Source organism: Patagioenas fasciata, chromosome 2 (genome assembly GCF_037038585.1).
Source record: "Patagioenas fasciata isolate bPatFas1 chromosome 2, bPatFas1.hap1, whole genome shotgun sequence".
In the NCBI taxonomy this organism is placed as follows: domain Eukaryota; kingdom Metazoa; phylum Chordata; class Aves; order Columbiformes; family Columbidae; genus Patagioenas; species Patagioenas fasciata.
Window position 1 is genome coordinate 35,350,065 of NC_092521.1, and position 288,358 is coordinate 35,638,422.

A 288,358-nucleotide genomic window follows, 5' to 3' on the forward strand; every position below is an offset into this window, starting at 1 on the left:
TCCGAAGAGTGTACAAAATCCCTTATCCTTACAGGCAAGAGCCAAGGAGCAAAGCAAAGGGGTTTTTTGCCCAAAACTCTGCACTTCTTCAAGCCAGCACCTAACTGAAAAGCTCCTTCAAACTTTTCCTCAGTCTGTCATTTATGGGACTTGTTCCAGTTTTCTCTCCTGCCCTTATATGTTTCTCTTTGTCCACAAAGAATTCCACCAAACTAATATACAGTCATGCTCCATATATAAATCTTGTTTGTTGACTCAGAATTCAAAATGAAATGTTGTTGGTTTGAACCTTTGGCTGGACTTCCATGTAGTCTATGCCTTTGTTTTGTTGTTGTTGTTGTTTGTGGTTTTTATTTTCTTTTGGTTTTTAATTCAGCTCCCTCATTAATTAAGGGATATTGACTGTTTCTCAAATGACAGGTGTACTGGTCACCTGCTTGAAGAGAAAGAACTTCCTTCAGCCTCTTCCCTTTACCTTCACATGGTGGAAAAGGACTGCTATGCCTACCTTTCTGATGGAAAGGCAGAAAGAGGCAACAGAGGCCATTATTTTCTCCATATCCCCTTGGAAGTTCACTCTGTACCTGTAACCAAGTCTCCTGGGCTGGTTCCACAACCCTCACCTCACACCATACTGCCTCTGTGGCCCCACTTTCCTCCGAGATGGGCGCCCTGCCCAGCCCCAGAACAAGCCAAGCCTCGTGGGCAGCCACAGGACAAAGCATGGGTGACCCAGTCCCAGGGCTACCCAACACCTCCCAGTAGCCTGATGCTTTGGTGCAGTGTTGCACAGCTACAATGCACCCTTTAACCCGGCCTGCCTGGAAGCTATTTTAGGCCTACGGGTTATGAAACCTTAAATAAACAGATATTTTAATGAGTTATTTTGTATGATTAATTCGTCAATATTAAAATGTGTTTTTATCATAATATTGCCATGATTTGCACATTTGTAAAGAACTGTGGAAAGGACTGTTGCAGTAGTGAGTGACTGCTAAGTAATATTGTATTCATCTAAATTAGAAATTCATTAACCAGTAATTTCACATGCTGAATCTAGACTAGAACAGCTCAAAATTTCTTATGGCATGATGCAAAGGGAAAAAAAAAAAAAAAAGATATTTTTAGTTCATGTGAATTGCCCAAAATTTACATATTTTATATCAAATTAATTGTATATTTAATAAAAGACTTCTACGGTGGCCTTCAAATTAATTAATATTTATGTTTGATCAAATTCAATATGGTAAACATGTAAAATATTGCAACATGTGAGACATTCTTTCTTGACTAGCAGAGTGGTGTGCAGAAGCATGTAAGAAACTTCATGCATGTGAGTACAACACGGCTATATTCCTCTATGTAAATACTCACTTGTGTGAACACTTGTGGTATTTGAGCTTCTCCTTGTAGATTTTGGCTCTTTGTGAAAATCCATAAACTGGGATTCCAATAATGCAAACACTTTAATAACTGAGTTAACACTGTGCATATGAATAATCTAATTGAACTCACATGCACAAAATTATTCACATATGTTTGAAGGATCATGGCCAAAAGAATATTGATTACTATGACATATATTTATTCATTTCACTTCATTTAAGATGAGCCTGAGCCACAAAGTGCTGGCTTATGCTGCATCTTCTCAAAGTGTGGGAGTGTTCTGAACAAGATCTTGGTCTCAGTCCATTTCTTGCACAATTAATATTTTATATATTTCATTTGATTGTCTGTTCTTATTTCATTCATCAGAACAAAATATATTTCTCCAATCACTGAACAATACCTGGATTATCCATCTGATCTCCCAATGGTTAAAGAAAACATGAATGTACATACCCCAGCATAATAGGAAGCTCAATTTAGTAACTTACTACCTTAATGTAATGACCCTTTTCCTCTGAGAACTGGCTTTGACTCCAACCCAAACTAAGGCAGAGGAAACTCATTTTGACTGTAATGGCTACAAGTATAATGAGATTAGGCTGACAGAATCCTGTTCTCTCCCTGCAGCCCAAAGGTATTCAATTCAAAACCTCCTTCCTTGCTTGGAGGAGGAAGGTGCTAACATTGGACCTGGTGGTCACTTACCAGCCTACCCAAAACACACTTCTATTTTACTCTGTCAGACTGACTTCTGTAACGAAAAATACTGTACAAAACATGATGCTAAATCTCTAGATAAAGTTGTCTCCTTACCCAATAAAATCTGCTAAACCCTCTAAGAAGCTACAAAGAACATGGTGTTGTTTGGTATATGATGTTAGAGCCATATTCTTTCATTTTCTGGCGTTCATAATCCTTAATTAACTTATTAATTTGGTACCTTCTACCTACCCCAGCTAACGTGAACATAAAAGCAAGAGGAAGAGAATTTCACCTTAAGCTCAGAGAGAATATCTGCCTTTCAAAGGAATCACCAGAAGCAGTATGTAAAATTTTAACCTTCTGCAAACTGTTTTAGGGAACACAGCTGCAGAGATGCTGGTGTGTGGCACAGCAGCCAGGTGTTGTGCAGATATACAGGACGAAACTCTTTTCCATTGCCCCCGCATAATCTTTTGTCCCACTCTAAATAGCAATACATTTTGAGACAAGAAGGGCCCACTTTAGTAATTATAATTCTAATACTTTCACCTAACTTTCTTTGCACCAAAACCATCCTTCTAGTTTCAGTTGCGGCCTCTCTTTGTGAAAGGCATCTTCTCCCTCAATTAAAACTCTGTTATTGATGAACCAGCCATGCACTGAGAGAGGTGGTTTCAATTCCTCCACTTTGAAAAATATGCCCGGTCTTTCTGACTCAGCTGTTAGAAATCATTGTGCCTTTTCTGTGTGATTAAATAGCTATCTATAGGAGCAACCTGCTTCACATCAATATCTGTAAACCACCGAGTACTGTTTGTGAAGACCTGTGAATCAGTGTAGAGGTCAGTGCACCATCAATTTTTGTTGAGACAAAGGCTGACTGTCACACAGTATCACTGTAAAAGACATTTCAACATCAAGATCAGCTGTATTAGTAAGATTACCATCGCAGCCCTTTTAGTATTTAACCAGCATTTTTCCAATGGTTTTACATTATTTGATGAATGATCAGCAAAAAAACATGTACTTTTCTCTACAAAAACATCTTTGTTATTTTGGTGGAAAGCAGAGCACTTCTATGATCTTAAAACAATAACTATATATTTTCAGAAGGAAAAAATACAACAAATCAAAGGACTACAAGCTTCCATAATTTCTCTCAGGAAAAAACATGCACAACGTTTGCCTAATCAGTCAGTCCCTTCGTGAAACAAATAGGAGTATTGTTCCACAGAGAAATTCTCCAAGCACTAAATCCATCAGACTTAGAGCTTATTATTCACAGGTTCAGATCTAACATGTCATGAATCTCCTCATACTTCCTAACATTCTTGTTTCTGATCTCCTGTGATCAGTGCTGCTTATTAACATGGCCTGTGGTGCACCACAGACACCATTACAAACCTGCTGTTAAATCAATCACTGGGTGGCACCCAAGAGCCAGCTAAGAGATGTATTGTATTGCAGACACTCTCTAATACACATATTTTAACAATTTCCTCCGTCTTCAGTGAAATTATGCTAATATTTTAGTTGAGTTTCCTTAAGTCTGGAACTCAAATTAAGTCTGTCTGTTTCGTTTTTATGATAGTGCTTGAAATCACTTGCAGACAAGGGGTTGTTGGACCATGAGATTTATAGTGGCAATGCCACAAAGGTGAAACACATCCTGAGGAAGAGGAAAGCAATCTGTATAGCCAGTGTTTTCACTGCAGTAAAGTTTATAGCAGTATTAAGGGAATAGTTACAAATCAGTTTGATGGTGTTGATTTCATTGAGAATAAGTATATTTACACTTGCAAGCTTTCTCTTAATAATTTTCAGAATGTTTTACACAATGGGGTTAGTGAAGGTTGAATCTGAGCATATTTCAGGAGTGACAAAATCTGTTTTTCTTTTTCCCACCCATCCTTCTACTTTACTTCACAAAAAATGGTTTTATAACAGCTCCTAAGGGGCTGAGTCAAGGTTCAACTATTTTACTGAGGCTCATCGATGTTTCTGAAGATGCTGCAGAATCTTTTATGTTCAGATGCTTTTGGTTATGATGTAGACACATGTGGGAAGTAAAATACTCACAGTGTATGAGTACCAAAAGTGAACCACTTCCTCCACTGGCTCCGTACCACCAATTAATTGCCTGGAAGGCTGGGGTTAGAGTACATGATTTCCAAATATAAAGCTTTATAAACCATGCATGTTATAATAATTTTTCTTCCCTGTTGGCAACTGGACTGTTCACACCTCATTGTGCCTCTATAGTATGTGAACTTGTCACCTGCAGAATATCTCAAAATTCAGCCAGTTTGGGGAAAAAATAATAAAAAAAAAAAAAAACACCAAACAAACAAAACACTAAAAACCTAAACAGGTAACAGATATGCGAGTGTACTTGGGGACAAGTATATTGAGTAAGGACAATAAACCAGCTCTCTTCAGATAATATTCCACTTTAGACATCATATTTTTTGACGAATACTTAGGTATGAAGACCCTTTCCAGAGAGAATGGAAGGCTAGCAGGGCAGCACAACCAGAACCAACAAGAAAGAGAAAAAATTATTCTCATAAAGTTTTTAATGGTTGTTGCCAAAAATGGTAAGAGAAGGACACATAATGGTGAATTATGCAACAGTAGCTGCACCCAGCACAAAGAGGCAGCTGGCAAGTGCCCATCACAGGGGCTGGCATGCTGGTCAGCAAGCAGGGAAAAAAAAAAAGGTCTATCAGATACCTGTTTCAAAGGCATATTATTTAAAAATACAACAGACGGTGGGAGCTTGTGTGCCCCGAACCATGATGAACATCAGACCATTCTCTCTCTCCTCCTTCCCTCTTCAAATCTACCCAGAACTGTTCCACAGCCAAGCATTTTACACTGTTAGCCCTTCAAAATGTTTGCTAAATGTTGTTGTTGTGTTGTCCTACCACACCATGTTCAAAGTCTGCCCTCACCACAGCTCTGAACAGCACAGACATTACATTCAGCGCTTCCCACTAACCTGCCTAACCGCACTGGCTTTCCCCTTTGCTTCCTTCACACACACCCAATTTTTGTGTCTTTCCTTTCCTAACTAAACCAGGCTTCCAATTAATGTTTGCCTTTAGGATGGTGTACCCTCCACAGTGTGGAGCAAGGCAGGGTCACGAACCTCACTTCCTTCCTTAAACTAAGTAAGTGCAATTGTGCAGGCCACACAAAGAGGACGGTCCTTGTTCCTCCCCGCCTTTGTTCATCCACCCAAAAGACTCTGACAATCCAGCCCTAAAGTAGTCATGCAAACCATAGCTATACAGCTGAAATTATGACAAACTAATCTTTGACACTCATGAGATCTCTCTTTAGAGACATAGCCATTATGTGCCTAACTTCTGTCCCCAAATAATGTATAATAAAAAGCTAACATGCCTGCTCATACAGGCATGGAGCATATGAAATAGACCATCAATAGCTTGAGAAATGAGAATTCTCTAGAGACAAAAAGGTTAAGTCTTTTCATATAACAAATTAAGCTCCTATATAATTTTTAAGCTTTTTTATTTCAAGAGGGAGGAAAATGGTCTAGCTTTGTCAATTAAAATACTTTAAGTTAAATCCTTGCAGTGATTTTCTTCGTAATGAAAAATATATTTTACTTTTATAGAGAGCAATGAATAGCTATGATAGTTATTTTTTCTCATTTTAAAGAACAATAGGTCTTTTCAAGAAATGTGTTTTTGTTCTTTTTACTAAGTATTTTAAATTTTCTAGTTTCCAGTTTCTTAGTATACTGTTTGCTCATTTCTTGGAGTAGGAAATTAATATAAATCACTTATTCCAATGTAATAATTTGGAGTATTTTTTTCTCAGATAATCTTTTAACAGCAGAGCAATCACAATATAATGTCTCTCTATTGAAGAGATTTCTTCCTGTCCCAGTTACAAAAATATATTTCATAATAGTGTGAAATATAATGTCAGCCTCTACAATTTCCATGCCTCTGTGCAATGCACACTTCAGGCTGGTTTTCTATTGGCAAAACTGGACTGAAACAAGAAAAACCTGTGACAGCGCATTTCTAGAAAACATTTTTGTACTGCAAGGACATTAATGTCAAGGTGCATGCCTGTCTGAGGAAAAGTAACCTCACTCTTATCCGTGTAGAACTGTGAGTCACCAGGTTTGAGTTTATTTCTGATTTATAATGTCATGAGTGAGAACAGAGCTTGTGCAAGTTACTGACTTGTGAACTGGAATAAGGATAACAGAGACTGCTTACATACACCCTACTGGTTCTCCATCACACATGTGCTGTGTGACAAGGTGTAGTTGTGCTGGTGTGCAGGTCACCTCTTCCCTCCCATCCAAATCATGTGTGTGTTATTCCCCAACTAAACACCAGCTAATGGATCTCCTTCTTTCACCGAAGCTTTTATTCAGTAGTCCACATAGCTATACAAAATGTCCTCTTGCAGTTTTTCATATTGGCATATCGCACACAATTTCTTCTAAGATTAGTGATATTTCAGCATAGAACTATAATTTGTGAATAATCTGATGGACTACACAGAACTGGAGGCCAATTAACATTAGAGGTTCAAAAATATGAGGACTCATCCTTCAAATGCATAACTTGGGTACTTAAATGCCAGTTATCAAGGTACAGTAATACTTGACTTGCTCATATGTAGACTTGCCACATTTGAGTTAAATACGAATACATTTTTCTACATCATTAACTTCAAATCCAACCCTAGTCTGGGTTCAAGGGTCCATACTGCCAGATCACAGTAGGAACATATCCCTAATTCAGATATCCTAATGTAACAGTTTTCTGCGGCTGAGAAAGTGGTCTATTTCCCCTAATAGACACTTGTGATGACGAGTGGTGAGTAACCTGTAAATGACATAAGAAAATGTTCTTAATCTTGTATTGTTTTAATTCAACTTCCATTAGCCATTGCCCAAATGTTACTTTTAGTTTCTAGGTTCTTCACTTGAAATGGCTGCTGTGATAGCTTGAAGAGATGAAAGTGAAATGGACAAAATGTAAGGGTTAATTTCTTGAAAACTTACAAGAACATTAGAACCTAGTTTAACACAGCATAAAAATTACTGAAAGCAGTAGTTTTGTTATTTTTTCTTGGACTACAAACTTTTAAGCACAGGACCCTACTTTCTTCCTTTGCTCATGGTTGAGGAGCCACACGACCAGCGTGAGCTCTGTATGGAGTCAGGGCACGCTGTGCCTCAGCAAACAGCAGAACAGGAAATCTGCCTGGAGAGGCCCTTTCCATCGACACAACAGCTGCTTCTGACCAATGTGTTAGTTCAAATTCAGTCAGGGATAGTCATGGAACAGGTTGCATCCCACCATGGTAACTGAAGTCTAATGTCTTATTCAAATTCCTCTTCAAAAACTATTTGATCTTGAGCAAAAACAGTCATTATCTCTATATAACACGTCCTCTTGGGGGAGCAATGGCTGACAGGCCATGCTCAAAGGGTTCTAGTAAATGGGGCTATGTCAGGCTGGCAACCAGTCACCAGCGGGGTTCCGCAGGGATCCATCTCAGGACCAGCGCTCTTCGATGTTTTTAAAAATGACTTAGACCCAGGACTTCAGGGATTACTTAGTAAGTTTGCTGATGACACAAAATTGGGAGGAGCTGTCAACACTCTCAGGGACAGAGAGGCCCTGCAGAAGAATCTGGACAAACTGGAGAACTGGGCAATCACCAACCACATGAAGTTCAACATGGGCAAGTATCAGATTTTGCACCTGAGACACAGCAACCCTGTCTGTACATACAGCCTGGGCGATGAGATGCTGGAGAGCAGCTCCGCAGAGAGGGATCTGGGGGTTCTGGTCAACAGCAAGTTGAACGTGAGCCAACAGTGTGCCCTGGCAGACAAGGGGGCCAACTGTGTCCTGGGGTCCATCAACCACAGCATTGCCAGCCAGGCGAGGGAGGTGATTGTCCCGCTCTGCTCTGCACTGGTGCAACCTCACCTGGAGCACTGGGTGCAGTTCTGGGCACCAATGGATAAAAAAGATATAAAGCTACTGGAGAGTGTCCAGAAGAAGGCCACAAAGTTAGTGAAGTGTTTGGAGGGGAAGCGGTATGAGAAGCAGCTGAAGTCACTTGGTTTGTTCAGCATGGAGAAGAGGAAACTAGCAGGAGACCTCATCGCAGTTTAAAGCTTCCTCACAAGGGGCAGGCACCGATCTCCTCTCTGGGGACCAATGACAGAACCTGAGGACATGGCAGGAAGATGGGCCAGAGGAGGTTTAGGTTGGACATTAGGAAAAGGTCCTTCACTCAGAGGGTGATGGAGCACTGGAACAGGCTCCCAAGGGAGGTGTCATGGCCAAAAGCCTGTCAGTATTCAAAAGACTAGACAATGCCCTCAGACACATGGTGTGAACTGTGGGGTTGTCATGAGCAGGGACAGGAGTTGGACTTGATGATCCTTGTGGGTCTCTTCTAACTTAGGACATTCTATGATTCTATAATTCTCTTCATCGTGGTGACTTTCGGTCTACTCATTTTGCTTCTCCACTGCTACCTCATTTTTCTTCTCTTTGTCCTCTTCTCTATCTTCTACTAATATACCTGAAGAATGTCTTCATCCATCACTCTCCTCTCTGTCAAGAAGGGACTCATCTCTTCAATAAAGACATCAATGCTGACCCATCTCTAACATCTGTTTCTCTTATTTGTCTTATAGATATCCTGCAGTGCAAGCAGATTTCCCAATGACCAAAACAAACCGCAACCACATCCATAGTTCCAGCTGCCTTTTCACTGCATTTAACTGAGCTATGAGACCTTCTACTTTCTCTACCTTTGCTTTTTTTCCACACTTGTTATAGCATTAGCTTTGATCTTTTCCTCTTTTACATAGGTGGACTTTTTCTTACCTCATTTCTGTCTATTTGAAGAGTCTGATAGGGGCATAAGAGTCTTTTCTCCCTCAGGAAGCCTAATCCATAAACCCACCAGCCATCTCCATGCTGAGAAGTCACATATCCTACTTCTTTAGTCTAAACTGAGGCTGGAGTTTCTTTGCCATCTGCTAGTATATACATGTCTAGCTCTGGGCCATTTATGTGGAGAAGTTTCCACAATAGTTCAAATATCGAATTGCAAAATATCTTATTTCCTACTAAGTCAGAATAACCGCCCAATAGTACCCAGTTAGTAGCAACTAAAGAAAATGTTGGCCCTCTAGCTGAGCAGTGTAGCATACCTGTCCTGCTCTGAAAGTCCATATCTCACCTTAGAATTGCTCTTAGCTAAATGCTCCTGTTTAGGTTGGAAGGGGTTTTAAACCTCTGCTCCCAGGCATCAGAATTCATTTTTGTTGATTTACATCACCTGCAGGTACCTTAGCAAGTGAGCTTTTTTTCTGGGACTTTAAGAGGAACCACATGTTTCATTTCATCTACCAGTCAGGTTCAATAAAGTTAAGGGAAATAGTGCAATACCCTTTGATTGTTATAGAGGCTGCTGCTCTTTGACTTAAGGTGCATTTTCTACTGGAGAGTCTCAAGCTCATGTCTAATCTTACTGTTTTATTTGTATGGAGGTTCTAATGGTCTTTCAAATTTAGACAGACAGCCAAAAAAATCATTCAAGCTCTCTCTTTGGTTGCTATAATTTTCCTCTCTTTAACCTTGACAAATAACCTACAGTATCATCATAACTTTTGGGGATACCTTGTTGTAATAATTTGCTTAATTTATTCTTTCAAGTGCAAAAGCTCCTCTAAAGGGTATATGAAATAATAATTACCCTCATTTTCAAGGTCATCATACCCTACTTCAGTCTACTTACACCTCTCCTTCACCTCTAAATTGAGTACCTGAACAACATGCAATTGCAGTCTTATCTATTGGGGACATTTTGAAACAAATAATTCTCTGCTTTCTCTCCTGCTCCCATAAAGATATGTCAGAGCTTTTCCTCAAAGCCCTCCTTTGCTGGGATGGCTCCAGGAGTGAGATGTGTGGTTGGACCTCACTTAGTGCTGTCTCGCAGTTGGACTGTGAGCCCTTTGGGGCACAGGCTGTACTTCAGGGACAGGGAGGAAAGTGAGGACACTTCACATAGTGCAGTCTTAGCCATTATTCTAAATTGCTTTGATAACACAACTAATTATTCATAGTAACAGCTGCAGTAGCAGTAAAGAGTTATAGCTGTCTAATTTATCTAACAGATTAGAGACAAGGGATCTTCAGTAAAGGCTTTTCCAGTGGTGGAATTTATCATTAGTCACTACATCATGAGTCTCTGGCTGGTCTGGTTGCACAACAAAACCATTTGATCTGCCGGGTTTAAGAAAGCCAGAAATGTTGATAGGATGGCTTTATACTCAGGTTGTTCAACAGATTATGGAAAATCGGTCTCATTTTTGTATTTTAATCTTAAATGTTTGGAACATTCATAAATGTCTCAACCCTGACTAGATCAGTCATATCATACTTAAAGGAAAACAGAAATGATTGAACAGGATTTTTTTTTTTTTTGGTCATTAAGTTGCAATGAATGCCATATATAATACCTCAAATATTTCAGGAAAACTCAAATGGAAATCTTGCAAAATTTCAAAAATGTGCACTGAAGAACAGATGTGGTAAATGTAAACCCATAACAGTTTTGCATGCTGACACTTGATCTGTAATACTAGTTTTCTATTGCTGGATAGACATTTCCAGAATAAGTTTTATGTAAGAATGTGAAAAGGTTCTACACTGAAATACTAAATGATTATATACTATAGAAATTTGAAGTTCATTTTGTGTCTCTTCTTACAGTGTAGATAGAATTTAATGTTCTTTCCATATCACTGGAGCTTTTAATTTTACATGAAAATACAAATCTAAGGTTTTTGGATATTCTTGAAATGTGATGTTTCTGATGGGGAAGAAAAAAAAGCCAGTGAAATAGTACAATGTCAGTAGGAATTTTCGAGGGATGCTTTCTTTCTCTTCTCTGACTGTTCACTTTTCAACCTTTTTCATCTCGTAAGAAAGCTCAGACTGTCCATCAGATCTTGCCCCATAGTGGACACTGCAAATGAAAGTGGTACTAAAGTCCCACATTTCTCTTGAAAGCCACGACAGCCCTCACCATTCCTCCCACAGGACCCAGATATCCTCACTGAGTCTGCATATGAGAATGACTGGAAGCAGTGATTCTCCACTATTTCATTTGTGGGAGGAATTAAGGAAAAAAAAAAAAAAAATCAAGTCATGAGCTCTGATTTTTTTCAAAAATGATGGAATAAAAGCCACAGGCTGAGTATGTCTGTAAGCTATCACCTCAAGTGCGACTCAGAATAGCTCCTAACCTACCACTCGTTCAATCTTCAAGGAAAGAGTGTTACTCCCTAAAAACTAATTCCTCTTTGCCCAGAGCTAAGATGTCATCTGCTCTCTACATCCTCTAGGGACTTGCCATGCAACAAGCTCAGGAAAGCAACTGTGACTCGTGTTTACACCAGCTAAGCAGACTGATATAGCCTCCTTCTCACAGCTGCCTCTGTTCTTGTGGACAAGAGTATCTGTCACAGTCCACTTGGGTCTCTCACATTTACAGAACAATGTATTCTGTGAATACAAATGCTGAATACATGCATTGTGAACATATAGCTTCTTATTGTTTAGGCAGAAGACTGCTGCCTGACAGTACTTTGAGTCAGTAAGTTATATTTTACATTGCATTTCTGCTCCTATGGAAACTAAGTAGCAAGTTGAATATTAATAATTAAAGCAACAATATGATGAAAAATATTATCCACTTTAGATCTACTTAAACTTGTCACATTCAGTAAACAGAGTATAGAAAGAACAGCTAGGAAATGTAAATGGCTCTGCAGTAAATTTAGATTAGTCCAAACAGTTATTTCAAATGAGGTCAGTAGGGTGCATTTTCCATTTAAGAGTCATCCAAACTTAACAGAAGGCATTGCACACATATTGGATCCTTCAAAAAAAAAAAAAAAAACACATGGTTGGCAGGCAATTTAAACAAATACTAGGTTGTCAGGTAATCCTTATACCTGCATGGCAGATATTTATTGTAAGCTAGGGATCACTCTAGTGCACATTGTTTATACCTGATTTGATATTAGTGTTTTTAATATCCAAGTAGCACTGAAACACAAACTGAAATATAAAAGTAGTACTTATCTACATAAGCATCTGTGTCAATTTTCGGGCTAGTGAACAGCGGGTGGTCAAACAAAAAGCTTGGTGCTATTAATGCCTTTAAAATTAAACTGTAGCCAACAATCACTAATAAATTTGTGAAGTCAAGATATTCACCCTTGCACTGGTGTAAATTTGGAATAACTCCACTGGTTTAAGTAAATGGCTCAAACTTACATCTCTAGACAACGAAGCTGAATGCAGTCCTGGTCTTGTCGTAAGTAAATGAAAAAACTGCTGTGTGCCTTCTCCTTATCACAAAGCATTCCCAAATGATACCTCTTGGGCTCTTAAAAAATGAAAATTTAAGCTGTCCACTCTCCTTTCATAGCTTGAACGTATGCTGCCACTGACTCCTCCTCTATGGCTTCAGAAGGTTGTAGATAATGAGAATAACTTTATTAAGCAATGCAAAGTGGAGTAAAAAAAATGGAGAAGTAGGCAGAGGTGATCACCTCTGATGTGGCAGAGTAGAAGAACAGAAGTTGAAGCAGATGTTCAGGAAGAAGCAATCCACAGTTTGGGTGTGGGGACGTGTGCTCTTCCTCTCTGTCTAATCCCATGCATGTTGTGTGTGTGTGTGGTGGGGGAGAAGTTATGATGAAGGGTGCACAGGAGAGGATGGGGAACAGCGAGGCCATGTCCTGGGCATGGATGCTGAAGTTTCCACCCTTTGGACACCCAAAGAATATCTCATAGTGCAGGAATGTAGAAGTAAGGAATTTTAGCATGTATAGCTCAGGAGTTCAGGGAGGCACCTTCAGAAGTTGTCCTCTGGGGCTCTGCACATCTCTCCTCTGTAGGGGCAACTGCCAACCAATTGCTGCCTCTTCTCTATCTTCCTATAGCCTCCAATGAGTGCCTTTATATTTGAAGAGTTGTCTAACCGTGTTTAATCCTGTCCTGCATTAAACAGAGGCGTGAAAAGTGAACTGTGTTTCCACGGTAATTCCCACAGTGAGGGAGTGATCATTGCTGCATAGCTGTCTTTTCATGCTTTTTAAACAGATATTTATATTCCATAAATACCATCTCATACTCTGCCCTTTCCTACAATGCCACAACTTTACTGGGTAACCTAAAGCCCCATTGGCCCTTTAACTCCCTTTTTACTCTGAATCCAAAGTAAATAGCATTGCATTGAGAAAGATTGCTTGAAAGATTAGGTTACTCAATTAGAGGGATTTATTCCACCTTACCAACTTCCTTATAAACATTTTCATTTGAATTTTCAAGGACAGGAGTCCGTTCTCATAACAGGCATGGGCTAGGCTCCACATATCATCTGACATTTCTTTATGTGGCTTCTCTTAATTGAAATTGAAAGCTTCTTGTATAAAGTCAGGTGTTAGCAACAGCACAGACATAGGCCATCATGGAAAGCTCAGGAAACCTAGGTGTCTGTCAACACATTTAGACATCAGCCGAGGCTCCACTAATGACATCATCTACATAAATAGTAAGAGTAGATGCTGCTACTATCCAGCAAGATAATAGATAAGTATTGCTACTCAGAGGCTAAGATACAAATATCGTCTGGAGAGCAGTGACACATGCATCACAAGGTCACTTACTAAATTCCTTTCTGGGAGATGGTCATCGTGCCCTGGAAACAACAGTTTTCAAAGCTCAAGACAGCTCTGACCTTCACAGTATTGTGCATCCAGAGCTCCCTACACAGGTTAAGACTCCTAATGGTGTTAGGAGGGGCTCCTTTATAGGTCTCTTAGATTTATAGATTTCAAGGTCGTAAGGAATAATTGTGGTGCTATCATCCGACTTCCTGTGTGATGTGGGCTACTGACCTCCCTCGAAATAATTAACTGCAGTAAGTGGCAGTAACAGAATCTCTGTTTTCACAGTTAGCACTCAATAAACAATAAAACGCAATACCTACAGAAGGTGATGAGGAGTGAGTCTTGTGGTTGATGTAGGAGCCAGCAGACCTGAGCTCTGTCCCACTCCCTGATGCTGTGACCGACCCAGGTGCCCACCACGTGGAGTCAGGACCTTTGTTTCTCTCAGCCACAAGTCACTGCAGCATTTCCTCCTGATGTGGAACTCTTGCACACTTCCAAACTGCATTTCAGACTTCGGAGACAAGGTACCAGGGAGGCACAGAGCACTCATTTTTGGATGGTGTGCCTTTCAGCATAAACCTCCTTCAACAGGCTTCCAGTTTGAGACCTGAAACCTCAGAAAAAATCAATGTACTCTGATTTAAATAATGACACTCTATAGTCACTTGCATATTACTGCAACGTAAAGTAGCTAGTCATAGTAAAAGTCATTTTTCCCATTCAAATAAGGATTGTGTGTTCAGATTTGCTTGTCACTTTTTTTCCCCGATTCCTTTACATAAACCTACTAGCAGTAATCCACTGACCTTGATTTTCGACAAAGTGCATCATACCTAGCCAGCAGGCCATTGGAAAGGACTGAGTAACATTTTACAAATCAGTGCCACTCACATATGCTGGTGTGAGTTTTTAGTGTGAAATGTGCCGTCCTCTGCCCAGAAGTTTCCATGTTCATAAGAATTAGCTACATTAGAGGCTTTGTGAAAAATACAGGTATTTTATTATTGTGTGACAAAGGGACTGAATAGATCCAAGTAAGGAAATATCTTGAATAACAGCAGTTTTCTGCAGTTCACTAACAAGAGTGGCAAGAATCAGCAGGAGTCCTGTGTCTCTCAGGGTCCTGCCTAATCCAGAGGTCTGAAACTGCATGGATTTGTTGTGGTGGCAAAGAAAAGGCAGAGACAGAAGATACAGGCAAGGAGAAATGCAAAATAAAAGAAAATCCTTTTGCATTGATAACCAGTCCAGTAGTTAAATAAAGTTTGCCTTTGCATCCCCCAAAAGCACAACACTTTTTGTTTTAGCAATCAAGTAAATAACGCTGAGTTCCCCCTGGCTGGCATTGGTACAATACTGCTGCTCCAATATTTACTATCCTGGAGCTGCTAATAAAATATTTTTGAGATTTTGGTCAGGAAGATCTGTAGTTGATTTCTTAGTCACCGAAAGAGTGTTGCGTAATGACCATCTATGTGTGAGATGCATTCACTTAACTGAAAAGGAAACTAGTGGACATCATATCAACACAACACAGGAAAAAAAAAAAAAAAGAGGATACATGGCTCTCAAGGGAGCACTCACATGTTTAAAAGCAAGCACGTTTGGATAGTCAGAAGCTTATACAGGGAAAATAATTATTTTAGAGTTAAGATAGGTCACCTATTCAAGGTTAAGTTTCCCTGTCACAGGGGAAAGCCAATTTTGAATGTTGTTCTTGAGGTAGCAGGGTTCTCCGTGACAACATGTCCATGTTTGCTTATTCACAAAAACTACTTCTTAAAAATTGCTGTTGGTTTTGCATTTTCTGTTCATGACCTGCTTTACCAATTCATTCTTCTACCCCACCTCCCACTCAGAAACAGGAGACATTCTGTATTTTTTGTACCTAAAGTCTACTCAGCCGATCATAGAGTCTTTAATGGTGTTTTTTGCAATAGGCAGGAGTATTTAATACAAGTTACAGGAAGCAATCCAACCCTTAATACATTTTCATAGTTTACAGGAATTGACTAGGTGTTTCCTCAGTCCATGATTGAATATGAACAATTGTGTTGATGTACCTAACCTCTAGGAATTTGTCTGGTCCCTTTGTGAGCTGGTTTAGGTCTTTGGCCTCGTTGATATCTTATCCCAAGGAGCCCTGTAATTTAATTGTGTACTAGGTCAGAACATTCCTCCTCTGATTTTTTTTTAAACACAATGCCTAATAATTGCAATGGGTTGTTATTATAAAAAATAATCTTCCTTTCTTTACCTCATCAACACCATTTATTGAACTTACAGACCTCTATGAGACTTTCCTGTAATATTTTACAGGAAATTGGAGACAACTCTTTTCCTGGAAGAAGAATCCTACCCTATTTTGCCTCTCACTGCGTGGCAGTTGGTGAATGGCTCTGACCACCCTCGTCTAGTTCAATGGGGTGCCAGGATGCAGAGAGCATCAGGATTTGGCAAAGTTGTGTTTCCTGTTTCTAACTCTTTCTCCACGATTGCTGACATTAAATGGCGTTAAGACCAGCCTTGGGCACTAAGCTGGTCTACTCACCTAACAAATTATGATTTCCAAACTTCTCTATTGACTGGTCAAACCTAGTTTAGAGCTATTGTATGGACCATTCAGGTTATCTGCTTGGATAAGGACAACCTTTGTAATGTTGTTTTTATCTACCTTGCTACCAGGCACCACCACCAGAGTGAGCACATTGCTTCAGGATGTGCGCCAGCAGAACTGGCATCAGGCACCATTTACCATTTCTGCTCTGCCACGTCCCCAGGGGGTTCCTGACAGAGTCCAAAAGTGCAGTACTTTGGAAATACATCTGCATGATGATGAACGTAAGGTCTTTCTACTCTTGAACATTTAATCTATTATCTAAAGGTCCATGTTAAAAAGAAGCATTTGTCTTGAAGGAAAAACATTTTACCGTTCCTCATCTGTTTTTACAAATCCGCACTTACTCTGGCAAAGATATCCACTGTCGTTTTAAATGAAAACTGACTGAATGTTACATCAGTTTAAAATTAACTCATACTGCAGTTAGAATTTACTGTAAGGCAGCTGGCTTTTATTCCTATTTTTTGAAGAGAACATATGGATTATGACAGAACCTATTAAATATCTCTGGAGTGTATCTGGGAAGTTGTGTCGCTTCACTCTGAGCTCCATCATTGAATTTCTGTCTGAACATCTTTGTTTCCTGGAGGCTTCCATCAAGTTACAAGAAGACAGAAACCAGAAAAGCCTTTTTTAAGCACGCTTGGAAATATAGCTGGGTCCATGACAGAGTTTTCTTGCTAATTCTTTGTCTGACTTGCATAGGTGACATTTGAAATTAGTCCAGGCTGTTCTTTTTGTTGTTGATTAAAACAGATAAAATGTGAACAGAAGAATGTGCAAACAGGATCATCAACTTTTCACCTCACCTCTGTGTTACCTGGTATAAGGGATAACCTGCTATATGGCAGTATCTTTTGAGCAGATTAACGGTCTGATTTACAAATGCTTTTATTAGATTACTTGCTATTCCTAAAGTTTATGGCAAATGTATTTCTGTCACTTTGTTCATTTTATTGTGTTATGGTAGCAGTGTTTTCATATTCAGCAAAGCGACAGAGCATTAAGACAGAACGCAGCTGTTACCCCACGCCTGCAAGACCCTCCAGCAGTTTCAGTAAAAGAGTGAGCGAAAATAAAATAGCTTTCTGGGTGGAAACTGGACGGGTGATTTCTAGGCAGGCTGAGAGCAATTACCTGGCTGGGAATTTGTGGGGGAAACTGTGGTTAATGCCCCTTCTCTCCTGAAAACTGCATGGGATCTTTAGCAACCACAACGGTTGAGATTGCAGGGTTTAGTTTAATTACTGAGAGACTCTCTGTACCTTTAACACAGGGGGGAAAGGAGAAGTAGAGTTTGGTGTGTAGCATGTGTGTGTTTTAAATGCCATTTGATAGCCTTTAAAAGCTCCATGCTGGAGCAGCTCAGATGCTTTCTTGTTTAGAAAACCTATGGAGCAGAAATTTGGCTGAAAGAAACTTCACTGGAATACATTAAGATCTTTCATTTGTTGGCAGCTGACATTATGAATGTTACTGGTCTTTACAAAGAAGAAAATGTAATATTTCACTTTATTAAATTGCAGAATTAGTCTTACTTGTTGCACTGTTGCAAACTTCTCAAGTGTTTCACTCTGTTTTGTTTTATAGTATATGTTGTGTTACTACCTGGTAATTAAGATGCTGATTATGTAAAGACTGTGCCTGTGAGTTGCTGCTGCAGTCCTTGCCTGGGCATTTTAAACACAATCTCTGCTGACGCTAAAGGCAAATATACATTATTATGAACCGTGTCATTTTTTACTCATAACAATTTATAGAATCAGTGTATGAGAGAAAAAAAGCACAGTCTAGGTTCCAAGTTATTTGCAAAACTGGCAGTAAAAAACATTTTCAGACCCAACAACATCAGCACTTTTATTCTGTGTGTTTCTGACAGTAAATACACCATTTATGAAGAAAAAAACAAAACAAAACAAACAAAAAAAAAAACAGTTTTTTAGCACTGACTTTCAGGATGCCAATATTAGAACAAATCATCAATTCACCTTAAGAAAAGCGATGATTAGAGAAATATGAAGCAGTCAGAAGGAAAGTAGAGGATTTGAACACATGAAGCTTCTCTGAAGGTAAAGCATTAGTGAAAGATTTTATGACACTGACCTATCAACCACCACTTTTAGCACTGGTCACACATTTGTGACTTGAACTGGAGACATAAATCAGACTACTGCTGACAAATCCAATTAATTTTTTAAACACAAAAAAAGTAGCATGCCTTTCTGGCCCAATTTGCACTTGCAAACAAGAAGGCAAAGAACCAATGTGTCTTGAAACTTAGTTTTGCAAATGCAGCAACATACTTATGAAGATATAGAAAGCGGAAATAATTATTAAATTTGTGTGAAAAATAACTGTAGAGAAAGACAAAATAAAACCATCATAGCAATGATAGTCTAGGAAAGTGGTGTGCTAAAAAGGCATAGGAGTCCAGTGCACTAACCTATAATCACTTAGTAGAATTTCTGCAGTGGGACGAAATCTCTAAATTGTACTAATCACTTTTAAGGTAATACAGTTCAGAGTACGGTTCATATTGTTTCAATATTTAACTGTGGTGAAAATAACCTTTTTTTTTTTTATGTCAACATAGGAAGATCATTTTCTGCAGAGATTCCAAAAGTCAGTTTTATCCTTAAAATATTTCCTACTGTGCATCTTTTTTCTCAAATGTCACTTATTCAGTGGTTTAAATGAAGGCCCAAAAGACCAAGTTTCACCATGAATACAGCAGTTCATTATCCCCTGCCCATATGATCAGGTGATGGAGAAGCATCAAAACATCTCTAATTGTAGATCTTGTAGCCTCTTTGGAGAGGCAAGGGGACCACTGCATGAGATCCAGAAAGATAAAGGGTGTGCTTCACTTTACATATTGCAGTGCTGCAAACACACTCCGCATTGTCCAGAGTAGAACATCTGCTCTCTCACCACTATCCTCAATACCAGACCACCTTCCTCTCAAATTAGTCCAGCTGTAAAGACAACACTCATTGTATCAAAAAAATTCACAGGTTTCTGTAGTTTTGTTTTTCATAAATCCAAAAGAGCTAAAATGTTTCAGCAGAACATCATCAAGTAAACCAACCGCTAAACGCATCTCCAATCCAAGATCATCTGGGCTTTTTGCAGTCACAGATCCCCCTTTTTCCGCTTCCACAAGCAGAGCATCCTCCATTGACTAGGCGTGAAGGCAACTTCAGCAACACAGGGGAAAAAAGCATATCACTGCTCTCTTGAGCTGCCTTTGGGCCACTGAGAAATAGGGAGTTGAAAACCTCCTCTGCTTTATCCAAAGTCACATATGACCAGTCACGTTTTTACCCATTCTTTGCAACTTGGCTTCTGTAGGTCTTTTAGTTTATAAGAAAGACAGAAATAGAACGAGATTGGATGGAGGGATCTGTGAGGATATGAATGAAGGAGTATTTTCTTTCCTCAATAAAAGTAAATTCATTCTCATTAAATTACTTTTTAAATTGTTTTAACTCACCACTTTGCACTGCAGTTTTGGGGCAATTGGTATTGGTGTACAGAACTTTTTTTTTGGTTTTTTTTGGTTTGGCAGCTCTGGATGATATATGAATATGATTGTGTAAGGTACACAGACACATCTAAGAGTTTATTTTAATCTTCTTCCCAATAAAACATTTCCTGAGAAAGGTACAAAATGCCATTCAGCCTTGGTGTGGCAACTGGAATTACACTAGTGCCAAAATTAGCAATTTGAGTTGTGGATCTTAATTCCATTCTAGCTGTTCTCTGGATGGTTTTCCACAGTGTGATGGAAGAGCAAGCAACAGAGTTAAAAGGGAATAACAAATCCTACTCCCTTCTCACTTCTGTTCTTCTCTTTGTGGGTCCCTACATGTCTACTGAATTTGGTGCAACTTTAAAGCAATAGCTGAGTATTTTCCTGATTGAACAGTGTGCTTATCAGATGCCGTCCATCTCCCAGACTGCCTTCCCTATGTGTAGATTGTTGCATATCTCAGGAATTGTTCTGAACAGTGGCTGTGGATGGGGAAAACAGACATTTTGCTTGCAGACTAAGTTACACAATTTCTTCTCTTTTTTAAGCACAGTGGATGTTCAAAAACTGTATCAATAGGCCTCTTAGGAGTTTTTGTCTCAATTCAATGTTAAGCCTAGCTGTTGTACTTGCTAATTCTCAGGGCAAAATCTCATTTGTTCCACAAGACCCTTTTTCTTGTTTGACATGTGTTCTCCAGTGGGAATTCCATCACCCTTTGATTTAATTCTTCCAGATGTTTCATGCATCCTATTATGAGCCTCTTCAAAGAAAGAATAGTCGCTGGTCTAGAAAGCAGTTGCGTTTTCATTGTTCCAGGGAAACTAATAATTTTATGCTAGGAAACAGAAGCAAAAAAGTGTATGGGTAGTTGAATATATATGTGTCTATAAGTATATATATAAATCAGTAATAAAGAACTCCCTAAAATCTTGTCAGCTAAACCCAATGGAAATATACTACATTTAAGCAGTAAATACATACATAAAAAATACATTCTATGTGAAGGTAACAGTATCCTTGGGAATGGAAGATTTAGGGCTTTTAACTTCTCCCCTTTCCACATAATGATTTGCTTTGTGTTTATAAAGGGGTGTTGTTACAAAGAGGGGTAGTTTCTTGCACCTGAAAGTCATAATGCCCTCATGAAAGACTGTAACAAAATGGACATTTGTAAAACAGATTTTAATTTTTGGCATTTGAAGTGTTGTTACACTTCAAATAAGAAAAATCAAAAGCATGGCTGGATCTTTGTGCTCACTCGGAACTTAGAGGTTGCTCCTATAGTAATTATTTTGTGAGTGTTTCCATGTTGGCTATTTGTATCACTTACTGTCAGCAAATTCATTGCACATATCATTCCTGTCCTAACACAATGCTTTTTCCTCATTGCCATATATCTATTGTTTAGGGATCATTACCTTTTTCTAATTCATTCATGACCCCTAGGTTTGGGAGGAAGGGTTAATTAGCTACTTTTTCAAAGAATTTTTGACATCAGGTTGTGCCTTTTGTGTTCCTTCGGATAGAAATCACAGCTTAATTTTGAACATTTGTAAAGTACATCCAACTAACACCCCCTCAAAAATCAACGACCTACACAATCTCAAATCATTGGATTATTGATTAATTATTTTCCAAGACTCTTCAGTTCACAGAATCACACACAGAATCACAGAATGTTAGGGATAGCCTGTTCCAGTGTTCTGTCACCCTCACTGAGAAGAAGTTTCTTCTCAAAATTAAGTGGAACCTTTTGTGTTCCAGTTTGTACCCATTACCCCTTGTTCTGCCATTGGTTGTCACCGAGAAGAGCCTGGCTCCATCCTTGTGACACTCACCCTTTATATACCTGTAAACATTAATGCGGTCACCCCTCAGTCTCCTCTTCTCCAAACTAAAGAGACCCAAGTCCCTCAGCCTTTCCTCATAAGGGAGATGCTCCACTCCCTTCCTCATCTTTGTTGGCCTACACTGGACCCTTTCCAGCAGTTTACTGTCCCTCTTGAGCTGAGGAGCCCAGAAATGGACACAATATTCCAGATGTGGTCTCACCAGGGCAGAGTAGAGGGGAAGGAGAACCTCTCTCGACCTACTAACCAACCCCTTGTAATACACCCGAGGATGCCATTGGTCTTCCTGGCCACAAGGGCACAGGGCTAGCTCATGGCCATCCTGCTGTTCACAGGACCCCCAGGTCCCTTCAAGTTACTCTTCTTCTCAAGAATCCTGGAAAGGCACAAATGTTCTCAGCAAACACCAAAATTTCTGCCCAAATTATATGTCATGATAAACAGTCTGAAAGTAACCTTTTCTTTTGTCTTAAAAGAAAAAGCCAAGTAGGGTAGATATTCAAAATCATAAACTGTTAGCAAGTCCCGTACCTTTCCAGTTTCAGCACTTCATCTCCAATAATATTGTCTCCAACCCATAGTACGGCAGATTTTGCTGTCCTGGAGTTTCAGCAATAGATTGGCTGAAACTGTACTGATTGCATGAGATTACAATTAGTCTTTGGTTCAGCATTCCTCATGACCTGGCTACTCTAAAAGCAGAAAATGCTTCCTTCACTTATAAATGGTACTGTGAGAAGAACCTAAATTGTAATTGGTGTAGAAAAGACAAGCTGGAACAGCTGTGCTCAGCCTCCACGCTGCTATCTACAGGCTACCTAGATCCTGTCCTCTGGGGTATGCGGAGGACCCACCTTTCTATTAACAGTGTAAGAAGGGCAGAAGAGCCGAGAAGCCCAAGTACAAATATCCCACACTGGAAAAACAGCCCTCAAAACCAACACATAGGTGGAAGCACACCGATTAGGCCCACACAAACTTTGTCACTTTAGTGCCACAAATGTGTTCAAAACTGAATGTGACAGTTTTTGCTCAAAGTGGTTTAAATTACATTTAGCAACATTCCTGCGAACTTCATGTTATGAATATTGATCTTTCTGAAATGTAGTATATGTGCCGGGCATATATTTGTCCTTGTAGAAATATAGCAGGAAGAAAAATTTGGATTTAACTAACTTGAAACTAATTTCCAAAAACAGCAGCTGGACACAACATCTTCAGACAGCCACATGTATAATAATATGTCCAGGTTCTCACAGTAACACCAGAAGCAACTAGCCCTACAAATATCAGCAATTTTTCACTTGTAAAGATCCTAGTCACTAAAAGTTAAGACCTGAAGTTTCTTTGCCCTTACAAACTCTTTTGTAGCAGACAAAAGTGGGAACCTTTTAGAAAACCCAAGTGAGCCCACAGTGTGTCCCATCAATAAGTCAAGGTTTTGGTTTGACAGTTATTGACCTAGATACAGGAGGAGATGACTGAAACCTTCCATACGTATCTAGCAGTTAGGTTGCTATGGATTATTAGGCTCACAAAAACAACTACATCACAACCTGTAATTACTTACACATGGCAATAGGGACCTCTTTGCTCTCCAAAACTAGAACATAATGCAATCCAATGGTTACAGGTGGGACTAAAATTACTTTTTAAGTGTGTAATTGCTTCCTGAAGCAAAATAATTCCTTATGGTCTTTGTCACTTGAAGCCTTTCAGCCGAACATCTTTCTTCTTCAGTCACAAGTTACTGAGTTTGATAATTTTCGCTAATTTGGGTGCTGATCTAATCAGTGTCAATAAGGGTGATGGAAAGGAGAACAATTCTTTAACAGAAAAGAATGAAATCCTTGATCTGAAAGGCTTTAGGCTGGATTAACACATTAGTCTCTTCTGAAACTGAAATTTATGGATGCAACCTCTATTCCCATTAACTTACCTGAATCCAAGTTTACCCCCTGAGTCTTTTAAAAAAATCTTATTTTCACTGTATATGTGTGTTTGTATGGGTGTGTTTATATCCTCATGCTGAGAGAGGAGTAAGATAATGCATTAGAGCAAGTAATGTCACTCTTTAGTTCTGATGTTTTTCTCTCTGTTCCAAAATACAAATGTTGATATGTTAGTGATTAGCAGTGATGTAACTGTGAGGATCCAAGTGTATGATTGGGGTTCCATTTGTAATTAATTCGCCTCACTAAACTTCATGTGTTCACCCTTCACGTCTTGCCACTAATGATGCTGTTATTATGCAACTCTTGGGAAATTAATGTGATACACCTTGAAGTTTTGATTTGATATTGAGTATCATATATTTCTTCTTCTGGCAATGTCTGCTTATTTCCTTTGTCCTAGTTTCCCTTTGTTTTGAAGAAAGAAGCGCTTTTCCCAGATTCCCAACATACCTGAATTATTTGAAATACTATTACTCAGAGCTTAGACATACTATTACTTACAACTTAGTAATGTCCTGAGGGCCAAAACATGTTGGTGTTCCATTTTATCAGAATAGATTTTTTTTTTGAAGAAGAAGTGATAGGCTTAATATTGAGTATAATACACAGGGTAAGAAGGGAGGGGGAAACATCTGGTAGGAGAATGCTCCTAGATGAAAAGAAGAAAGTTGCTTCTGTCACATGAGTGGGTGTTTACTTTCTTGAGGAGGATGAGCAGATCAGTAACAGTGATTCCCAGTCATCACCTGCCCCATGTGTAGTCAAGCTGGTGACTCCTTCTTGCTCTTTCTGTGTTAGCAGAGGTTTTACTCTGTCTGAGAATGGAGTGGGATGACCCAGTGTGAACTGAGTAGGGGGTAAAATGAGTGACAGAAGGACTCAGCAGTAATTCTGCATTTCCTTGATTTTGTCAGTTTAAATTTGACCTCTTAACATTAGTGTAGATTTTGTCATTTATTTTTTATGCCTGGTGTACCTACCTTAATACAGGGACAACAGTTCATGCTGAGTGTTTTGTACATAATTTATATCCAATACTAAAACTCTTTGTACTGCATTAAGGGGTTATAAATTCACTGCAGCCTAGCGGATACGTTAATGCAAAACTCCTGGCCTGCACATTTCACTTGATGTGAATTGCCTATGATTTTCCACCCTAGACTTTTTGCCAACAATATGTAAAAAAAATACTTACAGAATGTATCCATGAGCAATAATAAAAGCTGCCTTCCTGGGAATATTCATATGTCTAATAATAATTATCCACCAAAGTTTGGATCAGATATTCATTGTTCACATTATTTTATTATCCACAGAGCACTGCTATTTCCAAGACTTGTACAACATCCAAAGTTGTGGTTGTAGGGAAGTGTAACAACACTATATCCAATTTTATTGCACTCCATCATATCAGGTTAACAACATACTAAGAGTTCTGTTATATTTTGTCTTGTTTGTTTACACTTTGGCTAAGATAAGATAAACCTATTATGAAACACAGAAGTCATCCTAAGGGTATTCCATTGTGTTATGTGAAATTAATATTAATACTATAAAAAAAATCCTTTTCATTTGCCTTCCTATCTTATCAAAACGACATTGGTGATTAAGATGCTTTTTAGGTGTGACAAGCACAGTCCCTTCCCACAAGAATTTGCACTTTTGGGACACTACAGACTGTGCCCTTCATACGCTTTGGTTTTCAGCAATTTGCAGGACTAAACATTTAACTATCATGTGACATAACAAAATAGAAAAAGAAAATAAGAAAAAAAAAATGCAGAGCCAATACAGAGCAGTTTGTGCTATCTAAAGGAGCTGTATTTGCATCTCTAGAGTTGTAGAGTGGGTGCTGGCCTACATCAGTGTGCATGTATTGAAAATACTATTTCTGTCATGAAGAGGAGGCGATAAGGCTGGATGTTTGTTTGGAACCCATTGGTGTTGCATTATTTGATATATGTGCAAACATGGTCTCTCCATGACCTAGGTAGTGCTTTCTTTTCATACAACCTCCATTTTTTATGTCTCTACAAAGGAGCCCCTTCATGGAGAACTTTCCAGGTAGAGACACAATCACATTGCAGACCTGGCATGGAAGAGAGGGGTGAAGTGGTAAATCTCAAATGTAGGCTGGATAGGAGCAATGAAAGGTGTGGGAAACAAAGCTGAGCTGAATGTAGCCATTTTGATTGTGTTAAGACTCTCTTGTAGCAGGAGCTGGGGAAGACCTCCTGCTGCTCCAGCTCCTGCTGTGATTAGACAGATGAGGATCAGAGTGCTGTTGTTAAATCTTTGGGTCCGCCACTTTCCCCTTCCTCCAAGAGCTGCTCAATGCTGCAGAATATAACGGCCTCTCTGGGTCCTCAGGGATGGCTTGCTCCCCATCAAAACCCCAGGAGCATCCATTCTGTGCTGCAGCGCCAGCTTTCATCTCCTGGAGAGGGAAAAATAATGAATCCAAGAAAACTGCAAGAGAAATTCAGGAAGCCAGAGCATCATTATTGATGTTATAGTTTCTTATGAAAGGCTGTAAGGGATCTTTAAGGTTTAAAATAAGCTTTCAGAACTTGGGGTTTATGTTCAAATAAAATAAAACAAAACTTAAATGAAAAAGGGATTTCCTTATGGACACAGCTTCTCCTGAAACCACACGGGAGCTTTGATCAAACACAGAGCCTTGAGAAAGTGTATTGTATTATGTACAACATTTCCAACAGGCCTCAAACTTCCCTTGGCAGCCCCTCATCCAGGTGCTTACCAAACCAAACACACCTTTATTTCATTCAATCCCACAGCCTCTCAGTTCATCATGTTAAGGGTACAAGCCCTTAAGAAATATATAAATCTATTCTGTAAGCGGTATGGAAATATGTCCAATGTGCTAGGCACTGTGTCTCATAGTAATATGTACAGAGAAAAGCTGTCATCCTGTGTAGGGTTAAAATAATACCGCCTTGTTTGCCAGGCAGATTTTTTTGTTTGTTTTTCTGAAGGGGATCACAATTGTTCAGGCTGTTGTAAACTGAGTCAAAATAGATTTCAGCAAAGAGTTATGTTTCATTGAATTATTTGTGATGGCTTTGATTAATCACAGATGTGCTAATCAGATCTTCTAAATTTCTTATTAACTATGGTACTTTTTTTTCAGCACTTGATTTTTCTTCTTTGCTGGTGATAATGTAAACCTGACCTGAAGGCTGGCTTCAGTCCAGCCTTGGCAGCTTACAGTCACTGCGCAAAGGAACAGGTAGCCTCTGGCTCTTTGTTTGTTTTAAAGTTTCTGTGATGATTGTGATCTGGCAGTAAGAAGACAGATCCAGGTCTCATATTATACAACTGTTGCAACAGAAAAATTTTGTACAATCCCTTGAAGCCAGTGATGAAACAGGACGATGTTCCTCTGTCATTACACCTCACCAAATACCAAAAAAGACCAGAATCTGTCCTGTGTGTTTAGGAAGAACTCCCCCTGAAAATTAATTAAGACCTAAGGTTTTAAAATGTCACCAAAATATATATATTTAAGAGATAAAAGGAAAAAATGACTTGGAGGTTACAGTCAACACTTAAGTTAATTTAAGTCAATTCTGTTTATTTTACTTACAGGCAGTGGGAGAGATCAGATTTCAACAGATCGCACACCTGCATCTTCAGGGTTTGTTTGCTTTCCATCCCATGACTGCATTCAGTAGACAATAGTAACAGTCTGTAAAAGCACAATATTTTCTAAGCTAAAATGAATGAAAATCAACATCTCAATTTCTAGAGTTTAAGTAAACAGTAGAGACCATGGGGGAAATTTGGGATATTGCAAACAGCCCATAGTTATGCCCTCAGGTTGCACAGAAACCGCATTAGTTAACGCCGAGGCATGATCAGTAAGTGCTGATGTTCGCCATTGGCTTACTGCTGCTGAAAGCCAAGTTGTCACCTTTAGGTTTGTGTATTCCTACTTCAACAAGCAATTAATGGAAAATTCAACATTTTTTTCAAGGAAAGAAAGATGTAGGCAAGTACTAATAGGTTTTTGTTTCTCTTTCCTCAAATTGCTTATGTAAGAGGCTTGACCTCCTGAAGTAAATGGACTTTGTTTTTTATGAAGCTTTTGAATCTGCCCATTGATTGCACAACGGCTTTGAAACAGGAGGGCAGAGCACAAAAGTTCACGTGTGGACACCTCTGCAACCGTGTGTATGTGGTGTGTGTACATGCAGGAGGCTTGAGGGGGAGCATGCAGAAATGTTCTTGGCTTTTGTTTTCATTTTGTGCTTTTTCTTCAAGAAGAGGGAGCTCCCCACTTCAGTCAGAATGTAATTCACCAGTTTAGCTTTAAGAAATGTTACATAAAGAATAATGAGGCTTGGGATAAAAACTGTAAGGTTTTCAATGCATCTTCTGACAATTTCTGAGTAATTGAGGTCTGTTGGGGGAAGACTTCCTTCTATTTATCTTTGCTTTTTAACTTGAGGTTAAGAACTTAATAAATCTGCCCAAGTAGTCCTCTTCACCGCATTTTGAGCAGTACCACTGAGGTTCTGCTGCATGCAACTTGCAACTACCACCCACTACAGCTGCTTAACAAAATTACCTGAACACTGTCTTTCTGCTTTTATTGTTTTCCCATAAATTAGTTGAAAAATGTAAAAAACAGTTAAAAATAAAAAGAGAAGTTGTTGTACAGTAAGGAGCTCCTCAGGTACTGAAAAGAGTTTTCAGAAAGATACATAGGAAGCTTCCCCTGTTGGGATTTTTTTTTTAAATTTCTTTAATCCAGGGATTTTATGAGTGTCTCCTTAGGAGGAAAAGGTTTGTTTTCTTGGCAGGGAGGGCAAGAGAGCAAGTCCGCTAACACCCATGAAGATCAGGGATCAGTAGGGAGGGCAAAGCAGCTCGAAACCTCCCCTGGCCTCCACATGAAAAGCTGCCTGACTCTGGACTCCTCTGATTGTTGGTATCACGGTTTTCCTCAGAGACATGCTGCCACCAGCTGCTAATGACTTGGAAGAGGAGCTGGTATTCTTGTCAGTTGTCTGAGATATATAATTGGAGTTTCCCACTACTCCTGCTCTAAAATATTCCCTCCTCTCTCTACCTGTCTTTTTGCTTTGTGGAGTTGCTAAAGCATCTTTGAAGAGAGCACATGTTTGAGAGCAATCTTTCCCAAATCTCCTCCTGTGATGGGAATTCAGAGGTTTCCTTTTCCTCCGGCTATCATGTATTCATCAGTCCAAGACTATAAAGCCCAAAGAGAGAATAAAATTGCACAGAAGTGAACTTCAAAGGCAGAATTGTTAAATATTTTTTTTCCTCTACAAACTTGACACAACTTGTAAGGAACGTATTTTAATTTCCCAAAATGGAGGACAAAGGAGACAAGACAAATGGTTGCAGTGGAAACATGCAGTTCATTTTCTTATGTTTCACTTTAAAAACAGACCAGCAAGGAAGCAGTTACTCTGGATGCAATAATTTCTCAGTCTCCTCAACACAGGCAAAGAGTATTTAATTGCTTTGAAATTTGGCACAGGGTTTGGTTTGTTTGTTTCGAGAGAGTAGAGATGTTTAGATCTGAAGATTTTAGGCTCATTAGAAAGACAGAGCTGTGACTACCTGTGTCTGACTTTCTGTAAAACTGAGATGTGTGAGAGACCAATGTTCTCTGTCTCTCTTTTCTTCTCTCTTTGATTCTGTTTGTCTAAGTCTCTTTGTTTTATTTTTTTGTAATTTCATGGCGGGAATTTAGCATGTCTTTTCCAGACAATTTTTCCTCGACCCAATAGCAAGCACACTTTTTCCCCCCCTCTCACTTTGTTGTGATGAAACATCTTCTGCAACCTCAGACCTGGCTCTTTATTGCTAGTACCAGCTGTTGTTACCAAGAAAACTGGGGAGTTTCCAGGTGAGACGTGGCAGATTTCAGCATTGTGTTTTAGACACTGGATCGAGTACAAGGTTTAGACCCTCGTATTTTGTTGAAGATGCTCAAAACGGAAAGCTGAAGAGGACTGTTTATCTAAATGAATTATTTTAATATTCAAATGCAAGATTTCATTTTAGTCATCCTCACTTGAAAGCTTTGAATTTTATGTTGGTAATAAAAATAATCTGGTCCTTCTTTTAACCCTCTTCTTTCAGATTTTACCTATGGCAGAAGAGAAAAATAAACATTCTGAACTTTTTCTCATTTATTCCACAGTTACTTAAATTTCCCATGTTGGAAGTTAGCTGAATGGCCATGTGGGAAGATAAAAACAAAAAGAACTAATAGCCTGGATGATGGAGGATGCTAAAAATATTCAGACATGCACAGAAAGGCAACTGTTGTTGTTGCCTCTAAAACTGCTTGATTACCACTTGATTATTAGTCTTTTATTTTTATTGCTAGATTACCTGAATGTTTTAGTCCATCCAATGATGGATGATATTTTTCTGAATCTCTTTTGCCTCCGCTATGTGGTGAAGCTCAACCACTCTGTACAAAGGTTATACCCAGTTAAAACAGCCTGTTAATTATTTATGAGACAGCAAGAAGACCAATGGGACTTTCACTTGTCCTTCTGGAGAAATAATGGGACCATTACAGTCTATTTAACACCATGAAAAACAATATCCACAGGTGACCTTTCAGAATCATAGCCAAGTTGGATTTATGGCCATCATGTAGTCTCATCAAGTAAGAATATCAAAGAGGGACTTAAAGTTAAATCAGCAGTTCAAATGGCAACAGCGTCCTGAGGTTTGATAATAGTAAAATCTCTTCATTTTCCTTTATTTTGTTCAAGTGAGTAAATGTCTCTCACAGAGCAGATCTGTTAGCTAGTGCTGGTGTTTTTTAAGTTCTGAGAGCCTATTGAATACTTTGGGTATGTGCTGTGATATGACATAACGATAATGGCTGAGAAATTGCTGTGTCTGTTAAAATGGTCAAAATATCTGTACTTGTAGAAAAACTTTGGCACCCCATTCCTTCAGTCGCACAGTCCCTGAAAACAGTGGTGGATGTTGAAAGACTGAAAGCTTTTTTAGTAGTGCTTAAGCCACTGGTATGTATTAAAAAAAAAAAAAACCCAAACAAACAAATAACAACCAGAAAAAACCCTGCACCATTACCTCCCAGGGATGTGAATTAACTTAAAAATAAAATTACATAAAACCTTGTTTTTAATTAGCAACTAATTCAAAGCAAAATATATGGTTTCCCTGTCCTTTATGGTAGCAGATTATATTAAGGTAGATACAATTTCAATCCTGATCCCTAGATGGGTTTGAAAAGACATATACATCTATCAGAACTGTGACTATAGGAAGAAATAATAATTTATTCTAAATGCTGTCACTAAACAAAACAACAGCACGTAGGACACATGCAGCTGTGAAACTGCAGATGGAATAACAAGGAAACAGAAGCTAACTGCATATCTTGAAACAGATGTGAAACAGAAGGGGAATGTTTCAAGCAGCTGATTTAAAAAAAAGTTTCATTGGACTAATTATAATTGATTGCTTATCTTTAAAAAATTACAATAATTGGTGACATACAGTTTCAAGAGGCAGGCTCAGTCCCTGTCTAAGTGACTGCACAATAGCATGGTTGCAATTTCTTCATGTGATAAAAAAGCATGACCGACAAGTACCAGTGCCACGGGAACTGCCAGGGAAACCAAACCTGACATCCAAGGAAAGCTGAGTGCAGGCAGAAGGCACGAAAGTAACAAGATGTTTATTCATCTTCTGTCTTGAACATCACATTCATGTGCTTTTCTTGGCCAAAGGGCTAACATCTTCCACGTTCTGTCTTGTCTGTCATTTCCTTCTCCACCAAGGCACTGATAACAATTTTCTCCTCCCTTACAGTAAGGGGATAGCAGCGGAGAAGTTTTATTAATTATAAGCCTCTGGTTATAACAATTGTTTCTCCTTTGATATCAGAAGCCATTTCTTTATGTTGTCTCAGGCTTCAGATATGAGCAACACTGACCCTTTTGTGGAGCTCAACCCAGGCGGTCTCCTCCTCTGTGTTAAATAAGCCATCTGCCTACGCAGCTGCACAGCTCCAGCTGTCAGTGCTGCTGCTGCTGGCCCTCATGTTCCCAACCTGTCACCCTAAGCCCCTCCTGCATCACCACCTACCCCTGCCTCTGACCAGTCCCTTTCAGCCCTTCAGAAAAGACTATAAAACCTCAGCATGTTTCTTCTTAACAGTGTCAGAGCCCTGACTGGCTCCAGAAATTCCTGTTTGCACTGCCTAATGCCATAATAGCCATGGGCATATTATCTGTAAATAATGACACAAAACTTCCAAAGCATGACTGCAGATTCAGCAGAAATTTTTGTGTCTCTGTTTCGTATTGAGTAGTTTCAAGACCCTCACACCTTCTGGAAGGAAGAGTTTATTGAACTCCTAGTCAGAAGGCATTTCACAAGGAACGTTCTGAAGATAGAATTACCACATTTTGCTCCAGGGCAACAGAACCTGTATTCCTGTTTGCCCTTCACAGTTCAGAAGCTAGAACAACTGTATATCCTCCCATAACTCATTAGCAGTAAGGAAATTGTAGGATTAAGCATGGTATAATCTTCTCCTTCCTCTACTTACTTTTAAAATCCTTGAATTTTTTTTTTTTTTTTTTAATTCCCACGGTAAATGAACTGGAGACTATGCACAAATCAAATATTAAATGCTCTAATAACCAAGATCATCTAATCCTGGGAACAATATTGACCACTTTCCAATTCAACAGCCCATAATCAGTATATTTTTTCCAGCTCAATTTTAGATTTCTGTTAAATTCAGTGTAGTCCGGTGGTCTTTTACAATTCAGTCTTTAAGTAGTCATCAGACATTTTTTTAAAAAAAAAACAACATGAAGCAAAAAGATGGCTCTTTGTGGTTTTTTTTGTCATGAGCAGTGTATTTGTGATTTGCTCTTGAAGTCCTCCCACATTTATCCTCTCCTTTCCGCTCACTTGAAGAATCTGATACACCATGTCAAAAGTAGAGCCAATGTTTGAGGAATAGAATGTCTGTCCAAACGGTTTCATCTGAGTTTTCACTTTGGGTCTGTAGAGTACCTGCAGACAGGGAGCAGATTCCTTGTTTCCTGCTGTTCAACATACAACTGGATCGTAAACAAAGCTCTTGACATTGCCTCTATTACTAAAACCTGGCTGCATCCTCCCACCAAGTGATCTCGTCCTCAAGTCCTCATTTATCACTTTCATATTCCACTTTGAAAGAAACCAAACTTCCAGGGAGCAAAGTACCAGAAGGGAACCATTAGGAGAGGATGTTTAGGGAGCAAATTATCCACACAGACCATCAAGTCTTGTCTATTCGTTTTTATAGGTTCAATACAAACCTTGATCAAAGAGTACTTCCTTCCTACTCCCAGCCCCCAAACTACAGCAAAAGCAATTTATAAGGAAAAACTGATTTTTGGAAGATTCTGCTTGTTTATTTTAAGAGGAGCACCACAACATACAAGTTCTTCAGAGGCCACTCTTCTTCAAGGCAAGTTTCTGCCTTCCTTATTCAAATCAAACACCAAAATAAAATACTGTGTATTTTTGATCTGCCAGAGTTTGCTTCTAAAGAGCAGGAGCAACCACCTTTTCTTCCTGACTAGCAGATACATCCTTTTGGTAATTGAATGCAGCAGTTCTCCTTTCTGCCCCTTCTTAAGCTTTTGGAGGAAATTCTACTTAGAGAGATATCAATATCTTCAGCAGGCATCCAAAACATGAGGACACACCAGCTGGAAAGACTGCCTTTGCAAAGGACAGGTACTACGTGACCTCATTCTTAAATCACTGCAGAGAATGTGTGTGTGATGTCATGGGAAAATATAATTTCACTTACCTATATTTTAGAGTGTAAATAGGTGGCTGATATTTCTTAAAAAGAAGGTCTTCCACAAGTAGGATAGCCTTCTGTTTTCTTAGAGAGAGATGTCAAATCCTTTTGCCAGTAAGATAATGCATATAAAAAAGACTTCTGTGAGCATCTATAGACACCTTGTCAGCATGCTGCCTTCATAGAGATGTCCAGGGAGCAGAAGTAGGGGAGTTCTCAATGATAGACCCTTGTTCTTCATGGCCTCTCCCATACTGTCATGAAATTATTAATGCAGGTGAGCCACCAAATACAGCCGTAAAAGAAAAGGACTAAAATGTAATTTAAAACTTAGTGGTCGTTATTTGTAATGTTACCAGTAAACACAGTTTTATGTTTATTCCTTCATGTTTAGATGAGACTGTAATGCAGACCTTGGGCTTTCATAAGTGAGTATGTATTCCAACATTGCAAATTTTGGGAGCACACTTTTCGAACAAAAGATAGATTTCTCATAAACACAAGGCAATATACTGTGACAGCTAATGAGAAGTGCAAAATTAATATCAGGAATTAAATCTCAGGAGAGTTAATAATAACAATAGCAAGACTTCAATAAATTAATAGCTGTACTCAAATTGTGCAATTCTTCAGAGATATGCCAATGCAAGCATGAGTGACAAGGGCAGTGGAAGTGCTGTAACTTCTTAAAATGGATCTTAAATTAAGCAGATAGTTTAATTCTCTCAGGCTACAGACACAGGATCCATCAGATAATGCTCAAGGCATAAGCCCAGATCAAATCTCACTGCAGCAGCAGTATACAAAGGAGCAGAGAACAAGCAATCAAAAGCATGCTGACCATGCATTGAAGAGAAGGCACTTGAAAGCCCCTATTTACCCTTGTTTCAGCCAGGAGTACAGTTCTCAGTGTATGGGTGATACAAAAATAACTCTCGAGGATTGTGTCAAGCATCCATCCACAGGATTTTAAATGAAGTTGAGCTGATGTGCTAGAGATTAAACGCAGTGTAAGTATGTCTGCAGTGCTCTGTGGAGGGAGATGCAGTGTTTCATGAGGCAGGAAAAAAAATTAATTACTCCCATGAAATGACACAACACCCAGTCCAGCGGACCAGGATGCCCAGAATTTTGTAACACTGAAGTGGGCACATCTACATTGCATCATACAGGCATTCATTATACACGTGCAACATGCGTCTGTCATCCTAAAGAAAAATTCTTCCACAGGTAGTTACTGATAATTTGCCTGGGTTAAAATCAGCCAGGGTGTCTCACTTCACTGCTGGCAGAATTTTGCCCCCTGAATCTGGAAGCAAGCTCTTCTGTAATTAGAAATCCAGGAAGAATTAGGGTAGCCTCTGAAGTATGAGGAGCTTTCACAGCAGTTGCCTTCACGCTTTTACGGACATCAGTAAGACTGCACAACTCTAAGTGAGGATAGGTCACAGCTCCTGAATGCTTATTTACGGGAAAAGAGGGAGAATCTGTGAATGTAACAGCAGTGCTTGGCTTCCACTAAAACAAATGTTCTTAATGGCTGATAACGATGCCAAATTGCAGAAGCCAGAATTTATTGAGGGGAAATAAAATTTTTTCCACTGTCTTTTTTTTTTTTCTTTATATTTCTTAACAACCTTTGAGAATCTTTTGGCTGCAGCAGCAAAACTGTCTCCAGGAAAAAAAAATACTAATTCCTTCAGTTTACACTCTGGCATAAACTTTTTAAACCTTGACTGTCTTTATTACATTCTGAATTAAAGCATTTCTGCTGAATGTGGTGATTTATTTATAATTTTGTTGTTTCTGTTGGCATTTAATGCTCAGACATTTTTTTAAGTACTTAATATAAAATAAACTCACATGCAGATAACTTTGGAGCGGTGCAGTACTTTAAAACCCACATGTTTACAATAAAACAGTGAGAGCTTTGAAATTGAAGTTAAGCTCAGGATGAAACTAGGAAAAAAGTTAGAAAGATTTCTATGCTTGTGAGTTTGATTCTGCCCAAGTTGGGCCAAAAGTCTTTTCTCATCAAAAATGACTTAAATCTGGACTTTAACCAGTAAGTCAGAGAAGATACTTCATGCATGCTCCTCTCGAGAAGAGCAGAATCAAGGCCTCTGTTCCCAGTTTTGGTTTGGGTAATGGAAAATACCAAAAGCTGAAGAAATTGAGCTGTGTGGATAAAAGACAGCCATCTCAGACCCAAGGTTTTCATCCATTCACTCAAAATGTTTTTGCTGTTTCTGTCTGTGATTTCTGTATGGTCTGACTTCGTATCCTTTTGCAAGGGGTTTTTGTAAGTGAGGGGAGACTGTAAATAAAAGTCTTTCACTAGCTGCATTAAAAGTACGAAAGACATGGTATCACATCAACTATGAGGTGACACGGAGCAGCATTTTTCCTCCTTACATTTTTGGCAGATTTGTAGTCTATTTTGGTGGTGGGAAAATGACCAAAGAATGGCAACAAAAACATCATTCACTTGTAGCTATATCTTTTCTGGAAAAAGACAAACTAAGGTAGTGTTCTCTGTAGAGTTTATCTGCTTTAATTATACCTTAATTCTGTTTTAGCAACTTGGTTTAAGAAAGGTAAGAAAAAGGCAGGTATCAGCTTTAAAGATGCCCCATATTTTTAAAGCTGTAATTCAATAACTAAGAAAAGTCATATTTAGTGTGAAATTCTCCTCATTTTTAGTTCCCGTTGCCTGGTTCATCCAATGCAGAGCTCAGTGGCTGGAAGCTTGGCCTGTGTTTTCTGCTTTGGCCACTTGAGGGAATCAGTCTGTAGCTGTGGTCCATATTTTTTGTTTCTACACTAAAGAAGTAAGAAAAATTATATTTGTTGCAGAAAGTTTTCCAACTTTACTTCAACATGAAAGACATCACAAAGTACTGGCTCAGAAATAAATTACTCCCTACATACTAAATATCCAGGAAGGAAAAAAAAATGTTGATAAATGAGAGTCTTGGGAGTTGCTAAGTGAGGTCCCTGCACACAATTTATGATCATGCACTCTTGGACTTCAGAATGATTAATACAGCTAATTCTCAGTAGAATAAGAGCTGTTTTAGCCCAGGAGAGAACTGTACGCTATTGTTTATAGAAGCAGATAACATCAAAGTGGCCCACTGCTTGTGTTAAGCAAATACAGAATTCTGGGTCAGTGCAAATTAATCCTAAAGGAGTAAGAAAAAGTTCTTAATGACTGTTAGATCAGTGTGTTATCACTTTTCATACAGCTGAAAATGGTGGAACTGTTAATGAGAATTACAAATGGCCTCGCTCACCGCAGCATGCTGGCAGTTGTCTATTAGCATGGTCACCATTAAGTCCTCTGACGATCTGTACATATGACATTTGTTAATGAAGTAAAGAAGATTTAGGCAATTTTCTGAGATATTTGAGCCATTTCAAAATGGTCTTTTGCAACAAACATGCAGAGTGTTTTACACTGCAATTAGCTGAGTGGACTGAGCCTTAAAACTCTTATATTCATCTGGTTTCCAGAAATAAATTAATTGAATTTACACACGAAGTCACTGTGGGGAAAAAAAAAAAAAAAAGTCTTGTTGATTGTGTCTGTTAAGCTGTGTTTTCTAGTCCAAAGACAAGGAAAGCACACAGTTGAGCTTTGTTTAGAATGAATAGGTCGTGCTTTACAGACTGACAGTACCACAAAGTTAACTACAAATTGTATTAGAACATTATTTGGTTCCCTTAAAGTACAACTTAACAGCTAGACCACAAGAAGGTCTAGAAAATAAACTTCCTTTATTTGTTTTTAGGAGGTGGTTGGGGTTTTATTGGTAGTGATTTGTGCACCCCAACACATTATAATTCTGTTCCAGTCGCTCTGATGTGATCTACGCACCATGTTATGGGACGGGGCAGGGCTGTTGACAGGACAGGAGTGGGAATGGGCTGTAAGGATACTGTGGCCTTGTAAGCTGTAGGCTCATTAGCTGTGCTGGTGGAACAGAAGGGCAAAAGTCCCCTCGATCCCTGTTGTTGTCAGGTCCATGCCTGTTTACAAGTCATCATACACACTCTGTGGGTTATTTAATTCTTCCAGTATAGACACTATATAATTATTTGTCCTTTAAATTTGGTTTGAAATCAATTGTCTTGTTTAACACAGGATCATTACACCAATAAACTATTTTTGTAATTATTAGGTCCTTTGATATATTGTCCTCAGGTACAATTGCTGTCACTCAACAAAGTTCATATGTACATCTCACTGATTTACAGAATATTTGGACATGAAGGTAAACACTTTTCAGAATGCAGTAACGGCAAAAACAGGTTCCCCCCATTACTTACAGCTTTCCTTTCTGCTGATTCATGTCTGGGTGCATCTTTGCATATGGAAATATTTGCTGATGTGAGCCAGAGATGTGAAATATCCCTGTGTGAACACAGGGGGAAAATGCTTGTCCTGCATAAGACACCAGCTCTTTTTTTTTTCTCTGCTTTGGTACTCTTACATAGCAGAGTTCTTTGCTCAGGGGATGAAACAGGGTAGAGCTGTAGCAGCCTTGCTTTATTCTAGCATCAAACTTCCTGAAGATCTCTGAAATGGTTTTCTACATGTCTGAGTGGGGGTTAACTCAAATCCCTACATATGTTGTCTGGAGTCAACTAGCCAATTCTTTAGCAACACACAGAGGGGATCCAGGCAGTTGCCAAAAAAACTATGGTTGGTGGGAAAAGCTAGCAGCTTCCGAAATCAATATCCTCCCAAAGGGGAGTTTATTAAGAAGGGAAAATAATCCACACCCCCAAAATGAAAACACATCTTCTCTTCCTCTCTTTAGCCCTTGTCACTTAGGTGAGTTACCTGATCAGGAGGGAGGTTACCTGGAGTTGCACAGGTAAAAATTACACAGCCTGTGGTCTTTGTCCTAGGGCAAGTGTCATGCCCAATGCCCCATCATTGCTTAACCAAACCATTTGTATTTAATTTTTTTTAATCTTCTCACAGGAGTCTGTCCCTCCTGCCCTTTAATTAGGCTTGATGTTTCTCTCTGAACTCCCTCCAGTATGTCTACATTTTTTGCTGGTATGTATCTGGAGCTAAACACAGTGTAATGAGTGCAGAACAGAGCTACAGTGTAATGGGCACACAGGGAAAAAAAAACAACAACAACAACAACAACAACAAAACAACAAAAAAAACCACTCCTTTTTTGGACTGGGCCAACCACTGTCTAGCAATTTACAAAGTTTGTGTTTGAAAAGGCAAAATATGGTATTTTTCATATGCAGATAAACTCCTGAAGTCTTCCACTTTCACTCTAAATCCTAGAAAAGAGAGGAGCAAACGGAAGTTACTGTGAGTGACTGCTTGTGTTTCAGCTCTGTCTGCCTCTCTAAAGACCATGCACACACTCATTAAAATGCTCTGCAGACTTTCTTGGTGCCTGGTTTGTCCAGTTCGCCCTTTCTAGCACCATACAAGCAATATGCTGTGCAATTGGCCACTCTGACAGCTTTCATGATGCCAAAGTTTATGGCAACTGTAAATCTATTAAGCCACAATTTGCACTTAATAAAATTAAACAGCAAGTAGTTAAATGAAAGTTCAATCCTAAACTGGAGAACATTTTTCAGGAAAAGTCATTGAGCCTGCTGTTGCTACTGCTGCCTTCCTTTGAGAAATTCAATCGTGCTGATTGAGGAAACCTGGAGAGAGCTGGCTATTCCTTCCTTCAGTTTGTAATTGCCCTGTAGACCATTTAATCATCTGTAGATGAAACAAAGCCTGTGCTGTGGAGTCCCGGAAGGGCAGGCGAGCGCTTATCAAACGCTTCCGACCCAGCGAGCAGAGCTGGGAGCTCATCCCGTCGCCTCTGAGCAGCCCCGCTATCAAAGCCAGGAGCTGAGAGCAGACTGGCTCTTCCTGCTGTCACTGTGCCGGCCTTCCTGCCTGCCTTGATTTCATTACAGTAAAGCCTGTGCAAGCCAATTTTTTAGGAGTGGGTTTAGAGCAGAGAATGAAGGTCCTTCTGCTGGAGAAGGCAGGTGGGCACTGAAACACCCGCCTGGACAAGAACTGCTTGATGCCATCCTGACAAGAAGAGATAAGCACTGCGGGGCAAGAATTTACTGACTCCTGTGAAACATCTTTCTCTGTCAACTTTAAAATGTTGTTCTTTGTCCCTGTGGCTCTATCAGTGCTCCATATTGTGGCATTTCTGGGTGACCTAGTGGATGGCCTTATTTCACAGATGAATAGTCTGGTCAGAAACCATATGCCCAGTTTCATTAATGAGAAATAAAATAAAAAGTCTGGCCAGGGGAGGTACTGAAAGCTTGAAAACCTGATCCATCATACTAATTGGTTTGGAGTATTAGCCTTTAGTTGAGATTTGAAATCCATTTCCTCCTGAATATAGGCAATTTGCCTAACAGCTCAGGCACTATACGTAACCACGTAAAGCTTGACATGCTGCCTTCAACTCCTAGCTCATATTTTCTAGAATACATTGAGAGAATGTGGCACTTAAAACAGAGTTACAAGAACTGGCTGCTCCTGGGAGGGCATCTCTGGGCACGTATCTTCCCCCCTTTCTGAAACTTTTGTCAGGAAGAATTCTTATGAGGATTTTTAATTCACAAAAACTCTCAGTACTGACTAGTGCATGCCAATTAAGTTCAACCCATTGAATCAACAGTTTCCTGTTACCTGTTCCTTCAGGTAGAACAGCGGCTGATACCCCTGCCCTTTCCCAGGCTTCTGTGCAGGGACCTTTCCTGCCTGAAAACAGTGGGGACACCTGTTTTCTGAGCGCGGAAGGCCAGCACCTGAAATCCTAGGAATGGGCCCGCTATTGAGAAAAGGGTGCTTGATAAGGCAGCCACTGTGATACGCAGCGGAAATTTGATGATGAAAGGAGATGCCTAATAGATTAATCTGGTGTGATTTGCCAAAACACAGGGTTTTCTGGAAGATTATCCACACTCGCAATAGGAAGCCCTTTGTTTTGTAAAAGTCCCCACTTATCATGGTATTCTTTATCTCAACAAGAAACATAATGGTTTACTTGTTTACATGCATGGCAGATATATTCAGAGCTGGGCTTAGGAACTGTGAACTCCTTTTCATTTGAAATGTTTCCAGCAGGCAGGTTATTAGCTGAGGGGGAGCAAGCAGTTGGACACACATAAAATTTAAATCTGCGTTGCTTAGATTGGCAAAAATGAATGTTATTTCATCCACTGGGAAAATGTTTTACTTCCTGCTCAAATACTTTTGGAAGAAAATCACAAGCTCATTTGTAGCCATCATATATGTATGTATATATTTTTTTAGAGTTAAGTGGTATGTCTACAGAAACGTATTTGTTACTATATACCAGTTATTTTCCACTAATATTAATTATTTTATTAGCTTGTCTTTACTTCTTCAATTTTACTTTGCTTACTATAAAACGTGACTGATGACTTTACATTATTTATACTGAAAGTGTGGCTGGCATCTAGCCCTTGATGTACCTTGGATGGAATTGCATTGGTTTCTGGAATTGATTTTTAAATACCTTACACATCCGGGACTGCAGAACTACCAAAGCACTGTGTTCTTGAACTCTGAAAATAAACAAAACCTGCCATGTTAGAAAACAGCTTTATTGCAGCCCTTTTTAGCAATCTTATATCAACAAAGTTTTTCATAGAGTGCAATATTAAGTGTGCTGGATACACAATGTACAAAAGCGTGTGCAGCAAGCACACGCGTTGTATTATAGGAGCTGGAGCACAGGATGGAGTTATTTTTCTGTGCTCCTCGGTGGCAGCATATAGGTTTTAAATTTACTGTAGAGGCAGCCAGTTTCCATATCATAATAAGTCTGAGATGGGGGGTTCACTTCAAAGAAGACTAAAAGAAAGAGTCGGCAAGCAAGCGAGCTCCTCGCCCTGCTGCCGCAGGGTTAGTTCTGTGGACCTACCTCGGCAACCCACTGCAGCCAGCACAACAGTGAGGAAGGAACAGAAATTAGAAAGAGGGGGGAAACAGGGCTGGAAATCTGATAAATCCATCAAAAAGAATAGATCTCCAAAGATTTGTCTGTCTAGACCAGTGGAAGGCTACAAACCGGAGTTAGTGGCTCATGCAAATGGATACAGTGTGATGAAAAATTACCATGGAGCAATGCTTGGCATAGACAGAGGATTTTATTTTACTTGTAGGATATATTTTATGGTTTATGAAGAGATTGGAAATCTACTTTCTGTTTTCTTCTTCCATATTCATAGTTTACATTGCTTATTTTACAATGTGTTCAGACACACATTGTACTTTTTTCTGTCTGCTCCAAACCTTCCTGTAGTTCAAACTGCAGTTAGAGCCAAGTCCTGCAATCCAGCACAGTCAGTGCACAGCTGAATCTGAGGAGTGCGGGAAAGACCTTTAGAATTTTCTTGGAATTAGTGCAAAATCGTCACAATCTTTTCAAAATGTCTTCTTCACGCTTGCAGTGTCCATACAGTGCCCATAAAACCCTAAGGTAGAATCAGCAAGCAGAATCAAATATGATCCCCCCAAAATTAAAACAATAGAGATGATGATGATGATGGTGATAACAATAATATAATGCTTTCTAATGTCATTTCCTCTTGTCAAATTTTTTATCAGTTTCACAAAAGTGTCTGAATAAAGTCACATGGTGGAAAATAACTGCATCTTTTGGCCACAATCAATGGGACTACCTTCAGAGGAAAGACCTTAGCAAAGCAACAGTGACAGCTGTATTCTCTTAACTGTAGCAGTAGAGGCAAAAATAATTTCTTAATGTATTTCTTGGCACTTAGTTCTTTCTTCACATTTATTGGAACTATTGCACTGCCGGTACTTCCTATATTTTTAATTTAGGCTGGTGATTAAAACATTCTAAGATGAGATGATTAAACATTTTAGCTATTTAAGGCACATTACTTCCACTACAATAATGAAAACATTTCTCACTAGGGTAAGTGTGGTCAGCCTTATGTTTCATACTACTGTTTCTCATCCCCTTATCTTGAATGTATTTGCATAGGCTTATAAAAGGCTTCTTGATTTTTTTTGGGGGGGTGCGGAGGGGTACTGAGTTTTTTTAGAATTGGTTTGTGTGTTAGTTTGGTGGGGGTTTTTTAGCAAATGCATCACACTTGCTTGTTTGTTATTAGAAGCTCATGGCTACATCACCAGACACTAAAAATAGGATATTTCCTTTTTTATAGATATTAAAATAGTATGTCTATTTAGAACTTCTGCCTAAAAAAGTACTTTCTGGGTTAGTCAGAGTTCTACATGCAGACTCATATATGACTTGTGGCATTGTAACCCAGACACAGGGATAAAATTTACCTGGTGATGTTAGAATATTTTCATTAGAAGCTGACTTCTAAAAATAACTAAAAAAATAATGGTTTTCGTTATTGTTATTTTAATGTCAGCAGCAAGTGTCTATCCACATTCCAAGCCTTCTGGAGGAATATATCCCTCCCTGAATAAAGGAATTATAATGCCAAACTAAAAAAGTTCTGGAGGACGTAGCCTTTCTGATGGGCCGTGCTACAGCACGGTGTGCTCCAGAGGAGTCTACAACAGTGTTTTAGATCAGAACAGAAGTGCATTTCTGAACAAATCTCCTGGTTGTTCCCATTCACTATGCTTTGAATCACAGCACGGAGTGGTCTAAAGGGACATTCAATAAACAGTTTTCAGATGAAACCAAGCCAGATGTGCTCGAGGACTGCACCTAGTATACTCCAACCACTAACAGGTAGCGAACAGGTCCTAGAACCAGGCACAAACCAGCCCAAAGAAAATCCCCTCTGACACATGCCTCATCCTCAGCACCAACAGATTGGTTCCACTGATCTGCTCATACCACTCTGTACTACCTGCTACTATATTTGTAGTGTCTGTGATCAGCACTAATTTTGCCATGTGGAAGGAAGTTTATGTGAATAAAAACCCACTGGTGGATTTCAGAGCAGATTAAGATCTCCTGGTGCCAACAGAAGCGTTGTGTGCTGAATGGGTGGTTTGCTGAGAAGCAGGGCTTCAGCTGAAGCAAAACGTCTCAGTAGATGGACAGAGGAAGCCCTGATGCTTCCATGCAGGATTGTTTGCTGCACGCTGCTACTTCCCATCAAATCTGTCACTTAGCATTACAACAGACATCTGTGAGCATGAATGATCAAAAGAAAAGTGTCTGTTTAAAATCAGTGTCCTGTGTTCTTGTGAATGTCCATCACAGAGAAATATCTCTTTAAAATTAATGGAAAGACTACTGGAAAAAAATTACATGTGTAATGATAAAATACCAGTTGATAGGACATACTTGGAGGGCAACACAGGCCCTTCAGCATTTCTGATTTGCCATTAGAGCAGGACAAGACAGACCTTTGTGTCTGGAAGCTCCTAGGTTGCTTTTTCGCTTTGTTGCTCCAGTTTGATCTGGTAAAAGATACCAGCTCTCCTTACAAGCCTTGACTCGGTTGTAAACTTAGATCATTCAAACTACAACAACAACAGGACAAACTCTGCATAGCACACATGTAATTTGCAGGGTCAGCGTGAAACTGATCCTGGTTCTTGGATGAAGAGAGAGCTATATATGTTGTGTCACATCCACAGAGCTGCCAGCACCTGCTAAGAACCTTCAACCCAAGCTGAAGCCAAAGTGAGCTGAGGTCAGGCTTCAGGCATGCCAGGATGGATGAAGTCATTGTGTTCAGTGGCCCTGGATAAATGTAGTGGCAATGTATGCATATTGCAAAACCTCAGTCCTCTGTCCATCCTCTGTTACAGTTGTCCTTGGTCCTACTTTATGGAGGATATGCAGGAAAGGTAGCCTTTGGCTATATGAAACAGCTACAAAATTGATTTCTACATCATTAGGTTAGTTACATATTTTGTCTGAATTGCCAAAATTTAGCCCCTCAGATCTTCAAAGCTCTCCAGAAGATGTTAAATATGTCTTAAATTCATCTTTGAAACAAATGTGTGAAGTATATGTTATAATATGTATTCATTTCTACTGATCTCCCTAATGGGAAGACAAACATTGTAGAAATCTTTACTGAACAGAAGGAGGACTTTGGTATGCCAGGTCTCCACCACTGGATTTGAAGCAACAGAACATTTATTGGTTTAGATCTCTGAGACTTTTTAAAAGAAAATCTTGGATTTTTGACAGCTGACAATAAGAGCTTCCAATTCAGACAAAAGAATTGTTGTTTCTGGTACTCATCCAAAGAATTAACTACAACATAAAAAGTAATTTTCTTCTGTCTGTACCTTAATGCCAATGAAGTGTATGCTCTAATTTTGTCCTCCTCACCTTTATTTGTGGACAGATTTATCATCTTTTGCTTCTTTGGTCATCTTCACTGCATCACACAAGGACGTGGTGTGTGACCTCCCTTCACTGTCTTATTTGGCTGTACACATCCAGGAATTGATATTGCAGCAAAGGTCACCAGACCTATAAATTAGTATGATCTTTGTACAGAAACTCATACTCTTTCCCATTAGAGGGACAGCTTCCATTATCTAGTTCGGTGTCCAGCATACCACAGAAGCAAATGCAGCTGTTTAATTTTGGAGCCAGTAGACAGTTCCCATCATCAGTAGCAAAATGACAACTGTTCGGCTCATGCTATCTGCTTGTCCCCTCTATGTGTCTCTCCTCTTTCCTATCCTTGACCTATACATCCTGTCCGTGGCTCATCACTACTCATGAAACTGGATGGAACTATTTTCAGTTATTCTCTGGAGAGGAGTCACCTTCCTCGCGAGACTCTTCATTTGTAATCAAATCACCGCTGGACTAAGAAATCCCTCCACCTCTTCTCTATCCTTCTGCACAATGACTATGGCAGAAGGATCTCAGTTGTCTTCTTCCAGTTCAAACAAAGCCTGTTCAGGAGGAATGAGCATTCCTGTTGCCATCCTTCTCCCCCACACAAACGTGGATCATTTATAGCAATTTACAATAACACAGCTTTGGAAAATATATATTGGAGGAGAAAGTGTTTTTTTAAGAACGATGTGGAATTTTCGACATAAAACTAAGAAAAGCACAGGCAATTTTTAGTGGTAAAATATTTAAATCCCTGCATATTTGACAGATTATTCCACATGAATGATAACGATTTGTTGTAAATGTCACCATAGCAGCTACATATAAATATATACAGTGTAGCCTGACTTCAGAAAAAAGCAAGGTTTATCTTTATTACCTGTTAGACCACCAAGAATAGAAACATCCCCTTTGTATTCTTGAGAAAGGAGACCCCAGGTTTGCCTTTTTTTTTTTTCATTTAAATAGTGAGAAAACTGCAATGCAAGCTAGCCAGAAAATGTTGGCAATTGCACGTTGGATAGACTTGAGGGGTGAAATCTGAGAATCCCCAAGACAAAGAAGAAGAATGTTGTCAGGAACAGAAACTTATACTCAGTAGCCACCGTCCTAGAGATGGTAAAAAAGCCATCAACATTAATTCAGTTGCCAAAGGACAAGTTGGAAAAGGAGAAAAGGAACAATGAAGAAAACATTAAGAAGACACTGAAAGGCAGAGGAAGAGGAGAGACAGCAAAAGAAGCAGAGGAAGGGAAGCACCAAATAGCTCCAGAAGCATTAGGAAATCAGAGCTGGAGATAATTCTGTTGTCCAAAGGAGGCAGTGACCACAGAAGAGAAGGTGGCAATTACCTCAGTGAAAGCCCTGCAGAAAAGCTGGTGCAGGGGAAGACAAGTGAAAAGGCAGCCCCTGGGTCAGGAAGTGAAGAGAAGGTGGGAAATTACAGAGCCTGTGAGGGAACCTCTTTGTCCCTCTGCACTGGTCATCCCCACCTCTGCCCCTCTGGCAGGGGCTGGCTGGGGAAGTGATGGCAGACTGCATATCTGTTAATGTAGGGAAGGATCCTAATTATGTTCCTTCACAGACAAGTCACATTTCTTTAGGCCCATCCTGAGGGGAAAATAAACCTTCTCTTATATTGTGGCGGTTGATCTCATGCTGAGAGCAGGTTCTGTCCAAGCTCTTCCTCCACTTAGGCTTTTCACACCGTCTATCTGAAGGCATTTAAAAGTACTGCCTAAGTGGGGAGTCGGGTCTCTCCACAGTCAGCAGAACAATTTTATTTAAATATGTTGTGTACATCAGTCGTTTGTAAATTTAAAAATCCTTAAAATACATGTGCAAAATAATAGAAAGAACTGTAAAGCTAAAGCGTGTACTCAGCAGTGAAGAACGCGAACGGAAGTTTAATGTGTTGTCCCTTAAAAGAAGCTGATGTTGTATGTGTTGGTGTGGAAATACCATATATCCTGTCTCAATTAAATGACTTCATTGAAAGAGCCATAGCATGAAAATCAAATGCTGCTATTTATTGAAAGTGATATATTATCCAAGGATTATAGTTCATAAACATGAGACTTGATGTCTAGGAAAAATGTAATAACTGCCTTAGGTATATTTAAAACACTAGCTGTTCCACGAGTAGCTAACAGAGTCAGTTCCCCTTTGTGTTTGTGTCTTATATCCTCTTTATGTTACTGCAGTATTAACCCTATTCATCTCTCACGTCCCTACTTGATAATCCCTTTTGGCAAGAGAGAGTACAGCCTGAAGCCTGTCTGGAGCAATAGGTTTACTGGTGAGCTGGCTGATAACGTGGCCAAGAGCATCCATCGTGCATCTGTCCATTGCCAGGCAGAAGCAAAGCTCGATTTGCCAAACGGGGGTCAAGTTACCTGGAAGAACAAATATGTTTTTTTCTCTTCCATCCAGCCACAAATTTTCATGGCAGTTATTGGAATTTAACGATGTTTCAGAGTTCTCCTCCTCTCTCAAATGTGGTTGAAATTGGCCTGAATTTTTGTGGGGACAGGAGGGGGTGGGGGGAAGAAAGAGAGAGTGAGAGAGAAAACAGAGCTAAAAATAACAATGTTTGGATTTTTCTAGGCCATTTACCTTGGAATATTAGAAAATGTAATGTGCAACATTATACCCTTCTCTTTTTTTTTTCCCACTAAAGACATGGAGTAACAGACATAAATTGATTATTTTTATTTTGATCCAGTAATACACTTTCACAAACATTGGCAGCTGAATTTTCTTCAAGTCAGGATACATACATATTGAGCTCTGTATTTTTCATCTCCTGAAAGGATGGACAACACAGTAGGGAGTCATTTGGCCAGTAGGGAGGAAGAGCACTTTCCAGTGTGTAGACTGTTACGGAGATGAGCCCACAGCTGTGTGAGGAGCACATTGAAACACCCATGTCTGTTTACATCAGCTGAGGATCTATCACTTGTCTGTAGCAGTATGTTTCCCAAGACAGCTTAACAGATTTGGACTTGGTTATATGGTTATTTTAAGAACTCTACAATGGCTAATAAGAGAAATCTTGCTGTCTTCAGTAGTCTTGTCCAATTTATACTCTAGGTCCCACAACTACTGCTGATATTATGTATTCACAAACTAAAGGGAATGTTTTTAATAGTCTGTGCCATTCTGTTCACACTACTCATGGTCAATAAAGTTATTTATAATTTTGGGAAGTTAAAAACCTTTCTTTAGAGTAACCAGGCTCAAAGGCTGGTCCACAGGCACAACCAACCATATCAGTGGGGTGGAATGAAATTCAAGTCCTACACACTTAATGACAACACCAAGATAAAGTGGGTCCAGGACAGCCTCCACTGCTTTTGGCATTCTGATGCCATAAATAAATACCAATTATTATTTTTGAGAATATTATCCTCCCTCAAGTTCATATTTTCCGACACTGGTTTCAGTTCGGCTTACTGCATCTTAATTAAAAATCTCTCCTCTCTTTTCTGTGCCTATCGCTATGGCATCCGATTAAATGCTACAGACGTGCATCAGCATATAGCAGATGAGATGCAGATGCATCTAGTGAAGGCTTTACTGCTATGTGTGTTGTAATTTATAGTTTTCATCAAGTGTCACTCAAAGGAAATAGATTTACACACATACACATTTATCTCTGTCATTTCTCTTACCCTCACACCTTTATTTCTTTACTTTCTTTTTCTATCTCAATATATGTCTGCTGTTCTGTTGTTACAATTTGTTAGAGAACAGCAGCATTTTACATGTTTAGATGTCTATAGTGAAAAAGCGAAAGAAAATGGATCAGTGTGAACATTCATTTTGCAGAGAACTGTAATGGGCAGTGGCCAGTGCAAAGTCAGCAAAGAAGCTGAAACTTCCAAATTTCACTGTCTCCAGTGTACATCAACCTAATGTTCACTCCATCAGGAAAAACACGGATAAATTAGAAATCGAACTACATTGACTTTCAGGGGTGATTTTTACTTGCTGTCACTCCAAAGTGAGCAATACAAAATTTCAGAATATAATCTGAGTGCCTACAGTACCTGGTTAGTTCTCATTGTTTAAAATTAATGACAGCACATCTGTCCACAGTCCAGATAACAAAATGCCAGACTTTTCTGTTTTGTTTCCACCAGAATGTTGGGGGATACATGGATGGGGTTGAGAGTTCAAAACAGTTTTTTACATATGTAGATTGTTTCACATTGGAAAAAAAAAAAATGAAGGATCATGTGCATGGTGAATGAACAACTTTATTTATAGGGAAATAACTGGTTTGTATGTTCTTTATTTATTACATGTACAGACACTTTCTGAATATATCATATGGGCTATTGTACTCTAAATACACTTTACAGACATCTACTAACACAATAATCAGTTGTGTTTACATTACAATCAGACTTGACTTATGCCTGTAAAGTCATCCCATTTTATGTATTTACACACAGAGTTTCTCCCTGCCCTTTCCCCCAACAAACCACATAAAATCTCAGGAATCATTCATAAATTCTGAAGTCAAATCCACAAATGTTGTAAAATGTCAGGTTTAAGGCTGCTTCTTCAACTAGAAGAATAACTGGTAGTGGGGATTACGAGGTTGTGATCTGTGCACTGACTCTGGAGGAAGAGCTGGGGTACTCAATGCATTCTAGCATAAGAAATAGGAGAGAAAATTGAATGCTGAACATCAGGCATCCCAAATCTGTGGGCCAGGCAAGGAAAACTGGGATTCTAAGAAATTACAAAAGAGAGCAAGCCTCTATTCCCATTATGTTTTTCATACACAGTGAGTTAAAATCACTTCGGACAAATATAATGCTTGGATTTGCAACTTTAGGAGCTGAAGCTCAGCTACCTGTGTTCTAAATGTCAGTCAGCTGGGTTTCAACAAGTGGAAATTATTACTTACTCTGTATGAACAGGTTTGCTCTTGCAATTCTTTCAAAGATGGAATTTTTGAACTGGAATTTTTCATGAAATTTGAATGAGATAGTATTGGGATGCAAAAAGGGATCAAAGAGGAAAAAAAATGAAAAAAAAACCAAAACACACACGCACACACAAAACCACAAACACAAACAAAAAAACCCCAACCAATCAAACCAAACCAAATCAAACCAAACAAAAAACTTCAGGTACACACAGCACCCAAAACACTTAAATTCCATGTCCTTAGTGCTGTCATGATACTTGTGTGGCTGATGTGGAGGAATTCATATTTTTATTATACAGCTCTACAGCAGCCTTATTTAATGACTTGGAAACAGTGGAAAACATGTTACCCCCTCAAACACTCCCCAGTCTATCTGGAAGGCCAAGTGGACTTAATCCATAGTACAGCAGTGTACCAAAGTACCATTTGAAGCATTAATGGCCCCTCTGGTTTGACACAAAGCACTACAAAGAAAAATCAAACAGGCAAAGATCACAGGAGTTCACAGGAACATTAATTCACTGAAAATCACATGGAAGTTGAATTTAATCGGCAATCACAATGTTATCTTGTCAGGTATAATAGTGACTCACCAAGCTAAAAATCTAAATGCAACAGTACATTATTTAAAAAAAAAAAAAAAAGAAAAGAAAAAAGTGCAGTCAGAAAAGGCATCACCAAAACCTCACAAGCAGATATCTGGCATGGAAGTGCTAAAATAGACACTTTGCCAAATACTTGTGGGCAAGGACAAATGTTGTTGTTTTCATTCAAGTTTGTAAAATGGAAAAAAAAAAAGAAATCATTCTGGGATCCATTATTTACAGCTCTATTTTTTCTGTAAACTTTGCCTGTATGAAAGGTAGTGTGCACGTTGTTTATCACCATTTTAAATCAGTGAAGTTAGGATTTTCTTCCACTCTGAAGTGAACCTGGTGCATCAGAAAGACTTCAGATGAAAAGTAAGCATAAAGCATTTAAAACCACAAACATCACAAAATTATAATTAATTTATGCAAAAAGCCCTCATGAAAGCATTGTAGTGTTGTGATGAATATATTTCATATTAAAAAAAAAATTTTGCAGCAGCTTATCTTTTTTCTGTGTTCTTTAAATGTTGCGATTTCAAATTTCAAAATGCTTTCCGATGTCAATGACAATCTTAATAGAGTCCAATTAGTTCCACAAGGCACTTTCTGATGCACAAGCCCCTGGCTTGATTGCAGTGAATGGTGGGTATTTCCTGTGTTTAAGTCCACATATGGATTGAGTAAGGCAGTGGCAGAGAGACTACTGTTTTCCTTCACTACATCTTCATTTCTTTTTCACAGGCTAAGCCTTTTTTGTTTTTCCTGGCTCTGTTGTCAAAACATTGACCAGAGTTTTGGCTCATGGCATCAGAATACGAGGCCAAAACAATCCTCTGGAAACCAGTGTGGCAAAATGTATTTTAAATCTATACATTCACCATTCAGCCATGGGAGTAACCACGGCCACTGCCCCACTCTGTGGTTTAGAAACAACATGGGTTTGCCCCCAGAATGGTTTGATTTATTTGACAAGCTTTTTCAAGTTGGGTATGTCAACATTTAAGCTGTTCTGAGGCTTGGCGTCCTACGTCACATGTACGGCAAGTATTAAAACACACTCTAATCATTTTCTGTCTCTATTAAACTAGACAAGGTGAACGCATTGTGCATTCTTCAGGATTTCTTTCAAAACTTGCCAGTCTCTCTGAAGACAGGCTACAGTGATTCTTTTTATTTTTCCCTCAAAAACATTAAATTGGAACCTTTTAAATATTATCGTTGTTACATCCTTTTTGGAAAATACATCTTTACAATAAACACGTAGAGTTCTTTCCTGTTCCTGACATACAGAAGTTCAATGCAAAACACTAAAAGATGACACATTTTAAGGGATTCTTCTGAAAATGTAGCATAATGCCCAAGTACACTGTGACTTATTTTCCTGTGTTGTCAGGTTCCTGTAGGGATTCTCTTTCCTCAGGGGTAACTGGGAATACAAATGAAATCCCAGCTGTAAAACTGAAATCAGGACAAGACCAATTTTGCACACTTAATCGGGAAAATTAAAGTATAGAGATGGTGTGTGGTAGATTAAATAATCTATCTAAACAGAAACTAATAGTTTAAGTACTAGGATGTCATTCCTCAGAACCAGAATTCCAGTATGATTTACTTCCAACGTGTTTCATTCGATTTTTTGCATTGGGTACCACAGCACTGAGCCAGACCTCTGTCAGTGTAGGTTGCATGGACATGATCTATATAACAGCCACCTACAGAAATAGCTGCACAGGCACGCAGCAGTACGCCTGAATTCGGGGTGAGTGGTGGTTCTACCTTGAACCACCTATAAATGATCCATGTGATATTTGAACTAAATTTAAATATCCCACCTGGATTTACTCCCAAACTGCACAGCGGGACCCAAAGAACAGGCCAGAAAGTGCCTTTCATTGTTAAATAAAACATAAACTTCTCAGCCAAACCTGTTTCATTGTGCGTGACGCGGAAAGCTTTACGGGGCGGGGCCGGGGGGTGGGGGGGGTGAAGAAACCATTATGTGACTATAGAGACACATTTTACGGTTCCTCTTTTATCTCCCCTACCCCAGGGGTCTCCTACCCCATTCCACCCGGGCCTGAGGGGGAGGAGGGCGGGGTCAGAGGGAGCGCTGCGAAGCGCCCCTGCCCCTCATTGAAGGAAAAGCAAGAGCAGTCACCGGGGTGGGGGGGCACCCCCCTGCAGGGGCCGCTGCGGGTGGAGGTCCCGCCGCCCCAGGAGGCCCCCGCGGCCCCAGCCCCGCCCGGCCCCCCCGGCATCTCCGGCCCCCGGAGCGGTGGCTTGGCGGGAGGCCCGGCCCTGCTCCCCTTCCCGCCCCGCCCGGGGACACTCACCTTGACACGCAGCCTCTCTTCTCCTCGCCGACGCTTTTTCCTCCTTCAGAATATTCCCGTCGGCCTTCGTCACGAAAACTGTAAAACCCCAATGCTGGATTTCTAGTGGCTAAATACAGAGCACTCAAAATAAAAAAAAAAAAAGGGGGGGGGGGAGAGGGAGAGTAACATGAAGCAGCGTTTCAACAAAACCGATAAACTCGAGATGCAAGAGCTAGCGAGAAGGAGAAGGGGGAAGGGAGAAGGAAAAGCTTGAAAGTATCGGCACAAATAGCAAATAGCTTAGTTTTTACTCCCAGACACCGTAACTTGTTTTACGATTAGTGATCTGTTTAAAGATTTGTCCTGGAAGTACTTGATATTGGGTTACAAAAGGTTACGTTAATTGCATTAAGCCATAATGACCCATGAAGTACTGCAAAGACTTAGAGAAAAACACGCCTCTTCCTTAAAGAAATAAAATAAAATAAAATAAAATAAAATAAAATAAAATAAAATAAAATAAAATAAAATAAAATAAAATAAAATAAAATAAAATAATAAATAAAATGAAGTCGAAGAGCAGCACGGCGGCAGGGCGGGCTGCTTGATCGAGGCTGTCGGAGGAGGGAGGCAGCGCCCCGGCCCCGGTGGGGTCCGGCCGCGGGTGCCCCCCCGGCTGCCCCCGCCTGGCACTGCCGCGCCGGGGGTCGTGTGTCGGCCCTGGACGAAGCCGCCTGCGTTATGGTGCGGAATTAAATGTTTCTACTAATAATCTATAGTCTCGCTCGCCGGGGCAGAGCAGACAAACAAAATTGTCATTCCAAATGAAAAGAAAACACTATTTCTTAGAAGTGTTTAGGAGGGTGCACAGCGGGGCATATTTTCTTTCTTACTGGCAAGAGTTTGTAACTGAATCCCTTAACATTACTGAGAACATGAAAACATGAAACAAAAGTATTGATCCAAGATTTCGCAGAAGAAAAGTATCCAAATACCTACTGGTTTGTTAGAATTTTTTTTTAAGGTTACATCAGATGTTTACGGGGGAAAGTGGAAGCTTGCGATACAGCCTTTGCATGCAGCATTCAAACATACGTGGAGGAAAGTGTTATTTGTGTTGTTAAATTTACATTATGATCACTTAAATTGCATCAGCTGCTAGATAGATCTAGGAATAATGACATTTAAGAGGGAAATAGCCATCATCTTCAGAAGACTGCAGCATAATGGTGGAACTTAATTAATTTAACCTTGCAGTCTTCCATTATGGCTGCACTTTATCATTTCCACAGATGGAGCTTGAAAGAATTAACAATGTTTTTTATCCCAGCAGACGTCTCTGACTGTGGTTAGCCAATGGCAGATTTCCCACTTAAAGATGCGTTTCTTCACTTGAGGGAAACCAACTCGAGCCCCGGCAATAGCTGTCGAAATTTGCCAGTGTTATATGTTTGTGGCATATTGAAAAACTGAGAAAATGCACAATACGTGTCTCTTTATGGTCTCATCAAGTGACGCTGGAGTAAGACAGTATGTTTCCTTGCTCACCAGAGCCAAGATTTTCCAATATCATTTCAGTTTCTTTTCCTTTATTTTCCCTTTCACTATATTTTTTACTTCAACAGAGTATCCTGCTAATTTATTTTTGTTCTTACAAAACGCAGTACGTGTCTGTTTCTAGATTCGTAGAATTCGATCCAGCACTTCTCCTAGACGATTTGCAATGTTTACAGACTTCTTGTGCTTAGGAAACCTGAGTAGACTTGAGGTAAGCACTCCTCCACACACAAAACACTGCAAAAGCCGGATTATTTGAACAAGCTGATTGTTTATTATTTCAGGAAATAATGCATTTTCCACGCTGTCCTATTCTAGGGTGCACACGCACGCACACACTCAATCCACTCGTGGGTGTCAGACAGGAGTCGTGAAGGGAGAAATGTGTCGCTTAAGCGATTAAATGCTCTACAGGTTTACCTGCATATCTGGAATATTGAAGTGTCGTTTCTCCAGTTCGAGATAGATATTTGTCACCCTGAGCAGCCGGGACCTGAGGAGTCAGCAGTGCCGAAGTGTGTCAGACGAGCACATTTTCAGCACGATTCCCTCTCACCGCTCCTATAAGAAAAGTTTGTCGGTGGCTAGGAGACAAGGATAGTTCTGCTTTCTGTGTGCAGTGGCAGTACTTCTGTGTTGCAGTTAGATCTTAAACTATGTTGTGTGGTTTGGTTTCTTTTGCTTGGTTTCGGTTTTTAGATTGTTTGGGTTTGTTTGGGTATTTTGTTGTGGTTTTGTTTGGTTTTGGGTTTTTTTGTTTGTTTGTTTGTTTGGGTTTTTTGTGGTTTTGCGGGTCTTCGGGGTTTTTTTTGTTGTTGTTTTTGTTTGTTGCTGATTTGGTTTGTGTTTTGTTGGTATCTGGGGTTCACTACTACTGGTGTTTTTTTGGTGGTGGGGTCTGTTCGTTTTCGGTTTGCACGCTTCCGAGTGCTCGTCAAGGAAAACTCCCGTTTGCCCCTGCCCCAAATAACAATTTGATACCTTTCCTACATCCTGATACAGAAAGCATCTTTTCTATTCATCCTTTGTACTGAGCAGCGTGCAATAGAAAACATACGCAGGAAAGAAAGCGGGGCTGCTATTGAAATTCCTACTACTGTTAGTTGCTACAAAGCATTGAAAGCGAATGGCAGCCCAGGAGCCACCCGGGCTGCCATCCTGTCATTTTAAGAGGGCAGGTTTGAATCCAAACCTCGATTTGTTAATCTGGCAGGGATTCCCACCACCCAGCCAGTGGCGTGACACTGAATATCAACACGATATGAAACACTTGGGTGTGCTGCCACTTCTCTCGGGATAACTTTCTGGTTGCTGGCGGCCGAGAGCAAGGCGAGGAGAAGCGCAGGATAACTACGACAGTGAGAATACTGTGATTTGGACTGATGACGTGCGCCGTGACGCTAACCCAGCTAATGGGGAGCCGTTTCGCCAAACAAAGGAAGCTGACCTGTTTGTAGTTCTAGTCCTTGGCCAGCTGCAAATAACCCTGTACGTTTTTGTGTACATATTCCAGTGGGGGAAAAAAAAAAAAATAATATAAGGAAGAATCGGCACAGAAATGAGGGCAGACGAACTCAGGCTGCGGCCAGCACGCAGCTGAAGTCTGGGCGTGGGGCAAAGCGTGAGGCACAGCACCGCTGTCTATCCTGCACGGAAATCCGCTAAACCAGCGAAAAATTAAAGGAAAAAAAAAAAAAAAGAGAGAGAGAGAAAGAGAATAAACACGATCGGTGAAGCCCGCAGATTCACGACGGTAGCACCTGCTCGCCCCGCGTGACATCCCTGTGCAGCCGGCTGCAGGCAACCCCACCAGGCGCTGCTTGGAGTGGAGCCCCTGAGTGCAAAGGGGCTTCGAGCTGAGGGGGAGCCCTGCGGTCCCTCGGGGGAGGGGATTTGGGGTTGCCAGGTGTCAGTGATGCGGTCGCTGGGGGATTTAAAGTTTAGGTTCGCAATGTAGGATAACGCCGTTGTGGGAATGAGTCCCACTGTGTAAATCTCGCCTGTGTGAACACGGCTTTTCAGCACCTTCCCCTGCTCTACAGTCACATCTTTCCAGTTACGGTGATTTCATTGAAAATAAAATAACCTGCAAGCTGTTACTACTAGAAAGAGAGAATACAAATCCCAGTGGGAAGCTCGCATGATGCAGGATCCTCTTCTCCCATCGGAGATGCGGAAGGGCCCTGGAGAACCCCGCCGCGTCCCGCGAAAGGACAGCGGCCACCTTCCCGCTCTGTGCTGTGCTCCCGCTTCGGCCGCGCCTCCCCTTGGGTCGGGGAGATCTGCCTGGGGATCGGGAGGGACTTCCTTGTTTATCCGACCCCGGTGGCTCCCGCTGTTGCTTGCGCCATTAGTGGGGAAAGGAGGAGCGGGGAGGAACGGGACGGGGGGAGAAGGTGGCAGCGGTGAACTAGGAGACGGGAAGGCTGCAAGACCAGCTGCTCTCTGTTAGGACTTGAGCTGTACCTGTCCTGCCCAGCCAGGCACCGGGACAGAGCTGCTGCGCGAAGGTGGCAGCGTCCTCCACCCGTCTTGCGCCTCTTCAGACTGAGACCCGCAGAGGCCAAACCTCCCTAGTGCCCCTGCAGAGGTGACCTGCAGACAAGACACCAGGGCCCAAGTAAGGGCTCTGGTGAGACCTCCCCATCCTCTCGCCCCTCCACCCCTCGGTTAAGGCTCCCCTGGGCTCCACTCACAGCGAAAGCCGCTTATGCAAACCAACAGTGCAGGGGCAGGCTTGGTCCGGCCCCAGGTAGGGCGCGGAGGCGGGGGCGCTGCGGTGGGCAGGGAAACTGCAAACGTGTCCCGCAGCTCTCCCCGCCGGGCCGCCAGCAGCCGAGGGGTCTCCATCCAGAGGGTGGGCTCCGCTTGTAATGGGGACTTCACGTAAATCTTCAAATCTCCTATGAAAATTAATAAAAACACAAGAAATCCTAGACAGTCCGCAGCAACTGATTTTTATCTACCGTTTTACGCTCTTCATTATGCACCTAAATATACTCCCTCCACCCGCGTGATTTAACGTAGTTTACGGAGACCACAGGCATTTTTGGCTTCCCTTTGCATTTTCGTTCTAGCGCTGGCAGTGGGCTGACTTCAGACTTCTCTCAACAGTTGAATGTATCTGGGGATTGGGATGAGATCAAGGAGAGAGAAAATGCCTGCATTCAATGTACTCCTCTAGGTGCCTCTTCAAAAGTACATGGGGAGCCTCAAACCCCGTATTTCTGCGCATCTCCCTGGGCACAGTTTCTCTGGAAGCTAGAGATCCCGGCTGATGCTGGGGGAAGACGGGGATTGCCTTTAATTATCATTGTCAGAGAACCAGAATCAGGTGTGGATTTGTTTCAGGCCATGTTTACATCAATCAGTATTTTCGTTACAATCTTGTCAACAGTTTTAATTCAAAACGTATGCTAAAGGAGAAATAAAGCGATACGAGGGAGAGCGTTATTTTTAGAAAAATATTAGTAAACACGTTGGCATGACTGAAATATTTTGATTGTACAAGCGGCTAGCGTTTTTTCCTAGCTTCATCGGCAATTGATACGGTGCGTGAGGACGGTTAGTAATTTTAACGAGCCACAACCGGGGCCTGCCACTGCAGAGGAGCACTCGGTCTCCTCCTGAGCACTTCCTTGTCAGCCTAAGGTAGGCGCAAATACAACCCTCCGTTTTCCTCAGGGCTGGCAGCGGCTCCCGCAGGCGATGGGAGCACCGGGGGTCTGCGGGCAGGACCAACAGCAGCCCTCGCTGCCTGGCCGGGGCCGCGCAGCCCTTGCGCGCCTAGGGGCGTCCCGCGCAGTGCCCTGCGCCTCCCCGAGCAGCGCACCGCTTGCAGGTCCTGTGGGACCCGCTGCGGACAAAGAGGGGGCGGGACCCCGCGGTGATTCTCCAGGTTTTGCGCGGCAGAAGGTGGCGGACCTGTACGCGGGTTTACAGGGGACTGCCGGTGCCTGGCGCGGAGAGCATCTCCCGCGGAGACGAAGCCGGCTCAGCCACCTTGCCGCCCCGCTCAGGAGGTAAATCCACCGGATTAAAGGCTGAACCGACAGAGATTCCTACCTGCGCTCTATTTTTGGCTTAGCTATTTGCACGGGGCTGGGGGCGTCCGGCTGCGCGGCGCGCTGCGGGAGCCCTACGTACGTCTCGCTGGCTCTTCTCGCTCCCGCTCTCCGGCATCCCCAGCTCACTTTTCACATCAAATAGGCCATTAACTTTTGATCCTTGCTGTTACATTCCAGGTTTCCCAGTGATGTTTCCTGCACACTGAGCCCCCACCCCCCAACTCCTGTCCCACTTCGCATTTAAACACGACCCGGTAGATCTGAATTTCTGTCGAAAATGTAATTTTGAACATATGTACTCATTCGTCTCTTCGCGTTTGGCCTCACACAGAATCATAGAATGGTTGGGGGTTCGAAATCCCTCTCGGAGGAGGGACCTAACGTTGTAGATACCCCGGAAGAGTGCTGAATTTTTGGCTTGCTTACATCTTTTGGCAAGCGAGCCAGAATGAGACCTATTAAAATACTGACTAAAGCCTGCGAATACGATTTCCATAACTTCAAAGCCCTTACGCGACTATTGGCAATGGCCGCGCTCAAGCGCTGCAAACAGCCAAAGGGACTAGAAACGCGTCAGCTCCTCGTGTTTAGGAGCTTCTTAAGCGGGAGCAGTGACTCGCGATCTTCAGCCGAATAGGTTTGTTGTTGTTGTTTTTTCCCTGTATCATCTCCTAGTTTTCCCTCTTGGTCACAAGAAACCACTCGAACGACTGACTGCAGAGCTGAAGGAACACTCCCAAGGTGCTACAGGAGGTCCCCTCTGCGAGACAAGGGGCTCGGCCCAGGGTGGGTGGAAGGGCACGATTTCGTGCGTATACTCGGATTTGCACCCCTGCCTCAGCCCGCTTCCCCGACGCCTCGCTGCGGGGGGTACGAGGCGGTGGAGCCCCGGGAGTCCTTGTCACGTCCCTGAGAGCATCACTTCGGCCCCGTGTCCCCAGTGGGAGCGGTGCCACAGGGGCTTAAAAACCTGAAGGGTCTCAGCCACTGAGGGGAGCGTTCAAAGCAGGGGAGAGCGGGCTGTGCAGAAGGAGGTGGCAGCCCCGGCTCCGCACAGCTCCAGGCCCGCGGAAGCGGCTGCGCGGCTGCGGAGCGGAGCGGGGCGGGGCGGGGAGCGGAGCAAACGCGGCTCGACCGGGGTTGCTGCAGCCGGCGGGCGCTGCGTTTCCTTCTTCCCTGGTTTGTTCCTAGCACGTTTGCACGGTCAAATTGGATCGTGGGATACTGCTTACTCAAAATGCGCTGTTTCGTTAAGTTTTTTGACAATAAATTCGCTTTCTGGAATGTTTCCAGGAGTGTGCTCAGAAGAGACCTGAACAAACTAGGAGAAGGTAATATTGAATTCAGCATTTTCCCCCGATATCTAAGGATTATTTTTTTTTAATCTATCAAAGTTGTTGGAAATGTGTTGCAATGCCTTCATATAATTTTGATCATTAAAGGAATACTATTTTTTTAATTTTCTCACGTTACAATAAATATTTCACTTTTGAGTTAAGATTTTCTTTGGAGGCATTTGAACATCCTGTTAAAAAGACAATTTTCTCCAACATATCAAGTAATTTTCTTCATTGATCTTCATGTGGATATAGTAAAGACAGATAAGCAAGACTTATATCGTCAACAAAATGGTTAAATTACATGGACCAGCCTTTTGGACTGTTAGGAGTTAAATCGAGCCACAACTAAGGAAACTAAAGGAAAATGAGGAATGTTAAATATATACAAGTTTTCCAAGATCCCAATATAAGACACCTTTGATTAAACTCCTAGATCTGGTAAACTGCAGTTCTAAATTTGCAATAGTGTCTCTGTGCTTAATGACTTCCACAAGTGGCCTCACGCAAAACTGATGCACAAGTCTGTGTTTGCAGAATATGACCTTAAACAAGTGGATGATCACTCTGAATGGTTCAGCTTTCCACTAATACCTGTGTTATGTACACAAGCTTCTGTTTTCAGGCCTTTACTGCTGAAGAAGCTCATCTACAACTGTACAAAGACCAAAGCTAAGGATATCATTCCATTTCACATGGAGTATTCTGTTTGAACATCTTAGTGAACAAAGGCACAATAAAAAATACCAGAGTTAAAAATAAAAAAAAATAGGATGAAATTGATAATCTACTTTATCATTTGGTTTTAGCCAGTTATTTAATGGTGGAAACTTCTTAAAATCCATGTATTCATAAATAGCTCTGTGAGTAGTTTCATTAAACTTACACACACAGGTGTTTACAGTGTTAGATCTTAGAAAGCATTAGAGATTAATTTATATATACTGTAAAAAAAGTGCTTAAAACTCATTGGAAGACAGAGGGGCTTCTACCACTGACCTGGGGAGCTGTGGGAAGTTTCTGTCTGCAGAGACACAATGACCAGATTATGAAGCTGGAAGATGAACTTTTTATTTGCTCCGCACAACGTTAAGTTGCTGCTTTCCCCACCTCCCTTCATCTTTATCAGTTTTAGACAACTCCCTATCAAAAAGATATTGACAAACTAATGGAGTATCAGGGATAGGAGGAAGGGGGAAATGAGCAGCACAGTAGCAGAGAAATATTTAAAGTTTTATTTTCTAAACCAGTGTATCACATGGAGGATAAAAACAAACATTAGAGGCATTGAAAACATAAGTACTAGTGATAAAAATTGGGGTTTTTTGGGGGGAGTCAAAACAAACACAACCAAGAGTTAAAATATTAAATGACTTTTGAGTGGACTATGTGTTATTTGTGTTCTCATGAGATCTACTAAAGCAGTAAGTGAAGCTCTGTTGTCACATGTGGCTCACCAACACGGCATTAGAGGTGCCAGCTGGTACTGGATCCCAGTAGCATCTGCCTCAGAAATGTTTACAGGTTCCATTAGAAACCACTACTGGAAAAGTTACCTTTGAATCTTCTTTTTTATCTAGTAATAAAAAAATTGCTTTTAATTGCATCCAGGTGTAGCTGAGGACTGTATCTAACTCTGGAACTGAAAAGCTCAGTTTTACTAGCCCTTCCTTGCATGGGTAAGTCAGATTTACACTCATGGCAGTGCTTTCCTTCATAATGCCTGTGCCAGAGCAACATCTAGTTTGTCTGTCACAGCTGCATATATTGTGCAGTGGACTAGGGACAACAGCATTTAAAATATCTTTTGTTACTCCCTTTCTGGTATGAAACTTCACTTAAGTGAAACAATAATTATTCTGGAAACTGAATGCATGCTTGGGTTTCTTCTATAAAATTAATCAGAAGTATAGACTGCGTGCTGGTTGTTTTTTTATGTGTGTGTGGTTTTTTTGTTTGTTTGTTTTCAGTCACCAGTAAGCAGCATGCTACAGTAGACCTGACACAGAAGGAAAAAACATAGAGATAGGGTGCAACAATATCTCTGGTAATGAACTCAAATGTTCGAGTCTGTAAAACCACACTGTATTCTTGAGTTAATTTTGTATTTGGATCACTAACCTAGTTGAAAGAAGTGTAAAGACAGCTCCCCACTGGCAAAAATATCTGAGGAGATTACAGAATGCTGTTTATTCCAGCTAGTGTCTGGAATAAATTATGTTAAAGAAATTGGCTCCTGATACTCCTATTTCAGATGAGAATTTGTACAGTGTGCTAAGTCCTAACACTTCTGGCCAAACCATAGCCTTCATAAGGATTTGCTATTCATCATACCTGCCAGGAGCTCGCAGATCTGGAGAGGTGCTTGTTTTGAGGAGATAGAAGACTAACAGAAAAGACAACATTTACCTTGGAGCTAACGTCAGTTCTCAAAGGTGCACTGGTCCTCCAAATTTCAGGGCTCTGAGTTGTCAGTCCTAATATGTTTTCCTACTATTCCCACTGAAATTCATTAGCTATGTGAGAAAGACTCAAATTGGTTTTAGATAACACTATAGGTCACATAAGCTACTTAACATTTTGGAGGTTTTTACTGCAGATAATGGGATAATGGCAGCGGGTGACCTGACAGCTCTTGGAGTGGGAAAGAACTTTCACAACTTACATTTATTCCAGTGGCAACAGCTGATGCTTGACAACTTGTGAGAATGGACACTAGGAAGTAGGATGGCAATATGAGTGCTATTTTAAACAAAATTTAAAACAGTTTGGTCTAATACTTTATCAGTCATATACCGTGAACCGTAATTATGTTGATTTTGTAGTCAGTGCCTAAATATGTTATATGTTTCACTTGGTTCTTTTCACAAGATCAACAGCTTAAAAACCTGCAGAAGGGGAAAGCGAAGTCAAAACTAAGAAAATCCAAACAACTCATCACCATACTGTCAAGGGCTTCCTACAGGAGAGAATTCCATTCTTTCACCTCCGTGAGTAGGCTCAGAGTTCTCATGAGAGCACGGTCCTTCTTGGGGCTGTGTTGCCAGCATTCTCACACATCTTTGCAACATATACCCTCATGCTGGAGCTGACCTTCATATTTTATTCTGAGGTATCCCACACAAATCTAGGAGCATTCCTGGGATCCTAGATGTGCTATGGCAGAGACCTTCTTAAATATGTTGGATATGTGTATGGTTTTTAAATACTACTTGCTCAAAATTGGTAAATACCTAGGAAATGAGAATATTTGAATTTTTACCAGGCAAGATTTCTAGGCGAAAAACAACAGAATTTGGACATATGCTTAGCTCTACACCTGACTCTAAAGAAAAAGTTCTTCAGAGTGGGTAGTCAACCATCTATTAGTCAAAGATTGTGAATTTCTGAAGAAACTGCTTTGTATAATGTAGCATTTAGGCTGCACACATCTATTCCTTGAGTCCAGGAGAAAGTATGTTCTAGAGATCTTGTTTTCCTCTTGCCTCCAGAGACTTTTACAGATCCACACGTGTTCTTTTCCATTTCATATTCCACTAGAAGGGAGTAAGTGGACCTGTGACTTTACCTCTTCTGAATTGGTCTTTCTTATAAACTGTGGACCAAAATTTTAACAACCCATAGATCACATTCTCCCCTCAGATGTGTTAGGGTGATACAAAAGTTCCTAGCATGATCCCATCATCGTGGGCCAAGGTGAATTTGACTACTGAATTTAATGGGAATCGAGTAAGCTCTGTTAATGTCTTAAAATTGTATTGAACTAGAAACAGTTTCATGATTTTTTAAAAAAATATAAATATCCCATATTTGCTAAGTCAAAATATGGTCTGATTAATTTAACTTCAAAAGAATGTGGACTCCAACTCAGTTTGTCAGTATGTTTGTACATGGCCCTATGCTTGACATTTTAATTAGCTCTCATCCTTTAACTGACAGGACTATTACACTGGAGAAGAAACAAGTGGAGGAAAAAACCCTTGAAATTGTTAAAAAGTAAGAATGGATTCCAAGCAATTGGAGTCCTTCCGAACAACCATCTAGACATTCTACTGATGTAAATGGTATTGTTTGTGTATCTAAAGTTAAGGAAGATCATAAATGCTCGCAGGAACACAATTTCAATTTCTCTGAAGGCAGAGATATGTTTTGTATTTTCTGAAATTGGCATAGAGGCAGATTGTGAAGAGCTGGAAAGGAAAATAGCAGATGACTACATACTAAAGACAAAGAAGTGTCTGAAAAAAATGGAAGAGCTTGAAGCAATCACAACATTTCTGCCTTGCTTGTCTAGGGGAACACTCCTGGTTTAAGAAAGAAGGCAGGAGGAGGCCTGGACTGCAACATTCATCTCTATAGTACAAGTTAAAAAAGAAATCAGTGTCAGAGTTGCTTCCATGTGAACCACCTAGTCAAATTGAGAAAGGCATTAATTTACATTAGACTCAGGTGCCCGTGCTTCACGTTTCATGCAGGGTCTAAGTTCATACTCACAGGATGGTCAGACAAAGAGAATGTTCTACCACTCTTTTGCTCTGACTTCGTACCTGAAGTATAAGATACAAGGAATCAGACCTGTGCTTTCTCTCTTCATAGGTAATGAGAAAAGGATGATGTGCACAGGCTCTGATTTTAGGGATAAACCAAGGTCCACGGGGTCAGGTGCCACACGTGTAGCACAGCTTCTTCCAGAACTGTTCTTGATGCAGCGATGGATTTCCCAGGGCGGTGAAGTGAGGTGTCAGATAAGCCCCTGCGGCCCGGGGATGCTGCGGATATCGTCCTGCCCGCCCGGCAGCCCCCGCGCTGCCACGAAAGCGGCGGAGCTGCCAGCGAGGTTTGGGGGTGTTTAAACCTGCAGCCACCCCTTACGACCCTGCAGCACTGCAGGAATCCGGGATCCCCCAGGACCCATCCTTCCCCTCTCTTATAATACCGTCCTTCTTAAAAATAATAATGATTTAAAAAAAATAATAAAAAACAAAAACAAACGGAGGGGGCTGGGGCGGGGGGAAGGCTAGCGGCGCTCTCGGTGTGCTCTGGCGAGCGCGGCCGGGCAGGCGCGGTGCTGCCGCCGGGCGAGGCGGCAGCGGCGGGAGGAGGAGGAGGCGGGCGGTCGAGCCGCTCCGGAGAAGTTTCCTCGCCACCGCCTCCCCGAAATCCCTCTCCGCCCAACGCGACTCCGCGCTCCTCGCAACTTACCGCCCGGCGCCGCGCCTGGGGAGCCGCCGGGCCCGCATCGCCGCTCCGGAGGCGCCGCGGAGTAAGTGCGCGCTGTGCTGTGCTGTGCCGTGCCGAGCTGAGCCGTGCGGGGCCGGGAGCTGGGGCGGCGGGGCCGTAGCTGCCGCCCCCGGAGCCGGCGCGGCGCGGGTTGCCGGACACGTGGGTGCAGCAGGGGACGGGCGGGACGCGCCGCCTCAGCCCCGGGCGTTGCGCCGCCGAGGGTGGTTACGCGGGTGCGCAGCGCCGCGGGGCTTGCGGCGGGGAGGGAGGGGCGAGGCTGCGGGGGTCCCGGGGGACTGGGAGGGAAAGGGGCGGCAGAGCTCGGCTCGCCTGGTGCTGGCCGGGAGTTGCCGGGCGCTGAAGTGCGTCCGCGGGGGCCTTAGCGCGTCGGCTTCGCTGAACGCGTGTTTGGTGGTGGTGGTTTTTTATTTTTTTGTGGCAAAGGGTAAAAATCAGCGGCAGCTGCGCTGTGATGAGCGTGTCTGCCTTCATCCCTTTCCCTGGGGCCTGCCGGCTGTGAGCACGGCAAGTGTCAGGGGAGGTGTCCAGGTCCCCAGGAAGGAGCGGGCAGCTCCTCCTCTGACGGACGGGGAAGGGCGGCCGATGCCGGGGAACCGACGGCGATCGCACAGCACCCCGCGCTGCCCGGTGCCCCGGGCACGGCCCCGTTGGTGCGGCCGCCTTCCCACCGGGAGACCGCTGGCTCGGGGAAAGGCGGGAGGCACGCAAGGATGCTCACTCTCCCCTTCCCTATTCGCACATCCCAGCACCTTGTGCAGATCGAGAGGAGTGCAGAGCATCGCCAACGGGGAAGCGGTACACCCACAGGTGTCCCTCTCCTCAACGCGCCTTCTGGGGTTTTGATTTTGCCCGCTGTCACCTAAGCTCTTCGGAAGAATTGTTGGATATTAATAGTTATGAGATTATTTTTGTATGTGTTGTTGCTCTTGGAGTCAAAGCTGGAAATACTCTGTTATTTACAACTGTAATGAAATAGGCAGTTTTTCAATCACAAAGTCAAAGATCAGAGTTTTCTTCAGTTATTAAAATAAAACATTAGGCTTGTGGGTTTGTTCTTTTTTTTTTCTTTTTTTCTTTTAAGCTCTAAGGAACACAGCGTTGCATTTAAATTGCAAAAAGAAATGTAATTCACATTGACTTTTAGTAGCAAAACACTTTCATGCTTACATATGCTCTAGCAAATGCAACGTGAACAGCAGCACTGAACAATCACTACGTTTGAAGGCTCACACTTTCTGTGGTCTTTTAAAATAAAAATTTGGTTATAAGAAGAGAAATCGGTCATTCAGTGCTATAAGAAGCTCTTTTTAAAAGAGACTGTGGTGTGTGGAAAGTCCCTATGAAACAATTTCCAGATTAGAGCTGTTAGTTCTCTGCCAAACGCTGTGTAAGCATGAACCATAATGAGGGTACTTGTAGGATCACAGAGTAGTCACGGTTCAGGTAGTCTGTCTGCACTAGAAAATCAGAGACAGAAGAGCAATATGTATGGAAATGCTCTTAACTGAGGACTGTAGGTTGTGGAGGTAGCTGGCGTATCTTCTGAAGGCTAGTTTGGATGCACTCCCTCCAGACCTTTGTCCAAGCTTGCAAACAACTTATTCTGTAATGGTTTTCAGTGTATGGTAAACTGCAAGTATCTGCATTCTTGAACAAAATTTTAAAATGTATAGATTAGTCTTTATGAATGGTTCACTAATCTTCAGAATTGCAGAATTTGTAATAGGAAAAAAAAAAAAAGGAGGAAGCAAGTCACTCTTTTTCTTGTTTGTAGCTCTGTCCTACTTGCTCTGCCAAACCTGTCAGTGTGGGCAAGGTGAGGAATGGGCTCCTCTGACAGGTTTTTAAAATCTTCAAAGGTCATTTGAACAGCTTCTCCAAGTCAGCTGGAAACTGAAGTCCTCCTGCATTCCATGCATTTAGTGAATTTTAGGTTATTGTCTCCATTTCTTTCATTCAATTATTTCATTAGAGAATCCATAAATATTATTGCTCAAAATAACCTTTGCTTTTAGATTTAGAGAAAGAGAGGGAGAGTGATACGGAATTAGGATAACAAATTGAATTAAGAAGCTTGAGCTTTTTCCTTCCTTTCATTTTTACTCTTTTTATTTTTGAATGTTTAATCTGATAGATCAAACATCATAAGATAATGATTTCTCAAATGTCTGGACACTTCTAATGCTTTTTTTTTTTTCTTTTATCCTCTTTGTGACACAGCATGTCTTCTTGCTCTGTCTCAGAGTGCTAATCCTACTGCATGTCCAGGGAAAGTAAAATTTGAATTTACCATTGAGTTCTATGACATGGCTCAAGCTACCATGGAAAAGCTTTAGTGGTTGGACCAAGAAAGTTTGCCCAGGTTTGATGGTGAGATGGTGAGCTGTCCTACGGCTGCTTGGCAGAAACACCCACAGGGGCAATTCCTGGGGAGGCAGCTGCTGCCCACACCCCGGCCAGGCCCCAGGCAGCAGGTGGGTGAATGGGCAGCACAAGGCAGTGAATGCCCCTGCCCAGCCCACCCAGGGCCCCCACCGCACCTGGAAAAATCACAGAGGTGAACTCCCACCCTTTGAGGTGGGTCTGCATTTCTGCAGCTTCCCTTGTAATGAAGTGAGCTAGGAGAAAGCTCTTTTTATTTATAAGAATGGAAATTGTGTGTAAAGTCCTTAAAATCAAGGAGGCCACAGCTGGGTACTTCATGTGCTTTTAAAAGCTTTTCCAACTCAAAGTTGTTTCTCTGTCCTTCCTATGCTGTTTCCATAGCGAGTCACACCTACTGCCACTTCAGGCAACTGGCCTGATCCATGAAATTTCTGAATTTCTGATTTCTCAACTCAATAGCTTGAGCTCTTAATCATCTGAATATTGAAGTGGATTGCATGGTTTTGTATGAATAAAATTTTCGGTTTTAGCTTTTAGGTTATACGGTTCTTAAGGGAAAGTGAAACGTTCAAAATACGTGTAGTATATTATTTTCCCCTTTATTATGAAATATTACTTATTATAACTTAGTTATGACATTATTTGACAAATGAAACAATAATTCATCTTTTATAACAAATTGTAAAAATAATGTTATATTGTTTACAACTAGTATCTGTTATGTTTTTCACACTTAATGTATTACTGTAACCAGTAATATATAACAATAATTACAATTCTATCTTGAGCTGTGATGGTAAAAAAAAGATTGTAAGAGTTATTAGGGTAAGCAAACTTGTAAGAAGGGTGGCTGTTGCTAGAGGACAGATTGATTTAATGACTTAAATAACTTCAACTTTGTTTTGCCTTTGTATGTTTTGTTTTTTTCATAAATGTATATAAGATTCATTCTCATTGGTGGATACAGTTTGGAGACATGGAGAACTGAAACCAAATACTGCTGTTTGACTGAACTTGGTGCATTTTTTGCTGACAAAGAACACATAATGCATCTTTGTGTAGTTGTGTAAGCAGAAGCTATTTATCAAGGTTCCAGATCCTTAAGTTTTCAGTTTTTATTGTGTTAAAAATGATGAGTTACTGAATTAGTTTTCATGAAAATAGAGTCTGGCAGAAATCAGAGGAAAATAAAGTAATCTGTCAAGAAAGAGATACGACAAAATTGAACAAACCAGCATTTAAAAATGGTTTTTAGCATTGTTTTCCAAGGAACTGAGAGTTCTGAAAATGCTCTTACAATCCTTTCATTCTCCCCTCCTGTAATATTCACACCAATTGCCCATATCCAGCAAAGATTTATTAGTGGGGTTTTCATTTCACAAGAAGTGGCTGCTGGCTAGAGAAGTCCCATCCAGTGCCTCCTTCCTTGACCCACTCGGAGCAGGGACGGCCCTGTGGGGAACCAGGCAGCACCATTGCTGGGATTACGCCAGAAAGGCAAGAGCTTGAGAATGTAGCACAGTAATGTGAAGGAAAATTGACATCTTTGTTAGGTAAATAAAGTATCACCTCTGTTTTAAAGTTAACTTTAAGTTAGTGAATTGTTGGTATTTCTGGTCACCATGGGTCAAGCTTCCAAAGGTATTTAGGTGACTACAGGTGCAACTGGGTGCTTACTGTCGTTCATAAGGGTGCTTGCAGTGTAAACAAACAGACAAACAGATGTAAATGGTCATAGATTCTTAACCTGATGTGGTGCCTTTAAATATCCCTTTGGACCTCACATTGACAGCTTTGACAGTTCAGTGATACTGTCTTCTGGTTTTCTCAGGCTTAGGACCATTCATTCTGTTTCATTGGGACTTTAACAAAGATTGAAAGAGAACCCGTTCTCAGAAATGAGTCCAAATGAAGAAATAAACTACTTGCACCTATTAGTGAAACTTGCACCTACTATAAGTAGGTGCCTTTGTTGCATTATGAGAAACAGGAGTACATGTAGATAGAAAATGTCAATTCAGGCATTTGATCTGTTGTAAAGATTGAAAATAAGATGCTTCTTGCAGTATGTGAATGTTGTGACTTTAGACCAAAGAAAATTTTGGTTCACCTCGAGAGACAGGGAAGTTTTCTCATTGTATGGCAGACAAATAAGAAAGCATCATCCTTAGCCTCAGTGATGAAGATGTGAGGAAGTCCACTGGCCTGCATACTCTGTTGAATCTCAGTGGTTGATCCAGTGTGGATGCTGGAAGAGTCACTCACACAGAGACATCAGAGCTGGTCACCTGCAGAGGCAGGATGGGTTTGACCAGCCGTGGTGGCCTGAGCTGTGTGGCAGGGAAGTGCAGCTCTTGCTGAGTCCAGGGGCAACGTGGTGGTTCTCAAAGGGTGTGGGGCCTCAGAGAATGGTTTGGGTTCAAAGAGACCTCTGGAGATCATCTACTCCAACCTATATGCTAAAGCAGGTTCACCTAGAGCAGATCGCGCAAGAATGTGGCCAGGTGAGTTTTGAAGGTCTGCAGAGAAGGACCCTAACCCAGTACTCGGATCCCCTTGTTCAGGGAGATGCCATGACTTTGGCCTGTGAATTTCCCAGTTAGGCATCAACTTTCCGTAGCCAGGATGACTCTCAGCATGCTTTCACTAACCTCCTCTTTTTTGGGTATTTGCTGCTCTCTAGGACACGGTGGCTTCCACTGCTGAAAATACTGCTGGTAGTGTTTCTTACTTGAATGCTTTTAGTAGCTTTGGGGAAGCCTAGGCTTTAATGAAGGTTTTTACAATTTCAAACTAAAATGTATCTGATTTATTAAAAAAAACAAATACAAGTTAGAAGGCTGATTAAAATGAAACATTATTTCACCTAGAGGAAAATTGCTTTTAATTGCTCTGTGTAAACCTTGAAGCCTTGTAATAATTATGATTAGCAAACTTTTACTTGTTTGCACTGAATTGTGCAGGAGCAGTACAGTTGTTTGTTGTTAGACCGCAAACTTTTATAGACTACATATATTTTACAAACTACTTTAAAAACCCACGTAAAATAATAAGTGATGCCTTACCTTTAATCTAAATTTATAGTAGGTGTAGAAAGGCTTCCTAGAGCATATATATAATTATTACTCATTAGAAACATTGCACAGAACCACACGGGTTGAAAGTAAACTTTGTTCGTAAAGCATCTTACATTTCTTTCCAGAGCTAGGTAAGTATTCCTATTGCATGTTATGATTCATAGCTTAACATTTTTCTTGTATGTATTTAATTTTCTTTATTAACCATGACAGTCCAACAGTCAGTGTCAATCTGTAGGTCCACTTGCCTTTTGTGATGTGTTTTACACATAAAAAGCAGAAAACAGAAGATTGCTCAAAAAACTCACAATGAAGGGACAGATCGTTGTGTTCTGTTTGTTTGGTTTTTTGTTTGTTTGTTTGTTCGCCCCCCCCCCCCTTGTGAATGATTCATAAACAAAATGAGGGAAAGTAGGGATTCCTGTAACTTTTGATAATAGAGATCCCATGGAATGCTAAAAGCAAAGCTCTTTCATCCTTTTTTGAGGCACAGAATTCACACTATAAATGTTATTTTTATTAATTTTTAAAAATATGAATTTCCTTTATGTTTTCACCTTAAAAATAGTCTTTATTTGCTGTCCTAACCTGCTAGCATGTTTCTTTGCTGAATAGTTTCAACCTAGCTTTCAGATACAAATAAAGTTGATCCCACTGGGTAGTTTAAACATCATAATAATTTTGTAAGTCATTAAAAAAAATCTGACAAGCAAGTTGCCAGTATAATTTTAATGTTGCTTTACGGTTTGGCTTTCATGTGTATTTAGTATTCAATGAAAAATATGATCTTTTGCTATGCTTAGAGAGCTCTGCTTTTAGAATATTGCTTTAAAATTACATATATATATATGTGTGTGTGTGTGTGTGTGTTGCCCACTTTGGTCCTTTGTGGAGCTTCCTAGGAGAGGTGTCCTGTTGTTTGCCTCTGCCAGGGTGATGCATTCAGCAACCCGACCATCACTGGTGTTGTACCCAATGCACATTGCATACTCATCAGGACCTCAATCCTGTTCACAATTTAAACCATTCCTGACCACAGCAGATAAGGGAAACAACACAAAGAATTATCAAGATGGTTTCTGAAACAGTTACATTTCAGTTTTAGAACTTGTAAAAGCAATGGCAAATTGGTAACCTCATTTTTGCAGTTCTCCAGTCTTAAACATTTGCCTTTCTCAGGTGCTCATATAGTTTTGGTCATTACGTTGTTGCATTTCTTTCTGCACCTTGGGAGAAGTTTGTGTTTGACCAAGTCTCTGCCCGCTTTGGGGGACCAGAGGGCATTTCTGAGTTTACTGAAATTAGCAGCCAGCAGATTCCCATTCCTTTATAAACATTCCAATACCTTTTACATTTGTTCTTTTCTTCAGGTGGGAATTTTCTGTTACTCTCACTCTACTTTCTTCCAGTAGATTAGTTTGAATAATTGTGTTCATCAGACACAATCATTTTTCTAGGTTGTTCCGCTTGAATAGATGTCCCAGGTTGGCAATTTAAATTAGCAAATTATCCATAAACAACTTGGAGAATGAGGTGCATAGCAAAGAGAGTAGGCTGCGAAGAACTGTGCAAGGACCTCATGAGACAAGTCACTAGACAATGAAATGGCAAATTAAATTCTGCAGAGAAAAATGTAAACTGACAGACCCTGGGCAAAATAGTTGCAGCTGTATGTGGAAAATGAGGAACACTAATCTGAACCTCACCATTCAGAAATGAGATCATGGCACCAAAGATAATTCCAAGAAAATGTGTTCAGTGCTCAGTAATGGCGCCCCAAAGTGAATGTTCAGAATTGTTAGGAATCCAAAAAGTGTACACGGGTTCAAGAAGACGATGAACAAGTAATTATGAGAGCAGTACTGAGGGTTGCCAGAGAGTTGAACTCCACCAGGCTCGGGAAACCCTCTGAAATGAAGAAGCAGGAAGCTGGAAAAATAGTGGGGCAATGGCACAAACTTGATCTGTTCTTGCTCTTCTGCATCCATTTATGGCTGTTGTTGGAGACAGCACCAGGGGGATTGTTGGTCTGAGCCGATAATACGGTCCTTCTGCTCTCAACACTTCTTTTTTCTTGTTAGACTTAATCATGTGTGAGAAATGTGACACAAACTCTATTGTCAAACGACTTCTTCAAGACATACTCAGGCTTACAGTGTTGTAAGAATTATATAAATACTACCAGGATTCAAAAAGTAGTACAGATATATTAACCAGGCTGTCATTAATATAATTTTCTTGTGGTGTGTTCTTTGTGTTTATAGTCCTTCTGTTTTTCTTCGTTGTGCTCTTGTGTCTCCTCTGTTAATCTGGTCCAGCACCCAGTGAGATTTCTGTGTAGGTAGATGAGACCTCATGTGTTCTTACCAGAAATGTTAGTTTTCAATGAAATTAAAGCATTAAGGAAACACCATAATTTTGGGTTTTAATTGATTTTTTTAATCTTTATTTTTAAAGTTAAAAGCTATCACCCAGATAGCCAAACAATGTGGATATTTAATTTCTATTACTGACTTAAAAAGAATGAGATTACTTTGGTGCTGACCTAGACATCACAGTAAGCGTAAGTGCCATGGCTTTTACATGTGCCTGTCCAGGATACTGAGAGTGCTTGTTCTATATTTAGAAAGGAAATCTTACCAATAAACCAATAAAATGGAAGTTTTTCAGCCTTCTTCCCTGCAAGTTTACTCCAGCTACCAGTCCTGACACTCCATTCATTTCTGCTCAGAGGTACTGGAAAAAGGGTCTGTGGAGGTGGACAAGGATGTTTATGATGATGCAAAAGCAGTGACCCAGATGTGCAGTGTGTTACCTGTGGGCTCAGTATCACAGAGAAGTCTAGAGCTGGCCCGGAGGCTGTGTTTAGGTCAGTGTCAGTGCTGCAGTTGGTGTGGGATGCCTTCCAGCAGATGTGCATGTTAGGTCCCGCACATCTGGGCACCTGTCTGTTTTTCTGGAGTCCCTGAGGCTCGTTGGAAGGCAGGATGCTGTATTGCATCTGCAGGCGTTCCAGGCTCAGTCAAAGGTGGTCTTCAGTCTCAGCACTGGAGTTAATTGTTTATAAAGCTGCTGAAAGGTCCCTACTAAATTTCATTAAAAAAATATCTTTCCCTCTTCCGTTTTATTTCCTTCCTCCTTTTTTTTTTTTTTCTTGGTTTTTAGCTGTTACACTTGGCAAGTTTCTTTCCTAGCATTTGGAAATAATTGTTTTCTAAATGCTACCCAGGTTATCTGCCAAATTTAACACCTTAAAAGGAAGTGGGGATGTGGGACAAGAGACCTACCTGGGAATGGAGTGAATGTAGTGAGCTTTTACCAAATGCTAAAAAGGAATGTTCCCAAATATAGCACCTCAAATAAAAAACATTTCGTTCCCTAAAATTAACCGTAAAATATCACACGTTATCATGTACATAGTAAAAAAAAGACCATTTCACCCAGCCTCATAACCTCTTTCTTTCTATACCAAATAATAAAGCATATGTGGCTTTTATATTTGGTTTTGGTTTGTTTTCTAGAGAATGAGGAAGATATAATTTGGGGAGTTATCAATCTAGTTGTTATTAGAAAGTCCTACCAGTTCATGAGGAAGCATGGTCAGTGTGGTGAACTTTTAAAAAAAAAAAAAATAGTAAAAGAAAATAAGAACAAAGCAGTATCCACTGATGACACTGAAAGTGACCTCATCTTGGAGACTTTGCAATAGAATAATAATCTTTGAGATTCTAAGACAGGGGTGGCATAAGTGGTGGCACAGGAACAGAAGAAAAAAGTTAATCCCATCTTCTTGGTGATGGAAGGGGGAGTGTTGCCCAAGGTGGTGTTGGATTCCTGCTGTTTCTGATCACAGTGAGCTTCAGCAGGGGCTCACTGCAGCTGAACGTGCGTAACGACAGCCTTGGATGGCCCTGAGATGTGTCTTTTGGTGGCAGAGCAGGGCTTGCATGGGAAATGCAAAGCTTTTATGGAGAACAGCTCAGCAAACATAATAATTTGGATTCCTTGTCCTTAAATGTTGGTGCCTGTAAGCGCTGGGAATCAATGGTGGCCAGTTTCTTTTTTGTCACCCCTGTGTTCGGTGCTGTCTGTGCAAGAGATCACCCTCCGCTGGTAGCTTCCAACCAGAAGAGGTTATTTCACAGTGTCCCTGGCTACATTTGACATCTGCTTCCCATGTAATTGGCCACTCACTTTTGTCAGGTTCTCAGGTGAGTGCTCGGATGGGGACAGCCCTCGCAAGATGAGGAGCTTGTTGAAGCTCCTGGCCACCTCCAAGGCCTGGTTGGAGAGTGGTGGGTGGCCACCCTGTGCCTGGTGGCAAAGGCACACATTCAGGTCCATGTGCGTGGGAAAAATTGCACTGCGTCGGCTCACGTTACAGAAAGAAGGAAATAAAATTCCCCATAAACCACTTTCTGTACCTCTTTGCTGGTTTTGTGTGTTTGTGGTTTTTGTAGTTGTTTGTTTTTGTTGTTGTCATTTTGTTAGTTTGTTTTCAATTCCCTTTAAAATGATAATAGCTGTTTGGAAAAGGGGGCTGCTGGTTATCATGCCTGGTACAACAGTACTTCTTTAGCTGCTTGGACTCTAATTGCTACCATCATGCATTTAATAATAATATTTAACCAAGCAAATTACTTCAAAAGTAGTAGAGAAAAATAAAAGGGGATATGTACTTTCATGACTTCCCTTCAGTTTAGTTCTTGTCTTTTTCAATAATTTGAGGTATTTTCACTCATATTCAATGGCATATTTTGCATATAATGACTTCTCTGCAATAGATACTCTATGTAATTTAGATGTAATTTTTGATACATTAACAACTCAAGGGAATTTAATTAGCTCTCACAAAGCTTTACTAAAAGTTAAAAATAACCTAAAATGGCAATTATAGTAAGGATAACTAAGTTGCTCGTGTTTAAAAGTGGAATTTTTCAAAATTAAAATTACTTAATTACATTGTAGATCAGCTGTTCTGTATTAACATCTTAAGCCCTCATGTTACTGCTGGCTTGGTTCTGCTGCCAGTGGTCTCTGGTGGCTGCTGAGGAAGACAAGTCTTTGCTCCTGACAGTGTAGGGGGGTATATATAGGACCTTTTCTTAAATGTCTTTTGCAGTGACTTGAAGAGCAGGATATATTAGAGCCGAATATGCAATAGTGGGCTCTTTTGATGCTGGTGTGTTATAGGAATCTCTCCCAGAGAGAGAAAACATTCGCTGCAGCAGCTTCTGCAAGCTAGGTCGCCTAATTGCGGTTGAACTGTGATATACACTAAAACTGTATGTATGCTTTTTCCTTATGTCCTTTAGTAGAAAATGCTTTTTAAATGTAGAGGGTTACTAGCCTTCGTAAAGTTTTCTTTCCATTAGTAAAGAGAGCGCTGCTGATCTGAAAAGCTGTCAGGTCATCCACATACCAGCATTACATCAATTGACTTTTGAATATTTTTCCATTAGAAAAGGCTCCATTTTATTCCCTCACTGAAGTGGCAGACTTTCAGCTTGTGCGGTTTTTCCATTTATTGAATTTTGCAATAAAAGAGTTTTTGAAACAGATGTCAGTCATTGCTTGGAAGTGGGGCGTTGTTAGAAAACTGTTTTCTTCTGCTCTTTGCCTTTTTTATTTTTTTCTTAAAGTTAGGTGAAATTCTTGTTCTTTCCCCTCCTTAACTTTAATTGTCACTTTTTAAAGCCTTGAGCCATTTCTAACCTATAATCTGGTGTCAGAACAAATATGAGCACCAAACTCTGATTTCATAGAAATATTTGAGATTGGCCATTGTTCTCAGCAGGAGCAGGACTGGATTAGATGTCTCAATTGAAAACCAGAAAGAAGGGAGTGGATGCATTACAGAAACATGGTTCATATTAGCATCTTCCTTAGGGTGTGGAGTGGAGCTGTTAACACTTTCTTAATGGTTATATAGAAGTAGCTGAATTTGTGCAATGAATAGTGTCCAGTATAGTTTTATTGTGCACTAAACAACAGGGCTTGAAGGGATATTTTTCTCTTGCAAGAATCTCGTTCAGGTAGAAAGAAGCAGAGTGAGATTTTGGATCATGATTCTAAAATATATATATATGTTTCATATACAGCGTGGTGTTAGGACAAATTAAGTGTCTTCAGGTCATTGGATCTTTGCTTGTCATAGGTAAGCAAAGTGCTATTCATATTTCTGTTGCTTAAAAAAGCAGTTTTACATTTTTATTATTCTTTAACAGACGACATTTGCCCCACATCTTAAATAAGAAAAAGACCCAAAAAACCAAAAAAACCCCAAACCAAACACCAAAAACCCCACGCCAGTTTTTCTAATGAGGGTTTTAGTTGGGTTTGTTTGAATTATTCAGATGATTAATTCTAAATCTGAAGAAGGTCACAGCATTTTATTCTAAAAAAAGTGGTCTCTGTAAGGAAACCATGTTTTGAATTGATGTCTGTTTGTGGGGCCTTTGTTAATATGTCTCAGCACTTCACTGTTATTTTTGACATCAAAGAACACCATTTCCAAAGGTGAGAGAACACAAAGCATCCATATTTATAATTTATAGGGTCTAGAACTGTGACCTAATGTAAACTTGACGAGATTTAGTATAAAAATATCCTTAGCTTGAGGGCAACTTTTTGAAAACTTTGTGGATTTTCTCTTTTATCCTGGCTCAATCTACAATCGTATTTCTTTGTTATTATTTCCTCTTAGCATTAGAGTACACTTGACATTGATAGATATCAGGGAGAGGCTGAACTTCACAAAAAAAAAAGAAAAGAAAATAAAAGATTTGTTGTTGGCACAGAGGTACCGTCAGCAGAAGAGTTCCTGGCTGCCTTTTATTCATCTGCCGACAGTGAGCACAACGGGACTCTCACCGCCTGCTTTTGGTTCACGTGGATTTGCAATAAACAGCTCTGCTATATGTTTATTTTCAAAATGAATTCAATTCATCAAAGATAACTGCTCCCAACTTGTGAATACTTGTTCCTTAAAGGAAAGCTGCAGATGTAAAGATCAGCTCTTAATTTCATGCCAACAAATTAATACGGCACTGTGGTGCTGTCTTTTCCACAGGTGTGCATGTGTATTAGGACTGTCTGAGCCTCACTGTAACTGATAGCCCATATATAACTTGGAAGAAGAAATCTTCAATGGAAGACCCCCAGGGAATAAATGGGAAGTCTGTAAGTAAACGACTTGTCAGTCCTGAGAAAATAGTTACGGCTTTTAAAGGGGTAATTATTTTTGTTGCAACCAAGTGACTGGAAAGTTTTAGAAAGCTACGTGTGCTTTTAGTGACTGGAAGCAGTGAATGATGAAATTCATTGAGACGTGGATGCTTATGCTAATGCTGCAGAAAATAGGTATGGATTTTAAAATATTTGTCTTCAGTGATTCATATTACAAAGTGATGGTGTTGCTTTCTCTAAGAAATATACACCTTGCTGCATTTATATTGTTAATATTTTGATCTGTTGGAGAGTTTTCTCCTGTTATTTGAAGTTATTTCTTTGCCTGCGTGAATATACATAAATATTGTTCCTGGGTGAAGCGGGTGCAACTCCTAGCTGCAGAGTCTTATGAACAGTGGGAAAATTTGTGTTTTTTTTTTAAAAAAAAGTCTTTAGCAGCATTGTTGTTTCTTGTAAATGCCTGTTTATGAAGTTACAATAGTAAAACAATTTTCAAACTATCAGACATGGTTAATAATGTTTTAAAACAATATTTCATGCACGGTCAAATTACGTGTGTGTGTGTGTGTGTGTGTGTGTGTGTGTGTGTGTGTTACAGATTTGTTAGTTTAGTTTGTAATATCATTCTTGGCACTCAGTGAACATTGAAATGCTACATATATATTTTTATTCTGGATTGTTTTAACAGAAACAGTGCACATTGAAATTGCCTTACTTTCACCAGTTGTAAAATAGTTCCAAACACTACTATTTAGTAAATTTGATTAGATTTATTTCCTGCATTTTTTTCTCATTTGTTTTCTACATTTGACAGTACTCTGCATCATCTCTTTCTGTTGCACTTGTATATCCAGTTTCCCTAATACTTGTGTTAGTTTTTCACGTAGCAACAGTGTAGAAAGAACTAAGCCACCTAATAATAAGCCTGTTGTGTCGGGTGTTTTTGTTACACTTCTCCTCTAGTGTCATTTTTACTGTCTGAAGCAATATGGCTTTGATTATTTTCCAATGTTCATTTGTTCCAGTCTGTCTCTATGCGTATGTTTGGGTATTTATTCATCGCTGCTACAGCAATACGTGAAAAGGACCAATTCACTCCTCAAGAAAGGAGTGGCCATGGTTACCGACTGGTGCTAAACAGGGATGGTTGGTCCTCTTTGCAGTTGCAGTCCCAAAGCTTTCAGCACCACCCAAGCCCAGTCCTCGTTCTGTTCAGGATCAGGCTTTCCTCTATGCACGAAAAGCCTTTCCCTGAAGCCGTCGGGATTTTCTGTGGCTCCGATTGCAATACTGCCTCTCTGTGTGCTCGGCATATCCGAGGCTTCATGTGCTGCAGTGGGTTTGGGTCGGGTAATTATATGCTGGAGCTGTATGTAATGACAAATGTAACTGTCGCTTAACATAACAGGAATATTAAGGGAAATATTTGTTCATGGTTTGGCACTACCAGCACTCCTGTTGGGGTTATTCATTCCATTCCTTCTTTTCACCACTTAGTCCAGAGAGCCTGTAAAACACTTCATCTGCTCAGAATTTCCTTTCACATTACCCAAGTGGGTGGTAGTTGTGGATGCTATCGGGATTATCAAAATCTAAACCAGTAACTGCTGAATAGACTTGCTGCATCAACAAACACTTAGGCTTCTCTAGCTGTGAGAGCTCAAAGGTATATGACACAGGGCAGAAGCAGTATTGTGGGCTGTGACTCTTGATTGCTGTGTCATTGGATAGGTTTAAAATTGGGATATTAAACTGATGAATTAAATCCTGCAATTAGGCCCCTCTTTAATTCATTCATAATTGGACAGGCTGGTGTGTTTACAACAGTCAGTTGACCAACACAGAAGTTTCTTAAAAGCAACAGTCAGAAGGCAAAATAGTCTCTGTGAAAATAAAGATGTCATGAGCACTATTTTTGTTTATTCTGCTCTGTGTGTATGCATACAAGAAAGAAAGCAAGAGAGTGAGAGACAGATTAACACTCTGCAATTACAACACAGAAAGCAAAAGACATTTAGGATTTAAGATCCCAAACACATGTAGCTACTCTTAAAAGCTGGTGGTAGTCCATAGGAAAAGAGGAAAACTTTTCTGCAAGCACTGGTTGAAACACACTTTTATTTTGGAACTAGCCCATAAAAACTATGCTGAGGAAGCAATTTCAGGTACAGAAGGGTGAGGGAAGAGCTTTATTCAGCAACTGAAAATTTAAGGTGTATAACGTTTTAGGAGAACAGAGCTAGATGGACAACAGAGGCAGCACCAGGAGTAGAAGAAATGAAAATGAAAGTTTATCAGACAACATCGAGGAAAATAGACGGGTATGTACTTTGCCATTTTTTGGCCAAGATTTCTCTGCTGAGAAAGAGGATGATGTTTGCATGGTAATGCAGCCTGTCAGTGTTAATGTGCGCAAGAGGATACAATAGTAAGCCCAGTAGGCCAACTTCTGCTCTCTATTACATTCATACAGCTGAGAGGGCATTTTAGCATCTAAGCAAACTTACGTCACTTGGAGAAATGATCCTAATGGTACTGTCATGTGTTTGGTTCACTTTGTGTAGGAATGGACTTGCAAACTTGTGCTTGCAAACTTGAACACTACATCTGCTCGTGCCTTTTAGTAGGTGCCTTAGAAAGAAGCATAACACAAAACTGAAGCTGGCTAGACAGAGGATATCAGTCTATTATTCTGCCTGAAAAAGCCATTGGTGTTCAGTTTCTTTCTTTCCAAGTACAAAAAGGCTTGTTTGTTAATGATATATGCAGCTATTAAAGATGTTCCACTCATGTTTTATTAAGCTAAAACAAGACTTCTTGAATCTTTGTAAGCAGTGGGTTGTTTCCAGTTTGCATCTGTGTATTAAGAAATTAGTTGTTGATTTCAGCCCGATTTGTCAGTGACACAGAGATCTCAGCGATAAACTGGGAGGCCCTGTTGACTCTCTTGAGGGACAAGAGGCCTTGCAGAGGGATCTAAATAGACTGGAGCACTGGGCAATGATAAATGGGATGAAATTTAACAAGTCCAAATGCTGGATCCTGCACCTGGGATGGAGTAATGCCAAGCACAGGTATAAATTGGGAGAGGAGTACCTAGAGTGCAGCCCTAAAGAAAGGGATCTGGGAGTGCTGGTCAACAGCAGCTCAATAGGAGTCAGCAGTGTGAGCCCTGGCAGCCAAGAGGACAAAGCACATCCTGCGGTGCATCAAACACAGCCTCACCAGCCGGTCGAAAGAGGTGATTATCCTGTTTGTGTTCAGCATTGGTGTGGCCTTACCTTGAGCACTGTGTGAAGCTCTGGGCCCTACTATTTAAGAAGGGTGTGAATGAAACTCCTTGAATATGTCCAGAGGAGGGCAATAAAGCTCATGAGAGGGCTGGAAGGAAGGTCCTGTGAAGAACGTCTGAGGACTTTGGGCTTGTCTCATTTGGAGAAAAGGAGTCTGAGGGGTGATCTCATTGCTCTCTACAGCTTCCTGAGGAAGGGATGTGGAGAGGGAGGTGCTGAGCTCTTCTCCCTGGATCCAGTGATAGGACATATGGGAGTGGTTTGAAGCTGCATCAGTGAAGGTTCAGACTGAACATTAGGGAACATTTCTTTACCAAGATGGTGGTCAAACCCTGAAACAGGCTTCCTAGAGAGGTGGTTGTGTCAGTGTTTAAGAACCGTTTGGACAATGCCCTTAATAACATACCTTAACTTTTGGTCAGCCTTTAAGTGGTCAGATAGTTGGATGAGATGATCATTGTAGGTCCCTTGCAACTGAAATATTCTGTGCTATTCTAAGTTTCTACAATGGGACTGCCTCAATGACTGGGCTGTTTCAACTCCAAGACTGTCAAATGCCATGCTGCACACCTCATTGATCTTTCTGTGGGTGTACATCTTAGCTGATTGACTCTGGAGCAAATCACCAGCAGCAAACTATCATTATTTAGCTTGCGACTGAAATCTGAAAGTCTGATACACAGCAAACATGTTCACACTTTGAAGCGCCATGCATAGGGTTGCATCTCATGCCTGATTTGGTATATCCTGCTCCAGTCTTCATTTGAGTTTGTAAGTCTTGTTCTTGACCATTCTGTCAGTTGTTTGCAATGAGTCCCACTGCTCACACATACCTCACAAGAAAAAAAACACATCTTGTTTTAAATATTTTTGAGATGAAAATGTCAGTTTAGATGTTATAGAAATTCTGATTGTAAGGAAACTGAGAATGGGTAACAGTACACATTATACCAAACTGATTTTTAAAAATTAATGTAATTTTTTTTAAAATAATGTAAATTTTTAAAAAGAATGTAAAATCATAATGGTAGACTAAATCTCTACCAGTCCCAAACTTGGCATTTGCATGAATGTGTTGCCCCAGAAACCTTCTAGAGGCCCTAGAAACATGACGAACACTGATAGTCAGAAGATTCCGGCTTGTTATGCTTGAGGTAGGCATACACCTGTGTTAGAAGTACCCTGATGGCAACTTTAAAAAAATACTCCAAAAATGAATTGTAAAAGTAAGCAGCTATTTTATTTAATTTGATATGCATGTTGATTTAAAAAAATCATTAAAAAAAATAATTCAAGATTCATCACAAGGAAGTTTTCACAAGTAAATATTATCATGTTTTCAGCAATTACTGTACCGCATGAGAATATTTTGGAGGGCATTTCTTCTCCATCAGTCTCTCTTCAGAAGCAATCTTACATTATTATATCGAATAAAATACTTTTCATTCCTACCCCATCCAGATTCGTAGTTGGAAATTCCCATTGCAAAATTGTACTCCAAGAAGTATTTTCAACATCGAGTGTTTTCGATGATTGACTTTGCCCATCTGGAAAACAGAGCGAAGACTCGGAGGCCCTCAGCAGTCAAGTTAGATCCAAACACTGTGCACCCAATGAGCCAAGAAAGGAGGTGCTCCTAGTCTGCTTCAGCAGTTAATCTTCTCCAATTCCCCCTGCAGCCCACAAACCTCAGTTTTCGGTCAGTGCTCTGGGCTACCTAACTGCATACTTCCAGCTTTTTGCTCCTCCCCACTGCTCGCCGGACCCCTCTCCTGCTTACCCCATGCCATGTATCGGACAGCGGTGCTTGCTCTGAAAATTCACTTTATTCCTTTGCTAATGGAAAGATATACAGCAAGGAGTTGGTTTCAGCAATAAAAGGAGGGAAAAAGAAAAAAACAGCCCCCCCCCAAAAAAAAACCAAACCAGCACCAAAACCAAAACCCAAACCCAAAACAACAAAACCAACCAACCAAAAAAAAAAAAAAAAAAAAACACAAGAAGCATCCAGCACCTGGCTGCAGCAATATAATGAATTTTGCAGCAAACATGCGAGATTCTGTGGAATCTTGGAAAAATGCCAGACTCCCCGACCACAGAAATGCTGAGTCCATGGGGCCCAGAGAGAGATGGTTGGGGCAGTTCACATCTCTCTGTCTTTGTTTCAAGCTCTTTGCAGTCTTACTGAGGCATCAGATTTCACTCTCTTCACATTTTCAAGGTTATCTTTCCTACCAGAAGGGCTAGAAAGTTCATTTTGTTTCGAGGTGAGCCAAGATTTGGCAGTGTGGCTCACCAGCCAGGTAGCAGTTTCAGAGGCCACCGCTGTGGTGGTGGCATGGTCGTGCCTGTGGGCATGGCTGGTGACAGCCTAACAAACTCTTCGTTTGAACAACGTCATTGTGTTGTTCCACCACATTATCCGTCATGTGAGGGGACAAAGTCTACTAGGAAAATAGGTGAAAATACACATATTTTACCTTCAGTTGAAAACTCATAGCATCGTCACCTGTGAAAATCATATATATTGGTGCTACCTTATTTTGTCACAAAGGCTGGCACAACACTGTACTCTCTTTTGCATTCCCTTGGTATTCTGAAGAAATCTGTAACATGCTTCCTTTTTGGAAAGCTTTGCAATAACCAACAAGCACCGCACAATTGGAATCTGTAACTGAGCCTGTAAAATGTAATTGCCCACACCCTTCCCACACCCCTTCCCCTCTCTATTTGCAATTGGTAGGATATTGGAAACATAAGCCACAAAACCCACTTATAACACTTGGTAAGTGTCAAAAATAATGAACATCCGGAACTAGCTGATGTATTTTAATTCCTCAGATTGAAATGAGCTGATGCAAGGCAATGTATGGTAACTGCTCAATCAGTAACTATTAGCAGAATTTTTTCTTTAAAAATATCTTAGTGAAAATACTACTGAAAATTGTAAGCTGTTTGTGGATAGTTGGAAGAACATACCTAACACACTACAAACTATTCATTTGGCTGCATTTGCAATAACACCATGGGGGAATTCTTGTTACTTAAAATGTACTTTTCAATGTACTAATTGATGGCAGAAACCCTGCAGTGCCAAGGCAACAATGCTTGTAGCACTGACAGAAGTACTTCTACCCACAGCTCAGAGTGTTGTGTGTATTCATAAGTCTTTGCAGAACCAGAGCCTAAACGCAGCATTCATCGTAGCTCGTATTTTTAATGAGCGTTTGTAATTTTCTGTCAATGATACCAGAAACTAATCCCATCACCAGTGTAACTCTGAGTGCGTTTTCTGCACACACATCAGCACCGACATTATGGTCCCAGCCTTAGCAGAAGCACAGAGACTTTGCAGGAATTTGGTGGGGCTCTGTCAACAGATACCACCACTGATACTAGCTACAAACCCTCTTTTCCTCAGAGAGATCGATCTTTGTCTTTATTATGGTGTTTGTAGATAGCCTTATAAAAATGGGTATATATGTAGATTAAAAAAAAAAACCAAAACCAATGCATCTGATTCTTTCCAACCGCTATATATGCATGCTGTATACACACTGTTCTGCATGAAGTCTCTTCTTGAAAGTCTTGATGAAGTTGTAGCTTAGCCCTTAGCAGCAAAAAGCAAACTGCCAGTGAAGTTTATTTTCTTTTTTACTAGGTTTTCTGGACCATTGTTCTGCTCAAGGAGCCATGTTTGTTAGTTTTGGCTCTCTGACTTTTCTTCCTTAAGGATAAACTCTCCTTAGGCAGTTGTACAACTATGCACTAAAATACTGCATAGCAGTTTATTCACAGCCCAAGCTCCAGCAGAATTCAACTGTGTGACTTCCTGGCTTAAGCGGGGGTGCATCCGTAATGTAAATACCTACTTGATTTTGTGGAAAACTAGGAGGTTTTTTGTTTGTTCTTGTAAAAGATTCCTGCTGGACGCTTAACTTTAAAGTTGGCATCCAGCCTTCTCTGCTGTGACTCGGATACTGATCTGATTTTGTGCTTTCATGGACATTTTTATATTTTAAAATTTTTAATTCAACATTAGCGTTGCTTACAAGCTACAGAGCAGAATAAAATCACATTACAAACATTGTAGTATTAGATTTTATCACCATTTATTTCTTCTCATCTGCCCAGGGATTTCTACATGTTCGGTAGAACTAATTTGCAGTCAGACACTGAGGTCTTCTAGAAGGCCAGCAGGCTCCACAAACTAATTTATCCAAATAACCAATCCCTCATAGGCCAACCATAGAAGGACACCAAAATGGCCTAAGCAGGCAAAGCCCCCTTTTGAAGTCTGGAATGTTTTGACTGACTTGAAACAGGCGGCAGGAATGAAGGGATAATTTTCAGTGACCCATGGGACTTTTTTGCCATTTTCAAATATTAGGTAAAACAAAGAGAAATTGCTTGTTCTAATTTAGAAAGACTTAGCAATCCGGAAGGTAACCAGACTCAGAATTAAGTACTAAGGTATAGAGCTGAAGTTTACTCAATGCATTGCAGGTTTGTATCTGAGTATATAGTATTTACACACCCACACATAGACACACTGCTTTACTTATACATGCACATACCAAGACTGTTTTTTGAATTTCACTTTTATAATGAAGCTTTAGTACAGAGTATATCTATGCAATATTAAGTGAACTACCTGAAACGCTATTCTTAAGTACATACTGTTTTTCTTGAAACAGTCATTTTTAATTAGGAGGACGTGTTCCTGTTGCTGCTTCAAAAACTGACATACTCAGATGCAAAGGCTTCCATGCCATACCTGTCTTCTGACACCCGCTGTTCTGCTGCTATTCGAGTAAGTGCAGAAATTAATATAATTTTTAAGTGAGTTTTCTAGTCTAAAGTAGTCTTGCAGACACAAAGGGGAAGTATTTTGATGCACACGTAAAACCACGATTTTCTATGAGCACTTCTAAGGAGAGAGAGAGAATGTGAATATTTAGGAACAAAATTCAAGTACTTGCTGTTCAGCTGCTTGAATGTGTATCTTAAAGACAGTGTGGAGCAATCTCTCATATTTCAGGAACTTCTTCAGAGACACACTCTTGTCAATTTTTGTCTCAACTTTACCAAGCAGATTTATGTGATAGGCCCACCCCTGTATTTAACAACACTAATGACACAGACCAACTCCTGCTCTCATCTTCATCCCCATGACATTGACTCACAGGTAAGATGGAGATTCCAAGCAGAAAGAGTGTTGTCTGTAAGAAGGAATCACTAAACCCATAGTGAAGCTTCTCTACCCATGCTTAATTGAAGTATGTTTCCTTAAAACAGTATTTTTGCAAGGACATTGGTCACCATTTCGCCCTTTTCCTTCTGACATCTTTAGTGGTTCTTGGGAGCTGGATGGGTATAACACTCCCAGTTAAGGGTGAGGGTAAATGTCGTCTCCTGCGCACACACAGCGAGATTACAGGCTTAGGGTTCTGCCGAGCATTGCTGCGGGTCTCATGTGCGTGTCCTCATAACTTTATGGACAGCAATTTTAAGCTGGCAGTTTAAAGCTGACTATTAAAGATCTTGGGTACTTGGTTGGGCTGTAGCTATTGCTGGTATTGTTCCTATGTACATAGTAAAATCCTCATTTTTGTTTGTTATTTTACACGGGATATTGACATAAAAGTTCCTTCTGATTTCAGATTTCTCAGAAATATTTGTTCTTAGTATTACCCCACAGTAACAGACAAATATGATAGAATGACAGAGAAATACTGTTGTAAGTGTAGTTTTCAATCTTATGTATACTGACCTCATATTAGTGGATTTCAGAAGCATGATGTTTAAATTAATGTTATTTTGGTATGAGTGTATATATGTGTGTCTGTGTGCATGGAATGTTTTAGATTAAATTAGGTTATGTTCCATCTTTACTTGAGGAATATAATTTTGTTAGTAGTTGATAATGTTAATGCCTTGATTTTCTCATATTATGTTTACATATATGGCTACAGTAAAATCAAATTATATTTGCTGGGGGTAAGATTAGTCAGTCAAGGACCTGTTTACAGCAGGAGAAATTAAAATTCAGAGTTTGCAGGAAAGAGATGCTTCTCTATTTCTGTCTGCCTTGCTTTAGCTGTGTTGTCTAGACTGTCCTGGAAGTTGTAGACTCACTGGTCTCCCAGTGTGAGCACAGCACAACAGCAGAGCCTGGCAGTGAGTGTGGAGGCTTCATAGGAATTTCTTGCTAATTTTTTTCTCAATCTGTTTTAAAAGGAGTAAGTGGGAGAGTAAGACATTTCAGGCACACTTTCATGCTGTCCTTATGCAGTAGAATATTCTAAAGATATAAATTAAATGTTACATTTGGGTAAAATGAATGGGGATTAAAAAAAAGAAAGAGAGAGCTTTTAGAGTAAGCACTACTTGGGTACTTGTAGATTCAGGCATTTGCTCTTGCTGAATGTGTATTTAGTACTGTAGATATTTTTAGGAAAGTAAGCATGATCTATTATTTATTTTATTTTTATTCTTAATAATTGGACGTATTTTTCATGTTTGACCATCCTTTTAGGCCTGTAAATAATTTAAAAGATCTAAAAGTATCTCTGTATTCAGAATCAACTAGTTAAATGCTTATATGCCTTGCTTTCACCTTCAGTTATTTGTACTTGAAAAAAAGAATCTAAATTTAGGGATGGCTCATTTCACTTCTATTTTTCTACTCTAGGTTGAAGCATTAGACTTTTTGGGAACAAGGTATATTTAGTGGTAGGCTGATAGATACATGAGATTTGTGTCATTTACAACAATATTTTGGAAAGGGAGAAGGTGTAAGGTCTATGTTATATTTTTCTCTCATTTTAGTAAGGCGTTGTAAAAGCAAAATGGTACATCAAGCAGGTTTATATAGTGCAGACACTGCATAAATCCTCTGCTCAGTCCCTGGAAGGGCTGTGTACTGCCATTATGCTTTCTATAAACAGAAGACAAGCATGCTGCCAAGTCCTTGCAGCACTGCACACCAGCTCTTTCTGTTCTTAGCTTGTCTTGTTTATTGTTGCTCAAAGACTGTCTTATTTGCCAGTATTCCATCCGCTTTTGATCATTGGGAGCAAAGAGTGTCTTGTACTTCTTGATAGCTGGACTCTCCGTATCAATTTCATCTCCATTTGCAATTTTAAGTAAAATAATTGCCTCTGAGGAGTCTAATTAATTTGACAGTATTTTGATCTGACTAAAGAGAGTTGAAGACAATAGCTACTCAGAAGCAAACACTTCTGGGGCTGGACAGTAAAACAGAAGCCTTGTTTTACAGCTTGAAGAACACTCAGATTTCGACTGGCAGAGAAGAGCAAGAGGTATGTAAGAGCGGTTACATTGGGTTAGACAGCATAACTTAGCTTCACACCACAAAGGTGTCTCTTCCAAGCTGGAGAGCCTTGTTTTTTCCTAAGGCTGGTAAGCTTTGTGTGAAAGATTCAAGATGTGAGCACTCTGGTTTTATGATGTTTTCTGGTTTACTTTGTATTTCCTTCCTAATAATTTTTAATACTATATCCACCCTTTTGACTGCCATTGGCCAGCGAGCTGTTGTTTTCAGAAAATTATTGGCAACAAACCCAAGATCTCTTTCCTGGGAACAGTAGTTAATTCAGCACTTATCCTTGCTCATCCTCAGTTTGACTTGTCTTTTACTTTGCATTCGTTGACATAGAATTTCACTGGCTCTTGTAGCATATAGTCACCATGATGGCACCTCTCTGTAGGCAGCTTTGCTTGGAGCTGTCCAGTACAGTTTAGCAAATTTATAACCTTGCTGTTTGCCATCTTTTCCAGGGCATTTGTGTTTAATTGAGCAGGTTGTTTTGGAATTCCACTAGTAACATTGTGAAAACTGTCCACTTATTCTGTTACATCCTTTAAATAGTAATTAATGACAGACCTTTTATTTTACCTTGTGATAAATTATTTAAGATCTTTTCAGTTGTGAGAGCTTTTCAGAAATCTAAATATACTACATTAACCAAATCATCCTTATCCAAATAATCATTAACTCCTTACAGAAAAGCTAGTGATCTTGAAGTTATGACTTCTCTTTACAAAATCATGCTTTCTCTTCCCCATTACATCATATTCCCATGTGCCTACCAATTCTCTTGTTTATTATAACAGCTGATTTGATCATGCTTCCATTGTTTTAGAGGTCTTGGGTGAACTCTTGGGTCTGAGTATTTTGTGCCTCTTCATTTTGTTAATCTGCCCCAATGCTTCCCCTGCTAATACTTTGGTTTAGAGCTTTCAAGGTGTTTTCTTCTTGCATAGTGACTATCATGCAAATAATTCATTTATTAATATCTTTACTACAATAGTCTGATCCTGACTGAGCATTCGTGTATTACCACAGGCAAATGTTGGCTTTTCACATGTTTTCCATGAACTTTTTACATTGATCTAAGCCAATAGCATTTTTCTTTCCTGTGTTCCCCTGGGTTTATGTTTGAATCTACAGAACTTAAGCCTTTTTCCAGTTTCAAGTATTTAGCTGTAATGTATGGCACTTTGCCTGTGTAATGTCTCTGGACCCTCAATGTCTGCTCCAGCTAAGCCTGAGTCTTCTGTGTCTCTGCACAGATCACCTAGTACTGTACAGGTGTCCAGGGCATCTAAAATAGCACCAGAGGTCTTGTCTGGGCATCAGAATTGCTCCCAGTGTTTTTTAAATTTTATTCATATTTTATCTACCTGTCTAGTATTCTACTTCCGTTATCGTTTCAGAGTGTAGACTGAATGTACTGTTGCAGATCATTCACCTCCTACAAATGTTCACTATTTTGTATAAAAAAATTCTTAGTTTAGTGACATCCATGAATCACACATATTGTGTATAAAAATACAAAACCAGAAAAAGTGGGGAATTAATTGCATGTTGGCTTCCAGGTCATACAGTTATAATGCACAGGCTTCATAACTTCCAAGAAATTATGTATTTTAAGCGTACCTACCATGCCAATTGTCAGTAGCGTATGTCTGCCAGCATGACTGAATGCATGCTTGCACATTTGCCACCTCTTCTTATTTCTTAGGAAATGAAAAAATATAATACAGGCTGTTTCAATAAGCTGGACCCAATTTTAAAAGCAGTATACAGGGTGTTTCAAAAAGATGGAACAAATTTGAAATCACTATGTCTCTGCAATCATGAACCGCCCATGAATGAAACTCTTACCACTTGAAAGGGTGGTGCACAGAGTTTCCAATGATTACTGACAGATAACTCATTAAACTGTTTGTAAATTTTTGTGCAATTGTAACATGTTGCCATCATGAAATATACTGGTTTGAATTTGGGTCCATCTTTTTGAAATGCCCTGTAGTTAGTTATAGACTTTTCCTGGTTTGTATACTATGGAAGTCTCCATAGCCCTCCTAATGTATTGGTCAAATTCTTTTTTGTTGTTTAATTGTATGTTTCAGAAAGTCATCTCCCACATGGTCTTACAAAAAAATTAAATAAAAGCCTAGAAACCTCTTCAGTTTATCAAATATGCTCTTGAAAGACTTTGCTGATTTGCTGCCTGTAGGTGGTCAGTTGTAGCCTTGCTCATGTCTGAGGCCGAGGGGATGGTGGTGTCTCCTGCTCAGGCAGATACTCTGCTACTGTCTTCTCCCTACTAGTATGACTGGGTGCAGCCATCTCTCCCAAGTGGGAAATGCCCCTCTACTCCACTCTGGTGAGACCCCACCTGGAGTTCTCCGTCCAGCTTTGGATCCCTCAGCACAGGAAAGACATGGACTTGTTGAAGAGGGGCCAGAGGAGGCCACCAAGATCATCAGAGGCGTGGAATACCTCTCCTGTGAGGACAGGCTGGGAGAGTTGGGATTGTTCAACTTGGAGAAGAGAAGGCTCCAGAGACACCTTATTGCAGCCTTTCTGTACTTAAAAGTGGCCTATGAGAAAGATAAGCACAGACTTTTTAGAAGGGCCTGTTATGACAGGACAAGGGGTAATGGTTATAAACTAGAAGAGGGGAGATTCAGGTTAGACATGAGGAATAAAGTTTTTACAATCAGGGTGGTAAAATACTGGAACAAGTTGCTCAGAGAGGTGGTAGATGCCCCATCCCTGGAGACATTCCAGGCCAGGCTCGACCGGGCTCTAAACAATCTGAACTAGTTGAAGATGTCCCTGCTCAGTGAAGGGGGAATGGACTAGATGACCTTTGAAGGCCCCTTCCAACCCAAACTCTTTTATGATGAACTGAGACACACTGACAATGTGACTTCTCTTTCTGTCAAAGCTGAAACAACGACAGGGTATTTCAACATTCCCAAAGCATTTTTAAAGGCCTAGGATGAATAGTGTTTTAATTTTACCTCCTACCTGTTTTGTTGAAAGTCAAGTCTCCCAACTACCTCAGGGAGAATTAGGTCACAAAACTCTGGTATGTAGACAGCATTTTTGAGACCATTTCCTTACAGCATAAGTAACCACACAAATAAAACTGCAGAACAAGCAAAGTATATGTTTTATTATTTGAGGGAACAGATTCTCTTTATGAATCTCCTTTATCTGTGTGAGATTTTCCAGATTTTGTTGTTGTTGTTTCTCAGAAGCGTTCCACGTGAGACAAGAGTGCCTATGACAATGTGTAAAGCATTTTTATTATGTGCCAATGGCTGAGAACAGAACTTACTATCCTGCAGTAACTTTTACAGTGGGAGGTTTTATAATCAGTGAAAATGTGACAGTACAGCACTAGGGTGAGATCTGAGTAAAGCTTTTGTTGTTGTTAGAAAGAGTTGTTTGAATGTTTAAACTGAAAAGATCATCACCAAAAAGAGCTCCCTTCTCCAGCTGAGAACTGAGGTGACAAAATTTTGTGTTTCACGTGGTTTGTAACACATCTGATGGATGAGCTGAATAGCAAAGCTCATTACTTTGAGTAGCGGAAGTGTTGATATAGCTGTGATGAACTGAAGAAGTTAATGAGGTAAGATTTGCACGAAAAAATGTGTCTTTTTATAAGATCAAAATGGTGGAATAAGAGGTTGCAAAAATCAATTTTAGGTGCAAAAACATTCGCAGATTTTCTCACTGAATGTATTAAGCTAAAATAGAGAATAGCTTTGAAACTGAAACTCTTGGTGAATTTGTGTTGAATTTGGGTTAAGAGTTTTGACAAAAAAAAAAACCAGAAACTGGGGCTGCTGGCATCTGTTGCAATTTGGGAAGGTGCGATTCCAGACCCTTTTCATTCTTTCTGCTGGTGATGGTGCTTTGGGATGCATGGTCATGACTGGTGGTTTGTGTCGGACCAGAGAGATAAATGAACACCTCGCCCTTGAGACCAAGTGTCCTCTCCACTTGATTGCAGATATTGTGAGGGAGAGGTCTGAAAGCAATCTGTTACAGATAAACAAGAGAGCAGATGGAGTTTAAATTCCAGCTCTAAGCAGACAGAAGTGGGATTTAGGCTCAATTTTGCATTCTTTGTGTTGTAGGATAGTCAGTTTGGTAAGAAACTCCTGCTCTAGCCATGTGCCCCACCCCTTCGTTTTCTAATCTTTTCATTAAAAGGTCTTTCTCCAAAACTTTTTTCTCCCCTTGCTAGTGAAAACTCTGGCAAGTTTTGATTTTTGGTCTGACTCAGAAGGGTTAAACAGGTTTTGGGAGAGTGGGGAAATAGCCTTCCAGCAAAACTCCATATTCACAGCTGTCTTTTCAGATTCTTTTTGGAACTTACATCTCACTGACCAAGAAAAGGCAATGTTGGAAACATTCTATTATTTATGTAATATTTTTTAGGGTAAATTAGTACCTCTGTGATTTTTTAAAAAATATATATTATTATTCTTTGTATCTACAGGAAGATGAAAGACCAGTTCTTGTAGGTGGCACAGAGAGAGGAAAGAGAAAAACAAACTGTTGCTTAAAGAACTCTCAAGTTTAGTTTATAGCAAGATATGGTGGAAGAGTAAATATTGTAAGCCCATCTGTTCTAAAAGCAGTTTCTGAGACCTGAATTACTTAATTTTTGGGAAAAAAAACTATTAATGTTTTTTATGAAAAACAAATATAATCAATACCCTTAATAAGTAACACAGTGCCTATTTTTTCTTTTATTTTAGTTGAACAGATGCATTAATTGAAGTTTGGCTGTAATACAGGGCTTTATTCCTGTTGTTGAATATCAGTAACCAGTGAGAGCTATTGACCCTCAGGCCTTAGGTAGTTCAGTCATCCTGGCTTCAGTGCGCACTTGAAGCCCATGCCTGCTGCACTGTTGCTGGATAAATCCTAAAGCTTGAGACAGAAAAAGTCTGCATCACCACTCCTAACCACTGTGGCTAAATCCCTAGCAAGTCAGTTAGTGTGCAAGACGTGGGCTTCTGCTCTTAACTTGAGCGCTACTTTCCTTCCTCCACTTTTTTCCTCATCTTTCCCATCTTCATTGCCTTCTGTTCAAGATAAACATCTCCTAAGTAACCAATATGATTTCTTTAGCAAGTCAGTTGTGAATCCTCAACTGGTGAAGCTGCCAAAAACTAAGCCTTACGTTGTCTGGTGCTAACATGGTTTGGTAGATCTGAGAATGGCTGATCAGATCATGAGCTCAACTTGGTCAACACATTACAACTAAAAGTGCGTAGGAGACACAGAAGCTGGTGTTATTTTAATTATGCTTCCCTCTCCTTTCGTGAGTAATTTCTTTTATCTTCAAGAATGTAAGACTAGACACCAGCAATATGGCAGTTCCAAATCCTTTTTCTGCCTCTTCCTAGTTTTCTTCCAGAGAAGAGTTAATCCAATTACAGTTGGATTATAATGACACCACAGAAGTATTTTATCCCCCTCTTGACCTCTCCCATGAGATGTTTTGGCATATTAGTGTGAAGAGAGTAAGAAGCGTTATCAAAAGTAAAGCAGTATATAATGCTTTAATGTTGTGAAAGCATTCACTGCTCTTTATTAAAGGTTTAGACAGTCTGTATGGGGATTGTTGTCAGCGAGAGGTGTAATGGTTTCTCTGTACTTGCGATGCCAAGGTGTGTATTGACTAGTTGTCACCATGTAGTGAGAAGGATCATGTTAACGCCTTTGACTCATCCTGGACCTCTTAGTCTATCAGATTTATCATATCTAACACAATTTTAAGAGGCGTCCTATACAGAGAATGTCCATTCTTCTATGTTTTACAGCTGTTATCTGCATGTCTTGGCATTCAATGTGTTGTGCAGGACAAGGCTGTGGTGAGCAAGTTGAGAGTGAAGAGCAAGGTAGGAACTGCACTGTGTGGTGTAATGCATGAGTGGGTAGTAAAATGCTGTGGACAATGACTCTGAACTGTATGAGAGGCAAAGAAGTTTTGAAGAAAGTAGTTTGCTCCTTCCTTTTACCTCCAGGTGAAAGCACTCCTTCACCCACTTGCCTTTCCTACCCTTTGACTTCTCATCTTTATTTTCACTTTTTTTTTGGCACAGAACAGTAGTTTTTTCAAATTGAGGTTAGCACATGACCAAGGATCTTACCAGCTCATACCTAAAAAGTTATTTGTGCATCTGAGCTTTCAAGTCTTGTATGACCTGCCATAAAATTAAAAATGCATGTTAAACATTTTCCCAGAATGACTTTGAGAGGTATCAGTTATATACTTATTTTCTGCTGATGAGTCCTGTGACTATTTGCTTACTGCACACTCATGCCAGGTTTACACTTATGCTTTTTAGGTTATCCTGAGTCCTTTCCTTAAGCTCTGGTACACCTTTGGCTTTCTTCCCATTCACTGTCAGCTTGTGCTAATAATAATCTGTGGATCTCAGCTGTTTTTGTCAGAAGGCCAATGCTCTTTTGGGGATTTATTTTTTTCTGCACTCATCTTATTCAACCACTGATGTTTTGTGCCACTCTGATTTCTCACTGTCAACAGCTAAGTAGGAAAACATTTTTCCCCCAAAAGTCTGCACAGGGCATTCAGCATTAGAGACAGCTGCTAGAAGTCGCGTCCTTCTTGGTTTTGCTGAGCAGTTGTAGATAGTGCGTGTCAAACTGACTCCTCGGTGGAGACTATGTAGTTGTTACTGCTGTTACCTAGAGAGGATTATAAACTTTTGCTATGCTTTTTATTGCAGATGGCATTTACTGTCACAGTGTTCTCTTAGTATTTTTCTTTTTACTGGGTTACTTGGCAAATGTTTCACACTTAAGTATCTTTAACCCTAAATCCTTGTGAGACACTAGTTTAGAGAGTGTTTTCATTCTGCCTATAATTCTTGCACCCTGCTGAGAAATTGTGAGTCACATGTATAAGTCCAAGAGAATTGTCAGAAACAAGTGGTGCTGACAAACCTGATGTATTTTGTACTTTAACAGTTGTTTTCTGTGAGTCATTTGTACATCTGAGTGAATTAAGTGCTAAAAAGTGTTACACAGGAACTGTGTAGGTCTGCCAACAAAAATAAACATGTATGTGACAAAGTGTGTGACCGTGGCGCTAGCAGAGCTATAGAGGCTCTTGGAGGGTCACTAAACAAGTACCATTAGGATCACAGACAGTCTTACCACGGAGTGTGCAGGTGCTGGGCTTCTGGACTGGGCTTTATCATTTAGCACAGCCTTTCCATTTAATGTGCATAAAGGATTTTTAAAGGCTTATTGTTTTTAATAGCTCCAGATCTGTCAGAACCAAAGGACTAGGTTAACTGGCTGTAAGATACGATGTGTTTAATCAAAAATCTTTGTGTTAGCCCAGTGTGCCTAAACTGTCACTAGAGGTTTTGTGATTGCTCTGCTCACACTTTATGTAGAGATCAAAGACTTAAGTGAGGAAGAAATTACATTTCTCTGCTTTAAGATGTCCTTGTCTAATTGAATGTAATGTTTAGGTGGTAAGGAGGGTTTTGTCATTAAGACACTGACCTGACATGAAGCCTCTCCATGGCTATCCTGCAAGCTTCTTGCATGACTGTAGGGATGCCACGTAATCTCTTCCTGTTCTTTGTCTGCAAGATGGTCTTTCCCTCTTATCAGATTAATCTAGCTAATTTGAGCTAGTTGTAGTAAACTTGTATTACGTATAGAAGGTGCACTAGGCACTTTATCTTGCAGTCCTGAGTATTGAACTTGTGTTTCCTTTTGAAAGCCAAGTGAGAGAGAAAGATGAGCTACTCTAAGCTTTTGCTTTCAATAATGAAAATGACGAAGCTCAAAATATTATTCCTTTGAACATCTCTGTGCAAATGCTCATAGCAACTATATTCCAGTGGACAAATCCAAAACACACAGAAACTGACTCCTACGCTTCTGCAGTGACAAAGATCTGAAGTCTAGGTTTGAGCACTGTATAATCTGTCCCTGTGGGGGGAGTGGGAGTTGTGTGTGTGTGGTTAAAGCCCTGAATTTGATCCAGAATTTTCTCCTATACTCTGTAAATGCAGTAATTCATCTTAAAGCATATTCTTGTGTACAGTTTCTTCCTCTTTGTGAATGCACACACATTTTATAAGACTGTTCCACAGTGTACCAAAAATTGTATGCTTTTGAACAATTTAAATTCTAGAGCAGTTATATTCTATAGCAGACTTTGACATTCTAAAATACTGAGCACATATTTAAATGACACTGTTCAATGCTTTCACAGTTCTTTGTTCTCATTTGGTCAGAATATAGTGTGGGAATACTTCGTGATAATACAACTTTGCAGAATGTGTTTAGTAGTTTTTAGTCTATTGAGCAGTTTGATTAATTAATGTGAAGTGATACTGAGAGGCAAATGAAGGAAATATCACTACAAATAAAGCAAATTTTAAACTTGTTCTTTAACTCTTTCTAAAATAGGACAAAATTAGTAGACTTGCATTTAGACTTCTGCTGTTGCTACTGTGCACAAATGATACTACACGAACAGAGGGCTATTTGATGCAATTTCAATAGTAGCAAGAATCTGTTAACTCATAACTTGATGGGTTTTTAAACAATGCAAATTTTAGAACAAATATTTAAAAATATAAAGGTAGTTGCCACATGTATTTCTTATATTTATTTTACATTCAGCTGTGGTTTCTCTGTTAATCTTTGTTTCGAACATTAAATGCCTTCCCCATGGCAGCTGTCCATTCACTTGTACCATGACTTCTGGCATGTTAAGTTCAAAGTGGAATGTCGTGGAGAATGCAGATAATATATTTAGTTCCTGTCACCAGACAACACAAGGCACCAGTGCGTCTCGTTCTCAGAGGGGGAAGCCAGCTACTTTCACTGCAATGTTCCCCTTTGGTGTTAATAATATAATTCGGGTTTTTTTAAGAGGGAGCATTAGTCAAGTCCATCAGCATAATTTTTGCTGTAGTCTTTAGCATTATGAGTACCTGAAAGAAAGGTTTTAAACAAAATAATTTTAAAAGCGGTGTCACAGAGAATATGTAGAAGAATATATGTTTGTTTTTCAATGCTTTAATATGTGCATCCCGAAAAAATAACTTGTAGCTGGAGCAGATGCAGGAGAACTCTGGTCTGGATGATCTGAAGCAAGTCATTTTAAAACAAATTATAGAAGCTTATAGAATTGAAAACTTTCCCAGGAGCATAGTGAAAGGCTTAATCCATATTTCTAGAAAATTGCAGCTGTCAGGCTTTCTTTTATTACCCTAGCAAAATGCTGTGTCAGGTGTTATGAAGAAGTTTGGCTGTGCATTTAGAAAATTAATAGCTTCCTTACATCAGATGTGTTAAATAGAAACATGTCTGGTTGTGTAGCCAGTTGTCATATTTTGATGTTCCTATTGAAAGTTTTTTCTTATGCTCTATAAGTTATATTCAGTAATTAAGCTATGAGGAAAGAGACATTTTGTGATCTTCATGCACATAAAAAAAAAACATTTATAGGATGACACCAATGTTTACTATGCCAGTCTTGTATATAATGTCAGGTACTTCTGAGAGCAGTTGCCACAGCAAATTCCAGTGTGAAAAAAATAAAGAATAGCAAATTTGCCATGGAGAAAAACAATTGGTATTGACAAATCCATTTGTATCCCTGATAAATTGTGTTCATTTTATCAAAAGAACAAAGTGATAGTCAGCAGAGGTATCTGACACTGATGCTCTGAGTTTCAGTAAGTTCTACCATTTCTGAATGGGCTTTCCAGCTTTCCAGTGCTTTCATCTAACTGTAGATTACTACTTGCCTTAACAGCTTAAACCTCAGGTTTTACAGGGTGGATTTCTTCAGTCTATGTTATGATTATATGCTGAAAATTCATGCTGCACTGCTCTCATGGTGATTTTTTCCCCCACTGTGTGAATTTTCCAATGTTGGACCTATGATGTTGTCTTTTATCCTGTTACTGCACAGCTCCAAGAAAAATCAGGCTTCATTTTCTGCTTATCCATCCACTAGGTAGTTGTAAAGAGCAAGAAGATTTCCTATTCAAGTGGAAGAAGAGAGTTTATAGATCATGGAAGGAGGGGCTGGCCACTTGGGAAGAATATAAGGCTGTTGTCAGAGGGTGTAGGGAGGCAACTAGGAAAGCTAAGGCCTCCTTAGAATTAAACCTGGCAAGAGGGGTCAAGGACAACAGAAAGAGCTTTTTCAAATACATGGCAGATAAAACTAACACCAGAGGCAATGTAGGCCCACTGATGAATGAGGTGGGTGCCCTGGTGACAGAAGATACACAGAAGGCAGAGTTACTGAATGCCTTCTTTGTTTTTGTCTACTCTGCCGGAGGCTGTCCTGAGGAGCCCCGTACCGCTGAGGCCTCAGAGGAAGTTGGGACAATGGAGGAGTTTGCCTCAGTTGATGAGGACTGGGTTAGGGAGCAATTAGGCAATCTGGACATCCATAAATCCACGAGTCTGGATGGGATGCACTCGTGGGTGCTGAGGGAGCTGGCTGAGGGCATTGCTGGACCACTCCATCATCTTTGCCAAGTCTTGGGGAACAGGAGAGGTGCCTGAGGACTGGAGGAAAGCAAATGTCACTCCAGTCTTCAAAAAGGGCAGGAAGGAGGACCCAGGTCAGCCTCACCGCCTTCCCTAGGAAACTGATGGAACAACTTATCCTTGGTGCCATCTCAATGCATATCAAGGATAAGAGGGTGATTAGGGGCAGTCAGTATGGCTTCACCAAGGGGAAGTTGTGCTTGACCAACCTCATTGACTTTTATGAGGACATAACGAGGTGAATAGATGATGGCAGGGCGGTAGGTGTGGTCTACCTTGACTTCAGTAACACATTTGACACAGTCTCTGACAGCATCCTTACAGCTAAACTGAGGGAGTGCGGTCTGGACGATTGGGTAGCAAGGTGGACTGCGAAGTGCCTGAAGGAAAGAAGCCGGAGAGTTGTGGTCAATGGGGCAGAGTCTAGTTGGAGGCCTGTATCTAGTGGAGTGCCTCAAGGGTCAGCACTGGAGCCGGTATTATTCAATATATTCATCAGTTATTTGGATGAGGGACTAGAGTGCCCTGTCAGCAAGTTTGCTGATGACACTGAGCTGGGAGGAGTGGCTGACACACCAGAAGGCTGTGCTGCCATCCAGTGACACCTGGACAGGCTGGAGAGTTGGGCGGGGAAAAAATTAATGAAATGTAACAAGGGAAAGTGTAGAGTCTTGCATCTGGGCAGGAACAACCCCAGCTTCCATTATAAATTGGGAATGACCCATTAGAGTGCAACGTAGGGGAAAGGGACCTGGGGGTCCTGGTGGACAGCAGGATGACCATGAACCAGCACTGTGCCCTTGTGGCCAGGAAGGCCAATGGCATCCTGGGCTGGATTAGAAGGGGCATGGTTAGTAGGTCGAGAGAGGTTTTCCTTCCCCTCTGCTCTGCCCTGGTGAGACCACACCTGGAATATTGTGTCCAGTTCTGGGTCCCTCAGTTCAAGAAAGACAGGGAACTGCTGGAGAGAGTCCAGCGCAGGGCAACAAAGATCATTAAGGGAGTGGAACATCTCCCTTATGAGGAAAGGCTGAGGGAGCTGAGTCTCTTTAGTTTGGAGAAGAGGAGACTGAGGGGTGACTTTATTCATGTTTACAAATATATAAAGGGTGAGTGTCACGAGGATGGAACCAGGCTCTTCTCGATGACAACCAATGGTAGGACAAAGGGTAATGGGTTCAAATTGGAACGCAAGATGTTCCACTTAAATTTGAGAAGAAACTCCTGCTCGGTAAGGATAACAGAACATTGGAACAGGCTGCCCAGGGTGGTTGTGGAGTCTCCTACTCTGGAGACATTCAAGACCCACCTGGACACATTCCTGTGTAGCCTCATCTAAGTGTTCCTGCTCCAGCAGGTGGATTGGACTAGATGATCTCTTGAGGTCCCTTCCAATCTCTAACATTCTGTGATTCTATTAGCCTTCTCTTCTTCAGGCTGATCAAGCATAGTTCCCTTATCTTCTCATATGGCATGTGCCCTCTAGTTTAATAGACTTCTATTGGTCTCATTGCAGTACAGCAATGTCTCTGTTATACTGGGAAGTCCAAAACTAGACACAGTGTTCCAGAGGCAGTCTCTCAAGTGCCAAATAGAGGGGAAATAAACATTCTCTGATCTGCTGCTTTGCACTTTGGCTAACACGACCCCATAGGTTTTATAATTCTTCACTCTGCTAGCTCATGGTCAAATGCTTCACCAGGTACCCCCATGCTTTTCTGCAAATCTGCTTCCTATCTAGTTGGCACCTAGCCTGCACTTTTGCATTTGGCTATTCTGTCCAGGCATGGGACTTGGCATGTCCATTTGTTGAACTCCACGGGGTTCATGTAGGCCCATATGAAGCCTATCAAGGTCCCTCTGATGAATAGCAGCCCTGCCCTACCAGTTTTGGAGGGCAGAGTTGCCAGTTTGCAAACTTTGCAATCTGCAAACCTGTTGGTAATACACACCATTGATCTCGCTTGTTAGTAAAGATGATAAACAGTATTGACCTTGTTATCAACGTCTGGAAACTAGCTGCCAGCTGGCCATTACATGGCTGATCAGAAACCTTTGAGCCCAAAGCCTCAGCCAATTTTCTACCCACCTTATCTTCTACTCATTTGTCTGAAAGAACACTGTGGGAGACTTGTGGACTCTTCTCCCCAGAGCCAGTCATTTCATCATGAAGGCAACCAGGTCAGTTAAGTATCAGTTGCCATTGCTAAATTCATGCTGACTGTTCTCAGTTATCTTCTTGTCTGTCACATGCCTGGAAGTGTCTTCTGAGAGAATTTGTTCCATACTCTTCCTGGAGGCTGAGGTTTGGCTGACTGGCATGTATTTCCCCATAATCTCCTTGTTCTTCTTAAAGATGGTGTGACATTTGCCCTTTTCCCATCTTCAGGAATCTCCTCTGATCATTATTACTGGTCAGTGATGCTGCTTGTATCCTTACGCACTCAGGTCACATCTTGATACTCCTCATGAGTAGCCTGTCCTTGCCTCCACCCTTTACGTACTTCATTTTTGTGGTTAAGCTCAACCAGTAACGTCTGTTCAACCACACTGACCTTCCTCCTTTCCTGCTCAGATTTCTAGATGTTGGAAAGGACGATGCTTTGGGGAGGTTGTGAAGGGTCAACCAGCTTTCCTACCCCTTTAGGATCCTGCCAAGCAGGTCCTGTCTATTCTTCTGAATGTTAAGATTTGGATAGATGAGAAACTGAGGCTCAGTCACAGTCTGTAGGATGAGAGTGTTCATGGTGATGTGGGGTTGGCTTCTCGCTGTGGGATAGGTCAGAACAGAAGGGAAAAGATGTAGCTCTGGTCTCCAAGTTGGCAGCATGGTGAGGGAATGTGGAGAGGGAGAAATGGAGGTACACAACTTCCATTGAGGACTACTATTGGTGATAACAGAGCTGCTGATGATACCAGCTAATGATGTTAGCAAGATAAATTTTAGAGCTGTGATTTAGACAACCAGAACATGGAGAAAATGGTTGCTACAAGGAATACATGGAATTTCTAGGGTTTTGGTAAAGTCCTTTAGCACTGGAATCCACAGGCTCATAGATCAAATCTAAAAAAGGTAATAATGTCTTTTTTCTTGAGAATAATTGATTTTGTAATACGCTGCAAATACATGAATGTATAGGGTTGTTGTTAAGCTCCATATAACTAAGAGGTAATTGCCTATTATATAACAGTAGCCTGAGTTATCACTGCTGATTTCCTTACACACTGATGGCATACTAGACCCCAACATCAATTAATATTTCTGATGTATGAATTCCTCAGTTACATTTCAAAGCCCCTTAAAAAATACCCAAACCAATGAAGAGTGTGTGGATACTACTATGCTTGTTCTATCTGTGTTTCTTGAATAATATGTATATGATTTTTCCTCACTTTAAATGTGATGCTGAATCCAAGTGCATGTGCCTGTTTTCCAAAGAGCCCAGGAAGGATGGAAAGCTCTGGGTCTTCCAAAGAAACAAGACTTCGCATTAGTTTTAGTTTAATGCTTGCGTCAGGAGACATTCTAAGCCTTAGAAAGTAATTGATTTGTTTCTCTCAGTTTTTCATGAAAATCAGTTTGTTGATTTGAATGCAAACTGGTAAGGAAAACATCACACAAGAGGCTTGATAACAAGAAAAGAAGAAACAATGGAGTTCGTGTTTTAGTTACTACTGTTGAATTATTAAATCAGAAGGAAAAAGAAAAAAATATTTACAAGCACTATTTATGTTTTGACTATAGTATTTTGCATTATGAAAAATGTCCATGCTCAGTTTTTACACACTCCCTAATTTGCTGGTTTACCACATGCATAAGGCTTTATTCTAGCAACAGTTCTGAATGCGCAACTCTTAGCAGCCTGAAGCCCTTGCATCGCTAGCTGAGGAAGAAAAAGGCAAGTAATATTTGTAATAAGCAATCAGACCTTCTCAGTGTTAGGGCAAGTGTTGATTTATCAGAATATGAAAGTGGTTATTAGAAAATAAAGTAGTTGGAATGCTGTTTGAGGTGACAAAGCAAATGGGAGCCACTCCAGTAAGCAGCCTGTACTGATTGACCAGAGAGGTGCGACTGGAAGTGAGTGGGTGGGTGGCACTAGAGTATGGTCAGGGATCCATCAGAAGCTGGAATCAGAGCAGTGAGACATAGGTCATCTGAACAGTCGTAGTAGCAGCAATGTGACTTTGCTGTATTTTTTATCTTGTCCGTAACTGTGTGGTACCCATTGCTAACTATTCCAAGGCTGCACTGCATTCGAACCAGAAGGATGCTCCCTACGGCAGCCTTATCCTTTCCCTGCTAATGGATTTGAGACATTCTCTTTTCTCTTAAGATTATTCAAGGCCACTTTTATCCATAAACTTCAAAGAAAATAGCTTTAAATAAGTGGGCATTTGCCTAGAAATTGGCAATATTTAAATCTGGCTGAATGCCCATTTGAATAAAAAATAAATCAAATAATAAAACACAAACAGAGATTGTGGATGTAAACCATGGCTGGTTAGGTTGAAAGAGGAAATTGATTTAAGTGTGCCTTTCTTATTTTTCTTACAGAAGAATGCAAAGTAATTATTCTATTTTGAATGAATATTTTTTTTCTGTGTAATGCTTATGGCATAAACAGATCCTTGACTTCTCAGAGCCTGATAGAATGTTATAAATTCCTAGGGGAAGTTCTTGCTTTTGAATTACTAGCAATTTTATGTCAGTTTATCTAATTGATAATGTTTATATCCGTGCAGTGTACAAAACAGAAAACCACTTCTGTGGCAAGTTTTAAAAGCTGAAGCTAGGCTAAAAAATTTGATAACCACAAAAATTGTTTAATGCAGCTAAACTCCAGGGCCCAAATATTTCCCCATTATGTAATATACAAGACAAACTCACTACCCACAACATGAAGACAATGCTTTTCCCTCCTACCTGGGATGCCTGCAATTCTCTGCCTTTTAGTTTGAAGATTTTTTTTAAGTACTCTATTTGTTGGCCCTGTCTGCAGAGGAGGGCAGTAATCACTAAATGAATAAATTTAGTCATAATTAGACAAAAAGCAGTAACTCTTCAGTCACTGTCAGTGGACTTGACGTATGCACACATTGTGAGATAAGGTATGATGAGCAATACAGTGTTGAGTTCATCACTGAAACAAGAAGGGGCTGAATGTTGAAGAGACTGAGTTACACAGATATAGATGTTAAAATGTTAGCAGTTCCTCTTCCTTTTCCACCTTAGCCAGTTTACGTCACTGAATGCTAAAGGCAACACAGTTAATTTTGAAATTGCTAGGGAGACTTCAAGAACAATTACCAAAAACTAGTTTAAATTCTGTAGTTCCTTTCGACTTGCAGTTAGGTTTCTGGCAACTAAACTGCTGCCCTGCTGACCTTAAGCCTGGGGATATCCTTAACATGAAATACTATTTATACTAAGTGGTGAAATCTTAGTTCTATAATGTAGCTTGATTATCTCGGGACTAAACTGGGCCTCTTGTCCTTAAGGTCCCATATTTGTTGAACCTAGATGTTAAGTATCAAAATAACTTTCTTATTTTCTAAAATATGCACAAGATAATAATTAAAAAGGGCCTGAACTTTAATCTTTTCTTGTTCCTCTAGTGGTAGGAGTTAGACTTCCTTAGTGTAGTCACGATAGTTGAAACTCCACCACACAACTCAAAGACCTTAATAAATGGACAGGTCTTAAAAGATTACTTAAGATACAAAAGGGTGTTACTGAGGTTTATTTTAATTAAATATATTAATGTCAAAAATATTTTTGCATCCTTTGCAGCTGTGAGTTTCATATTAATGAGATTTATACAAGTATGTATAAAGGGGGGAATGAGCCACATAGTTGAATATTAGTGCAGTTGTTTTCAGCTGTGATGAACATGGTAGTTCAGTAGTATCTGTGATGATATGTTTAATTTTGAACTTTTCATGCCAGTAACATGTCTTTTTCCGTAAAACACACCTAAGTAAAACATACATATCATGTAAATACATATATTTATATTCATATTTATGTTATATAAATACATAAATAAGTATATCATATCTATATATGGGTTAAGTGAACTGAGATGTGTAGAAAGCTTCTCAGTAGTACTGCAACTATAACTGTTGTGAATGGATCTCAAGTTTACATACATGAAAAATGATCTATTAAACTACATTTTGTTCTAAATACTAATTGAATTTTCAAGTCATTTATACTGAATCCCTTGCTTTCATTCCTTCTGTATTTATGTTTTAATCTTTGCAGAAGCAAAGTATTACAATCACTAAAAATCTCTAAGTCTTGATTTAGTAGATCACATCTCCCATAAGGGGATTTTTAAGAGGGAATTTTATACTCCAACTTTTCTAGGTATTTGGTTGAAAGAAACTTATTGAGAAAACTCTGCTAGTGCCAAGACTCATTTTTAAGGTGACTGACATTTCTGAACACCAGCCAAGGTGATGATTGTGCTGGTCATTTATCATGCTGTTTGATTTTCCATTGGTGGTTGATTTTCGATTGTGAGCTTCCAGGTTTACAGGAAAGATCTTGAGTATGAACCAAGTGTAAGCTGAACGTTTCAGTGTTACTATATTTAGTCCTACCAACAAACAGTGCTTTTGCAGACCTTGTGTTTCTATGTTTGTGAACTATTGTTAGTTTGTCATAATATAAAAAATACATATATAATTCATTGTCGTGTCTAGGGGCCTAATCACAGACTGTATGTTTCTAGGTGAATGATAAAATACGTAATTATTTTTAATGATTGGACGTAACACAAAGATCATGAGAGAAACTGTGACAATGTTGGAGTCAGCAAGAGGATTACCAGTGATTTCAGAGGGACTACCCTCCCAATTTTTTCGCAACTGTCATTTTTTCATACTTGAGATAATTCCATGTCCCAAATTTGTCTCTTTTTATAATTGCCGGAGTCCCACTGTAGAGTATTCCAGTTACTACCGGTTGATAATTAGTCTATAGTGGATTAGTCTATTAGTCTATCGTGCATGTGAAAGACTATTATCTTGAATTATCTCAGATTAAAAGTAGACCTTTGGTGAAATTTATGAAGCTCAGTTTTCAGTAGCTGTCTCCTGTGTGGATTTTCTGCTATCTAAAATCTGACTGAGGTTATGAGGCAGCCTTTCCCTTTATGGGGAAGAGCTAATCAGGATCTCTCTTCTAGTTAGGTTTCTCTGTCCTTTAGTGCCAGGTTCAGATGTTACCAAGCAAAGAGTGAGAGACGCTTGGCCTATGTGACAGTAAAATACTTGGTGTTTTTTTTTTTCTTTTGATGTGAAATTGAATTTTTCATTACTGTGTGAAAAAAAAGGCAAATTTTTTTTTTAAGTGAGTTTTAACATATCTTCACCTTTCTTTCCTCTCAATACTAAATATAAGTAACAAGTATGTCACTGTGCAGGATTAATCTGTAAGCTTTAATAGTAGATGCAATTTCTTGATATTTACTGACTGAAAAGTGAGTAAGAGCAGGATTATTCATGATTAAAAATCAAAACGAAACCAACTAAACAAACCCCCAAAAACAAACCCCAAAAACCAGTTCCTGACCAACATAAAAATGATACAGAACTGTATAACTTTTGATATATCCATTAATATCGATTTCAATTTTTAAAATACTAAATAGTGCTAATAGACCAACAGACTTTTTAAAGTTATCTACAACCATCTATAGCTCTCAGGTAATTAAAACTGATAACACCTTATCCAGATATTTGTGGGCCATATTCTCACTTGCCAGGTGCGAAGTTTCATTGCATTACAGCCCTGAAAAGGAGTATATGACATGTTTGATTTTATTTGATAGGATTTGATATTCCTTTATAAACACCCTCTATGTATGTAAATGACAATGCAAAGTACAGGAAACTTAGATAAATGTTCCTGGAAGATAGTTTTAACTATCCTGTTTCAAATGAACAAGAGCGGACAGACTGACGGTCTTGAGGACCAGAAAATGTTTCTATGTCTAGCCAAGACATAGAAATTTAGAGGGAGGGATCAGTGACCTAATTAAAGAACATGAATTCTTCTAGTGTTGACGCCTAAGTTCAAATGTTCTTTTTATACAGGAAACTCGCCTGCCTGGCTGCTACACAAATATTAAAACAACTCTGTGTGAGACAAGTTTTTTCAGCATCTGGTCTGCAGCACCATGAGACAGTAGCTAAATCTTTGCTATGCAAGACCTCCCTGTCAATCTTGAGCCTAAACATAGTAGCCAGTGTAATAGGATGTTTATTAGGGGAAACAAATAACTCATGTCTTGAGATAAGCTCCTAACATAGACCACATTCCTCTTGCAAGTTACTGTGAAATGACTACTGTGTTTTCTTCCTAACTATATTCCTTTCAGGAAGAGACTGTGCATGCCTGCTAAAGTCATTTGTAGCCTTGTCCTCCATATAAATGGATGTCAAGGTTGAATAAGATAACTAATGAGTTGGACGGCTTCATACTTGAGCACCAAAAGAGAGGTAGCTCCAAGTTTCCTTCCTTTAATCCTTGGTGGGTCTCTTGTATTCTCATAACTTTTTCTCCTGACAAACGTCTCACTGTATGTTTCTGGAAAAAAATACCTTATCTAGGAGTTCCTCAAATCACATCTACTTGGTTACCACATTCACCTTGGGACAAAAGCCCTTAATGCAAGACAGGGGTCAAATATGAAAACAATGGTTTCCAACTGTTCTAAATCTTTACATTTTTATAACTAAATATTTTAGTGTCAGAAATGTAACTAATAAATTGGAAGCTTTCAAAATCACAACCAGGACGTATGCTATATGCTGTAGCACATGTTTTAAAAAGGAAATGACTGAATAAATTAAAACACGGGAAGACAATCTGAGTTACATAATAGCTATATGTATTAAATCATTCAGGAGAAGTTGCAGCTGAACCAACACTGTAAAAATGAACTCTCTGTGGTAGACTCTTCACTCACTGAATTTATTTAAAATGTAACAGAGAGGAGTGAATGGTTGTACAATATGGAAAATTACTGTCATGGAAGAGATATGTTCAGATTTATTCCTTGCAGAAAAGATGATGATTCAGTTACATACAAGGGAGAAGCAATTAACTGTATCTTTCAGTTTAAATCTGATGCTTATTTGAAATAATGTTTAACCCCAAACCAATTCTGTCCCTCTTATCTAAATGCTTATCTATGAAAGGAAGAAAACATGATCTATTCATAGAGAAGACATTGTGGGTGTAATTAGAAATTGTTTGCAGTCTGTGTGAACACCAGGTCTAAATGCGTCCCCATAAATGCTCATTTAAGCACTCCATTCACCATTTTTTTCTCAAAATGTTCAATCATGTTTTCACTTCAAGTGCATGACATAACTACAGCCTGGCTAAAATTAAAGTCCTAATAGCCTAATATAGTCCCTTACAAGAGGCCCCTTACAGACCAACCAGCCTTTTGAATTCCAATCTTACTGTTTTATCTTAATTAGGAGCCAATGATCTGGAACACATAATTTAATTTTATGATGCACTGAAAGTATTTCAGTAAGTAGTCATCCAGATTGCCACAACACACCATTTCAGCAAGGTATTTTGCAGCTTGTCTGTATAATAGATTTTAAAGAACTGGAATTATCTGTTATCAGTAAATATGGAAACATTTCTGATCTGTCAGAAGGGTGCCTTTATTAGTGTTTAAAGAACTGAAATTGAAAAATACTTTGCCATATATAAGACAAAAATACTGCAGTTAGTGCTTGGAGAACCAGCTCTTTTCCTTTCTTCCGTTCCTCTTTCAAAAAGGCTACTTGCCAGAGCTGCCTTACAGTGATCTTCCTTTTGCAACTGCTATGAAAATATTAGCTTTTACTTTGACAGAGAAAGAAATATAAACACATAGCCGATACCCTATATTCATAGCCCAAAAGCATTACTACTTACCAGTTCAGGGGACTGTCTGCTCATGCATCCTGGAAGGAGAGTGAATTCCCTCATCAAGATGCACACAATCATTAATTGTATAATATATAAAACTTTTGCTGCAAAAATTATTTTATTTACTTATTTAGGACAAATGCACAGAAAACAGTAATATTAATTGGAAGGACTCCAATGTATTTCCTGGCATGCTTTACTATCAGTGATTTAAATAAAGTCAGAGATTTGTACCGAGATTTCAGGGAAGAACTTTACTGTGTGAGAATACTTTAGTGGTTGCTCTGTCTTTTCTGGGCTGTATGCCACAGCAGATGGGGCAATTTCAGTGAGGGAAGGCAGCACAAATTCAATGTGTCCTGTACTTGATGTCTTTGAGGAAGCACCTGTGTTGAATCCCTTGTGGTTAGGTTGGTTAGGACTTAGATAAAAGCAAGTGAACTGTGAATACTTAAGTTCATTTCAGGGCTGCAAATTTTAAACCGGAGGTGGACAAACCTCATCACTGTAGGAGCTCCATCCTAAAACACTTGTGGATAAAAAACTGCATGGGGTACACTGGAGAATCAAGGATAACAGGATTGCGATTTTCCCAATAAGAAGTGAAAGAAGAGTCTCTCTGCTCCGTAGGGCTGATGTGTCTTGCTTCTCAGTCCCAGAGCAGCTGAGGGTTGTCATCTTCAGCAAGCTGAACCTTGCTTGCAATATGGATTAGCTGGCAGACTGGCTAAAACTTGCTGCTGGCCAGCTTCACTGTAGGGAAATCCCGTTGAACATCTACTTCTGTTTAGCACCACATTTTGGCCAGCCTTATCCGATTGCTGTAAGAATCTGAATCAGCCTAAGCATTAACCTCAGGAGTAAATGGTCTCATTATAATCAGTGCAGCTACCAACAGGCTAAACTTATGGTTCATGGTTTAGGACCCTCCATTTATAGATGAATAGAGTGGATTCTAGTGGTTCCATATGTCCACTCATTTTTCATTTATTGAAAGGTAATGAACCAGCCACAGTTCAAACCAACCTGCTTTACAACATATTATTATAATCTATTGGAGGCAGGAATATACAGTATGTAGTGAGGTTAGACACAAGTCGTCTTCATTTGAAAAGATACAGTCCCTATAAGGAGGTGAAAACATGTTTAGTTCATTTGAAACTCCCATATGCTCTGTTCAAGGATCTCAGCCTATGTCTTTTGCTAAATTTTGGGGATTTATTCTATTAAAACCAGTGCTTGAACCTGGGAATTACTGTTTTTTGGGCCATAGAAAAGTGTTTTTCAGAGACACTTGTCAGGAGTGGGACTACTCTATTTTGTAGAAATCAAGGACAATAACATCCATTCTCAGCTGATATAATAGTCTAAGCGGTAATACTAGAAATGAGAAGGCAACTCCTATTCTTGTTATCAATAGTTGCTTTACCATTTATCTACAAAGGACATTCCTTATGCGTATTTGAGACCTATTTGAGACTAATTTTCGTTGATCTACAGATAAGAATAAAATCAGCCTTTAAAAACTTTTAATGGCCTTTTTCTTTTTTAATGATGTTTTTACTACATTACATATCACCATAATATTTTAAATATGCTGACTGTAAATTGAACAATATTAATAGAAATGTAAAAGAGAGAACTTACTTCAATAGATCATTTCACCTATCATCATCTCTGAAACAGGATCGAACACCTAAAATACCATTGTACCTGTCGATGCTGACCTAACATGCTCTTTGAAAGCTGTGATGCTGGACTTAACTGCTTTCCTAGTTGACAGAAGGTAATTCACTGTGCTCTTTGTGAGAGACTTCTAGGAACTGGTAGTGCTTTATTGTAGCTCTTCTCAGTTTTCTCCTTTCTAGATCCACTAAGCTCAGTTCGTTAAGTCATTCCTGGTGACCCATGTTTCCTCAATTTAATTGTCTCTTGCTCCTTGCAATGTCACCTGCTGGTTTACATTTTTATCGGGCTGTGTTATCTAAAAGAAGCTGAGGCTGTGTTGGAGTAGAGGTGAGTGAAGGAATTCTTTGAATGTCTTGCATTTGACATTGCAGTTTATGCATCACAATAGGATGAACACTTTTTTTCACACAGATTGCTTAGATTCAATTTGTGATCTGCTCCAAAGCCATTTCTCCAGAGCTGCTACCTATCCAATAGTTGCTTTCTCATATCTGTGCAGCTGCCTGTTCAAATGTTGCAGTTGTTTTGAATATTAAGTATGATTTCTGTTTGTAATAACTAAAAGAAACTAAAAATGCAAACTCAATTTTCTGACCTGACAGTGAAGGCAATTATAGAAACTTGCAGTGAGCACTAGAGGTGCTCCAACTCTTCCTTTTATTTCACTGACATTTATATTTTATCCTCACTCTTATTTTGGTGGAAGTCTTTGAAGGACATTTATTTTTATTGGTAAGTTCTGGGCGGGTGTTTTTTGTTCATTTGTTTGTTCGTTTTTGTTTTGTTTTGTTGGGGGGGAGAGGGATTTGGTTTATTTTGGTCAAATGCTCAGACATAAGCTGTTGGTAGTGATTATGCCCCATAGCCCTGCTTTCCTAGACCATTTTCTTGCAGATATGCATTTGCATGTAGCTAGTATGGTTGAAGTTTAGGGACCTGCTTGCAGGGCATATATTTGGACATGTGTTTACATCATTTGAGTACTGAGTCTTTACTTCGAGGTCTTCTGGGAAGCAACTCTGCTTTCCTGCCAGGGAAGTATCTCATGCATTATAATAACAACAAATAATATGAAGAATGGGTATATTTTCTTATTCCAGCATACTAATATACACAAAGAAAACTAGGTTATTCTGAATTTTCAAGTGCCTGCAGATTTCTTTAGCAAACGCTTTTGTTGCCTGATGACCTTTCCCTCATTAGTATGAATTTCCCTTCAAGGCAGGCATTTTTCAATCAACAGTAATTTGCATATAATTTATCAAGAGAAAAGAAAAGCAAAATAATTTTATTTAAAGATTTCCCTTTGTTTTAAGTGTCATTAGCAGTTCTGACTAATCAGATTTTTACAATCTCATCAGGCGCTTTCAGAAAATCTCTATGAACTCATCTAGAGGATGCATTTATTCCTAAGTGTCCTGTATTGCATTACAGCACAGTAACGAGTCACCGACTGCTACAGATGTTTATGTGAAATGCAATTAACACTCTGCCAATTTAGTTTTTATAGGGACACAATCAATTTTTATTCATTTTAAAGCTAGAATGCTTTCTTTTATTGTGTGCTGCCTCTCTGCTGATTATATAGCTAAACAAATTATTCTTCCGTTTGTAGTAAATGGGAGTGTTTAGGCAGACAGTACTGTGGCATGTTATATGGACCACAGATAAGATAGGAATTAAATATTTGAATTATGTAGAATTTGTAAGAACTAAAAGCTGATTTAAAAGTATATTTAAGTTTAGTTTATTTTTAAGAAATCACATGTAGATGTGAATGATGGTATTTAGAAATGTTGGTTTAATCAGAAGCTTGGTCCTGTGATGTGCTAAGTGTCCACAGATACTGTGGCTTTTGTTATGAGGGAAATAGAAAACTCAGATTGTTTGGGGTCTCCTTTAATAATAACGTTTTCTTGGATACTTGACTTAGTTGAAGTAACCACAGTGAAATATACTAAATTATTATATACTAATCTTTGCTACATAAAGAGACCCTAAGTAAGTGCTACATTCAACAAATGTAGAGATATTGTTGTAGGTGAGGACTGGAGAAGAATGGAGATTTCTGGATGATCCCTGTTGGGTAATATTTTTTTTATAGTAAGGGTGATATTAATTCAAGTAAACAGTAAGAACACAGAAAGAAGACTGGAGGTGGAATGAATGTGAACTATTAGGGAAAAAATTGCTCAGAATGAAGCACTTTCTGCACTTGGCAAAATTATTTATAAAATTGCTTGTGCTCATGCAGAAGCTTTTCTTTTTTTTTTTTTTTTTTCCTAGGAAGTGGTTCCACCTTAAATAAATACTTGTTATCCTGACTTTGGTGATCATATGCAGAATCTGTAAATAGAGCTCCCACTCTTTGTTTTCTCTTCCTTTAGAAACATGCCCATCTAATTTCCTATCCCTTCCATATGCTTTTTTTTTTGTTTATTTGTCTCCCTTGACTGTTAGGCTATGTTAATCTGCTTTAGTAAAAGCTTGTCAAAGAGTTGCTCCCTGCATGTCCTTAATATAACTGTATCATTGGGCTGGCCAGGGAAGCACTTGAACCTGACTGCATGTAGGCCATCTGCTGGCTTCTTCTGTTTGGGAAGGCTGTGATTGACCCCCAGGCTGTTCCTTTGGGTATCCCCTGTGTTTTGTTCTCCACCAAGCAGTCTCAGCACTGTCCTTCCACCAATACTGACGTTTCTTCCTTGGTGAATCCTCCTGGTCTTTTTTGTTTCTCATGGTCAGTTCTAGCATCCATTCCTGTGGTGTTCCTATGCCTTGTTCCTTCCATCCTCCAACCTCATGTCCTGTCCTGCACTGCCCCTGGCATCTCTGCATCCCCAGCTCCTGTTTCACCAGTCCTAGCTTTCTTCTTCCTCCCTCTCCTCACCTCTCTGCCTATTCTTCATGCTTTTCTCAGTCCCAGAGCTCATTTTATCTCTCATCTGCTCATCTTTTCCTGCATTTGAACCAACTTCTTTCTCTGTCCTTCCTGGGCACAATGTAGAGAATGAGGGGGTAGAAAAGATCACTAAGGAAAGGGTAAAAACCCATTTCTCTCCTAATTTTATGAGGCAGCCCACTCAATTCCCCAAAACATGCCAAGTGTGCATAGATTGGTCCATAGGATTGACCTGCTAAAACATAATATGTTGTCAAGTCTCTACCATGAGCTGCAGTTTTCTAAGATTAATTATTTTTATCAGATTCATAAGGAACTTAATCATTGCTGCCCTAAAATGAATTGCATCTTCCTGATGCATAGTCCATCTTAAAAATAAATTTTAAAATCACTGTTTTGAGTGTGGGCAGAATTGGTTGGTTGGTTTTTATCATTCTCAGAAATGGCTAACAATTTTTATCAACATTTCATATCAATCAGCTTGATATTGAGGAAGCTGTAAACTTCTTGTGGAACTTATTCCCCAACTAGTTAAAGCATATGTAAGTTTTCTAGGCCACTGTCAGCCAAGCTGGAAAGTAAGTTGAAAAGCCATTTCCTCTGCAACTGCATTGCTACCCTTAAGTCGACTATCGACTATCTACGGATTATCAGAGCCAGCTCCGCATAACCCATGCAACTATTGAAATTTAGTTTCAGAGAAAGCAGTAAGAATGTGCCTCCTGTGCATGTTTGAAGCCCACATTTACATCCTCTGAATGTTTGCTGTACATTTCAGAGAGATTTCAGTCTAACTCCAGATGTATGAGTGCTTAAAGGCAGTCTTGTCTCTATACTTGCCTGTTAAGTGTCATGAATGCTTAAAGTTTTGTTATCTGTACCAATATTAACTTACCTAGCATGCAGTTACAGCACACTTCTGAATTTTCATGACTTCAAGCACTGAAACAGAAATGTAACTTAAAGAACAGAAGTAGTTTCCTTAAATTTAAACTGTGGCTATAAACAATAAACACACTTTTGTGTGATGAAATAATTTCCCCCAAATGTAGTTATAAACTACTGAAGTTATTTAAGTTCATATTTCTATAAAATACATCTAATAACCTTATAGATTACCACAACACAAATCCAAGTAAAATTTTTACAGACTATAATGAACCCCCCACACTTTAAATTGGTCGTGTAAGGATGATCCTGTATTCAGAGAAACTGTACAAAGGTTTTCTTTTATTTTAAAGATATTTTTTACCTGATCTGGCTTTCTATGGCAAGTAACAAAGTATTAGCACCAGAGGCGCTAATAATAACTCACAACCTAATAGAGTTTTCTGAGGCCTCCCTACAGACAGTACGAAGGCTTCTTGTTTCACTTCTTAAAATTTATTAGTATTCAAGTTCAGTGAAGCCTAGATGAAAAATTGCAGAAAATAAACACCCCTAGGAAGTATGAACAAGGTGAGCCACAGAAGCTGCTCTTACACTGAAATCAGATGAGATCCACATTTGGTTCTCTTTCATGTTTCTCTTGCGATTTTTCAAAGGAAATGTTACAATGACAATGACCGTTTTTAGTAACAAGCTGTAATTGCCACAGTGTTAGGACACAAACCATTGTGAAGCAGAAAAAAAAAAAGGCTGAAAATGACCAGCAAGGACACTTTAATGAACACTTGAATGCACCTCAAATGAAAACCAGATGTTCTTTGTTAACTTCAGCAGTAAGCCTTCTGTTCGGATGGAGGAAACTGTACCTTCATCAAGCACAGAGAACAAGGAAAGCTCTTTCTAACAACACGTATTTTTAATGTATTTAAGAGATAATACTGCCGAGGTATGTTTCTATACCTTTCTGAACCTTTATGGCATATTTAACATCACTGATCTAAATAACCCATGGCGCCATAATTTTATTATTTGAACAATAAGGTTCTTTATTTAGGAAAGCTCTGTAACACAATTTGCTTAGCAAATGGAAAATATTTCTGCAAAATAACTACTGAAAAACTGCAAACTATTTCCTTACCATTTCACTGCACCAGGAGGAATATTGTAAATAAAGTGATACTGTAAATAGAGTTTGATTTTCAGCATAGTTTTGATTTAATAGATCGTAAATACCATTTTTTAGCTATCCATTCTCCATGTTCTAGTGGGACTTCTTAGGTCTGGCAAATCAACCACCGACAGGAAACTAAAAATTCCTAGGAGAATTATTTGCAGTTTTTATGCACATATATGTATCTATATCACTACACAGCTAGACATTCAGAGGTGTATAGCATTGTATATAAACTCTAGACCTTAAACACATCTTGGCTGTAGAACACCTACAGCAGCTAAGTCAGGTATTAGGTGCTCCAGTTATCCCAGTAGACCTGTAGTCCTACTGCAAGTATTACTTCATGAACACTGCTGGAGCAAAACAATGCTAAGTTGTCTCTTCAGACTTTAAGGAAAGTGTTTAATAAGAGAAGCTCAGAACTAATTCTGGAAACCTATAATATTTTATAGGTTTAGCACTAATTTCTCCAGGTTATCAGGTTGTCCTGCCAGCTGAATCTGTGGTAGGTAGTGAGAATCCTGGCTCAGCCCCAAAAAGGATACAGACAATTTTAATGTACCATCTGCCCCCTTTCCCATTAGGAGAAGTGCAACTGGAGACAGAGACAGGTCATGATGGAGCTAACTTCTCTGTGCTTCATCACTTGTTGGACTGTGTTAGTAGAAGTATAGGTGGGCTGCTGATTGTTTGAGCTGGAGGTGAGGAATGGGGAGGAATAGCCAGCTTCTTGTAGCTATCCCTCTCCCCTATGTCTGAACGTAGTTTTAGGATTATGTATATTGTATTATTTCACTAATTATTGATGTAGCATGAATCATTACAATCAGCCACATCTAAGGCCTACTGAATGGAAGTGTAATGCCAAGATCTGTTTGGAGGCAATTTAATTTATGGCTTATTGACTAAAATTTGTCACCATTTTCTTCTGAGATTTTAATATATGCTGTGTGAGGGTCTATCAAGGCATTTGTTCTATAATAATTGATGTAGGATATCTGAAAGACTAGCGTGTCTTGGCTAATGCTAAGCGATATACTACAGCTGTTATACAAGTTCTTCTTTGTGCATTAATTCTCCTGTAATTAATATTTAATTATTTAGCCACTTCTCTGTTTAGATAGTTAATAACTTAGGGTGTTAGGAATATAGGAAAATTCAGTTTGGAAGGCAACCCAGAAGGTCCGTAGTCCAGCCTCCTCCTCAAAGGAGGATCACCTCAGGTTACTCAGAGCTTTAGCTAATCTGGTCTTGAAAAACCTCAAAGATTTTCACCTCAGGGTCAAAAAGGTTTTCCTATGATTTACTCTGAAACTCTTGTGTTTTAGCTTATGCCCATTGTCCCTCATCCCCCCACCATGCATCCCTGTAAAGAGCCCGGCTCTTGTCTTCTTGGTGACCTCCTAGGAGGAACTGGAAGGCTGCTACCAGGTTCCCCTTAAGCCTGCTAAACTTGATAGAATTCGCCCAGTTTTAATCCAATGGCCAAGCCACATGTTATTTTGAGGAACAAAGGCCAGGTGTTAACCTTTAAAAACTCCCAACAGCTCACTGTTGAAACAAGTTTAGGTCTTTCAGACTTTTTGCCCTCATGTTTGTTAGAACCGTGCCTCTGCACTGCATGAGAGTTGTTCTGACATTGGTGAGCAGTTGTGAGTGTTGTGCCCAGAGATTCAGCATGGGGAGAACTAAAATGCTGAGGGGGGTGTTTCAGTTGTGGATGCTTGGTGTTCTCTGTCAGCTGCAGAAGGGTTTTGGTTTTGAATGCCTCTTCACATACCAGGAGTAATCTGGTATTTACATTAGTCATGCAAGGTTCTTCCAAAGGTCAGTGGATCTCTCATCTCTTGTGTTGTTTCCACTTAATCTATTCAGGAGGACATACCCTCTTTGCATCCTTCTTGCTTTCTACCCTTTTGCAGGGATTTCAAACTCTAAAATGAAAGTCAAATCTACAAAGCTACTGGGAACATCAGTTCGTCTTCAGAGAACTTCTGTTTAGCTCATCTTCATCAGGTTCTACTTTGTATTTCATAAAACTCTTAGGACATCCACTCCTGTTATTTGATTGTTTTACTTGTTTTGCCCTGTGTTTCTTTAGCACATCTAATTTTCAACACAAGATGTCTCAAAATATTTACACTACGAAAAGTGGTTCATCTGTTTTTATCAACAGTTTCTTTTTTACAAATGAATCAATCTCAACTTCCTGAGAAAGTGTTCCAAAGTTGTCTTTAGCTGTCTGCATTACTTTGCTTCGAAATTGTTTTGTTCTTGTGGCTGGACTGAGACTGGACTGAAGGGAATAGGTGGGGACATTCCCATACGTCCTCAAAGGGAATTCTAGGGTGTGTCTTATGTTTGTTTCAAAGTAAAATGCCCAAATTGCCAAAAATAAGCTCTATCTATATTAATCCTTATTTTATTACATTTTTCAATTGAAAGAAGAGAACCCATGGATGCTTATAGATAAAAGTGAAAATCTGTTACTTACCAGCCAGTAGTTTAAGAATACAGAACTGAGTTGTACAGCTGTATTAACAAGTTTGCATGCAGCGGTTACAGCAGTCCAGAAATTACTGGGTGCAAGATGCTGGAAAGACCAGATTCATAGATATTTTCAGAGCCTTGCTCATCTGTCACAACTTTATGCTTGGCTCCAGTGTTTCTGTTCTTATAGGGGAGCTGCAGATTTGTAGCTGGGTTACATGAAGCTGAAGCTTTCATAAAGCCATAGTGAAGTATATCCAACAGATAATTTTGAGCACAAACTGTTGGCAGGAAACATGAGGAATTATTTTATGTTCTCTGATAGCTTTATACTTGGTATTTGGAGAAAATTTTTTTCACAATATGTAGTGTTTCTACTGTAAAGACTCAATTTATTTTGGTTAGATATAGAAGTAGAAAGCTTTTGGTTTTGTTTTGAACATTTATGGAAATGAGTGGCAGTTTATAATTTTGTTCTCATCCTTGGGAGACTTGTAGGAGATTTAGTGCCACCTGAGACTGTGGAGAGTTGTAGTGGATGGGTGAATAGAAAAGCATGAGAAGGGAGAGGAGCAGATCACCAAATCATTTAAATTTGATGATAGCTACTGATGAACAGTATCTACATATGGATAGGTGGACAGTTTGTTCTTCAAGCAGATTTTCTGACCTTTGTTTGATAGCATCCTTGCAGTGTCGTGGGAAGGCTTCAGTTAGCGGCGTGTACCCAGTCTGAGTTCTATAGATTTTGACGAGTTCTATCAGAGCATCCCTCCCATGCCGCAAGGAGGAAAAATATTAGTGTTTTGGTTTATTTCTATTTTATGTAGACTGTTTCTCCAGTGTGAATGAAGTTTTGTTGTTCATGATGCCAACTAGTGTGTCTCATGGAGAACTGAGGTCATGGAAATCATCTGGAAAAGGACTCCACAGCAGCAGGAAGGAGTCCAGAAATGGCAGTAAAACTGTGGTTTTTCATTTTCTTATGGAGACTTATTAAATTTATGTTTAAGTGAGCAAACTTAAGAGATATGAATTGGTATGCCAAGAAAAAAAAAAATGGCGTCATTCCTGTATTTCAAACTTTAGCAATTACAAGTGTAAATTGATGTGCCGTTTTTTGTTGTTTTATATAGAAGGCTGGGACACTGACTCCTGTTGTTTGTGGAAACAGTAAAATATATACTTATTTCAGAAATCATTCTCATTTTTAATTTATATGTTTTGGATAATCTTGCAAAGTTCATCCCAATGTCATCATAAAATAGATTTACTTCTGCTTTAAGTGGTAGCAGTACAACAAAGTTATGTTTACAGGAGTAGATTTCAAAATAAATATTAGATAAACCAAATAAGCTCCAAATGTGCTATAAACAAACTGCAAGTGCAGTTTTAAAGGTGAATTTCGGGCAGAGCAAATATTACATGTATTTCTTCTACTTTTTCCTACTTCCTGTGTGTTGAGACTTGGTAACAAGTGTATGCAAAAAGCAGAGCTTTATGGAAGCATTAACTAGTGTACTCATTAGTGCCAGATACTGACTCTTTACTAGAAGACACTGACATGTAGAATCACTGCTTAGAAAAGAATTCTGAATTTGCAAGCTGAAGTTACAATATTTCCATACCGTACTGTGGTGATTTTACTGTTTTAGAATATATGGAGCCACTGTTCAGAGACAGCAGTGCTAAATTTTGCATATATTGGAGTATTGCGTGAAAACTCTGACTGCCAAAGTTTGGAGTTTAGGCTGGCTGTTGGGAATTTTTGTAAAGAAAAGAAGCCATGAAAAAGAGAATTATACCAAGTAGATATACTTTCAATTTCCCACCAAAATATTTCCATGTTATTTTCTCATTTCAGTCTTCTTTTTTTCTCCTTTTATGACTTATTGGAATTTTGTCTTAGAGTCTGGGAAAGCCCTATAACAGGGAGTAGAAATCACAGATTTTAATTTAACTCTATGACAAGATCACTATTGCAATGTTGGATGTACCTATCTGCTGATGTTTTGGTATAAGAAAACTAGTTCCTGAGGGCTGAAATGGAGTTTGTAACTTAATAGGAAAAATAAATAAAAGGTCCCACTCTTAAACAAACAAAATCCCTTCACAGCTAACCTCTTGAAGTTTGAACACCATTCAGAGTAATTCAGAATGAAAGTTGTGCCACAACAAGTTGTTATACAAATGCAACCTGAAAAAAAAAAAAAAAAAGGAAGAAATAAGAGTATTTTATATTTATCCTGTATTTATCCCTGTAAGCAGGGAAAGTCTTCGTTTTCTAATGCCTCGTGTATATTTTAGCTTATTTTACTGCAGGTCTCCTTAGAGAAGCAGAGAATTGGATGGAGAACTTCATTAGTTCTTGAAGGACAGAACAGATTATTGAATAATAACCAGAGATCTTGCCTCCCAGCTGTTTGAATTACATAAGCTATAATAAAATGTACACAAATCCTCCCAGAGATTTAAGTAGATGATTGTGCCTGAGGAAGTTGAATTATAGAAAATAACATCTTAATTTCAGTCCAGTGTCTCTGAAATTCATTTCATAGGTACTGAGAATATTGAACTCTCATAGATATGAGGCTACTGAATTCTGGGCACTCAAATAAGAAGATACAGCCCCTTGCATTTTCCCAAGCATCTCTATGTTTTGTTTGTTCATTTGCAGAGAAACAGATGGAAGAGGTTATCTTAAAGATAACAAGAAATAAATTACTTATATTTTTCTGCAGTTCCTTTTGCTAATATAAAACATCCAGTTATTCATTTTGTAAGAGCAAAACGTGAATCAGACAGGCTATTAAACTGTAAGAAACTAAATATAATATAATAAGAGGCACTACATCTCTATAATGACTCATCAATGATTCATTGATATTAGTGTAAAATTAAACACCTACTTTTTATACAAATTTGATTAACTGTTTGTGTTTACAGGAGGTGCTAAAACATATAAATGAATAGCAGCAAAAAAGCCAAATGGTATTGTATTTGTTCAGCTTAAGGTGTTATTTAAAAAATGACTAACAATACTGGAAGGCACTGAGACATCTTTTTACATGAGATAACCAGTGGGTGTGGAGGTGTAGATCCCTCAGAGAACACACATGAGACACAATGAGGCTTCTTCATTCTTCATGTGTGCCATTGAGAAGGTGAACAAAAACCAAACAGATACGGTATATTTGGATTTTAAAAAAAGCTTTAGATTTTCACAAGAAGTAATTCAAGAAACACGTTACTGCTAAACTTCTGTGGGGATTGAAAAGTGGCCAGGAGAATAAAGAACAAATAGAAATAGGACATTAATATTCATCGTTCAAAACCTTCAGCATCTATACTACAAGTACTTTGATAAATACACTTACTAATCAACTAAAAATAGGATGAGTGGAGAAGTGGCAAATTTAAGACAAGATAATTTAGGCAAAGAATATTAAGAAAGACTGAAGAACTCCTGTGGGACCTGATATAACTGGCAAATATGATGCAAACTATTTGGAAGAACTGTGTGAGCTATTGTAGTCAGAGCCCCTAAAGAGATTCAAGCATCCTTTTGTGTAGCTCATTGCTGCTTTTGCTCAGAGCACAGCATCAATCAAAAATTAAATTGGTTTCATTGATACTAGAGAATGTTTTCTTTGCACAAATAATAAGTCTGTGTTGTCCATAGGTGAAAAATTACTTTTAAAGTTCAGAAATATATAAAAGGGTATTAACAAGGATAATACAGATAATAAGAGAAATCATTAAAAGATTTTTTTGTGATGTTACATAACCCATATGCTTCAGAAGGCAAAGCCATGGGCAATTGTATCCCTCTGTTGTTGTTCTACAAGAGCGGTCAGCATGTCTCTGATAAAAGTGTCTAGTACCAAATGAGGGACGGGACCATCTGGAAGGCACAAACCACAAGGCTCAGTGGTGCAGCAGTCATTGTGTTCAGAGTTCACCTGGAAAGACAGAAGTTTCTAAATGAGAAAATGCTTGTATCTGTATAGGTCATTAGAAAGTGGAAGTTCAGATTGCAAACCCACTCCATTTAGCTTTTGGGTCTTGTGCATTTACTGTGTGCAAGATGACACTTTTGTCTTATCTGAAAAGATATGATAATATAATATTGTAATAGTTAATTCATAACTGATCACCTGCAAATGAGCTAACTACTTAGACTTGTATGGTTTTAGTATCCTAGCCTAGCTAAGTGCTTCTGGAGACTTAAAGCTCAAAACTCAGCCCACTCAAAAAGCTTGTTAATGGGTCCCACATGACACAGCTATCAATTTTTTAGTATCAGATATACATGCTGTATCCATTATAACTTTCACTTAGGGGCAGGCTTGCCCTAACTGTACAGGAGCTTGTAAAGGTTTGCTCTTATTTTTGGTCTGAAAGAAGGAAAGAAATTAACAATGTCAGATGAGAGTGAAACTGAAGTATTGCAAGACAATGCTCACTGTGTCTGGCAGAGAGGCCTGATGCATTGCAAAGGGTTGCAAGATTCTCTCTCTGTTTTTAACATTTCCCAGGTTGTTTAAACGTGCATTGTAAGCAATGATAAAATGACAAGTTATCATTGATCTGTCCTTTCCTCCATCTCAGAGGGATTCATTAAATAATGCATGCACCCATGTGAATTACCCTTCTTCACTATACTATCCCCACACCATTAGCCAAATATAGCAACAGCAGTATCTTTCAACCCCTAGAAACCCTTTGGCTTTCATTTAATTAAATTATCCCATTATGAAAACTCTTATAATGAGATTAAATTTAATTATTTATTAGACACTTATTTGCACTAGGGAACCTATCAATTATGCATGGTTGTGCTAAACATTTTTCAATCCATCACCTTTTCTTTTCATGGAAGGTGCAATTTATTAAGTGCATCTGAAGTGCTGTAACAAAAGAGCTCTAGCAGAATTGTGCATGCCATCCTAGTTCAATTAATTGCAAATGTAATAGGAAAACAGAATTATGAAAATATATTCTCTCTCCTTTTGAAATACAACATGCTATCAGAATTGCACATTTTGCAATTATTTTGTTCATCTCCTTTTTGCATCCTATCTAGTAAAGTTCATGTGCAGTCATTTTAATAAATGGTTTTGGTTGCATTTTGCGCATTAATGGTTCCTAATTGCAAAACAACTCAGATGTAATGCCTAGCTAGAATAGGTAAAAGAAATATTTGTAGCACACTGGCTTGTAGCTAGGTACAGACCAGAATTTCTTATTTATTTATAGAATATACAAATAATATAAATCAGTTGATCATAAAGATTTAATTTTAGGCAAATCGTTAATGTATATAACCATAAAGCATCATCAGTCACATATCTTTTTAACAAGAATTTGGATATGAAGGTAAAAACTTATAAGCTATGATTGTTTCAAGCAGAATGGCATTCTCTGATGAATGTTAAGAAGAAGATGTAAACGTCAATACAGCTCTGAGCTTTTCTTTTATAAGATCTTGTCAATATGTAATTAATTATTCAACTGGAGTTCTCTGTGGCTCAGGACAGCATTTCAAAGAGCTTTCTTTTATAAATTGCAATATCATCATAAGATTGCTCCTACTTTTTTCCTTTCCTTTTTTTCCCATTTGGAAATAGCATGTGTCTAAAAGCTCATACACACCTGTGCGGTGGCATACACAGTGCAGTGATAAAGTGAAGAGCAGTAGGCTTTTTAGTAGCAGTAGGCTTTAGCAGATGCTTTTAATATATTACAAAATTCTGCCTTGCTTTAAAAGTGCTCGTGTTTCATGTTCAGATGTGCGTGGAGGTCAAACAGGAAGATTTATGTCCTTTTTTTCATCACTTACGCATGTAAGAGGATGTTTGCTTCATTAACTTTGAAATTCACTGGCCAAGTAGACTGCATATTTTAGAGGATTTAAGTAAATGTGCCCCAAAGTTCACACAAATTACTATAGAGCATTTCAATCCTCATCTTGAAGGATTGAGACATGATACATCTGTTAATAAAAACAAAGGAGTACTGCTTGTATTTGGCAAAACAGTCATATCTTGTATTTATGACTCTATCAGCATCACTGGTTGGTATTATTTGGTAGCTTTTTCCTGCAAGTCAGGACTGTTAATTAAATCTCAGTGTAGCCTAGTGGGCTTGATAGGATGGCTTTATTCCAGTGAGGGAGATTGCATTCATTAGGACAGCTCTCCAGACAATACGCAGAACTGAAGATTACTTTTTGGTGTGCTGCTTTTGCCAGCTCTCATTTTCCAGAACAGCCATTCATCATCCACTTGGATAGACAGGTTGATGCATAAGTCCCATATGTAAGATCAGTAAGTAGTCACATACATTTCTTCTGTTGGAGTACCAAGATCATATATGAAGCACATGGTGGTACCACTACTAGTAATTTTGGTCTTTGACACTCTCTGCAAAATCAAACCTCTGAGTGAAGCTAAAATATAATATCTAGACCGAAACCTTTGCAACATTATGCTGCAATGAGATTACCATCTGCGAACTCTTGAATGGTGAAAGGATTAGTTCCATTTGACATCTTCTCAGCCTAGAAGTAGTATTTTAATATATTTTTCCTCAAGTTACAGCAAAAACCCTCTTCATTTTAACTTTGGCAAAGATGTGATGGTTCCTGTATTTTCATGCTGAAACTTTGGTGCTGCAGTTGGCTGTGGAACAACCCATCTTAGTTTGTGTTGGGCGCTGGTATATTGGCAATGGTTATTCTCATTTTTCCCATTGTATAATTAGTTGACAGCTTTGAACTCTACTTTGAAACCTCCTTCGAGGATCATGTAGGCTACATACTACAGTATGTTAGCAAATACTTTTAAATACGTGAAAAAGAATATGAAAATTCATACATGAGACATGACATCTGTCAACCACCTGCTTCAATTATAGCTATCCAATCAGGCCAGAAGCTTTGGTAAGCATACTCAATGTTCACACCTATATTACAGGGAGGTTTCAGTGTTTGCAAATTGGCCATGGTTACAAGTCCCCATGTCCTCTTCTCTTCCTTTTACTTGTGGTACAAGAAAGGCGAGCCTTCTAAGAGCTCCAGATACTGAAACAGTAAAGAAACTGTACATCCAGATTATACTGTGGAGCAGGTTTTTTGGATACAGCTTTTTACTTTGCATACAAGTTTTGACAGTCTCATCTGGGCAAAGACACCTATGAGGAAAAATTGAGTAACAGTGATGATTTGACCATTGATATAAAAAACTTGTAGGTAGGCTTCTTGTTTACACCTTGCTAGCAGCTTGTCAGCTTCCCTTAACATCCTTTTGCTTTTGTATTTAACAAAGACAGCAATTAATTGGATACTGCCTGCGTATCAATATGTTAAAAAATAACTCATTTCAGCTGCATACCTTTTCAAGCTTTAACAGTGATGGTGAAAACACACAATGTGTCCCAATCTAGTTTGTTATGATTTTTTGTCTCCTACCTTTATTAATACAGAACAGCATGAATTTAGTATTGTTCTGAATTAATATTGTTTAGAAATTTTTTTTTTTTTTTAATATATCAAGTTTAATAATAATACTACTTAGAAACATCGAGTTTCCACCTTTGTCGCTTGTTTATTGCTTTCCCTTTCCATGACTCTTCAATTAGAAATGGGTTTCTACAGAGAGGTTAAGACAGAAACAAAAATAATGTTGCATCAGGGACATTATGTTTAAAAGGAAAAATGTTTAAAATTGAGAGAAAAATGGGCTTTCAGAGAATTACAGGATGTAGCAAAATTTTTAGAACATTTTAAATGCAAAGAGCTTTCAGCTCTTTTATTCTTACAGCTTTTAAAGTATTTTTGTAAATTGAGACTTCATTTAGTTTGGGTGAAAAGACTTCTGATCTGAGATTTGCTTGTTTAAGGAAAAGATTCCTTTTCAACAGCACATTGATAATTTTCCCAATACGGATAACTGTACCTGAAAGTCATGAAGCCACCAGGTCACTGAGCCAGGCAGAAAGACTCTTGATTCTCGTGTTCCTGATGAAATCTTTTTGCCCATCATTTTATGCCCTTAGGTTGCCAACACTCTTCCCGTTTTCCTTGAAACAAGCTGACAGCCTAAGCCTTTCCAGCAGGCTGTGTAACAAAGCCCTTTCAAGACCTACTTAATATAAAATCAGGTTCATCATGAGCTCATACATGGTGTCAGTTCTTGTGGCTTTTACTTCTTTTCTAGCGGTCTCATCTCTCACTACATTCCTATGCTGCCTTTGATTTTATTTTCTGATATTCATCAAAGCAGATCGAATGAATGGATGAAAAAGGAAGATCCTCTTCACTGCTATCACTCTTACTCATGACCTGCTACTGCATGGTGAAGCAGAGAAGTCGGTCCGGCCCACATATGAGACAGGGCAATCCAGCTGTGCACAACATCAGGTCTGAGATGGTGCCTGAAAAAAAAAGTGTTCAGATGATCTGTAGTATGGAAGAAATGAATTCTTGATTGCAGACATTGCTGGGCCCTGATAGCAAAGAATGCACAACCAAACTGGGAAAGGTTTCTGTGTCTAGTGTTGTTTTCTTTCCTTCAGCATCTCTTCAGGATGAACCTGATTACTTGAAGTACAGCTTTGCTTGTAGGGACTGCTTTCAGGTAGGGACTGAAAAGATTTCCTGTGACAACTGACAGATCTTACCCTCTGGGGAGCTGTCTTTCTACGTAAAATGAAGTTGCTCTGTCAGCAAAATGAAAAAGTTCATTAAGATAACTGAACAGAACTGTAAATGGAGATCAGACAGTTTCTTGTTATAACCTGGTTTCCTAAAGAAAAAAGGCTTTTGCAGCCACATTCTTTGTACATGTCTGTCTAGTTGTATGTCTCCTAATAATAACTTTTCAATTTGTTGGGAAATCTTAACCCGATCTGACAGGGAGCTAACAGTCTCAAAAATATCACACACCTTCAAGTTTTGTGAATAGAGGCAAATGGGTCATGGAGAACGTGTGTAGATGTCCTTGGCTGATGAAAGGCTAAAGACAATTATATTTCTCAGCAGACATCTGTGAATCTGTAAGATAGGGCTACCCTGTACTTATGATGGAAAGGTGGGAGATGTGTGGCTCTTCAGTTCAACCACCTACCTTTTGGCCCTGGGGGTGCTGCTGGTGGGTGCAGCTCACTATGTGTCCCTCTCCCCACACTGGGCTTTTGGTAAGAGGTTGCATAGTATAGTTGCCCTGTGTCAACCCTAAGCCAGACACTCTCGGTGCTCCCAAGCCCAGAGGTTGCATTTCTAAGCAACTTGCATGCCAGAAGCAGGGCGCTTTCCTCATAAGACGTACATCATCTTCATCAGCAATCCTTCCGTGTCTCTGGATTCCCTTCACTTAAGCCACCCCATGATCCTCTCTTCAAGCTCACCAAGAGAGAGCTTTCAAACCCATTGCAACTGCTTTGCCACCAGACTTCAGCCTGTTTTAAGGTGCAGCTTTGAGACAGCTGAGCTCCAGCTGTCTGCCTGTGTTCACTGCCCCTGCTGCCAAACTTCCCAAGGTTATCTGTGAGGGAAAAAAAGTCTTCCCTTCCCCCAGCCTCTGTTTCAAGGAGATATAAAAAAGCTGGTTGGAAGCAGCAACTGTGAAAAGTGAAGCCTACAAGCTATAAAACAGAGGGAATCTCTGGCAAAACACTGAAAGTAACTCTAAGCCTGTAATTCTCTCTACTCACAGCCTTGCTCTAAAATACCCTGGCTGACCTTACTGGCACATTGTGGGGAAAGTTCAAATATAGTCAAATGACAAAAATCTTTCATTTATAACTTTCTGTCATTAGCTTCTGGGGAAAGAATGTCGAAGCATGGTTTCTGGGACTATTGGATGGGTTACCAGGTTGATTATGTCCTATTCTGGCTTTAGCAATGCTTTTGATCCTACTTTTTTTGGTCATTGTGCTTTTAATTATGCGAGAGGTTCCCAGGATATTAATTTTCTATGTATCCAAATGGGCATTTCAGCAAAGGAATTAATGGAAATGTCTTTGGAGATGAGGATGAGGAGCAGCATAAGGAGTTTAGCAACTCTGATTAGGCTGAGGACTTTTTCTTTCGGGTATAAAATGCCACCGGAGCATCCTGAGCTATCTATGTGAAAAGACTGCGTGTCCCTTGTGTGTTTATAGATTGTAGAGTGGGAAATGCGGACAGTGTGTACTTGGAATTCGACTGTTATTTTAGACGGTGGAAAGCAGGAGGGAAATTTTCAAATTAGAGTGTGAGAACATAACCATGTGACTCTTATTAAAATTAATAGCAACTGCATAGTGTAATCTCTGTGCACCACTTTGAAAATTTCCCTGGGTGTTTCTCTATGAATATTTATGCAATCAGAAATAAAATGCAGACAATGAAGTAAAAGCCGTTGTAAATACAAAGTAATCACATAATTTACATGTTTTTAATTATTGACATAAACTCCACTTTTGTCCAGTAATAAAAAATGCATGAGAATGAAGAAAGTAGTTAAACACAAAAGGAAACAGTTTCAGCAATTATTTAAAAAGAGAATACTTTTCTGATTTAGTTTCTAAAGAAGTCACCAAACCTGCTTGTACTTTTAACACAATATTTAAAATCTATACTCCAGTATGTATAAAGATATATATATATGCATATATATATATTTTAAAGATAGATAATCACATCACTCAAGAGGAGAGGTTTATGTCAGTCAGATGACCAGATATCAAGCAACTTTCTGGTAGTGTACCAAGGGTCTTATTTTGATCTCAGCATTGGGTTAATCTAGTTCTTTGTATTCTGAAGACCATACCTGCATTGAAGGATGATATGAGAAAGGTACAGGAGGTATGCAGGAAATGGATATGCTTTTTATTAAGAACACACTTATTTACAGTGTCCTATATACAGTTACTACTGACTTACTAAGACACGCAGGGTGCTTATCTTTAATTAAGTAATTAGTTATGTTAATTTTATTATCCATTGATCTTGTATTCAACAGCATAAATCCAAAGGAAGGTAACTAGCCAGGTTCATAGGTCCTGATTGTTAGTTCCATTCAGAGAAAGGATGGAAGATAAAGTGGATACGTTTAAAAAAAAAAAAAAAATCATATAGTATCTGCATCCCATCCAAAACTCAAGATCCCCAGAACTAATTTTTCAGCTGATAGTATTATTGTACCACTTTTGCTTTCCGAAGATGGATATAGGAGATAAAAAAATGGCAATACCTGCAAAATGAGCATAATTCTGAATCAATATAACCTTTAAAAAACTTGTCAGGAAAAGCAGATATTCTGCAGCTTTCTCTGTGCTTCCCTGTCTGCCAAGTGATTTCTGCATTTTGAAGTCTTGTCAAACTGAGCAGCCATCTTCTGCCAAATAATTCCATCACCATTTAGTCTGTCATAGGCTTTGTCATTTTTTCTTAACTTCTCTGCCCTGTGGACTGAACACTGGATGCTGAACAAAGATCAAGATAAAAGAAACGTTATGCTTTCTCTCTGTGTAGCACTGCCTTAACCCAAACATCCTCCTCTCCTGAAACTGTGAAGCGAAGAAATTCCCCCCTGAGACACCAAACTGAGAAGGGAAACAGTCAGATCTCCAGTAGGACTAAGCCTCTCACACCCTTCCTAGGGAGACCCAACATAGGAATGGTTAAAGGGGTGAGGAGAAATGTATAACAAATTTATCATTGTCAGAGAGAGTGATCCCTTTCTTGTTACAAAAAAAAAAACAACCTCTCTATCACATGGAAAAACTAAGAATAGAATAGAATAGAATAGAATAGAATAGAATAGAATAGAATAGAATAGAATAGAATAGAATAGAATAGAATAGAATAGAATAGGATTTCAGTTGGAAGGGACCTTCAAGGATCAGCTAGTCCCACTGTCTGACCACTTCAGGGCTGACCAAAAGTTAAAACATGTTATTAAGGGCATTGTTCAAATGCCTCTTAAACGTTGACAGGCTTGGGGCATCGACCACCTCTCCAGAAAGCATGTTCCAAGAGAATTCCCTGGGAAATATGAGTGGTTCTTCCCCAAAGGAGAGTTTAATTAGCTTGTGTAAAGAAAGACAAATTGTGTAAATTGGTTAACTAAAGGGTAAATTGAGACAGGGCTGGAAAATCATACTAGGTGAATGTGGGCATCTCCAGCTGTTGACAGTGGCTTGTGAACAGCTGGATAGCAGAACCTGCAACAAAAAAATGCCAGGCAGCTCGTATTGCCACAGGACTGTCCCTGCTGCCAATATAATAGAATATCTGTGATTCCTACTTCAGGGGTTCAGATCAAGAGAACTGATAGAGTGAACACAGAAAAGATCAAATAAATACATCCACTCCCTTCTCTCATCTTCAGAGCCAAAAGAAGGGAAATAAGCTTCCAACATGCAAAAAGGCAGTCACCCCTGTGTGGGTAAACAGACTCCTTAGAAAGTGTTTATAACGGGGTTAGAGGTGAGACATCGGCATATTGGACAGTGCATTGACTTCTCTGGTGAACACTTATAAAAAGTAATTTCCATAGCTAACAAGGAAATATGTAAATGGAGAAATAATCAGATAAAGTGATCGTGACTGAAGAAATTAAACACTCTGGGTGCAGTTATGAAAATATTATTAGGATGCATTTAGCAGATTTCAGCTAATGAAGTCAGAGTTGTAATTGCAGGCAGGCGTGGAAAAGGAACAAATTTTAAATGGTAAATCGATATTTATGTTTTCTAGACTTGCAGGATATCACGGTTTCATTTGTTTGAGCCTAAATGGCTGGAAAAAAATGGAAAATTTTGAAAACATTCTTTTTAGGAATAGCTTGGTTTTGGTTTTGGTTTGGTTTCATTTGGGTTTGGTTTGGGTTGGTTTTTTTGTTTCCTAAAAAATAGTTTTATTTTCATCATTGTCATATCCAGTAACTCTGCTGAGCACTCTCGCAAACATGATAAACATTCTAATAAACACATTGATAACATTCACACCGATAAAGTGTTGTAGAAACATTTGTGAAAATGGCAGGCAAGGAAAATAACAATTTCATGAGAGATTCAGTTTCTTCAGGAAATGCATCATTTGTGGCAACAGATAAGCCATGTTTATTGGAAGTTAGGTTAAAAGCAGGTTTTACCAGTTGTAGGGAAGTTGCGGAAATTCTCATTGGGCATGAATCTGTGCCTCTCCTCATCTCCATCCCATCCCAGCAGCCCACCTGCACTGTGGAGATACCGCACCATTCTGCTGCAGGTTTCTCCTGCCACTTGCTTGTGTGAGAGCTGCAGTTGCGCTGTTCCCTGAGGTAGGTTCCAAATTTGAACCAGTCCTTTGTGTAGGTAACAATATGCTGCTGCTGCTGCTTTTCCCAAAATTGAGTCATTCAAGTGCCATCTAGGAGGAGAACGCTATGACTTAGGCAGCAAAGGCTGCGGTGTGAAGGCCCAAGTCACAGGAGGGACCACTCACCTCCACCCTGTCCCACTCTACACCAAGGGGTCTTCTCCACCCCTCCTGGCCAAGCCACTTTGTGGTGGTGCAAGAGATGGAGTGTCTGGCCCTAACAAATTGCGTTTGTATGAGGATGTAGGTGCTGGGATGTTTTCTGAGCGCCAGCAGGCCTTAGGCAGCAGAGAATGGTAGCCTAAGCATGGAGCTGAGCTCTGCAAGGGGAGAAATGGCACTCAGTATGGTCAGTGGCACAATTTAAGCACCAGTCCCAATATGACATCATTAGTTATTTCATTTTTCTTAAGTCATGTCAAATACAGTTATTTGGGTTGCATTTTAAGTTAGACTGAAAGCTGAGGCCAATTCATAGAATTGGGAACAGTTTTTGGATAGTTGGGTTTTTTTCTGGTAAACAAGAAAAAATATTCCTTTCACTTTGTTGATCCAATTCATAATTATCCAGAATAATTACTCAAAATACTAATACCTTGTCATAAATTCTATTTTTCATTGTAACTGTTAGCCAGCAGTCTAAGATGCAGCCTTTACTTGGTATTCCATCTGTGACTGGAATACCAGAGTTCAGGTATTATAAATCAGTTTTAAAGGTTCAACATCAGTTTGAACATTTCAAAGCATACTGGTTTCTGTCGAGCTTTCACAAAAGGATCTTTTAAAAAAAAAAAATTTAAAAAATTCTATTTTATGAATCCATATGCGCATTTCAGCAATCAGGCAGAGTAAGGAGTAAATTCTTTGGGATATTCAAATCATGGACCAAATCAAAGATCCATTCAAGTGAACAAAATTTGCTTCTTTTTTCAGTAGAATCCATGCTGCAAGGATGTTAATTTGGACATCGTTGCATTTGGTGGTAGGCAGGGAAGGATGTTGTGGATTAATAGTTCTTCTAGGATGGGAGGAAAGAAACACATTTTCATATACTAAAGGAGATTAATTTGTCATCCCCTTGAGCAGATGGCACCTATTTGCTTATGGCATGTTGATATGTGGAAATCATATAAAGTCTGAATGTCATAATTTTTATTATTTATTAGGTTATCATGTTTCCACTGTTGTCTGCACATGTATTTTCATGTTTGTTGACTGTTAAATGGCAACACTGCTTTATAACTGTTAATAGTTCTCATCACGATTAGTTCTCAGCTGTTTGAGATTTTTTTTGTATTATACATGGATCTTCCTAGCAAGAGCAAAGCCATGTATGTACTTCAACAGAGCTATTTAGAAATTTAGCATATATCTTTAAGCTGTGCAGTGCAGTTTTATTAAAACAAAGAAACTTATGTCTTGCAAAGTTACAAGCAAGCTTAGGTGAGTGTAAAGATTTAGCAAATCAGTGTCTCAAACCAACCTCTTAAATCACTGTGATTTATTATTTTTTTATTCATAGTTGTGATTTTCTAAACCAAATGTAAACAGCAGTCTTCAAACCTCTTATTCAGGGTCTCTAAAGTCCACTTCTCTCACTAAATTAATAGGAAACATTTTTACTGAATATTAACTTTCAGCTGTTTTTTCATTGCCGTTCACTTCAAGTCATTTTACGGTATCCATTCAATTTTTGAGAAACTGTTGTCTTCGTGGACTTCAATGCATCCAAACATGAAGAAATAACTAGACCCGGATCCTGCAACCTTTTGAAGTCAGAATGGGTACAACAGTCCACTCTTTGGATCACAGTGCAAGATGGTGACCTGGGTTGAAGCAGATCCCAACACTGACTGACAGGAACCTTATAACATATGATGTGCTGAACCTGTTTCATCCTGAACATTCATCAGATGGTAAAAACAATTTTAGGCAACCCCATATTAAATTACTGTAAAAAATATTTTACCCTCCAGTTGTTACTTTTTGATGCATACTGCATAACTATTTACTATTATTTACTTACTGACCAGAAAAACAAGAGCCAAATCCTGGAATTCATCAACTAATAGAGAAAGATTTGTATGAAGCTCCTGCTGTGCTTGGTGTACCACATATATCTGAGGCCAATTCCCTAAAAAAAAAAAACAAACAAATGAGGCTGATCCTATTTTAATTCAGGCTTGAAGATGCATACACAATATTTTTTAGTATTTTGGAGGTGAAAATATTTATAGGGTTTTTTTATTAAAAAAATATATTAGAACTAAAAATAATGAGGATTTTATGAGACAGGAGAGAGGAGGGAAAATGAATGCATTGTAGCAGTATCATTGCTGGTTTGTGGCAGCTGTTTTGGGTCTCACAGAGGAACAAGAGCCTTATGGTGCCCAAGCTGTACCCAACTGAGGAGCAGCCACTCTCCATCCCTTGGATTTCCTCCTTCCTAGCTGTAGGTACCACACACTCTTTCTGAATTCAAAACCCTTTCTAGGTGTGGATTAAGGTTTAGGAGGGGGAGCCTTCATTCTGGACACTTGTTTTGCTTTGCAGTGAAGGGTGGAGAAGCAATGCATCAGTGGCTGCGGGGGCCAGGGATGCTTACAGCCCAATGGGGCTTGGTGGAGCAGGTGGCAGGGGCCAACATGACAGCAGCACCACCGGTGTCCTCAGCAGGGACAATTCAGCCCTTGTTTGTGTCCCAGGCACCACAAGACATTCAGTCTCCAGCATTCAATTCTGAAGCATTCAATCTCCAGCAGTATAATTTTGACTTTATTTCAATAAACAGTCATCTGGGGTGGAGAACATTGGTGCAGTATGTTTCAGGCTAGTGCATTTTTAGTGCTACTAAATTGGCAAAATTTTTCTAGGTGTCTCTAATTTAAGATTTGCTGATTTCCAGGAGACCTGTTAAAAATCAGTTTAGATACACAAGGGTAACCTGCTTATTAATATAAGGAAAGCTGCACCAGATACAGTGACAATAAATAAGCATTTTGAGTTGCACTCAACACATTTCTTATACTGATAGCTGCCATATTATGATGTTTTAAAACAAATTCAGAACATTTAAAAACTGTTTCTCTATGCTCATCCGGCTTTGTTTTGAGTTCTTCATAGAATTGTGTTCTGCTGTGTGTATCTTTGTGTCCTCCTTACGTTATTGCGTTCTTCTGGTATCACTACATGAAAAGCGTTATTGCCTCTGCTTGGGGTGCAGAACCCATGTGCTGCACCTTTCAGCACCTAAAGTGACATCCAGTGCAATGTGTGTTTTCGTTTGTCTAGTTTGGTACATTATTTAGTGGAGGTTTTTGTGTATAGATATTCCTGTATTATAAAAAGCAAGGCATCCTTAAAGACACATTTTCAGAACTTCATCAGGTGAATCACTCAGGTGATTATGAGTGCTTCAGTCTTTCGCATATGCAAACGTGGTAGAAGGGCAAGGTATATGATTAGTTTTTTAGATAATTAAATCAATCTTTTGCTTGTTCTTAATTCTTGTGAAGCCCTGTTGAAATCCTTATTTTAACCTGTTTCCCTCTAAATTAATGACAGGTTTGCAGGGAGAAAAGTATTGACTGCCCTCTCTGATTTTTTTTCCCCCCCTTGAGCCTTGGTTTGAAAGGGATCTGTCATCTGGTTCATGGGCTGAAAATATAGGTGTAATTATGAATAATTGGTTTAGGAATTAAATATTTTTTTGGAAAGGTAGACTGTTAAGCAGGAAATAGATGTAGAAAATCTGTATAATGCACTTAATTAAAAGAAAATCCGTATTAGTAGCCTGGAAGTATCCAAGCAGTAAAAAGAGTTTAAGCTTTGTTTACATTTTGGCTGCAAGAGGTGCCTCTCTTTAAGTATTTAGATAAACAAACCAAAGCTGCTGTTTTCATTAGCATGAAACACAGAGCCCAGTTTCCTTACCTTAGAGAACATTAAACTAAAATTCAGTGGCAGAAAGCAATTTGATCTCTTGCAAATATGAGTCTTGATAAACCTTACAGTATGGAAATAAACCCCAACCTTCAAATTTCGTACCTATTGACATTGCTTAATAAAAACATCTCAAGTGCTGGTGCTTCTGGGTGTGTTTGCAATAGCAATGTGATTGCAAAGCTCTGTGGATAAAGTTACCGATCCTTTGAATTCTGACCTTCAGTCTAAAACAGCTTTAGAGGTTACTCTTTTTCCGATTTGTGAGATTGCAGAGAAAAAGTTAATGCTGCTGGAAGGAAGCGGGGGAGGGAGCTGGGCTTGGAGATGAGAACTGGGACTTTGAAGCCATCTGAGAAGTTTTCCTCTGGCCTTGATTTGTAACAACAAATATTGGCAGTCTGACTCTGAGTAATTATACGAAGTTTCAAAATAGAGCATGTGCCAATTGCAATTTCTGTGAATACAATTACTATTGAGACCCAACTGATTTTAAGGGAAATTATTCTGTTGGGTGCAACGTGGTCTGGATTCTTGGGGAGCTGTAGCCATTAGAACCTGAGAGCTAGCTTAAGCTGATCATCTGTGGCTATGGGGAGGGAAAGCCTCAAAATTGTCCCCCCCTTGACACATCGAGTGGAAGTGTCTGTCTCTCTCCACTGAAGATGAGGATCGAGATGATAATCTTAAATTAAATGCTTCATTTTAGATGGTTACAGTTGGGTGAGAGGAGTCTAACCCCTGCTGAACAAATGAGGATCATGGTTTAATTACTCTAAGGTTTCAAACAATTTATTGTGGTAAATTTCATATAAACAGTTTACAGGAAGAGGAATTGATGTGAATGCAAGAGAAATTGTCCTTGTAATGGTTATTTTAACTTAGACTTCCACTTTTTCCTTTTCATTGCAAGGCCCAAAATGTGGAATATTTATGAACTTCACTTTTAGAGGATACTTCACCCTTCTTGGTCATCATAAGAAAAACATGTGTGACTGAATGTTTCAAGGTTAAGGACGTACATATTTACTGACTTCAACTAACACAAGGTTTATGATTTGAATGTGTGTTTATGAATCACACTAGCCATAAATGCAGGTTTTTCTTAACCATTTGTCAAAGTAAGATTGGATTCTTATTCTGTTCGTTTTCATCATGATTCTAAATGCCTTAATTAACACTTATTTTCTCTATATAATTTTTAAAGTTGCTTGTCCAGTCTTATATGTCAGCAGCTGAAAAATTATGCCATAATTGACAGAAATAATGAAAATACAGTAATGATCCACTGCTCCATCTACTGTTGAACAGTGACATGAATAATGCTTCAGAAAAAAACACAAAACACATTTAGGAAATAATAACGAAATGGAATTTGCAACAAATAAACCTATTGTTTCCGTGGTTAGTAAACAAACCTATTTTTCTTGCTGAATTAAGAATTCTGAGTACAACTTTAATTCGGAGCTGAAAAACAAAGATGAACTTTGCATCTCCCTTTTCACCTTATAGGAGGTGCTGACAAAACTGGTTTTGTTCATGTTAGTGGAAAATAGTTGAAGAAAAGACAGTGTAGCATTACTGAGCTGATTCATATTATACAGTGTGCTGTATTTATATCACTAGTAAAATATAAGTTATTGCTGTGAAAAAAATTGCAATGGTTTGTAAAATCTAACTTTTTTTCTAATAGCACTAAATGAAAGATGAGGAAGGCTTGAATAGTTGTGGGCAAACAAACTATGGAAAAATGTCATGTGTGTGAAATGATGTGTTTTATAGTCTTTACAGAACAACGGGACTTGATTATTTTGTCAGCTCACTAGTAATCTTTTATCTGTGCTGCATTCTCTGTGCATCTTAGTCTGCTAAGGAACCACTGAGTGTAACTTTTATCGCCTGTTAGAGTGCTAGCAAGCTGCTCCTCATCATCACTGGGGCATTTGATTAGACTAGGTCATTTTTGTAAGCAAATTATTATTCACACATCAGATGAAGGATGGTTTGTTTCTGTTTTTTCGGCTGTTATCTTTCCATGCTGAGCTGGAATAAAAACTTGAATGTAAATTAGAAAAATTAGCTCTTTCTCAAGGAGGCTCATAGGTTGCAATGTACTTCTTTCATTTCATCCCCTATCTTGCAAACAGCTAATTCTCCATGCAACTTTTTGCAAAGGCAATTATGTTGATTTCAGTGGGTCTAGTTTTATAAACAGTTACTACTATGTTTATGTATCTTTTAAGCTGAGGTTTTCCTGAAAAAAAAAGTGACATTCTCACTGATTCTTAGGTACCATAGACAGTGTTAAAAATCCCTCTGTAAAACCACTGAACTTTATTAGAAGACTAAAAGTAATTTTCAGTAGTTCAATTTAATAGATAAGTCATTGCTTAAATGAAGGCTGTTGTAGTTAGATAAGCTACAATATTACTCCTAAACTAAGAGGAGATCTCACAGCTTCCACCCTCAGAGCATCATGAACCTGGTTTCTGAGTCTTTAGGGAAAAGCGATGCCATCATTTTGGGGTAAAACATCTACTTCAGATGATCTGGAGACCAAAACTTAGCAGTATTTTTTGTGTGGTGATCATAACTATAATTACCTTTATGAGATTTTTAGAAAAGAAAAGTGATGTAGAAAGTTTTCAGTTGGGCGTTATGAAGTATCAAAAGAGAAATGACTATTATGTAGATTTAAAACTTACCTCCATGTAAGAAACCTTCCCTTCACCCTGCCAAAATATTTATTTACTTTACAGTTATAGTACTGAGCATATTTACAGTTTACACTGTTTGTGTCTCTAAATATATATATGCCATATATTTTTCCCATGTTACATAACATTTTTAAGATGCAATGAATCTATTGAAAAAACTTGCATATCTTGATTTTGGAAAGTGAAAAACTGAGAAACACTAAGGTATTTGCTGTCAAACTAGAGTTTGAGCACTTCTTCCGTGGAAAATATCTGCGGTCGTTTATGTTGTAGTTGCCAAGAACTATTTCAGAATCCTATCAAGTCATGAATTCATTCAAAAAGCTAAAGCAGTATCTGCTTAAGATTAATGAAGTTTACTGATTCCTATTTTAAATTATACAAAATGATCCTGTACGTTATACTGAAGTTGCTGACTTGGAACAAGTACAACTGCATGCCAACTAGTAAAAATGGCATTGGGGCCAGCTGTTCACACAATTTTGACTAAGGATGGTGGTTAGTGACACTCACCTTTTCTTATAATGCATTGTATGTAGACTCTAATTCATTATTAATTTTATCTGGTGTATCTCAAAAGAATGCAATGAAATTGTCCTTCTCAAACACACTGATAGTTTTTTGGACAGAACACTTAAAATGGTTGATTTCTCTCACTTTTTGTGTTTGTATTTACCAAGGTCATCCTACTTTTGCTCACACAAGTAGCATGAGACAATAAGGGCGCCTGTCAAATGCTGCAAACTTCTGCTCCAGCCAGGGACGTCTCCAGGCAACAGCTGCTATGTGTAAAATAAAACTTGTATGGAGACATAGGAGGGATATTGCCTGCTGCAAGGGGTTCTGACGTTGCATTGCAGTTGTTATGGGAAGAGCCAGGCAGTGGCTTTGGGGAATGATGGGATGCATCTTTTGCTTTAGCAAAGTGTGGTCTTCCTGGGCCTATTTCTAATGTTAAATATTGCAGTAGCATTTCTTACTGAGAAACAAACATGCAAACTGTCCCACTGTTCCATATCCGTATCTAATTTTTCTTAATTACCAGCACATCTGTAATTGTGGAATCCAAGTAACCAGTAAATACAGTGTTCAGGATGGACTCGCTTTACTTGTGCTAAAACAACTGTGTGACACTGTGTGTGGAGTTAAAACCATATTACATGAGTAACAGTCGTAAATATATACCAAATGGCTTGTTGTGCATTTGATATTATGTAATAGGGCTGGTCCCTTACTTATGACTCTTGAGATACCAGCTGCATCGGCAGTGATGCAGAATCAGGGCAAATTCAGGTATGAAGTAAATGTATACAAATCCCATTGAAATCTCTGTTCCAAACCCAGTGTTAGTGCAATTGTGGTTCAAAATTGATGCTGGGTGCCAGGGATAACAACCCAGCCTGCGCTGATTTGATATGCAGTTAGTTGGAAGAACAAAACCAAAAAAGCCAAGTAAGCAAACTTATTTCAAATAGGTGCAGTGCTCAGCTGGCATAATTAGATTAGTTGTTGAAATATAAAAAACTGCACTCACTTAAACCAAATGACAATCTGGTCCATGGTATCATCTGTAGGATAAGTTCATAGGTTAGACCATACCATGGGGTAATGATATACATTAATCTGAAGTCCAATCTTCAGACATCAGATAAAGAACTTTAAGGCACTGTTTAATGGCTATATAAACACAGAGGACCCTCCTTTATCTCATATCCCCCATCTAGATCATTTATATGGCTTCAGTTCCCATACTGCCTACATGCCATATTACAAAAGAGATTAAAAATTCAAAGCTGATTCTTTTCTTGCAATGCGTCGTCAGCACCCCTTTTCTGATCATCTTAGCCTCTGTGTAATTTATCCTATGTTTATCATCACATCATCAAGCTCTGTATGTGTGTATGGGGATCTGTCTCAGTTTAATTAAATACAGAGGCTGGACACACTCCTGAAGTTATTACTTAGACAAAACTCCCATTAGGGACTACAAACTCTAACCCATAGTAAACCTGTTTCAGTAAGCTTTACATCTAAAACAGTATTTTATTTTTTTTTTTTCCCAAATATGGAGTGAAGTATATTTATGCAAAAAACCACCTACATACATAACTGGAAGTACAGTTGTACTTTTTTAAAATATTTTTTTAAATTTCCATAGCATCATTTAAGTATCACTATTTTTGAGAAAGGGTTTTGAGTTACATTTTCCAGTGTCAGATGGTACCTCACAACAATGTATTTTTTGAAGGCTTTTTCCCAGAAAAAAAATAAAAGCTTCTGCTTCCTAGAAGTAAGTGTCTGATCTTTTTTCATGTAATAGGTAGATCTAGAGAGAGTGAAGCAAGACATGTGTCTTTAATGCTGTATAGGATTGGATAGGATTTTTTAAAAAATGATCTTATTGTCACGGGTAAACATTTTAGGGGTAAGTATTTTCTGGAGGATCGTGGCTGTTCCAAGAAGCACATAGTTCAGAACGATTGCATAGCCTTCTATTAATATTTCAGGATTTCAAATGAATTTTACCTGACGAAACTGCATGTCTCCATAATAAGTGATTTGTATTTCTTTCACAGTTTAATGTAGAACATCATAAATAGTTTTCTTGGCGCAAGGTCTGGTTTGTGAATATAAAGAAGTAAAGGGATTGTGTTTGTGCTGGCTACGCAGACGGGCCCAATCGAAAGCTGCTTATTTTGACCTGGGCTCCCATATATGGTATGTGACTGTCCCGAGATCCCTTTTCTCCGCGAAACAAAATTAAATCCTAGGTGCCTTTTCAGCTCGAGGTTGACTTGTAGCTTTGCAAACTGATCAGCTTTCCTGAAGTATTCCCAATATATTTGCTACGAAACAATGTCTCACTTACTGGGATGTAATAGCCAGAAGACATTTCTCCTCTAGAAGTATTGCTTTCATTCACAGATTAGTTAATTGAAGGTAAGGATATATTAGCAGTGGATAACCACAGATTTTTGTAAAGAAAAAAAGTTCTCTTTGAATCTATTTATGCAGTATAAAGTTCTTTTTTTTTCTTTTCTTTTTTTCTTTTTTTTTTTTTTTTTGGTACTGCAAATCATTATGCTATTTTCCTCATCAGATTTAGATTACGTGAATTGAAACAGTTTAGAGAAATAAATGTTACATTAATTGAAAGATACTGTATATGAAGTGGAAGTGCTCTGGAGAACCCTGGTCAAATTTAGTTAGTGTGTATGTTAAAATATTTTTTAACATAATGTATATATTTTAAAAAGAGTTGTGTGGGTTGTGTGCTGCAATAGAAATGTATCATAAACTCATTTCAGTTTAATGGCTTACTAATTAAATTATTTAATTACTTATTGATTGGTAAAAGTGAAGCTTTAAAGAGTTACTGTTACTTAATGCACAAATTTAACTCTATGCAACCATCTCTCCCTTGGAAATATTTGTAAGGTCTATGGAAAGGGCCTTTACACAGTTTTCTATTTTAAAACTTTAGTAGGTGAGTAGTAATAATTTCAAGTACAAATTCGACTACATTTATCATTGTTTTTAGAAGTACAGATATTTCACATATCTGCATAGTTTAAACCAGATACTTTATTTAATAAATACCTTTATATCGGAGAAGGCTGGCTTAAATAGTTTTAGCAGACCCTTTCTTTACAAGGTTGCAAGAATCTCAGATATTTGAGAACAAATCTGTTACATATCCAATCAAAACGGCATGTCTGGACGTGCATGCTGGTTGTATGCTTAAGAGCCTCTGTGAGTATCCTTATTTAGCTTCTCTCATTGATATAATGTTGGTTTAATTCCAGTTCTTCTATTAGCGCGGCTTTTGTTTAAACCCAGCTTACTAGAGGGGACGCATCTACACACAATTAAACTTTTTAAACGAGGAAGGACCCGAGGGATTCATTACTTGTCCCAGGGTGAGTCTGAAGAAGGTGCAGAAAAAGGGACGCTGGGTGCGGAGGGGGCCGTGGAGCGACCGCCGGCCAGAGGCGCGCAACCCCCGCACCGATTCCGCGCAGCCGGCAGAGCGCGGCAGCGCCGGCTGAGTTTCGCCCAGGCAGGGAGGTTGACTTCAGAACGCACAAGCCTCATTGCAGTTGTTGCTTTTAAACCAATAAGGTTAGGACAAGAGAATAGCTGCGGTTTGCATTACAAAAACAAAAACAAAACCCAAAGAAAAAAAAAGAGAAAAAAAGGGGCAGGAGAAGGGGGGTGAGGAGGCGAGAGGGCGCGGAGCGGCAGCGTGCCCCCAGGCACCGCCTGGGCAGACCCACCAGGCTGAGCAAACAGACGGCGGGGCTGGAGGCAGCCTCGGCCGCGGCTTTGTCTGCCCGCCGCCGCCCCGCTCCAGCCCCGGCCCCGGCCCCGGCCCCGGCCCCGGCCCCGGCCCGCGTCCCTACGCCCCGGGGCGCGCCGGCCCCGCCGCGCCATGGGAGGCGCCGCCGCCGCGCTCTGAGCCCGCCAGCGCGGAGGCTGCGCGCCGCGGAGAGGGCGCGCCCCGGCACCGTGAGTACCAGACGGGCAGCGCGGAGCAGCGGGAGAGGCGAGAAGGGGGAGGAAAAGAGCAGAGAAAGGGGTTGATCGCAATAACCTCATCGCCAAGCAGCCCGGAGTTGTGCGGCGGCGGCGGGGACGGACCCTGCGCGGAGTTGCGCGGGGTTTGCCCGCCGTCCTGGAGAAGAGCAAGGCTCAATTATAAATCACTAGGTGCAGCAGTTAATTTTGGCCGTGTTTCAGGCTGGGGTTTGTAGGCTTCCCACAAAACAGATGTTAGGCGGTTCTGTTTATTGTGATCAGCCAGGTTTGGGGATTCTCCTGTTTGGACTTCCTAGCGTGCTAATGCTTCGGCAGATACGAATAATGTGATGGTGGGATGTTAAATAGGGGCAAAACAGGCACGTAATATAGAAAACCCTTCGATCTTTCTGAAAGACATGAGAGCGTGAGAAAAAGAATAAAAAAGCTGGAAGGAAGAATGCCTGACAGAGATTTTGACAGCGCTTTCTGAAGCAGGAAATCCTTTTGCTTAATATGTTTAAATTTTCCAAACACCAAGGAAAACACACAGATCCCCACAGGAGAACTTTTTAAGATGACAGAATAAACATCTACACGACTGAAATATTTGACGTTTATTGACATTTTAGGTGGTTTATTTAGAACGGTGATCTTAGGAACGAGGAAGTTAAAGACCTTTTGAAGTCTCATGAAATTTGCATGTTTCTTTTGAGGAACCGAGACCCACAAAAAATTTCCAAATATGTATTTCTCTCGGTGTTTCTGACAAACACCAACAAGCAGGAGGACTGTCCTTTGCAGTGAAAAGTTTGTTCTGGAAAAGCAAAGGTGTTTGTGCATTTAAAAGTGTTTCTTAGAAGGTAGTTGTTTTCTGGTGGCATTGCTTTGTTTGGGTTTTGGTGGTTTTTTTGTTGTTTGTTTGGGGTTTTTTTGTAAGTAAACATTTTAAAATGAGGCAAACAGAAGAGATAAAAGCTTTCAGCGAGAAAAACATATAATCGTGTATTTTCAGGTAGTTCGTTTAAATCTAAAATTATGACAGAGATAAATTTAGGTAAAGAAGTGTTGTGTAGTGTATCACTGAAAGTTTTCAGTGTTCAATGCCATGTATAAAGAATATTTTCTTTTCCATCCCATACTGATTGGCACCCACCAGAACACAGACTGCTGGTCTGATATGTAAAATAAATTAATAATCTGTATATGTTTTTGTACATGTACATGAGCATGTGCATCATATACTTTTATGTATATAAACACATATGCACACAGTGGTTTAGGTGTTGCTCACGAAGCACTGACACGCAGTATTTAGCCAAGCACCTCACTGCTGTCAGAGTTTTCCCAAGGCCTGGTGGGGTCTGGAAATGAGCAGCCATCCCCTTTCAGCAGCTCTGCACAGTGACAGGCAGCTTGAGTCACCCTTTGCCTTTGGAGAGCAGAGAAAGAAGAATGAGTAATCATTTTGTTTCAGTTGCAATAAGTATGAAATATTTCTCGGGAGCCAAAAAAATCTTGGAAAAGCAGAAAGACATTCTTAAATGGCTGATCATAATAGAAGCATTGTCGCCTTGTAGGACTTCTTTCTGAAAGGGAAGAAAGTGTTGGGGTTTCAAAATGTTTCATTCATAAGTGTATGAAATGAGTATGTAGGAGACCACTTGTAGAACAATTTAAACTAGTAATTAAAAATTAAATAACTAATTACCTGCTTCTGGTTTAATAAGTGCAATTTGTCTTTGATGTGAGCGTTTAGTGAAAGAGCTCTACCTCCTCCCTTAGACCCCCGCAACATGACTATTGGAAGAGCGAAAGAATTACTAAGTTTCATGTGTTGCCAGGAAGGTGCCTTTTTGTAGCCAGTTTGCATTTTAGTTTTGTAACATTGTAGCCCTTGAAGTCATTATGCCTGTAGATGGTGAGTGCAAAGCACTTTTAAGGAGGCAAAGAGTTCTGGTGGGTGAAAAGTCCTCTTCTCTCCCTCCCTCCAGCCCCTGCTAAAAATGACAGATTCCCTCCCCCTCCCGACCCCCACTTTTCCCAGATGAATCCTCTGATTTGAAAATTGACATTGTCTTTTAAATTTGCTTCTTTAAAGCAGACCTGTGTCTTAACAAAAAGTGCACGTGCTGGCTATAATTTTCTGGGTTAACTTCTTATTTTCACTTAGGAATTTTTTCTTTTCATCAGAAAAAATGTTTTAAATTATAGATATTAAAAAAAAATTCTCCTAGCAAGCAAAAATACTGTGCAAAACCTGTAATTTAGACAAGTACCTACATTTTATTTGCTCTGTACTGCTGAAATTCAGAATCCCTTCCCATTTACAGTTTACTTTTCACAGAACATTATTAACTTTTTGGCTTCATACATGATCTTCTGTCAGATGCTTTTGATTCGTAATTTAGCAAAGTATAATAAACAGTGCAAAAGTCATGAATTTTCCTCCGCATCCTGAGCTCTGTGGTAGGGAAAATGTGATAAAATGTGTACCTTAAGTCTTGTTTGATGATCTCTCAAAGCAAGTTCGCCTTCTGGAAATAATTTCTGGGGTTGAAGAGCATGGTATTAACAGATTTAATGTGGCTATTCAACGGATTGGTGGAGTACTATGTGAGGTTTAACAAAATGAGAGAGACAAATTGAACATCAACAAAACCTACATCTGTGAAGAATTATAAATTTAATTAGAAAAAAGGCAAACTTAAAAGACCTCATTAACTAATCAGAATTTGATGTTACTGATTTAAGATTCTTAAATGGATGAATTCTAAGTGGTTTTGTATCATTGTCCTTACTTTCTCCCCATGTAGTATGTAGTGCCTAGATCTGCAATCCATATGAAAGAAAAAGATGTGAACGTTACTTATAACAATCAAATTATACACAGTAATATATTTGAGGTATTAAGGAGAATGTGCATGTCATTTAGCATATAAAGCATTTTTAGTTTCAGTAGAGCGCAGAGTATGAAGGGTGAGTGACAGCTTCCTTTTTCTTTCTTTTTTCTTTTTTTTTTTTTAAATATTTCTCTGTGACGAGTCAAGTAAGGCTGTTGCTTTTTTTTTGCCTTTTGGCTTTTTTCTTTTTTTTTGCCTTTTTTTCCCGCTTTTTGTTTGATACGCGAGCTATGTTGCAGAACTTCAGCTATCCAGAAATCTGTTGGCAAAATGAGAGAATGTATGAGAGCAAGCACACGCCACCCAGAAATGTTTTTATTCTATGAACTGGTCATCACAAGTGTGGTTCCTTACTGCATTGTAATTTTGTACTACACATAAAAAACTGAAAGCATGTGAAGTGTAGCATTTTGTAAACTGTAACTAATTTCACTCACATCTGTGTCTAATTGTTGTCTGCATTCGCATTCTTGAGAGTAGATTTATTTTTCCTGGACCACTCTGTGGATTCAGCTGACCAGCCTAAGTGAGGATTAGTTGTTTTAAAGTTATTTTGATTAAAGAGTCATTTTAAATATGGTAACGTGCAACACATGGTTTAAATAATCCTTGAGACACAAAGGAATATATCTAAAGTATGTCTAATGAAAATGAAGATTGTGGATATGAACTTTCACAAATCATAAAGTGTTAAAGGACGTATAAGGTATATATTTAATTCACTTTGAATGGGTTGGATTTTTTTTTTCCCGTCTCCCATGAATCCTTAAATGAAATCTCTCACTATAAACACATGTGCATATATATGTATATATTTGTAAGTGTACGGAAGTTATTAGTATTTTTTTTAATTTGAGTAAATAAAATAGTGAAGATTAAGTGTATTTTAGAGTTTAGTATGAATAACACTGTAGGGCACTTTGAAAAATATCAGTTAATTAAAGCATCTATTTGAAAAATGAAGTTTTTGCTGTTATAAAAGATATATTTTAAAGGATCCTGTGCAAGAGGGAGTGAAGATAGCTCTGTAAGCAAACTTAGTTCTCACCTATAATTTTTTCCAGGTGTTTAGAAGTAACAGCAGAAACATATCCTAAGGCACTCTGCTGCAGTTTCTGGGGTAAAGAACTGAAAAAAAAGATTTAAAAAAAAAAAAAGAAAAACAAAATGCGCACTTTTGAATGTATTTGCTCATCTAGTTTGATTTGGCATGTGACAATGTACTGAAAAGCACATTATGCAGTACTTTAACCACCCAGTTATAAAAAGATTGATGTTTTTCAGCGTGCATTATTGCATGATTCGTGACATCATTTGTAATGTTCTGCATTGCCTGGCTGCCCCTAGCAGTTGTTTACTCTTGCTAGTAGTAATTCTGTCTGTGATTAAAAATAACAAAAAAAAACCCCTACAGACACATAAGTAGGATTTGCTTGGATGATTTTTATGGCACTTAAAATGCCTCATCTCTCTTGTCTTTGCTCTGTGATCATTTAAGAGATGTCAGTTCAGGTTGAATGGAAATGCACATGAAGGATCCTCAGTGCAGACATTAAGAGGATGTATACCTTGCCCAGAGAAGCTTTTGCGTGCTTTTAAGCTAACAGTGTCTGCCACTGTACCTTCACCTGAATTTTATCATTTTATCACCTGCCGGCAATCATCACTGGCTATAGAGACATCTGTTAGCAAAGCAAAGGTGTTTTTCTAATAGGACATAAAAATCTATTGCTCACCTGAGTTCTAGAAGGAGTTGTTTTATAAAACTGGAAGATTATTGCTGGCTTCCCAGTAGAACCAGATTCTTTTTCTTGATGAGTGACCTCAGAGGTGAATGCTGCAGCTTCCCCCTCTTTATTTATCCAGAAATGTTCTTTTAAGTAATTTTATCAGAAATCTTATTAGCGACTGGAATTTTTATGGGTAAGACCTTGTGCAATAACATGCGGAGTTTTTATTTTAATTCACCACATTTGGAGATGGGCTTGCGTAATACTGTCGGTCATTTATTGAAGATCTTTACCATAGACAGACCTGCCCCTTGTCTTCCCCCCAAAAAACAGTGGCAGCTTCTCTGTCGTGTTTCACCCCTCGTCTTTTGGGTGAGCTGACTTGCAGGTTCTCTATTGCCCAGGCAAAGAGGACGAATGGCAAAAAGGGGAGGAAGAAGAAAGGCAACATGGTGGGGGCAAGAAGCTCCCCAGAGTTAAGGGGATGGGAGGGAGAGAACTCAGCCGAGATGACCAGAGGCGAGAGGGGTGGAGGATGCCGGGGGGGCTCGGAGCTGGAGCGGCTCCCCCTGCCCTTGGTGGGGCATGTGGTGGGGTTACCTTTGCCAGGGTGTGCGGCCATGCCGTGGGAGGAGTGAGCCCCTCTGCAGCTGTCATGGGCCCCTGATGAATCACTATCCCGTCACTTGGCCGTCGTCCCCCGGCGCGGGGAGGAGGGAGAGAGACCTGCCGAGGAAACAACAGTTGAGCCTTCAATTTAAAGACAATATGCCTTTCACGGGCACCGCGCCCTCCTCCTCTCCTTTTGGGTTTAAAGGACAGAATTGTCATCTGCAGTGATATCCTTTCTTTAATTTAAGGCCTCATAGTAAAGCGGAGTAACAGAGGCTTCTGTTTGTTTCCCTGGTTTGCAGGTGCAGAAGTCCCAAACCAGTTCAGATGTCGCTGTTTCCTCAAGCTGCAGGTAAGGATTTGATTGAAAACTGCTATTTTTATGCAAGCCTTTTATTAATTTTTTTTTTTTAAAACTTCAGGTGATAAGTAAATGTATATTCTTGTTTTCTGCGTTAAGCAGGCAAGTAAGTGCCAGAGTGTTGCTTTTATGTGTGTGCAACCAAGTCTGTCAACCATGAGCACCTATACTTTTTCTCTAAATTGTTTGACTTTATATTAGATATTGGCTTTTGAAACTCGTTGCCGTATCATCCTTTTGATGTGTAGTTTGTTTTAGGTAATGAAATATAAAATGAAGGATTCATGCTTAGAACTTGTGATAAAATCTCAGTTAACATGTGAAAACTTTGTATCTGAAATGACACTTAGGCTTGAGGATATTGATACCATTACAGTGGGAGGAATTTTTAATGTAATTTTAATAGTCTTTAAAAGAGCCTAAGCATTTCTTTTAAACTGAAAAAATTACTGGTTCAAATGCCTTGGAGGCACAGTAACCTATGAAATTTCTACTGGGAGCAATTACCTAGATTGAATTCATCAACATTATCAAAAGTTTAAGGTATAAAGAAACAGAAAGATGGGGCATTTCAATCATAAGCTTCCCCAGCATCAACCGAGGAATATGTCATGGTGGTGATGGCCATTGGCCTTTTTATATAAGGCTCTTAAAAAAGCAAATGGTAAATATACAGCTGCTTTTGTTCTGTATAAATGTTTAATTTTTGTTTTGAATCAGAATTGCTCTCTTCCTATTTTGGCTGAACGACAGCTGTTCAGATACGGCAGTGCTAAGGCACACTAACGCCTATATGGATTCACTATGCATTGGTCATATCCCTTTTCAATTGGGCACGCTTTATGTAATCCACAAAGCAAACAAGTGAGCAGACATAATAATGTTTTAATGCTGCATTTGTTTCAACGGAAACAGAGGAACAATTAAGTAGTTTGCCAGAGTAAACACATACATCAGGAATATCTCATTCCCTGTCAGTAGATGAGAGGTTTTCACAATTGCTTCAAGTGTTTTATTTGGTTTGGAGGCCCATTATATTGCCACAAAGTGGTAAATCTTGAAAAAGCAAAGTGTTAATTTGTTGCAAAGAGACTGCGTGTCTTTGTATATTTGTATATCTTTGTATGTGTCTTAAAATGCAAGGTGACATAAATGTTTTAAGTACAGTACTTTGTATCTAAATTTTATTCTGTTAGAAGCTGCAAAAATAATTAAGGTAGCTGGTCAGTCATGTGTGTGGCTACAAAATGAGTTTAGTACTAGAAAGGATCAAGTTGGGAGAAGCTGTTTGTTTTTTAATGTTTTTGGGACATTGATTAATAGCGAGCTGTGTCTCATCTAGGTAATTCCTCCATGATCCATGTTGAATCTGTCACTAAAACTAGTTGCATCTTGTTTTCAGGTCTATGGAAATGCAGGATCTAGCCAGCCCACATAGCCGTCTAAGTGGTAGTAGTGAATCCCCCAGTGGTCCAAAACTTGATAACTCTCATATAAGTAATAATTCCATGACACCAAATGGCACAGAAGGTGAGCCACCACTTCTTTAGTGTTTCATAGTTTGTTCTTTCTCCTTATTGCATTGATGTTCTCACAGTCAGTAAGGTATATAGAGAAAATGTTTTACTATTTCAGGTGTTCTGTGTTTATGTAATATGGTGTATAGAGCTAATGTTCAGTGTTTTTCAGTAGTTACTATTATCAAGTTTCAGCAATAGCTTTCGTTCCAGGTTTATATTCCTTTCATGGAGTTTGAATGGACTGAGCAGGTAGTATGTGCAGAGCTTAAAAAAAAAAAAAGAAATTAAAAAACCTGAAACAGTAGTTTAGCGATGAGAAAAAAAAAGATGTTTACAATTGTCAAACCACAAAATGCAGTCTTTCATCTTTTCTTCTTTTCTCTGAGTATTTCTTTATGTTCTCATTTTTTTGCAAGCTTCTAAGGCTATTAAAGTTTTGTCAAGTAGACTAATAAAACCAAGTGTCGAAATTTCCTCGGGCTAGCTTGCTGCTCTGATGGAGTGGCCAAAATTCAAACAGGTGTAGTAATTCAATGGGGTAAACTGATACCTATTTTTCAAGAAGCAGTCAGCCAGTTGATAAGTTATGTTTATTCTCAGTAGAATACTAACAGCAGAGCAACCTAACAGCTTTGCTGGTAATATAATACATGTAATAGTACATATAATGAAACACAGAAAAGTTTATGTAAAAAGCAGCAAAAAATACTCTTTCCTGTAATATTTCTATGGCAATAATAGGAAAGACCATACATGGCATTTGGCTAATTATGTGAAGAGGGCTTTTAATGCATTACTAGAAAACAGAGTCACACAGTTTCAAATATTACTTTTCAATATAAATGTATAGTTAGCTGTTGTAGCAAAGATATGCCTTATTTCCTAAGAGCTGGGTCATATTAGTGCTGTCAGACTGTTTAGGATTATTGGACACGCATTGCATTCTTCCAGGAAAGGCACATGTCAGTCAAACAGATATTATCCCCCCTCAGTTCCCCATACATTTCTGTTACTCATTCTAATTGGAGTCCTCTGCAGTGGGGAGAGTTTGTGGGTTATCAGATTAACAGGCGTTTGTGCCAGAGATGTGTATAATTTACTTTTTTTCTATTGCTGTAAAAGTATTGCTGCAGTCAAATTTTAAGCTAATTGAAAAAAAAAATGTAGCTTTTAAAAGAATAAATTAAGTTCTTAATGTGTTAGTGTAGTTTAAGCAGAAAAATATTTCATATCCACAGATGAGTCATCTTATTTTTTTAATACCCAAGTACATTATTATATTTTTGTATCATATTATCTGGTATATACCAGTTTTGGTGCAGGTTAAAAATTGCTCAACCCCTTCAAATTAAAATTCCTCTCACTCACGAAAGCCTTTGCTGTAAACTTCACCAGCTTTTGTAGCTTTTATGTAACTTTGAAGGTTCTTTAGCAGAACAAAAATAGGGAATGTTCCTTGGAACACAAAGACACCATCTGGCTCGACGTTTTTGTTCTAAGTAGTTGTTGTGTGCAGACATACGCTCTGGAAAATAGGGTGCTTAATATTACTTTGTCAGGAAATTAGCTGTATATTGTGTCTGTTCAAGGACTGACCTCAGGTAGCAAATAATTTTGGAAGTAATATCCCAGCTTCTCAGTAGATAGCAGAATTTATCAAAGAAAGTGAATTAAACCACAGTAACTTATTTATCTGACGTTAGAATTTTGAAGCTCAGGCTTATTAATTTTGGGTGACTTCTACCCAGAAAGCTTATGAATTGCATTATACATTTACCTTCTGAGACGAACCCAAACGTTTTTGTTTTTCTGTGCAATTTTCCCTCAGGTGACATGACCCTCCTCAGCACTGCAGACTGGTTGCTGAGCCCTAGCACACAGAGCCCCGCAGGTTTGGGGGGCTGCGGGGGGCGCAGCATGTGTTTTCACACCTTGTCCAGAAAGCATCCCAAGAAATAACTTGTGTTTGGCGGTTCTGGTCTAAGCTTTCTAAATTGAAAATCCCTGTCTCTGCCCTTAAGTGACAAATAATGAAAGGTTTTTGAAAGAAATGTAATTGAATAATTTATTTCTGAATTAGATGTGTACTGAGATGTGTACAAAATTTGTGAGCAAAGCAGATGCCTTGAGATGCTAAAAGGCTTAAGAAAAAATGGAGTGAATGAAGCAAGGCTTTCTTATTTTTTTTTTTAAATGAAAGGTGAAGTAAAATTATTTTTTCTGAGATTCTTGAAGCAGAATCCTGCTGAGACACAAGTAGCTGATTGTGAGGATGCAGTCGTAAGGGCTTGCCAAACACCTTTCCTAAAATGCTGCAGTGTGTTTGCTTGCTTGTTGCATGTGGAGTGGAGATGCGTGTTGCCGAACCTTCACATGTTAAATATAATATGTGAAACCAACATCTAATCGACTATGCATTTGTTCTCACTAACATGAAAGAGCCCTCCTTTTCTGGCATAAAGGACCTTCATGTGAATGAGAAACATGGCCTCCAGGTATTTGCATGTCATAAATATCTTGTAAAGATATGTTAAATTTGATTTGACTGTGGGTGTGATTTAGGCAAGTTTCCATACCCTGAAGTGTAGGATATGTTCACTAGATGAGGAGGAGGAGAAAAAAAAAAAAAAAAGAAACAGAAGAAAAAAACCCAAACCCTGTCCCAAAGTGAAATGGCCCTGTTTCAAACAAAGGTGTTCATTAATTCCTCTAAGGCACGCTTTCAGACTTGTCTCTTATTGATGTTGTTCTACAAGAGGATGTGGTTGGAAGATAGTTCACTGTTATTAGCGAATATTTTTAGCTTCACACTTAGTGGTAAGTTGGCAAAGCGCTGAATGGGAATTTAGTTGTGTGATTGAGTCTGAGTTTAATCTCTGTGTGCAGCTTTGATATAATAACTCTTTGTGTGCTTAATTTCACTGTGGTGGAGCAAAATTACTGTAGTGCAGAACTGAACAGGTGCTGCTGGCCAAGGACTGTAGCTGAAGAAAATCAGGGGGTTTTGGGTGACTGCTGTTTATTTCCTTTTATCTAAACATTTTTAAACAAGTCAGATTTACTACTCCTTGTCTCAGATAGCAGTTCCTCTACAGGATTGTTTTAGAGAATTGTGATTTCTGTAGAAATTACACTATTCTTTTAGGTTTGTTGCAGAATGTGGGACAGTCTTCATTAGTCTGGATGTATGTGTGGTGAGGGGAAAAGTAGCATTTTCTTACCATCTTAATTAAAAAAAAATACTCAGTAGTAATTACTAGTAAGAAATAATTATTTTGCTGGTGTTTGTTTTTTCCTTCCTCTTCTCTGGGCCAGGCAGCATGGCCTTCAAGCCAGTGATGGGGAAGTAACAAGGAAATTATAGATGCTGATGAGTCAGAAATTTCCCAGGATCAAATCCAGAGGGGTAGCACTAAAACATCTGGCTAAAAACTCTCAGAGAAGTCAGTTCTGGCATGCCAAAATGGTGCTGATGGTATAAATACTGCAGTTTTTGAGTTTTCCATTATGTTTTTAATTATTTTTCTACAGAATATTATCCATTGTAGGTAACAGCAGACACCAAACACCATTAAAAATTTGTCCTATATGACCTACCTAGGAAAATGTGTTAATAAAAAAAATAAGGGAGAACTGAAGTAGAGTTCAAAATGTTCATAGTCATCCTTTATCTCTAATCTTCCTTTGTCAGCAAATTACTATGTTTGGTTGATACTGAAGGAATTAAAGAAATAATAACAACAGAAGCTAATAAAAATGTCAGTTGTTAAGTTTTATCCAACAGCTAGTGGCTATTCCAACAAGAGCACCCACTTTGGTCAATATACTTTAGAGAGGAAAGTCTGCAAGTAATCAATACATTTGAAAGGAGTAGCAAAGCTGTTTTCCGTAGCAGACAACTGCATCCAGTTTCTGCCTGCAGTGATCTTTACTTTTATCTAAAGAATGTAAATCAGTTCTGATGGATTACATAAAGTGAGAAACAGGAGTCTGTGGCCCATCGTGATGATGTTTTATGCAACTGGAATGGAAAAGAATAGATGAAGACTGGGAGAGGAGACGTGGTTTTCCAAGCAACTACACTTCATTCATGTTAGGACTGTAGAGCTACTTCTGCCCTTATTTCTGAGTGGATAACAAATTGAAGATCAGATTTTCAAAGATACATAGGAAGAGAGGCTTCAAAGGGAGTTGAACATCAAAATTCCTTTGGAAAAAAAAGGGTTCTCACTCTTTAAGTACCTGCTGCAACATGAGAATGAGATCTCACACAAAGGCAGTCGAAGCTCCCCACTACATGACTTATCTGATGGGTGGCCATTAGAAAGGTTGTTTTAAGTCTAGTTTCCATCTTCAGGGTTTCAGAAGGCAGCACTGTATAGTATGTTTGCTGTTGAGCTGCAGTATTACAAAATGGAGAAAAAAATCTTTTCAGTATTTTCTGAAGATTCTGAAGGTGCAGTAAGACATTGAAATCCATATAGAGAGTATGCACTGGTGATTGTTACAGCACATGATGTAGATTTCTGTAAGTAAATGATAAGTTGAGTGTGCGTGTAATTCTAACAATACTTTGTAGCATTCAAAATAATTTTTCAGTGTTAAAACCAAGCCTTCATTTTAGCAGTGAATAATTTCAAATTTTTAAATAAGTAATAGTTATTGATAATTTTGTGTACTTCGGGGCACAAAGTTGTGGTAGGTGATGTCATTTAGACAAAATGATCCTCGTTTGGGAGATGCTTGGGTTCTAGTGTATTTTAATTGCTCATTTCTGAAGTTTCTGCCATATATGTGTGCTGATACTTCTAGACTTGTGTTTGTGATTAAGAGCTTGATGGTATGAAACTTGTGATTGACACAGGGACACCTCCATATTTAGAAATACCATTTTCCTGAAAGGAAGAACCTCATTTAAGTGAAAAAATCAATAGCAATACTGATTCTCATAAACATCTGAGGGAAAGAAAATACTCCAAATGACAAAGGTCTTTAAAAAAATAAAAAGAACAGAACGTCTGGAAGCACCATTATTTTAATATAATTTATTTTTGCCAGCTTCTCATAAACATGTTCACAGCACATGTTGTTCCAGATTGTGGATGGAGTGTGGTGGTGTGAGAGCACCCTCTGAGCGTGCCTGAGGGTCCCGAAGCCCTGCTGGCACAGTGGCTTTGCACAGCCTGTGGGATGTCAAGAACTTGTGAAGATATTCACTGCTTCACCAAAAACTGGAACTGCAACACATTGCACTGGGAACAGCGTCTCTCCAGTGGGGCCAGCCTGTTATGTGTGATTTTCATGTGTGCAATTGTGTGATTGCACAGCGTAAGATAGAAATATCATACACCTGACCAGTAATACAGACGAGAAGGCAATCCAGCCCTTGCTGTTTGTGTGCACCAGCAGAAACTCCAGGGAACCCTAGAAATCTCAGTCTAATTTCACACCTTAATAGACAATAGGATGATGTTTGAAGAGCCTTAGCAACTTCAGAGACTTGTGACCCTTCAGATGATTTAGCACTTACATTTGCATCTTGTAGTCTTCTGAGGAGTTTTGCTTATCACAGGTAGATAAAAAATCATGAAACTTGGTCACACTTCGGGGTTAGCCAGGTCATTTGACCCCAGGTCAGTGAGTGTAGCACCTGTGCTACCTGGCTTGATGAGACAAGCTGGGGAGTTTGCTGCTGCTGCTGCTGGGCAGAGGGGAATGCAAGCTGGCACTGCCCTTCTTTGTCCAGGTGAATTTGGCTTTAAGTCCTGCAGTTCAGACCTTGGCCAAAGTAGAGGACATTATTTCCCACTTATGAAAGACGGCCCCTGCTTTGTATTCTGTTTCTGTCTTCTTGTCTTAGACTTGCATCTTGTATACCTGCACTGCAGAGTGGACTTGACTTCTCCATGATGTTCTCTGTTCACCTGAAGCCCTCTGTGTTTCCAGAAGGTGGCTGAAGACAACCTTCTTTGCCATTAATGGCTGAGACTGTGGCATTGTGTGGTAATTCAGCCTGGCTTTTTTTAAAGAGTACAGATACTTTATACAGACACAGAGCAAACTATTACATATATGTAGGGGAACTGCCACGGTCAGGTTCCCAATCAAGGATTTAAGAAGGAAAAAAAAAAAAAAAAAGAAATAATCCTCTAAATCTAATCTTCTAAATGATTGTCTGGGTATACGCTGCTTCCATTTGGACAGGAGAGATACAATCATCTAGTGTGAAGGGATAAGAACATTACTTTGACTGAGATATTCTCATCTCCTAACTACGGTGAATGAGACTATTTTAACCCATGGCTACATATGTCAGGTGAATATCTGTGTTAAATCTTGATTAGCAGCTACAAGTACTAGGCAAATCTGTCTCCACCCAGGTGGTTTTGGTGTTGGATGTTCTTCCTGATTTTGCACTGTAGCAGTGGTGCCATTTCTTTGTAAATTCAAGGTTTTCACTACTAGGTGAGCAGCTTATGATGACCTTAAGGCTCTTTCAGTTGTGATGTGTAACGTAAGAGGAAGATGAAGGTCGTGGGGGAACCATGCATGCAGTGAAGGCTACGTGTAACTGCAGCCCACACACTTCAGAAATTTTGGAGCAGAGGAAGGAACAAGCAGGAAACAGTCTGGGCTTGAATTAGAATGTGCTGCTTTGTGCAGGGACTTTCTTTGAGAACTGAACATAAATTTAGACTGGAAATTACCTTACAGCAATTACATTCTGGTAATTTCCAGGCAAATGAAATTCAGGAAGAGTCCTCTGCTTTGAGAAGCAGGAGCAAGTAAGTTTATCTGGCTTTGTGGTCAGGAGCTGATGATTTGATGGTCTATGATAAAAAGAAAATAATGTCCCAGTTAAGAATTAGGGTAATTGAGTAACCTGTTTATAAGTAACTTGTAACCTTTAGAAACCTGTTTGTAACTGCAAGATTTTTCAGTGCAAACAGTTGAGAGTTTAAATGAAATAATGGAAAATATCATCAGTTTAGAGATTCAAGGTAGAATTTTTGTCCTGTTGTTAGTGGCAAATGATTTTCTTTGAGCTTTCAGGAGAGCTTTGGGCTTCTGGTGGGTACAGAAAGAGGATGGTATCAAGGAAAATAGTGTATGAATACTAATGGATACATAAAATATGTAATCAAGATATGGCGGGGCAGTATCTGTCATGAAAATTTGTGTCCACAGAGTATTTAGCTGCTAACATTATTTGAAGATGTCACCTTGAGACAGAACAAAATAGGGCTAGAGATCATGTTTAACTGTATGTCTATAAACAAATGTAAAAGCCTTGCTTATTTTGTTGAGATTCTTTGTGCTCTGTGAACACTGAGAGCTCTTAGCCAGGAATGATTTCATTTTGCCCACTTAGTCATATAATACAAAGAGTATAATATTATAGTATTAATTCAGAATTATTAAATGCAAAATTAAAACAGATTAAATAACTTAGTCATGTTTACAATATTTCTAATCTGGTTTAATGTCTATGGCATGGTTAAAAAATACTAGCTCAGGAAAGCAAGCTGTATTTTAGATAATCAAAGTAATTTTTAAAATATATTTAAGAACCTTACTGTTTGCATGCTTGAAAGTGCAATCTTTGTGATGTATTCATATGACTTTTGTGTTGGGAATGGCCAAATGTTAGGTCTCTAAATCCATATTTAAAACAACCAGCATCTCATTCCTCACAGCACTCTTTACTGCTATATACCCCAGTGACTGCGCGACAAACTGTGAGCTCAGAAAGTTCTTACTTGACCGATGAAACACATGAACTTGTGGTTTCTAGTCTGAAGTTCTCTTTCACGGTAGAGTTCAGAAACTGCCATGTAAGTTGTTATTAACTGCCTTTTGTTAGGGTTTTGTAAGGCTGACCAAACAGGGCACATTGCACTTGGAGTCTTTGAGTGACTTAAGAAGAAATATCTCAGCAATTGATATAATGCTAGATCAGCAGTTATGCTATCTCAGAATGTGTGCTCTTTTCTTCTCAGAGCTAGCATGTATGCTATTATTTGTTAGTCTTACTTTTTCTATGATTTTGCTGTGTTGTTTCCTTATACAGTTTCTTTTAAAATCTTGTCTTCAGAGTCACACATAACTAGAAAAGAAAAATAAAGAGGAAAAATATTTCTCTGTTATAGCTTCTTAAGCTCCTTGGAATATAAACTGTATCTGTAACTGTTAAATTTTTGTAGCAGATTAGAAATACATTGGCTTTTGTCTTGAATTTCTTGATAGCCTGTTTTGTTACATCAGTGATTTTGTCAACACTAAAACTTAGTAGCCTATTGCTAGATCATAGTCTGTCTCTACAATGCAAGTCTGATAATTCTGCACCTCTGTAAAGTCCTGTTTTGACAATGGAGCAGTAGAAAACGGAACTCTCCTGTTTCACTTTCAGTGGTTTCTGCCATGACTGAGAGTGCTGTTGGCAGTTCCTGGCAAGCTTGCGATGTGTTCTGTGTCCATGTGGCAATATTCCCACTGACTGCCCGGTGTCATCCTGTGAAAGCTTAGGACATGTTGCAGAAATGTTAATTGTCATGGAAAATGTGGAGAGCTGAAATCCAGAGCATGCCTGAGGAGCACACGGCAGGATCAGATCCATGCCTGACCAAAGCTTTGCTTCCTTGGACAGCTCTATACACCTCTCATGATAGACCTGGATTGCTGATGTGCTGTTGTGATAGACTGGCAAACTTGTAACCTTAGGAAATCCCTTTGCAGTTCTTTTCTCCTGTGATTCTGAGGGGAAAGATCATAGAATGATAGAATAGTTTAGGTTGGAAGGGACCCTCAAAAGTCATCTAGTCCAACCCCCCCTGCACTGAGCAGGGACGTCTTCAACTAGATCAGGTTGCTCAGAGCCCTGTCCAGCCTGGCCTGGAATGTTTCCAGGGATGGGGCATCTACCACCTCTCTGGGCAACCTGGGCCAGTGTTTCACCACCCTCATCGTAAAAAATTTCTTCTTCATGTCTAGCCTGAATCTCCTTTCTTCTAGTTTAAAACCATTACCCCTTGTTCTATCAAAACAGGCCCTGCTAGAGTCTCCATGCAGGTCAGTTTTTGTCTTAGGCAAACCTTCATTTGCAGTGAGAATCCAGGGGTGAATATTTCCAACTGGTAAAACCATGGCTGTTTCTTCTCAGTTTATTTCTTTGTATAGCAAGCTTTCATCCTCTTGAAATATGTTTAGGCTCAGACAGAAGGAAATACGCAGTCATTTTCTGGCATTTTGATTAAAATGCTTGGGGAATGGAGGACTTTTCACTTCCTATCCATCTTTATTAAATTCCCAACTAGCTGCAGCACAAGGTCTGTTAAGGTCATGGGTGTTCCTAAAGATGGCATGGTAGGGCTTATTTGTTATCACCCTACTAATGGGTATCCAGATCAGGAAAAATGTGAATAGCCTTTCTTATCCTGGTTTTTCATATATTCAGGAAATATAACAGCTAAGTGAGGAGACATAAGGAACAGTTGTTACGAAAAATTTATGAGCACCTCAGTCAGCAACTAGAATTCATTTCCATGAGGAAGGCACTGCAGTGTATTTCATATGTTTTACTATATCTTCAAAAGTCATATGTTTAGTAAACAGCATTCAGTTATAATGAAATTTAATAATGAAATATTGCTAATCACTCATAGAGACATAAATTCCATTTTGATGAGGTTTTTTTTCCAAAATGATAAATTTAACAAGGATCTGAGATCCAGATAAGTGGCAAAGGCATGTGAAGTACTTTTTAAACCAATGACAAGAGAGGCATTTGCATCCACTTAGAAAGTAATTATCCTAGAAATCTTTATCTAAAACAAATTATAGTATAAGTGTATGTTGAGGTGTGTCAGCGTAATCCTTAGGCTGCTAATTTGCAGTGATCCAAACAATGATATTTTATTTTACAAGGAATAGAGAAGAATTGTTTCTCCAGTAGAAAAGAGGGAGATTGGGGAAAGCACACACTGAAGTCTTCCACTCCTTACCCTAAACTAGATTATCTGTGTCATCTTTATCTCTTTTCCTTTCCCACAGCTGTCAGCTATAGAGAAAAGCATCTTTCGTTGTTATTTCCAGAAGTGCAATTGTACTATAGAAATTAAGTTCAGAAGACTTGCAAAATTTTGGGAAAGCTGGAGTAGTCTATGAGGGAAGTGTTAGTCTGACTGTAAAATGTAGCTGTAATAAATTTCTAAGAAAAAGCAAACGATAATGTAGATGCTATAATTCTTCATATCTAGATTAAGAAACTGTGTAGGACTTGCTGTAAAATTCTGGTAGTTTTTGGAAAATTACTTGGGATAAACAAATATATTGTTGCATCTGTGTGTTAGACTTTCAGTATTTAGTTATGAAGTGGATGTTGGATGTGTTACATGCTGTGTTTTTAGGAAATGCATTTGTATTACAGTTGTAATTCAGATCATGAGTGCACTCTTGAAGTGAACCTCTTGGCCATCCTTTCTTACCACACATTAATTCACCTTGTGGAGTCTCTTGGACTTCACTTCTTTCAAAAAAGGTGCTCTGCAGGAGAACAGCCAACATTCTCCAGCTGCTGATGGGTGCTCTGTCCTTGGGACAAAACTAAACCTATCATTCTAATGCCTAAACCGTGGATACTGGACCCTCTGCACCAACCATTTTACCCCATGAAACTTTTCTTACTGGGCTGCACTGCTTGCTAATGCAAATGTAGAAGAGCTAGAAGCTGTATGGAACTAGAATTCATCTCCTGAGTTAGTGTGTGCAGACAAAACATCCCGTGTGAAAATCAGAAGAAAACAGTGGGTGATTAGTAAAATCTTGAGAGTTTGCATGTAAATCCCTTGGATGAGGTCAGGTCAAGGAAATAGTGAGGCATGCAGAAATAAGAATTTGGATTGGCAAGGACAGGAAAGGTCCATTGTCAAAGGTGGAAAGTGCCTCTCCCTCACCCTTTGCAAACCTGGCACCAGAAGGGTTTCTGTTGCTGATGGTTGCAAATCCTGAACGCAGATGTATAGACAAACATACATACATACACACACACCTATGTCAAGATGACACTACGGCTTTACACGTCAAATAAGGTGCACTTTACCTTGGTTTTCTTGGGTTTGCTTTCTGCACTGTTGTTGAACCGCCTCCCCAAAAGGTCAGGTATGCACCCACGCTGGTGTGTGGGAAGCAGTGACTGCATGTCTCAGCAAGAGCAAAAGTGGTGGGATGTTAATAGTAAGATCAGCTGCGTTGTTTTCTGAAACATCACCCTCAGTTGCTTTTGGTGTGCTGTAACTCCAAAAGCTGGGTATGTAAAAATGGGTTTGAGAGATGGCTGTGCTGATCCATCAACTCCCTGGGAGGAGGGATTGCACCTGTTTGCATCCAGGGCAGGGTAGCCCCATTCTTTCTCCATGGATCGGAATGCTGTTGTTACTGAGATTGTGCTGGAGTAGCAGAAAAGGAAATTTTTTTTTTTTTTTTTGACTGAGGCTCTATTAAAAGTAATTAATTAATTGTGAAACAGCATGATCCAGGAGAGAATCTCTTTTACTTTCATTCTTTTTCACTCTCTGGCAGCCACATTGGGTTGCTGGGGCAGAAGGAATAAAATGTAAAAGTGTTCCTTGAAGTACCTGATGAGGACTGTGTGCTCTCTGTTTATTCAATGTTGTCGAGTATAAAGTTGGTTTTAATTTTGAGAGGAGGAATCCACCATGAGGAAAGTGGTTTACTTCATCACAAATTCTCATTTTTCCTCTGAAAAGTTATTTGGATGAAAAAAAGAATCAAACAGCACCCAGAGAAACCCATTTTAAAATATTTCCTTTTTTTTTTTTTTTTTTTTTTGTCGTATTCAAATTGCTGTCTTTCAAGCCTGTAAATGTCTGTGTGACCTGATCTAAATGTGGACTCTTATTGTTGGGTCTGCAGGATTAAGAGGAATCAGGACAGGTGCAGAGAATTGCATGGGGACTTCTGGTTTGTTACAGTGGCTCTTATTCCTTGGGGACAGAAATAACCATCTTGATCATTTTATATGTATGTGTAAATCATAGCTGGCAGTACTTTGCATTGTTCATATACACAAATACATAAAATGCAAAATATTGATAGCCATGATTTAGAACATTTTCAGCAGATTTTTGTTTTATTCAATTTGTGGCTGCAGTGAGTGTATGTGCATGTGTGTGCAAGAATATTAGGTGCATATAGAATATATTTGATTTATATTTCTATAGTTAAAACAGAACCAATGAGCAGCAGTGAGATTGCTACTACTACTACCACAGACGGGTCTTTAGACAATTTCTCAGGATCAGGTAAGGAATAAACAAAGGTTTTAAGCTCAGCATTTTTTCATTCACTGTTTCTTATCCCAGGTGGTCTAAACCTGTGCACAGCTGTTAAAAAGTCTCGTGCACTTTGCAACTTATGCCTATTTTTCTTCATCTTACTCAGACAGTGTAGGTCATTAGGAGATTTCCCTGAGTAAGGAGAATTACAGCATCAGGCTTATTGATGTCCATTGGTGTTTCAGTGAGAGTCTCACTAGGGAGTACTCTGGCCCAGAGTAAATTGCTCCTGTTTTTTGTGAGTAAACACCTGCCTCTGTGACTGGTGGTGTCATTGAGGGGTAGGTCTTATTTATTTAAATTTATTATTGTCAAGATATTCATTCTTTTGTCAGGCTTTTTTTCTTCCTGGAAACCAAGCACATCTTAGCTGCTAACATGCAGGAGACAAACACTGTAGAAAATCAGAAGATGTTTGCACAGTTTTGCATACCCGTGGATAAACTGTGATATTTCAAGCACATCATTTATATGGTGCAAATCAAATAAAAAAAAAAAAAAAAAAGGAACTAGTACTATGTCGTGGGATTATATTTCCAGGATAGCAAAATTTGTCATCTTGCAACCAGTCAGGGTCCAGGTAGGCAACCCTTTTCTGATCTTGTCACAACCTCCATTTTCTGCCTATGCTGTTGAGTATGAAAGTATCAAACTGGAAAGACAAAACAAAAGAGGTTTCTAGAGTGAAAGAAGAGCTATAGGAGCTATTTACATCTGACTAAAGGTCAGACCATAATGTTTGACATGTCTGCAGCTCCCCAGGCCACAGAAAAATATCATGTCTGGAAGGCACGGAAAGAGATTCCCTCCTTCCCTCTACACTTTGCAAGTGCTCCCAGCATGTAAAGATGATGGATTTTTCCTGTAGTTGGCCAGGAAAGGGGTAGCTGGCAAAGGGTAATTATCCGTGCCTTGTTTATTTCTAAGTACTTAGCAATAGGGCCTGTTGTTTCTCCGGCTGTCTGATTTTACAGTAGTCTCATAACCTGCGGCTGACCCCTTCCTGGCAAAGGCTTCCAAACCAGCCCTGGGACTAAGAGAAGAATCGGCACCCAAATAGTAACCAGAGAGGGAAGGGGCTCCTGAAAATAACATCTAGAGCACATCGGCACATCTGCCACACTCTCAGCAGCACCAAAAAATACCAAAAGCCGTTGGGCTGGGCTGGCACAAAGCTCTGTGTCAGCAGCGGCTGCGCTGCCAGGGAGCAGCTCAGTGTTTAGCCTCCTAGGCTAAAGTCTTCCACTAAGTAAATTCGCACATTGGTCGGGACATCTTTATGCAATACCTGTGTTTTGGAGGCCTGAAAGCATTTTAGAAAGCAGATAAGATGGGGCAAAAGAAGGAAATGGAATATGGTAATAGATTGTCAGTATTACGGAATTCCAAAATAATAAAAAAAAAAAAGGGCGCGTGCTCTGAAGCTGGCCATATGTTTTCAATCGAGGCATGCATAAAGCTCCTTCATAAAATGTAGGTCTTAAAAATTCTAAAAGTTAATAAAATGTTGCACTTGAGATACCAATAATCCTTTGAAAATATGAAGGGAAATGTTTCCATTAGGAAATAGATTGTTTGCGTTCAAAATGTTGTCTGTGTGTGAGCAAAGAATAGACTATTGCCCAGGAGCTGTACAAAGGGGCAATTTAGTATTTGAAATTTGTAATCAAGATTTTAATGTTAAACATTCTTGTATAGTTCCTGATAAAATATTATTTTCTATCTAAGGTATCAATGATATTTGAATTTAATTAAAATCTTGTTAATACTCTGAAATTCTATTAGGAAAAATAATATTTATCTTTGGTGTGTGTATTTACACTTCTGTGTGCTTTCTTTTCTCCTTGGTGCAGCAATTGGAAGCAGTGGTTTCAGCCCAAGACAAACACACCAGTTCTCCCCACCACAGATTTACCCTTCCAAGTATGATATCTTTTAAAAATAATAATAGTAGTAGTAATAATAACTGAAATAAGCAGATTTTAACCTCATTTAAAATAATAATTGGGTCCATCTGTTAAGTCATAATGTAAACCACAGAAGCTTCCAGGGAAAAAAATATTTTTTAAAAAATGCTAAGAACGTATTTAAAAATATTTGGAAACTTCTTATTTTACTTATTCTTTTATTATTGATTCCTTGTTGTTGTTTTGTCTTTGTCCTACGGTTTCTGTTCTCTAGCGTAGCCTATGATTATATGTTAATGAAGTAGCAGGATTATAAGGCTAAAAATAAGTACATGCATGTCTGTCTAATGCAGTGTCTCTCCTATTTTCTGTCATTTGTAATCAATAGCAGACCATACCCACATATTCTTCCTACCCCCTCTTCACAAACGATGGCTGCATATGGGCAGACACAGTTTACAACGGGGATGCAACAAGCTACAGCTTATGCTACCTACCCCCAGCCCGGCCAACCCTATGGAATCACTTCATATGGTAAGAAATCATGTCAGTGTTATTTTATTCCAGAGGTAAATATTTTTTAGAGCAAGATTACATGACCTTTGCATCAGTGCTTAGTGGGACAGCTCTCAAGTATTTCTTTTGTAAGGTTGGTGATTTCCCCGTTGGAGTGATGCTTAATTTAAGTATTAAAGACCTAAGAAGCTACTCAAGAGGATGGCTCTGTTTTGGGATCAAGGAGAGAAATTCATGAGGTTTTTATTAGTGATATAAAAAAACCAGCAGTGAAATGGGAAAAGAGATCTAGGGACTTCCATTACACAGGCACAGCTCCTGATGACTTGCTGAGGAGCTCTGCTCTCCAGCAGTGCAGTAGGGTAAATTCAGACCATAAAGGTCTGAATTTCAACTGATCCAGGTTACTGGAACCCAAGTGAATCAGAAAAACTGGACTGATTTTCAGCAGGTGAAAAACTGATTCAAGAAGACCTCCACCAAAAAAAAATCTCACTGTCAGTGTTTTAAAACTCCCTGAAGGTGAAAATGGAGGTAAATTACCACTAAAGCTCTGACTGTCTGATGAAAGAGATAATACTAAGCAGCAAATATTTTTAAAAAAATTTAATTTGAAAACAAGCTGCTGTGGGTGAGACCATTTTGCTGCCAGACTGTCTGCTGGCAGACCACATAGCAGTTCAGCAGCAAGGATGCATTATTAGAAAATAGGTCTTATATGTTGAAAATATACAGTCCACATACTTTTAGCAGTATATTTTGTAAAGATACACTCAGGTAATGTAAGCTTTATAGCAAAAGGACAGAACTCACAGTACAAGATATGTCTCTTAAAATCCTTAAAACTAAGTGCAAAACTGGTGAATATTTTATCCTGAAATCTGTAAGGTGAAATCCGTTTGGTTTCAAGCATATCCTACAGCAGATTACTCTGGGCAACAGGTGCAAAAAATTGATTATTATTACCCTTTACTTTAAGAAAACATATTTTGTTAACATATTATCAAAAATTATGATCCAATGAAGCATTTTTCCTGTGGCTATAGGCTTGAGTACTTACCACCAAAAATACAGTTATAAACATGAATTGGATATTTCAGTTTCAGTTCCATTCCACATATTTTAAACTTACACAAACAAAATACTTTAAGGATATTTAAACTACATTTTCAAGACTATGGAGATGAGGATTCTTCCCCCCACCATCACAAGCTCATGTTGCTGATGAGATCTGGTCTGCTACATCCAGCTGGATCGGGGATATGATAACAGATGACCCCTTTCCCCCCTGTGCTCTTCTTGACCCCTTTCTCCTGCAGACACTTCATGTTCATACTTAGCTGGCTGCGGCAGCTTGGGCATCCCAGACAGTGACTTTTTTTGTTTTTTTTCGTTCGGTTCCTCTGGATTAAATCCTAACCTCACTGAAGTCAACTGTAAAACTCCTACTGACTTCATCAAGGCCTTGATTTTGCTACTTGAGTTTCACTGTCTCGCTGTCATCGGAGCTATAACTGAGAGTTGCTTTACTTGGCAGCTACTCGCCAGGGGTTAACATGCCTGCCTTCTCTTTTGTTTTGTTTTGATTTGTTTTGTTTTTCCCAGTCCATCCCCTGTGCCTAGGACTTCGGAGAAATTTGCTGAACGTTTTACATTGCAGAGCTACTTTTGGCTGCTGAACCCCACAGCTCCCGATTTTAATGCATTTTGTTCTTTTCAAACAGTACCTCCTGAGCGGAGCTAAGGTGCTCCTTGATGACGTACTTTCTAGCAGTGATATTTTAAAGCAAATAACCATTAAAAAGTTTTGGGACCTAACACCATATATATTTTTGCATCTTTAAGGCACGTTATATAATCTGAGCTCTTAAAATAAATTACATGGCGAACACTGGGGTGCTCATTTGCAACAGGCAGGAACTGAAGCCTTGCTTAGAGCCAAAATTCTCCTCTTGGGTCTGCAGCTTAGACTTCATGTACTGTCTGCCTTACCTTTCTCTCATGCAGGCAGAGAGCTTGCAGCAGGTATAAAGAGAGGACACATGGCATCTGTGAAAGGAGAAACTGAGTTGGCGTAGGTGGCTTCTTTTTTTGTTGTGTCTTTACTCTGGGGCTTACTAGAAGACAAAGTATTAATGAATTCTCGTATCAGCCTCCCTCGAGCTTTCTCTTTAGGGCAGAGTTTGGGAAGGTGCTGTCTCCAGTCCACTTCGAGCCTCCTCATTTTTCCACTCCTCCAGCTCCAGTGTGGTGCAGCCATGCAGGCAGGAAGGGGGGTGGAGGGGAATGCCACTGACAGCTGCCTCCCAGGGTCTCCTGGCTCTGCTTCGTCTGTAAAGCCTCTGAGGAGGCTGGAGAATTTCCTGAAGCTCCCTCCTCCTGGCAGCTCCAGTACCGGCATCTAGCAAAGGCTTTGCTTAACTTCTTTTCTTTCCAGATACTGACACTCCCTGTATGTTTTCTCGCTGTCCCTTCCCGCTTCCTTGCGTGCATTAGGCTTGGGAGAAGGAGAAGGGAGCATCAAGGTCTGATGAGTGAAGGCCTTCTGGATGAGAGCAGGTGGGAAGAGTAAGTCCCAGGAGATGAAAGGCTCTTCATAGCATGGAGGTTTGCAAAAGGGCACGTCAGTGCCAAGTTGTCTTCACTCAAGTGGCATCCTCCTGCTGCAGCCTTTGATCAACTCCTCCCGCTGTGTTTGAAACAACATTGAATCAGGCTCTTAAAGCTGGACTAAAAGTTTAATGCTTGATTTAGTTAAACTTTCTCTAAGCAGTATTTAATCGGGATTTCAGAAGTCCTTTTAACAGACAGCAAATAGGGATCATTTATACCAAAACATCCATAGCAGGAGTTTCCCTTTGGAAGAGAGGTGTCAGATTCATCATTGTGATTGTTTAATTGTAACATGAAACAGAAGAAGCAAGTAAGCATCAGGGAAAAACAAGCAAACAGGGTTGTCTGGCAGTTAGCAAGTCTGGCAAAAGGAATTAATGGTAATTAATGACAGCAGTTGAAAAATAATGATTTAAATGGCAGGAGAAACTATGCTCCCATTTGTATGAAGGGAGATATTTAACTTTGCAAACACAGGAACTTCTCATCTCTCTTGCACCTTCAAATATTGTTGATTTTTTTTTTTTTTAAGATCCAACCAGGAAATGGCCCCAGATTAACAGTGATTTTGAAAGGAATGTTACTAATTCACACTTAGTTAATTCAGTTCAAATAACAATGGTTTCTGAACAATGAGGTATCATTGAATGCCACAGTGAAACCTAAGAGTATTGTATTACTTTTCTATTGCATTGGCTATAATTATTTTAAAATGGTAGTTCATGTTGGGACAACCTTGTAATTAAAACTAAGAGACAGAGGCTGGATTGTGTGCACTCTCTCAGTGGTTCACTTGCTGATACTCACTTGCTTGTTGCCTTACAAATTGGTGGAAGAATCAGTGAAGTTGAGAGACAAGTCATTCGTTTAATGGGACTTTGGATTCTTTTATTATTAAATTTGGAAATGAGAGGGTAATGTGATGTGTAATGGATTTCCCTGTCAGTGCAGATTGATGACTCTCTGCTATATTTTTCCCAGTTTGAGAGATTGCTTCAGGAATAGCTCCTGCGCATTAGGCGTTTATTTGTTAAAAGACCGAACGCCTCCTGTAGTGTTTAATTAGCTTTGAAAATCATAATTACACTTAATGCTGCTAGTTCTCTTTATCCACTTCTAATTCCTGAGGAAGCCATTGAACTCGTAGCCATGTAACTTTCATGTAGGAATATTATACAATGCAAATCTCAGTTATGTCATTAATGGGTGGATGGTGGGATAGCTTGGCTACGTTATGCTTCATTAAAGTCATATAAAGTTGCTAATCTACCTCTGTGAAATGTCATGAATATATGGAAAAGTTAGCCTCTGGCAGGAAAGGAAAAAAGGAATAATGCAACTTCCTGTTCATGTCTAAATTTCTTTTGCAGTTATTGGAAACACGGTTTTAAATTTAACCTCTCCCTGGTGAACTTCAGTTTTATGTGTGCTTTTAGACTGCCCTTACCCTGTTCATTTGTGCATGCTCTCGGTATTCACATTCTCTCATGCACTCAATATTAGGTATATGTTAAAAATGCTGTTAATTAAGTGGTTTTATTTTCCATCCCTGTTTGAATACGAACAAATAGATTTGCTGTCATTAACTGATTTAGGTGCATTGTGGGCAGGCATCAAGACAGAAGGTGGATTGGCACAGTCACAGTCGCCTGGACAGACAGGATTTCTAAGCTATGGTGCTAGCTTTAGCACACCGCAACCTGGACAGGCTCCCTATAGCTACCAGATGCAAGGTCTGTATAAATGGGTATTACCATTAATTAGACATAGTTAATGCTATGGTTTTGGTTGATTGGTGTTTGTTTGTTTGTTTGTTTGTTTTCCATTATTTCTCTACATTTTTAGGGTAACAATGAATGTTTGCTCAAGCACTTACCTCTGATATTATTGCAGTTGGAGCTGAAATGGTGATTGCTTTTGCTGAGAGCAGTGGTGGGCCAGCTCTCAGCAGTTTGGAAGATCCCTCACTTAGTGACTTCATTAATTTTTTAATAGTGAAGTGTTGTAGTGTTATTACAGTAAAAATGTATCTCCAAATTGCAATAGTTCAACAAACAGTGAATATGACAAAGCGAGTCCTGGGAAACGTGTCAGGATTATGAATTTAGGAAGTGCCAAATATAATTTGACACCTGAGTGTGTTCAGGGAGGGAGAATAAGATAAAAATACCTACTGCAGCTGTGGAGGTAGCTAAGTAATGATTGAAGTCTGTTTCTTTGAAGTCTATTTTAAAGCTGCAAGTCTTTGTATGTGTGGGCTATTATTATCAATTATATTTTGTAGCCCTACTTGCCTGTTTAGTTTACTTAATATCTTTCCACCTTGTACTCCCAATTCCTTTTTCCCCTTCTGTACTGGAAAGTTGCTGGGTGTTCCCAGTTGTGGATTATCACGACTTTAAGAGATATTAAAAAAAAAAAAATCTTAATTTACTACAGATAGATAATATTTGATTTCTGCTACAGGACTTTTCTCCCCTGAGTTTCATAGTTGAAATACAGAGTATTGCAGATTTCAGAATTGTTGAAATAAGTGATCACTCACAGAACTGGACTATATTTTTTAAAAGTTTTGCACCTCTTTGTGTTATTATCATCCTCCATTCAAACTGTGTGCCATCATAGAAATGCTTCATGAAATGTCTTGAGGTAGAAGTGGTTTCGGAGACCAGGTGAACGAGGTTTTGCTTTTGCTTTGCAGCCTTAAGGTATATTGATCCAGGCCTTCTCTCAGACAGAGAACTATGTGTTGAGTAGCTCAGGGCATAGGCAACCATCTGACATCTGAAGTATTGCTTACTTGTAGTGTGTGCTGACAAGTAAGAAGAAGATAGTATGAGTAGCATGCAAACTTTCATCTACATGCGGAATAGTGGTGGACTTCTACTTGCCTGAGTAAATATAACCATGACCATGTTATCGGTTTTGCTTTCTGCAGATAGCTGCACTGAAAAAAACAAACACATGTGCCCTCCTCCCCCTAAAAAGCCCCTTCTACCTCTCTGTAGGTGTCAGCTCGAAATGCTTGCCAGCAGCAGCTATGAGGAGCTCCTGTATCAACGTTCCAGTTTTTGAGGAACTGATAATTCATGGTCACTGGGAAATAGAGTTATTGAGAAATCATGTCTGTGTTGCCTATAATTTATATTGCAGTAGTGTCTTCATGCCACAGTCATGTATTGGGATCCTATTGTGCTAACTTATACAGCCAAACGAAAATATAGTCCCTATAGAAGTTGGAGGCTAAAATAAAACACACAAGCTAGGAACACCTAATATAACAATAAAGCTGACACTGTTTAGACATAATAAACAGTTGTCACCCCATTTTGGTTATCTAACAGCTCTAAAGGTGTTTTTTTTGTAAGGTACAGAGCAGAAGGGTGTCAATATAAAGGGATTTTAGAGAGGACAATAAAGCAGTTTTGCAGATGTCTATGGGAAACTCATTCACTGGAGGAAGGAAAGGGGGAGCAGCATGGGATAATGTGAGAGAGTGCTTGTTGGCAAATTTTAAGAGTAAGCAGTGAATTCTGGCATTAGTAGAGCACAGCTAGGAATGAGTCAATGGACTACATAGAGGTCTGGCATAAAGGGTATTGCTTTGTTTTCTGCGATATGCAAAATATGTACAAGATCAGAATTGTCAAGGTCATGAAAGGGTGGTGCTTGCCAAGAGATGGAACAGTAAGATCTTGGAAAGCATTTCAGCTGTACACATTGAAAGGCAAGGATCTAAAAATACTCCGCAAAGGAATGATGTTAAGGATGACCCAGTTGCGCGGCTCTAACGAGAGAAGGGACATAGCCATTGATTTCACAACAATACTGTCTGCAGGGCTGAGGGACGAGCTGGTCTGAGCATGGGTTCTGCTCCAGCTGTGCTGTGCGTTGGCTGAGAGCTGCCCAGTCGTGGAAGGCAGGAGATCACTGACAGTCTGGTTTGGGTGGAAGGGCAGCAGGTCAGAGTGGGAGAGTCTGGGGGTCCCTGTGGTGTGTGTGTCATTTCTGTCGTGCTTGTAAACAGCACGGCGTGTGGATGAGGGAAGGACTGGTCTCCTACAGGAACCTTACAGACAATGAGAATGGAAATAAGGAGGATATTTCAAATTAAAATATTTGTGGAGTTGTTAGAAGTTAAGTAGAAAAGAATCACCTTGCTGAACAGGTCTTTCTTGAACTTAAATGTTGACAGCATACAGCTATGTACACTTGGGAATATATGTCTTTTTAATGTTTTCATTATGCTAAATTTTGAATTTGAAACAATTTTAAATTGACTTAATTCTTCCTTTTGATTGAACAGGTGTTAAAAGTAAACAGGAACATTTGTTTCCCCTTCCTCATTTAATTTTGGAAAGAGAACCTATTCATAGCTTCGACTATTATTTAAGAACAAAATTGATTCTCTTGACAGAAGACAGGGCTAGTGCCGCTGCTGTTCAGTTGTTTGTGCAGAAACCTCCAGAAAGAGAAATGAGCTTATTCTTCCTTTCCCCTCTAGCAGTCTACGGTCAGTCTGCAGCCTCAGCCTTGTCATAGCCAGCAACAGCCGTTCTTCATCTCCTGTGTGGCTGCTGAGCTGCTAAATAGAGATAATGCATCCCATAACCTATTTCACAGCCATGCGTTACAGGACGACGTGCTCAGGGCCCTGCTGGTGTTCTTGCTTGCAGTAAAGGGGTTTTCCTAGTGTCCTTGCAGTTGCCATGTGCGTGCTTCCTGGTTGGGGTTACCTCGTGTTCAAAACCATTGGAGTGATTCTGGTTTCTCTCCCTGGGGCAAATGTCTCTCTGTAATGTAAAGGCACTGCCTCGCGGTGCGTGTGCAGCCAATTAAACCCAGTGCTTGTCCTGACCCTGCTAAAATTACAGCGTGATTAGTCACCGAACAATAGTGGAGAGAGAGGCTGCCAACTTTTGAAAATGATGGGGAAAATTGCTGCCTATGACTCTTTGCTAAGGTTATTCTGGTAACTGGATTTTTGTTTGTTACAAATTTATCATCTCTATTACGGGGAGTGAGGAAGGGAGAGAGTGGGAAGAGAGCTTAGATGGTTCTGCCACCCTGCCTCCCTGCTCCCCCCACCTTTATTTTAACAAGTACATCCCTTAAGCTCTTTTTCGTACAAGTTGCTTCATAAATGTTGAAAGACCACTTACATGACTAATGGCTGTGGCAGTGGGCCGTTGTTCCTATATTGGCACAATTGTAAGGATTGCTCAGTCAAGATAAATGGAGTGGAGAAGGTCTGGGGGAAATTCCAAGGAAAGAGCTCCGTTTGCAACAGGAGTATCATTCTTGAGCATCCTTTTGGTTGAGATAAAAGCATGGCTTTTACCCTGCACCTGAATATCTTGCCTCTAGAAGGGTACTAGACCTGTGATGAGCACCAGCATTGTTTTAGTTACCAAGACTGTGATGTTTGAGAATATACTAACCAATCGGTTTGGGAATTCATCCATTAAAAAGTAAACGTTAAGATATTTGGTTATTATTATACAGTATAAAAATATTGTGCTGGATGGTTAAGCAGTTACTAGGACAACAAGGGGGACTTTGCCAAGGATTTTTAAACACTGTAAGCAAACGGAAGAAACCTTGACTTTAAATAGCCCATCTGACCGTCTTAGGCTTTCCCAGGAGAGCTGCGCTAAACTTCTGCCACATGCGTCGTACCCTGATGATAGACATAGCCCATGGCAAGGACACTGAGCTTGGAAAGCAAATGGACTTCTGTGCAAATGCAGAGGGGAGGACGGCATCCTGCGCCCGGCGGCGGCACGGGGGCGAGCCCCACGCCTGGAGCCCACGCCCCGCTCCCAGCAGGGTCCGGCCACCTTCCGACACTGGCTGGGATTCCCAGCTTTAATGTGGGTCCACACTCTTTGCAAAAATAGACCTTTGACCTGCAATTTACAGCTTTTATCACATTTTAAAGCTACGTAGCTGACCAGCTTGGGGCAGTAAATTTCGTGCGATTTGAAGAGATTCTTATTTTTGTGTTTGTTCAGCTAAGGCAGGAGCAGCAGCTCTATGCCATGCTGTGGACGATTATTTAAAAAACAAATGGTAAAACTGGACTATTTTAAAAACAACTTTAGGGCAGTAGTTCTGGGTGGCCCACAGAGCCATTTCTGAGAAACCTGCTTCATGTTTGTTACGGTCTAGGAGACCCTTACCCCTCCTCCATAGGAGCCAGTGCTGACCATGAGATGAAAGAGAGAGATTTGCGTGTTAGTATGTGTGTGTCTTTGTCTGAGAGGGAGAGATGCGGGCTGGCATGTAATTACTTTACTCATTTGCTCTTGCAAATTATTTGCCAAACTTTCTGTGGAAAGATATCATATTCCTCAAAAAAAGGTGTGGGGTTTGGTTTTGGTTTGGTTTTCTGTTTGTTGTTGTTGTTGTTGTTTTTGGGGGGGTGTATGTGGTTTGTGGTTTGTTTTGTATTCTTCTTATAACAAAGAGAGGCCTTTTATATCTTTTTAAAATGGCTCAAACCAAGCACCTATAAAACCTGTGTTTGGATGTATTACTGCATCACTCAGAAATAACTACAGAAATAAAAAGAGACACAGTGACTTACATTCTTCCAGCCAAAGCACTCTTAGAAATAAAATAGCATTTCAAAGTTTTGCAATTTAAAATATTTTTCAGCTGTATTTTGGCTCTGGGGTTTGTTATAAAAAAATAACATCTGTTTTCCAATTTTAAATTAAATTTAACAGAACATGTTTTTCTCATTAGTACTGTTTATCTGTACTATCTGCTAAACTTGGATGTCAACTCCTCTGCTGAAGTAATCTGATTTTAGTTCACAGGATTAGTAGCATCTATCAACAACCACAGAGCTCTTGCACTACTAGCAAATACAAGAGAAATGTTTACAGTCATTATCACACATTGAGTTTAAGCTTCATCCTTTACTCCCACTGCTGTTGGACACACTTCACATCTACTTTGAGGCTTATGTGCATTTTTAGTAGATTCTGCAATCAAAGCATTTAAATATTGTTTTCCTTCTGACTTCTTATAGCTAGGATATCTACAGGGTTTGGCAGCGGGTTTTTTTTGTGTTTAGGGAAAAAAAAAAGGTAAATGGCTCACAAATGCCCTTCAGGGGTTGTACTAGGCATGCAGCCTTGCCTGCATTCCTTGCGGTTTGGATTTGCAAGAAATGTCACTTTTCCCAAAAAGCAACCTCTGCATAAGATTTGGTTGTTAACTGAGTTCTCTGGGGTACCTTGGAGGATCGGTGAATCTCTGTATCTGGCTCCCTGTTGACTTCCATCTCTCCTTGTTGCTCACCTGCAAGCTTTTGCTTCCAAGGTCTTAGTATATCTTTACACTAAGGCTTCCGTGGTGAGGGGCGCTGTAAACAACCCTTGAGCTTTAATGCGAGCTCCTGGCTGGCTGGTGCCCTCCCTTCTGCTGGACAAGTTCAATAGGTTGCCTCATTACAGACTTTCTGGTGGCTTATGTAGCTTCACTCTCTGCATCCATATGTCTCAGCTGGTGGCTGTGTCACTCTTGGGTTATAACTAGTGAGGGTGAAACAGCTGAAAGGGGGTTGCTGCCCTTTTAGTGGAACAGCTTCTCAGGTTAGGTATTAAACAAGAGCCCCATCTGTCTATTTTTGGTGGCTTGGGAGGAGAGAGGTGAAGGCAGTAATTCAGTCTCTGGGCTAAATTCAATCTTGGTTCTCCCTTCTCAGAGAGTTGCTTTTTTTCCCTTGTGTCATGCCCAGTAGACTATATCAAAAAAGAAAAAGGTTTGTGGCCCAAGGCTGTCTATGATTGATTAGCGAATCCTAATGGCTTTGCGGTCAGGCTGAGCTGTTTGGAGCAGGGAGTTATGGCTTTTGCTATTCTGTGAGGGGCTGGGGCTCAGGGAGGGGAGAGGACCTGGTTCTCAAAGGTGGTGGGAGAAATGGAGCCAGAAAGCTTCAGTGAGGGGAGATGGCATCTCTCGGGACAAGGCTGACAGTTATTGTTAAAAAAAACCTGAAAGTGAAGAAACCCTCATTACTTCTGCAACTCTAGGTTTTATTCAGAGGGGTGGGATAGCCTAATAAGATAGCCTAATCAGAGCTGAAGTGCCTCCAAATCCCTGTGTGAATGTAAAGATTTTCTTTTTGTTGCAATAATGAAACGCAGGGTGTAGGAACGATGAATTATCACTTTCCGTGTATTAACATGTTACGGAGTTGATGACAACCAAATTGGTCAACATATGGGAAATATTACAAATATGCCATATCCTTGTGATATAATTGCATGATTGAAGTTATTTTCTGTACCGTGTTTTAGTAATTCACATAATTTTTCATTTTGTTTCAGGCAGCAGTTTTACAACATCATCAGGAATATATGCAGGAAATAATTCACTTACAAATTCTACTGGATTTAATAGTTCACAGCAGGTAAATTTGTAAATATGAGTTGAGGAAGCTTTGGCAAACTTAGAATTCTCATCCACTGAAAAAATGCAGCCCTTAAATATCTTTTTGAAAGAAAATTAGATCCTTTCAAGTTAAACTAATGTTTACAAATGGTTTTCTTCAATTTGTCATCTTCCAACAGCAGAGCTAATTGTCTGGGCTTGATGTTCTTATTCACACATCTTCAGCAGTGTGTCTAATAAACTATTTGTATGGGAAGACATTAAATTATGCATAACTCAGATTTCTTTTTACTGCCTCACAGATTTAGGTCCTACAGCATGCAGTCCAGGAAGCATACTTGCTGAAAGTCTGACATGTGTTTGTAGTTATATTTTGGAATTTATACTAAAAAGTGGCAAAACTTTGATGGACTACTCAGTTGCTCTTTGTCTTGCAGGAATATCCCTCTTATCCCAGTTTTGGCCAGGGTCAATATGCACAGTATTATAATAGCTCACCATATCCTTCACATTACATGACAAACAGCAACACCAGCCCAACGACACCCTCCACAAATGCAACATACCAGCTTCAAGAACCACCATCTGGCATCACCAGTCAAGCGGTTACAGATCCTGCAGCAGGTAATTACATGGATTTTATGGTCCCTATGTGGCACGTTTTTGTAAGTTGAAAGGGGATTGAATTGGATTTTTTTTTGTGTGTATAGTTGTTGATTTTTTTTTATTATTATTATTTCTTAATCCTGAGCCTGTGGCACATCTTGCACAGATTCTAACAGAAAATAGACTAAAGAAAAACTGGAATTAGTCAAAGTTTTAAAGCTTGTGTGAAATACAAGTTGTTTGTATTTGTAAAATGCTTCTGTTAAAAATTGCAGGGTATAGGAAGGTCTTGATATTAAACAAGAACCTGATGCTTTTAAGCTCTGTCTTCATTAAAATAAACTCCTTTTGATTTTTCCAAAGGCTGAAATCGAGAGGCCTTCAGACCATAGCCCAACTGTCCACTTGAAAGAGAGCTTTTGTGTTTTTCACTTCCAGAGGACATAATAATGCTTGTAATGGGGAACTGCAATTGCACAAGTGTTTCCATTTTAAGACAAAAATTTTCAGTGGCTTGTCCTTTTTCCCGGTCGCTTTACCTTTCTTGCTGGAATTTGGCAGTCCTTTACTAGTGGAGATATTTTTTGAATATTTATGCCAAACTGCTCCAGCTGTTCTTGCAAATGAGGGGTGAAAAATACTTTTCCCATTATTAAAAAAAAAATATTACATTTTTTAACAGTTGAGGCATGTCAGTAGTTAGTAGATGGCAGAAATTTGAAATCTGTCACAGGAAAAGGCCAAGGTTGCAGATGTGTTTTTCAGTAACGCGTTAAGAAGCAGCTATGATTTGGCAATGTTAACAGGAGATTTTGTTTTGGAGTTTTGTTGAGGGAGGTTGTTTTTAGTTTTCTTGACTTGATTACTGATCTTGCATGTGCAATGTGAGCTTTAATATAATTAGCTAGGACTCTGTTGCTTTGCATTAGTGTGTACCTGAAGAAAATGTATAGTGTTGCTTCTTTCAGTGCATTTGCTGAAAGTAAGTAGGAAAGAAAATACAGCTGATGTGTGTTTATGTACACAAGATCACGTCTGCGCAATGTGTTTGAGACAGAAATCTTTCTAAATATATGAATGCATATTGGAGTCTGTGACACTTAGAATATATGGATGTGTATTGTAGTCTGCGTAATTACTCAGTTTTTCACTTTGTTTTTAATTTTTTTGTTTTGTTTTCTTGTGGGTTTGTTTGTTTTTCTAAGGAAGTTCTTCTTACCCCAAAAAGCAAATGTGATTGAGTTTTAGCTTTTATCAAATACTAAAATGGAATTGTTTTATCATCTGGGTCTTGATTTTTGGTAAAATCTTTGCATATTTTTTAAAGTAGTTGATACTTCCTAAAAGCAATGGTAAACATAGATATGCAGAGAGGATGTATGTTTTTCCCAAGCTCAAACTTAGTGGATTACAGGCTGCCTTCCCATTTAAGAAGTTTTCTGTTCTCTATAAGCATGGACAGAATTTTTCTGTCAGCTCCTTTTTAAGAAGTCTTTTTTTCTCTCTCACATCTTCCACACTCTTGTTAAGAAAGTTTTGTCTAAAAACATGACAGAAGTTGGTAGGCTTTCTCATGGATGGGTCCTGCACCTAAGCCCTCTTCTAGTTTATATTTTCGTGTACTGAAAGCTGTACATCCATGAGTGCCCTACCACTGCTGGCGTGGACATGGCTGTTCCTTGGACATGTGCACACCTTCTCTGACATTGCTAGGACCACTGTCTCTTACCCTGAGATATTTATCTTACTGACGTAACAATTCTGAAAATGTTTCTTCAAATAGTTTGCAGATAGCAAGCCTTAATATTACTATAGGGTTATCTTGGGCTACTGCCAGTTTCAAAGACAGGGACATATCTAGGAAAGTACCTGCTGTGGGCATTGTCTGTTAGCAGGAGCTAATGGCATCATAGCATCATAGTTTAGGTTGGAAGGGACCTTTAAAGGTCATCTAGTTCAACCCCCCTTCAATGACCAGGGACATCTTCAACTAGATCAGGTTGTTCAGAGCACCCTCCAGCCTGGCCTTGAATGTCTCCAGGGATGGTGCATCCACCACCTCTCTGGGCAAAATGTTCCAGTGTTTAACCACCCTCATGGTAACAAATTCCTTCCTTATATCTAGCCTGAATATCCACTCTTTTATTTTAAAACCACCTCGTCCTGTTGCAACACACCCTTCCAAAAAGTCTGTCCCCATCTTATAGGCCCCTTTTAAGTAAAGAAAGGCTGCAATATGGTCTCTCTTAAGACTTCTCCAGGCTGAACAACCTCGACTCTCTCAGCCTGTCCTCACAGGAGACTTGCTCCAGCCCTCTGATCATCTTGGTGACCTCCTCTGAACCCTCTCCAACAGATCCGTGTCCTTACTGTACTGAGGGCTCCAGAGCAGGATGCAGGACTCCAGGTGGGGTCTCATCAGAGCAGAGTAGAGGGGCAGAATCACATCCCTCGACCTGCTGATCATGCTGCTTTTTATTCAGCCCAGGATACCATTGTCTTTTTGGGCTGCAAGCACACCTTGCTGGTTCATGTCCAGCTTTTTATCCTCCAGTACCCCCAAGTCCTTCTCCACAGGGTTGCTCTCAATCCCTTCATCTTCCAGCCTGTATTGATACAGGGGTTTGCCCCAACCCAGGTTGCCCCAACCTTGTACTTGGCCTTGTTGAACTTCATGAAATTCTTCCTGTTTCGTTTCACTAACACAGTCAGCAGAAGGTATAGGGCTGGATCCAGATTTCTCCATATATCTTTGTGCAGTTTACTTATCTTTATGCATTTAAGTTAGTATCAAGCCCATGTAGGATCCTTCTGTATTCAGTAGAGAGAGATGAGAAGCTCTAGAGCAGTATTTAGAGTTCAGTTTAACTACAATCTTAATCCAGAGGTGCTAAATCCTCTCCACTGGTATGAGAGCAGTTTAAAGTGGGTGAGACTGATGTTGGGTTCCTAAGTAAAAGGTAGGTGAGAGCCTTTCACTGCCTCAGAAACCTTGAACGCTGTTAGAAGAGAAGTGAGGACCTGCCAGTGAATCCAATGCTGTGCCTGCCAGTTCTGCTTGTACAACGCCTTTTATTTTTTTACTTCTCTCAAAGCCTCGGTTGAACTCATACACAGAAATGAGGGATCAGCATGGAGAGAGGGAATTCTGGTGGAGTGGAGACAAGTGATAGGCGTAGCAGAGAGAAGGAAATTCACAGCTGGATCAAAAAACACAGAACAAAGAAGGAAACTAACCAAATTTTAATTAGAATTAATCAGATTTCTGTAGCGTGTTGACCCCATCTTCTCAAGTTAGGCTGCTGATTCTCCACCATAAGTGGAACATTGCATATGAGGGATGGTGGGGAGCAGTACAGAGCAGTACAGGCTGCTGTATTCCTTTGGAAGGATGGGCTCCAGCTGCTGAATTGCAGCTGTTCTTGCTGGGTGTTAATACCTTTAGATACCTTCTAGAGGGTGTTTCAAAAAGACAGACCTATTTTCAAACTCTAGCGATTTCAAATTGGACCCCTCTTTTTGAAACACCCTGTATATTAAAAACAAACAAACAAACAAACAAAAAAACCAAAAAAAACCCACACATAAAAAAAAACCAAAAAACAAACCAAATCAAACCAAAACAACAACCAAAAAACAAACAAACAAGCAAAATCCAACAAACAGACAAACCATGTAATCTCAGTGGTTGTGAACTGTGCCAAGAAAAGCGCAGAACAGCCTTCAGAATCTACAGAGGCACCAGAATAACTTGACAGACATAAATGATTCCTGTGAATTTGGGCCAGGAAGTGAAACAGAAGAGCCTGACAGGAAACAGGAAAAGAGAGAAAGTAATAATGTGTACTTGTGACATTTTTAGTAGAGTTTTGCAGACTTAGAAAGCTCAAATAATTTCATTTAAAATATGTTTGATTCCTAGTTAAATATGCAAGCTTTTACCATGCAATCCAGGATGTTAAGGGGTTCTTGCAAAAGAACCAGAGATTTTACATGCTCAATATTTCTTCTTTCTGTTCCCTTTGTGGATCTGAAAAATTTCTTGTACCACAGTCATCACAAAAATCTTTGATTGCACAGGGGCTGATAGTCCCTGTCTCCATAAATCAGACATAGACATTCATGTGTTTTTTCTTGTGAACAGAAGGGTGTATTTTTGCTAGTGACATAATCAGAAAATTATTAAACAAAGCAATAAATCTCAGTATGTCATTGCAAATTTTTGTGTGCTTTGCTTCTGATTTCATTGGAAATTTTGTTTCAGTTCAAAAGTAAGAATTTTCAAAGGTTTTTTTCTACTTGTAGAATTCCAAGTTTCAATTTACAGAAGAAAATGTTTTTCAAAAGTAAGAATTTTCAAAGTTTTGGGGTTTTTTTTTTCTACTTATAGAATTCTAACTTTCGGTTTACAGACGAATATGTTTTTCATCAGAATAACGAAAATATATTAGGCTCCTTCTGGGATGAGCTTTCAGTCTGTACATGAGTAAATTATCTCAGGTATGAACTAGTGAGTTACTGTTTTTTCATGTGAGCTGTGGTATCTACAAGTAGTAGTAATAATTAAAATGATAAAAATTAATAAAGGTAGAGCAGTGAGCAAAAATTCACTCGCCCGTCCAATCCTTCGATTCATTGAAGAAGTTTCAGAGTAAACAGAAGGAAGTATTTACGTTGCATGTAGGTAAGCTGTGCAGTCCCTTGCTTCAGGATGTTGTGGATGCAAAAAAATTTATGCCAGTTCAAGCATTGCTTAGACAAACCCAAACACTGGGTTTACACAGAATCTAGTGTCAATTCCAGAAATTCTTGACACAAAAAATCACTGGAGACAGTGGCTGTATTAGCACTATATGTATGCCTGTCCTTTTTACAATCTCTCACCTAGTCACCTGCTGTTGGCCAGTATTGAAATTTATACTGGATGGATGGAGTTTTGCCCCAATTCATTATGCCTGCCCTGGTGTTCTAAAATAATTAGAGGAACATTAATAACATGTATTACTAAAAGTTAATGTAGAAAATGACTACTTTTTCTAACACTTTAATAATTTTCTCTTGTAATATTTCAACTTCTTCAGCACAACTGGTAAAAAAAAATTCTCGATTTGTGCAAATTTTTGTTCAGAAATTCAGTCAACATTTGAATTTATCCTTCTGTTTCATATTATACTGTCTTTATAATTTTTTAAATGGTGTTTCTCACAAGAGAGACTTGCGTTGTTCTTGAGATTTGATCTCTTTCAGTTTTCTTGCTTTCTTTAATAAGTATGTTTAAAATATTACCGAAAGGGTGTTTTTCATGTTAGTCACATACTTCACCATGCAGATTAAAAATCCCGCAAGGGCTGTGCTAGCCAACAAAAATTGTTCTCAGCCATGGGTCACCATTTCATTCTTAAAGACTAAACTTCTTCTTTTTCCTTGAACACTCTGTCACATTTATTGCAAAAGAGAAAGCTACTTTTACAGTTTCTCCTTATCATATTTCTTAACAATATATTAGTGACAGGAGAGTGAAACAGAGCAAATAGAGTATATAGGCAACTTTTTGCTAATACCTGTATAAAAAACAAATGCTTCTGTATTCACAGTACATTACTGGTGTTCCAAAGTTTCATCTTTTTCATAGACATAAAGGAAGAGGAAATATCGAGTATATGTATGAAGGAAGCTCGATGAAAATTTTGTAAAAACAGTAATGACATAGGATGCAATAATGAATGGCAAAGTAGAGCACTGGTTTTGCTTCTCTGAAAATGGTTATTCTGTTTTCACATTAACAGTGTACAACTTTTAACTCCTTTGCATCGCATTCATCAATTTATAGCCTGACTCAATATCACGAGATATGTTGAGGCTGAGAACTTGATGCACTTCTCAATAACCTTTTTTAATAGATAAATAGGATGTTCATAGTTGCTTTTAGTAGGATTAAAGGTAACAATAATTTCAAATTGTTTAAAACCATAGATAATGAGTAAGGAAGAAATGTCTACAATGGAGAGAGGTACTGTCCGCCCATTATGGGATTGCTTCATCTCTTTTTTCTTCAACATTGAAAGTTGTACAAAAAAATCTGGACCACTGCAGGGCTTTTTGATATAGTTGCTGTCATACATAACTAACATATACTGTCATATATAAGATATACTGTTAATTTGATATTTTGTCATTATTTTGAATATACAACCCTAAATTAAAAAGTCATCTAAACCTCGAAATAAACAGGCATTTTTGACAATATTTTTAACAACTATTGAGGGTTTCTTTCAAGTTTATAATAGTACACTCATAGTCCTCAATCGACAAACCTTAGATTCATTTTTCATGTGAAGAGTTTAATGTTTTGTCAAAACGGCACTAAAGATGCCCTTCTATGATCCTGTCAGCAGGCATTATTGTATTTCTTGCAATACTTAATTAGTACTTTCACTTTCACTACTAATATAATAGTCATATTTTTTATAGAGAAGTAAAAAAAAGATGAAAAAATCCTCGAATACCTATGCGATTCTGCTGCATTGTTTAATGCTGGTCTAGTTTTATGTAAGCAGTAAAGAAGGAAGTTTGTATAGTGCTCATGAAATTCTGTGTTTAGCTTTATTTATGCAAAAGTAAACTTTATTTATGCAAAAGAAAATCATAGCGTGGGACTGACATATTCAAACTACATGTATCTTAGATTTTTATTTTAGTATACAGGAGTTGAAAAAACACTGGCCTGAGTATTTAAGGTCTTTGTTCAAAATTAAGTAAAAGTTTTGATGGGAAACCATTAATCTGGGCACAATCCAAATGGAAAATATTTGTACATACCTACTTGCAGACACATTAGCCTGTATTAGCTATCCTAGCCCCATCTTGTCCATGTGATTTACATTGTGACATGAGATATGATTACTTTGATAATGTGCATTTACTCTTTTGCATACCCTTTCAGTGTAGTAGGGAAAAAGTCTGATGAAATTTGCAATGGCTTTGTCAACAGCAAGAGCTTTGCCCACACATTCACCAGTCATATTTACATAGAGACAGACTTTATTTCGGGATTTCTGGGATAGCTAGTTTTCCCCAGATTTTTAATTTCATACTATTGCTGTATGGTTCATTGAAACCAATAGAAAGAAAATTTAGCAATTACTTAGGGGGGATTTCCACAACAAACTGAGTGGAATTACAGAACATTGTGTTGCAAATGGTATCTCTCTGGCTGTATTGTTTATTAGTAAGTAATCAAAGTATTCTTATTTATGAGATGATGGAAAATTGTCCTGTGTGACAAGACCATCAAAACTGCCCACAATGATGTATAACAGGGAAGAACATGCTTATGAAATGTTATGTCAAGTTGCAATAATATGGTGCCTTGAAGCACCAGGGAAAGTCTGCTACAGCATGGTTCATACATTTTAGGTAAATCAGAATGTAAAGACATTTTATTTCTCACAGTTACGTGTAGTTTGTATCTGCCTTGGTGTCACCCTGCACTATAGGGGTTACTACCAGGAATCAGGTGCAGGGCATACCAGTAACTATTGGAAAAGGAGGCATACATTTATAGAATCTGGGTTTAAAATGTTTTCCTGACTGACTAGGGAAGCTAAGATTGAGTCTATTATACCTTATATAAGGTTTGGAGGAGAGAACTCTGAGTGTGTGATGCAGAAACAAGCTGTAACATTTAGTGCCTGCCTGAGGCAGAGTGCAGAGAGGTGCCATAGCAGAGAGATATAAAATTATATGTCTGCTAGTGGATGCAGAAGCGTAACTATTGCTACATTACTAGTATAATTTTGTGAAGGCATATGCAACACACAGAAATGGCTGTAGTGCTCCAGACTGATGGATCAACCAGCCCTGTACCCTGCCTTTCTTGGTGGCCATCAGCAGAAACCCTGGGAACAGCAAGGACAGGTTGAGCTTATGTAAGATTTCCCTTAAGCACATTTCCAGCTTCCAGATATTTTCATCTCAGGGGATTTCCAAAGCTGCTGTTGTTTGTATATTTAGTGTGCCTACATTACCATTTTAATTTGGAACAGGACTCTGTTTCGATGAGGAGCTTTGGCTCAGCAGAGTGGTCCTAGAGCACCTGATTGGAGTCCTTCCAGACAAATCTAACCTGGAAGGTGTTCTCCAGGACAGATCCTAGTTCCTCCAGCACCTATTAAGGATGCTCAGGAGACTAGATCAGGCTGGACCTACACTGAAATGACCTCCCAGAAAATAGGTAGTGAAGCCTGGGGTCATTGCCACCACTAATTTGGTTCTGCAGACACAACCTGCTAATGTGGCACGGCTGTAGCACTCCTGGATGCTTCTCTTCCAGGAATGTCTTCAGGTTCTTCTTGAACTCTTGACATCTTTTGGGAGCTGGGATTTGTTGTTTTTGTTGTTGTTGTTGTTGTTTGTTTTTTGGTTTTGTTTGTTTGTTTGTTTGGGGTTTTTTTTGTCAAAATGCACTGCAAATCTCCTAGCTTTTATCTGATCTCTTCCTTCTTTTGTTTAACCTGGCTGCTGCCAGCTCCCTCTGGGAATCTTGCTTTAGTATTGGGACAGACAGCAGAGAGATGACCCTCACCCCCTTTTCCACTCATGATTTTGTGGAGGGCTGGGTTTTCTCCTGCACTTCCCTCCTGCACTTCCCTGTGTTTGTAATGCTCAAGAACAGGATAAAATTAAATTAAATGCATTAGAAACATAATAATTTAACTTGACAAATATTACAACCTGTCTGTTACTATGAAGTCAGCTGAGGTTGAACAAATCATCATCCTCCTACCAATGAATGTACAATAACGGGTATAATGATAATGTGTTGTGTGGCTATGTAGCTTGACTTTAGCAAGGTTCTTGATGTCCTGACACTTAAATCTTTTCATTTAACAAACTTATAAGCAAATTAGGCTAAACCAGTCTAGCAGAAACTACAGCAGAATGATACAAAGCTATTTAGGAAACCAAGTCCAGAGAGAAGTCAGTGAGGGCTTGCTGTTAAAATAGAAGGATGGCTACAGCAGCATTCCTCAGTGTCTGCCTTGGGCCTAGCACCAGACCGCATTTTCATTAATCATTTAGATGACGGAACAGAATGTGTTTGCCTATTAAATATGTAGATGACACCATGCTGAGAGGGGCTGCGAGTTCTTTGGAGACGGGATGAGAACTCAAAAAATGGAGATGTGATCTGAATAGGAGCAGGTGTGAGGTATACATTTAGGCAGGAATGATGAACTGCACAAATGTGGGATGGGGAATGTTGGCAGCTCCTTCCAGGCTCTACCTTTCCCTGTGGCACACTGAGTACCCTCAGCCGCTGTTGTTTTTCCTGCTCCAGAATTTGTCTGGGCTTGGGCTTGTTGAGACTCAGGGCTCAGCTGGATACTGGATTCTTTAATTGGGTTTCCTTATGAGGACCTGAGAGCAACCATTGGACAGTGAGCTGGTAACTCGGCCGTGCACACGGAGGCTGTGCTGTCAAACAGCCTTAATCCAAAGAGTACATGCTATGGTTTCCCTTTACATACATGGAATATGTTTCATGCACACGATGTCACGTTTTCCCCCATTGGTTACTGCCATCTGTCACACTGTTGACAACAGACTGGTCTGATTAGGCTCAGAGGCTCCAGGTATTAGCAATGTTGTATATTCAGTTCATGTGCAGTATTTGGCCAGGTCTTTGAGAAAAAAACAGTTTGGTGTCACTTCCTCAATACAAGATGATCTAGGGATCCTGAAACCAACATTTACTGAAAATACTGCAGAAAATGCAAATTGTCTCCTACCAAGTGGTGTTCAGGGGACAGTGGCAGAACATGGGAAGTAAAGCTTTGCTCAGCTTTGCTTTGGATTACTGTTTAGGCAGAAAATAGAGAGCAATAATCAAAGCCTGGAAAAGAGGATCATCAGGGAAGGGTTAGCCTAACAACAAAGGAGATTTGAGAGCAGTCTTCAAATGCCTGCAAATACAATGAAGGGAAGATTTTTTTCCCCACTTTTGTGGATGGAACTTAAATTGCTGTATTGAATGCTGAACTTATTTGTTTCTAATGGTAGCACAGTAGATTTCCTGGACCAACCCATAAGAGTAAGACGGACAAATCTCTCTTGGGAATGATGCAGGTACAGCAGGTCCCAGAAGGGTGGGATAAGGGGTGGGAGTCTGTCTGTCAGGTGAGGGTCTGGCTCGTCCAGACAGATGACTTGCACCTGAGAAGGGGAGATAGAAATGAGCCTCAAACCAAACATATGAATTTTAAAGCAGGTATTTGGCCAACATACCTGTTAAAGAAATTCTGTTCTGTTTATTTTACTGGGTTATAATTTATTTCAAAGCCTTTGCACATTGTTTTCTTTCTTTTCTTTTTCTTTTTTATTAAGGATTTTACTAATGAAAATAATGTATAGCAGATAAACTCATTGAAGTTTAAAAGGCTGGGAAAATTTGTACTAGTTATGATTTCTTATTTATATTTTAGTAGAGTAAGTGAAAGAGGAATGAACCTTCAAAGTATTAGTTTAAATATTCTGAAGTGTACATTGTCATAGGAAAAATATATATTATTGGAATGTACATGATCTTCAACATTTACATGTCTGTCTTTATTTATGCGGACTGATGTAGCTGGATCATTTTTGTTATTTGGTGCATACATAGAATCACTCTTCTAGGTATAGGTCGAGTGTCTTTTTAAAATTATTTGTTTTACCTTAAATTACTGTTAGTCTGCTTTGTTTAATGTAGTCTGAGATACTTAGGTAAAAGTATAATGTGAAACATATATTAATTTCCATTAAGTGTAGATTTAAAGCTGAACATGAGAACTTTGAGACATTTTCCTTTAGTTCAGCACAAGGAACTGTTATTCTTTTGATTAACTGTGAATATGTGGTGTTACACAGATGTCCAGAGTCTTGTCTTTAATCTAACCTTTGACCTCAACAGGATGGTTTTTTAGGAGAAAGAATCACTTGTGTGAGAAGTATACCTGTCTGTTCGAACTAGAATGTCATGTTCTAGGCTGATTAAAAAGCAAATTAATATTGGTACAAATATCCACATCTACTGAACTCTAAAGAGCAGTTAACTGACAAATGAGAATTATAAAGATATCGTATGCTGAAAACTCCAACAGCCTTCACAAAAATAGGGTTTTTTAGGAAAAAAAAAAATCATCAAAATAAAAGTATTTGTGAACGTAAGACTGTGGAGAGAAGTATTGAGAAGAGGTTTAAAAATATGTTGTTGCATTTCTGAGAAGTATGATACTTTTGGTTAAATTAGTTAGGAAGGATAATTTATGCTGGGTCTCTTCCTTGTTAATGTTTAAGCACTTCACTGTTACTGATTCTATGGATGTTAAGAGTAGCAAAACATCTTCCAGCTAACATGTTTTCAGGAAAACTTTGTTGTTCTTACATGCACAAATCATAACTCTTTTTCACCTGTTAGACAACAGTAAATATTTCTGTAAATAAATTTTACTGAAGCATAATTATTAGCATACAATACTGTATAAAGAATTGTATCCTGTCTTGATGGTGCTTATTTGAAAAGTTCAGTGTTCAACAGGCCTTTGAAGAATTCTATAACTTTCATCTTCATAGTTGATGATACATATTTAAAACTTAATAATTGAACTTACCCTGGGAAAATAAGTGCTCTGGTTTTTTGCCACATTCAGAAATAATTCTATTAATCTGGTTCAAATGTAGTGATCTAAAAGTGTCTGCAATCAGACAATTTGGAAAAGTTTACCATTTTCATATGTTATTTTTTCATATATGATGTTTTTTCTTACCAGTCACCATAGTGGTTATCTTAAAGTGTGTTTGAAAACTTAAAATTAAATCAGTGTTCTTAAAAAAAAAAAAAAAAAAAAAAAGGTTGGTATCCCTTAAAATCATTAATCTAGAGTTTAATCTTGTCTATGAAGTTATATGATTCCCTCTGTGATTTGAAGGAATAAAGGTTTTCTTTTACTTCTTTTTTATCTGTTTACTGAAATAATTTATTTCTATGTTTTTACATATAACTTGAACTTGATTGAATTAATTCTGTATCAGTATTGCCAGTTATCATTGTAGATGCAAATATTTCAGTTAGGACTCTTTAGTGAGCATCCTGGTTTTAGTGTCACATGTGAAAATCAAGGAAGTTGAACATTTTGAAGTTTAAACTGAAAGGTAAAAATGTCATTTCTTTACTGCAGCAGAGTACAGCACAATCCACAGTCCATCAACACCCATTAAAGATTCAGATTCAGATAGATTGCGTCGTAGTTCAGATGGGAAATCACGTGGACGTGGCAGAAGAAACAATAATCCTTCACCACCACCTGACTCTGATCTAGAGGTACATTCTATTAGATGTCATTGACCTCTTACAGGCTCTGTTTATATCATTATTTTGGAGGGAGAAGTGGTTTGGGTTTGGGTTTTTTTTTGGATTTGTATTTTTTCAAACAGTATTTTCAGAGAAGATAGAATTTATCTTCTAAAGAACCTTCTTCATGAAAAGCATCTGCTTTCTCTGAAAAATACTGGAAGTTTCTCCTTTTGATTTAAAAAAAAAAAACAACTTTTTCCAAGTCAAAGAAAATTTTGCAGTTGGACAGGAGATGCTTCAAGCACAATAGTGGTTTTTGTTCTCTCCTGCTATGTTCACATTCCCCTCAGTGGCCAGTGCTTTGTGCTGAGAATACATCTCCAATGACGCACCACAGCTTTGAGTGTCCACACTGCATTACTTTTCCTTTCCAAAAGCTTAGCCCATTTGTCATGATGGGAAAAACAATCTCTCCAGGATTTAAAGTACTTGCATTTGAACACTTTATTTTTCATTAAAATATCATTTTGTGTGTGGTCAGAGGACAAATTTAAAACGAATATTTTCCATTGGCTGTAAGCAAAAGATTCACTGATGCCATGACTTCCTACACATGCAGCATCTATGTTCATAATTTTCATTCTTCAGGTGCCTAAAATCCATTAAAAATGAACACAGATTAAGGGCATTTAAGTGTTTTTCAGCAATTTGCTTTATTTTGGATTTAGAGGTCATTTTAAGAGCAGTTATATGAACTATGTTTTGTAAGACTGGCAGAAATACAGAATTCAAACCCAGAAGATTTAATTTTCAGAGGCTTTCCTTCATTTATTTCAGTTTCTATCTCACATCTGGCTTCAAAATAATGCATTGTACAATCTCATTTTCTGTGTGTATTTGACAATAACTATAATTTTATTCTAATGGAATAATTTGATATAATAGCAATTGTAGTAAAATACTAACAGATTGAATTACCCTATTATGGAAAAAAACTATTAGTTCTGAAAATAAAGAGCAAGGAAACTATGGTTTTAATATATAACCATTTCAATACAATTTTCTCATTTGTGCGCTTACTGATTCGAATTTTAACTTTCCATTTCAAGTATCAGCTTCACAGAGGAACACATTGATTTGATTCTCTTTTTACAGAGAGTATTCATTTGGGATTTGGATGAGACAATCATCATTTTCCATTCCTTGCTTACAGGGTCCTATGCTAACAGATACGGAAGGGTAAGTGTCAAGAAACTGATGGATATTTTCAGTAATATTTGCTGCTTTATGGTTGATACACAAGGCAGGCCAGAACATTAGCTGATTCTCCAGGGGCAAACCAGTATTGGTGTTTCAAGACATGAAAAATAAAGGAGTAAAGCTGTTTCACATGTCCATTCTTTGCACGAACTCAACTCTCATATTCAGTAAATAATTAAATAGTGTTGGAATAATACTTTGGCCACTTGAGGTTTGGTTTGTAGGTACAGAGGATCTGAAACCTGTTGATATAATCAAAATCTGCAGAGTTTTACCTCCCCGCAGAGAGTGAAGAACTTCCAGGTGTGATCGCTAAAATAACATTTTAATTTTGAGTAATCATCAGTAGGCTGTTCTCTTCATTGAGAAGACAAGAGGAAGAATACTTTTGGACACAGACCCTAACATTTTAAAAATCTCCATATTGACTGATGGTTTTGGAAGTCTGCGTATGAGTCAAATCTTTCTATTGTGCACAGTCTATAAATCATAAATGAACTGATGAATATATCTAGAGACCTTGGTAATTCTCAGAAAATGAACATGGTCTTAAGTGTAAAAAAAAAAAAGTTTATGAATGGAATGCCCTTGTGAGATCAAACTTTGTTTTTTGGGGGTTGTATTTGAAAGTTAATATCTCAGCTTGCTCTAAAGTCTGTTGTCCATTTCATATTCACCTCATGTGAGGTATAACTAGAATGTGATTTTTGGTAACCTTAAAGAATTCTTCATATAAAGAACAACCAGATAGTTTTGTCTGGCTTCGTATAATCATGCTGTCTTCTCATAAAGCTTATATTCGTCACTAAAAGGTTTTGCCCTACACGCAATTGAGTTAAAGGAAAAGCTATTATACCACTGATTCAGTCCATGCCTGGGACAATTCCTGAATTCCTTCTAGCAGATTATTGCATTATAAAAATCTAAAGCAGTACTGCTTTGCAATGTTTCTTGCTTGTTCAGGTGCAGTGTATTTTCAGAAGCGTTTGTTGTAATAGCAGCTTATGTATTTGGGGAACATAATTCATTTTTTTCATTACATGTCAGAAAAGAAAATCAATTCAGCAGTCTTTGTTTTCTGTTGTTGTTAGTTTATGTTTGGTAGCAAAAAGACACTAGAACTTTAAATGGTTCAATAATTATTGTATGGGTACATATAGACAGTATTATCATAGAGTATTAAACATTTATCAAAAGTTGTTTTCCATTTCTCATGGCATGCCAAAAGCATCAAGCCTATGACAGTTGAGTGTAGAATGAGGAGACCAAATCCCAGTGCTCACAAAAAGCCTCAGTGCCAGCAAAATCTCCCCATTTGCTTTTGGGCAGCAGAGTAGGGCTGGAAAAACCTAATTACTCATTGCCATAGACGTACTTGTGCAAGCATATTTTTTCCATTTGTTAATAGTTCCCTATAGTGGTTTCATTAATTGGGGCCTGAACATAAACACCTTTCTTGCTGGATGCTTGAGGCTGAGTAAATGGCTGGTACTCAGCTGCAAAGAGATATAAATGTCTGTGCTGCAAGGAGTCGGGTTGATTCTGATTGTAGCTCCCTCACTGTTGGCCGTTTAAGTGAGATGGAGCTTTCACCCGGCTGGCGCTGGTTGCATGGCACGTAGCAGAATACTTCTGCATTGCAGGATGATGGCCGACCGTTGATATTAAGAAGGCTGATGGCATTAGTGCTTATTCTAAGAACCAATGTATTATGTGCTGTAGATAAATATTATATATCTTTTTGGTAATGGGTAACAATGTGCATGCCCTTGGCTCTCAGATGCAGTCATGAAGGTGTGCCATTCTTGCTTTGTTTTCTTAGTGTTTCTTTCATATCACAATTTCTCTTGGCTTGTTAACAGCTTCAGACAACAGTTCACGATTTCCACATGCACAAGAGGAAGATAGTGTCAAATGTTCAAAGCAAACATGCCAATACACGTATGTGTCTTATAAGAATTGTAGGGTTTATTTGCAGCAGTGGGAGGTGCACATTTTTTTAAGGAGTGTTTCCTATTGATTTCTGGCCTTTGAAATCAGAAATCCACATCATACATCAATCTGGAAAAAAAAAATGTTGAGGGGAAATTTTGTTCTTTTCACCTGTATTCTCCTTTTTGAACCATCTAACATCATGTTCTCATAAGTTTCTGCACTGCGGTGAGGGCTAGAAATGCCCTTTTAAAAAATTAAATCTAAGCTGCTCACATAATCATTAAAACACAAAAGCTGGATCTTCAAACAAACAAAAATATCCTAATTAAATGGTAGGGGATTTGGCAACTTGGCATTCAGCTCTTGTCATAATGCCTGAGTGAGTTTCATGGTGAGTGACTATGAATGATGAGCAGCCCTAATGCTGAAGAGATTGATTTTCTTTTGCATATTCTCTACCTCATTCCTCAAAGCTTCTTGCTTGTACCAGCCTTTTCTGTTTATTCTTACGTTCTCATCTGTTTTTATCACCTGCTCTCCTTTTGCTGCTATTGTGCTCTGCTTTCTCCCTGCTTTTGTCCTTTGGCTTTGTGGAACAAAATTATACTCTTGTTTTTCATTTTGCACAGTCATGGTATAAACTGCAACATTTTTATTTAAGGGTGATTTGAATTTTGTGAATTTATTGGAAATGTATGAAACTAGTATAGGAACACGATTTGTGCTTCCAGAAGAGAAGAAAAAGAAATAAAGCAGACCAAAACATTTATATTTGCTTTTGGAATTTACTTCATTTATATGTACAGAGAAAGACCTGTTGAACTAATATTAAATTATCACTTACTTTAATTGACTTTGGGGCTTCTAACACCTACAAAAACTTATGTTTTGAGCTGGATGTCAAATGATTAAGTTTTGAAATTTGGAAAAAGTTGGAGCCCTTTTTAGTATCTTGGAGCAGGTGGAAATACATCATAATATTGGCACTAGAATACCGTGGTCTTTACGTACATTTCCATTCTCCGTGAAAGCGTTTAGATTCAGAGGCTTTAAAGGAATTTTCCTTTAAATTGTAAGCTATTTTATTGTGGTTTAATATATTTTGGAGATTGAGAAAAACAAAGCCTGGTTTCACTTAACCCTTCATTTGTGACCTGTAGGCTTAAGTGGAAAATAAGCCTTGTACCCAAAGTGAACTTTCCTGTTTTTCAGCTTCTTGTTTCTCTACAAAACAAAGAAATCAAGTGGGTAGAATTTTGAAATGACATACAGACAATGTTTTGGCTCCAATACCAGTATTCAAAACAAGAGGCCTGCTTAAGCGGTTTGACATTGGTATTTCTTTTCTTCAGCTAAACTGTACCTCCCTCAGAGATTTGTACCTGATTTTGGCCATACCTGAAAAGACACTCCGACTGAACCTGCAAATCCCAATCAACAAGAACAGATTGTTAGCTTTCCTCCTCATTGTGTGATGCCTCACAATAATTAGTTGGCAATTAGTGGCTTAAAATTGCAAAAGAAGGTTTGGTATGGGATTTATTTTTTTTTTAAATCTTATTCTAGCCCTTTCTTTTTTCAAGTTTTCAGCCCCCACTGTAATGTCTGACATCAGAGTTTAATCTGCTGCTGTGCCTTAAACCAAGGCTCTTGTGCTTTTTACTAGAGCTGTTGCAAGATTGTGACTACAAAGATATTTAAAACCCTAATGCAGATAAGGCTCTTGCTTCTGTTAAATATGTGGGTATCCAGAGCTGCGGCTTAACACAGTTTTTATGCTAAGTGGAACTTGCTATAGAAAAAGATTGTGTTTAATCAAGGAATTAAGGTTTCTTTGAAGAGCAACCTGTTTTGTTTCTTCTCTTAGCTTTTATGGTATTTAATCTGACATTTTCAGTAGGTGCCAATGATTTTCTTATTTGTTTTCCTCCTAATTAAATTAACCTAGTAAATGGCATTATTTTAATATTACTTTAGAGAAATCCCTATTCTGTTCTGTCTGCCATTTGAAAATACCTTGGAGTGAAATGGTTCACAGAAAGCTTTACAAAAAGCCATTTCTTCAGACTCAGAAGTGTGATAAAAGGTTTAATAAAAATTTTTAATTTAAGTCATGCTTATATTGACACTTAAAAATATATTCAGAGCTATTTCTTTAAAATTAACCATATATGTTCATAACCAATGTCATGCTCTGTCTGCCCATTTATTCTGCTTTTCAAAATGATGTTCCTGTTTATGGATGGAGGCTCAGTTCTACACTGTTTTGTTAGTATAATAGTTGCTAATTAAGATGTAGCTAGTGATCTTCTTTGCATCTTAGACACTTAGTCCATCTAACTCCTTTTAATAACTAGAGCAGAGACTTCTCTGGGGTGACTTCTGTTAGTGCTTAGGCACAACAAAAATCATTGTTTGTTTGTTTTTTTTTAAAGTCTAATGAGCTATGAAGGATGGTGGGGTGGTAACTGGGCACAAAAATAAGCAGGAATGTCGGAGGGAGAAGTAGCCTCAGGCCTATCTAGAGAGAAAATATCACCTGTTTTCCACTTCACATGCCTACAAAAGTAAAATAAAGGAAGACATAGGTCTACAAATAGAGCAGTATTAAAACAGAGTCACAGAATACTTTTGTTCATATTTTAAAGTCTTTCCATTTGAATTAAGAAGCCAGATATTCTTTTTTTATGGTGGTGCCAGTTTAAATAGAAGGCTTATTTTCAAGAGCAAAAGTTCAGCAAAATAGCATGATGCAGTTTTTCTTTCCCATTTATAAGGGCATTTTTTTTTAAATGCTAGAATACTTATTTACTCTTAAGATATGTGAGTTCAAGAATAAATGTTTTGTTGGTTCTTTGTTTCTAAATGCTTCTTTCCATAATTATTTTTCTGGTTAGTTTTACTTGGGTTTTGGTATTTCCAGAAGGCAAAAAGGCTGCCAAATCCCCATTCTTTTCCAAATCTTTACTACTGACAGATTTTGCCTTTTAACCAGTAGTTATAGAAAAATGTTTGAAAGTTCAGAGATCATGTTGAAACACCTATTAATTTGATTGAGAAGTGGAAAAAGAAACTACAGACTGCATCTTTTGGTTTTTAACTTGGAGTTGTCATCAGGTTTAGAATATTAACTTATTTTAAGTAAAATACGGGTTGTCACTTCTGCAGTCCCTAACAAACTAATATTGTTAATAGAGGGTGTCATGAGATAATATAACATGTTTTTTCAAACTCCTGCTTCTGTACACTTGGATATACTTGGTTTTATAAATGAGAAACTCTATATCAAGTGTATATATTGGGCTCTCTTTTCAATTTTTCAAATTGAGAATACATAAAACAAAAAAAAAATCAAAACAAGGCAAACATCTGTAATGCATTTGGTAACCACAATGCTGAACATGCTTTTTCTGTTTATTAGCTCAGTAAGGAATAAGTTGTTATGGTAATTTCTGTAGAGAAGCTAAAGTGTGTTATGTATTAATAACAAACAATAGATTTGTTCACTCTGCATGGGTGGGCCCAACTGAAAGAGTAATTAAAGCTTGGTTTTGTGGAGAATCAAGGAGTGGTTTTAAACATAATTGCCATTTGCAAATAAAACACTGACGGTGATTTTCTTTAAAGTCACTGGATATTCCCAGGACCGAATCCTTTTACTTGTGACCAGTGAGAGTTTATTTTGAGTGACAATACTGTTATCGTGCCCCTGGTTGATCATAAAACTTGTAAACAGTTGCAAAATCTGGAGAAGTTTTAGGTGAAATTGATTTGTCCTTTGTGCATGGGGGGGCAGGGAGCCCACAGCAGGGATGCACAGGGTTGACCACAGAGATCCTGCTGCAGAATCATAATATCAGTTGACTTAAGGTCATATTTTTTTAGTGTTACTGGTAAGTGTTACAACACAGGATTAGAGAGTTGCTGAAGTTAAACTGAACAAGTTACATGTAATCCATCCAATAACCTCTCTTGAAAAGCAGTTGTTTCAGTTCGTATTCTGATATGTATGTTAGGTATGGTATTGATGGTATACTCAATTTCTTCTTTAAGGATCCACCCACATCTGTGTCTCTTGGACTCCGAATGGAAGAGATGATTTTCAATTTGGCGGACACACATCTGTTCTTCAATGATTTAGAAGTAAGTGTTTATTCTTTTAAAACACATAGAGGTGATTTAATATTTGTCCCTTTTTATGTGGTGTTAGATGGTTTGACAATTATTCTTCATTTCACAGTTATAATATGAAAACATTTAGAAAATATCTGTATAATTTAGTCATTAGGATATATAATAATATCTATACTAAATGTTTGCACTGGCCTTCAAACATTACGACAGCTTAAATGGTAGGGTTTTGTCCTCAGAGGTCTTAGTATTTATGACCACAGTAGACAAGCTTTAGGAGTGGATAGACCAAAAGCACCTATAAACATTACAATTCAATAGTCTGCACAGGCCATTAAACATTAAAACTTCAGCTTCTATAAACAGTTAAAGGCTGGGTACAGATTTCTCACTGTGGCAGAGTATGACCTTAAACCCGAGGGATATCGTTAATGTTGTATACACTGTCCGTCTCGGTGGCCTTTAACTGGGGGTCCCCTGCCTTCCCTGGTGGCAGGTACGATTTGTTATGCACTGGGGTTTCACTGCCTCTCCCCTGCGGTGTCCAGGGAGGAGCTGGTGCCGACGTGCCAAGGGCTTTTTCAGCCTACGTGGGCGATGGTTTGGCGACGCTTGTGAGATCTTTCTAAAACTATCCAAACTGCTGAAAGAGACTGTCACCATAAGGCCTGGTTGTTTCATTTCAAAATGGAAAAAAAGCAATTTTTGATCATATTTTAATAACACAAAAACATGAAAACAGTCAGATTTCTTTCCCATCATAATGAAGACAGCTGTTTATTTAAAATCCAACTGTTAAGCAAGCTTGTGGTGGGGCTGCCAACACACATTAATCATCAAGTTGTTGTTTTGCTGAATTTTAGAATAGTGTGTTATTCCAGACAGGCAAAAGAATCTGAAAGATTCAAATGCAACTTTTGCTGATCAAAGTTAATTGGCAGCAATTGGCCTTTAAATATTTCCTGATGTTTCCCTTTTCGAAATCAAGCAAAATACACCTTATTTAATAGATGAGCCAAAATCATTTGAAAAATGCCAGTGTGCGATAGACCTCAAATGTGGTTTGTCCAACATCTGTCCTATATTTTGATTTCTTTTCATCTAAAAAGAAACCACTCACAGATGATTTGGCATCTTAGAATGTAATGAAATTATTTAAATGTGCTTTATTTTTTCTTCCATTCCTTAGTGGAGTATTTATTTTTTTATACTTACAATAAGGTAGATTTTATCTTTAAATTTTAAGGTAATGTTTTCTTTCATTAAGGTAACTATATGTAATGATATGATTGTTTTGTATATGAGAAACACCATTAGTGAGTTGCATGTATAGGTCTGATTTTTTCAGATTTGTAGAAAAATATAACAATGCTAGTTATTTTCCAAATCTGTTTCTGATTTCTGGTTATATTTCATTTTACGCAGAGCAGAAGGAGAAAGTACTACTGTATCTTACCAGCATATTCAATAAAGTTCACTGTGTTTTCATTTGATGTGCATAGCCAGATACTTGTTAGACTTGTAGGTACTTCTTCGTATGTGATTATCAGTGTCACTGCATCTTAGGGATGGTAGATTAACTTCCGCTGACTGGCATGTTACAGTCTTAACAGTACAGCATAGCAGTTTACTAACTGGAGAACTTTGAAGCCGAGTATGAAAAAATACTGATCCAGGTAGTTTGTGAAAGCAGAAGAGCTCACTGGATGAGCTTGGTTCTTTGCATTCCTCCATAACAAGCCAGTTTATCTTGCATCTCCAAACTCCAGTGTAACAGTCTGTGTCTATACCCCAGTATGTCTTCTTCATGCTCAGAAGCAGTTAGGAGCGAGAAGTTGTGTTCATGTACATGAGCTCCGAGTCCTTATTTGCGAGGAAGATGAGCTCTGATCTGAAAGATCACACCCTGTCCAAGGGAGCAAAGAGCATGTTCATTGTGTGGACAAGGGGGTTTGTGCTTGTGGATTCCCACAGAGAAGTGTTCAGACAAGTACACGGGGAGGGGGCATAAGAGAGCCTGTACTTTGTGGGAAGCAGCACATAAAGACTCAGCCTGGCCGCAGACTGAGGCTTTCAGTTTATCAGAAGTTTCAGGTTTTTTGAAATGCGTTGCAGACATGTGGTGTTTTTGAAGGAATGTGTCCTCCTGGAGCTGCAGGTTGTTGTTCCTGTGAGCATCACCATTATTAGCAGGACCTGCCTAGTTCCCAGGGTCTGTGACCTCAGGTCAGATCCCTCACATCCATCTCAGAAACTCAAAGTCCTTGCTGGGTGGTTTGGAAGTTCAGGCTGCCTTACAGCTTGACAAACATCCATAAAAACTGTGGGCAGTTTGGTTTGGCTATGTCTCAGGCTTGAAGTATCTGTTCTTGCTGATGAAGGACTAAGTCTGGAGGATCAAGTGGTGACCCTGCTCAGGCCTGAGCTTTTCGATTCATCTGCACAAGCATCTGGGCTGTTAGGAATCAAGAAGTTTGTACGCAACATTGCCAGTGAGCTGCAAATCTTGGGCATCCTTGCCCAGAAATAGTATGAAGACAGGCAAAGCTGGATTTGGAATGTGTCTAACCCACAGTGTTGATGTGCCTTTGGGTCTAGGCATAATTCAAAGTGGGAACCTGAAAACTGATGCTCTCCAGCTCACCCAGGCTCAGAGGAAAGCCTTCCTGGCATATAGAGAGGCTGGGCTTACGGGCAGGCAATCATCTGTCATAACTTTGGCCTGTGATGCACATTTTTCCAGATACCACAAGTTGATGTATTTTAATAAAAATAGTCTTTTCATCCAGCATGTTCCAGAAAGATCTAATCAGAACATCTCTCTTGTCATCCAAGTTACGGGGAAAGTATTTTGTCTTCTTATAAACTGCTGAAGACTGATTAAACATTTTGAATGCAAAAGGCAGACTTGCAGCAGTGATCTCTGAAGCACTGCTTGATTCGTGTATGAACTAACTGGCTTTTCAAAGCTCAACCTACAGATTTATTTAATGTTATTAGGTTAAATTCTAAACTTCAGCAGTTTTTTAGTCTGTATAAAGTGAATCAATGCCAATGAATATCAATTGCAAACGAGTCTACTCATCCTAATTTAGCAGAGGATACAACCAAGTAAATGAATAATCTAATTTCCTGTATAATATTATTATTAATAATGGTATTTGTAATAGATATTTTTCAAACTCAATGAAAAAAATTCAGCCAGGTGTCACTATCTGTGAAGTCAATATTCTGTTTATGAATGAGTTGCACCTAGATTTACAATTAGTTACTGCAGTCTCAGTTTGTACTTGTTCTTAGTTTATTGCTTTAAGAAAAAGTAAGGAATGTGTTATTTCCTTGACTTTGCACAGATCTATTTGCAGTAATTAATTCCAGACTGATATAACAGAAAATAATTTAGATCTTGAAAGAACTTTTTCTAAACAGCATGTTAAAGGGGTATGCCATGGAGGCACCCCAAAGTCAGTTGTAGGCAGACAAAAAGTTCCAAAGCAGACTTTATTCTAGCTGGAAAAGTGCAGCCAATAAACCGACTAGAAACAGAGTTTATACAATTATTTAGCACTCTGACAACATGAAATACAGGTTTGGATATCAGTTGAGGAGATTATAGGGGTACAGTAAAATAAGAATAATGAGGATCCGCAGCGTGCATGCACACACTCACAAGAAACAAAGCCAGAGCCCTCTCACTCCAGAGTGCCCACAAGAAATAATCACTTGCCTGAGTTACACAAGGACTCACTCAAGGATATATCCAGTAAATAACCACTCACCCAAATGAGGAGCTCTCAATTCTGGGAAGTCTCCTTAGACAGCATCCCAGTCTAAGGAGAGGGCTCCAGTTCACAGACTCGATGCTCTGAGAAGGCCACTCCAAAGGGGCCTGTTGGCGGGAACCCTGTTTTATAGTCTGGTCAGATCTGGCTGTGGGTGTTACAACATGGTCCAGAAGCTTTGCAGCTAGTCTGGGCACCTCCTCTGCTAACAACCCTGTCAATTGACTCAGGGTCCCGTTAAGGGATCGAGGGTCCCACCGTTCCTGCCCCACCAGCTGGTGGAGGTGAAGTCACCTTGTCCTGGGTTAGGGAAATTGAAAATTGTCATTTAAATATGTCATATTCTGCTCTGTAGTAGAATTTTATTTGTGAACATGAGGAAATAAATACATTGATGTAGTGCTCTCAAGAGAACCAGATTTATCTCATCAGAAAAGAATGTGTGATTTTACATGCTGATTATGTTGTGATGAGCATAATAAAGTATAATATTTTAATGGCATGTATGGAGCAATTACATATGTTAGGTATTTTAGTACACATTCTCCAGTTTTTTAGGGAAACTAGTAACTTGATGATAGGACTGAAACATGACATCTACCTATCTGCATCTTTAAAGATTGTATGGACATTCGTAGAAGAGTAGTTTTGTCATTTCTTTGGCATATCAGGTGCACATTATAACTAGATGTGTTAAAGGAATAATTGCTGGTAGTGAAAGATCATGAACACCTTATTTTAAAAAGTCACTTCAGTGCTCTGCAAAGTCTATTCTAAAATGGTAGCATCTGGTTAGATCTATTCCTTTAGAGATATTTTCTGAAGCTGAAAAAGTCACTTATGAAGCCACGTGGTTTTTTTGTTGTTGTTTTTAATCTTACCTAACTGTTTTTATGAAGAAGATACTTTTTTTTTTACCTATGTTGAATTCTACTGAAGTAATTAAAATCTAATTAATTTGTAGGTTTTTTGTTTGATTCTTTTCTTTTCTTTTCTTTTCTTTTCTTTTCTTTTCTTTTCTTTTCTTTTCTTTTCTTTTCTTTTCTTTTCTTTTCTTTTCTTTTCTTTTCTTTTCTTTTCTTTTCTTTTCTTTTCTTTCTTTTCTTTTCTTTTCGGCTTTTTAATTCTGTTTGTTCATGTCAAGTTTTAGGTGTGGGCTTTTGTGGGAGAGTTCAAAATAAGGTGCTATGTATTACGAAACTGTAAGAAAAATAATTTTAACACCTCAGAGAAATGCAGTAATGCATATGGACACAGCAATGATGATTAGCATTCATTTTTCTGCTACCAGTGAAGGATATATAATGCACACTCCTCACTTCACAAGTCACTTCTGTTTGTGAAGTCTCTATATGTGAAGTGATGATACATCTGTGGGAGTAATTTGTAATGAATGGCAGTATGGTAGGAGTTTTTCAGCTACATTAGTTGATGTATTTCGCTTAACAATAAAAGATGAGGGGATGCTATCAGATATTGCTGTAAAGCAGTAACTTTGGTTCTTTGGGGAAAAAAAAAGTTAAGTTCTAGCAGTTAGAAATACTGACTTGATTAATTTCTCATTGGATTCTTATTTAATATCCACCTGTGTTCCTGATGGAAATTTAGACCATAGACTCTTCTGTGTGTCAAAAAGAATTGCATAACTGCTTTATCATTACAAGCATGATGTTACTACAGATTAATGAATCTATGTGGCATCGCATTAGCATATTGCTATGCATGGACCCCTCTGGAGAGCTGCCTGTGGTTTCCATAAATTGCAGCTGCGCCTGTAACCACAACTGGCTGGCACAGTGGCCTGTGCCAGCAGCGGCCACGGTGCTCCAATTGTTTTGGTTTTTTTCTCCACACCCTGGTGCTCATTTCTCCCCCAGGTGCTCATTTTTTCCCCCCAGTTCTTGCTTCACTCCCAGCTACCAGGCAGCAACTTTGCTCCTCTCTCCTGTCTGGAGGAATGGCACAAGAGCAGCCGCCTGCATTGCTGACCCTCCTGCCTCTTCACTCTATTAAATAAAGCAAGATTAATGCAGAAACGTTTTACAAATCCTACACTTTACGCATATGGGAACATAGCTGGCTCTCATGAAGCAGCAAGATACTGACTTACATAGATGCATCTTTTCACAGTTTAAAGCAAAGAATAAGCAGCATTTATGTCCCTACACTCTCACACTCTGCCCTGTAAACTTCTTTCCTCCACCCATATAGCAATAAATCCTTCCAGGACTCCTACAAATCTGTAACTGCTAGCTTGGATTTACTCAAATCTAGTAGTTGATAGGGAGAAATTAACTGCCAGGTATTTTCTAGGAAAACTACGCTTTGTGGATTGCTTCCTGCTTAATTTACTATGGGTGTGGGCCTCCTCTCTTTGTTTGTAGCTCCCAGTCATTGGACTATCTGTAATTATCCACACTACTTCTCCCTTGTATTCCTTTGCAATCTCTAGGCTGTGTGAAGGGCAGCTTTTACTACAAAGTGACTGGAATATCTGTCACCCATGAGTATGCAAGCACTTCTATTCCCTAAAGAAATGTAAAGGACCTTTAAGGCCCATGTTGCAATGCAGACTCTAGTGGCACTAAAGCAGATGGTGATGCCTTCTGTACTAACACCAGGCAGTAAAGGGATTGCTCCAAGAGGTGCTTCAGGGAGATTGCAGTGAAAGCTCAGGCCTACGAAAAGAAATAACAAAACCTCAGCACCAGCAGTCATAAAGCTTGATCACACAGCAAAGCTTCTGCAATGTTAGTCCCTGTTTGGCCTTTGCCTTTAATTCTTGCAGGTGAAACCAGGCTGCCTCCCTGCTGCTGGAAGCAAATGTACCATATAAATCACTTCTGGGCCTCAATGAGACCTTTTCTTCATGACAGGGACATATATTCTTCTTTTCATCAGCTTGAGAATTTTCTCCTTTGTAGGTCTCAGTAACACCACAGGAGACTAAGTGACTTTCCTCCCAGGTCCTTCAGTGACCGTGCACACAGCTATGTCCCCAGCGTACCACGCAGGGCCCTGTAGGAATGCCTTTGAAGCAATACAGCCATATGTTCTGTTTCTTTAATCTGAAGGAGAAAGGGAAACTATTTCCTCTCAGACCTTGATACTTTAATATGCCACAGACTTAGGCTGGTAACTTTTAGCACAGTAGCACTCTGAAAGCATAATTCAGGATCGTGGGCATTATGATAATACACATTATTGAATAATAACTTTCAGCAGACTTGTGTGCAGGTTACTGCACATCTCAAAGAACCATGACCACTGTAGGGTAAAATGCTCTTCTTTCTGAAAGCATTTAGCACATCTGGTCCTAGAATCAAGTAATCTAACAAGTGAACTGCTTGGATGCATGCCAGCCCTTAAGTGCAGGCTTTGAGCAAGCTCCAGAGCAAGCTGAAAGAGCAGGCTGGCCACTGTTAACAGTGTGGAAGTCCATCGTTTATTCTCTCATACCTTGTGGAAATGTTGTGCAGCCAGCTTTGGGCAGGTGTGATAGGCATGATGTTGCCTGTATGCAAAGTTAACTAAGTTTCATGGAGGTCCATGATCAGTGATGGAAGTTGGGGGAGCAGCAGAGACAGAGACAAGCAGACCAAGTGGCAAAGATTGTGAAAACATGATCACTAGAAAGAAAAACTCGCTTAACTTCTCTGCATAGAAAAAATCAGATCATTTTGTGTCTGGAGCAATGCTCCAAGCTCTGAACATTTACAGGGTAAGCCTTTGCTGGCATTATGTATTGATCACATGTCTGGTGCATGTGTTCTACATACATATTTATGCAGATGAAATAACATGAGGTCCATTTTTGTCGTTGCCCCTGTTTTGTAATTTCTGATCACTATGCCTTAGTCTCCTCATCTACAGATAAGGATGATGATGGTTACAAGGATGGTATCTACAGATACAAGGATGATAATTCTGTCATAAAATACACGAGGAGGAAAAGAAACTGATAACTCTGGTGATTGTAGTAGTTGTTGTTGATTACAGTTGTAGTTGGCTTTCTAACAATGCTTCAGTTTGGTCTCTTTAATCTCTTAGTCCTGAGGAACATCCTGGCACAAATGTTGTCTCTGCTGACACAATTAGAAAATGTGTCTATTCAAAAAAATTTTTAAAAAAAGGGGGGGGAGAGGGACAAAAAAAAAACCATTGCAAATACTTATCCAAGAAAACTTCCCATTTTTTCATTGTATTTGTTAATTTGTTGGGGTTATTATTATTATTATTATTACTATTATTATTTTGGATTATTTTTCTAAGTTGTAATTGTTCCAGTTTGAGTTATTCATACATTTCAAGTAAAGTCCATTTTTTAAAACCACAGGTTTTAAAAAAAACAGCCAAATGTTTAGAGCAGAAGGGCACCTGTTAACACTAATCATGACAGTGTTTCAGGTGTCTGCATTTGTGAGCTAGTAACCAGTATGAACTCCATGTACGTCTACTGTTTGGTGCCAGGGCTTCTGTTTGGGATGCCTGGATTTTGCTGTAGTACAAATGAGCTAAGAAGTAGACAGGAATGCTTTGTGAAGAGATACATTGACATGGAAATTATAGTAAAGAGCATCCCATGGAATCATAGGATGGTTTGGGTTGGAAGGGACCTTTAAAGGCCATGGGCAGAGACATCTTTTACTATATCAGGTTGCTCAAAGCTGTGTCTTACTTGACTTTGAACACTTCCAGGGATGGAGCACCCACAGCTTCTCTGGGAAACCTGTTTCAGTGTCTCACCACCCTAATTGTAAACAATTTCTTATATTTAGCCAAAATTTCTCCTGTTTTAATTTAAAACCATTAAGTCTTTCCTGTTGCAACAGGCCCTTCTAAAAAGTCTGTCTCCATCTTTCTCATAGGCCCCTTTTAAGTACAGAAAGGCTGCAATAAGGTATCTCAGGAGCCTTCTCTTCTCCCAGCTGAACAGCCCTAACTCTCTCAGCCTGTCCTCACAGGAGAGGTGTTCCATCCCTCTGATCATCTTGGTGGCCTCCTCTGGACTGTCTCCAAAGGTTCATGTCTTTCCTGTACTGAGGGCTCCAGAGCTGGACATAGGATTTTAGGTGGGGTCTCACCAGAGCAGAGCAGAGTGGCAGAATCACCTCCCTTGACCTACTTGTCCCGCTGCTCTTGATGCAGCCCAAGATACGATTGGACTTCACGGCTGCAAGCATATATTGCCAGCTCATGTCCAATTTTTTATTCACCAGTAGCCCCAAGTCCTTCTCAGTCAGTTCACAACTTTGCCTGTACTGATACAGGTGATTATCCCAGTACCTTGTACTTGACTGTATTGAATTTCATGAGGTTCACATTGGCATATTCCTCAAGCCTGTCAGGGTCCCTCTGGATGGCATCCCATTTATCAGTGCCATACATTCTAGTGAAAAATGGTTTGTGATACACAGTAGGCTAACTTTAGTTAGATGGTACCCTAAAATTAATTTCTATCAGATAATGTTTTGTCTACATACTATCCCAAGTTGCACATTAAAAAATGTTCCCTTCAGTAACACAATTAAGGTTCTTGTCCCATTCCCAGCAAATAAAATACCAAATGCTGACCTACTTTTCATGGTAGCAATTGTACCTGCCCATTAGGGCTAGATTCTGCATAGCCTGAAATATCAGATTGAAGAATCAGCCAGTACAAGAGATAGTGTATTGAAGGGCAGCAGTGAGGTACCTGGAAATCATTGTAATATCTGCCTCAAAACAGTATTTAGACAGGGTCTGTTACTGGAAGCACAGACCTACTCCAGGTATGGAAGCTTTAATTGCCACAAAAACCTTAATGTTGTGCTGCAGCATGAAAATTGCTGTATAATGAATGATGTGATACAACTCTTTGAAAATTGTCTTATAACCAATAATTAAACAATATAATTGTTCTAAAACCTGCCTAAAGCTTGATGGAAATTAAGAGGTGCAAAACTCACTGCAATTTAACAGACTGAAAAGTTTTCAGTATATTTTCATGCATTTACTGACAATCCATCAGCAGATTTCAAAACACTGGATTACGTTATATTGATGACACATAGATTTTTTACTTTTGCAAGGTTACAAAGTCCGTGCTATGTGCCACAGAGCTTTTCTGCCAATGCAGATCATGCCCTAAGCACAGATGTGATACACTGCTTGATAGTTCAGCATGTTAGATCCAAAACCAGGTAATGATGTGATTCATCCTCAAGGCCTCTTTTTAGTGCCAGAACAGTAATTTCAGATTTGAATAGGCCCTTTTTATGATTTAAATTATCCCAGAACAGTGATGCCAAATGAATGAGTAAATAGTTGATACTAATGGTAAATGCCATTAATGTTGTTATTAATTAATGTATTGCTTGCCATTTATTCTTGCATAGAAAGGCTTCTCTTTGACTTTTAACATTACAGAACTGATGTGAACAAAATGCTTCTTGCTTTTTCTTTAAATATTATGAATACCACTGAACAAAAAGCCTATCTACTACTCCAGATGTCAGTACTGTAGTTATGATTCATTCATAAGTTGTCTAAGTAATCCATTGTTAGTTTATAACCTAAAAATCTAAAAAGTTTCACAAATTCAAATAACATTCCTCAGCAGTAGATTTTGTGTTTTGGTCTTTGATTAAGCTGACAGATGTGTAAAATTTCATACAGCCAGTGAAGTCCCCAGCGCAGCTGCAAGTGCTGAAGAGTGCAAGTTATTCCAGCTAAGATCAACATTAATTTACACTCAAATATCTTTCCCAGCCCACCCTTTCTGTGCAAGTAATGCAGTTATTTTGTGCTGATTCCGACACTTTGAGGCAAACATTTTTTTTGTCCTCACTGGATTCTTCCAATGCAAACCCCAGACGATAAATTTAAGAAAACATGGTAGTTAACTCTAAAAAAAATTCTCTTGCTATTGATTTGGGTACCATCTTAAACTGCAAACCTCAGATGTGCACTATCCAAGTTGGTGTTTTAAGTGGATTAGTCTCTGAAAATGATATACCTTTTATTTTAGGAAAGCTAGGCGAAACTGTCACCCTTACATGCCATTTTGCAGGATGAGAGCACTTTAGCCCATCCTCACATAAATACAAAGATTTGAAACCACAGCATATGAGCATCTTAGCAATATTCATGGTAGGTAGTTTCTATCAACCCCTTCAACAGAGTTTTAATTTTAGCATGGATTTACAGTGTTACTTACAAGTTGTCTGGTATCTTGAGACCCATTAGGCAGTTTGTGCTGGTTACCTGTGAGTGCTATGACTATAGTTTAAATTTTAAGAAACTATGCATACCCATGTATTTTAAACAAATTTGTTTGTTGCAGGGGGGAAGGGGTGTGTAGGAATTATATTAAAATGTTGCTACAGGGAAAAAAATTAAGAAGTGTCTTTCATTCATTTTGTTTTAAAAGCACAAAAGGAGTGCTTGGAGTTGGTTCCCAAAATGTTTGAGTTTCATGGTCTCAGGAGATTTCTACTGTTTCAGTGTGGGTACAATAAGGCCTCTATCTGCATTTCATCCAGTTCAATGGTCTAATGAAACTTTAAAGAAATGGGGGAGGGGATTATTCCCTTTCCTCATTGCAGTATCACTTTTAGTTTTCTATGTTTTAAAGTAAAATTTGACTGCTCTTAATTGTATTTTTAAAATCTGTCTTTAAATATGGTCAAGAAGCTGGGTGATTCTGTAGTGGACTAAAGCGGGCTTAGTGTGTGCTAGTGAAGCATGACGATTTATTGAGGGTTTTAAAACATGTGAACGAAAAGCTTAACAGAAGAAACAATGGTGTATTGAAGAAATGGAGTATTTGTTTTATTTTTCTCAAGATCCTTGTCCAGTCGGAACAGGGCAGTCCAAGCACTTTCTGAATGTTACCTGCAGCACTGTGCAGTCAGGAGATGATAGTTCTCATGTGTTCACTGGCAGCAGAGTGTAGGCCACTGACATGAGTACTGAGTTCAGCTGGAATATTATTACCCCAAGAATGATCAGCTCTGAGCAAATGATCCTTTCTGAACTTTAGAAAATCATTTAAATCAGTTGAAGGATCTCCTTTTCTGCTTATTTGTGTAACTTGCACTGTGAATATAAAGTATGGATACACAGGGGAATAACTCCTTCCCTGACACTGGTAGACAAGGGGGACAGCCAATTGTAGCAGTGGTTCTAGCTCAAGTAAGAGGCTTTCTAAGAACTTTCTCTGACTGAAAAGTTAAAAAAACCAACTCAAATATTTCAGTTCATTTCTTGGAACAAAATCTGTATATATTTCTTAAAAGTGTGTTTAAAAGTCTGAAAATGCTATTATGGCTTTGGTCAAACACATAAAGAATAAATCAAGCCATAATTACCTACAAATAATGGTTGACGAACAGAACAAAAAAGACAGTGAAAACATACGCTGACTTTTTTTGTTCCATCATCTTAACAAATTCGGACAGAAATTTGAATACGAGCAACCTCTGACTCCCAAACTGTCAAGAGACTGGCTAACAAAACTAATGTCTTTCCTGAATCTAATCTCCACTAGTTTGGTGCTTAACAAAGCAAATATAATGACTAACAGAAGTATCTTCAACAACAAATCATAAAGCAAACAGTTTTTTTCTTTTCTAATGGTTCCATTATATTGTAAACTCGTACATCTGTCCTTATCATAGGAAGGTAGGAAAAATAGGGGGGTAAGAAGTTTCATGAGTGTAAATTTTTACATTCTGATCAAAAACACACTCAAACATCTATGCTAATATTTAATGTACTGGGAATGAATCTTTAATTTTAAATACGGCATTGTATATTAGGGGGAAAAAAAAAAATCAAGCCAAAAACGAATACTGCATGGTTGATTCTACTTCAGTCTTTCTTTCCTTTTCTTTTCAGTTAAAAAAAATTATAAACTCGCCAACAAAAAAAATGCTTTTACTGAAGCACTATCTCAGCAGTGTGGTAATAGAGTTTTTATGTATAAACTTCATATGGTCATGCAAAGGGTTAAGCTATGTGATTTCAGGATAAAAGGTTTCCTGAGCTGACTATTATTCCTATGGTCTGCCAACAACTTTGCAATAAATGGAATGGTTTTTATGGGAATGTGGTTATTCACAGCAAGACTACAGTTGGTGTCAGTATGAAAAATTCTTCTTTAGTAGATTCTCTCAGCAGGGATAACAGATCTGAAAGAAAGGCAAAAAGTAGTTACAGAGAACTCTGGCTGGTGTTGGTGACAAATTATGTTTACAAAATGATGGGGTAACTCATTGAAAAAGAAGAAATCAGAACAACAGTAAATCAGTCTTGCTCCTCTAAATACCGCTGCTCCAAAACAAGATACTTGTGATTGTGTGTATCATTTAATAGCTCCCATTTCTCTTGTTCATAAAGCAAGTGAGACATCTGGGCTTTCAGTTGCAGGGGTGTGAAATAATTCTTCAGAAATCAATAAAATTACTGTAAAGTTATACCATTTTCCTTAACAGAAAAAACTGGTATGTATGAATAAAAATAATCTGGGAGAAAGGAGAAAAAAATTCTCCTTCAGTTAGCTTTTCTTTAAAATAATAATTGGTTGTAGTTATTTTATAATTTTTGTTATCATTTATTAGTATCACATCTATTTTTTTGACTTTATGTCATCATTCATAAATAAAATTGTTGGAGGATGGGCAGGTTGGTACTATTTTGGTTGAGATTCTTTTTTGAGCAGTAGGTAGCTGCTGTTTAAGAGATAAACACAGCAGCTCTGAGTGCTTCCTGCTCTTTGTTTCCCTCATTCACAATTACCCCAGTTCTATGTAGAACATTTAATTTGCAAACTTGTCTCAGAGCATTGCAAAAGTTCAGAGTAACATTATGGTACTAATTTCCATAGTTATGCTGAGATCACCAATGATGTACCAGCAGGGAAGAAAATCAACCTAGCCGTGTCAATGTCAGGAAAAACAACAACAACAAAAAAAGATATAAAGATATATTTACCCAGTATAGAGAAACAGTGCTGTTGATAGGTGGTGAATAACCTTGCTTGAGGTAAACAGGTGGATTTACTGACCCAAAAGTAAATATGAAAAGAAAATACATTTCTTAAGAACATTACCTCTCACATTCTCTCAAATCAGAAAAATAGCATATGCATCCTTGAACATACTAAATGTCTTCATTAGCAATATTCAAAAACCAATCTATGAAAGAAATATATTTTTGTTCGAAAATAGTTTTCAAAAGAACATTATAATTAAAGATGCATCTGGAAGAAGAATCAGCTCTTGATGAGTGTTGAATCTAATAATTCTTGTTGGTCATGTGAATATTTATTGCTAGTAATACAAAAAATGGGAATATATAACAGTCCAGCTTTTCATAAAGAGATGGATTTTGCCAGATCACCTTCATTTAGCAAAGAGCAATGGACAGAAGTTCATGTTCAAACCACTAAGTCTGGTTCTACAGCTGCGAGAAATTGCTGTTTCCCTTGAGGCACCTATCTGATTTTGGCCGAGTTAGTCTGGTTTGGCTGTGATTGGAGAATGGATCCTGGAAAGTCTTAGCAGACCTTTGGCCATTTACTGCCGAATTGTTTAGCTGGATGTTGAATAAGAAACAATCGTAGTCACTTATTACAAAAACAGGTAGAAAGGATGGTAGAACATACTGAAAATAGATTTCTGGTCCATCACAATAAAAAAATAAGCAATTACAAGAAAGGTGGTTGAATAAGCCTTGTTCTTGGTGCGATATTAATACAAGGGGGATGGTTGCAGGGAGGGGGAAACTTCGCAGACAGAGCTGCCCAAATTATCTCCCTCTCCCCCCTAAATACCATGACAGCTGAATGAACCCTTGTCACCCAGAGTAGAGTCATCCAGGGCTCTACAGAGGAATATCTATTAAAAAATACCTTTTCTCATTTGGCTGAAATACAGTGCACCTCCTTCTGTACTGGAAGCTCCTGATCAGGGCTGTGGCTAGGTAAGCTTTATGAGGAGCCCATGACTCTGATAGTTCACGTTCAGCAACAGGAAGTTGTGGGAAAACCAAATGTGACTATTCCAAAAGCTTCAGTAGAACCTTTTCTCTTTTTTTTTTTTTTCTTCTACAGCACTACATATGTTTGTAGATGTAAACCTGATTTATAAGGTACTTTAAGTCCTATGAAGAGCAGGAGAGTTCACTTTCTAGTAAACCTGTCAATGATTGTGGCCTCCCTTCCAGCAGGCATCACAGCAGTTATCACAGCACATTCAGACTGAGAGACAAAGCCCGTTTATTTGCATTTAGTTTTCCACAGCAGCAATCCAAGAACAGCTCAGTTTCACTGCAGGAAGGAAGGAAAGAAAGGAAAGGAAATAAAAATCATGGTAAGGAATTTTCCCTGATATGTACATGAGGGAATGGCTGGAAATAGTTTCTTGTCTATGTGATACTACAACCACGGGTGACTTGCAGAAAGCTCATGAAGTTCCACTTAATGAACATGGAACTAAATTACACCACACAGGTAGCTGTAGGGAAATGAACAGAATTGCAAAACAAAGTCTTTATTCATAGGCAGAACAGTGGCTTTGCTGGTGTGTGCAAAACCCAGCTAAAAGCTTTCACCGATCCAAAATGCATGATGCCTAGCTGTTGTGGAATGTGCAGCGGTGGTGCGTGAGTGTTAGTTACAAAAAACAACAAATATCTTCTTAACTTACTTGAGAATATCATTCCTATAGGCTTACGTGATTTCTTAACCGCATAACTTCTTTCCTTTCATGTGTCCAGTGGTGAGCACCTTCTTACTAGATGCTACTGAAAATAGACCCTATATGAGGTCCTTTCTCAAGAAAATCAGATGAAGTAGTCTTTGCACACATAAAGCTCAGCTGAAATACACAGGAACTTATCAAAGTCATAGCGTCACTTTGTAACTTTATTTACCTTCCTGTTGCTTCTCCCTTTCTCTGAATGCAGAGCTGCAAGGTGGCACAAAAGCTCTTGCCTGCCCAGCTGGCTTTCCCAGAGCTCTGGCTTAGCAGATAGTCATCCTCTGCTCCATCTGGGCAAGACAGCAGTACCTCAACCCCCTCCTTACTTCTGCTGTGGAGCAGCAGCATAGGGGTCCAACATCTGCCCCACAACATTGAGGGGAGAAAGCAAGAGAGGAGAAAAATGCAAAGTATTGTGCAAAAGTCTTCAGGCTGCCCATAGGAGCAAAATGTTTAGCTATCTGTACTGGCAAGGTTAGCAGAGAGAATTTTAATCCCAGTCTTTGTCCCATTAGCAGATAATTACAAGGATGTGAGACTTGCTAGCCCAAAGCATTTTAGCTTTCATTCAAATATATGCATTTAGGAAAGATGATCAACAGCACTGAGGCACTGCAGGTTTAAATAAATGGGTCACATGTGACTGAAAGAGTGAGCTTACCTCTTCTTCTGAAAATCTCTATGTGAACCACAAGAGCACTCTCATTTCCTGAGATATTAGACATTGTTTTCAGGCTCTTATGGGAAAATCTTTCTTTTCATAAGTTTAATTTTGAAATTGTTTAAAATTTAAATATATTTGAACAACCTTTAGTATATAGTTTCAATAAAATGTATATGTTCCTGAAAGTATATTTTCAAGCTAGTATGTTTGGGAATAATTCATGGCATGCTGACCAGGTTCATGGCTTTTGTTACGTGTTTAAACACATTCATATTTTATTTTAACTGGTTTTATTAGTCGTAGATTTTTTTTCTTTTTACAAAACTATACATCCATGGATAACAGGAATCATGTCGTAAAGAAGGTATTTACAACGTGAAGTGCTGAACTTTTAAAATAAAGTGAATTCGACATTTTGAACTTAACACTGTCTTTTCCAGTAGTAACAGGGAGTCTTTAAACAGATAAGCTTGAGTTTCATTTAGCCATTTCTATCTATGGGTAAAATTCTTTCTTTGACACCCTCCGCTTCCCTTCTCTCTTCTTGCAAAAATATACAGAAATAGGATAACAAATGATTTTGTCAGAGTCGTAGCAGGAACTGATTGTTAGAGAGGCACTCTAAAACATTTCTCTGAGTAAGATCATACATTACAGAAATAGAATAATTTTAAGCTTTAACTTATCTGAACAACTGGAAGGTAATGAGCATATTCAGAACGATAGAGAGTCTCTCTGAACTGGAACCCAGACAACAAATCTACACCGTAAAGCAAGTGAGAAAGCTCTGGGATTTGGAGGACTGCACTTACTGGTGACTGCCCTGAGCTCTGCTGGCCCTTGGCTAGAGGTATGATTTTACATTTTGGTCTTTCTCTTAAACAGAAATAATTCAGTGTATCAAATAACATATACTGAGACACTATCAGTTCTTGAAATATCTGCTTCATTACACTTATGAGGTAAAGAGAACCAGCAAAATAGAGTTTTCTCTTGCTGTGGGAATGTAACTGTCATGTTACAGTTACTGTATAGATACTTCTCTAGGTCATGTTTTGTTTTAAATTTGATTCTTCCAGTTACAAGGTGCAGCTGAAATGAAAATGTAAACCTTGCTTTAAGTGTAGCTACTTCAGTAAACAGAAGTTGCAGAATAAGATCGGTATTTATTTTGGAACAAACACTGTTTACTTTAGGAGTATCATATTTAATCCAAATGCGCTTGTTCATGTGACCGAGAAAAATAGGATTTTAATCACTTTTTCTATTAGAAAAGAATAGCATTCATTGTGTGTTCTACAAAGGGTTATGTGTTTGGTGCAGGAGAGCACTCCTAAGTCATTGGCTATGAAAATGAGTTTATGAAATCATTTCAGTTCTTAGTAGTAGCTAATTATTGATATAGTTAAGAGCCTTTTTGGTTTGTTTGTTTTCATGTGCTATTTTAACAGTAAAAGATGGACTTTGGGTTTTTGTTGTGATTTTTTTTTTTTCACACTACAAGACTTTATAGTCTTAAGTTTAAACCAGGAGTGTTTTGAAAGCCTTCACAGCCTGATTTAATTCCTTGACTGTTCATCCACAAATTGTCAGACAGAATGAAGTGGATTTCAAGAACTCTCTTTGTTCTTCATATCCTGTGCCTGACCCACAGGTAATCTGCACCTTTTTTCTTCAGCGATGAATAATTGTGGTGGGAAAGAAGAGAAAATGTTAGGGTCACAAAGTGCAGGCTAGACAGAGATGACAGGTCCTGCCAATTGAGTGCCAGTATTGAGAACCTGCGAACCGTAGTCTCTGCTTTTTCACATGGATTTACGCTGTAGGTTAACAGGCACAGTGTGATGATGAGTGAGGAAGTTCAGCACTTCAGGCTTTATTGCCTCGGCTTGAAAGGAAGTGCAGAGGGTTTTGTATATTTAGCAAGTACAGAAATACACTAGAGGAGCATTTGGCACAGGCCATATATATACACACACAGAGGATATGGGTGCTGTTATTCTATGTAATGTCATTTTTCTAACCTGTACACATACGAGAGATTTTGCTATACTTCTAGTCAAGTAAAAACTGGAGATTTATTTGCCAAGTTTAATGACTACTATTAAATAATGTTGGGATCCTTGCATGTGTTTTTTTTTTTTTTAATAAAACCAGAATAGAGACTACTCGCAGCCAGCTACTTTTTATTTTGCAGGAAGATAACCACAGCTAAAAGTAAAAAGATGTAGAAACAAACAGATAATAAAAAATGGTCATCGCAAACTAGCTTTGGAATATGCAATAGCAGTTTTGAAAAACATTCCCTGACAATCTGTAATCCTATGTTTCCCAAAGAAGCACACTGTGATGGCTTATAGAAGTGATGAGTCTTTGTGGAGCAGATAATAATCTGAAAGGATATATATCTTAAAGGGTATATTGTTTCTGGAAAAGACATGAAGAGAGATATTGCTGTCATAAAAAGCTGCATAAAAAAACCACAGCAGTGTACACTAGAAGATTTTTTTTTTTGATGAAGGTTTTTTCAGATACATCACATTTATGAAGGATTGCAGCTTTAACTTGTTTTGCCAGATCTGTTCTCACATGTACATGACCAAATTTCTCTACTGTTCAGTAGGGAAAATGAAGCAGTGGATATAATTGCGTAATGACAGATATGAGAGGAACAGAGAATCCCAGCAATCATTTCCTGTGAGTTGGCCAGAGTCCAAGTTGTCTCAATGGACATGCTGATGTAAAGGCAAACTCAAAATAGCTTGTTCTGAAGGGTGGTTGTTGCCTTTTTTTTCCCCCTCTCTCATTTGACTTTGCAGACTAAGGTATTGAAACAATTAGTTGACAGCATGGTGTTAGTTTTCTCACGGTAAATTAAGAAGATTAACCAAATGTGGAAATGTATTTTAGCCATAATCAGCAGATTTGGGACTATAATACTACGGCATTCTCTGAGGTTATGTTCATAATATTATTCACATTATTCCTTTTCATAGTGTGCAAGCTTGTCCAGAGTTATCTTACACTCAATGTTTATTCAAAGGCAGCAGAATTATTAGATTTATTTTTGTTAGTTTTGTAACACAGAAATGTAGAGGATCAGCATGCTAGCCGTTACATCACTCCACTTGGCATGTAGTATTGGCACAGATAAGAGGAACTCTTGTAACAGCCCTAATCTCTTTTTTTTATTATTATAATTTTCCTACAGTAAATTGAGTAGTGAGGCATATTTTACATAATTATGGCAGAAGTGCACAACTTGACGGGTGGTAGCGAAGGAGCAAAGCAATATAAATATTTGCAGAACATTTCTGCCATAACTTAATGTGTTGCATATGAATCTTTCTGAAGATCCTAAGTTAGTTTGAAGGAATTATTTCAGAAGACTACATAGGTCCAGGCATTTTAAGAGCTGTGAATAATGACTGTGGAGCATCTCTCGGAGCTTTTGGCTCATCATACAAAAACAGAAAAGAAAGAAAAGTTAGCAGGAAGGAATTATCAAATGCTTTGGGAATGGAGGGAGAAGACGCAAGCTTTCCACGTACAAGTAAGACTTAGGCTAGATTCACCTAGTCCGTTATTTCCAATTGTTGTTTTTCTTTGGCTTACTGCATTTCACTGGAGACATATTTTCACTTAGCAAATGATTGCAGCAGTTTGAAGGAGCTCCTGTGAACATGTATCTGCTGCTGCTTCAATCCGAAAGCAGAGCTGATGGAAGGAAGCATAGAAGCAAGCCTCAGTTGCTCCCTGCAATGTCTGTTGGTTTAATTGTGCTGCTGCAGGATATTTGTTCAAGCTAAGATACTAGTTACAGCACTGAAAGGTCTGAGGGATGCAAACACACGGATCCATGTAAGTTACCTGTGCAAGAGAAGAGCAAAGGAGAGCGTGGACAGTAATTTCTTAAACTGCTATAGGTAGACTTGCTAAGTTACAGATGTTGACACTCATTTTCCCTTAGCCTAATTGATAAGTTCACAGATAACCTCCAGTATCCCCTTTAACACTGTATCTTTGAACACGTTTTAAGCATATTACTAATGCTTTATATCACCTATTTGGCCTCTTCCTACATCCAAACTTGCAGTTTAAAGGTATATAGGAAATGTCTCCTTTCTCTTCCTTGGTAGCAGCTTTTGCTGAGGTCTCCCTCCTACAGGCTTTTAAATCCTCCTGCATTTCACAGCTTGCTGTCTTTTGTGCTGCCCTTCCTGAACTGAAAAGACTTGTTCTTCCCCTTTGCAGAAGATAAATTTTCTCTCTGCCTCAAATTCTTTCTTAAAATATAATTCTCCACAAAACCTTTTGAACAAACCTCCCTAGCTTCCAGATGGCACTTATTTGACATAGCTCTGGGGGTCCTGCCTTGGGCTCCCACCACCCAGCCCCGCTCTTCTGGCTTTTCCCACAGCAGCTGTGAAGCTTAGTGTGCTGATCATACAGAAAACCAACCAAGAAGAAACAACTGAGCCATGTTTCTGACCAACTTGCCCTCTGATTGCTGGCCACAGCTGCAAGGGATCTGCAGCAGAGATCTGAATCAGAGCAGCATCGTTTCTCTAGGCTAAATTACCCTTTGTGAATAACTGTCCTATCCTGTGTCTGGTACTCGTGCATACAACATATACGTGGCACCATGAATAAGGCCTTTTAAATTTCTGTATGTTTTAGTAGCCCAACTCTTATATCCAAATGAACATCAAGCACTTTGGCAATGTTTTCATTAAAATCGATACAATTTAGACAGACTTATGTGAGAATAGGTTTGAAACGTCTAAGATGCTTTTCCATTCTGAAAGTATTATCGCTTGAACTATACCAAGTGTATTTGGCTTTCCAGGGTTTGATCCCAAAGTGCAGAGCTGCATCTCAGCCTGTCTGGCTGAAATCCAAACCTCCAGTGCAAACATGTCAACACCTTTAGGAGCAAAACACAGCTTGCTGCATAATCTTTGTACATAAGCCACAGGATATTTTGCTTCTTACTTGCCAGTTCAGCCTATTTTAAAAGTGAATCCAACAATTCTAATGTTCTGCTTTGGAGCTAACTACTAATCTGATTATATCATAATAAAATACATCTGCATAAATAACATACATTTATAGTGTTTCTACTGGGAATTAATTTCAGGTAGCATTTTGCCGGAGAAATTAGGAACAGAATACTAGTACTGTATTTCCTATGAAAATTTTGCAAAAGTGTCAAATATATCTGTAAAACTTTGAAATGGTAAACCTGCAAACAAACCAGTTTTTTGGTTGTTTTTTTGAATGTTTGTTTAGCTCTAAGTTGGCTTCTGTCATGGAAGCTTTTTGGGGAAGTACTTGAGGATTTTATGAGACTTTGTATTTTTATTAAAATATGTCTTTGCAAAAATGTACTGGGTGGAAGCATATACTTTATTTATTGGTCAGTGTCAAATGTCATTTTACCATATTCCTGATTATTGTGCATATTGAGTTAACTGCTGGTTTAAAATGTTATATGTGTGGGTACTTGCTTAGAACTAATCAGAGTACTGAACAGTGTCTGAAGTAGTCTTTGCTCATGAACAAATGCTCCACACAAAGCAAGCAAGTGAAAACAAATACAAGGTGTTCCAAAGGAAGGTTGGACCAGATCACTTAATGGTGGGCAGGTATTGAATTATCTGAAGAGTTATTCCTAAATAACTTTACTGCTAAAAAAGAAATTGCTAAATGAGCTTTTTCCCTTCCCGTGTTTAGGGGTTGAAAAATGCACCCATCACTCATTAGCCCAAAGTCTGAGTCAGCTAGACAGTGTGAAAAAATACCTGGCACTCAGAGCTCACATTTAGCCTCAAAGCTGTGTCCTGCCACTCAAGAGGAACAAAACAGTCATGCACTGTTTGTGACCTTCCTTTAGTTGTAATGTAGTGTCAATCACATTGGTCTTTAATCCTTTCCAAATTATAACATATATCCCTTGTGCTTTAATTTTGCTTCATCGCCTTCCTGACTCGACTTTTTTCTTCTTTTATTTCTGACAAAAGGGAAACTATCTCTCTGCATTATATTCAGTATTTTACTAGAAATTTGTGATGTTCGTCACTTTTTCTTCCCTTTGCTTGCTTTCTTGATGCTGCTTCTATACCTTTACCCCAATGAGTTTTAATCTCTAATTTCTCTTTTGGGGTTTTTGTCTCCAAAATCACTCTTTCTTTCAATACCATGATTTCTATTTCTGTTGTGTCATTTCAGTTCTCACTTTCTACCTATCAAGCAGATAGTTAGACAGAAGGGGAGAATGTCTGTGGTGTCCCAAGGCTTGTGATGGTCCCAAGACCTTGCAGTGTAAATTAAAATTCCATGTCCTTGGGTCCTCTCTAACTGCGGGATTGGAGATGACTGGTGTCATCTTTCCTGCCTCTATCTTTTGCCTGAGAGTACTGAATTTGTAACTCTGTTGAGTTATTCCTTCTTTCAGCTGCTCCTGTGAGAAGCTGATCTTTTACTCCTTCCTTTAGTTTCGTGGTTACTAAAAAAAATTGTTTCTTTTTGCCAGATTTCTACTTTGATTCCTCTTCTCCAGCAACTTGTTCCAATTGTTTTTCATAGTTTTCAACCTGGGAGACTGTTAACTTGATAATTGTCACTGCTGTGTTGACAATTCAAGCTTAGGTTTTCTATTTGTTGAGATTTTGAGAAGTCACTAAGCAGTGGAAGAGTAACTACAATGGGAAAGCCATGAATTCAGGAGGGTGTCCCTTCATTAACTTGCACTCAGTTCGTATTTGAATCCTTAATTTTGTAGGCATTTGGATGGACAGTTCCTTTTAGTTATAAACAAACAAAAAAAATCCCTTGATTTCTATGAATTTGATAACTTGCTGAAGAAGCTTCTGGGTTTTTTGTTTGGGTTGGTTGTCTTTTTTTTTTCAGCCAAGTTGATTTTCAAAGCCTGGCAACATATGTTCACACTTGTAGTTTCAGCTGTGTCTGTACATCTAATACATTTTGTCTGCCTGAGAAGGAAATTCACTGTATGGTGGTTAAATATGAGCAAATGTATTATTGTCTTTCCTGTGCTTGTTACCACTCTTACATCTCTCTCTAGCACAAGCTACCTATGTTTAAAATACAAAACAGTTATTATAGTAAGAATAAGTGTATGTTATACAAGTGCGAAAGACCACACCTTGTTCTTCAAAGCATTTGAAAACTTTTTGAGGTATTTTTCATAGACATGTGTTTTTAAAAATCTAGAATCCACAGCCATCATGTGAGGCCAAATAGACTTCTTCAACTTTTTTCTTATCTGAGGTTGTTGACCTCAGGAGAGGAGGAGAAGGTTACAGGGTCAAAGTCTTTTCCTCCTTGGAGCTTGCTGCTTGCTGGGAGAGGGTTGGCTGGAAAATAGATGTTTTAGAAAAAGGGTTGAGGGTCATGATTTTAATTCTGTTAGGGAACAGCTGGTTTGAGTTTCTTTGCACTTCTATCTTGCCTCCCTTCCTCACAAATCCATAGAGAGAGAAAAATTTGTTCAGGGGAAAGCAATAACACAAAAATAAAGGATTGCAATTTTTTAATGTTTAAAATAGATCATGTTTGTTATAGAACTTCACATTAAGAGAGAGAAGAGGAAATTATTTAAATAATTGAAATCCATTATTGTTTCAAGCACTGAATTGAGACTGATCTAGAGTGCCAAAGGTTTATTTGTTTTCCTGCCAAAAGTTAAATTGTTAGTATTAATGTTCTGATGTTTTTTTGGTGGATAAACAGTACACATTAAAATTTTTAGTTTAGTGGTGGACAAAGCTAATTATGAATGTGCCATGTTAGTTTGCATACAAGTCACTGAAGAAAGATGGCTTGATTTGCCTGTTTCTGTTCAGATTTTCTTCATCTTTGCAAGCTGCTTTCATGCGCTGAGACCAAAGAGAGAGAAGGAAACTCACAACTCTCAAATGAATGGCAAACTAGGAACAGATTTTTCGTCTGCACTCCTCTGAAACGCTGGCCTCAGGCTGTGTTGGTGTGTGGCTCAACAGCAATCAGAGGTCATAATTTCATTGGCGGTTAGCATCAGGTTTAATTTTTCTAATATGTTACATTTACCAAAATGTCTGGTTTCAGTTACACTTATGCACTGACTGAATCAGCTTTGAGCAGCGTGATGTCTTAAGGTACCTAAAAAGCTACAAGAATGTTTATGGAACACATATGCTAATTGTTTTTAACCACTTTCCTTTCTAAACATAAAAACCTGGTTTTGGAAAGCCATTTAGCAGTAGTAGCTAATGATGGTGTGCATTTATTCTAAGAAATGAGCACAAGGAATAGGTAAAATAGTTGTTTTAGCAAGACTGCCATCTACTGATTTCCACAATTAAAAATATCCTTGATGAGTAGATTGTTCATCATTTTTATAGCTTTATTTTCAAGAATTGCAAGATCAACAAAATTATAAAGTCTTTCTGTCACCTTAGGAATGCGACCAGGTTCACATTGACGACGTGTCTTCAGATGACAACGGCCAGGATTTAAGGTACAAGAGAACTGAGCAAGATAAAACCTCACTTTGCAAGTTCCTTCCTGGGAAAGCGATGAACTGCTGTAGTGCTCACAGTAGCTCGCTCTTTATTTATAATAGTTGTCTTAGCCTTTGCAACTCAGCAAAGTGAGTAGCTGGTGATTGAATGTAGACTGTTGCCTTTTATTAATCTGGGTGTTTCCTTATCTCTGACTAGCACGTATAACTTTGGAACAGACGGCTTTCCCGCGGCTGCCACCAGTGCAAATTTGTGCCTTGCGACAGGAGTGCGAGGAGGAGTGGACTGGATGCGAAAGTTGGCTTTCCGCTACAGACGAGTAAAAGAAATATATAACACCTACAAAAATAATGTTGGAGGCAAGTGACTCTGGAATATCTAACAAATACAGAAGTAGTAAAAGGGAAGAACTTTCGGTTTCTGTCCCTTTTTTAACGTGGTAGTGTTTAGTGAGCTGTTTAGTTTGAGGTGTGTGGAAAATTGTTTCTGGGCTGATGGAAAGCAAAGGAAAATGGCAGAATGCTGCTTAATTTTGATGCAGACGTTCTCTTATCTACTCCACAGGTCTTCTTGGTCCAGCAAAAAGAGAGGCTTGGTTACAACTCAGAGCAGAAATTGAAGCTTTGACAGATTCTTGGCTAACACTTGCACTGAAAGCACTCACCCTTATTCATTCAAGGTGAGTATGGGATAGTTAGGAAACTTTAAGATCTCTGATGATGATCTATTAATAGAAGAGGCTGCTTGTCTGGTAGACAAAATTCTGAAGCTGGAGGACCTTCTTCTCATTCCCTGTTCTGGTCTGACCATGCCACTCTGTACCTTGCTTTCCTATAAGGTAGAGAAAACCTGTTTCTTTGTAAGTGGCAATAATAATGGTGAGGGGTTCTGATAGGAGGGATAAGATTTTACTTGTTTTGTTTTGTTAAAAAAAAAAAGGATATTTGCATTTTCTCTTCCATAGGACAAATTGTGTGAACATTCTTGTAACAACGACGCAGCTAATCCCAGCTCTGGCGAAAGTCTTGTTGTATGGACTAGGGGTTGTATTTCCCATAGAGAATATTTACAGTGCGACTAAAATAGGTGAGCTATTTTTATACTGTTGTGATACTTTTGAAACTGTGATTCTAAATAAAAAGCTACTGTAGTCTGCATTTATTTCTTACCTACATTCACCATAGCAAATATAGAGATTAGTGATACCTGATCTCATTAAACACTTTTCATGCTGAAGCATCCTAAAGGTATTTTTCAAATGTTTGTCATGATCCAGCACAGAAAGCTTCACATAGCTGATGCAGTCTCTGTTAGGAGAAAATATAATTGCTTTTTTTGTCATAATTTCTCAAAACTCTGAGGCTGTGTAGCAGCTGAGAAGGCTTTTTAGTAGGCTGTAAGTACAGAATGCTGCAAATGTAAGCCCTGGCTCCATTTGTTTTTATGGGCTCTGTAGCAAATTTTGGTAAACAGTTTACCAGAAGCAAGAAAGTTTTGCTGCAGAGTGTAATTATTGAAGTTCATTCATATTGACTGTAATAAGCTTCAGCCAGGCAAATGTTTATTTCTGTTTTCTGGTTCAGTATAAAAGATATTATTCTGATTATGCGGAAGTACATAGGACCAGATTGCAACCGTCCTTGTAGTTTTTAACGTGATTATGACATATCTGTTCTGTCTCAGATTCCTTCAAAATTGTAGGCTAGATGAAAACATTTTTCATGTGTTCTTAAGTATCTATAATACAGAAAGCTCAAATGGCCGAGAAAAAATGGTAGGTTATTTTTGTTTGGTTTTTGTTGTTTTTGTTTGTTTGGTTGGTTGGTTGGTTTTTTTTTTTGTTTTTTGTTTGTTTGTTTGTTTTTTTTTAAAAAAAAAAAACTTCATCAAGATTTTTATGTAGAAATTTGAAAGCATTACCTCAAAATATTTAAAGCTGTTTTCTGGATAGAAATGTAATGGTACTATCTGTCAAAACTTCAAAATAAACTAAAACTTTGAATTATAATACTTTAAATACACATTTTAATTAAAACATGTTTTAATAAATATTCCCTTGTGACTTCACGTACACAGGACAGGAGGGTATTTTCGGAAAACTGTGTTCAGTCACCAACTGTCACAGGAAATCATTAGATTTTTCAAGCACCTTTTCAACCTACTTAGTGTTGGATGTTTCTTACGCCTGGCACTAATGTTAAAGGATGTCATTGAATAGCTAGGCTTCTCTTCTGGCTAGAAACCTTTTTGTAATTTTCAAGCTTTTTTTTTTTCTTGTACTGGTATTGATCTGTAGCTGAAAAAAACTTCTTTGAAATATCGCTTGCTGTAGACACACAGGTAAGCATGTACCATGAAGTTAACTTTCAGAGTGGGAACATTTGAGAAAACTCAACTGCAAGCATTTGCTTTCTTTCTGGCTTCCCAGTACCAGTTCCTGAAGCTTCCCAATATTGGTATGTAGGTGTAGGGCTGGAGCACTTGGGATAATTTCCCCAGGTCTGCACAGGGAAGTAATGAGCCACGTTAATGGATCCCAGTGCAGGATCAAGGACTTGCCCATGTATTGGATTACAGGCATTTAAATCTGAATCTTTTGGGTTACCTCCTAAGTCAGGATACTACTGTTTCAGGAGCTGTGCTTACTCTTGTCACAGGTTATGGGAAAAAAAAAAACCTAGAATTTTGACTCAGATTCAATCAATTTGCTCAGTTCAGGATACTGGCCATCAACAGCCAGTAGAGAATTGTCCTGATGGGGAAATTACCCCCTGAACCCCACCTCAGATTAGAGAAGTAGACAAGGTAGTTGATATTGCGGAACTCTAGTTCACTACCTCTGCCATGGCGGGTGTACTAAAGAACCTCATGGAGCAGATTTAAGGTTGGCTGACAGCTGCCATGGCAGGAGTAAAACTGCACTTGGCCTTGATATGCTATCCTGTGGGAGAGGCTCTTCTCTCACACTAGCTCTAATAATTTATTATAGATCTGCACTAAAAAGTCATGTATTTGATGTCCTCCCAGCACCACCTCTCCTGAATAGTCTGATCTTTTTATTTCAGGAAAAGAAAGTTGTTTCGAGCGAATAATTCAAAGATTTGGAAGAAAAGTAGTGTATGTTGTTATAGGGGACGGTGTCGAAGAAGAGCAAGGTGCAAAAAAGGTAATGACCTTTTTTCAGCGCAGTTTGATTTCGGGAGTCTGAAAGCAAAATTGTCTTCAGTATGGGACAGCATGCATTGACATTTGGGTTTTGTGTCTTTGCTTTATGAAATATGTTTTGACCGTATCTAGTAGAAAGTTGTGTATAACTCTAGATGATAATGTTCCTTGTTGTTCACATTAAGCTAGCTATGAATGTTTGATGTATGTCAAAAAGGAGCCTGAAAATGGACCCTGGCTTTGTGCCAACAACTAATAGTTCCGTCTTCATTGGCATCTCAAAATGCCATATAGGATGTTATGAATATAAGCAAAAAATGGCATTTCTTGCTGATCAAAGGCAGTGTGCTGTTTGACTATATGAAACATGTATATGTCACACCTTGAAAAGGTATGTAGGACTGGAGTAGGTATGCAAAATTTTCAAGGGTTTTTTGTGTCCGTAGATTGGGTTCTATATTCGGGTAAATGCCTGTGGCTTGTCCTGCATTCATAACCTCAGTTAACTGACCATAGGATACTAGTTGAATGTCTTTATTATTTTTTGCTTTCTGCTGGAAAGAAGGAAAAAATTGACTCTTTTTTTCCCCAGTGTGGAATAGAATCCATACAAAGTAATTCTTCTCCATGACAAATAATAGGCATTATTCCTGGCTTTTCTATCCTACCAAAGTACAGCAGATATAAAGTCTTTGCTTGAAGGAATGAGGCATAATTTTGGCTATTTGAACAGTAGGAGAAAGAGTAGGAAATGGGGCATTTCTGTTCTTGCTTCCTTTTACAGGTAAATTGCTTTTACACAGCTTTTCTTTTAGCATAAGGCTCTCAATGATGGTTCTGTATGTGTTTCCACTGTAACTTTCTAAATTGGAGAAGTGAAATTAATTAGTCCGCATGGCGTTTTACAACCGTTTGCTGGTTTTTCTTCATAAAATCCATGTTTTGTGTCCCAGCGCTTCACAGAGTCTCAGTTTCATATGTCCCTTTGGTGGACTGACAGGAATAGTTTGCTCCTTTCTCCTTCAGAAATGCCTTTCATCTTTTGTGGAGAAATGTTTTCCCGCTGTAAATGATTACATTTTAAAAGCTACATTTAAGATTGGGGGTAAAAAAAAAAAAAAAACAAAACACCACCACCACTTTGTTCCTTTTTTGTTGCTCAGTGAAATAGTGTTGTATATGATAATGGCAGGAGTAGTCCTTTCAGTAACATTATCTAATTCAATGCTTTTTTCAACAGGAAACATGATTCAGAAAAGCATAAGAAAAAGCCTTTCTAGTCACTGGGAGGAATAGCAGTATAGAAAGTTCTTTTGTGCCATTACTTCTGTGTATTCTTTCTCGGTGGAAGGAATTTTCAGATTCAAAGCATGTTAGATGCTCTGGATTAAATTATCTGCTGCAGTAATGCCAGAGAAGCCAATAAGTAGGCCAGCAGCTCTGCTTTTCTGCAGAAAAATATTAATTTGATTAAGGAAAATGCTTCTGTGATTCTTGTCCTGCTTCTTACTCCACCAAAAAAGAGCTCACTATTTCGCACTGTGAAAGCAGGATTTGCCTCTTAAGTTTTGGCTTTCACATCCTGCAAGAGCAACAGCTGCTCAGTGCCTTGTGGTACCAGGAGCTGCTCCCAACTCAGATGTTGTCTTTGTGGTTATCTGGTCTTCAAGTTCTTTTCAGCTTTATTAGGAGGAGTAAGCATAGGGATGCACACTGGTGTATACTGTGCTTCAGTTTAAAGATGTATGCCCTGCCTCAGGAATAAATGGCATTGCTGTATTAAAAAGCCTAGACATTCTCCAGAGACCATGCAAACAAAACAGCAAAGATTTAACCCCACAAAAAAACCCAAAGCCTGTTGACCCAAATTAGCATAACTGCCCCATGATCTACCTCATTGCCTTGCTTATCCCCTGAACCCTGTAGCTGGTTCCTTCCTACCTTCCTTCCTGTCAGCATGTTGGGTTTTGTGATATTCTTGGAGCAGAGACAGCTTTTATGTTATCCCTTTGTACAGCACTTTGCTGAAAGTGTTAACCTGTTGTGAAGCCCTTTAGGATATGTACATTTCTTTGCACCACATAGACTGTAAACAGTACACCCTTCTTTAATGCTCAAATAGCACTTCATTGATTACCTGTAAACTACAATGAGAATTTTTAAGTGAGCACATAAATTCAAATTTACTTAATTTGAGAGATTTTTTTTTTTCTGTGTTTGTGTAGTGAAAAGACGTGAAATTCTAGCTTAGGAGGTAAGAAAGTTAAATTTTTTTACTAAAAATAGTTTACCAATAATTGATCGATTGCTTCATCGTAAAGCAAGATTTTAATTTATGTCAATACAACAAAAGGGGGAAAAAAGGACACTTTAAAAAAAAATCTTCTTATTATAGTCATTATTGTAAAATTTTAACAATAGAAACTTTTTAATATAGTTTAAAAGATCATTGCTCTTTTGAGAGACATTTTTAAGACAAAATGCATTGTTGGAAAAATGCCGCTTTTGATCAATGAAAATAAATACAATACACTGAGGAAACCACACACTCTTATGTTTCGCATAGTGCAGGACTAGCCGTGGTATCAACACCTCTGTTAATTGTCACTTCCAGCACAACATTTTATAAGACAATTAAAATTCTCAGGCCGTGTGCATTGCAGACTGGGAAATAATCCTACCCTTTGCATCGGTTCAGCTCACAGCCAGGGTGGCTGGAACGCCAGGGTTCACACGGAGGTTGCTACATTTGGATCAGCTTCCCTGGGAAAAGAGGGAGAGGAGGACAGAAAGGACCCGGTGTGAGAGCTGAAAGGTGCTCGGGGCGGCTGCCGCATCTAAGATGCTCGGGGGGGGACTACTGTGGTTACACAGCTATTCCCAGAATAATTTTCTGGGGTTTTCTGCTAGAGACTCCACTGACTTGGCATTTTATTTGTTTTGCTTTGTTTTGTGTTTTGTTTCATTTTGTTTTGTTTGAGTTCATCTTTTGCCTTTAGAGCCATAATCGTAAAGTAGAAAAAACCAAACCAACCAAACAAAACCAAAACAAATAAACAAACAAAAAACAACACAAAACTCCTGAGTTTTTTTACTTAGAAGAATCCTCCAAAGGATTTCTAATTTTTGAGAGGAGACAAAGGAGGAGGCTCTCTGCACTGAGGAGCTGGATTTTACATCAGGTGATGGCGGGAGAGCCCAGGCAAATCGACTTCTCCCTTTGTCTCCAACATGGTCATGCTGCCTTGGAGGGAAATTGGGAGGAAAAATCATAAATCTTTGTGTAGCAATAAATAGAATATAAATGGGTATCCAATATGCCACTGCTTTCAAGCTCACAGTCACACTGTGCTGGTCAGGTTTGGGGTAAGAAGTAAAGACGACGTTTAGCAAATCTGGCAGGAACACAACAAAAATACTGACAGAAACTGATGAGTTTTCTATTCAAATCCATCACATATCTCAGGAGTTAGGTTTTTCTATAAATATGTATTCATTTAAGAAAAGGAGGATAGTCTGAACTTTTCAAAAAAATGGCTTTGTTTTGCACGTGTGCTAATGGATACGCTTTATTTGGTTGAATAAAATTGTTGAAGTTTTATTTTAGTAAATACATGCTGAAAAATAATATTGTTTCTATTTCAGAAATAAAATTCCTTAATATTTTTATGTTATTTAATAATAATATAATTTTTAGTTTTACTAAATTAATAATTTCACTTTTCATGTTTTTTACATCAAAAACAAAGTCAAACTTTTACCACCATATTTCATTTCAAAGTGTCATCAAAATTAAATAAATAAGAAGTTCATAAATATGTTTATTCCCGAACTTCATGTTATTAACAAAACAATTCATGTTTTTTAAAAGACAAAAGCTTCCTATTTATTTGGAAGCTATTGAAATAGTACACAAAATCATTGTTTTACTGCCAATCTAGATGCATATTCCTCCAATATGCAACAAAAAAAGCTTTCTTATAGTTTTCTTAGATACTAATGCATCCAGTTACACTGCCTGTTTATTAGCAGTTAGCATTTGTTGTCCATTCTCCCACAGCGGTGAATGAGATATTAGCATTTCTCAGTGTGCTTAAAATAGAGGACATGTGTTGTACATGACATGCCTGGTAAGTGTTGGCAGGGATGGCTTTCTAAAGGAAATATTTAGTAAATATATATACAAAGAATCTCTTCCCTGGTCATTCGGTAAGAAAATATGTACTTCTGTCTCATGGGTGTGTTACCGCTTTTGACAGGGCTGAATAGTTGTGGTTAATTGAAACGTGATAATACAGGAATGATGTATAAGGTTTTGTATGATGATTTTGTTACCTTCCGTGTTTTAGTTTTGTGCAATAATTTCTTATCTTAGATAAAGTGAAAATTACAGTACATACCCCATGAACACACATGCATATATATGAACACATACGTGTGTGACTCTATATACCTACACAAACTTATGCATATAGATATATATAGATATGTATCAGGTTTGTTTCGCATCCTCTTAGCTATGGGGGCTGTGCCATAGGGTCAGACTGATAGAGATCTCAATCAGCCGCCTTTGGCTGTGCACAGAGCGCCAGGGCAGATTCCAGCCCCCTGCAGCCACTGCGTTCCTGGCGTGCTTCATTTCTTGGGAGTGTGCTGCTGGTCTTTTGACCTATATGCAGGAGAACTGAAAATAATTATAATCCTGAGGTATATGCAACCTCTTTGTTTTCATGGGACTCCCTAGAATAAATCCATACCTCACTCCTGTAATTATATGGAGTAAATGGAGGTCATACTCCTTTCACAGACTGACATAAATGAAACAGAGGAGACTTAAGTGAATTTGAAATAGAAAGATATAGCTAAAATAATGACCACTTAAAGTTTTGGTTTAGAATCTGGCCATAAACAGCCAAGGGTAATCCAAAACTTGATACTGCATATGGACATCTAGAAAGAACTGCTGTGATTTGATTTAACAGAAGCTAAACCTTCTGTTAAATCAATCAGAGTCTTTAACTGTCCTAGCTGCCTGGTGTGTGTACACTCTGTGATGCTGAGGTTGTTACTAGGGAAGCAATATAATGCTGGAACTGCATGAAGTGGGAGCTGGAAGCCAAGGATTTATTACTACAGTTCTCCCTATTCATTAGTTTGCTGCTTGACCTTGAAGGGCGTCCATGTCATTGACTCTTGGCTTCTACAAAGACACTACTGAAAGTCAGGTGTCCACCCAACTCTTTGCCATGCCACATGTTAGGTGTGCTATTTACGCCTCCCTGACCCAGTGTCTGAGGCAGAGCTGGTGCCAAGCTGACTAAGAGACGCTGAGAGCTATGGCTAGTGGAAAGGCAGAGCAGAGAGGTCCTGCCTGGCAGGGGACTTGTGAGAGAAGGGGGAAACAGCAGCCGCACAAGAAACGGAGGCAGCATGGCTGAGCACTGCCGAGCAAGTGCAGTCAGCTGGTACACACTGCACAGACCTGCAGTGAGCACAAACCTGTTCCCCTTCGTCCTTGATGTAACACCCCTCTTAGATCTTACAAATTCTGCCAGAAAGGTCTCAGAGCCTAAATAAGAGATAGGTGTACAGAAGCTTTTAGAAAGCCTGGAGAATGTCAGGATTAGGGATTTTTATTTTGTTTCGCTCTTGCTGGTTCATTTCCTGAGATGAATCTTTGGGAAAGATTTGAGTCAGAAAGCAGCAGTGTCTGACCTGATGGAGTGGAGAGGATAGACTATCTGTATAAGGTAACAGAGGGAAGACACTGGGATGTGGAGTTGCAAGTCAATGAGCTAATGGCATATCATTTCTGTTGTTGGTGGAGCATAGAGACAGTACAATGGAAGTCTAGGTTGAAGATGTAGAAATAATAGATGTTGTAGTCAGTTTTCGACATGTCCTTCTTAAGGAAAGGCATAATGTATAAAAGTGTTTTGGAAGCATAATAAATACTTGCTCCAACAACATCTCACATCATGAGATTTAGTCATCTGTTTCTCAAGGCTTTGTAACAATCTAGACTTAAGCAAAGCAGAACAGAAACTCTTCCAATGGTGCTTCATTGTGAGTAATTTCATTTTCTTCCTGAAGAAATTTCTTTGCTTTAAAAGCTAGGCATAGTCTGAATGTGAGCATTTGTCTATGCATCCATATTACATTTTAATTCAGATCAGGGGTGTCATATTGAAATAGATCTTCCCATCATTCCTCCTTACCATGCTTTGATTAACATCCTTGACTGGTTTTAGAGAGGCGGGGAGGGAGGGGAAGGGGAAGATTTATTTTGGATAGAACTAGACAAGAATATATTGTCCAGGTGCTCACCAAATGCTCTCCAACAGCTAATGGGCACTTTTTCCGTGATGCCAAACTAGAACTCTTCTGAAGTGAAACATGGGCACTGGATGCTCACCAGCTCCTCCTTCACTCTGCACTCCTTCTTACTGCGTAACTGCACTTGCTAACATTTGTCCTGCACTGGGTGCTCATTTTCCTGATTCCTTACAGTGCTTTTTAGTCTTGCTTATTAATATTGATTAATTCAACATTATCTTCTCTGACTCACACAAGAGCACCAGTTGATTGTTCGTTAACAGTTGCCTTTTGACTTCAGAGAGACTTGCCCCTATTTACATGGTTACGTTTTTGGGGGGGTTTTTTAATCTCTGCTTTAATCTGTACATTCAACCCAGTTCATCATCACGTCATTATCTGGATTGAAGCAGCGTTCTTCTAAAAAATGATAGTTATTTATACACTGACAGACAGATGTTGACCTGAGCTTCTAAAAACAAAAATATGAGAGGCTCTGTGCTAAGGTGTTTGCCTTGTGAGATAGGTATAAGGTAAAATTACAGTACATACAGTAAACATGCAGCTGGAAACAGAGAGTTTCACATTGTTTTCAAGATTGTTCTCTAGCTTAAAATTTGAGAAGACCCGAATGAAAAAAAAAATAATATCATCATAGAAGTGATAATCAGAAGATATTAATTTTGCCACTGATTTCAGTAGAATTAGGAATTTGCTCTGGAATTGCTGGAGGAGTATGAAGAAAGCCTTTCTGTGAAGTCATAGATAAAGTGCTTGGGGAACTCAGAAGCTATTTCGATAATAAATTGCTTGTGGTTTGCCTCCTAAAGGTGCCAGAACACAGACTCACCCAATGAAAAGGTGAACATGACCACATTCACAATATTGTTGAGTTGAAACTTTTTTCCCATGGCATTTATAGACTATTTTTCTGAAGAAAGCTGATGGTTATCTTTATTATTACTGTCATTATTTGTGCAAAGGTTCTTGCTGACACTATAACCCCTGGTTTGCAGTATAAGGGTAGTTCTTATTCAGATTTTTACTCTTCATGGATAAAGTAATGTGTGCTTTTTCCTGGTATTTGTGGTTTTGGTTTGTTCAGGTTGCTTGCAAACATATTTGTGCTCCAGACAGATTTTATTGCAGCTAATAGGAAAAAAAAATGTATTTATTTTAAACTTGTCCCATATGGAAAAGATGTTTTAAGATCAGTGCTAACAATGTGTGATGTTATACAAAGCACAGGGATAAAACTCCTTTCAAAGAGATGTGAGCAACACATGAGCTAGTCTGAATCACCATGGCTATGTTCTTAATTCACCTCCCAGGGATAGTTCCACAAGGAACAAACGCATTTTGATAGTAAATAATATTTCCTCCTCCCCCTTTTTTTTAATCAAATGATGTTCCCTTCCTCAACCTACCTGCTTCGTGTACAGGTCATTTTTCCTGTATTTTGTTTTAGAAATAATATTTTCTTCTGCCACATGCTGAAATCTGTTTTTCTCATAAAGAGATGAGAAACCCCTCCCTGCCTTATGACCTCCTGACATGTTTGCTGTTGTTCCCATTGGTAAATAGATTTGGTGTTATTGAGAATATATGCTGAGGGGGTGGATCAGTGAAACCAGAGATAAATGTGAAGGGTTTGAAGTTTCAAGAGCTCTTTTTCTCTCCTCGCGGTGTTCCCTTATCTTTGCAAAAAAACAGTGGGTGGGTCTAAATACCAGAACGCTTGGGGTTATTTTTACATGTTGTCTGTGCTGTTCACAGCATGCGATGCCATTTTGGAGGATCTCGAGCCACTCTGACCTTATGGCCCTTCACCATGCCTTGGAACTGGAGTACTTGTAGCAGCTCAGCAGCACTTTGAAACCCCAGAGCCTCCTTCTGCCCATGGATGGGATGCCTGTGTCTTGTGTCAGCATTGGACTACGGAACTTTGTGATTTCAACATGTTGACATACAGCTGCAATTGGTCTTAACCCTTGCCCTTTCAGTAAACAGAGGAGCATGTCTTTTTCTTCAGAACAGCTGTTGGCTCTGGTACTGCGAGTCCAATGAAAATAAGCCATGCAAACATTTGAAGAGCTCATCTTTACCGTATTTGCTACCAAAAAGAAGTAGAGAAGGAAAAAGAGAAAAAAAAAAAAAAGAAGTAAAAGGTTCATGCCTGTGAAGAAAAATAAAAGGACCTGCAAATGCTTTGTAGTTTTTACACTCTTCAATGTGACACACACCGTTTCTTCAACACAGCAAACTTGATTGCACAATGAAGACTGAGATTTTTCAAAATACCAGTGGAGTAATTTTCTTGTAAAGAAGGTTTACTTTTTGGTTTCTCATACCCAGGGTACTCTGTACATCTTTACTTATTTATGAACAGACTATATTTTGACATCATGTAACTGAGGTTATGTATAATAGGATTAAAGGCTATTATAAGCCTTTGCCGTATGGTACAGCAACTACTTTTGATTTTAGCACATTACAGAGTAGTTTAAAATAAGTCTAATTTAAACTAATAGGTACATCACTGAGACAATCATGTACAGGAAGAATTTTTTGTGTAAATTTGTAATAATGAATGATTCTTTTACATATTGTTAAGGTAAATGCTATTGAAAGATAGTAATGCCTTGTTGGTGAAGAATGAGGCCACGTGCGCACAAACTGTTGTGCAGTGCCTTATCAAAGCGTTGGGTATAAATATGTAGATAATGGATTTTTTTTAGATAAACTTGTCAAGACCAAAAGCATGGATGTCAAGTGTCAATAGGAACTGGGTTTTGTTCTTCTCAGCTGTTTCTTTGCCTTTTTCTTCTCTCATCTACTCTGATTATGAAAAGATTGATTTCTTCCCCCCCACAAAGGAAATATAGATAAAACACAATTGAAGAGGAGTCCTTTGCTCTCTTCGTTTCCTCTTTTAAAATTAACATATTAGCCCTTTTTTAGAGTATTGAAAAATTAATTAACAAATTCATTCCATAAAGAAATAGAGAGAGAACACATATATTTTAAGACATGACTTAAACTGCAATGTTGGTACCAAATAGTTTTTGTCTCACCCAAAAGTGAAGAAAACTGTCATCATGGTTATTTTTAGAAATTAGAAATGAGAATATTTTGGAGAAATTTAACAAGAATACTCATATACATTTAAGTTTTTTAATCCTCTTCCACCAGGAGTCAGATTTTCCTAAGATGTAACATCCATTGCCGGCAATGGAAATACTGAAATAGTTATTGCCAAGGAGTTAAAATTTGCTTTTGTCTATACCCATTTACAGGACAAACGTCGACTGTGTCTGTCTGTGACTCGTGACTTTTCTAATCTTGAAGGCCGTGAACTACTTGGTCAGATAAACTGTTAGTCTGACTTTTCCGCTTGAATTGTACCAATTCCCTTTACCCAATTTAAATCTCTTCATTAAAAAGAAGCCTCAGCTTTTTTGGTTCATTCTCCAGCTTTTCTTCTTGTTTTCTTTTGCTAAAAATACCAGCCTTGAAAAAGCTACCTGTAGAGCTACAAAGCACCAATGTAGCTACAAAACAACACCCTTCTCTATTGGAGGAATCATATTGCTGCTAGAATTCAATGTTTGTGGATTACTTTATTATTGACAGAGAGGCTTTTGTCCTACCAAGACTTGCACATGTGCTTTACTTCACCCAGTATGAGTACTGGAATTCACACAGTACTCACATGCATACATAAAGCACATCATGGGTAGTCTTCAGAATTTATACTATAATTAGCTTTTTTCTTCCTCAAGCAAAGTAGACAGTGATGGGGGGTTGTTGGTTGTCTTTTTTTTTTTTTTTCAATTTTTAGTCAGTCATGGACTGAAAAAAAATAAACCGTTTATCTGGGCCTTATTGTACAAAAGGTGTGTTGTGTCCACAATTGTGTACAGAATTTTTCTTCATTAATTTTGTTTTAAATTAATAAAACTGATTTGTGAACATATTAAATAATTGTCTTGTATGCAAATCTATTATATTTGTGCCCTCTGGGTTGGGAACAAGGAGACGTTTCTCATGTCTTTGCCTTCACAAGGCAGAAGTTGTTCACCCACTTGTGCCCAGCTGAGACATTAAATAGGATAAAAAATATTCGTGTCTAGTTTGCAGAAGGCTCAGCTAGGTGGCCAGCAGATGAGTCCCACTGCTCAGACATCTCACTCAGAGCTCCAGCAATGCTCCCATCCTCTGAGGATCTACAGGCCTGAACATCTCTAGGAATTCAGGACTGGAATTTATCTCTTACAAGCACGGAGCAGGGCCACCCTCTAAATCAGGGAAAGAGTGGCAGTGCCCACCATTTCATAGCAGATGCTTTATTGTAGACCCATGAAGTGTTGGTCCAGGGTGTGGGTTTGATTCTCACTTCCAAGAAGAGTGAGGGGCATGCCCAAACACACATCTGACCTTCCAGAAGTTTGTTAACTAGGACAACTTTTAAACTAATCTCCCCAAGAAACACCCTCCACTCCTCTTCATTCTGCTGTACCATCCTGCACAAAAGGTGAAGCCAGAGACTCCAGAAAAGCAGTGAGCCAAAGAGTGAGTATGGCTGCACTGAAAGGAAAAGCAGAATCAGCCAGAAGGAGAAAATGTGTCCAACCACTGTGTGTGGCTGTTTTGGAGTGGCTGGTGAAGACCCCTCTTTGTTACTCCACCCATGAATGAGAGCTTCGAATGAGGGCAAGAGGGCACTTGTGCTCACTTTCTGGTCTAGTGAGAGCTGGGCTTTGTTGCTGCATTGTGTTACAGCTTCAAAAGGAGAGATGGACAGCACCACAAGCTGAGAAAGGCATGGCTAGGTCAAGTATGGGTTTGTGTCTTCTCAGAGAGAAAGAAGAATTAAGTCAGCATAACTTCTTTTCAAACTAATTGTCCAATTCTAACAGTAGTGACCAAAAGATGTGCATTGCTCCCATTCCCTGCATGGTGTAGAATTAACTGATGCCTGTCATGTTTTCTGAGCAATTTGATCCTGCTGGTGTCTGAGGTGCTGGGAGTGCCTGGTGGGTCAGGTCCTTAGGAGATTCAGGGGAAGAAATAAATGGCTACTTTCCAGCCCTGGGAGAGAGCTGGGAACCAAGACTGGGTGTACATAAAGAGGTGAAACAACTGAATGCAAATAACTCTTTAACTTTACAAACCGCAGTATCTGATAATTTTAGGTAAGGAACAGGATGACATTTCACTGTGGAGTCTGCCTAAGTCTCACTTTAGGTAACATGAGTTCTTTCTGCAACTAGCCTTTAGCATCTCCCTCAGTCCAGTGGAATAGGAAAACAGCCTGAATAAAAGGTTGTGGGCAACAAACTAAGCTGCAGTATTATCAACCTCCACGTGCCGAACACCTTCCCTTTCTTGTATCTTCCACACTTTTGCTTTTCCTCCAACAAGTGTTTGCTTGGGTTTTGCTGCAGTGTAGCTGCTTCTTTGGCAGTGCTTGTTCCAAGATCTCCAGTCCCACTATGTGTGAAGGACTCAGTTCCATTATGCCACCAGGTGCCAGAAATTGTCTTCCCTTAGGATGTGGCCTGCCCTCAGAAGACTCAAAGTGGAGCTTTCTCTGTCACAGCAAAACTGAACAAATTCTTCCAAACAGCAGAACTCTGGAACAAGCACAGTGGCTTTTATTCCATGAGGTTTTGCAGTTTGCTTCTGCAAATGATGAATAAAACCTCTGAAGTTTGCTGTTTCTTGTGATTACTTGAATAGAGGTCTTTCAGAGACTGAAATCCCGTTGCCAGCTGGCCACACTTTACAAAGTCACCTCCAAAGCTCTTTCCTCCCCTTGATGCACTGGACCCAGGGCTCAGGTGTGCTCCTCCACAGCCCATGAAAATGCACTGACTGTTCTATCGAACTCATTTTGGAGGTTTTGGTGTTCATGCTGGTGGATGATCACAATGTTTTAAAGACATCTTCTTTCATCATTGCTTCTGATTTCAGATTATTCTTAAACCAAGAACATGAAATTGTGTTATTTAGCTCCACACATTTGCTTCCAGAACCCTGGCAGGCCTGTAGCTCAACATTCTCTGACTTTACTCTTGGAGGCTGTGTAGCCTAAATGTTCTACACTGTGAATCAGATCCTTTGATATATGAATACACATACTTGTATTAAAAAATATTGCCTCAGGTCCCTCATTTATTTTAAACTTTTCCATCTTAAAATGATTATATGTATAATACTATTGATGTTTTTGAGGCAAAATAAGCCAGATGCAATATATTACTGTGTTGTAATCCATTAAAGCATTGAGTTTTCGGTGGCAAATCCCAATTGCAGCCTTACAAACTTGTGCTTATAATGTGAAGAAGAAATAGAGCTTTTTGTTAATATTTCCATCTCTTTCTTTTAAAACTGACAACCTAACAAACAAAAGCAGAGCCAAGACCAACCAAGGAACTGCTTCTGCATATTTGGCATCTCCATGGAAGTTAGGTGCTTAGAGTTAACTGTACATTTTCAGCATAGCACCAATGATGCTGGGAATTAGTCCAGTGAAGCAGGCACTTAAATCCCCTCTGAAGTCAGCAGCCTTCTTTTCTGACCCTTTCTATGCCAAGAAAATTAGGGTTTTTTTCAGGAATTTCATATGTAGACCCTACTTAAATCAAAATCCTGTAAGAAAGCAGAGATTCCTGTGGAATGAAGGGCACCGTGTTATGATGCAGGTGTGTCATAAGCTTGGGGTCTGCTGTTTGGAACACATCAGTACTGCTTGAAGTTTCCATTTCTTAGATGCCCTGTGATAAAAATCTTCACTTGTAATAGATTTAGTTCTAAGAATAAAATTCATAAAAATCATTAGAGCTATGTAATTTTGAGGTAGTGCCAAGAAAGTGAAATTAATAAGAGTAGCTATTATTTATTTCCTTCATGACTGGAAAGCATGCTCAGTGAGTGCTATCTTTGCCTCAAAAATGCTTGCAATGCAAACCAATAAAATATTATTAAAAATTCTCTTTCACCTTTTCCTTGAAATTTCTGATCCTTTTAGTATTGTGATTCTTGAATTCTGCCCTGCAACATGAGTAGAGGATGGATGTCAAGAGACATGTTGCTTTGTGCTGTATGCCAAGGGAGAGGCACAGTCCCACACCAGTCGTCCTCCGTTGTTTGCCAATGGCAAGGCTGCACAGCTGCTACTTTTGTTGTTCTCCTTTTAGCCAGGGACTGGCTCTAATGAAACCATCCATCTCTCTTGTGCAACAAAGGGCTAGAAGAAAAAGGAAAAATTCAGGGGAAACAGTCAGCTGGCAGGTTGAAAAAAAGAAAGAAAAGGGAAAGGTATGAGGGTTTCAAGACTCTGAAGAGGTAGGTAACTAGAGAGGGCCACTTAGAGGAGCACCCACCACTCCCAGACAGCCTCTTAGCAGCTGCTCAGTGCTCTGCCCAGGGACATAATGGACAAGAGACTGCTGAGAGGCCCCACAGTGTCTCATCTGCCCTACCCCACCAGCTTCAAGGTGTGGATCACTGGCTTGGTCACAGAACGATAGACAACAATGTGCTGCAATTCAACATGTGCCTCAGATGAGGATGGTGTAAATCAAAAGGAGCCTGGTTGTAGCCCCTCATGGGGCTCCTCCTGAACTTCTCACCCTGTTCCCATCATCTCTGCACATCGGAGGTACAACCCTTCTCTGTATGCCACAAGGGCCACAGATGAACATGGAAAGCTACGCGGTACCTGACCTGGAGTCCTTCCATGGCCTGTTAACTGTGTGAACCTTTCTGGGGCGGATAGATAGACAGATAGATAGATAGATAGATAGATAGATAGATAGATAGACAGACAGACAAATAGATAGTCAAGCTTGATTATGACAGTGCAATTAAAATAGTGTGTCATTGAGCCTGCTGACTAACTGACCTTGAAGCAAATGGTTTGCAGTGGAAAACATCTTTTGCTCTCATTCTCCAGCAGAACTATGAGATAAATAAAACTCTTAAATTTGCCTACCCAAATCATTCATCTTCATAACTGTTTTTCAGCACTCCATTTTATGTTAGTGCAAATAAACATTTACATTTACACTGGGGAAAAAATATATTTTGTTCTATGAAATACATTCTACATTGCCATTTCTGGGGTTTTTTAAGGGGCTAATAGTTCTTGCTAATGGTGTTAGAATGACAGGGAAAGGAAAGCAAAAGATTTGAACTTATTCCAAGGAACATACAGCTCTGCCAGCTCTCATGGAAGCCACATGATGTTACCAACTAACACCTTGGGGAAGTTAGCCCAATGCACAAGTAAGTATGTTATTAGCAAACTACCCTTTCCACCACTTCACCGCCACTGGTAGTTACTTCGCTGTGGAGGGGCATTTGTGGCTTGGGTTTTGTTTTTCAGCCGGTCTTTGAAATCTTTTGTGTGAACTGCTGACTACAGTTCCCCAAAGGGCTGGCCACTGACACTCTACTATTTTCAGCCTCATGTATAGGTGCAGCATTATTTTCCAAAGTGGCAATTGAAGCGTTCACTACAGAAGCCACAGTCTGCTTCACTTTCGTCACTGGCAACTCATTTCAGATATGACCTGGAAGTGAAATGGGATCTAGAGCTTGCACTGAACTGAGTATCTGGACTACAGAGACAGGAGATATAATGGAGAGAAGGTGGAGAGTTGTAAGAAAGAGAAAGAAAAAAATGTAATTTATTTTGAATAACGTGAGATAATAAATTGGGGGAAAAATTATCCAAAGCAAAGAGTAGGGAAGAAGGATGAGTTGTCCAGAATGGAGTGAATCAGCTTTATGTTTAGGAAAGCAAGTTTCATTTCTTGGCTCTGCCACAGAATGACCCAGACATGTTGTTATGGCCTCAGATCAAAAAAGGCTCAGGCATCCAGAGCTTCAGCTGGGCATGGTGCTCTCCATGGAGAGAGCTGGGAGCCTCAGTGAGTGGTTCTGAACCCAACTACCAGCACCAGAGCAGCGCATGAAATCCTGTCCTCACTGGGAGGCTGGGCACCCCCTCACCGATGACTGGGAGCCCCTTCCCAAAGGCAGCTGTGAACTTGTTTCCCAGCTTGTGCAGGAGGTGAGGCTGCCCGTGCTGTGGCACATGGCAGGAGGTCACCGTGTCCTATGCAGCTCCTGCTGCCCATCCTCTCTGCAGAAGCTTAGAGATTAGTGACCACTCACACAGGATACAGGAGACTTTAAGCCAATTCAGCTTTCAACCGCATCCCAATCCGTGTGCTGAACTCTTGGGAGGCTGCCTGCTGTTAATACTCTAGGAGAGTCAGAGGATTTTAGTGGGGGTGGAAGAAAACAGGAGAAGAGAATGTGAGTGAGCATCCAGGCTCTCAGAGAAGCGTACAAGGATAGTGTTTGCCGACCAAGAGTGCTTTGCCTCTGTGTAGCTGCTTAATGCAAAATACAGAAGGTCCTGGGAGCTGGCACTTGACTTGGCGTTCCTGTCTCTGAGGCATGTGCCCACACTGCCGAATTACAGTGATGCCCTTTGCACTCCCCAGCAAAATCCATTGGGTGGACGGAGACAGATTCAGCAGGAGGAAGCAATGATACCCGTTTTCCCTCCACTCCAAAATAAACAAATGCAGTTCTTTGTACAAAGATGAGTAACTGAATAGAAACAAAATAATGATATTCCCTTTTACCTTAAGAAATACTGTAATTCCAGAAGGGCTTATTAACTTTGCATTAAATTCATGTTCCAGCTCCTAAATCTATCTATGCAGTCATTATTTATATGTGACTCATTAAATATTCAGTAAAGCATCTCTGTCATAGATATCAGAGGTCTACTAACATGCCATTTGGTATTTGTCATTAATTTGGGGTCACAGGATGTTAGTCCAGTAATATCTCCACTACACAGCAGGTAAATCCTCTAGGACTGCTCCTGATACCTTCCAAAAAAAATGAGAGTTTGAAATTCAATTAAAAAGGCCATGATTTTTCCCCAGTAACAGCCTTCTTGGAGCTCTTTTGTTTTAAGACAAAAGTATTCGAACAGGAGCTGAAAAAAAACCCTGAACTATACACTTAGTTTTGTAGAAGGCAAGGAAATCTCAGCAAAATAAAATGAAAACAGAAGTAATCAAGGTTTCAATATTTCTTTTAAATGACAATTGCGTGGAAAAAAATAACTTTCTGTGAATGTTAGCAATCCTTTTTTGTGTTTTTACAGTCCAGCTGAAATCCATCATCCTGTAATCTCTTTGTCCTGCTCTTCTCAAACACTTGCTCTTATGTCACCTGATTCCTCTCCCCATTGCTCCATTTGCTGTGCGAACCAGCAGGTCTGAGGATTTTGCTGAGGGTCTTTGGGCATTTCCCTGCAGAAGATCCAAACCAGGAGGTGGGTGCACAGAACAGGTAAAAAAGCCAATGTTAATATTTCCTTGGGAGTGAAGGTGCTCTTGTTACCATTGGCTGTTCTTGCTTAACATAGGCAACAGGCTAACGTGTTTGGGTGTTACATAACAGCTGAGAAAGTCCATTTCTGGAGTAATTTTTTCGTTATTTTCTTTCTTATAGATAAGCAGAATTGAAATTCATTTATGGTGGCTATACTATACATTTACATTCGTTGAAGATGAAGACTAAATTCCCATCAAAACCTGAATGTAAGTTACCTGTTACAAATCCCAGACAGTTGGTCACACATTGGCTTCTATAAAAATTATGGGCATCTGTGCAGATCTGGAACTGTAGCAGACCCTGAAAGCTTATTGGCATTTTTGCTTAACATTTGCTCTTTTTTTTCCACTATGGGTAGAAATGAGACGAACCTGATGATTGCTATGGCAACCTTGAGCCAGAGCTTTTTCTGAAGACTTTTATTTGGTTCTTGAACTTTGTTTTCCTTGGGAATGTGGTTTGATGTTATTTCCCCCTTCCTGCTGAGCCATCCAAGTCCTGAGCTGGGCTGCTGGGTGATGAGAGAAGATACTGACCTCATGCTCCTTTTCCTTTTCTTTTTTTCTTTTTTTTTTTTTTTAACCATCTTTTCTCCCACATTTGTCTGTGAACAACTTTGCCATTTTAAGTTCTTCCTACTGGGTGCAACATCCTCCTCCATATTTTATGATACTCAAATGTTTTAAACATTGACATCTGAGACAGAAGCTATTTAATACTTCCATAATAGTATGTAATATATTTCCTTCTGTTCTGAGATGGAGAATACTGTACCTGAAATGTGCAGAAAAAGCCACAGTTCAGATACTAATATTTTCCACAGGCTTCTAATTATTCTTTCATCTGTACCAAATATAGACTGATGTTCAAACCTTGTGTAGGTCTCTGGCAGGACTTTGAACAGTTATGTTGTCTCTGGTCAGGTTTCTAAAACCATTCTAGTAATTTTGAAAACATGCTGGCAAAAGGAGTCTGTTCCACAAGACACCGGTTTAATTCTTAGACAGTGGCTTTCTGCTGAATATTTGTGGTAGCATTCTCAAGTGTGGAGGTACATGGGATTTCTAAGCCCTCTGTTTCCTAGTGGGAATAGTTCTGTGCAGATGGTTTTACTATACAGATGACAAAATAATTGCAAATAATTTTGTAGAAATAAAAATCTTACTTGAAATGATGACCTAATTGTTATGTAAAAGAAGAATAGACTATTGTAAATGCTTCATTTTGTAACATAAATCTGAAGATGAGCTATGAATGCTGTTTTCAAATCAGTCTCTTAATTACTTTTTATTAGACTTGTAGGTGAGATTTGGGGGGTTTTGTTCATTCAGAAGCATAAAGCATAGGAAGATTTTGGCTCTTATGGAAAAAAAAAAAAACAATTTAAACTACTTTCTGACTAGAAGTGGAAAATAGACCCCTTTCAATCATACTTTCAATCAAAAATGAGGGACAGCTTCAGTTTGAGGTCAAATCCAATTATTCCCACAATTCAGTAGAGAGATTGAGATCTGGATTTTGGCCCTTATCCACCTAAATAACCAAATGACATTGTTTTTAATCTACAAGAGGGTAGACGAGAAAAGCTAACTAACATGCAGTATGTTTGTAGCTGAACTGGTACATGAACCTGCTTAAATGTGTGTAACAAGTGTGCCCTAGATCTCTAACCTGTATGTTTCCATTCTGAGTCACTCAGATTTCACTTCCAGCATCAGCTGCACGGTTAGTGTGAGTGTGGGTATGAACAGTTCTGATATGGACCCAGGGTCACCATGTGTCCTTCCCACCCGTCTTCAGATAGATTCCATTTGGAATCTGTATTTATGCAGAAATCAGTATTTTAGCCACCAATCACCTTCTGATGGGCTGATTGGGGTCCATCTATCAGAGAAGGGGAAGAGCATCTTCCATCATAGGCTTGCCAAGCTGGTGAAGAGGGCTTTAAATTAAAGTTGCCAGGGGAGGGGAACCTCAATGCATCCCAATCCTGCTGATTTGATACCAGTGCCAGCAATAGATGCCCAGGGCCTGGAGAAGGATCACAGGTCAGCAGGAGAGCACCTGAAGAGCAGCAGAGAGGAATTCCAGACACTCCAGTCAGTAAGTCAGCTTCACTGGGGACCCAGCTTAAAAAGGCTTTATGCAAACATACATAATGTACATAATGTGGGGAATAAACACGAGGAGTTTGAGATATGCACATGCCTGCAGGGCTGTGATCTTATTGCCAACAACTTGATGCCTGAGCAGAGACCACTGATGAGTGGCATCCCTCGGGGGTTGGTATTGGGACCAGCAATGTTTAACATCTTTGTTGGAGATATGGACAGTGGGACTGAGTGCACCCTCAGCAAGTTTGCTAACACCAATCTGAGTGGTACAGATGACACACTGGAGGGAAGGAATTCCATTCAGAGGAACTCTGATAGGCTTGAGAGGTGGGTCCATGTGAACCTCATGAACAAGGCCAAGTGCAAGGTCCTCTACATGAGTTGAGGCGAACTCAAGGCTGGGCAGAGAATGGATTGAGAGCAGTCCTGAGGAGAAGGACTTGGGGTGTTTGTTGAGAAGAAGCTCAACATGACCTGGCAATGTCCATTTGCAGCCCAGAAAGCCAACTGTATCCTGGGTTACAACAAAAGAAGCGTGACCAGCAGGTTGGAGGGAGGTGATTCTTCCCATCTACTCTGCTCTTGTGAGACCCCACCTGGAGTACGGCATCAAGCTCTGAGGATCCCAACATAATGATATGGACCTGTAGGAACAGGTCTGGAGGAGGGCCACAAAAATGATCAGAGGGCTGGAGCACCTCTCCTATGAAGACAGGCTGACAGAGTTGGGGTTGTTCAGTCTGGAGAAGAAAAGTCTGTAGGGAGACCTTATAGCAGCTTTCCAGTAGATAAAAGGGACCTACAAGAAAGCTGGAGAGGGACTTTTTGCAAGGGCATGCAGTGATAGGACAAGAGGTAATGGCTTCAAACTGAAAGAAGGAAGATTTAGATTAGATATAAGGAAGAAATTCTTCATAATTAGGGTGGTGAGGCACTGAAACAGATTGCTCAGAGAAGCTGTGGATGCCCCATCCCTGGAAGTGTTCAAGGCCAGGTTGGACAAGGCTTTGAGCAACATGGTCCAGTGGAAGGCATCCCTGCCCATGGTAGCAGATTTGGACTATATGATCCAACCCAAACCATTCTGATTCTGTGATTCTTCTTCTGTTATATCAGTCACATGACACAAGGAAACAGAAAGCAGAGGGAAGTGTGCGTGTCCATGCCAATCTTACCCATTAGCAACCTCAACACCATATATGCATGGAATGCTCTTCCGCAGCTCGGTTCAAGCTATTCCATATACAGGACTATTTCATACATCTGCAGAGCACATTCCTCAACTCATTGGTCTTGGTCCTTTGATATTACGTTATATTAATTCCCTACAGTCAGTGTAATAATGCTGCGAGAACGTGAACTGTGAAATGGCAAAGTTGTAGCTTGTTGTCATGGCATATGGGCTCTTCAATGCAGGTTGGATTCCTATTTATTAGATTCGAGTCACTGAGTCATACGTCAGATCCGCATGTCTCATTCATTTACTATCTTCACTTGAAAGAGATTTTCTGTTTCATCTTTGTGTTTGGTGTTTTCCAAAGGTGGCCTTGGTAAAATAAACAAAATACCATGTGTTTGTATCTATGGCTAGAAGAAAGGCTTGATTTCAAATTCATTACCATACTCCTTAACAACAGTATGCAAAATTTAAGCCTATCTAAACAAGGTCAGGAGGAAAAAATTGCATTAAGTGTATAAATGAAATTAATCATTGGTTCTCCAGCATAGATTTAGCATACAGTTAGAGTCCATGAAAAAATGAACTACAGAGCCCTGGTGGTCAGACTATAATCAGCTCTGACTTCCTTATATATTCTTGTAAACCTACAGTGGTTTGTAGTTTTCTTTACTGTGAAGAGGAAGGCAAATAAATATAAATTGAAAAGCACTGCTATGATTTTAAATCACTTGGCCAAAATTTGAACCCCTGTAACCATATAATTTTATTTATCCATCTGCACTGATTTTTTTCTGCCAGAGCTCCCCAAATCTTCAGCTCTGTAGGACAGACAGTAAATCCTAAAGAACCATGTTTTACTAAAACTAATTGTCACAGATATTGAAAAAGACCAAAGACCCAAAAAAAACAAAGAGGATACTGGTAAAAGCCTCTGCCCACAAATCTAGCTTATGGTCTCTGCAGCTTTGTCACAGCATTTCATCTTGACAGATGCTGACTGCATCAGGCTGCAAATATTCTGCTATTCCTCCATCTAACAGTTGTTGAGGTTGCTTTGTAGATAATGACCATTCTGGATCTTCAAAAATAATATAGACGAATAGGATAGGATAGGATAGGATAGGATAGGATAGGATAGGATAGGATAGGATAGGATAGGATAGGATAGGATAGGATGAAAAGCAGCAAAATAAATAAATGGTTTTGGTTGAATAACACAACTGATGAGAAGACAGTTATCATCACTTCTCTTCCAGAAACTAAAAAGTAGGCAACAGTCTGGGAGGAAGGATCAGCTAGGCAAGGAGAAATTATTTGGCTTAGAGACCATGTTGTGTGCTACACAATTAACTTGGGGTTAATTTTAGAGTCAATGTTAGTTGAAATATCTTGTAATAGTTCGGCTGGGGATTAACCCATGTCTTTCCAGAGTGGGAAGGCAAGCAGGCTTCATGGTGGGAGCAGCCAGGCTCATCCAACTGCAGTGCAGCCATATGTGGCCCTCTCCTGAGGGACCCCTCTCTGCTGCACTTACAGGAACACTTTGGCCCCTTCAGAGCTGAACACTGTGCAAATTTGTACAGTAAAGCACGAATATGGCCAGCAGCAAAAAGTCCCTGTCCTTATCAACTGTTGTCCTCCAACCAACAGACATCATGGAAAAATATTTTCCAGTTTGAGCTGGTATCTTTTGTGAGTCAACAGTAGTGCACTGGAAGGAGAACAAGGATTCATGCAGCTCCAGCATCCAGGATGGCTGGGTTATATCCTCTGATGCCCCATGTTCCATCGACTTCATGTGACATTTCTTACCTCATAGCAGAGAGAATATCATACACAAAATAGTTGTGTTGTGGTTTCAACATTATTCTCATCCTAAATCCAAAACACGGCACTATGCTATCTACTAAGAAGAAAATTAACTCTATCCCAGCTAAAACCAGGACAAGTTGTTGGAATACTGGCATGATTACAGTTAAGAAGCATTATGCACTCCTCAGTCCTACAAAAACAGTCCAATGTTTTCAGTGATGTCAATATTTTATTGTAAGTACATTTCCATTTTAATTGTAGTGTTATTCGTATGTCAAATGTTTTATTTCCTTTACTCTCCACAGATCCCAGTAGTCAGCCAGATGTCCTGGTATTTTTGAGACAATCCTCCTCCTCTTTCGCCTCCTCTTCTTCCTTCTCCTGCTGAATTGCTGTGTCCCTTGAGAGAGTGCCATTGAGGCCCACCTCTGTCTTTCCGTGCGATGTGTAGGGTGCAATAAGAGGTACAGAAAACAGCCATCTTTGGTGGCCAGACAGCAAAAGCATATAGAGAGGACACTTTCTGCCCTCCCATCTTTCTGAATTCAAGGCTGGTGCCCCTGTGGGAAGGAACCTCATCTCTTGTTGAATTTGGTAAGATATTCAGAGGCTAAATCCTCCTACGAGGAGAGCGCATAACTCCAAGTCTGCCCCTGATCATGGCTCCCACGCTGACTACCATCAATGTGTGTGCCAAATAATTACAGCCCAGCAGCCTTTCTCATTTCATGAAATTTGAACTGGAATCGAATCCTAGAGATACTGTGCCAGCTAAACGGTAAGGGTGTTGTGAAAGGTTTGCTTTTGTCTGATGGGAACAATCTGAGTGTGAGAGAGGGAGGAAGAAATAGTTACACAGAAAAAACTACTTCAATTCCAGTGTTATTAGACCAGTTCTGATGCCACTTTTCTCTCTCGCTTACCAAATATAATCTTAAAAATCTTCATAAATCTCTTTTTCTTCCTCATATTTTTCATGCCTGATTGGCTACCTAGTAACTGCAATGGCTGGGCAAGGAGTGGGGCAGTTTATTATTTTATTTTCCTCAGTATTTTTTTTTTTTTTAAACTGTGAGGATAAATGGAAAGGAGGTCTTCACAATATGAGCATTTGATTAAACAACTGCTAAAAATAATATGTAAAGAGTTTTCTGTAACAGTTGTTCTAAAACATAGTATCTATCAAGTCAGCTACATCTAAGCTGTGTGTCTTAGCAATTTATCTCAGCAAGAGCTAGTGCTTTGCAAGTTCTTCTGAAGGATGCAAAATTGTTTAATAGGGATTTACCCATTAAACAAATGTGAACCTTTAAAGTCCTGTCAGGTGCTGACAGAGATTACAAACTCCATGAGCAGAAGGAAGGTCATTACCCCTTCTACCAGCTGACCTCCGTGTGTCTGTCGAAGGAGACAACGATACAGCAGCAGTGTCTAAGGAAAATATTTAGCTTAGAAATCTTCCCTTCTCTCTCTTGGCTTTATTGTCAGCATTTTTGTGTAGGTACCACAGCCTGGGTCTTTCAAGGAGGTTGGAATGAAAACACCTGTTTCACTCAGAATAATGTCATTTCTCCCCTAATTTGTGATCATACAGTGAAGATCCCACAATGCAAATTACCAAGAAGAATACGCTCAGGTTGTGATCCAAAAAGGGCTTTGTTGGAGTTTTCTTTCCCTGTTGAAGGGTAAACAGGGAGCAGGACTGGAACATGAAAGAACCACTCTAGATTTTCTGGAATATCTGGGTTTGTCCAATTGTCTAATACCTATTCTGCCTGTTTGGTTTCTAGTCTTTTTGGTTTAAATCTTAATTTACTTTTGATTTTGTTAAACATAATATTCCATCAATATTGCTGTATATTTTTTTGTTTCCTACACTTTGTGAGTCCATGTTCTTCTGCTTGCAGCAGAACTTAATTCTACTGATATCTATACTTGTCAGCTAGCGAAAACTAAATTCTCTTATGCAAAGTGAAATTTTGCATACCCGTCTGTCCATCTGTTCTATGCACCTTTGGTCACTGCCCACCACACCTCTATTAGTCCCACTCTTCTCCAGACAAGCTCTTGCCCATCCCAGGTGCTACTTTCATGCCTCCCTCCTTCCTTCATGGCATTCGTGAGCAGCAGCAAGGGGAGAGGCTCTAGGTCCATTGTTTATGCCTGTGATAGCATACTAGGAATGTGGGTTTGGTTTTGGATAGCATCTAGTCAAGAAAAATAATTTCAGTTATTTTTGCTCATACTCAAAAATTGATGATTTTTAGAAGGAAAGCACATAAATCAGGTGGAAGTTGCTAGAAAAGTGTAATTCTTATCAGCATGGAGTAAGAAAATTTGTGGTCTGATACTGACAGAACATGGCTTTCCTGAGTTAAAATACACACTTACCTCTGCTACTGGTTTAGAAATGCTTCAGCAATACACAAAGGATTTTTAAAAATAAAAGCATGGTGCCTCAGGGAGTACCGCTAGTTTAAGTAACACATGAAAAGTATTTATGAGCCTTTTTTTATGAGGTGGTCAAAGCAAAGACCATCCAGCATGTAACATAAGACTGGCTACAGAAGAAAGGTTTTGCAAAACCACATTGGAGAGTTAAGCATGAATGGAATTTTATTTCAGCCTGTATTGCTTATTTAAATTAATGATGTTTTCAGGTGGAGTCTAAATGATAATACAGATCAAGGTGAGTTTTGCCAGGGAGTTGGACACTAGTCTATTATTCAAAGAATGTTACTGACTAATGTTTAAATAATCCTAAACAGACAATAGATTTAGTGAAAGGGATTTTTCAAAATATTTCAAACTTTTTCAAATGCACTGGAATTGTGTCTATTCATTCTTTAGCAATGGAGATTAATTCTCCTGAATAGTGCCACATACCTTAACAGCAGGTCTCTTGGTGTTCATCCAGTGTGTTCAGCCACAGCAAAATGCAGAATTAAAGTCCTTGCCTGTTGTTTGGTCAGACAGTCCCAGCTCAGTAGTTCCTGCTGTGTTGTTCTAGAGTTAATGAGGTTTTCCCTACTACAGGAAGAAGCTCCAGTCCATCCCCATGTCAAGGGATCACCTCTGGGTCTAATTCCTCCGATTTCCAAACTCTGGCCCATTTTCTGGAGCTCCAAGAGAGATTTCAAGTCCCACCACTCCAAAGTGGTCTCTCACACACCCTCCCTTCACTTTGGACACATGCACTCACACTCTGGTTCTCTTCCTGTCCATAACTTTCTTGTCTCCACATGGGTTTCTGGGCTAGAAGAGTAATTACAGAGACTTGTGAGCCCAGTGTCAGTTTTGTTTCTGACTTAATTATGCCTGTACATATTTAGCTAAATAAGACATTCATGAAAAATTACTTTCACAATTACTACGCTAGTAAGCAGGGCAGAACTGAACAAGATCGATTAATATGTGACTACACTTAACTGCTTAAAGTAAAACACGGACATAAACCCTCACTGTAACCAGAAGAAAATTTATCTGAAAAAAGAGAGCTACTAGCATGCTATTTGTGTGACTTCGTTGTGAATAAAGTTGATAAACTGATCTGGATGCAAAATCAGACTTTTTTTTGTCTTTTTTTTTTGCCAGGTTTTGTTTTGTTCTTTTAACTGGGGAAATTTCTCTTAAGCTGGTGTATCACTGTTGACCATTTTGTAACATCAAACCACAGCCTCCTACAGGAAATGTAAATAAATCCTGCCAAGGGTGGCATGGAACTTCAATAACCTTAAACCATTTTGCACCTAAATGAGAGCATCTGTGAAAGGGATTAGCATGCTGTAATTTATGTGCAGTGACTTCCCACCTTGAGCTGGTTTGCCTTAACTTTCCCGTGTGTCCTAGGCAGATAAGCAGACATGGAAAGAGCCTGGGCTGCTCTGGTTCAGTCACTTCATGGAATGATTCCACAGATCTGGGTAATTGAAACTGATCCTGCAGGGAAACTCATTGATTTTGGTGGAGGAGCTTCACTGAATGGACTTGCATCACTCACAACAGCACTGCAGCTGAGTAGGTTTTTCGGCGATATATCGTTAGTGATGAGGGCAGTATGTCTGCGTTGGTAACTATTGTCATTTAAGAGCATGCTGTTGGCTATGGTAATGGAGATTAAAAGCATCTTAAAATGAAACAGCTGCAGTCTCTCAGTTGTTATTCATTAGCATTTCACTGTTCAATCTGTTTTATTGATTTTCATAGTGCATAAAATATGCAAAACATGTAGAAAATCTGATACCAAATGAAAGAGCAAGATATAGAGAGAATCATGCAGTCTGGGTAAAGTCTACAGTGAAACACGCAGTCCCAAAAAGGCTGGGCATGAATTCACCAAAGGAAATGGACTAAACTGTCACCCTTCTTTTAAAAAGGCTGGAAAAAATCTATTACGTACCTTTGTGGAAGCATGTAGCTGAAATGACAGCAGCATCCCAAACCCAAACACAAGTCTCTGCCTCCACTCAAAGAGGTGTAAGATCCCGCTGAAAAATGTGAACGACTTGGGCAGAAGCACTTTGGCCCTGCATTGAGTGGGATATAGTTGGATGTTTGTATGCATTTGTGTATGCCTGTGAGCTTTTGCTCCCTGTAGAAAAGGCTGTGGCAGGAAACTCATAAGCAGAAAATAAGCTGAAGAATGGCATGATCGAGTAGAGTCATCAAGAGGAAAAAGGACTTTTGTGGGCAAGCTGCCCTAAAAAGTTCGCTGCTAAAACCAAAGTTGTCTCCCATTGTTTGATAGTACCTGGGTTCAAGAACACAGGCCTTGTAGCCAGAGAGAACTGCATACAAGCAACCTGACTCCATCATCAATTTAACTTCTTAAAGAGAATAACCTTCAAGCCTCCAGTTTTCTGGCATAGCTAATCAAATCGAAAAGGGTAACAATATAATCTGCATGAACAGTACAAACTGTGCCTGGTGCTCAGGGAGCCAAACTGGCATCATCCAAATCCCAGGGAGGCTAACGGGATGACTCTGATTTCACCCAAAGTGTGCTTTGGGTCAAGTCCAGCAATAGCGTATGTATCATCTAAGCGCATATTACTTCCCTCGCAGGGTAACCATTGTTTTAACTTTAAGTGGTTACAAAACAGCAGCGCTTGGATAGCAAAAACATTACCCTGTCACTATGCTGCTAGTTAAAGACAGAGGAGATGCTTTATGTCAGTGAAGAACTTTATTCTGTCAAGGACCACTTCTGCTTTGCAAAGCAGGGGCTGTCTCCAGTATTGCCTCTGTCCCTGACAGGGGTCAGGGCCGCCAACGTTTGCAGCCGGCATATGCCCTGACAGGGATGGGAGCATCTAAGGCCTCCGGGCGAACCTCATGAAGTTCTATAATGTGATTTCCAGGCCATTTTGGACAGTCTCTTCCCTTAGTCTTTATGCACAACAAAGCCATAATGGGATTCTCAGTGAGCCTGGGCTCAGTGCCACATGAACAGCAGATGTATCCTGGCAGAAGAATAGTCCAGCCCTGGGCATTGCTTTCCTGTATTTTGAGAGTATTTCAGGTCTGGCACCTCTATGAATTTGGCCAAAGAACAACATTTGGCTATGTCACCCATACTGAACACATTAATTAACATTCTTATTAAAGTATGTGGCTTTTTCTGTAGCTATGCAATATGAGTTTGTAATAGGGACTATCAGCTTTGCTCAGTGCAGCTAAACTCTGACCTTCTTCTATTTCATTCTCCTGGAGATTGTGTTCCTGTGATTTTCATTTACATCGTTAAATAGTCCAAGCATACTTAGACTACTATTTGTCTCTCTCAAGAATACAACAAGCACTTAACTGGCACTATAAATGTAATAATGATAATAACAGAGCTGTCTCTAAGTATTTGTTTGAATACACCTGGTAAACCCAAGGGAAAGGCTGAATGCAGTGACATATTTCATTAAAAGATAATTGATGTTTTATTTAACTCCATAATTAGAAGTTTTACAATGATCACCTCAGGGTTGTTTTTTAATAGCTCAGTTTCAACTGAATGCCCAAGTCAACAGGTATGATAGCTGTCCAAGAGAATAATTTTAATATAAGCAATAAAATTCTTACAGATTTGGATATGTTTCCCTCAAGGCAATGTGAACTGTTTCTATAGAGATTATGATGACTGTATAGATTAGTCCGTCCCTCCTTTGTGCACAAACTACAGAAGGCTCCCAAATGATTTGAGTAGTTTCCTATAGCAGGTCAGTAATGGTATGGAGATGTAAAACAATTGTACTCAGTTGCTTTAGCACCCATTCAGAAAGGATTTTTGCCTATTGAAAAGACAATACTTTTCTTAAGGTAGAACATAGAAAAAAGAGAGATGCTAACTGCACAACTGTCACATTGTTGGGTTATTGGTTTTTTGGTTTGTTTTGGTTTTGTTGTTTTTTTTTTTTTTTTAATAGGTTATTTTTCGAGAACTGAGGAGTTTTGGTGAGACACAAGAAAAATAGCACAGCAATGTCATTAGAGCAGTTAATTAGTGAGAACATGATATGAAAGGGGAATTAAAATTTCATTTTGTTTTGATGAAATGGATGCTAGCTCCTGCATGATCTATTTCCAGCCTGGTGCAGAAGCTTGACAGCTCTCCTCATGCATTAAGTGTTGTAAAACGTATTCTCATGCTGCCAGTCCAACTTCTGGCATTAACTTTACCCCTTTCATGTCCTCCCACTCTTATTTTTTTCCCCTCCGTGCTGCTGTTTTCTAGATGAAATAGTTTCCAATGCCTTTTGTGACAAATTACTTCTCCTTTCTGTCTCCCTGAGGGAAGAACTAGTTGTTATGACTGGACACATTTCTTTTATGCATGACACATTTACCTTGCAAACCTTGCGGTGCCAGATGATGTTACTCACCCTGACAGATGTTTGCTGTGCCGATACTGTCTCAGCAGTAAGCACGGCAAGTGATTCCTAATCTGTTTCAGCACAGGTTGGTGAATTAGCTCAAACCATGTAAATGAGTTTTGAAGTTTATCTGGCCACATATAACCTGAGCAGCCTGCATAAAGCAGAGCTGAAGGCTGGGAAAAGGTCCAGTGAGACAGCAATGGAGACATGAGGACAGTTAGGTCTTCAAGCACTCGAGTTTGATCTGGCAGAAGACATCATTGCATGCCCCAAACTTTCTTTACCAGCAAACCCTGATCCCTTAGTATTTTATATCTTGCCTTATACATGTTTAAATAGGGCTGAAAAAATACTCGCAAGGCAGGGATTTCATGCAAGTATATGGGCTTCACTTGGCATCAGTAGGTTATACCAGTATTGACCAGCTAAGAACTTGCCATTTATACTTTAGGCATCTGTATAATGCTATGCATATGTGAATGACTGCATGTGAGCACTGCAGTGTAAAGGAGAGCAATCATAATCTTAGTAAAGTATCAACATTAATTGTTATAGAATTACCATAATAGTGGTTACAGTAGTAGGTATAAATGGTACCATGAGGCTGATTAAAGCTAAAGAGCTACTTTTCCTGCTCGCTGATTACAATTAGCTTTTCACTGAATTGCTTGCCAAAGAACTCCACTAAACTACAGCCAATTGACCTTACAGGCTGTATTTTCAGTATGCATTAAATGCACAGCTGAAGTTTTTCATGTGGAGAACCACACATACTCTGACCACAAGTAAACCTACCTGCAACAGCAGAAGAAGCTGGATCTTGGTACTTACTATTACATTATAAATTTGCAAGCTTTCATAAGCTTTTAAAAGTCCAAATCTATCAACTATTTGTGTACCATGAGGGTAAGTCCCCATCAGCCTGCTCTCACATTTAGATATGTCAGAAGATTACATTTCAGGAGTTTGAGGAGAGGGAATAATTTCTGTGTCCCCAAGGGCCACCAATTGAAAATGTGATCTGAGTGTTCAGTTTCCCAAAGCCCATACACTACTCATGGTAAGTTTTAAGACCCTGTACATGTATTTGATCAGTCCTTATTTTCAATATAAGAGCAGAGACTTTCACCTCACAAATCTCACTTTCTCCATTTCTTTCCTCCAAACAAAACCTCCCCCACCTTTTTTGGTAACAGCCACAATCCCAGATACTGTAGTTGACATGCAGCCAGCTCTGTACTTTGCTGGTATCTGCTTTTGCTTTTGTAACTCAGCGGGGTCTATTGCTTCCTTCAAGCCCCACCTCAATTTAACATAAATTTTCACACCCTCCTCTTTGTTTTAATATTTGATGCCTCCACCAGTCATCTTCCCTGCTGATTTTCTTAAAGTACCATGAAGGCTGATTCTGATCTCGCTGTGAATCTGACCAAATAAGATTGGCATTTAACAAAAAAAGCTTTTAGAAACAAAACCCTGAAGGCTAAATGCAATCATGCTCATTCTGAGAGCTACAGTCATTTGTCCTTGGCTTGTTTTTCCCAGAAATGACTGGCACAGGCATATTTTTTCATAAGGGTAGTTGGCTCTGCTCTCACTTGGCTGGTCTTGGGAGATGATTTCAGTTACAGTTTCATCTGCCAAGTCCCATACTCCCTTGTGACCCAGTTTGTATTTTAGTTTTCCAGCTAGACCACCTGCCTGGTGTTAATTAGTTATGGTTTCCTTTTTATATGCAAAATTGTTTTTAACTTCATGAGCTGGCACAGATTTGCCTGGACTTTCCCCCAGTCCTACTGTACAAGCAGCACTGCCTGCCTAGACCTGTCATCTGCACTATAAACTCACACAGCCTCAATCAGATATGACAAATTGTTCAAGGGGAGGGGATAGGAGAAGAGAAGCAGCAATTAACTTTTGTGTTTCCCACTTCGAGTCTCTTGTGCTCTCTGTACTTGGAAAATTCTCATCTGACTGAGATGCTGGTCTTTTTTCTAAAAAAAAGGTGCCGGTTTTAATCCAAAGCAGGAGGAGAGATAAAATGTCTTTAAGAAGTACTAGAAGTCCATGTGTCCAGCTATTTATAATCAAGTTATACAGCTCTGGCAGAGCTGTTCTTTCACATCCAGACTTTTTGCTGTCTACTTGTTACTATATCAGGCTGGACCGATTATCCTGTTAATCTGATAGGCACTTCCAGCAACCTCTGTGCACCCTACCCGGTCTGTTCCTGTTGTAGCTGGTGTTATGGAAACTGTTGCAGGCACACATCATAGAAGAACACTACTAGAAAAGATGCGTGATGCTGAGGCTGACCACCAGCTTCATCCTCACAAAGATGCCACATTAGCCCACAACACTCTGGGCTTCCTTTGGTCTGAAAATATAGCCAGACTCTAATTTTCTTAGCTGCTTTTTCTTGACATAGGTATTCTGTCTGCCCTCCCTTCACAGCAGCTTTTTGCCTTTAGCCCTGACCAACAGACTTCCCCATGTGTTATACAGGTTTTATTTCCCTGGATTTCATTTCTCCATTTCTGGGGACTCAGATTTACAGTTCACTTTTCAGAGGTTTGTCATTGTTAATAAATAATGGTAAAAAAAAAAAAAAAAAAAAAAAAAAAAGTTTACCTTTCCTAACCTTCCGTGAGCTTTCTCAGATGTCTTTCTAATCCATCCTAGCAGAATATGCCTATTTCTTGGTCAGACCTGTATTGCTCAGTTATTGCAGTGAGTGCTTGGCTACCCTGAGTCTGCTAGAGTTGTCACTACATCCAGAGTTTCATGTAAATAAATGATCATCAAAGCTCAGTTATCTACAATTCCTGGGAATCCCTTTGTGTTATGGCAAAGTTTCTGTTAAAACTTCTTACAAGCAGCAACAAAGGCAACCAAGACCTGTGTTCAAAACAGCATTGCTGTTTTAGCTGTTTTGCACAAACACTCTCCAATACCAAATGATGTCATGTCCAATACTGATGCTGAATATGTGCCTTTGAATTTTGGTAGACACAAACATGCGAAGCCATCTGTGTGTTAAGTATGCCTATTTATATGTCTTGCTTGATTTGTTCAGTTCATGTCATCTCTTTGCAAAATTTCATTGACCAGTAGCTTTTAAACCAGAGGTGCTGTTAGGTGCCTCCAGTCTGAACACAGACCACACAATTTCACTGAATAATTCCATACCCATTATACCTAACCGAAACAGCATTTATTTTTCAGAGAGATATCCCAATCTTCATGTAAGGATTTAAGGTAGGATTCGCTTCTAGCTATGTAAGAGTCAGGTCTTTAGTGTACAACAACCTCAAGGTACATTCAGAAGCCTTTCATTTTAAGACTATTCTTTGAGCTACTGAAAATTGCCTTTGGTGTAGTTTGTCTCTCAAAGGAAATCTAACCTAGGTTAGATCAGAGATCTAGATTTCCGATGGCTAAAATCAAGTGAAACAAACTTACTTTTAATCAGTGATGAATGTACTAACTTTTTATTTTATCATTTAACCTGTGAATGCCGCCTGTCATTTTGAATCAGCCGTTTAGCTTTCATCTATAAGGGTTTTGTACGTAAGATATGCAGTTTTGAAGATGCTAATTTAGATGACAACATGGGTGTTGTCATCAGTCTGTTGAGATAGGTGGTAGGAGGCACCATCTGATGCCTTTTTCTATTCCTACACTATGCAAGTTAGATCTAGAGTAACGGTACGAGTGGACAGAAACTGAATATTTCAGTACAGATATGGTGAAGGATCCTTTATTTGTCTTGTTTCTCCTCAGATACTTTTCAGGCTGTAACAAGAGGCCATCCTGTGAAGATACGAATTCAGTGACGTAAGACAACTCAAACCCGGAGATGTGACAAGAATGGAGCTGACCTCAAGCATATGAATTGCGCTGCTGACTGTCACAGAACTATTTACTTGGTTAATTGTCTTGACACATCAAAGTTTCTGCAGGTCCATTAATAGTTCCTTTGAGATGAGAGGGATATTTTATAGGTCCTTCAAATATCAAAGAGGTAGAAGTCCCCTAATAACACTCAAATTGTGTCCAAAATAAAAAACTAAACATGCTTGGAACCACTCTCTAGCAGTGAGTGCAACTGGCACTTGTGTTCACATCACCACACTCTTGCCTTCCAAAATACGGTCCCTGCATTCAGGTTGCCTGCTAGGGAGACTTCCTTGTCCCTTGCTAGCCCTCAGACCTTGCTGGGGTATTGTCCAAGAGAGCGGTCTTTGATGTGAGCCAAAACCATCTCTGGGACCTTTTTAAAAATTTAGCAGTGCAGGCAATTGAAGCCCAGTGCCTGGGAACATTCCTTGCCACTTTTTAATTTACTAGAATAGTTGTAGCCTCAGAGACTGAACACTCATCTCAGGTTACTCACACAAGCATGCACAGAGGCAGAAGAAAATTGAGAGGGAGATAGTTAGGAATACAATCACTGGGTGCTTTCTGCAAAAGCCTCATATGCTTAACTGTGATAATCTGAACAAAAGAAAATGGACTTTCACCAGGTTGTTGAAATTCTGAAACATTTCAGACCATAAAACTATTTGTGTGTCAAATTCAAATCTTTATCCAAGAAATTCTTAGATGCTACAGCTATTGGTTTTTTTAAAGTTAATATTTGTTGTAAAATCAAAAATTATTTTGTGCACTTAAAAATTACTAGATCATGTTTTATAAACTAACAGAAAAAAAAAAAAAGACAAATGAGTGACTGCAAAAGAAAACAAAATACCCCTTCAGGAGTCTAATCCAGCTTGAAAGGTGAAATTTTAACAACAGTAATAACATTAAAGGATAAAATTTCTAGGCAACTGTAAGCTCCTGTTAAATCAGTAGCATTACTGTTCTTATTATATAGCCTTGACAAGCCACCCACTTCTATTGGGTTAATATTGCACAATCATGAAGAGACCATCTGCACTGAAGAGCCTCTGTTCTAAATAGATCAAGTACAACGTCATTATCCAAAGTCAGCAAATATCTGCAAAGAACTTACTGTAGGAGGTACAGCAACACAAATTGCACTTTGTGAAGCCTGTACAACTTATTATCATTGCAGAGCATCTGAACAGAAAGTGGCCAGTTTCAGCATATGCCCTCATTTTTGAGTTTTCACAGAAAGTGCATCCATGTTTCAAAATTATGGCAGTCCCTTCTCTTCTCCATCAATGTCCTCACTGCACTTTCAAGTCATGTAAATAATTTGCCGATGTGCAAGCTACAAATGCAGCCCTGCTACCTGCTGGCCCTGAGGCCATTGCCTGAATTTTCCCTCTTTCAAATCCATTTATGTATACTTTTGTGAAACTGGATACATTCATCCATGCATGCTTTAAGAGTACCAGTTCTTTTGAAAAGCATTCAGAAAAGACACTGGAGCTGATGTACCTTACAGTATATGACTCTATTGAGAATAAATGAGGGGCAAGTGAACTGAAGGAGGGGAAGGAGGATAGCTGAGAGTTCCAGCAACAGCACAGAGCCTCAGGAAGTAGCTAATGAAACCAAATCCAACAGCAGCTGTGCTGCATTGCTTACAGTGTCTAGCAGAGATTTCACTGGTCTGTTCAGAGGATAACAGGAGGATGTACAGCCTGGCATGCACATTACAGTTTGCAATTAAAAAATAGTTATAGATCTTTTTTTAAAAAGGACTACTTCGCTAAAAAAAAAAAAAAAATCAACAAGGTGTGTTTGAAAAAATTACACATCTACTTGCAATTTGTTCAAGTTCCTGCAGGGCATTTTCAACAAAGATTCTGTCAGAAGGATTTTCCCTTTGCAGTATTCATGCTGACATAAAAGATGTTCAGCAGGTATGGTTGAATTATTTGAAATGTAGTTACATTGTTTTACCATCTAAGATCAAATAAGTTATCTCTGAAATTTCAGAAGTGGTACAAAATGGGAACAACCTGAGTGGCTATGAGATATGCTTCAGGAACTGAAAGTGGGGAACAGTGTCACTTCTTAAATTCACCAGTTCTTGAGGAGTTACCAAACTATCACATGAACAGGATGGGCTTTGAAATGCTTTCCAGGTTTGTAGGTTGAAAGGGAGTAATTTCTCACAAAGAAGAGTAAAATGAAACCTGTAGTGTGAGGAGGAAACATCCCACTTTCTAATTCATCATACATAAAAGCCAAGCACCAGCCACAAATGGAGCTGGGATTACTGTGGGTCTTTTAATAAACGACAGCCTTTCTGGGGTGAGTCTTTGCCAAAGACTATCTGGAGTCTCATTTGGGGCTGACAGGGAGGAGGATCATGCACATTTCATTACCACAGAGGTAATTTGTGTGATACAGCCTTAGGTTTTGAGTAGCTACTGGATACTGCTGTGGATGCAGCCCTGCTTGAATAGAATACTGACTTGAGTATTTGACAAAAAAACTATAAAGGCAGGTTTTGCACCCTGAGCTGTGCTCCCTGCTGCTGTAGCTACTCGCTAACACTCTCTGAGCTAACTAGTTTAAAGGTAGTGTAGCTATATTTATCCTTTAAAAATACTATTAATTTCTCTAATTTTTAACTATCTGAAGTTAGAAAGATAGTTTAATCTAGCCATCTGGGATAGGGCAGCTTGACTCTAAACACAGGATTGATGGCTATAATGGGCGTTGTAAACATGTCAGGGAGCGTGATGGGCAGAAGGTCTCCTTCTGTCCCACTACAGGTTTGAAACGAATAAGTGGGTCTATGACTCATATCAAGGAGGAAGACACATCGTAGATTAATCCCTTGCAGGGTATTCACCGGTGTTAATAAAATCCGTACAAGATAACACTTGAAGTCTCTCTTGGATTCTTGGATGCTTCAGACCAATCCAAATAGTCTGGTTGCCCTAATCTGTGCTTTCACCAACACCACAGGAGACAAAGTTAGATGAGTTGTGCTTAAAGCACCTAAGACAGATAAACTTCCTTCTGGAGGTGCTTGTCTATTTTTTCTAGACACCAAAGGGACTTCAGCTCATGAGTTAAGACAACCTCATAACTTTTAGCTAGGTAGACGTATATGAAATGACTCCACTGTACTTAAGCCCCTCCAGGTCATTGTTGAAACAAGCCAAGGACAGCTGTAGCAGGAAAATTAAGTCAATTGAGACTGATGCCCAGCTGCTTGCTCTCACCCTCCTCCACAAGGCTATTGCCTCCTGAATTCTGCTGGTGTAACCAGTTGTCAGTGAACTTTACTTTGGGTTTGTCAATGAGCCAGGGGGAAAAAAGTGGCTGGATGGAGCAATCTGGGGTGAAAACCAGGCTACGTTATCCATGATTGAAGGTTTAATTCTGTGGGCTTGAGCCTCAGCGATACATGGTGGAGTATTCTGTATGTTAGGGTTTTCTTTCCTAACAAAAGGGGGAAAGAATTTCTCCCCTGTACATTAACACAGGAGAGAAGGACAGAAAGCCCATGGTAGCTTCTCAGGCAGGCAGCATGAAGCAAAAACCCCACAAGGGTTCTTCAGTGGCAAATCTGAGAAATCAGCCGTGCAGCCACCTTGATGACTCAGCTCCACACAGTAATAAAAGGGTAGGTTAAACAATTTCAGCTGCAAGATCCTTCCAGTTAGTTATACTGTGATAGATTTCTAGAAATTTCTTCCTTTCATCTGCAGAGAAAAAGTTTAGTGGTATGTCATGAGAGAAAAGTAACATGTGTGCATATTCAGTTCCAGCTGAACAGCTCTTTCTTTTTTTTTCACTATGTTGTTCTATACACAAGATGTTACAAGAAATATGAATATGATACTATGTCACTCCTGCTTCCCTGAATCCCTAGTGGGTTAAAAGCTGCAAGCTCTGTGTGCACTCACATCCCCTGGAAGAACTACAGTAATATGCAAATGGCACATGTCATCACTAATTCCTGGGGAAGATAGAGAAAATATACAAAAATTTTAATGAACGGAAGAAGAAAGAGAAGTGGTAATTGACATTTCTAGCTGGGGAATATGACAATCAACAGCAGGGCTACCAGCCAAATCCTCTTATAGGCCTGAAAATGCTAAAAGCTTTAACTGAGTGTAAACAAATGCCATTTTCAGAGAAAAGCAGTCTTGAGGGACAGATCTGTTAACCATCAGTGGGCATGTTTCATCTCACCGCTCCTCTAGAGAGAGTTAAAGGGAGCTTTGTGTACCTGCTTACAGACAGGAGCTGTGGCTCCATGATGCAAGAAACCATTGCTTTCCCCTCAGGCCAAAAAGTGGAGACTATAGATGCTGCCTATATATATAAAATATAGTATAGACCATTTATAAACACGGAATTCTTCAAACACCTTCCCTTAGGCTACCACTTTGCAGTCTGTACACAAAGAGAGCAAGGGAAATGTCAAATTCAGGTGGAAACTGAGGACAGATTTATTTTTCAATTTAGAGTAAAAAGTGAACCTGTCTTATTACATTAGCCTGCAATAGCATGAAGTATTGTTTAATGTTTTAAAAAAATGAATCAAATCTTTAAAATCATGCCTTAAAAATCTGTGTAAGGTAAAGCATAAACCCAGGAAAACATTTAACTGTTCATTTCTCTCAGTTCAGTAGTGGTCCTACTGAGGTCAGTGGCAGTACTCGTGTATTCAATGTCCTGTCCACGCTTTAATGTACCTTTGCCTCAGGCCTCAGTGACCTTCCATGAGAGAAGCCAGTCTTCCTCTTTTCAGTAAATATATTCTTCATGCCTGCGGAAGCCAAAAGTCAAATCATCCAAACCATCCTGAATTCCCAAAAAGTTTACGGAATTGTCACTTTTTTACAGTTGGTGAGCTGTTCAGCTGCTGAATCAAAGCATCTCAAAGCAGATATTTAACACCTATGATTGATTTTAACAGCTTTTCTAGATTTCTTCTGTATTATTTTAATCAAAGCATCTCAAAGCAGATATTTACAGAAAAGGACAGCAAAGTCTGACTATACCATTTGTAGGGTGGGTTGGACTTGATGATCCACAGAGAGGTCCCTTCCAACCTCAGCTGTTCTGTGAACCTTTAAAAAAAATCCACAAGAAGTGAAACCTATCCTAAGAAACTCTCTGAAGGAATTGCTCAGGCTGTGCTTGCTGTACAAGGAGGTCTCCTTCCTGTAGCAGTAACTCATTGGGATCAACCCACTGGCATAGACCCTTACTACATCTATGGGGACCTGGATAGCTGCAGAGGCTGAGCAATGGGAGGTGGTGGTAAAAGTTTGCTTCAGCATCACTCCACTGCAGTGAAGGGAGCATCCCAGCTCCTAACTGGTTCCAGGGACAGCAGAACCCACTGGAAGCTGGCGTGCTTGCTTTATTTGCCTATCACAGTAACAAATCCGCTGTTAACCTAGTGATGGCTCATAACATTAAAATAATTGCAATTTGATTAACAAACTCCTGAAAAAATGTTCTCAGCAAGAACAAGATGTGTTTGAAAAATAACAAACCATACGATCAGATCAAATCAGTTTAATTTTCTGAGGCTGTTTGGCATTGCTAAAATGGTACAGTCAGTCACACAGACTTACTCTTCATTCTTTACACTGTAATTTGAGTGGAGCTTTCTCATAGTTGTGCTCTTTTCTCGTACTGCAGGTGGTTTGAGGATATCTCACCTGCAGACTAGGAGCATTTACAGGTATTTGCTGATTTATTTTTTCTTGATAATTTCCCAGCACTAAAAAGTTAATCTGTCTTGTTCTCTACAGTGGAAAATTTTCTTTCAGTACCTAAAGGTAGCACATTAATGATTACTGACATAATCTGCGCCCTGAAACACAATCTCTGAAGATATTCACACGGCTGCAGGTTTCTATTTTCCAGCCTGAATTAATCATTTTATGGTTTTTAATCTCAACCCCAGAGTTACAAGGATATATCTCTGGATTACCCACAGTGCACAGTTTATTACTTAAGAAGTCACCCAAATGGGTGAATTTGAATCAAACCATCAGTGATGGTCTCTGTCTGCAGGATCTTTGTCCTTGCTACCAGACGGAGCCACAGAAGTCAGCAGTCCCTGGGCAGGATTCCTGGGCTGCATCCTGGTCCTGAGCACGTGCTGCCTCCCACCTCCCCACAGCACAACCTGCATCTCTTACCTGTCCTGGGGCAGCAGATGTGGTGAGCCGTAACAAACAAAATGCAACACCCACCTGGCTCAGCCCAGCTGGAATGGACACACTTTGTCCTGCTGAGCATCCTTTAGGAGAATTACCCTGGGCCTCCAAGACACATGGTGTGAATTTTGGGGTTGTCCTATGCAGGGACAAGAGTTGGACTTGATGACCCTTGTGGGTCCCTTCCAACTCAGCACATTTTATGATTCTATGATTCCCTGTTACAAAAATAAAACCTCAACTTTGACCCTGTCACCTCCACCCAAACCCTGAGTAGCACTACTGCAAGCATTTTCTTCCGTGAAAGCCATGAGTTTGCCTTCTCTTTCTTCCTGTCAGGACTCTGGAATCAGGCCAAATGTATTCACTTCAAGGGTCATGTCTACATGCAGAAGTTTTAAAGTGTTATCATCACCTGTAAAGATACACTTGCTCTGATAAGCTTTAGACCTACCTCAGGGATAAAATATAGTTTGGGTAGGTTATTACCTTGGTTATATCCACTAATCCATCTTTCCTAAAACTCCTACAATATGAGCTGCTCCGAGAAATTTCAAACAACCTTTTCAATGTACAAGAATGATTAAGTGACCAAAATAAGCATCTGTCCTTTCCTCTTCAGAGCTGAACTTTCCTGCATTTCTGGATGGGCCTCCTGCCCCACTGAACATCTGGCATAACACTGTGCATGAAGTGCCACACAACTGTATGGGACAGTTGCTGAAATGGCTGGGTGGGAGCAGGACCTAAGTGCCTTTCAAAATCTGTTAAAATTTGACTAGTCCATAAAGTCACACAAAAAGCCTTCTACCTTCTATTTCTTACTGCAAACTATTGTGAATGCACAGTGACTGTAAACATTCCAGTGATATTCAAGAAAAGTTCATTAGGTCAGGTAAAATACAGGTTTGGAAAATACTGAAATACTTTTTCTGCAGTCTCAGGTTGCACATTGATTTTTTTTTTTTTTTTCCTTCTCACTGGTAATATCACTTCATTTTTTTATTTTTTTTTTTAGGAGTTTCATCTGTATCAAAGAGAAAACAGGTGAGATCTTCTGTTGATGTCATATGGGTGTCACCACTACGAGGTATATCTGTAGTGTGAATAATGTTGCTATTTCTCTTTCCTTTATAAAAACTTAGGAACTATAGACCCTTAATATAAATTGTATTGCACTAGAATAATTGTGGGGGAATATATGACAGTATTGACACAAACACCTCCTACTCGCGCAGTGACTGGAAAATCAACAAGGTGTGAGACCCAAAGAGTTTAGGAGACAGCCATGAGCTCTGATACTTGACTGGATCCAGGTTCTGATTGTGGGTGTAGAACTCGAATAAGACTGAGCTGATATCTGTAGTCCAAATGATTACACTCCAAATTATGATGTGACCCTAAAAAGAAACATTTATTTCAGGAAAGCTCTGCTTTAAGCTGTAAAAGCAAGGAATGGGTCAACGAAAATACAGTATATGTTGGCAAATGGTCATGAAATGTGTACAAGTATGAACTGGCTTTGCTCCGGAAACTTTCCAAGTACCTGATGCTTTAAGAGCTCATTCTTGGAACGTTTCATTAAAATATAAATATGCATTTAACAAACACAGTAAGTATTTGAGGATGCCAGTCATAAGTGTAAGAAAATATCTAAGAGAGCACAGCAAAAAGGAAAGTACTTCCCCATTTTACAGTAATGGATGTGTGGGCGATTCAAAATATATCATTGAGGTAACACAATATCATACAGTGTATGACTAGCAAAACCAGAGACTTACACTGCTACTGATCGTGCTGAAAATATATTTAGCAGAGCTCTAGAACATTAAAAAAAAAGGAAATTTCAGATCTTAAGTCAATGGACCAATTCAATATTTTCCATTCCAATAATGTACCAAATGGGAAAATAGAATATCTAAGTAATAATTTTATTGATTTTTTTTTCTCTTGTGGAATATTGCAATTGGGAAAAAAAAATGTTTTACTGTTTCATTTTCATGCCTGAAAACTGACGTCTTTCCATGTATAAGATTTTTGTGTTCAAACCATAGGATTTCATGGGGAAAAGTTAATGGTATAGAGAAAAAACACAACAAAATACAACTCTCCCTAGCTAAACATTAACTCTTGCCTTGGGTGAATTTTGAAAAAGGTAATGGAAGAGATAGGAACAGAGGAAGGGAAGGTGTATTCTGCACCACTGAATCTAGTCTCCCATGATGTGCACAAACACCTTTCCTAAGTGCTTGGAATTGCAAGGTAACATTCCATTTAGTTTGGAGGCGGGGGGGGGGGGGGAAGTGATAAGAGTCCTGAGATCTGTGTAGAATGTTACGACTTTTAGCAAGGGAGAAGCACAAGACTTAAAATTTTAATGAAATTATCAGGGGTTTCATATTACAGAACTTAAGGCACATCCTGTGAACTGGGAAGAATTTTAAAAAGCGGTGTGTAAAAGTAAAGAACAATATTTTTTGTATCTTGAACTGTAAAGAAAAATAGAGATGAGCTTTGAGAAGAGGTACCACTACTTTGGCAGAAGAAGGTAATTTTTAAGAAACTTCTCGGATGAAAGCTGTGGCAGTCCAGCTGTAGGAATTTTTATTATAGAAACCATCAAGCAAAGTCAGCTTTTTGTTATCATACTATGGCATGTCCTTGCAGTTGCTGGGAGAGGTGGTGGGCTTTCTGGTGTCTGAGAAACATGACAGCTGCTGCTTCTGGCTATTCCATTTCATTATGTCTTTCTTTTTTTCCTAAAAGATTGTCCAGGGTTCAGACAGCCAAAAGGTAGTGACAGTGAAAAGTTTTTCTGCTGCTGAGGCAGTGGTGGTACATGCACTCCAGCCACTGCCCCCAACCTCTGCATGTGCTTTTCCTCACTTAGGAAAAGGACAGTTTTTATGGCCCTACTTAACACCTTCCTTGTGGACAGGACCTCTCCAGCATAGTGAGGGAAGGAAAATTTCCAGCAGCATCTCACAGGCAAGAGGCAAGTCCCCATCTCTTCCCCTGTGGCATCCCGACATGGGGTGCATTAATACTACAGGGAAGCTAAACGAAAGCAGTGTAACAGCAACAGGTTGCACCGGTCAGACATGGTGATGCTCCTGCTTGCTCCCTTATGCTTTTTTTCCCAGTCACCTGGAAACAACAGTTCTACTGTACTGTCTGTTCTTTCCCAGCCCAGTGACATGAGGGAACAGGAATGGTCAAGCCAAAATTATTACCGAATTTAGGATTTCTAAAGGCAGTTCTGAAGGTTTAAGTTTTATCAACAACTGACACATGTGCAATTTATTCCCTCTGTGTTATAGTAATTAAGTGCTTTAGCAACCAGGGCAATAATGGATACCAAAATCTCAGTGCTTTCTGTGGTGGTCCTGTGAACTGATGACTCCTGAGCCACTGACAAGTAGGAGATTTCAATCAGATTACCTGAAAGGGTGCTTGAAAGCATGATAAATGAAGGTAATTAGTCACTGTCCTTGCAGGTCCGCCTGGTCTGTGAAGTACAAGACAGTCTGCTGCTCCTGCAGATGGGAAATCTCAGGGAATCCCAGGGAATCCCAGGGAATCTTAAACACATCACCTCCAAAATTAAACATCATCAGAACAACACTGAGAAAGGAAGAGGGAGAAGTGAGGAGAACCTTTGCCTTGACCTTTTCTTCAGTTATAAAAGTACTTTGAGCACAGGCAGTTTAGGTATGTTTTCTAAATAATACCTACCTAAGCCTTTGATTTTTCTGTACAGCATTCATGGAAGCTGGAAATGGGCTTGACCCATTGGCTCAGATTGAGAGTTCACGGGTGTTCAGACTGAGTCCATTGCTAGAAGCTATATTATTAAAAAGGGACTTACAAAGCCACTGCTGATAAAAGACATGTATCCCCACAGTAATAAGCTTATACATGAAGGAACATTTCTCGTAGATCATGTTACAAGCAAGAATTGTACATACATTTCTATATATATAAATTCCTACTAAGTAGGAGGTGAGAGTAAGTAGTAACCATTCCACTGAGCCAGCTGTCCCTTTATGGTTCTCAAGCCATAAAGTTCTCACATAAGAAAAGGTGTCAGTATACCTAGAGACAGCAAATCATGCAGAGGTGTTGAAGAAGGTGAAGATTTACTGCAGGCATATGCGACTGGGCATTAGCTTGGCTGGAAGTCATTGATGCCATTGAAGGAGAAAATATTTGCTTGTCTCACAGTCTGTGGTATTTTACACATTTTCCAACATACTTTTTCATAGTGGGAAACCATATGTATATCTCCTTAAAAACACAGTAAACATAATTGCAACTGAATCCATTCTAGACTAAAAAGAGGTGGTTAGAGGCTATCCCCTAGCCTGTGATTTTAACTTGCATCAAGATGGCGGAATTGGAGCAAATCCTGCATGCTGGTGTTTCCCCCTCTGTCCCTGGGAGAGAAACTGCTCTGGAAAGGGATGACATGTGCTTGGCCAGGGAGGGAAGATCTGTGAATTGACTGACAGCTCTTTTCTATTTGTCTGGAGTTGTGCCAGAGTTTCAGTGTCACCACAGCCAGTTCCTTACAAGGTCCCCTGCACTGCTCTGTGCTGGGGAGGTTCAGGGAAGAAAAACAGTCCCTTACCTGCAGGTAATAATTAGCACTGAAAATGGCTGGACAATTAACAAATTAGAAGGCCTGTCACAGACGAACTGTGGCTGCAAAGCAGCAGCCACGCTTCTCCGGACCCCTGAAGGGTGCATGTGTGAGCACAACCCGATGGGGATTTGAAACTCAGGCATCAGAAATTTCCTAAGTGAGGAGGTTTACACACTGTTATGCAATCAGATAAAGAAAATAATGTGTAGAGAGGCTGGCAGAGTCCAAATTTGAGATTTGTGAGTTACATATGCAGACATAGCAAAGAGACAGGGTCAAATGATGCTCTCTGTTAGTAACAGTGTAAATCCTTATGAACTCCCTGGAAGTCAGTGAATCTTGTTCCAGATTTGAGCATGCTTGTCCCACTATGTTTGTTAATGTATTTAATTAAATATTGTTCTAATTTGAGTAACATACTCTGCTGGAAAACTATAATGAAAGCTAGCCACAAAGTTATAGACATGCAGTTACTAGCCACAAAATAAGTCCAAACTGGCATTTAATTTTGTGAGATACGTGCTAAATGCAAAGATTTTAGCCAATATATTTGCTCCAAAGAATGTGGTGTTTTGCTGAAATGAAAAATATTTGCTAGGAAATATTGAAACTGAATATGTTTAAACAGTTACTTTGCTAAGTAAATTGGAGACAGTATGTTTTGTTTTGAACTGAAGGTTTGAATCGTAACATTTTGAATTGATGCTACCTAAAATGAGCATTTGACAAAACAGTCAGAGGTCTGAATTGCCCAGCAGTTTTTGTATCTTTAAATACTTCAGCAATTCCTACATTTGGTCCAGCAACAAAAAATATCACTTCATGAAACTGTCGTAACAACCAAATTCCCTCTCTGCCATGAATCAGAGAATTACATTGGAGTTCACACATGGATAAAATAACTAACCTAGCGAACACAGTGTAAGGGAAAAAAAAATATATGTATTCTTGGAGATATTTCTGTGGGAAATCTATTTTCTACTACTGATAAAATCTGTGCTTTACAGAATCAAGATTACTGGAAACCCTCATAGTCTCTTCATGGTGTACTCAGACTCAGAGTGCACTGCATGTGTACTGTAGGAAGAGTATTAGAACACAATTGATATTACTTATTTCTGTAAGTAATTGAGCGTTTATCACTGAGCACTTGATTTCTTCTCATAAAGAGTGGTACAGAGAATATCTGATTAAAAAATAAAATAAAATAAAACAACAAAACAAACATGGTGCCTATTGCTTTTTCCTCTCAATATCATTAGGTGAAAACAACATCCCTGACACATTTTTTTGCATCTCACTAATACCACCTATTTTATTAAACCCTTTATGTAAAACCACATCAGTGTTACTGAGGGAAAATAATACCCCCACCGATTTGGATATAGTAAAATCAAAACCATTTTCACAAATGGCTGGCAGATTTTTGCATTTGGTTTACATGGTTGGATATGTCTGGTTTTATTACTCAGTTGTTTTTAATGAGTAAATTTGTTTAGACTGTGGGGAACTTCAAGTAATTGTAAATATTTTCTGGCTTGTTATTGAAACGAGAACTCAAATGCTTTTCAGAATGCATTGATATCTAAAAAGTATTGAAAACCCTTTTCTTTTTTTTTTTTCTTTTTTTTTTTTTTCCTATAGGCTCCAACATACATGGATATAATATATTTTCCCCAAACCTGACCCTCAGGGCTTTTCTACAGAAGCCCCAGTTGAAGACAAGGGATGTAGCTGGAAAATCTGGGAGCAGCTCTGACCCACCGTTCCAGCTTCCAGCTCAGACTGAACACAGATACTCAGAGCATATTTCAAAATATTCCTGAGAATGCTAAATTTCACAAGGAGTTTCCAGCAGTTACAAAGATGAAGTTGTCTTGACCTGGTCCTGTTTTACCATTTTGCAATGAATGTAGCTTCATAAGACTGAATCTAATTTATCTGCCACAATAAAATTGTCACACAGACAAAATCGGTCAGATGCAAGTTTTGAAATCCTTACTCAGATGTAATTAGGCAAAAGCCTGGCTTTAATTAGAAAAAATATTACATACTCCCAATTCACCTACAATACTTCACATAGAACATAATTATGTTCTGCAGAAGAAACAAATTTAAGTCTTCTACCACAAATAAGAAAACCCACCATGTGAAAGGTGATCTGTTGAAGTGGAGAGCTCTTCAAATTATTTGACTTCTAAACTAACACAAATATTCTTAATATTAGATTTTATGTAAGAAGTAAAATTTCTAAATTGTTTAACTAAGAGCATATGCCTGAGAATTCTTGTGGTTATACACCACATTTCTGATGCTTGTCCTATACATCAGGTTTCCCATTAATTTCATTGGAACCAGGATTTCCCTGATAGTACCCTCTGTGGTACTTAACAGTTTCACTAAGCTCACTTCCCAGCTTTGCAGCTATGTCACATTCATTCATAACAAATGTAATAAAAAAATCAAGTCTCAAGTTTGGCTAATATTTATCCACTATACCCATAAATATGATCTCATTGAAGATAATTGAACTGCTCATACGAGTAAAACTTTGGCCTCTTGATTTGTGTCAGATGCGCATAAGATGGTCTCAACATTTCATCACTCTTGTCATTTAATAAAAGCTTCCATATTTTGAAGAGAAAAGGCTGAATACAAGAGATTCCTCTGCCAGACTGGTGAAAGCTTAGAGCAAGTGTGCGGATTTAGACTGAAGAAACTCACAGGCACTTGTGCCATGCTTCAGTTCATCTGGTATGTGCAAGGAACCATAATAACAAACACAGGAATGTCTACCATGTGCTTGCCCACACGGCACTGTTGTATCTCTGCCAGAACAGGCAGTAAATGTATCACTGCAGAGTTACAGTAGAGATAATATGAAAATAATTGTCATGGGTAATTTCAGGCACTTCTGCAGGGCAGCCACGTTTGCTGGCCTGTATAAACTCCTTTTGCCAAAATTCAAACCAATTGATCATTATGGGTTTGAGAGCTTAGCTTAAATACAAACATTATTCCATTTTTCAGTTGCTGAGGAGTGATTAAAAGAAGAAACAGACAAAGAAGAACAGAGAGAATAGTAAGTGAAATTACATAAAATGAAATGAAATGGTAAAATAAAATAAAATAAAATAAAATAAAATAAAATAAAATAAAATAAAATAAAATAAAATAAAATAAAATAAAATAAAATAAACTGTAAGCGATCTCCATTTAACTGACAAGTGTGCTTTCAGTGGAGCTAAGCTATACCTCAAGAAAAATGAGCTGAAAAGCTGTTGCATTATTAAACAGCCAACATAGAGGTAGAGCTCACTGTTTTGCATGAGCTCACCTGTGTTTTTCTGAAGACTGGAAGAATGCTATTCTAACGCAAAACCGTAGGTTTCTTCTCTGTTAAAAAGCAATCTTCTTCACTGGAAGTGAATTATCATGAGTAATGAACAGCACAAGATATTGGCAAATCTGAGGGGTAGCAGGAGAACGGAAGGTTCATAAAACTTTCTAGCTTTTCAAGTTATTGTAGAATCATAGAGTCATAGAATCATCTTGGTTGGAAAAGACCCTCAAGATCAGCAAGTCTAACCATAACCTAAGACTGGCACTAAATCAAGTCCCTAAGAATCTCATTTACATGTTGTTTAAACATCTCCAGGGACAGTGACTCTACCACTTCCCTGGACAAAGTGTTCCAGTGCTTTACAACCCTTTCTGTAAATAATTTTTTCCTAATATCCAATCTGAACCTCCCTTGGTGCAACTTGAGGCCATGTCCTCTCTTCCAATCACTTGCTAGTTGGGAGAAGATTCTAACACCCTCCATTATTATTATTATTACGAAGAAATACGTAGAAGTTCTCAAATACAGAAGTCCAAGACACTTGAGTTACCTTAATATTCATCTTTCACATGCACATAAATTAATATTAAGAATATTCACCAATGCAAATCTAAACAAGAAAGCTACTGAATAATTGCAGCTGTCCCTCAAAACATATGAACATACTTACGTATATACACAGAATTTTATATTATCACCACCACAGTAACCAGCTACAAAAGACCTCCAAAATGCAGGAGGAGAAGTCTTTTCACAAGATTATTAACTACTAATTTCCAATTTACAGAATCCTCAATACAGACTCTTGTTACTGTAGTATGTGAGATATTCAGGGAATGACTGAAAAATATGCATGTCTGTGATTTGTACAGGTGTTGAGGGCAGGAAACATTCTCCTGTAGGAAACCTTTTAGAACTATTTACAGCTGTTGCCAAACTCTGCTGTCAGTAGCGTGGCCCACCTTTCAGCACATGATTACAAATACTGAAGGATTTTATGCAGAAGTGTGTACCTTTACGTGCCTTGTACTTAAACGTAATATGGTGAGCACAGCATGGGAATCACCCTGTAGTCAATTCTTTTCCAAATATATGTAACTGAGCTTTAATGTTTGTTGCACTTGTCAGTTTGGTGGATATTTCTCAGATCCTCTACATAGCTACTGAACAGAGTGAACAATACGTACACAAATTATTTAGATGCGTAGTTTTTTGAGGCATTACAGATCAATCGCCAGAGATAAGCAGGTCTCTAGAGATGAGTCAAGTGCTTCAGTAACGTTTTCTATGAAGTGGCTGATGCTGTGCGACAGGCATTTGCACCAGATGAGGATCTCCAGTTATGCAGTATCACCTGCCCAGGACAGCGGGTAGGCATGCAGCCCCATGGGACCCTACTGGCCCTCCAGCAGCTGTGGCAGAGCAGGGTGGGGGCGGTGGGGAGTCGCCTCCCCCAGGAGGGAGCCCTTGGCCATGCCAGCCACCCACTCAGCTGGTGCTGCTCAAGAGCTGAAATGTGGTTTGAAATCAATCTATCTTCTTTCCAATATAATTATTTAATTTTCTATTCAAAGCATATTGCTGAGCTGACAGAAGAGCACACACTATGATCCAGATTTTCAAATATCTCAGGATCTCCTATTGGGCCCAGATTTTTGTGAAGCTTGTGTTCAGACACCCATGTTTTATAAAAGCTCGAAATAGCCTACAGCCCTGCCATTACATGTTTGCAGTTGGGCTGTCACAGGAGCTCAGTCTACAACACACTGTCCTTCACGGAGGTCCAAAATGGAAGCAGCTTTTATGAAAATTGTCCCCCTGTGGGTAGCAGGATGGGAGAAGGAAGAGGCTGGGAAGACAAGAAGTCTGAAAGAAAAGCAAGTGCAAAATTGGGGACACATAGCCCTCCTTATATGTCAAAACTTTCCATGACCCAAGTGGCACAAAATACTCACTGAAAATCTGAATGCTGAAAGGTAAGTACTCTCCTTGCTTCTAACTACTGAGTGTATAACACCAGGGCAGTCCTTCTAAGAAAGGAGATTGTTAGAAGCTTTTAGAAGGAAATACAACACCTTAATAGCACCTCCCATACTGAAGGATATATCACTACCGCAATGATTAAACACTCCCAGGGCTGACAGTGACAGTTGACAACTCTGTTGAAACTAACCCCAATTGACTTCATGGCATAGACATGTCTGTTCACACTGGAAATGGCTTTTCCATTTCCTTCTTGTCTATTTGGCAAAAAACATTTTTTTACCATACTTTTCAAGTTTGGGATAATTAGAGCATTGATCCTGAAATGTGAGCCATCATGGGATGGATACAGGGCTGTAGTTTGTGCAGAGCTTTGTTGGTTTTCAGGCTCCATTCTCCCATATCTGATTGGAGATTTGGGAACTTTTATTGCAGATTCACATAATAATAATCTGCTGTGGAAAATCATAGCAGGTGCTAGCAAATACTTGTATTGTTTATACAAAGAGGAAGGCTCCCATTTTTATCAGCTTCAGTCCGGATTGTAATGCTTTGCTTGATGTACAACGTGTCATAAAAAACTGAAAGCCTGGCTTCCAGGAGAATGATTTTACCCTCTATAGCTGCCTTTTGAACTGGGAATCACTTGTAGTCCCCTACAAACTATTGTAATTCAAGAAAGAGAGAACTGAGGAGGGCATACACAGAAATAATCTATCTTACAAACAATGTTTGCTTCCTAAAGTCTATTTATTTTCCTTTACAAATTCATATAACTCTGCTAAACTGATACATAATCCATGAATAACAATGCACCGCATGTTCACTTACAGTTCCATTTTTTTTTCAGATTATGGTCTTTCTACAAGTTGTTGTTTTAAGCAAATGATCTCTACATAAGGAAGTGTTTCAGTTCATAAATCATAAATACTGTGTGATTATTTGTCCACTGTGTTCAAAAACCTGTACGCATTTGCCAAAATATTTCGATACAGGGTTAGCTGGTTGCTACAGTTCACATGACTAATCTGCATTAAAAAAGAGGAGAAAAACTGATGCAAAAGGGGCTGTGCAGAGTGTGAGCTGAAAAGGCCAAGCAAGTCTGAGTACATTTATTTTGAGTTTGATTCCAAAGACTAATATAGCAAGTTCAGAGGTGAAGGTCAATGTCACGAAACATCCTGACTAGTTTGTCCTTTTGGGTGATGAGTTTGCAACAATAATACAATCCTGCTCACACAAATCAGACCCATACTTAGGAATTCAGAATAAAATGTGACTGTAAACTCATAAAACATTTACCCCCAAACAAACATCATTTGTTTTCCAATTGGTAAATCTCAGGAGAAAAAACAATGTGCAAACTGAAATATAAGAGTAAATTTTGTCTTCATGACAGTCGTTTTTCAGATGGAAATTTAACAAATTATGTGGGGCTGTGTAAAACAAAAGCTTTTAAAAGTTGTCTTGTTCAGAGCTATTAATTTTGTGCCTGAGGCATCTCTGTCAAAGGGAGATTTTCCATTAATGAAACAGCTGTTGGAGACAACTCTTCCTTTTAAGATGGTATTTATACAATTTCTCTTCATCTGACATCTTATATGCAGTCTATTCACAGAATACTTTGTTGTAAGTACTGTGGAAGTACCTAGGAGAATAGAACTGGGAAACACAGGATAGATTTTTGGACTAGTTTGAAAATGCAAAATCGTAGATAGAGGTTGCACTGTGGAGTCTCTGTAGGTGCTTTGTTCAGTGCCCCAGGCTCTGAACTGATAAAGTAACTTTGAATATTCCAAAATTTAGATAAATAATACTTTTATTTTTTAATTGGAAACTTTCTTTCCTATAAGGCAGAGATATTTTTCAAAAAGGTGTTCCTTTTTTTCAGGAGAAAATGTTGATATTAACAAAGCTTTGGTCAATTATCAAGGGCATAACAAGGGATGATCCAGGACTTGAAAAATCTCACCAGTTGAATTGCTGCAAAACCAGAAGCTGAGCCAGCTTGTCACAAGACCTCACATGTCTGCACCCTACTGCTCAGATTCCAAACAGGTTGTAAAATACTTTGGGTTTTGTGAGGGTCCAGCTAGTGTGTTCAATACAACACTTGTTACCCATACAGTTTTGATGCACCTGGAGTCCCCTGATCTATTTCACTAATTAGCAGCTATCCCAGAAGGTAACAACAAGTCCTGAGAAAGGCCTGAAACATGGAGCACTCCCCAAATCCATCTGTGTGGGTCTATCTGGTCTCTGGTAAACAAGCAAATGTCAGGCTGCGATGGATGGGGTTTGCTTCTGTGCTGACAGTGCTGGTGCCCTCCTGAGAAAAGCCAGAGATATTTTGTCTGCCCAGCACCAGCCATCACCTCAAAGAATTCCAGCTCTCCCTGAGCTCTGCCTTAAAAACCAGAGTTGTCCCAAAGCCACCAGTTTACCAGGCCAAGGATTGTTATTAACCCTCTGGCACCAGCAGCTGTAGCTGAAGTTTAATGAACTTGCAAAAGGCTTGGACAAAACCTGAGCCCTTTCTTGCACCCAAAGTCATGCAGCACACCTGCAGAATGTCCCTGCTCAAAGTCTGTGTTTCCACAAGCATGGCTGTTCAAGTAGATCCATTTTTTCAAGATGAGGGCCTTAGTAAGGCTCAGCATCTGGCTCATGCAGAAACGCAGACCCCTGAAGCCATTTTATTTCGTACTTCCACACCTCTGTGGCTGTCTTTGTACCTTCACAAATCCCTTCTGAAAATGTCTCCTTCTCCTCTGACTCTTTAAATGTTCTTCTTCCAGCATATCCTGTGCCAGGTCTCCTTATTGCTCATTTGTTTCTTACAATTATGTCTAGATTTCTGGGCCCTCTGCCCACCTTCCCTGGCACTTAACTGGAAGTGTGATGCAAACAAAATGTGGTGAAGGTGTTCAAGACATGCCCAATACCCTTGATACTCAATTTCCTTCAAAACTCAACTCATATTCTTTCCTTTGCTTGCAAGTCTGATTCAGAATAGGTGATTAAAAGGATCAAAAGTGAAGCAAACAACTGGCCCACAAAATCCAGCAGTTTGAATGAACTTTCCACCTTTCCACAATAAGGCTTTCATAAGCACGGTAGCTAGATAATCCCATTATTAATGATTCACTAGCAGCGTATTCATTAGTAATAAGCACTAGTGTCATGTCAATAGTGCATCTAAATTGAGCTAATTACATTACTTGATGCCTCATATTTTATGCGTATAATTTATTCCCCATGGGATAAACCCTTGGCTTTTCTCCAAAGTCAGTCAAACAGGCCTGGTAGTTCATCCTCCACTGGAACAAGAACAGAGCAAAATCCTTTATATCCCAACCCGGTCAGCACCCTCAGGTCCGTCTCACAATTTGCAGAAACTGTGACATTTCCCATTTTTTCTTGTGCACAGGGCTGTGAATCATACTTCTGCCTCTGGTTTGCTCTGCGCCCTCACTCCTTAGCCTGAATATTGTGGCAGCTGCCAAGCACAATGTCTCACCCTCTGTGGGAGAGGGGCCACCAGTGACCACACACAGATGTGTCATTCCCCACAAACACCTCTGGGAAGGAGCTACTATTGTTCTTGCCTCATGTTTCTATGTTGCTTTAGGACTTCCCTAACTCTCTGTGAGTTGGTGTGCCCATTGAAGGGTTTCCAGACATTCAAAAAAATGCAAAACCTTCTGAGGTGTCATCCTGCCTTGAGTTAATCTCAGATCATTCTCATGTCCAGAGTAAATTGAAATAGGTACGATTTCCAGAAGCAATGTCTTTCTCTAGGGAGTATGAAGAAATTGTTTCCAGTAAGGCAAATGTTCAAAATGTTTTCAAAATAATTTTTATCAAAAATAGAGACATGTCCCTTTGAAAATATTTTGGCTTTTTACTCTTTGACCAGATATGGTTGCTTATGTTTTTGCATCTCCAGCTGTTGGCTGCCCCTCTTTAGTAATCTAACTAAGATAAAAGAGATGGGCAATAGAGACACTCATACTGTCTAAGTTCAGGAACCTAACTTTAGTGAATAATTTATCCCATACAATTACCCTGGACTTTTTCTGTAGTCAGTGGAAAAAGATACTTCCAGGCATATATTCAAATCACTTAAATTAGGCTCCTAAGTTGGCACATCAGATGCAACCTTCTTATTTGCATTTGAGGGGGTGTGATTTGCTTTCAAAGGAAAATTCAGAGAGCTTATGTACACAAATATTCTTGTGCATAGTTTACCATATCTCTTTTTACAGTGCCTTGATAAATAGAAATGTAAACACAGCAACCTTTGCCTAATCTGTTGAAGAAGGGTGTACTGAAAAGAAAATGATGGATCTGTATTTCTGAAAATATGCCACATCACATCCCTCAAACAGAAATACATACACCTGAGGAGATAATAGGACACAGCTGTGAGGATTTCAGGACTAGCCATGTGGCTGCGACATGGTCTAGAATTTATGTATCTTTATGTATCTTCTGTTTGCACAGCTTTTAAAAAGAGTTCCTGTGAAACGGTATGTCCACCTAGAGAAAGGACTGCATTTACCTAAAGGTTCTGTTCTCCCCACCTGTTTCTGCAGATCTCCTCTTAACTACATGGCAAAGATATCTGTTGGCTCTTCTGATTTATCACACACATATTGAACTTTCACTAGTGAAATTCTCCTGGGGATCTGAATAGGACTTTATGCCCTCCTGAATTAGCAGAAACTCCATGAGGGACAAATTTCTCATCAAGGCAATGGGATGAGTCTTAGACACTTGGAAATTCAGTTACACTAGGATGAGTGAACCCTGGGGACTCTGATATATATTGTGTGGTATCCAGGTATGAAGGTTCGAGAAATGGCCTCCTTAATAGCATGCTTTGTCATACAAACATTAACTTCAGTGGTGGAAAGAATGCCAAAGGTCAGATTTCCACAGTTTCTGCCAGCTGGCTGTTACACATTGCTGAGGGTCACGTTCTGGACCCCAAAAAACAAGGGGAATTCAGTGCTGTCCGTGCTGGGGCTGGGATGTTTTTGTGAGTGCCCTCTTCTCTTGGTTTCTGCTTCTCCCAGTGCTGGAAGCAAAGGAACAAAGTGCTTCAAGTGAGTTAAAACACAGGAGAGATTCAGGACAAGTTAAAAAGAGAAACCAGTCAGGAGGGAGTCTGAAAAAAACGAAGGAAGCCTGACATAAAGCAAATTCATTACCTATCCCTACCAGAGTTTCATATTACAGTTGCAGTGACTGACGTACTATAGCTGGTGAAGACTAATGCTACTGTAAAAAAAACTGTGATGTTAGTTTGACCATTCAAATACTTCTTAGAATAGTTTTTTAAAAACTTTCTATGCAAATTTTACTATAAACATAGTATAATTAATACTATTTTTAATTTCAAAATGCTTGCACCATACTAGAATTGAGTAAGTTATTGTTTTGCTTTAACTGAAAAATACAAAAGTATCATAAACTGTGGAATAAAAGCATATTGTTACAGAGAAACATTTTTCAATAAAATTTTATTGTGTCTATTTTGTTGTCAACTTAGCAACTTCTGAGACCTCATAATAAAAATGTTTTATTTGATTTATCCACTGTACTTGAGGGCATGAATCTTGAGTTAATGCTGCAAGGTCAGGGAAGTTTAGCAATGGTCTCAAATGAATGTCAGTTAGCTAAGAGGTGCTCAAGGAGGGTCTATTAATAATGAAAGCTCCAGGCAAATGTATAATGCAAGCCCTTCAGATCACAACACAGAGTTCACATTCTCTTGAGAGTCATCGAAGGAAGAGATGTTTTGTTATAATGAAGATAATATAATACACAGTAACAGAAAGAAAAATCCATATTGTGCATTCTATATGTGTGATTTTATGTGACAGTATAACTATCGCTACATAAATAATAGCAAGATAGACCTATGACAACAGAGGTAGTGAAGACTTCAAAAGAAAGACCATTTTCTAACCTGTATATTTAATATTTTAAAATAGTAAAATGTATAAAAGGTCCAAATAGACACTATTGTACATCTGATGATAATCTAAATACAGACAATACAGTTTCATTATCATGCAATCCTTCATCTGAGTTAGCAGCAGAACTGGCTTGCAAGAGAGGCATAAGTGAAAGTGTTTAGTCACTAGTATATAATATGCACAAATCCATTTATAAAATTTTTAAATAGTCATTGTGATTTTAAAATTTATGAAAATTTTAAAAATATATTTTTTGTATTTTATGAATGAAGTATATTGGAGTAACGTTACAAATTAATAGGTTAGTAGGACCAAAGTACAGGCTTTGCTGGTTCTTAAGCCAACACTTGGCCTACTGTTAGAATATTATTTTTGTTTAGGATGAATATCAAGAGATGGAGATGGGTAGAAATTATTCTCATGTTTTTTGTTTAAATACATGCAAGCCCAGAGTCTCCTTAAGAGACGTATAGGCAAACCCTGTATTCCAAGGCAGTGCACGGGTCATTGAACTGCTTGACTGGAGTGAAGCCAGCTACGGCCACAGGTACAGAACAGCTTTGACCAGGGCTGTATACAGAGGCAGCTCCATAGTCCAAGGATGTGGTGGACTATACTCCTTCTCTTCCTCTCCCCAGGAGTTCCTCCTATTTTACATACAACATAGGTCATAGAATCATGGAATCATTTAGGTTGGAAAAGTCCCTCAAGATTATGGAATCCAACTGTTGATATAACACTGCCAAGTCCACCACTAAACCATGTCCCCAAGCACCACATCTATGCATCTTTTAAATACCTCCAGGGATGGTGACTCCACCACTCCCCTGGGCAGCCTGTTCCAAAGCCTGACAGCCTTTCCTGTGAAGCAATTTTTCCTCATATCCAATCTAAACTTCCCCTGGTGCAACTTGAGGATATTTCCTCTCGTCCTATCACTTCCTACTTGGGAGAAGAGACCAACACCCTCCACACTACAATCTCCTTTCAGGTAGTTGTAGAGAGCTTCAACCTCTTTCTTCAGGCTAAACAAGCCCAGTTCCCTCAGATCTGCAGCATGGTTGACACCCAAAAGCTTGCCAGCATTGCCATGGAAGCAAGATTGGGCTGCCATGGTTGGGGTGAATTCATTGAGGGATTTACATAGTGTGAATTAATGGGGATGGGACCTTGGCAGATGTGTCAGCTCACACATTTTATGCACCCAGCTCACACATCTGGCCCTTCTTTCCGTCAGCTACATCTGGTGTGTGGGCTTCAGGAGCAGGAGGCTGTGCACATCTTTTTGGCCATGGCCCAGTACCTGGAGCAGTCAGCATGTTTGTTTCTTGAAGCCCAATATAACAGGAATAATTGTACCTGCACCATGTGCGAAACCTGCAGCCATCCTACATTATAGGACAGCAGCCTCACTTCTGCCTTCTCACATCATCTCCCCAGGTCACTCTGGGCAATGGGTCATTGCAGGGTTACATTGTTGTTGCTTGTGATAAAGTGAGCCAAAGTTTTCTCTGGGACCCCACTGGCGGTTTGGTTGGTTTTGTGCTATCAAGGGAGTTCACTTTTGACCATGACTGTTGAGTTCAGCCGTTTGTGTTCCAAAATAAGAATTCATTTTCGGTTCTCTGTACCGGCTTCTAAGAAGACAGAGAGGTACTTCAGGTGAAGATCTGAGTATGTTCAAACACTAAGAACAATTTGGTCTATCTATTCGGACTTTTTTCAAAAACAATGTGTGGCTAGTGAACAGTTATAATTCCATTCTCCAGAGACAGCAAATAGTAAAAATATTTCTTAAATATTAAGCAACAAATACTTGTTATTATTCCCTATTACTCTTTTTAGTAATCCACAAGAAAAAAGAGTGCAAGTTACTAGGTATGCTGTTTACCAAAGCGAGTCATCTTAAGTCAGTCAGAGTTATTTAAGTCTCACTGCAATTCTTGTCCTTGCCTTCTGAACACACATGGCATTTTCTTGGGCAACAGCTGAAACTTTCTGTTGGTTTAGTTAAGAGAGAAAAAGTCACAGATGTAACTTTAAGATACTTAACTATCCTAAGAGCTTTTAGATCTGTATGGGAAAGGATGCTGGGTGGTTGCACCTGCTAAAGCACGTGGAAGGTCACCTTCTCAGGTCCCATATGCTTTGTCTGCTGGCTGCTCCTTTAATAAATTCTCCTGTCCTGGTTTTGGGAAATGGAAATAGTTTATCTCCTGGGATCTAGTAAGCAGGTCATGATACATTTCTGCGATAGGGATCAGAACAAAGCAAGGAACAAATGTTTTTAGCCTGGATTAAATGCTTCAGGAATGTCCAGAGTGGTGAGATATCCAAGAAAGACTGCTTAGAAAGCTATATCTTTCCCTTTACCAGCTTGTGGAAGAAAGCCAAGCATTTGCCATCTATCTTTGTATGATATTTTAAGATTTTTATGCTGTTAGTTATTAAAGTTGGTGCTAACATGAACTTGTGAGATGGAACTTCATCTAGGCATTACAGCTGGGGAATGCGCCTGTCAGCTTACATCTGCTGTTACAGAAACCATGGTTTCCATAAAAGCAAAAAATGCAATATAACCATAATCCTAGTCAAGGCCCTATGTAAGTGCACAAAATCTGACATAGACTGACTACATGGACAAGAGGTCTATGTAAATATGCAGAATGATGAGGTTTTCACAACACACGGTAATATATTTACTAAATTAAGAGCAGGGACCATTTCAGCCAGTCCTGAGAATCAAGTGGATTACAACTGTCAAAATACTAATAGTACTGATAAAAAACTGATTTACTTGTAACATTTTATGTTCCAGTGTTCTAAGGAAACTGATTAAATTGTCATCTCGTAGCATTTAGGAATTTAATTTACACTTTCCCTAATTAATTTCAAAATTCTTGAGGGAGTCACCCACTAATCCCTTGTGTACACTTTGCATCCGATGGCATGCACACAACAGAAAAGTACTAACAGTTTAGTCATTTGCCAGCAGGGCTGTGAATAGGCAGCTCTTTGGTTCAAATGCAATATGGTTTTTTGGAAGCGTTTAACGTTCCTACTTGCAGCCATTAAAAATTTTAAATGCTATGTTTCAGTTAAGGCTGTTTTGGGCCACTGCAGGAGCACTTCCATGGTGTGAATGTTTTGGGCTGCATGTAGCAAATCAATTTCAGGAGAAGGCCTATGCAGATATTAGCATTCTTGTCATCCCCTAATTTCACAGGTGCTGAGCCCAGAAGGGAACTCTGTGCTCTGCTGTGAACACAACCATCACTGAGGCCTGGATTAAGGAACATGCCACTGAGTGCCTCTTCCTCATAGACTAGGTCAGTCTTTAAACATCCTAAAACACAGGATTATAAAGACAACTAACTTTTTCCCCTTAAGGCACAGATAAGACAATTCAGAACTCATTGAAGCAAACTGACAGGATGTTTACGAAGAAAAATGCATTGTCGGGAGACAATCTTTCACATACCACCATGGACATGTCATTTAAATTGTATAAGGAAGTTCTTCATCACTTTTAATGGGGAAAAAAGCAATTTGCCTACCTTTTCTCCACTTGTATTGTGACCTCTAGTTCAAAGAGAGAGATTAGATCTAGGAACCAAAACTTGGTTTCTACAAATTCCACTATAAATCCCACATAGCCATTGGTACTAGAAATTTTTTTGTCGTCCATATTCCTCTTGCTGGTATGAAAAAAAAAAAAACCAAAAAAACAAAAAACTCATTGATAATTAAATAATTAACCTCAAGTAAAACAAAATTCCAAATTTAAAAACTTTCCTAAAGATGATTACTGAATTTCCCTTGCTGTGATGGCCTCTGGCTATATTACAGTCATTGCTTGTTTTGCAGAGCTTGAATGTCTGTAGTCTGAAAAATGGTGCTGACAGGAAAACTTAAACATAACGAATGTCATATAAAAAGGACTAACTCTGCAACGACCATTTTCTTGTTTCCACTGTGACTTGAAATGAGAAATGAGAAGGAGGTTTAAGTTGGGGTTTAGTGAGAGATTTTTCACTTACAAACATAATTAGTATATTGAAAAGTCTAACAAAAGATGAAGATTCAAACAGCATGGAATTGAACAGCGGTGAGTGGAGAGCACTTTGGGGCATGGTTAATGAATAGCAGTCCAAAGAAAAAGGATGGATTAGAAAGACCAATAGTTCTCTTCATACTAATTTCCCAAATTCCTGTAAACTCATTGGAATGGGGATTATTATTAATTTACTTCTTGCAGCTCCTTTTGAATTCTTATGCTACTATCTTGGCTAAGAAACATCTTAATTAAATGTATTATGAGAAATGTGACATTATTGAGATTACTTTTCAGACTACAGCTGCACATGTATACCCCTGCTGAAGTCCTGAAGAAATGTTAAAAATGTGAAGTAACTGAATATTTATTGCAACTTTGCCCCTAAATCATTTGAACTCCATTGCTCCTGCTTAAATTTCTCTCATCTTGAGGACGAGGATAGACAAAGGCAAGCACCTGATACTGTGGACCACATGATCTCAAAATGAAATTACAACGGTAAGAACCCAGTGGAGATTAACAGGAAGCAAGACCCACTCTGCAGAAGGGTGGTGGCATGAGTCAGTAGGTCTTGGTCTGTATTCCTCTGCTAGTAACTCGTGGTGTCAGCTTGAGCAGTGCCTCTGGCCTCTGGTAAGTCACCATGATCTTCACTTCTCATTCCTCCATTCTTAAACAAAACAAACAATAATAAAGGAGAGAAAGCTAAATCTGTATGAAAAGAGCCAAACTCCCAAATACATTTGGAGTCTGGTCACCTTTCTCTGCACCCTGTTTTGGATCAGTTTTCTTAGGTCTTTGCTCCCACACGATGACCAGGCTTGAATGGGTCCAGCACCCTAAGAGACTGCCATAGCCTTGCCGTGTAAGATGTCTATGCTGACTGTAATCTGACTCAGACTGTCATGGGGCTTTTTTCAAATAGTATCTGACTCTTAACTGAAGATACAGACTCATTTTAACCTCAAATACCAGCATTTGAATTTTTAAAAATCAATGGAATTATTTCAAAAATTCTTCACTACATCAGTGTAAGTCCCTGGAAACATTCAAGGCCAGGCTGGATGGGGCTTCAAGCAACCTGATCTGTTGAAGATGTCCCTGTTCATTGCAGAAGGGTTGAACTGGATGACCTTTGAAGGTCCTCTCCAACCCAAAGTATTCTAAGATTCTATCAGATGAAACTATAAGTAATTGAAAATGTACCGTTGCTCTTCTTTGCTCTTGTAACCCGTTCAAGGGGTGGAATAAAATTCTTCCCAGCACTTGAAACTTTACTAGTATGAAGCACTTAATTCTAGACAAGATCAGTGGTTCACATCCAGAAGATTGTACCCACCATAAATGTTTAAATTTTACAATCAAAACATTTTATAAGTGAGTGTCTAAATGAACATCTAACACTTCAGTTGCAGGTATTCAAAATCATTGAATAACCAGTTTTATTTTGATGCCAAAATACAGATGTAGGAGTGAAAATTCACTCAGGTTTTAGTATGCGTACTTCAGATTCCAATTCATATCTGAGCTTTATGTAGAAGAGAAAAAAAAAATCGTAAAAACTGAGCCAAATCAAATTCATTTGGAAGTTTCTTGTGCCTGGTATTATTGACAGATGGGTGATAACTGGAATGGGAAACCAAAGTGGAGACTGGGAAAACAACTCAGAGAGGAATTAAGTTTGATCAAGAGAGTGAAAGGATGAAGACAAAGGAAACAAGATTAAATGGGATAAGGTCTGGGAGAAAAATCCTTTCTGGCCAGACCTATGGAAACTGAAGGCGTAGTGATTATAATTTTGTTTGTAGATGGTTTCTGAACTACTTCCAACATCAGATAATTTAGCCATGGTTGGAGTTTAGGAAAGACTTACCTTTTTCCTCTATGGAAGGAAAATCACTTTGCAATACATTTCATAGAGCCTTTGATTGGATTAAAACTGTAGCTGAAGGTGACATCTGATAATAGCAAAATAAATTCTTGGGATCTGGCCACAATAAAAGAAATTAAAAGAATTAACAGAAATATATACATCTTCAGGAAGTCTAATTCTCAACACACAGTCATGCAAATACAAAGGTATTTAAGATTCAGAAAAAAAAAAGGGGGGATGTGTGTAAGAATGTACATGTAGCTTTTGGAGCATATCAGTAAGATTTGAACAAGAAGTAGCAGCCATAAAAAGTAAAATAAGAAAATTAAAAACTCCGATATACAAAATGAATAGGAGTGCAAAGCTGTTTTGACAGCCCCTTTGGAAAGAAATGGTGAACCACTGTAAACTGAAGAGTAAAACACGAATTGTTTAAGTAGGTGTTTTATGTAGGGGTTGTTAGGCTGGTTGTGTTAGCAGTTATTGTCTTCTATCACAAATGGAAAATCTGACTCTACCTGAGAGTGGGAAAAGCATCATGCCTCAGAGTACAGATGAGTGCACAGCTGGGGCAACTCCGTTTCAGGTAGTTTATGACATGTGGTGATGGGGTGCAGGTGAAAGGAATCACAAGCCTCACAAACTCAGCCACGAAGAGTTACAGGGCTGGAAAAGCTCTCTTGGGTCATGTGGAGTTTTGGGTAGTGATGTTGGAGAACACAGGTAGAAACATTCAGTGAGATGAGAACTAAACCCATATGTACATCAGCCACTACAGCTGAGGGCATTATATTTCTGCAGCTGTAAGGGAACTGCTGTCCCTCATTGTGAGAGACATCCCTTCCTTTAGAAATCAAGCCCCAGAGGCCTTTGTTGCATTTGCAACTCTGTAAGTTATTTTCTTCTAAAATAATGATGGACATTAGATGACAGGTGACCGTTTCTTAATGTTGATATAATTTGCTTCAGTTTGATTCATGCTGCAGTTCTTTCTGTTCTCTGTTTCTTATGTTCAAACTGAGCACTATGTCTTGGCACTGGGAAGCTGAAGAAGACAGTGCAAGCAAAGAAAAGGTGAAATTATTATTGTTTCAAACACATCACCAAAACTAACTTGGAAAACAGTGCCAGCTGTTCCAAAGTTTGCCTCTTCAGTCAGTGGAAACTGAGGTCCAAAAACAAACAAAACGAAAAACAAATATAGACCAAAAAAAAAAAAAAAGAAAGAAAGAAAAAAAGAAGGGAAGGGAAGGGAAGGGAAGGGAAGGGAAGGGAAGGGAAGGGAAGGGAAGGGAAGGGAAGGGAAGGGAAGGGAAGGGAAGGGAAGGGAAGGGAAGGGAAGGGAAGGGAAGGGAAGGGAAGGGAAGGGAAGGGAAGGGAAGGGAAGGGAAGGGAAAGGAAGGGAAGGGAAGGGAAGGGAAGGGAAGGGAAGGGAAGGGAAGGGAAGGGAAGGGAAGGGAAGGGAAGGGAAGGGAAGGGAAGGGAAGGGAAGGAAAGGAAAGGAAAGGAAAGGAAAGGAAAGGAAAGGAAAGGAAAGGAAAGGAAAGGAAAGGAAAGGAAAGGAAAGGAAAGGAAAGGAAAGGAAAGGAAAAAAGGAAAGGAAAAAAGGAAAGGAAAAAAGGAAAGGAAAAAAGGAAAGGAAAAAAGGAAAGGAAAAAAGGAAAGGAAAGGAAAAAAGGAAAGGAAAGGAAAGGGAAGGAAAGGAAAGGGAAGAGGAAAGGAAAGGAAAGGGAAGAGGAAAGGAAAGGAAAGGGAAGAGGAAAGGAAAGGAAAGGGAAGAGGAAAGGAAAGGAAAGGGAAGAGGAAAGGAAAGGAAAGGGAAGAGGAAAGGAAAGGAAAGGGAAGAGGAAAGGAAAGGAAAGGGAAGAGGAAAGGAAAGGAAAGGGAAGAGGAAAGGAAAGGAAAGGGAAGAGGAAAGGAAAGGAAAGGGAAGAGGAAAGGAAAGGAAAGGGAAGAGGAAAGGAAAGGAAAGGGAAGAGGAAAGGAAAGGAAAGGGAAGAGGAAAGGAAAGGAAAGGGAAGAGGAAAGGAAAGGAAAGGGAAGAGGAAAGGAAAGGAAAGGGAAGAGGAAAGGAAAGGAAAGGAAAGGAAAGGAAAGGAAAGGAAAGGAAAGGAAAGGAAAGGAAAGGAAAGGAAAGGAAAGGAAAGGAAAGGAAAGGAAAGGAAAGGAAAGGAAAGGAAAGGAAAGGAAAGGAAAGGAAAGAAAAAAGAAAAGAAAAGAAAAGAAAAGAAAAGAAAAGAAAAGAAAAGAAAAGAAAAGAAAAGAAAAGAAAAGAAAAGAAAAGAAAAGAAAAGAAAAGAAAAGAAAAGAAAAGAAAAAGAAATAAAAAGAAAAGAAGGTGCTTCGGCACCCCAGGCCTAGTGTCTCCAGCTAACTCAAGGGCTTTTAAGTGTTACTAAGGACTTCTTCAGTGTATTTGAATTGGTAGAATCATGGCTGGAAAACAGGCATGATCCCCAGCTTCTGTAATACCATGTTGAAATTTTTACCACTTGGGTATTGTTTCCAGGAAAAGAAGGCTAAAAGGATGTAGTCTTTCTCAAGCACAGGGAGGTAAATAAAAGTGAGGCAAGAAAGCTTCAACATTCAGAGATAGTCATGAAGATGTGCAAAGATTTTAGCAGGGGTTTGAATGCTGTTCTAACAAAGTAGATTGCAGTTTTGGGGAAGATCAGCGATGCTGTTGGAAACTCTTCTAAATTGTATATATGAGCAAATGGTAAAGCGTAGCATACATGCAGAAGGGTTAGCCTGAATCAAGAGGTGACTCGTTATATCTGCATTTTGATATCACCTGTGAAAGTTACAACCAATTCTACGAATAATAAAAATAACAGGTTTTCCTCCTTTATGTACACAATACTCATCAGCCTTTCATGTCTTCATTTTATATCTACTGTGTTTCCAGTTTAACTTTTTGGCAATCAAAACACAAAGGACACTTTATAACATCTGCATGCAATTTTTATAGACACTAGTGATTCATAAACTTTGATTTCAAAGACATTTCCTACAAGTCTTCTTGCTCAGCAGGACCACATGACCTTCCCCACAAAAATCCTTGATTTGTTTCCAGAGTTTACCTCACAATTTCTGTTGTCTTGGGGATTAAGTGGTTTTCTTATAGCTCAATCATTATGAGCTATTAAGTCAGCAAACTTAAACAAATTCCTGAACCAGGAAAGGGTCTTTTAGCCATTTTTGCTCAGAGATACTTCTGTTGCTTTTGATAAATACTTTTGCATTGGAAAAAAAAATAAAAAGTTTTTTAAAAGTGAACAAATCTTATAATAATTCTAATAATATAGTCTGTACCTTGTCCATATTGTTTCTGTGATGGAAACAGATAGGTTAAAGATATACTAAGATAGGGTGGAAACAAGTGAGGAAAGAAACCTGTAGTGGGATAGATTCGAACAAAGTTTTTCCTAACTATAACCGGAATAGGTAAATATGTAAATAATAAAATATTGATCTTGGCAATGCTTTTACAAAACATACATTAAAATTCACTTGGGATTGAGGTCACATATTGGTAATTTAAAGCTTCAATGCATTATGAAACTCTATTAAACATCACACATAATTTTGTAATGTCTGCTGTTTGGGAACCCCAAAACTATGTGACTTCGTTGTAACAATCACTTTGCTGAAGCTGAATTGCGGACAGGAGCTTGTCTGATCTATGCTGCACGCAGTCATCCTTACCACCACACCAGAGAAACAGCTCAGAAGGAAACAAATGTGAAGGGAATTTTTAGCAGCTGGCATTGCTGTAGGCTTGTAATGGGATGTACTTTGTGCTCAATGGCTAAATATTTCTTTAAAACAGCAATAGATAAAGAAGGGATCCATGGTGGCAAGATGTGCAATTCCAGCAACTGGCGGCTCCAGGGGAATGTTACAGGATCGGGAGAGATTGTGGACTCTGAGTTTTTATTGGAGCAGTTTCAGGCCTTGCTGTACATTTAAATGGAGTGTGATAAAAATATTTGAAA

General features: G+C 39.1%; 1 protein-coding gene across 14 annotated transcripts; it reads left to right on the top strand.

The window, feature by feature from the left end:
• Nucleotides 1-64,979: 64,979 nt before the first annotated feature.
• Nucleotides 64,980-232,118, top strand: EYA1 (EYA transcriptional coactivator and phosphatase 1). Of its 14 annotated transcripts, none has more exons than XM_071804005.1 (20): nucleotides 65,033-65,120; nucleotides 77,636-77,745; nucleotides 148,117-148,166; nucleotides 149,578-149,705; nucleotides 151,524-151,586; nucleotides 161,935-162,015; nucleotides 163,902-163,971; nucleotides 164,344-164,489; nucleotides 168,680-168,817; nucleotides 175,427-175,509; nucleotides 175,928-176,114; nucleotides 188,315-188,457; nucleotides 189,586-189,669; nucleotides 195,679-195,768; nucleotides 220,409-220,467; nucleotides 220,670-220,830; nucleotides 221,036-221,150; nucleotides 221,436-221,557; nucleotides 223,537-223,637; nucleotides 231,728-232,118. In XM_071804005.1, exons 2-20 carry the CDS (start codon nucleotides 77,713-77,715, stop codon nucleotides 231,806-231,808), a joined length of 1,935 nt encoding a protein of 644 aa, XP_071660106.1. In that variant the 5' UTR covers nucleotides 65,033-65,120; nucleotides 77,636-77,712; the 3' UTR covers nucleotides 231,809-232,118. The 14 variants fall into 14 exon arrangements, with proteins under 14 accessions (XP_065688140.1, XP_071660106.1, XP_071660108.1 ...); XM_071804007.1 differs by having other exon boundaries at nucleotides 168,695-168,817; XM_071804006.1 differs by having other exon boundaries at nucleotides 164,347-164,489.
• Nucleotides 232,119-288,358: the final 56,240 nt, after the last annotated feature.

What these genes read in the sequence shown, in the direction of transcription:
- EYA1 (XM_071804005.1), top strand. Translation starts at nt 77,713, where the DNA reads ATGGAAGACCCCCAGGGAATAAATGGGAAGTCT. An exon ending in AGGGAATAAATGGGAAGTCT is followed by an intron (nt 77,746 to 148,116) that starts GTAAGTAAACGA and finishes CCTGGTTTGCAG; the next exon opens with GTGCAGAAGTCCCAAACCAG. An exon ending in CTACAAAAATAATGTTGGAG is followed by an intron (nt 220,831 to 221,035) that starts GCAAGTGACTCT and finishes TCTACTCCACAG; the next exon opens with GTCTTCTTGGTCCAGCAAAA.